Raw genomic sequence first — 288,358 nt, 5'->3', positions numbered from 1 at the left:
AAGTATCTTGTCTTGTGACAGTGGCCAGTGCCAGATGCTTCAGAGTGAATGAACCAATCAGGGCCACTATCGAGTGATCCATCCCGTCATCCAGTCCCAGGTTCTGGCAGTCAGAATTTTAGGGACACTCAGAGCATGGGGTTGTAACCCTGACCATCTTGGCTAATAGCCACTGATGGACCTATCCTCCATGAACTTACCCAGTTATATTTTTTGCCTTCACAACATCCTCTGCCAATGAGTTCCACAGGTTGACTGTGTGTTGTGTGAAGTACTTGCTTATGTTTGTTTCAAATGCGCTGCCTATTAATATCATTGGGTGAACCCAGGTTCATGTGTATTGTGAAGGGGTAAATAATACTTCCTTATTCACTTTCTCCACACCATTCATGATTTAATATCCCCTCTATCATATCCCCCCTCAGTCATCTCTTTTCCAAATAGACCACTCCCAGTCTTTTTAACCTTTCCTCATATGGAAGTTGTTCCATAGCCCTAATCATTTTTGTTGCCCTTTTCTTTACCTTTTCCAATTCTGATATATCTTTTCTTGAAATACGACAACCCCAACTGCAGGCAGTATTCAAGGTGTGGGCATACTATGGATTTATAAAGTAACATTATAATTTTTTCTGTCTCATTATCTAACCCTTTTCTAATGATTCCTAATATTGGTAGCTGTTTTGACTGCCTCTATACACTGAGCAGATGTTTTCAGAGATCTATCTACAATGAGTCCACGATCTCATTCTTGAGTAGTAACATCTAATTTAGACCCCATCATTTTATATGCAGTTAGGATTATATTTTATAATGTGCATTTTCCAATGTGCATTTTCCAAAGTGTTTAGTTCTTGGAATTGGGGATCCAGTCCTGAATTTTGGAGATGCAACACTGGAGTTTTGCCACTTTTGACTTTAATCTGAACAAGACTGGTCCCAGGGTGTGTTCATGTTTTTGACGTACATTTGCTTTGCTTCACAATTGACAAATTGTTGTTAGGCATTCAATTTCCATTACAGATCAATAGTAATTGAGTGCTTAACTTCAATATGTGCCTTTGTAAACCTCCCCTGTATCATTTCCCTCCCTGCCGCATAACTGTAGGAAATTATTAAAAACAAAAACCTTCAAGATTGCTATTCTCTTATCCCACCAAAATTGGATATTGAAAAATAAAAAAAATCAGTGAATTTGCACCCAATTTAACACAGCTAAACATTTGCACATGCTTGAAATGATCAACTATGGGAGCAAGTGTAGTCAAGGTCACCTCAAACTCAGCTACTTTCCTTTTTATGATGTAGATTAAGTGTTTTGTATCTCAGCCTCTATAGTAAATAAAAAATACCATTGTTAAATATATTGCTGTCATCTTTAACATTGAAGGTCACATAGGACTCTGAACTGAATATGGAAGACCTGGAAGGCTGCATTATGCAGTACTGGAGTGAAATTAGGGATTCATCTTTAATGGTTCCTTGTTTGTGTTACTGCATTTGTTTCCCAGTTTCCTTGATCGTCACATATTTCCTCTGATGATGAATGTTTCAAAGCAGACTTTGCTTCTCCACCAGTCTGGATATTTGAGGTTTCAAAGTCAGGGAAATCAAAGGATCTACAGATTCAAATGTTATGCCATTTTACTAGCTATATATTTCCTGTGCATGATTTTCCTTGGAAATAAGAGCAATTAGGAAATAGCTCAATAAAAATTGTTAAGATCTGACTTCAGAGCAGCAAGAGAATGTTAAATATTCCATTAAATGGTCTGTGATGCTGACAGCACATAAAGCATGCTAACTTTTGGGTAAAATTATTGAGTTTTATTGGCTAGTGGAATAGCTTTGTGTGGAAGACTACAATGCAGTTTAATTTATGAGTAATACTTTGCACTTCTAGGTCACCTTTTGTGCAACCCTTGTCCAAGCATTTTAGAAACAAATGTCTACACTATGAAATTAGGTCAAATTTATAGAAGTCAATTTTTAAGAAAGCGCTTTTATACAGTCGATTGTGTGTCCCCCCCACTAAGCGCATTAAGTCGGCGAAGTGCGTCCACAGTACCAAGGCTAGCATAGACTTTCGGAGCATTGCACTGTGGGTAGCTATCCCACAGTTCCCGCAGTCTCCGCCGCCCATTGGAATTCTGGGTTGAGCTCCCAATGCCTGATGGGGCAAAAACATTGTCGCGGGTGGTTTTGGGTACATGTCGTCAGTCGCCCCTCCCTCCGTGAAAGCAATGGCAGACAATCGTTTTGCCCCTTTTTTCGTATGGGCACCATGCTGCTTTGAGCAGACAGTGCAGTAGGGCTGCAAACCGTCCTCATCGAACAACAGCTTCCACTGCCACTCTGCTCTCCTGCTCTACTGGTGGTCTCGCAGGTCCTCAGTATGACCATTGTCATCCGCCGCTTCCACTGCAACTCTGCTTGGCTGCTCTTGTCTCTTGCATACCACGGCAGGCATGCAGCCCACTCAGCTGTTGTGTCCTGGCAGCAGATGGTGCAGTAGGTCTGCAAAACTGGTCATCCAACCACCGCTTCCCCTACAACTCTGCTTTCTTGCTCTCCTACAGACACCATACCACGGTAAGCACGGAGCCCGCTCAGATCACTGTGGCAGTTATGAGCATTGTAAACACCAGGCGCATTATCATGCAGTATATGCAGAACCAGAACCTGCAAAAGCAGGCTAGGAGGTGACGGCAGCATGGTGATGAGAGTGATGAGGACATGGACACAGACTTCTTTCAAAGCATGGGCCCTGGAAATTTGGCCATCCTGGTAGTAATGGGGCAGGTTCCTGCAATGGAACACCGATTCTGGGCTCGGGAAACAAGCACAGACTGGTGTGACTGCATAGAGTTGCAGGTCTGGGATGATTCCCAGTGGCTGTGAAACTTTTGCATGCATAAGGGCACTTTTATGTTACTTTGTGACTTGCTTTCCCCTTCCCAGAATACCAAGATGAGAGCAGCCCTCACAGTTCACAAGCGAGTGACGATAGCCCTCTGGAAGCTTGCAACGCCAGACGGCTACTGGTCAGTCGGGAATCAATTTGGAGTGGGCAAATCTACTGTGGGGGCTGCTGTGATCCAAGTAGCCAACGCAATCACTGAGCTGCTGCTATTAAGGGTAGTGATTCTGGAAAAAGTGCAGGTCATAGTAGATGACTTTGCTGCAATTGGATTCCTTAACTGTGGTGGGGCGATAGACGGAACGCATATCCCTATCTTGGGACTGGAGCACTAAGGCAGCCAGTACATAAACTGAAAGGGGTACTTTTCAATGTTGCTGCAAGCACTGGTGGGTCACAAGGAATGTCTCACCAAAATCAGCGTTGGGTGGCTAGGAAAGGTACATGACGCTCGCATCTTCAGGAACTCTGGTCTATATGAACAGCTGCAGCAAGGGACTTACTTTCCAGACCAGAAAATAACAGTTGGGGATTTTGAAATGCCTATAGTTATCCTTGGGGACGCAGCCTACGCCTTAATGCCACGGCTCATGAAGCCATACACAGGCACCCTGGACAGTAGCCAGGAGCTATTCAACTACAGGCTGAGCAAGTGCAGAATGGTGGTAGAATGTGCATTTGGACGTTTAAAGGCGCGCTGGCGCAGTTTACTGACTCAGTTAGACCTCAGTGAAACCAATATTCCCATTGTTATTAGTGCTTGCTGTGCGCTCCACAATATCTGTGAGAGTAAGGGAGAGTTGTTTATGGTGGGGTGGGAAGTTGAGGCAAATTGCCTGGCCACTGATTACATGCAGCCAGATACCAGGGTGATTAAAAAAGCACAGTAGGGTGTGCTGCGCATCAGAGAAGCTTTGAAAACCAGTTTCATGTCTGACCAGGCTACGGTGTGACAGTTCTGTTTGTTTCTCCTTGATGAGAACCTGTCCCCTTGGTTCACTCTACTTCCCTGTAAGCCAACGGCCCTCCCCTCTCCCCTTTGATCACTGCTTGCAGAGGCAATAAAGTCATTGTTTTTTTTCAAATTCATGCATTCTTTATTAATTCATCACACAAATAGGGGGATAACTGCCAAGGTAGCCCAGGAGGGGTGGAGGAGGAGGGAAGTACCGGATGCGGTGGGGGAGGAAGGTAGGAGGGAACGACAAGGCCACACTGCACTTCAAAACTTATTGAATGCCAGCCTTCTGTTGCTTGGGCAGTCCTCTGGGGTGCAGTGATTGGGTGCCCGGAGATCTCCCCCCTGTCCCCCCGTGTTCTTGGGTGTCTGGGTGAGGAGGATATGGAACTTGGGGAGGAGGACAGTTGATTAGACAGGGGCTGCAGTGGCAGTCTGTGCCTTTCCTGCACCTCAACCATACGCTGGAGCATATCAGTTTGATCCTCCAATAGCCTCAGCATTGCATCCCACCTCCTCTCATCATGCTGCTGCCACCTCTCCTGTTGCCCCAGCCATCTATCCTCTTGCACATGCTTCCTGTCCTCACATTTATTTTGTGCTTTCCTGGACTCTGACATTGTTTGCCTCCATACATTCTTTTGGGCTCTTTCAGTGCAGGAGGACTTCATGAGCTCAGAGAACATTTCATCGTGAGTGAGTTTTTTTCACCTTCTTATCTGTGCTAGCCTCTGGGACGGAGATGCTAGTGGCAGTGTTGAAACATTTGCAGCTGTGGGAAGAAAAAAAAGGAGAGTAAAATTGAAAAAGACAAATTGGCCATTTAAAAGGAGGGGCTGATGTTTTCGGGTTAACGTGCAACACAAACCCAATTTAACCCCCACCCCCCACACCCAATTCTCTGGAATGATTGTTTCACCCCTCCCCCCACTGCATGGCTAACAGCAGGGACGATTTCTTTTCAGCCTCAGGCAAACATCCCAGCAGGAACGGCCACCTCTAAATATCCCCTTAATAAAATTCCCCTATTTCAACCAGGTGACCATGAATGATATCACTCTCCTGAGGATAACACAGAGAGATAAAGAACGGATGTTGCTTGAATGCCAGAAAACACCGGGACCACACGCTGCCATGCTTTCTTATGCAATGATTCCAGACTACGTGCTACTGGCCTGCCATGGTAAAGTGTCTTACCATGGAGGACGCAATACAGCTGCCCTTCCCAGAAACCTTTTGCAAAGGCTTTGGGAGTACCTCCAGGAGAGCTTCACTGAGATGTCCCTGGAGGATTTCTGCTCCATCCCCGGACACGTTAACAGACTTTTCCAGTAGCTGTACTGGCCGTGAATGCATCCCAAGTCTTCAGGGCAAATTAGTCATTAAACATGTTTGCATTAAACTGTGTATTATATTTACAAAGGTACAATCACCAGAGGTGCCTTCTCAAGGTCTGGGAGCCTGGGTTGGGTGGGTATTGGCTCCAGGATGATAAACAGTTCCTGGCTGTTGGGGAGAATGGTTTCTCCTCTTGCCTGGTGTGCGCTATCTTCACCCTCCCCCTCCTCCTCATCTTCCTTGTCCCCAAAATCCTCATCCTTGTTGCATGAGCCTCCCTTGAAGGAGTCCACGTACAGGTGTGGGGTAGTTGTAGGGGCACCCCCTAGAATTGCATGCAGCTCATCATAGAAGCTGCATGTCTGGGGCTCTGACCCCAAGCAGGCATTTGCCTCTTTGTTTTTTTGGTAGGCTTGCCTGAGCTCCTTAAGTTTTATGCGGCACTGCTGCGGGTCCCTTTTATAGCCTCTGTCCTTCATGCCCTTGGAGATTTTTGTAAAGATTTTGGCATTTCATCTTTTGGAACGGAGTTCTGATAGCATGGATTCGTCTCCCCATACAGCGATCAGATCCATTACCTCCCGTTCGGTCCATGCTGGAGCTCTTTTGCGATTCTGGGACTCCATGGTCACTTCTGCTGATGAGATCTGCACTGTCACCTGTGCTGATCAGCTTGCCACAGTGGCCAAACAGGAAATGAAATTTAAAAGTTTGTGGGGCTTTTCCTGTCTATCTGGCCAGTGCATCCCAGTTGAGAGTGCTGTCCAGAGCGGTCACAATGGAGCACTCTGGGAGAGCTCCCGGAGCCCAATACCATTAAATTGTGTCCACACTACCCCAAATTCGACCCGGTGATGTCGATTTCAGCACTAATCCCCTCATCAGGGAGGAGTACAGAAATTGATTTTAAGAGCCCATTAAGTCGACAAAAATGGCTTTGTTGTGTGGACGGGTGCAGGGTTAAATTGATCTAACGCTGCTAAATTTGACCTAAACTTGTAGTGTAGACCAGGGTGCAGTTGTCCCGTTAAAGAATAGCCCTCATTAAGGGACATTATGGAGTTGCATCCCATGGGAAATTCTAGGATATATTGCACTTCAGAAGGCACTATACCTCCTGGAACTCTTAGGACCAGAGAGGGAAATTCACAAACTTGCTGATGCTGAAGTGGGAGTAGAGGGCATCACCAAATCCTGCACTAACTACTAGAGATCATGTCCTTCACATTGAAAATGCATAGGGTGAAATCATGCTCCCATTGAAGTCAAAGGAAGTCTTGTCAGTGACTTCCCATGGGCCAGGATTTCACCTATTGATTTTAAGGCCAAAAGAAACAGCTCGGATCTAATCTGACCTCTTGCATAATATAAGCCATAGAATTCACCCAGTGACTCCTGCACTGAGATCAATAGCATATGACTGCAAGGGACCGATGGTGATTTACTTCAGTTGAGGATCTGGCTCTGTATCTTTATCTCTCCCCGCCCCACACACACTTGTAAACTGTGGCTTTATTTTTTTCTAACTTCAGGCCAGACAGGTCCACTGTTATCATCAGATAAGACATCCTGCATAACAAAGTCCAAAGAATGTTACCCAGTAATTCTTACATCAGTCCCAGTCTTCTGGCTGAATATGAGCAACTCTGTAGAGACGCATCTACTCTTGACTTAGACACTCCAAGCAATGGTGAATCCCTCATAAGATGTTCCAGTGGTTAATTACACTCACTGTTGACAACCTACACAACAATGGATCAGTATCTAATCTTCCATTCTTTGGTAAGATTTTGGAAGAGGTTGTGACAAATCAACTCTCTGAGTATCTGGATAGCCTTGACTTTCTTGACCCTTGTCAAACAAGGTTATGCCCGCGGTATGGCTCAGAGATTTTTCTTGATATATAGGCTGATGATCTTCTCCTGGCAAAGGATAAAGACCTGATTCTCCTCTTGCTTACACCAGAGTAAGTCAGAAGTAACTACCAAAATCTATATGAAAGTGTAATAGACAATAAAATATTGATAATATTGAAATTAATCACAGAATCCCCTCTTTTGAAATAATGGCAATGAGCTTTATTATCACAGAGCAAAGTCCCCACTAGCTCATTGCCTTAAATGGGAACTGCAGGTGCTCAGTGTCTCAAAAGCAAAGCAGAACAACTCAGGTCAAGATGTACACCAGGCTGAAATGACCGGGAATCCTAATGGGCAACAATTTTTCACTGACAGGATCTTATTGATCAGCTGCAGGAGGAAGGGAAGACACATGAAAGGGCGTGTTTATAGGCTCCAGACTCTGAAGTGATCACTATTTAATTTGTGCTGCTTCCCATTCTCATTATGTCATGAGAATGGATTTATGTGCTGCCATTTTCTGCACTCATTACAATATTTGTCAAAATAATGACTAGTCAGGGGATCTGAATTTCCAATACAGAGGGGTCAATTATGATAGGCACACATGTATTAAAATAATTCTCCTCTTCCCTAAATTCTGCACCCCAGACTAACAAGCATTCCTTCCATTCAGTTCCCTCTCTGAGTTATGCGAGAGTGGGCTGCAAGGAAGACCAATCAAACAGAAGAATTCTGAATAGTGGAACCTTTCCCCTCTGTAATTCACATTGTTATACGAGGCTTTAAAATTCCAGCACCTCATTCTCATGACAAATGAGGAAAGAAAATGGCATGAAATTACTGGGCAACTTTATTACAAGTGACAAATGGTTATTAATTTCTTTGGTATTCATTACAATAACATTAATCACGGTGAACCCTTTGGTATTAGCACAACTGTTAATATGCAATTTCAAAGGAATTCTGTTATAATTTAACATTAGTTAATGTCAGCTTGCAATAAAGGGTTACTATATTAATATAGTTCTGTGACACAGGAGAGGGAATCAAACAAGATTTAACCCCTGAGCGCCTAACGTTTTAATCGTAAAGCCCCTTCTTGTTGCATTACAGGCTAGGATGTATAAAGTAAAGCCACTCATTCTTTTAACTGTATGAGAGATCAAGGGGGAATTAATGAAGAGAGTAACAGGAGAATGGCAAAGGTAATGGGTACATGGGGCATTTGCCTACCAGGCCAATGTGTACATACAGCCTGGATACGTAGCAACAAAATCGGTAGTAGTCTGCATGAAATGACATCATGGCTTCAGTCTAGACTGTAGTAGCCAGACCATAAAAAAACATAGCACAATTGGCACAAGTTCGATTTCAGGTGCAAGGTCTTATTCACTCCATATCACTATTACTGTTTGTATCAGAGGTCACAGGCAATAACTAAAAATACCTGTGATTAAATCTTGGGCAGGGGGCACTAAAGGAGCCACTGCTGGGGCGGGAGGGAGCCTGTGCCAGCTGACTGCAGCTGCTCTGGCTGGCTGCCCAGGGACCACTGCCCAGGGCTGCAGACAGTGGCTGCTCCGGCTCACCACCCGGGGACTGCTGCCAGGGCCAGCGGAGCAGTGGCTGGTGGGGCTGTCCCTGGGGCCACCTGAGCAGGACCGGCTCTAGGCACCAGCAAAGCAAGCCTGTGCTAGGGCGGCACATTTCCAGGGGCATTCACAGCAATTTCCGTGTTGCATCAGTGCCAGTGGTTAGAGGGGTAAAATGCCGGGACAAAAACAAAAACGACTTTCCGGTGCTGCCTTCTGGCAACAGAGAGAGAAATGGCAAAAAGAATTAGAAAAAACATTGCAAAGTGCAAACGTGTAAAAGCCAAAACAAAAAGAGTGGGCGGCCAAAATTTTTTTTGCTTGGGGCGACAAAAAACCTAGCGCCGGCCCTGCACCTGAGCAACTGGCCACGGAGCCAGCTGCTTGGGCAGCCCTGAGGTCAGCCACACTTGCCCCTGCAGAAGTCACAGAGGTCTCAGAAAGTCACAGAGTCCGTGACTTCTGCCACCTCCATGACAGACACGGAGCCCTAGTGATAGGCAATATAAAAACACATAAAGAAGACCCAGTCCTTTCTCTTAGAAGCTTACAACATAAAAACACAAGACAGGAAAAGAAAGTATTATTATTATACTCGTTTTCTGCCTGGGGAACAGAGGCAAAGCGAAATTAAAGAGTGGGGTTTTCAAAAGCACTCTGCATTGGTTGATTTCTTTGGACAAATCTAACAGCAAGAGGCTTGCCCAAGGTCAAACAGGGTGTGTATGGCCACTGCTGGAATGGAGTTCTGCCCTCCTGAGCCTTAGCTCAATGTCTTAACGATAAGACCATCCTTTCTCTGCTTAGTGCTCTGATCGTACTTATAAGTTTTTTCTGTCAGTTCAATGCAAACCCAAGGGCACTCATGAAATACTGTTCTATAGACTGTGTGTCACCTCAGTATGAGACGGCCTATCATAAGGCTACTACTAAGGTAATAAAAATCTGTTCATTGTCTTACAGCTACTAAATTCCTTCATGTTTATAAATACCCATAAGTTATCCAGAATCTTTCCTATTACATGGTGTTCCCTAACAATTCTCTGCCAGTATTAAAGCACATAGCACTGCATGCAGTCATTTTGCAAGAAATTTAGCAGAGAGCACAGGGAGTGTAGTGGGAATAACAATATAACAGAGGGACAGCCAAGGGAGGTTTGGTTGGTTAGATGATGCAGCTGTGAAAAGCCAAGAGCCATCTTCTGATCCTGGGGACTTAATCCCGGTTTATCCCGGCAGTACTTAGATCAGAATATGGCCCTACTACACACATTAGTCTTCTCTTGGCTTGGAGTTACTGCTTTCATCTCAGTCTGACATGGTCCAAGCAGTTCTCTTAGCACTTCCAACATGTTTCCCCCTCTATCACAACCCGTAGGCTATCTCCCAATTAACTTCCCTCTGACCACTCCGTTCTCAAAAGGTACAAAAGGAATCAAATTTGAATCAACATTGTCAGAACACAAAGTACAGCTAGAAAGTCTGATGAGGTTATAAACTAAAAGGATGTATTGTGAGGGAGAAGGAGTTAAGCCCAAGAAAACTCCAAGATGTAAACACAGAAAAAAGTGAGGAGGGGAATTGTCGCGTGGGGCATAAATACCAGTAGCAAGATGGAAAGGAGTAAAAGCTAATTGACATTCTTATTTATTTCAATTCTTTTGTATTTTAATTTAGGCTGAACATCAGGGATATTTTTCTCAAGACCTACCAGACTGTGGAAGAGTCTTCATTATTATTAATTATTATGATTAATTATCTGTATTAATATAGCATTTAGGAGCCTCATCATAGACTAGCATCCCATTGTGATAGATGCCAAACAAACAAAGGAGAAAAAGAACCTATCAAAGAACTTACAAGAAAAGAATAAGACAAGAGACAATAGATGGGCACAGACAGAGGGACAGGGGAGTGCAAGAAAACAATGAGACTATACTGGTCATCATGATAGGCAGAGATCTCAGAACACCAGCAGCCTAACCATTGTCAAGTGTTTTGTAGATATCACACCCAGGAGAGAACTTATCACATGAGCCATTTAAAACCAGACGAAGAATTGAGGAATCCAGTGAATAGGCTAGATGGCGTACTACTAGCATCTTCCCATTGCGATAACTGAGGAAGAGCCAAAGGGGAAGAATTATCCAAAAGCTTCACGTAGTTGTGGAGACTGGTCTCTGGTTGCATTTTACAGGATGGAATAGTCCATTTTCAAAGAATATGCATCCTAGTCATGGATCCATCTCTGGAATTCCTGCTACCACAGGCACCTAGCATTAGAGAGTTGATATAAAAGAGTCTAATACTGCTTCTCATTTTAGAGGTGGGCTGAAGGAGCTCTCTCTCATTTGAGCGTGTAAATTGCTTGCTAGTTGCTACCAAAGACACGAAGAGGTCTCCTATTCTATTCTATTCTATTCAGGTGTTTACACTGAGCCTGTTACTGTGCTAGATGAGCACTTTCTTGATTCCTCTCATCATGGGGGAAGGGGAAGTTTCAGATGAACTTCTTATTTTTGCTATGAATGCCGATAAGGAAAATCTAATTTTAGAGCATTGGGACCAGTGGTACTGAAGAGGTATTTGGCAATTTAGAGAATGACTAGGTTTCTGCTTCCAATCCAAACATCCCAGAACTTCAGAAAAGTTTGGATCCAGAGACAGGCCTGAGTCACAGAATCTGGGTCCAGAATGAGACTTTCTCAAAGTTCAGAGTTGTTCATATCTTGAGATTTTGTTTTGTCCCATTGTAGAGATAGGGTTTCATCATAAAGTTAAAAATCCAGAACCATATCTCAAGAGATGGAATCCAGCGTTTGGGTTTATCATGACTGCTAGTAGTTTTAGGGGATTCATTTCTCAGCAAAGAAAAATGTTCTCACTTATTACACAACCTAAAGTAATACTAGCAAGTATAACATCCAGCAATTCTGGCTTTGTTTTGGGGGGAAAGGAAGAGGAAAAATTGGAACTGCATTTAATAAATAAAACAATCTTTTCAAAAAGAAAAAGAACTAATTTTTGAAAAACTCTGAAATGACTAAGCTTTAGCTACTCTGAGAAGAAAGTCACACTTTGAAGGGGGGAAATAGATACGTAGGCCAGATTCTCAGCCTCAGCTCATGTAAACTAGCATTGTTCCATTGAAGCCAAATAGGGTTACATCAAGATAAAACAACTCTGGCTATGACCTGTAGTTGTAAACCTAGAGTAACTCAGTTGAAAACTCTGGATTTGTATTTGATATAACTGAGAACTGAATTTTCCCTATCATCCCTTTTCACAGGGATAAACAAAGAGAAGACGCACATCCACAAGCGAATCAAACCTTAGCGAGACATCTCTGGGACAAAAGACAAGAGGGCAACTCGGCAAATCTTTCTCTTTTTTAATTTATTTATCATGCCCCAGGGTAGATCAGAATTCTAGGATTTTATATATATTATAAATCCCCACCAGATGGAAGAATTATGGTTTTTTTTCACTGAAAGAACTCCCTTGTTCTGTCAGTTTCAAAACTGCATTTACAGGTTTGAAATTGACAAGCTCTCTAAACCAGAAGCCAGTGCTTAGAAATTGACAGAAGCCTCTCTCTTTAAGACATTCTCAAGGCAGATCTATTATGGGGAGACTTTTTTAATATGAAATACAATATTAATCCCAACTCCAAGGCTCTGTCATCACTCAAGGGCCTCATTGTCAACTGGTATATCCTGGATAAATTGAATAGCGCTATGTAACAATCTCAATAACCAACTCAATAAAAAATAAAGGATGAAAAACAATGTGGATGAGGCTAAGGCTAAGAGTGCACTTTTTCACCTCTGATGAAATCGTATTTCTGTGTATTGAAATGCTTTATACTTACATTTGTCAGTGGCTGCAGTCTTCATAATTATATCATTATTATATTTAGACAATTCACGGTCTATAAGAGATTCAGGCTTTGAACTTACCAGAAATGGGACTGAGATGTAGATACTGTGGTTGGTTACTTACATCTATCACCCTAATACTGTCATCACATCTTCTTCTTTCATTTCTCCAGTCCACACAACCCCATTATACTTTCAACAGATGAAAGCCTTCATTTTGTAGATCCATAGAAGCAGTAAGTCTGAAATAGAAAACTCTTGTTATATCTGTCTAAAGTAGTTCCTATGACCTGTGTGCCTCAAAATGTTCATGAATTTACCCTCACAACATCCCCACCCAGTAGGGCAGTATAATTAACCTCTTTTAACAGATGAGAAATTGAAGTAGAAAGAGATTAAGTGACTTTCCCAAGCTTACACAGGAAGTCTGTGGTGGAGGATGGAATCTGAACGTAGGTCTTGTTTTATCTTAGTCCCAGTGGAGCAATATGCATTTCAATACAGGCAGTCCTCGGACTCACGACACAAGTGGTTCCTGAAAATTGCGTTGTTAAGTCAAAACATCGTAACTTGTACACTCCTTTGCGGGACTGAGCATTGTAAAGTCAAAACCAATTGTCATAAGTCGAATCAGTGTCAATTCAGAAATGTCGTAAGTGCCGTTCGAACGTCATAAAGTCGAGGACTGCCTGTACAGCTGTAAATGTATACATCTAGGAACAAAAAATGTAGGCCACACTTACATAATGGGGAGACTCTATCCTGGGAAGCAGGGATTCTGAAAAAGATTTGGGGGTTGTGTTGGATAATCAGCTGAACATGAGCTCCCAGTATGATGCTGTGGCCAAAAGAGCTATGCAATCCAGGGAAATCTCAAGAAGGAGTAAAGAGTTTATTTTACCTCTATATTTGGTACTTGTGTTACCACTGCTGGAATACTGTGTCCAGTTCTGCTACCCACGATTCAAGAAAGATGTAGATAAATTGGAGAGGGTTCAGAGAAAAGCCACACAATTAACCAGTGGAACAATTTACCAAGGGTTGTGGTGGATTCTCCATCACTGACCATTTTTAAATCAAGAGTGGATGGTTTTCTAAAATATATGCTCTAGGAATTGTTTTGGAGAAGTTCTACGGTCTCTGTAATATAGGAGGAGGTCAGACTAGGTGATCACAGCGATCCCTTCTGGCTTTGGAATCTATGATCCTGACTCTCCCAGGTCCCAGGTAAGCAACTTCTTCTCTATGTCAGCTAAAAGAAAAGGAGTACTTGTGGCACCTTAGAGACTACCCAATTTATTTGAGCATAAGCTTTCGTGAGCTTTAAATTTAATTAAATTTTAATTTAATAAATACCGTATGCATCTGATGAAGTGAGCTGTAGCTCACGAAAGCTCATGCTCAAATAAATTGGTTAGTCTCTAAGGTGCCACAAGTACTCCTTTTCTTTTTGCGAATACAGACTAACACGGCTGTTACTCTGAAACCTGTCTATGTCAGCTAGTTCATTGTGATAATGTAAGCTTATTCTCCATGGCAATATATGAGTGCACCCACTTCACAGTCACACAAAAGCATTCACAAGCAGGTTTTAAGCATTGACTTGTCATGAACATTTGACACTTTTTTACTTGCAAAAATGTTTGTGGAATGTGATTTTTTGAAGTTTAGCCCAAAGTGGAACCTTGTATCCAATGTATCCCCTATCGTAGTGAACTGAATAAAATAAAGATAAGATCAAGCAAGACCTCAATTTGAACCATCCATGAGATTCTGGCTCTTTAAAAACCAAAACCTAATGCAGGAAGAGATTTTGCAAAAGTTGAACCAAACTTAGTTTTGTGACTTAACAATCTTCAGTGCAAAACTGGGTGACAAAAATTGATAGACGTCTCAAAACAGCACTTGGACACTGTTTTACAGATAGGGAGGTGACTGAGGCTTAATGAATTTAAGGCCCTTGTACAGTGAACAGTGTAAAGCCTAGATCATCAAATACAAGTAGATGGATGTCCAACTAGTTTCCCACAAATTCCCATTCTCACATTGATTGGTCAGATACATTTATTTATTTCCCAGAATAAAATAATCTGTGTGTTCTGATAAAACTGTGGTAAATCATGTTGATGCTATTACTGACCATTGTGTCTACTGAAAGAAAGTTATTTAATTTTTGAGAGAAATGTAAGCAAGATAGATATTGATCTGCTTCCAGCCAGAGGAAACATGAGTTAGAAAATTTTTAAAACTATTTCACTAATGCAATAAGGTGATGCTTGAGAGAGAAAGCTGTCAACTCAGTAGTTGTGTGATTATTGCATATTACAGTTCCAGTTTCCAGACCTTTAAAAAATATTAGTGCCAATGAGATAATGCACTGATGCTCTCCCAGCCATATAAGGAAGCCTGCACATTTCCTTAGACTTCTGGGAACACATTGATAGAGAAGAAAGATCAAAATTACAGTTCAGGCTAAAGGAGGAAATTTAATTCTCTTCTTTTTTTATTGAAACACCATTATGCTGAAGCTAGCTGTCTGAAGAGAGGGAGCTAATTTAATACCTTGACTCCCATGAACCTTTTCAGACAAAGATAGGATTTTAACACATACCAATGACACACACCTTGGACCAAATTTTAACGTGTAGTCACACAGTGTCAAATCCTGGTCTTTCTCATCAGCTGATGTTTTGCCATTGATGACAATGGGATCAAGATTTGGCCCATATCAACAAAGGCAAGGAAATATAGAAAATTAATGGAAAATCATAGCATAGCATCTTGCAATGCATAGATACAAGACACCTTGCTAACTGCTTTGGTTATGTGCTCTCGTTTTGCCTAGGTGTTAGGGGACATGCTGTAGGCTCATTAGATATGAATTGGCAGAATCAAGTTTGGTCAGTACCTAGCACAGGTTGTTCTATTCCTCTTATCTTCTTTCCTTCTGCATTTTCATACTGATTGTGGTATTGTTCTTCACTTCCTGTCCTCAAGTCTTGGGTAGCACTGCAGTCCGCCGCTGAACAGCCGTGGCATCTCAGCTCATGAGGTGATGATGAGTGAAGTGATCCTTTCTCTATCAGTAGGGGTTTCCCATTACTATCTAATATGGAAAGGGTTTGGCTCTGACTCTAAAGCATCTGGTACAGTATAGATAGAATCTGGTAGAGCAGTTGTTACATTCAAACTGGCTATGCATATATTCTCAGCAAGTGTTAATGCTATAGGACCTTTGGATAAACAAATTGCAGCATAATGTAGCAGTCTCACTCATCCTTTTATTCCAAGGTTGACATCCATAACTCTCATCCCATGCTCCCCTTTTCTCAAGGAAGCAGAAGACGTTTATACCTGTGGATCAGACCGGGCAGTTCTGACACTGCAGTACGGACATACCCTAAGTTTCTCTGTGGCTCAGTTTCCCAGCTGTAAAATAAAGAGACCAATTTTTTCATACCTCATAAGGGTGTGGTGAGGATTAATACAGTGAAGGTTCTGAGATGCTCAGACATTGTGGTAATATAAGTACCTTAGTTAAAGTCTGTTTCATCCAACAGTGAATATTGGGGCAAATTGATCCCAGGTATAACCTCAACAAAAATGAAATTACAACTGAGATGAATACGTGCCCCTAGTTTTGGTAAAGTAAATTAAAAAATAAAACCCAAATGGCTGGATTCAAACTCACTAACACTGGCTTTAAGCAGCCAGCCTTCAAAGCACAGCTAATCCCTGGCAGAAATGAGAACAATATCCCTGCAGATTCTCTTTTTTGGGGGAAATAAACCTCTGCAGATTTCCATTGAGTTTTGCTATTAATGTTCCTGCTTACACTCCCTGACTGGGACAGTCACACATCTAATCTAAGCTGTATTGCTCAAGCATTAGGCATCTTAGTAGCTGCATATCACATTGACAGACTATTGCCCTGCTGACTCAGAAAGATTAAAATATTTGCCAATGTGTTTTATCTCTTACATTTTGCTGTTGAGATCTGACAAATAGGAGCCAGTGATAACTTTGCATCAGTTCACACACAAAAATAGCATGTGGGAAAGGTCCAGCTGTTGATTGTCTGATGATGGGGTCAGTGCTCTCCACGGAGTATTTCTTCTATTCTATTCTTTTTACTGTGTTCCTGACTGTAGTATCTGAGCGCCTTCTAGTCGTGCGTTAAGCCACGGGACTACACAACGGACACTTGTTGTTTGTTTGACACATGTTCTCCAGAGGGAGAAGCGTGTGGAGTGGAGTGTCTTGTTTTGGCAAGGTTGTTTTTTTGTTTGCTTCTTTTGTTAAATATTCCCTTGGCTGTGCACTTTTAGGAAAGAAGGCAAGGTCACAGAAATGCACCTTGCACTTGGAACAGAAAGTGGGGAGGTTTGTGATCATCTTGAATTGCTGGGGAAATTCCTTTTTCAGTCGTGCACCACCCTAGAAAAGGTTCTATAATCTGCACAGATAAACTTTACTCTTACTGTTGAGAGTCCTTTTGCCCAGTGGCACTAAGGGGGGACAGATAGCTCAGTGGTTTGAGCATTGGCCTGCTAAACCCAGGGTTGTGAGTTCAATCCTTGAGCAGACCACTTAGGGATCTAGGGCAAAAAACTGGGGGTTGGTCCTGCTTTGAGCAGGGAGTTGGACTAGATGACCTCCTGAGGTCCCTTCCAACCCTGATATTCTAGGATTCTCTTGACCAATCTTCATCCTAAAGCTTGTCAGTATCTCATTCATTTTCTTATACCTAGGTGCCCATAGGATAACTACTACAAATGGATGCCAGTCTCTGCTGTAGACCTGTGCAAACTATTGACAGCAGGGCCATCCCTAGGGTGGTGCAGGGCCCAGGACATTGACACCGAGTTTCTAATCTGCCAGGGGGTGCTCCTCCCCCAGCTCCACCCATGCCCCACCTTCACCCCTTCCCCAAGACCCCAGCCCCGCCTCTTCCTGTCCCCGCCCAGTTCCGCCCCCTCCCCCGAGCACGCTGCGCCCTCGCTCCTCTCCTCTCCCCCCCAGCACCTCCTGATGTCACGAAATATCTGACCTGCGGCAGGCAGTAGGCACTGAGAGGGAGGGGGAGGCACTGATCGGGGGGGCCTGCAGGCAGGCAGGAGGCACTGGGGGGGGAGGGGGAAGTTCTGGTAGGGTGGCTCCTCCTCATCCCATCCCCCCGACACCCGCCTGCCGCTCGCCTCCTCACTCTGCTCACCCCCCACCTCCCCTCCCCTCCCACAGGGCCTCCCAAAGTGTGGGGTCTGGGGCAGTTGCCCCGATTCACCTTACCCAAGGGACAGTTCTGATTGACAGCCAACAATTTTATTCATGAAGGGTCAGATTCTGCTCCTGTTGAAGTCAAAGCAAAACTGCTATTGACTCCAATGGGACAGGATTAAGCCATAAATTTATCCCACTCCCTGTTAGCAAGCTGCTTGCAAGCCTGTCATAATTTCCACCAATTTTCTCTTTGAACCAGTGGTTTGGGCCTGATTCTTCACTGCCACTTATCTCATGTCATCACTGAAACCAATGCAAAATGGGGCCAAAACACAATACCATTACAAGTTTGTTGTGTTGCACACTCACATTCCACAAGCCCATGAGTACCCATGGTGCAGTGATGAAGCAGGCCCTTCCTCTGAACATAAACTTTTTGCGTCAAGTGTTGCCTCCAGGACTCTTTCTGCAGTCTGAAACTGTTTGGGTTGGACAAACAGTTTCTGCACATAGATATTTGTGCATTTCAGGAGTGCTGAGTTTCTGGTGTTAAATCTCCCAATCTCTAAGAACAAGAGGCAGCTGGAATAATCTGCTCAAATGAGGCACATTTTGAATGCATTATTTATAACACAACTTCAGGGAGGAAATTGTTTTTCTTTTCAGACAGTTAAACATCATTTGGCTATGCAGGGCACCTCCCATTACCTGCTGAGTTAAGTTAGTATGTTGCAAAATTTAAAATAAAACCTAATTTATTATGATTAATCATCACGTGATGAGGAAGCAGTCCCAGCATTGCGTTTATCCCTAGTTTCTCATTGCAATTATTTCTTTTCCCTGTAGAACAGTAAGATTTGTATAGCTCCATGGGTTTTTTTTTCCTTCCTTTTTTATTGTTTGATTGTGTGGAAGGATGGGAGTATTAATATATTTTTATATTTTTCTCCCACTTGGCATTTATTTTCCTGTGATCTACCCTTTACACATTTAAGTATTGAACATATTTGGCTGTTTGAAAAATAGTGAGAAATAACTTAAAATAAAATAAATAAATGAAAAAAATCCTCCCTTAGTTTACTACAAAGGTAAAGGAGCTTCCCTTCATGAGGATACAATGAAGGCTCAGCCACTAAAGGCTCTGTCGACTGCTGCAGAGTTATAGAGGATTCCTATTCTCTAAACAAGACACTTGTATTGCTGTGGTCAAGCCATACTCTGACTCCAGCTGGTGGTGCAGCCGTATCAACTTGCTCGTCCTATGATACTTTTACTGCCTTCCTACTGATCTTCCCAGGGTGAAATTCTGGAAGACCACAGAAAGCCAGAGTTATCAGCCTTTCTACGGATGTTCTGCATGTGCCTTAAGTGGAGATACAAAATCCATCCCAACCCCACGCTACAGGTCATAGGTAGGAATAGCTGCCGTTAACCCTTTGTGACCACTGTGTGGTGGTATCATGCTACTGGGTTCACAGACCGCAGATACAGTGGCCCTTCCCAAGTAAGGTGACCAGATAGCAAGTGTAAAAAAGCGGGATGGGGCAGGGGGTAATAGGTGCCTATATAGGAAAAAGCCCCCAAAATCAGGACTGTCACTATAAAATCGGGACATCTGGTCACCCTACTTCCAAGGCTTCCTCCCCCACCCAGTGTTCCCCTCCAAGTCCACCTCCTTGGTGTTCAGGAGAAGTGGAGTACCCCCACCTCTGCAGATAGCTTTGCATGGATTGCCACAAAGGGATTAATTTCACCTTCAACACAATGCAGTTGTCACCCTACTTCACCTTTCAGAACTCTTCTCAGCAAACTCCACCCCATCTCCCATATGTCACTTATTGCCCCCTCCTTTCTGATTGCCCTGTTCTAATCTTGTCTTCTTCTCTGATCCTCCTTCTCCTCCCCACACATAACACACTACAGTTAGCGGTCGCTGTCATGTGTGACCTGCCCCAAACTCTCCTTTCCTTGCTCCCATGACACCCAACCCTTTCCCTCCCCTTAACTCCTTCTGCACGGTCCCTGGTTTATGACTCGATCCCAGAACCCAAATATGAAAAGACATTTCAAGTCCTCTTGTCCAGTGGCTCTCAACCTTTCCAGACTATGGTACCCCTTTCAGGAGTCTGATTTATCTTGCGTACCCCCAAATTTCACCTCACTTAAAAAGTACTTGCTTACAAAATCAGACACAGAAATAGAAAAGTGTCCCAGCACTCTTTACTGAAAAATTGTTTACTTTCTCATTTTTACCATATAATTATAAAATAAATCAATTGGAATATAAATATTTCACTTATGTTGCAGTGTATAGTATATAGAGCAGTATAAACAAATCATTGTCTGTATGAAATTTTAGTTTGTACTGACTTCACTAGTGCTTTTTATGTAGCCTATTGTAAAACTAGGCAAATATCTATATGAGTTGATGTACCTCCCTGGAAGACCTCTGCGTATCCCCAGGTGTATGCTCCTGTGCTCAGCTCATTCCAGTTCTAAATGTCTCAAGTGTTTCTTCACCTATAAGACCCTTCACAACTCAGTCACTCCCTGCTTTTCCACCATTGTCTGTTATTATATCCCCTGCACGCACACACACACACTGTGCTCCATCAGCGATGCCTACTAGTCCTACAAACATCGCCCGGCTTTCTTCCCCACTGCTCCTTAGATAGGGAACACCCTTCTTGAACTAAGCCATGAGGCCAAAATACTTCCTTCAAAATCCATGTCTACTGTGATGCTCACAAAAGCAGGCTTGGGCAACAGCTGAGGAGAGCTGATATTGTTGTAGTTATTTAAAAGCCAGAATTAGTTTCAGATGATTCAGAACCATCAAGCTGTATGCACAGTTCACCTACGTAACCTCAGGGTCCTCTTAGCACCATCTTTGCTCTCCCTGTCCCCATCCTGCCTATTTATTGTTATATTTACACCATGTTGCACCATGTCTGAAATTAGATCAAAAATTCTTTGGGAGACTGTTTCTTCTTTACTTTTTCAGGAGATAATACAGGGTCTGAGCCAAAACCCAGAAACGTCAACAGAAGGACTTCCGTTGATTCCACTGACCTGCAGATTCAGGGACATAATGCAGCTCTGATCCACACTGGACTTTGGGCATTAGTGACATACAAAATAATAGCAAAATACTAGTAATAATAATTTCCTTTCGGAGACCATGGTCTCAGCCTACTACAAACGCAACCAACTCATACTACCATGATGAGTGGGGTATTGGCATCTGAACAAGAGAGATTAATATTGCTTTATAATATTTAAAATGTTGCATATATGACCCTTATGCATCAGCCACTAAAATTACACATTGTGTCAGACCAAAATCATTACACATACCAAAATTGGAGAGTGTCTCTTCGTATTTTAATCTACTTTAAACTCGGGGCATATAGAGGGTAGAGTTATGCAGTACGTGTTTGTGATGTTGAGATTTAGTCGCTGGCCTAGAGAAATATATCATACCTCTCAAACATCCCTCATCTCAGTCCCTGGGTTACCTACACAGCACACAAATTTGGTGTCTTCATTTTGTTGGCATTCCCTCCAAGCCCTCTTTCCACACGGCTTCCCAAGAACTGAGTTTGACTCCAGACTTTGTCACTCAGGTATCTCTGTTGGCATACGGTAATGCTACACTGCGTTGATCAGACTCAAATGCAGGCAGTGGATGCAGGGTACGTCACCGATCCAAAGATACACAGACACTCTCTCTCTTTACATACATTTACACATTCCACTGCATTTACTATACATTGCATCAGACATTTTGGGACTGGCTTAGTTATTGTAGGAACCAATCCCTGTCCATGCACTGTCCATGTTCGAACTACTCTTTACCCCATCTTTACATTGCTGACTTTTCTTGTCCATTGTTATCTTGTTCTTTGTACATGGTTTCTTAGGCGTTCCCTCCCCTTACCTTAGCTCCTTCAGACATTCTGGCTCTTAGCCTACTTACCTATTTACCTATCTTAGTTAGCACAAACATTCTGTTTTCAGCACACTGCTCTACCTCCCTAATCCTGCCTACCAAGAAATGAGGCTTCCCCCTATGTTTGTTAACTCATATCAGGGTAGGCCTACACATTCTAGTGTCAAAATTTGTTTACATCAGAAATAAAGAAGCTGAGAACGAAGCTGAGATTATAGAAAAAGTTATTACAACAGAAGAAGGAATCCTACAACTTTTTAAGGTTCCTGCGAGAATACTTTTTTTTGTATTCCTTATCACTGGGGGTCCTTGACTCAGACCACATCCACGTTGGCAAGTGGAGAGCTTTGTGATATAAGACAGCCTTTAGCAATGCCAGTTGAGGTGATTAAGGCTGGTATTTTAGGGGGCTATATGGTCAGGATTGTGGGGGGCAGGGATGAGCGAGAAAGAGAGATTTATATATTATCAGTAACTGTCTATCGCCTAAAGCATAAAAACTCTTTATAATAGGGAGTATAAATATTCCCCCTACCCAGCATTAAAAATAAGTCATCCTCCTTCCGAGACAGATTGAGGAGAGACCAGAAAGGAAGACAAAATACCATGTTAAAAGTTCACCATTCAAGCCCTCTGACCAAGTTTCATCTTTCAAGTCATTCTGGTTTCCAGTTGAGCAAGGTCTTGTTTTGCTGCCGTGCTATTATTCATTCAAAGTGCACAGGGGAAAATATATTTATCTTTCTGCTTGTAACACACTAAATTGGGCAAAGGGGAGGAACTTTTTCATTTATGACCCCCCCTTCATATCAATCAAACACAAAAGGAAACGATCCCAATATCTTATTTTAATGTATTCGTTTATCTTGGAGTTTAGTTGTCATAAAAAGCATATGTTTAAAATGTCCTTTGGGGGCTACAGTCCCATAAACTCTTTTAACTCCGTGACATGCAGTAATGGAACTACATCGACAAAGTACAGCAAAATGAGATTTTTTTTTTAGTGTAATCATCAAAGAGTTTGCCTCCCAGGTATTGATTGAATTATACATAAACCTGATGTGGTGCCATAAAAAAGATGATCGTGTGCTGGTTCAAAGCAAACGATGGCTTGTGAAGATTAGTCTTAAAGAAAGAAACCTTAATTCTAACAGCATTTTGTACAACAGCAGTGGAACAAGTGGCTTATATGTAACTGAAGGAAATGTTAATGTAAACCCTGCTAGGAAAATAATTGCTTCATGCATATGGTGTTGTGTTTACTATAGAGCTGCAACAGCTGAGAGATTCTAAACAAGAAGATTAAAAATAAGAATAAAAAGAGATTTAGCTTGAACAGACTATTTCTGGTCTTTTCGGTAGTTCAGCCAAGTAGAAAAGTCAATCCTATCAACTAAGTAGGCTGAATAGCTTTTGGAACAAGAATTGTCATGTCTAGGGAAAGTGCCTTGCATAATGGGGCCCTGATTTAATTGTTTCTGTTTTATTCAGATTCTGAATTTTGGTTCAGCCTGTTTGAAATTCAGGTTCATTTTTGAAAGACCTGAAGATATTTGAATCTGGGAGTTGGAGTTAGGCCCAAGTACTTAAACTGAAGTATAAAACCTTGGGATTGGTTATGATGTTTATTGGGAGTGCAGTTGAACACCTAATTTCCCATGCAACTACTATGAGTGCTCATGCAAATCCAACACTTCTGCATATGATTGGCCAGTTTGACATATGTAAATACTCTGCATGTGCAGCCGTGGCACCTGGACAGAGGCTTCCATGTTTAAACCTGTGCCAAGGAGATGGATAGGATCTAATTTAAACAGATAAAATCCAGAATTCACAGTTGGGATCATTCTGCTGCTATTATAATGGTCTAAAAACCAGCACTGGGTAATCTTATTTATCACAGAGCTGTGCAACTCTCTCCGAATAAGGCCAAAACCATACAAAACTGGTTACTGGATTGGTTACAAATGTTATAGATTCATAAATTTTAAGGCCATATAGGATCATTAGATCACCTACTCTGACTTCATGTGTAATATAGGGCATAGTAGATAATCCAGTTATTTCTGTATTGAGCCTAATAACGTGCATGTCAGTAAAAGTGTATCTTCCAGAAAGGCATCCAGTCTCAATCTGAAGGCTTGAGTTGAAGACCTCAAGAGATAAAGAACCCTCCACTTCCCTCATAGTTTGTTCCACTAGTTAATCAGTCTCACTTAATTTTTTGTTGTTGTTGCTTAGATGGACCTTTGGTCTGACCCAGTGTGGCCACTCTTATGTTCTCTCTCTGCTAGGGTAAAGAGCCCTTTAGTAGCTGGTATTTTCTCCACAAAACTTGAAACTCAGCCAAGCTTTGCAGGACATTATGGGCCTTCCAGGGAAACCTAGAAGTTTTGTGCAAATTCCTCCCTATTTATCTAAGGTAAAAATGACACTACCAGTCAGCTACCAGTGCAATGGAAACTGTACAAAAATGTAGATACTTGACAGCATCCTTTGAGCTGAGAAAATTATCCACTGCCAACCATCCCAAAACAGAGATATGTATATTTTCTCACAAACTCTGTGCACAGCCTAGTCCAGAGTCTGACTGGCGCAAACAAGTCAAAGACACCTGCTGAAAGAAGTTTTTTGTATTATTATTATTTTTGGTCTAGTCGTGACATTTAGCAGGATTTTACTATTCACTCCAGGAATCTGAGGCTTGGGAAAGTGACAATTTGCCTCAGGCAGTCAGATCCTGTCACCAATGCCCAGGATGATCAATATTTCACTTGCCCTTCACGTCAGGCAGTTTTCACAATCAAGTGTAAAACTTTCCATATTTTTGAAAGCACTTAGTCCTACAATGGGGATTAAAAGAAACACCAGATGACATGGAAAGAATGGAACAGCAGCATCACTCAACAAACTAGCCAGAAAGGGAGGTGGTGGGGGGGAATAAACAACCCCCCTCACACACAAGAAGGTCACTTGTGGCCATTATCCACTGATCCACAATAAGGAGCAATATAGTATTGTGCTGTCCAATATACCCTCCTACATCTCCATAGCAGGCAGGGAGCGTGTGAGCAGTGCAGCTGTCTGTTGGAGGGTACCAGTATGCATCTGGCTGTGGAACCAAGGCATAGGAAGTAGAGCTGTGCCAATAACTGGTTTTCCCTTTTGGTGGCCAAATTGAAAAATTGTGGGGGGGGGGAGGCATAGCGGATCAATTCATTTCAGACCAAAACTGTTTTTGTTTGTTTGTTTTTCTACCAAAACACAAAATCAAACCAACCAACCAAAATTCTTGGTGTCATTTTGGATCAACATTTTTGTTTGGAAAATGGCACTTCAAAAAACAAAACAAAAACATTGAAATGATTCATTTGGATATTTTCAAAACAAAACATTAAGATATTTCCAAGATTTTTGTTGTGGAGGAATGGGGGATGGGGAAGAGGGGTTGGTTGAAACTATTCACCAAATTTGACCCAAATGCCTTTTTTCAACAATTTCTTTCTTTCTTTCTTTCTCCCAGCTCTAGTAGGGAGACAGCAGGGCTATATGATCACACCCCACATCTACCCTTTTCCCACTACTGAAAGTGAGCAGTAGCAAGCTATGAACAAAAGCAAAATAACCTGTTTGTTTTCATTGTCACAGTGAATGTCAATGTAAAGGCAAACAGCAAGAACAGGAATGAAAAGACTGCCCTTTGGTACAAGGTCAATGTCTTTATATGTGTTTGTATAACAATTAGCACAATGGGTCTCTAATGCAGATTAGGGCCTCTGGGAAATACTGTGATATTAAAAAAAGATACTTTAAATTTTGGCAACTTTAATCATCTAAGGGGTTATTAACAGAGCTGAGCAAATAGTTCACAATGGATTTTATTGAATTTAGACTTCTTTTGCTGGTGAAATATCTGTTCACTGATTGAAAAATCCTTAAATATATTCAGCGTTCGACATTATTTGACACTTTCTTTTGCAATTATTTTTTTAAGCTTGGTGGGAAAGACTTTTGAAAAGATGAATTTTGACCTTTAAATAGTGATTTCTTCCATTTAAAAGCCTGAATGTAATTATATAGTAACAGATCCTGAGCTGGTGTAAATAGGCATACATCTATGGACTTCTTTAGAACTATGTTTGTTTTAAAAAAAACTAAAACAACAACAAAAAAAAAAACAGTAGTGAATCTGGCCCACAATATTGGATAATGCTGGTTGAAATGTTTCAAATTTTGAAAAAAATATATGGAAGGGGAAATGATATTTTTTCCTGGGCCATTCCATTATTGAATTATAAAGGAACTAGCATTTGGTGTTCAAAAGATGGAGGATGCAAAGTAAATGTAACTTTTCTTACAACAGATTTGTGATTATAAACCTTAGATTGTTAAATAACCCTGTGCTTCACAGATTCCCACTGACTTCAGTGCGTGTGGTCCTCAGTGCCCTGTTTTCTCCTCCTAGTGGGTGCTGCTGCAGAGCTGAGAGGGCCATGCCTTCAGTTACTCCATAACATTTTTCCAGGTGATTTGCTTCTGGAGGGAGCAAGGACTGAGCAGTTCCTATTCACAGAGACTGTTACTATGCTTCTCTACTGCACGTGCCATGGAAGTAGCTCTCTGCACATGCCTCCTCACACATGATATCGCAGTCCGAAGCATTACACAGCATCCTATCATCATTACTCATTTGACATCTATATACAAACAAGAGCTTCCATTCGGTCTAAAAATCAGGGGTCCTGTTCTGCATAAACTTCTGATGAAGTTCAAGAAGATAGGAAGGATGGTCTAAATAGTAAAGCACTGGACTGGGTTCAAATCCTGACTCAGCCTCAGACTTCTTGTGTAAGTTCAAAAAAGTAAATCATTCACTCGACCCTGTGCCTCAGTTCCCTATATGTAAAATGGCAGGGATGGCACTTTCTTACCTTACGGGAGTGCTGGGAGGGTAAAATCCAGTTGTGATTGTGAGGTGTGCAGATATTCTGATGATGAGGGTCAGATAAGTACCTACATAGATAGAAGTGTAATTTTTCCTGGATGACCACAGTACATTTTTACCTCTCCCCCCAAACCCGTTTTTAAAAAATACACAGAGCTGGAAGGGAGGCAGAGAAATCTGTTCGATAACAGATACCAACTCACCACCGTGGTCTCAGAAGTTCAGTCTAACAACAACAAACTTCAATTAAAAGAAAAGGAGTACTTGTGGCACCTTAGAGACTAATAAATTTATCTGATCATAAGCTTTTGTGAGCTACAGCTCACTTCATCAGATGCATGCAGTGGAAAATACAGTGGGGAGATTTTATATACACAGAGAACATGAAACAATGGGTGTTACCATACACACTGTAACGAGAGTGATCAGGTAAGGTGAGCTATTACCAGCAGGAGAGGGGGAAAAAAAACAAAAACCCTTTTGTAGTGATAATCAAAGTGGGCCATTTCCAGCAGTTGACAAGAACTTGTGAGGAACAGTGAAGGTGGGGGAAATAAACATGAGAAAATAGTTTTACTTTGTGTAATGACACATCCACTCCCAGTCTTTATTCAAGCCTAATGTAATGGTGTCCAGTTTGCAAATTAATTCCAATTCAGCAGTCTCTCGTTGGAGTCTATTTCTGAAGTTTTTTTATTGAAGAATTGCAACTTTTAGGTCTGTAATCGAATGACCAAAGAGATGGAAGTGTTCTCCGACTGGTTTCTGAATCTTATAATTCAAAATTAAAGACTGCTGAATTGGAATTAATTTGCAAACTGGACACCATTACATTAGGCTTGAATAAAGACTGGGAGTGGATGTGTCATTACACAGAGTAAAACTATTTCCCCATGTTTATTCCCCCCCACCATTGTTTCTCACATGTTCTTGTCAACTGCTGGAAATGGCCCACCTTGATTATCACTACAAAAGGTTTTTTTGCTCTCCTTTTGGTAATAGCTCACCTTACCTGATCACTCTCATTACAGTGTGCATGGTAACACCCATTGTTTCATGTTCTCTGTGTATATAAAATCTCCCCACTGTATTTTCCACTCCATGCATCCGATGAAGTGAGCTGTAGCTCACGAAAGCTTATGATCAAATAAATGTGTTAGTCTCTAAGGTGCCACAAGTCCTCCTTTTCTTTTTGCGGATACAGACTAACACGGCTGCTACTCTGAAACTTCAATTACTTTCTTTTTCTCAGTGAAAAAAAAAATGTTCAAATTGCATCCAATATGGCATTTTCCTTTATCAGTCACAAGTGACAGTCCTAGGAACATAAAAGGCTGTAAAACAGGTAGTTATCTGCTTTTCCCAGAGGGGGTAAAGAAAATGTCTTACTTCGTGCATGACTCTCTGAAGGCAGGAATGTTCTCGCTTGCCAAAAGACCATAAGTTAAAGATTCTTAAGAGATTTTATTTCTGCTCTTTAATGGCTTGTATTTAACCCATGGAGTTCAATGCAAAATAAATAAATAAAAAGTGCCGAGCTGTGGTGTGAAACCCAGTAGCATTTCCTTCTTTTAAAAAGTGAATTTAGAGGCTGCACCAAACAAATAGATTTCATTCTCCAGGGCTGTTTTTCCAGGGTGAAATTCATCCCAGTCCATATAGCCCTGGTGCATCATTTATGCCCTTCACACAGAGCATAATATAGAGCATATGGCCTTTTGCAGCCTCTCTGTACTGTGGGCTGTCATAAATATAAAGGGAAGGGTAAACCCCTTTGAAATCCCTCCTGGCCAGGGGAAAGCTCCTCTCACCTGTAAAGGGTTAAGAAGCTAAAGGTAACCTCGCTGGCACCTGACCAAAATGACCAATGAGGAGACAAGATACTTTCAAAAGCTGGGAGGAGGGAGAGAAACAAAGGGTCTGTGTGTCTGTCTATATGCTGGTCTTTGCCGGGGATAGACCAGGAATGGAGTCTTAGAACTTTTAGTAAGTAATCTAGCTACGTATGTGTTAGATTATGATTTCTTTAAATGGCTGAGAAAAGAATTGTGCTGAATAGAATAACTATTTCTGTCTGTGTATCTTTTTTGTAACTTAAGGTTTTGCCTAGAGGGGTTCTCTATGTTTTTGAATCTAATTACCCTGTAAGATATCTACCATCCTGATTTTACAGGGGGGATTTCTTTATTTCTATTTACTTCTATTTTTATTAAAAGTCTTCTTGTAAGAAAACTGAATGCTTTTTCATTGTTCTCAGATCCCAGGGTTTGGGTCTGTGGTCACCTATGCAAATAGGTGAGGCTTTTTATCCAACATTTCCCAGGAAAGGGGGGGTGCAAGTGTTGGGAGGATTGTTCATTGTTCTTAAGATCCAAGGGTCTGGGTCTGTAGTCACCTAGGCAAATTGGTGAGGCTTTTTACCAAACCTTGTCCAGGAAGTGGGGTGCAAGGTTTTGGGAAGTATTCTGGGGGGAAGGACGCGTCCAAACAGCTCTTCCCCAGTAACCAGTATTAGTTTGGTGGTGGTAGCGGCCAATCCAAGGACTACGGGTGGAATATTTTGTACCTTGGGGAAGTTTTGACCTAAGCTGGTAAAGATAAGCTTAGGAGGTTTTTCATGCAGGTCCCCACATCTGTACCCTAGAGTTCAGGGTGGGGGAGGAACCTTGACATGGGCCAAGCAAAAAGAGTTTTACCCTCACAGCAGTGGATGCCTGCCTGTCTCTATGCATCAGACCAAACAGGGAGGAGCTATCTCCATTGATGAAGCGGTAGTTTAGTTTACAGGATCATTTATTGGTCTCTCAGAGACCTAATCGAGAGTTCCAATAAGTGCCATTTCTGGTAAGGGTACCTGTGATGTGGATGTCCAACTAGAAGTTGGCCCAAGAGAAATCCATTTCCCATTGGCCACCAAACTAGCACCCAAAGATGCTATTTGCAGGGCACTAACTCCATGGATTGTATTTGAACCAGAGATAGGTCTCTTCTTTCTTATTACACCCTCTCGGATCTAGCCAGCTACCCATAACTTTCCTCTCCCCCATACAGTCTCATTTATGTAAGTGAAAGATTAGCAGGCAAATATAATTGTCATTAATAAAGAGGATTCCAGCTGAAACATCCATGTTCTGGTTTGGTTAAGCACTGCCCAACACACACACTGGCAGAAAATTTTTTGCTACAATGCTAAGGTATTGACATATAGAGTTCAGGCAGGCTTTTACCCAGAATGGCATTTCAACTTTCAATCTTCAAGCAGAGACTCCAGGCTGCATCTAATTTATCTTCCTACTTCTCTAATTTGTAACCAATACTTGATTTACTAAATGCCAGCGTTCAGTTCGGAGGATGGCTGAAAAAAAAAAAAACATGTAACTACTGACCTTCTTAATATAGGAAGAAGATAACTTTATTAGATTTAACATTCAGACATCTATAAAGATTGGATTTTAAAGATCTTTGTCTTTGAAAGAGAGGGGAAAATAAAATATCCGGACCAAACTGTGGTAAGCCGTTTTATATGAAGTGATAGAAAAAAGAAATGATTGCCTCTTCCTTTCCTGGTCAGAAATAGGGAGGTGTCACAAAGATCACTCTTGAAATATCTTTCCTGTAGAGTGTGATGACTGTTTGCTTCTAAGAAGGAAGCTTATTCTCCAAAAAGACCTGAGAATTTTAAAATCAAAGTAGAGTAACTATTACATGCATTCTCTTTACTGTGTGATGCTGGCTTCCAGGTTCTGCCTGTAAACTGTGTAAGAGGATTACTAATTACAGCTACATTCTTTAATCATTTGTCATTAAGTATGCATTATTACATACTGCACAACAAAAGGGCCCAGTTGTGCTCTGTTCCACCTATGTAAACCAGTTGTAAGTCCATTGAAGTCACTGGTGATACACAGACATAAAACCAATTCAAGATAACTTGATTGGTTAAATATTCTATAACTGGAGTCTTTTGAGGTATGTCTACCCTGTAAAAAGAACCACACACATCATGACAGCAAGTCTACCAACTTGGGCTTGTGCTACTGTGGTAAAAATTGCTGTGTAGACATTTCTGCTTGGGCTGGAACTCAGATTCTGAAATCCAGGGAGGAACATGCATTTCAGAGCCCAAGTGAGAATGTAGACATAGCTATTTTTAGTCCTCTTGCACACACCTGAGTCTCTAGACTCAGGCTCAGATGTGCTGCTGTGACACTGGTAAACCAAATGCCCGCTCCGGCCAAGGCCATAGACGTTAGCTACAAACTGACAAACTAAGGGAACTGTCTGTGCTTCCATGGTAAGACTGTTATAGTGATCCAGGAGTTTGCATATGTTACTGTGGTGGTGAAAACAAAGTATAGAACATACCACTAGTTTGGGGTGTCTGCCTTGTTTTTTACAGTCTGCCCTGAGGTAGGCACTCATGGTCATGAACCACTCCAGACACGCTGTGGGTGATTTTTTGCAGTGTAGACATAGCCATAGGGACCCAAACGGAGATTACAGGAACACTCTGAAATAAAAGGATCTCAGTATCTTTTTATGAAAGGGTGAAAATGAGGTGTGTGCCTGAGCTCCTATCAGGTCCCCCCTCAGTCTTCGTTTCTCAAGACTGAACAAGCCCAGGTTTTTTTAACCTTTCATCATCGGTCTGGTTTTTGTTGCTCTCCTCTGGACTCTCCAATTTGCCCACTTCTTTCCTACAGTGCAGCACTCAGAACTGGACACATCAATCCAGCTGAGGCCTCACCAGTGCTTAGCAGAGTGGGACAATTACCTCCCGTCTCTTACATTTGACACTCCTGTTAATACACCCCAGAATATTATTAGCCGTTTTCAAAACTGCAACACATTGTTGGTTGATAGTCCATTTGTGATCCACCAGAACCCCCAGATCCTTTTCAGCAGTACTACTGCCTAGCCATTTAGTCCCCATTTCGTAGTTATACATTTGACTTTTTTCCTTCCTAAGTGATGTACTTGGCACTTCTCTATTGAATTTCATCTTGTTGATTTAAGATCAATCCTTCGATTTGTGAAGATTGCTTTGAATTCTAACCCTGTACTCCAAAGTGTTAGCAATCCCTCCCAGCTTGGCGTCTTCTGCCAATTTTATAAGCATACTCTCTACTCTATTATCCAAGTCAATAATGAAAATATTGACTAGTACCAGCCCCAGAACTGATCCCTGAGGGACCCCATTAAATATGCCCTCCCAGTTTGACAGTGAGCCATTGATAATTACTCTGAGTACAGTCTTTCAACCAGCTACACACTCACCTTCTAGTAATTTTATCTAGACCATATTTTCCATTGTACAGAGGTGAAACTGGGGCACAGAGAAGGAAAGTGGCTTGCCCAGAGTTACCCAACAGGTCAGGGACAGAGCCAGAAATGGAACCAAGGTCTCCTGATTCTCAGTGAGATCCTGGTACATACCAGGAGCTCCTAGGCACTACCATAATACAAATAATAATCCAATCATTCTGATTTATTTTAACTATTATAAAAGGCATAACTATCAAAGAGCAATTATGGGGAAAAAACTACTACAATGCCTCAAATGTCACTGCCATTGATGATAATCCCCATCCATCACCCCACAACTCTAACCCCGAAACACTGTTACAAAACAAAACTATCACATTTTGAGAACTGCTGAAATAATATAGATGGTGTATTGAGCTATGTAACTGTCATGATTTTGTTCTGTGTTGACTGTATCTTTAAAGTTATAAGGAAGTTTCTCTTTAAATGTCAGACAAGTCATAGAATCATAGAACCATAGAATATCAGGGTTGGAAGGGACCTCAGGAGGTCATCTACTCCAAGCCCCTGCTCAAAGCAGGACCTAATCCCCAACTAAATCATCCCAGCCAGGGCTTTGTCAAGCCTGACCTTAAAAACCTCAAAGGAAGGAGATTTCACCACCTCCCTAGGTAACACATTTCAGTGCTTCACCACCCTCCTAATGAAAATGTTTTTCTTAATATCCAACCTAAACCTCCCACACTGTAACTTGAGGCCATTACTCCTTGTTCTATCATCTGGTACCACTGAGAACGGTCTAGATCCATCCTTTTTGGAACCCCCTGTTAGGTAGTTGAAAGCAGCTATGAAATCCCCCCTCATTCTTCTCTTCTGCAGACTAAATAATCCCAGTTCCCTCAGCCTATCCTCATAAATTATGTGCTCCAGCCCCCTAAGTCTTCTTATCTGAGGGACAAAGGACTAGCTGGGGCACAAACAGGCCTCTCAGTTTCACTCTAGTTCCAGCTTTCATTAAAAAAATGAAGAATTCTCTAGTTGTCAAGGAAACTTTCTAAAAATGAAGTGAGTGTATGCAGGGATTATTCCAGAATATATATTCTGGATTAACTGTTCCTGATCAATTGAATATGTGGATGCTTTTACAGTTAGTCAAAAGAGTTAATTCACTTGAATTCCACACTGTACCATATTCTGGATTCATTTTCCTGTGTAGGTAAGTGCTAAACTGTACAGAGATGTCTGCCTGAATTTGCAGAAAGCCAGAAACAATAGCTCTGAGAGTGAGTGGCTCCATTCATTTCAGTGGGTGCTAACTGAGAAGTGAATATTGATACTTTAAATATCAGCATTGCTAACTCTTTCACTGCTGATCAAAACACATAAGAACATAGAAGTACCACCATATTATGGAGACTAACACGAACTGGGGCACAGAACAATAAACAGTGCTGGGGAGGGGAGAGTGCATGCAAGATGTATATATTAAGAAGGATAGGTCTTTCACATTATATAACAAGGTTGCATGGATGGCACAAATGATTTCATTTTCCTGAAGGAGGGGCTTAGTTTTTGAAAATTTGATAAAACACTGCTCTAAGGACTTCCTGAAATCAGGAGCCATTTTATTCTGGGACAGACTGCCAGACACACATGCACCATCCTACTATCTTTTGTGGCAATCTTGGTTGTCAAACATCATTTTTAGTTAAAACAAATTAGCATCCAAAACCATAAAACGTTTGCCAATCCTCTCTCATCCAAAAAATGTTAAATTTTCAATTTACAGGTTTTTTTATTAAAACATCGGAAAATTTAGACCAAAATGAAACTGCCCAGTAAAAGTTTTCATTTTAGTCAAAAAGCTATTTTTCATCAAAAAACTATTTAAGTGAAAAAATGTTGACCAGTTTAAGAATATAAGAATGGCCATACTGGGTCAGATCAATGGTCCATTTAGTCCAGTATCCTGTCTTCTGACAGTAGCCAGTGCCAGATGCTTCAGAGGGAATGAACAGAACAAGGCAATTTTGAGTGCTCCATCCCATCATCCAGTCCTAGTTTCTGGCAGTCAGAAGTTTAGGGATACCCAGAGCATGGGGTTGCATCCTTGACCATCTTGGCTAATAGCCATTGATGGACTTATCCTCTCTGGACTTATCTAATTCTTTTTTGAACCCTGTTATACTTTTGGCCTTCACAGCATCCCCTGGAAATGAGTTCCACAGGATGACTGTGTGTTGTGTGAAGTTCTTCCTTATGTTTGTTTTAAACCTGCTGCCTCTTAATTTCATTGGGTGACCTCTGGTTCTTGTATTATGTGAAGGGGTAAATAACACTTCCTTAGTCACTTTCTCCCCACCAGCCATGATTTTATAGACCTCCCTCAGATCCTACCTTAGCCATCTCTTTGTAATGTGAACAGTCCCCAGTATTTTTCTCTCTTCGTACGGAAACTGTTCCACACCCGTAATCGTTTTTGTTGCCCTTCTCTGTACTTTTTTCCAATCTTATATCTATTTTTGAGATGAAGCAATCAGAACTGCATATTGTATTCAAGGTGTGGGCGTACCATGGATTTATATTGTGGCATCTTGGCATTATTTTGCTCTGGAGCACCTGGGCCTATATTCCCAGGTGGTTCCTTCTTCTGGGAGAGCTATTTTGATTACTTATTGTAATTAATAATAAATCATTTGCTTTACTGTACTGCCCAAAGGTGTAAATGGCACACACAATTAGGATGACTAGTACAGAATCCCTAATGTGCTTTGTCCCTTACCTGAATGGATGTCTAAGGGATCAGAGCGCATTCAATCTCAATACCCATTCGGCTTGGCCTTTCTACTGATGTACGTAGACAGGAGCTAGACGAAGGCTATCCAGCTGTGCCGTGGGGTGAGTGCACCTCATTCCCCGTTGGAGCAGGGTAAGGGTGTTGGAGTCCCATGGTTGAGTCTGCCTGGCTACTCTTCTCTTCAGGGCAGTAGGGCCTAATGGCCAGAGTCAATAAGGCTGCCCTACTCTGCAGGGCTGTGCAACCTAATGGCCAGAGTCAATAAGGCTGTCGCTTTCCACAGGGTTGTGCAGCCTGCTGGCCATAGTTAATGAGGCTGCCCTTCTCCGCAGGGCTGTGCAGCCTAATGTCCAGTTGGGGAAGTGGGCCACCAGCTGAGGCATGGGGGGTAGCTGGGTAGAACCCAGGCCCTCCCTACTCCACTGGGTCCTAGACAGGGCCTGGCAGTGGCAAGTGTTTTTGCCACTGAATCAGCAGGGATTTGACCAAAACATGCTGACTTAATGTCCGGTTCTATAACCAGTCCCACGTCTGTTTCCCCTGAGCCACTTCCTAGGTGTCTCCCAATGCAGTGGGTGTCTCCAGGTTCTCTAGGTTCCTCAGCCTATACTGCTTCCAACCTTCCTTGGGTGCCCGCAGGGATCTGGATGTCCTCCTGGGTCTCAGAGTCTCTGGTTTCCGCAGCTGGGGACTGGCACCTGCAAGGTGCATCCTCCCTCCTCAGTGGTCAGCCTCAACTGAGCTGCTCTGCTCCCTTTTATACCAGTTCCCCAGTTGCAGCATGCCCACCAGAGTTGAGGGGGTGTGGTTTACACTGCCAAGAGTGCAGGTTAACCCCTTCGTCTCCAATGTGGGGCAAGTGCACCCCATCACAAGCTCCTTTCACATTTGGGAATAACAATGCCATAATTCCATGTATTAGTGTGTTTTTCACTTGGCTTGCTTTGCTCTTATAAATGACTCAGTAAACATGACAGTTCTGGTAAGAGTTCATGATCAGATATTGCTAGCTTTCCCCAACACACAGACACCAACTTGTCTACTGAATCTACATAGTGTATACACAAACTCATAGCTCTGACCAAATATTGTCGGGGTAGAGTGAGGGAATCTTAAATTTCCATTGCTATCCCACACAACTGTTTCCCACAGAAGCAATATAGCCTAGTGGTTAGAGCAGCAAACTAGGCGTCTTGGGTTCTATTCCTTGCTCTGCTACTGACTCATTATGTGTTTTGTTGGTGGACAACTTATATAAACTCCCCGTGTGTAAACTAGGGATCATAGTTGTGGAGAGGAAGGCTGGCTAGGGCACTGGACTGGGACTCAAAAGATGTGAATTCAGTTTCTGGCTCTGCCACACTCATTCACGGTGTGTGACATTGGGCGAGTTACTTAGGGCTTTTGTTCACGACAACATTCAGTTGAGTTGACGTACAGCCCCCGCAGTAACGAAAGTGGTGGTTCACATCCGCACTATGCTCCTTCTGTTGGCAGTGCACGTCCACCTCAGAAGCGCTTCCACTGACTGAAGTAGGGCATTGTGGGACACTGACAACTGGAGCCCAGCAGCCCAAGCTGGGGTTGGGGCCCAGCTGTGAGCCCAGAACCTGGCTTTTATCACCATGGCTGGGGGAACCCAGCTGTGAGCCTGGCACCTGGCTGAAGCGTGGGCTGTCAGTGTCAAGGCAGGGGGCAGGGTCCAGCTGTCAGCCCATGTAAGTAATACAGTGTCCACACAGCCCTAACTACATCGACATTGTGAAGGTGGAGTTATTATGCTGGCATAGCAGGCCATTTACTTTAGCAGAAGCAGCATTGCAGCGTAGACACTGACATAATTAGGTTGACTTAAGCCGTCTTGCGTCGACCTAACTCTGTAGTGTAGACCAGGCCTCAGTGTCTCTGCATCAGCTGCCCCTCTGTGAAACAGGGACAGTAACATTGCCATTCTCCCACCCTTTGTCTGTTACCTATTCACATTGTAACTTCTTCGGGTAAGAATCATGCCTTACTTCTACAGTGCTTAGCACATAGATTCCCCAGTATCAGCTGGGCCTCTGGGTACTGCAAAACTCCCAGCAACAGCTACCTCTGTTGTAGCTGTTCTCTAACTATAGGCCGGGCTGTCAATGCAGCATGAGTCCTCTATACAGAGAGAGAGAGAGAGAGAGAGCACAAAGTAACTAAGTGAAAGCATGACAGAGCCTGGCAAAATCCCAGTTAGGATGCTGATGCAAAAACACAAGTTAATTTTCAAATTGTGCTAATGCGTTAAACCCTGTCCCTGGCTTTTCCTTCTATTTTATCATTCACAGTATGTGTCCACAGAGCAGACAAGCTGGTGAGTCAGAAGAGAAGACTGAAAGAGGCTGGAGAGCCTTCACTTTGCAGGGGGACTGCTGTTCCTGCTGACGACAGGATAGACTACTAAGGCATGAGTCACAGTAAGCTGTGATGTCCAAGCACAGGGTGTTTAAGGACTTTGACATGCTCTTCCCCATGCAGGTGAACATTCTGCCAGCTCTCATTATTGTATGGCATCGTCAGTTAAAATCTCATCATTATACAACATCAACAAGCAGGCGACTTCTTTGCTTTCGGAATAATGGATTTATTGTAAAGACTCAGAACACTGATCCATCAAGTCCTGGATCCTGCCTCCTGGAATTGCTATTACCCACCCATATAGAAAAGTCCTATAGAATATATAAGTATTATATATTATGGTGCCTAGAGGCCACATTCAACCAAAAGCTGTACAAAGGATTAATCCCTGCACTGAAGAGTGTACAGTCTAAATAGATATGACAGAAAGGAAGTATCATTGTGTCCATTTCATGGATGGGGAACTGAGGCACAGAGATTAAGTGATTTGCCCAAGGTCTGTGAGAGAGCCAAAATTCAAACCCAGGTGTTCTGAGTCTCATACCATTGTCTTAGTCACAAGACCTCCTTCCCCTCAGAGATGAAACCAATAGGGTTCTCTTGAAGTGACTCAAGAACAAGAGACTCCAATAGAAAATGATCTCTTTTCTAAGTTATTTTTAATGCCCTCTAAAATTCCCACACAGTTATCTACTTAGCTCAAAAAAAGTCTTATGAAAAGGTTATTATTTTCTATCCCGTTCTATAGGGCTTTTCAGTAAGGATGGTATGGAGACAGGAAGGACAGTGGACAGAACACATGACAGAGAGGTAGGAGGCCTAAGTCTACTCCCGGTTCTGCCACTGATTGGGTAGGTGACCTTGATTAAGTCACTTCATCTTTTTCCCTATCTGTTGAATGGCAATCAACTAGTTTCCTTTCTGAAGGGCTTTGAAATCTACAGATGAAGATAACTATATAAGAGCTATGAACAGAGGAAGTCAAAGAAACTGGTCCTGCTCTAAAAGTATTTTTTCAGTGCTCTCCTTGAGAGCGAAATAGTCTTCCTTGACCCCTGTTGTGATCCGTTCCGACCTGATCCAAAGAGCCCTGAAGTCAATGTAAAGACCCTCAATAACTTAAACAGGAGTTGGATTGGCTCCTTAATGCCCTGTAGCATGAAAATCTGATTTACCTTGATTTTATGAGGTACATTTTTATTAGTCGTAAAATTATCAGTTGATTATTGCTGGCCATAAAAATCAACCAGCTGCTTTAAAAATCCAGCTGCAACACTTGACTCTTACCTCCTACTGCAGTGAATTCCACAATGCGTGGGGCCAATTTCTCTTTCACTCTTTCTACATTTACCTGCCATTAATTCCAATGAATGACCCCCCTTGTTCTTGTAAAGCCATTTGAGAGAATGTGGGCCAGATTCTCCTCATTTGAACCAGTGTAACTCCACTGGCTGCACTCCTCATTTACACAAGCTCAAAAGGAGAGTCAGCCCCTTTGTGCGCAACATGGGAAATATTTTTTCTGAGAATCTCCATGTCTCCGGTAACAAATGGGCTATCCCAACAGTGCTGCTTTTCTTTTAGTAATGAACTGTGGTGTCAGCATAAGTGCTGGGTGAATCTAAAATACAGACCTGGGGAAAGCCTTCAGGAAAAGTGGTGTTTAAGACAGGGCTCAAGACACCCATACATCTGCTAATTGTGAATGCTGCTAAATAATAGCAAAGCTGCCTGTTCCTACTCTCTAACATCTTCCCTCCCTGCTGTAGAATTTGGTTCTATACATCAACATCTCTATGGCATATAAATGCTACATATTGATACCTATAGATGCTACAGACAAAAAAGACATCTGGCCATTCCTCCTGTTGCCACAGTAACCTTATAGGGAAAAAAAAAGCGGTCAATAAAGAAAATGAAAGGCACAGATAAATCACAATGATTAGGAAGGAACAGGCCTGGAATACTGAATAACTGATACAGCATAATACAATTCAGGGTGGCTATTACAGAAATCCAGGTCTGCATCGCAGAGATATATGATGTGGCAATTACACCACATATTTGCTGCTTGTTAAGCGGGAGTGGCTCTGAGATAACAAGCAGAGTGTTCTTTATGCTGTCAGACCCTCGACTGACTTCAGCCCTGCTAAACTGAGCTGAGCTCTCCCTGGTGTATAACACCACACATGCCATTCCAAGAAGCAACGCTGGGATAAGGTGTATACATAAACAAGCAGTGACTAGTGTTTGACTTTCGGAGACTGTGAGTGTGGTTAAAGAGAAGATGGCAGCAAACATTGCAAGATTTTTAAATGTTGCCTTAGGTTCCCAGTTCTGCAGTGACACACTACACGAATGTCTATCTAACAAATGTGGGTATGCGCATTGGTGACTATTACAGTATTGCCAACTTCAAGAGATCAATAATCATGGGATTGGCCCAAAAATCATGACATTTTAAAAATATATTATATTGTGGTTTTCATAGGTTCATAGATATTTAGGTCAGAAGGGACCATTATGATCATCTAGACTGACCTCTTGCACAACGCAGGCCACAGAATCTCACCCACCCACTCCTGAAAAACCTCACCTATGTCTGAGCTATTGAAGTCCTCAAATCGTGGTTTAAAGACTTCAAGGAGCAGAGAATCCTCCCACAAGTGACCCGTGCCCCATGCTACAGAGGAAGGTGAAAAACCTCCAGGGCCTCTTCCAATCTGCCCTGGAGGAAAATTCCTACCCAAACCCCAAATATGGCCATCAGCTAAACCCTGAGCATATGGGCAAGATTCACCAGCCAGATACTACAGAAAATTCTTTCCTGTGTAACTCAGATCCCACCCCATCTAATATCCCATCACAGGCCATTGGGCCTATTTACCATGAATATTTAATTACCAAAACCATGTTATCCCATCATACCATCTCCTCCATAAACGTATCGAATTTAATCTTAAAGCCAGATAGATTTTTTGCCCCCACTGCTTCCCTTGGAAGGCTATTCCAAAACTTCACTCGTCTGATGGTTAGAAACCTTCGTCTAATTTCAAGTCTAAACTTCCTGGAGGCCAGTTTATATCCATTTGTTCTTGTGTCTACATTGGTACTGAGCTTAAATAATTCCTCTCCCTCTCCGGTATTTATCCCTCTGATATATTTATAGAGAGCAATCATATCTCCCCTGTTTTAGGTCAGTATCTTGGCTTTTGAACTCCCCCTCCCATCCCCAGGCTGTGTGCATGTGACAATTAGTGTTGCTCACTCTCCCACATGTACTGGATAAGGTGATTTTTGTCCTCTGCTGCAGGAGCTCTCCCCCACACATCTGCCCGTCTTTTGCCAGCAATTAATCCTGTCCCCCGCCAGTTATCTCCCCACTCAACCCCCTCAGTTCAGCCCCCATCATCACTACCGCACCAGTTCAGCCCCCTACCCATCTGCCCCCTACCATCCTCATTTCACCCTCCCAGAACTCACGCCATCTGCTCAGAACCCACCATCAATGCAACCCCCCAACCCCATCAACCCTCACTTTCCTCAATTCAGACCCCCTGCAGCCCCCAGCCTCACCTCTGCCCCTTCGGGTTCTTCACCCTCCCCAGTCCTGTGGGGATTGCAGTGGGGTCCCCTCTCCTTCTTCCCAGGCTGGCAGGGGAGAAACCATCCAGGGCTTATAGGTGGGGTGGCTGACAGGATTTCTAAAGCCATGTCTACACTACCACTTATGGTGGCAAAACTTGTGTCACTCAGGGGTGTGAAAAACACACCCAGTTTCACTGGTATAAGTGGTAGTGTGCACAGCACTATGTTGCGGGGTGAGCTTCTCTCACTGAGACAGCTACTGCCGCTCGTTAGCTAAACGAGGTGGTTTTATGATGTTGATGGGAGAGCTCTCTCCCATCGACAGAGTGACTACTCAAGTGATCGTACAGCGGCGCAGCTGAAATGATGCAGCTATGCTGCAGTAAGCTCACTAGTGTAGACATGGCCTATGTAAAATGAAGCCTCACTTTTAAAATGCTCAAATGTCAGATTTTTTTTCCAGTTGATTCAATTGCTTATTTGAGGGTTGTCCCTCCCCTTCTTTAGATCTCAAATGAACTTTCTCTTCCCTGCTGGGGTGTAGCCAGGCTGTTTCTTCCCTCCACTTATTAGCTTGATAGCTTTGTTTATCTGATATCTAAATGAATTCTCATTGGCTTTCAAAGTCCTTTGGATTTAAAGGCCTGGTGGAGAAACCATATTCCTTTGTTTAGGTTGAGGTAACTCCTGTTTGACTGGAAACACATTTGTGCCATGGCTGAAAAAATATCCTGATATCTGAGTGTTCTATCGCAAGATCATGAGTGAGGCTTAATTTTACTCAGAAATCACAACTCTTGCAATCAATTCACCAGAGTTGGCATGTCTGCTATTAATATGGTGTCTGGATCTGTCATTACTGTGGTGTTTGTCACATAAATAGGGGTGGGTACTTCAGCCAAGTCAAGGTCAGCAGTGCAAATTTATGAGTTGGTTCACCACTTCATCAATGGAAAGTGGACATACACCAGCCTTTGCAAAACCTGAGCACATTTGCCACACACTTCATACAAACTCACTGGTAAAGATAAGCTACAGAGTGACCAAGACAAATTGGAGGATTGGGCCAAAAGAAATCTGATGAGGTTCAACAAGGACAAGTGCAGAGTCCTGCACTTAGAATGGAAGAATCCAATGCACCGCTACAGACTAGGGACCGAATGGCTAGGCAGCAGTTCTGCAGAAAAGGACCTAGGGGTTACAGTGGATGAGAAGTTGGATATGAGTCAACAGTGTGCCCTTGTTGCCAAGAAGGCCAATGGCATTTTGGGATGTATAAGTAGGGGCATTGTCAGCAGATCGAGGGACGTGATCATTCCCCTCTATTCAACATTGGTGAGGCCTCATCTGGAGTACTGTGTCCAGTTTTGGGCCCCACACTACAAGAAGGATGTGGAAAAATTGGAAAGAGTCCAGCGGAGGGCAACAAAAATGATTAGGGGACTAGAACACATGACTTATGAGGAGAGGCTGAGGGAACTGGGGATGTTTAGTCTTCGGAAGAGAAGAATGAGGGGGGATTTGATAGCTGCTTTCAACTACGTGAAAGGGGGTTCCAAAGAGGATGGCTCTAGACTGTTTTTAGTGGTAGCAGATGACAGAACAAGGAGTAATGGTCTCAAGTTGCAGTGGGGGAGATTTAGGTTGGATATTAGGAAAAACTTTTTCACTAGGAGGGTGGTGAAACACTGAAATGCGTTACCTAGGGAGGTGGTGGAATCTCCTTCCCTAGAAGTTTTTAAGGTCAGGCTTGACAAAGCCCTGGCTGGGATGATTTAGTTGGGGATTGGTCCTGCTTTGAGCAGGGGGTTGGACTAGATGACCTCCTGAGGTCCCTTCCAACCCTGATATTCTATGATTCTATGAAAGAGAAACAGTTAAACAAATTTATTGACTGCAAAAGATAGATTTTAAGTTATATTAAGTGATAGGCAAAAAGTCAGAGTTAGTTACCAAAAGAAATAAAATATAAGCACACAGTCTAAACTCTCAACCCTATTAGACTGGGCAACAACTAGACTAAGCAGTTTTCTCATTTTTCTCACTGAACATTGCAGTTCATAGTACACAGATTTCACCCTTGAAATCTGGGCCAGTCCCCTCAGCTGGAGTCTTCAGAGTGTCCTTGTTGCTTGCAGTGTAGGTGGGTGAAGGAGAAAGGCCCAGCATGGGGCCACTGTATCTGTTTTATACCCTCAGTCCTATTTGCTTGGGGAGCACAAGTCCAGGCACGTCTGGGGGCATTGCTGAGTCTCCAGGCAAGGTTGAGCAATTCCCCTGGTGTGGCCTCATGCAGGTGAGTCACTGCATTGTGCTCCCTGCTGGACAATGGTTGTTGACGGGTTGTTTGACACCCCGCCCAGGTGTTGTTTACTTTCCTTGCTGTTGCCTCTGGGGAGCTAATATCTGGCTGATTCCTCAACTTACAGCATGTTTTAGTGACAACCATACAACACAATTCTCATAACTTCATATGCATTAATGGTATACACATACGGATCGAGAAATGACTTTCAGCAGATCATAACCTTTCCCCTGATCCCTTCCAAGGCCTGCTTTATATGTAGGATCACAATCATACATAAATGAGGAATATGGGGGTTACAGAGTGTTCCCCCAAGGTACAAAATGTCTCAGTCAGCTTAACTACTTCCACACCCCTGAGGAACGTAGGTAGGGAGATCTAATTTTCTAGTGTTGACCCATCCCTGGCTACCGCCTCTGAGACAGGTAGATTATCTACGTCGACAGGAAACCTCTTGCCATCAATGTAGGAAGCACCTACACACTGGTGCTACAGCAGCACGGTTGAAATGCTGTAGCTGTGCTGTGGTAGCAGCTCTAGCATAGGCATAACCTAAGGCTGTGTCTGTACTTGGAAGTTAGACCAGCTACACCCGTCAGGGGCGTGGGAAAGAAAACAACACAGCTAGGGTGACAAAGCTGTGTCTACACTGGGGGTTCTATTCATGGAAGAACACTTCTGCCAACATAGCAAATGTCGGTCACGGACATGGTATTCCCGCACCAGCCTGGTCTACACTAAAAAATTAGGTCAACCCAGCTACATGACTCAGGGGTATGAAAAATCCACACTTCTGAGCAATATAGTTAAGCCGATCTAAACATCAGTGTAGACAGCATTTGGCCGATAGAAGAATTCTTATGATGACATAAGCTACTGCTTCTTGGGGAGATGAATTAACTACAGTGACAGGAGAACTCCACCAATCACTATAGTGATTGCATCCGATGAAGTGAGCTGTAGCTCACGAAAGCTTATACTCAAATAAATTGGTGAGTCTTTAAGGTACCACAAAGTACTCCTTTTCTTTTTGCGAATACAGACTAACACGGCTGTTACTCTGAAACTAGTCCCTATATTGTAAACCTGCGTTGCATGTCTGAGTCAACGACTCGAAATTGTTGAAATAATAGGATCAATTGAAATAATCTAATCTAAGATTATTAATCGGAGATTAGTACAGCACTATACAGAATACAGAAATAAATAGATACATTACCACCCTTTGTTGTCAGACTAAGAGCTGGATATGTGTCTGTCCTGCATCTGGAAGGGAAGCGCCATTTTCATTCCCCCAACCTAAATTTTCATATCACTATCATTATATACGGTTTCAGACAAAGGAAACCTAGTTGCCAAGAATATTCTCCCAGAAACGTATGTTGTGATGTAATTTCTACACAGTCTCAGTTTACGGACTCATGTGAAAAGGCATGATTATTTACAGCTGAGAGCACTAACAATTCTTCAAGTTAATATCTCTCACTGGGTCTTTCTTGCCCCACAATCATTCTTCCATGTTGATTTCCCCAACAGAAAACATCTCCTGTAACAATAATCTCTTATTAGTTTCCCAAGTTTAGATATGCTTATGTCTGCATTTTATTTATATATGTTGAGGAGATGGTCTCCAAGAATATTTGGAGTCCTCTAGACATGAAGGCACCCTAGAGTTATTAAATACAGCAGAATGAATAAATTCCTGAATAGGGTTACTTATTGGTCAAGACCAGTGTTCTAGGCCTTAAAATTCAGACATACTCTTTGTTGAAGATAAAGATTCTAAAGAATAGTTAATATATATAAATCAAACATGCAGAAAGAAATAACTAAAGGTATTACTATTTACTAACACATGGTCACCAACAGAAAAGCCCATTCTGTTGACATAGGCTGAGACTACACTATGGGCAGCTGGTAGTCACTATCTCACAGGTTCCCTTTGGGATGAAACGCAGGTACCTGAAAGGCAGTAGGAACTGCATGATAATAAGCAATTGGTACATAAGGGACAGTGTACCTGGATCCCAAGTGGAAGAGTTATGAGATTGAGATTCCACCACAAGACAGCTAAAGGCAAAAGGGCTAACACCTGAGGTGTGTACATTCAGAGAGACCAGAAAGGAGAGGAGCAGCTAGCCCTATAACCATATGCATAAAGAAATACGTTTGCAGTAAATCAGCCAATGGTTCCGCTTACCACCTAAAATCCTCCTTTTCAGCTGAAAAGAGATTCCGCCACCAAAAGTGGTGCAGCAAAACTGATACACAGAAGTATTTTCAGAGTTAGTTTACAACAACAGGCACGTCTGTGCCATGTCTGTTTCAAAGTAGAGTGGGCACTGCCTACCTTAATAAACCACAAATACTTTATGCAGTGTTACAGCAAATGATATGCTTTCTATTCTTGTAAAAGCCTGGTAAAAGAAATCAGTTAGAGTTGTAAAAACCTTTTGGAGAAACCCAGACTCGGAGAATCTCTCTTGGTTTTCATATATACTCAGAACCCTGCCCAGATTAATTAATCTTCCATCAGAAGGCTACCCCCTATCTACTACACCATTTTATACCTCTGCAACTACACTGAGAGCATTTTGTAACCTCCAAGAAGCTTGCCTGGGTTCCTGGGTCTCTGAGTGCTAGTAAGTCAGGGAGAGGAACACTCTCCCTGGAAGGAAGGTGGCCAAGGGCCAATTCAGTCTTCTAGGCAACCAAGAGGGAATGAGAAGAGACCCTGTTTAGAGTGATAGGGGTCCTGTTGGCTCAGGGAAGCAACAGCTGGTGCATCCGAATGGCCACTAACATGCCTGCTGAGACTTGGAGCAGTGCCTGAGAGAAAGGAGGGGGGTAGAGTCAAATGACAAACAAGTAAAAGCCCAGGATGATGTGCTAGCCTGACCAATAAGGAAAGTCTTCAGGGAGATGCCTGCCTCTCGGAGCACTATGACTGGGGAGAAGCCACTTTGGAGGCACCTGGAGCCAGGCACTGTAAAGGTAGGACTGACTGAGCTCATGAGTCCCGGGCCTGCATGCAGGGTTCCCCTGAGAACTGCCCTCTGGGTGCCTGAAAGCAAGATCCCCTAGCGTAGGCCTTTCCCTATTCAAGGGAACTCCTAATTTATAGAGGTCGGTTAGGAAAACTCCCAACCCCATCAGTTTGTTAGCCCTTCCGCTCCCCCTAGATGAATCAGTCACCACCTGGCAAGTACTGCTTTGGCTGCTAGTTCAGGGCTGCCCACCTGCTCTGACTGAATCTGAGTTCTACGGTAGGAGATCAGGCGTTAGGAGTTTTAGGAAAGTTACTGTAATTTTCACCTGATCCCTGTATCCCTTTATGATGAGGGGAAATCTTAGGGAGAGAAGCAGCTCGATCCTTGCAGCTGGCACCTGCCCGCTATGATTGTCAGCCTCTCTGCAGCCTCTCTGCAGTTGCTGAGGAGTTGAGTTTCAGCTCTGAATCTGAGGATCCTTCGCGGAGTGGTATGCGCACCGTCTGATAGGTAGACAGTCAGGGAAATTGTTTGGGAGACCCTCTATTCCCCGAACTGTATCCTGAAACCAGGGGAAAGGGTTTGCGGATTTTATTACCTATTAAACCTATTTATTACCCGTGGAGGGACTTACCATCTTATCCCATGTGAGAGTTTTTTAGGCTGTACTAAACTAAGTCGGCCAAGTGGTTTTATTGCTGCTGCAGATGATATCATTGCCACAGGTCAACAAGGGCCCCTATAAAATATGCGTGCCAATCGGGCACCAAATTTTACTCTTACTATATCAGGTTACATGACTGGGGAAATTAATGAATACCTAGCATTGTGGGGAGGGCACTGGTGGCCTAGTGTTTTACCTGATTATGTTAGATTTACTTCCTGTTTAACACAATTGTTCTGTTGAATATATTGTGTGTGTTTATGTTATTCCTTGGGAGTCTCCAACTATCCAGCAAGTAACTGGGGGTTACCCCGTAGGCAGAATTTTCCTTCCAAGCTGCCCAGGTGGCTCTGCCAGGAAGGAGCAAGAGGGGTGGAGGTACAACTAAGTCAATTCATATGGAAAGAGAATAAAGACATTACACCCTGCGGAGCTGGGATCCAGATGAACCCCGGCCCGTCCATCAAAACCTGTAAGGAGACTGGCGCTAAAGCAAATAACCAGGTGGATGGGACGCTGCAATTTCTTTCAATGCGGTTACACCAGATTTACATCAAGGCAGCAGCAGAAACTCAAGCACCAAACTTTGAAAGCCTCCAGGGTGGTGAACGCCCTCGGTTCCCATTAGCTTCTCAACCGATGGCCCAGAAATAGCTCAGGACCGGCAACTCAGAAGCTTGCTGGATCAAACTGTTTAATTTTGGATGTGTTTGCAATTTAGAGCAAACCCCAGGGGAAGAGGGAGAGGGCTTGCAGAGCCACCTATACTGAAACCAAATACATGGCTCTCCAACCACCAAGTGAAAAGAAACAGCTGAGCTGCACAAAACTCCTATGCAAACGCCATACCATCAATGGCCATGGAGGAAAAGAAGAATGGTCCAGTGGTTAAGGCACTGGCAGGATACCCAGGTGCAAAGCCCTGGACCATCACAGACTCCTCGTGAGATTTTGGGCAAGTCACTTGCTCTTTCTGTACCTCAGTTCCACCTCTGTAAAATGGGGATAATAGCCACTGCCCTACCTCACAGAGGTGAGGTGAAGGTGAATACAGTAAAGATGGTGAGGCACTCAGATATTATAGGGGGTCAGATAAGTACCTCACTAGTTTGGTCCCAAAGCACTGAAGCCCATGCTTAAGCACTCTACTGAATGAGGACCTAAGCAAATGTTATCGTTTCTATTCACTGGGTGGACAGATGGGATTCAAACAACATCATTCGCCCAGGAAAATAGAACTAGCCATAATTTTCGCAACATTTTGCAAGGCTCCCCCTGCCTGCCCAGGTAGCCACATGAAGGAGGAACTTTGCAACAGAAGGACACGGTCCAGTAGACTGTGACATTTAGTGCTGTTGCGAAGTTAACGATGGCGCTTCTGCTCTTTGCAGCATAGATAAGCAGGGGAAGCCATTAAAATTGCATCCATTTTGCAGTAAAAAGAATCGAATGGGCTTTCACCATTTCAATCAATCCCAGGCTGCTTTTCATGATGGAAAAGACATCCATTCCCTCTTTGACCTTTTTAAAGGCAGGGAGGTTATTGTGTAAAGATGATAATTAATTTGTAGCTTTAAAAATATATATCTAGGAAGAGCCCAAAGAGCACAACAAACATTAAAGTAATAAAATATTGGCCTTAATTTTTTCCCCTTATCTATTCTTTCCCAGTCCCAACATCTGGAGCAATAATGAGGCTTCACAATCAATGGGTTCCTAATGAGACTGGCTTGCAGAGCAGCTACAATAATCAGCTTTTGAAAAAAATCAATACAGAAGGAAATGTGAAAACAATTTGATGTGAGGTGTGACTTCCTTTATTTCCATCTATTCTCATAGTCCACATCTCCTTCCCCACATCCTTTCCCCTCCTTCGAGACAGGAAGTATATCTACATCTTGGAAGATAATCAGATAATTAAGATGTATGAAATGTGTCTGCCTAAGACACGTAAAATACAAATATAATGAAAGAAACAACACAGGCATGTATTAGGAGCCTTCTTGACCTGAGTAAATGCATTTGCTTCCATGCATAATATATATAATCATAAAAAATAGACCTTCATAATAAATGGGCTGCATAAAATGATATTTGCCATGGCACTAAGGTAGTATGATAGAATGGATACCAAAAGGCAAAATATAATTGTGCAATAAAATGTATAGAATAGATGGAGAAAGCACAAACCAAGATAATCCTGGGCTTCATTCTGTTGTCTTATGCCAACAGATAAACCCACTGCGACTGGTTCACCACTACGTGTTGCTCCCATTACAAGCTAGTGTAATTTAGTTATGCTATTGTGACTAGTCCTTAGGACATGGCTAGGTTATCCCTGTACCCCAGAGATCCCCAGCTTCTAGAGTGGCCCCTTGTGGCCACACTGGCACCTGTGTAAAATAGAGCAGCCCTGAGTCTGTTGTGGACCACCACAGCAAATGACCAGCTCCGAGGGCAAGGGGCCAAAAATGTGTCTTAAAGCCACCTGTGCACGCCAATCCCCCCGAGCTGCCCTAAGCACTCCTCAAGCTTCAAGAGCTTTAAAAGAGACAATGGGAGCGCTCACTGGAGTAAATGCCCATAAGACAGGCTAAAATAAAGGCTGTGACCAATCACAAACACTCTCTCTTGACAGAACAGCCCCACTTTCCACACTGGCAAAGTGAGGGATTGCTCTCCGCTGTGCCGTTTGTGAACTTTTCCCAAGTTTTAAATGAAACCTCTGGGTACGAGTCAATGAGCCCATGTTACTAACTGCGTAAGTCATCCCAGTTCCTGTGCAGCCTCCAAAATAGCCCCTTTAACATTGCCAGGTGGAAAATAATTTTGGAAAAGTGTCATTTCAATAGAGCGCTAGCTCAGTAATTTTCAGGGGATGGACTAGTCGGGGGGGATGGATTAGAACTTGTCTGTCACCCTACCAGGTAAAATAGGAATAGAAACATCTGTTCTATCAAATTGAGTCCCCTCCTGCTTTAGCATTCATACTTCTCTTTAGCACCAAGATGTCTTGGGCTTTAAATCAAATGTCAAATATAATTTGACTCTGGATACAGAAGATACATGGCTGCCCGTGGAGAAACTTGATAACTCAGCGCACTGTGAGCCAAATGTGTGTCTACCTGAGAGCTCACTCCATAAAACCCCTACCTTGCTCTCCTAGGATTGCAAAAAATAGTCAGACTCCAAATGGGCTGCTTGCAATTTACGCAAATAGGCCCAGTTGGAAAGAAAACCTTCACATCGGAAAGGCAAAACTGATGATTGAAAGTTGACTTTGAGTTAAACTCTCAAATGGCATTGCTGCACATTGCATTAGTATGCCACAAGTAGACATTGGTTGTCACATTAGCCCTGGATGGCTCAGCACAGGGTGAGATGTTATGCTGAGTTACACATTCCGTTTCCCTCTGGGATTTAGCTTTGGAAGCCAATGTGTTTCAGACGTCTTAGGTGCAGAAAGTCTCCTGAGATGAGCCTGGGAGAAAACAGCTACATAAATGTATTTGTGAACCTGCTAGGTTCTTGAGGCTCCATCACTATATTTGCAGAGCACTTCACAATCACGAATGCATTTATCCTCACATGCAAGGAATTACTATTGTACCCATTTCACTGATGACAATCCCATGCACAGAGAGACTGTGGGTATGTCCACACAGCAAAAACAATGCATAGCTAGCTTGAATATACCTGAGCTAGCTTGAATCCAGTTATCAGAGTTAACAATAGCAGTGAAGACAATGCAACACAGGCTTCAGCGTGGGCTAATTAGCCAAGTATGTACCTAGGACCTGCACCAGGCTTGGACTACCCATGCTGAAGCCCTTATTGCACTGTCTTCAGTATTGTTATTACTATTGTTGCCCATGCTCGCCGGGTTTCAGCCAGCTTGGGGAGGTTAGTCCAGGCATGGATTTGGCTGTGTAGGTATACCCAAAGTCTCTTGACCAACGTCACACAAAGTCTGCAGCAGAGTTGGGAGCTAAGCTAGAGCCGGTTGGAAATGCCAATAAATCCAACCCAAACATGTGTCACAGAAACATCCCAGGTTTGACAAACTTCTGATGAACCACAGGAAGGGTTCTGACATAAATCAGTCTGGTTTGCTGCTGGCCTGCTATGCAGACAACTGTAGGCCAGGGATCCCAGGGCCTTACATGATGTATCATCAGAGTCTACTGAGATGGGCATGGTAGGAAAGAGCTAAATAGCTGCATTTGTGAACCTGCTAGTCACTTGTAGCCCCAACATCTGCTTCTTGCGTGGGGGAGGAGGAGAACATGTATTTGTCTTCTCTGCTTTGGATGAGTGTGTTTATAAAATTATTTATGCACAGAGCAAACTAAAGGGCGTAATTTAAAAAACTTAAAAAAAAAAAAAAAAGACAAGAGGTAGACAGACTGACCTGATTTAGCTCTGTTCTGAACTGTTCCATAATTTATAGACATGAACACACAAATATATGAAAACACACCCCTGGTACGCACTACAGAATTATTTCGGTATTATTACATTGCTTAGGGGTGTGAATAATTCACAGCCCAAGTGATGTAGCTATGTCCCTGAAGGAAATGGAGTGTGTTACTCAACAAAACATCTCAGTCTGTGCTGAGCCATCCAGTGCTGATGTGACAGCCAGCATCTACTTGCTGCATACTAACTGCGTGAATAATCCACACCCCAGACCTACATGCTGGGGTAGATAGTGCTATGTCAGCAGGAGAGCTTCTCCCGCCAACATAGCTACTGCCTCTCCTGGAGGTGGAGTTAGTAAGCTGATGAGAGTGCTCTCTGCTGTCGGCTTAGAGCATCTTCACCAGAAGCACTGCAATGGCACAGTTGTGCCTCGGCAAGTTTGTAATGTAGACTTCAGTACAGTCAGGGAACCCTCTCACCTCTTTTACAGGTTGGGTGCAAATTAGCTGTAAGAGTTGCTACTAAATTATTCCCGTGTTATTATTTTCTATCCTGTTTGACTCATGTTCTTATATTGCAACCATTACCATGATTAGACTGAACCACACTCATTCCACTATTAGCCTGTGCAAGATGTTGGAAGAAGAGCTCAATTCATTTAAAGTTGCAGTTTTATTCTTCAGACTTTGCTGTTTTTGAAAACCCTGCAACAGTAACATTCTAGGAAGAGTGGCAGACATTGCACAGAAGGATAGAAATAAATATGCAATATCCCTGTCAGTTACACAAAATGACAAGTAATTCATAAGCCCAAATAAAGCTCATAAGTCAACTTGACCTTATCTCTGAAATGGTCACATCTGTGAAATTTTTGTGTTCCTGTTCCAAGAGCAGCGGGTAATAAGTTTGACTCCTGTATCTAAACAATCTCTGCCCTTCGTTACCTCCCTGGCATGAGAATATTGTTTGCAGTCACTTAGGACAGGAAAACGGTTCCGTTAAAACAACCCACCTTGATTTTCACCTATTCCTCAAACCAAGAGATAAAGCTGATGCTGGACCTACATACCACCCCTGTAAGTTTCCAATTGGGTCATCAAAAAGCCTGGAGGTATTTGTCTAAAATTCACGTATATAAATTTAAAGTCTCAAAATAGTCACTACACAATTCCACCAATTCCATCGATTTCCCCAACCATGCAACTTTTCTCCCCTTCTCTGATCCATTTTCCCCCTCCCCAGTCCAGTGTTTCTCTCTCCCTCATCAATTCTATCACACTCTCAGTTCATTAATCTTCCTCCCCTTCTCCTAGTACCCAGTATCCTTCCAGCCCCTCAGTTCTCTTCTCCAGGTTCCCATGTTTCCCCCGTTCTCTCATTCTACCTTCCTTAGCCAAAAATACCACACACAGGCTGTTCTGGGTTCCAGGCTATTTATTATAGGCTCAGAGGAAGAAAGAATGCACTTGAAGAAGGAAAAGGATGTTTGCGTTGTAACTAATACTCTCAACATTGTTGACAAAATTATGAGCAAATACAAAAGTTAAAACACTAGCAGGTGGTTAGGGAAGGAGTCAGGAGAATAAAATAGGATGAATGTACAAGTAATCCCCACTTACATATCTGCAGATTCCTGCTGAAAGCATGACATTTCATCCGCCATGCAACAGGAGGATGCATTAAAGAAGCCTCTAATTTTCCTCCATCCTTAAAGTTCTCTGCATCTGTGGAAATGCACACAAAAAATGAACCCAAAGCTTTCAAATTCAGAGCCAGCAGTCCAAGGTCAGACCCATAAAACTCAGCCGATGTGAAAATGCAGGGGCAATCCATTCCACTCAGGATCCATGACCAGCAGACATGCAAACAAGAGAACAGTCCAACAAGGTTAAGTATTGGTATAAATTAAACAGAAAGCACATGAGCGCTAGCATTGGCCTTTCAAGTCAAGAGCACAGGCATGATTAAATAATTGAACTCCCTCACCTTGCACAGTCAGATGGAATTCCGGCAGGAATAATTCCTCCGTAAATGACTGCTAAGAGAAGGGAGAACATACTCAGCAACTGGGTAGGGCAAGTTTAGAACTTGCTTCCTTAATGGGTTTTGGACCCTTGTGATCAGGATCAATAGGTTGCTTTGTTTTTTAACTTAGTAAGCGTGTCAGTTCCTTCATCAGACCTGATCTGGCATCAGCTCCTTCCCTTGCTAACCTGAGATTCAGCTGTTACTCATGTCAAGTGGTGTTGCAAATTATGGGTCATTAAGTAGCCCTTTGAACACTGATTCATGCTCCAGTGCAGCCAGAGTGTCATTTAAAACCTGAGCTGCAGGACTAATGCGGAGTCTGATCAAGGTCTTAAGGACTTTTGTGTATATTTCTAGGGCCTTCTGCAAGTACCCAAACAAACAAGTGCCGCTTAAAAACAACATAAAATTCAGTAGACCCAGGCTGTTTTGCTGTTGTTATCAATGAGGGAAGATAGCTTTTTGCAGTTCCTTTTGAGGGATAAAACCACACCTAGCTCAGCTCACACCTGTGATTTAAGTTACAAAAGAGTTTCCCATCATTCTCCCTGTCATGCTGCCTGCAGTGGTTCAAGACCATGAGCAGCCTGAGATCAGACTATCAAAAAAGTAGGGCAGGCTCCCCAAACTGGTGGTGTGTTCTATTGCATTTCATCAACCCAGTAACACAGGTGAACACCTGACGCACAATAACAGTCTTATCCATGGAGTCCCAGATAGGCCCCTTGGGCACCCCAGTCTATCTTGCCACTCAGACAAACTGGACTTAGTGATAGCTGATTGCCATACACCAAAGATCACACAAGATTCAGGTTGCTCCCAGTCCTGAGACCAGTCACTTACCTCAGATCAATGTGTACCTCAGATCTCGCACCAAAGACAACACATGTAGCTAATCCTATAGTAAACTAACTAAGGATTTGTTAACTAGGAAAACAAAATGAGAGAGTTATTTACAGGTTAAAGCAGGCAACATATATACACAAATGAGTTACAGTCTATGGTTTTAAAAGTTGTAGCAATCTGACAGCTCTGAATGTCTTTTAGGGCTAACCCAGGTTGACCCTGGGGATCTTTGCTTCTGTTTCCTAGCTCCAGCCCTGTGAAAGACCAAACAGCAAAAGAGAGAGAGAGAATTTTTTTTCTTGTGTTCCTGTTTTATCCCCTTCTTCCAGCATTCAAGTTGATGAGATGGGTTTTCTTGCACACAGCACCTTCATAGGTGTGAGATGGCCATTAACCAAATCTTTGAATTGTGATGTTCCACAATGGCCCATTTCGTTTTGACAGTCCTTCTTGATGGGTGGTGGATTACTCCTCATGACTGGGTTCACAGGCATAGAGCAAGCATTTTCACAGTTATAAAGCAACACTTACATATCACCTGATAGCATGGGATAATGCATGCAGCAACTTACAAGCCTTCCATAGAGTCTAAACACTAAACGTATTCTTACAGGTCTAACAATCTTGAACAATACTAACATGCTGGTGAGATGGTCTGGTTTCCAGCTATGAATTTGTCAGTGCTCAGCTGAAGTTTACAGCTTTGGCAAAAGCTGGAACCTGATTTGCCAGCCTCAGACTCCCATTTCCAACATCAATGTTTCTTGCCTTTGACTGGCCCAATATCTATTTTATATAGATTTTTATACCATACATCATCCAGTGACCCCCATCTCCCGAACTTGATTGCCAACAGAGTCTCAAGTCTTCTCCTGAGTTTTGTACCCCGAAACAGCAAGGCAAGTAAAAGTATATTCTGATATCCCCTACCCAAGATCCTTTCTCCTTCTGCAGCTGCCACCCCGTTCTCCTTTGAAACTCATTGAACAAAGGCTGTCCGATGAAGTGAGCTGTAGCTCACGAAAGCTCATGCTCAAATAAATTGGTTAGTCTCTAAGGTGCCACAAGTACTCCTTTTCTTTCATTGAACAAAGTATTTTCCACCACTGCCTCAAGCTCCTCTCTTCTATCTCCATCCAGCATCTCCTCCAACCTTACTTCTATCCTGTCCACTCCACTGAAACTGCTCTCAGCAATGTCTCTAATGAGTGGTTTCTGGATAAATAAGAGGGCCAGTACTCCATGCTCATTCTTTCACCTCTATTGCCTTAACACTGCTGTTCATAATTCCCTTTCTCAAAATCTTTCCCTGCCTCTGTGCTTTCATCATTGTTCTCTTTCTGAGCATCTTTAACCATTACTTGAGTCTCTCATTTTGAGTTTCCTCCCACCCTCTCCCACTCTCTTTTGGGTGCTCTCAGAGGGTCCTGTCCTCATTCCTTTCCTGTTCTCATTCTACACCTTTCTTACAGTCATGTCATCTACTCTCACATCTTTATGTCAATGACTCACTAATCTACACATACAAGAAGGTATAATTTGTGCATCAGTAGCAGATGTAAGCAGGTGTAAACAGCCCTGATCCTGCTGAAAAACTCCCAGAGAAACCAGAAAGGATGTAACTTGCTTCATGAAAGCATAAGTAGATGATGTCCTATTTTAACTAACACATACAAGTGCTGAAGTCGGAGGTAAAAACTCCTTTGGGGGGCTCAAAGTAAGAGGTAATGTGTAAGGAAGGTGGCGGGAGGGGAGGAGATGGCTTGTTGCAATGCAGGAGTAACAGAGTCTAAATTACTGCAATGCACTCACCGAGGGGCTGGAAAATGGTGTAAATTACATCATCTTAATACAACTCTGAATTTGGCCTAAATAGTTCAGTGTGTTACGGAGGTATAACCAAGAGTACTACGATGGAGTATGAACCTTTCATTAGTTACATTTCTTCCACCATCCATAACAATGGAGCAAGAAAGCTTCATTCAAGCTGAAACCGGAAGGCAGCTTCTTAACACTCATGTCTCATGGACTGAGCATTAGTTTTCTCTAGAGAAGAGGTGGAAACCCCACGATCATGTCTTTTATGAAAAGATTAGAGAAGGGGCTGCAAAATATACTGGAGGCAACAAACCAGCACTGGCAAAGGTATGGACTAGATAATCTAATGGGCCTTTTCCATCTCTATCACCTAGGATTTTGGGTGCATTGTGTGTTCTTTCTTTCATTGTGATAACTATGCTGCTCTCTGGTGAGAAAGCTGTTTACAGACTAACTGTTTAACATTGCCAAGCCAAAATGTCTCCTGAATTGGGAATACCGTGGCAACATATCCATGAGAACAAGGATTTAGTTTATTGGAGCAATGGGCATACATTGCCAATATGTAGTCTGTCAAAAAAACGTTATTTAATCTCCACAGAGATAGCCATTCTTGACCCTGGAATCACTCAGGCAGCCACAGGTGCATAGCCTTCTTCTTATAAATGTCAATTATTTTTGATCTTTGACACAACAGTGAAAAAGCTTTTAACATTTTGATCAGAATGGTTGTTAAACACAGAATCATATCTGCTTGGCGGCATTTATTATAGACATAACCGATCCACACACTCATTCGCGGCTGACACAGAGATGACCAATAGTCAGCAGCAATAAATGCAGGGTACAGTAAGTTATTTTACTTGCCTTATAATTCTATTAGGAACTCATTGTGAGGTGGTGTCACCTGGTAATTCTTTAACTGAGATGGGACTTGGGAGACCCACATTCAAATCCCCGTTCTGTCACAGATTTCCTGTGCAACCTCTGGCAAGCCATTAAATCTCTATGCCTCGATTCCCCATCTTCTAAAATGGGAATCACAGCACTTTCCTACCTCACAAGGGTGTTGGGAGAAAAACTGTGATGGGCTCAAATATTACAGTAATGGGGGCCATATAAGTAGCTAATAATATTTCTAAACATAATTTTCAAAACAATATTTTACATGTCAGTCCAGAAAACAGGGAAGGAGAGAAGACAACATGTACAGTTAACTGGCTGACTGTTCTGGTACTAATGCGTGTTTATTGGATTTTGCTTATTACACAGTCATGTCCTAAGTTGTTTTGCTCAGTAGTCATATCCTAAATTATTTCACTATGGCAGAAGTGAAAGGTCAGTCAGTTAAGAACGACTCAGCGGGTTTATTGTGCCTCCCAGTTGTATTTGAGATCACAGAAGTTGCTGTCTTTTAGGTTGTGCTAACGCAGTAATGAGTTTGCAGTTCATTTCAGACTGACATTGGAATTAGTTGTTGGTCATTATATGCTGGGATTATCTATATTTATCTCACATTATTAATATGCATTATTCACATTACATATATTAATACACATTAAGCACACTATATCAACATAACATTATATTGTGTGTGTGTATATATTTCTAGCAGTTATGTGGCCTATGTTTTTTCTATAATCCTGTTAATTTATGCTACGTATCCCATAACACATTGCAAACCTGCATTGGCATTAGAAAATAAGAAACTGGTCAAAGGCCAAATACTTTAATATTCTGCCATAGTACAAACTGGAGAGGTACCGTTCTGTACGGGGAAACTTTGGCAAACCAGTAAAGTGCCTGAAACCACTATGGATTATTGCTAAAAGCAGCCAAGTCAGCAGGCTGTAAATTGGCCATTCAGCACTCTCAGTTTGACCAAGGGAGGAGGGGAGGGGGTTTTGGGTGCCACAGAAAGGGCAGCTTGACCCCGCGTCCCACCTGATAAGAATTGTGTTGAAGTTGCTGATACATGCATTTTAGAAGAGCAGGATGTGCCCCAGGAATGTCTATTGAGGCCTCAAGGCTGCAAACTCTGGAAAAACCCACACCTGGTTAATCAGTAATCAGAAGGAACCTCTTTCTTGACCATTGAAACTGCTTACTTAACAAGTTTTCTTTAAGGGACATGTCATTCTATTACTAACGTATAAATAAGGGGAGAAAGTTTGAGGTAGTTGGACCCTTTTTGGACTCTCCCTCTGGATATATCTTGCAGTCCCCACTGGGAGACGGAAGATTTGGTCACCGGAAGCCTGTTGCTGTGTCACTCGAGAGCCACACTCAGCTTCAATAATTATCAAGGGTTGGGGGGTGTTTTACTAACCTGCTGCGGACGTGTGTAAGTGCTTGAGACTAAGTAAAGTTTAGCTTTAAGTGAAAGTACTCTTGTGTTGTCCTGTTTGTGCCAGCCATCCATCGGTTGGACGGCCGTGTCTCCCCTGAGTTATTTCCTGACACCACCTCTCACAGAGAAAAAGTTACCAAGAGCATTGGGTTGAAAGAACCCCGGGTAACAGTTCCAGTACCTGGAATGCTAGTATCCAAAACAAAGATAAGAAAAGTACAGTACAACAAGTTAAAGAACTGGTATGAACTGGTGGGTTGGATTGTAGTGATGTGCAAATAATTTTGTAAGCTGTAAAATCATGCTATAAATACCACTAGCTGAAATGTGCAACTTGGAAGCAACCCTTCTTTATTAGGGGAATTCAGCAATGACACACAAGACAGCTTCCTAGAAATCGATAGCATATTGAACTTTTTTTCCTGTACTATACTATTACTGACTTTTAGTAATAAACCTAACTGGTATTGGTTATTTGATCTCTTGAGTATATTTGATAACAAATCAAAGTGTGGTCAAGCAATTGACTATACACTTTACCAACATTATTAGCCATTAAAAGGGTAAATGGAAAGTGACCATGTGTCCTGCTAAAACAAGGAATAATCAGAGTTGTCAATTGTGCAATTCTTACTGTACATACATGGAGAAAATTAAATAGCTGCCCTCATTTTGGTCACATATCTTATTACAAGCAACAATGATATCTTGTACTGAAAAAATTACCCCAAGCACAGTCTACCATTTGTTTCAGCTGAACCATATGTGCGAATAAACCATAATTAGTGTTGCCAGCCCCAAGCATTCAAAAATCATGAGTTACACTGATTTGCACCAGCTGAGGATCTGGCCCTAGGCATTTTGAAAATTCCTCTATGCATCTAGCTGTGCCTTTACATGCCTAAATAGCTTTACAAATCAGGTCCGAGTTTCTTAAATACACTTTGCCTTCTCAGAGAAACTGATTATTCAGTCATATCCACACCTCCAGCTTTTTTTCTGTGCATACCCAGTGAGCAAAAATTGGTAGAAAGTCTGAATTTCACATTTTGCAAGGAGATTTTCTGCATGAGATCTTTCAGAAGGGCTCAATGTTGACTTAATTGAAGTCACTGAAGTCAATGAGAGCTTTACCTTTGATTTTAATTGGAGCAGAGTTAGGCCGGTGCTGGAGCACTTGTGAAAACTCCTGTGTTTCCAAGACAAGCAGTCCAACTTGCATTTCCCCGATGGCTGGGACAACAATATGGCTATACTGGCAATAGCATAGCTATAATCACTCCTTGGAAGTTTTTCAGACACGTGTGGCATTGTGTATCACACTTCCCATTAAACTGTGTAGGAGTTAAGTCACTGAAACTTGACAGAACATTATCGCTTATTTCATACAGAAATCCAAAAGATGCTGCAGCTTGTTAAATCAGTTGTCTCTAACATGCTGAGAATATTTAAATAGCAGTTAGTGGAAAGCCTGATGGCAAGCAGTGAGAAGATTAACATCAGGTGTGTCTGTGTATATTACTTTGTCAGTGCCAGAATCCTATTCTACTGATACTCTTAAAATTGGAAATCATTACTTTCCTTAATATCACCTTGCAGCTTAACACCGCACAGGAGGATGGGGGACTCATTAAGTCAAATTCCTCCCATCTAGGCTGAATATGATAACATGCTAAGTAGCGCTGATCAGGGAAAGAGGTTTGGATTTCAGCTAGCGTGGTAAATTGTAGTTACTGGGATTCTTGCCAGTGGGCTTGGGAAGAATGCGTCTTCTCTAAGGAAAACAATCAAAGATCATCTAATTTTTGTAATTAAGAGTCTGGGGTCAGTACCCTTCTCATTTAGCCTGCATCCTGCTAACAGAACTGACCCCTGCTGCAGAAAGTTATTGACTTCTTTGGAAGACTGGGGCTGTGGTTCTTAGTATTAGCATACAGCAGCAGACCCATGGTCCATCTAATCTAGTATCCTGTCTCTGACTGTACCTAGTGTGATGGGTTTGGTCACAGAGACCCCCTTGGGACTGTCACCTGATGTGCTGAAATAACCTCTGAGCCCATTTTCCCTGCCATCTTGGGACTTCCAGAACCCTGCCTCATTAAGCCAGACACGCTAGCCTGCTGCAACACAGACTCAAGTCTGGTCCATGCCCCCAAAGCTGAAGACTTTAACTAAAAACTGCTCAGCAGGTTACTTGCCTCCATTACCCAGACACCAAGCTCCCAATGGGATCCAAAGCCCAAATAAATCCGTTTTACTGTGTATAAAGCTTATACAGCATAAACTCATAAATTGTCCGCCCTCTATAACACAGATAGAGAGATATGCACAGCTGTTTGCTCCCCCAGGTATTAATCACTTCCTCTGGGTTTACTAATAAACAAAAGTGATTTTACTAAGTATAAAAAGTAGGATTTAAGTGGTTTCAAGTAATAACAGACAGAACAAAGTAAGTCATCAAGCAAAATAAAGCAAAAACACGCAAGTCTAAGCCTATTACATTAAGAATCTGTTTACAGGTAAAATCTCACCCTCAGAGATGTTCCAATAAGCTTCTTTAACAGACCAGACTCCTTCTTAGTCTGGGCCCAATCCTTTCCCCTGGTACAGTCCTTGTTAGTCCCAGCAGACAACTTAGGTGAAAATCAGGGGTGTTCTCATGACTGGCAGCCCCCTTTGCTCTGTTCCACCCCCTTTTATAGATTTGGCCCAAGACAGGAACCTTTCGTTTCTGTGGGTCCCCACGTCTCCTTCTAAATGGAAAAGTACCAGATTTAAGATGGATTCCAGTATCACGTGACATGGTCACATGTCCTCTGAGACCTCATTCTTCATTACCTAGGGGCTGGCCCACATATACACAGGAAGGCTTACAGGTAAATAAACCTATTCACAACCAATTGTCCTAGTCAGTGGGAGACATCAAGATTCTAAGCCACCATTAATGGCCCACACTTTGCATAATTACAATAGGACCTCAGAGTTATACTTCATATTTCTAGCTTCAGATACAAGAATGATACATACATACAAATAGGAGGAATATATCCAGTAGGTTAATGATACATACATACAAATAGGAGGAATATATTCAGTAGGTTAATGATACCTTACAAGAGACCTTTTCCAGAAAGCATATTCCAGTTACATTATATTCACATTTATAAGCCTAGTTTCATAAAACACATGGAGTGCAATGTCACACGTAGCAAAGCTGGTCTGAAAATTTTCATCAAAACAGTTTTACACTGAAAAAATGACCTTCTGACTAAACCAAAATGTATTGTGAAATCATATTGAGTCTGATTAAATTTAATTTAAAAAATTGGAAGACACATTTCAACACTTTTGAAATGAAAAGTGCTGGTTTCTGTTTTGTTTTGAAAATTTACTTCATTTTATATTCAAAATTAAAAAATAAAAATATTCAAATTTATTCCAATGAAATATTTTGATTGACCTGAAATTATTCTTTTTCCAGAATTTCATCTCACAAAAAAATTCAAATGACTGGCTTTACAATCTGATTTTAGATGTTATATATGTTTTGAAACCTTGACTTTTTTTTGCAGGATAAAACATCCATATTCTGATCAGCTCTCGTGTCCAGTACCAGATGTTTCAGAGAAAGGTGAAAAATCCTGTAATAGGCAGATATGGGATAATCTCCCTTCCCCCTCCAAAAAAAAAAAAGAAAAAGAGATCAGAATGAGTCCTAATAGTTAGAGACTGTATTAAACCCTGCAGTCCAAAATTTTTACTGTTATTAGTTGTAGTAACTCAGCATATTCTTGTTATCCATATAAATGTCCACTCCCTTTTTGAATCTCATTAAGTTCTTGGCCTCAGTGACCTTCTGTGACAGTGAATTCCACAGTTCAATCACATGTGTGAAAAAGTATTTCTTTTTATTGGTTCTGAATTTCCCACCTTTTAACTTAATCTATTGCCCCCTCGTTTTTGTCTTATGAGAAAAAAAGAACAGAGATATCAGATCTATGACCCCTAGATCAGTTATTGTTTTATTTTCTTTATCATGTCTCCTTTTATTCATTTCCTTTTTAAGATAATCTCTTCAATCTCTCACTGTATGAGCACTTTTCCAGGCCCTTCATCATTGTTGCTCTTCTCTGAACTTGTCCTAGTTCTCATATGCATAGTCTGACTGGCTTCCAAGGACTGCATGCTTGAGTAAGGATTGCAGGGTACAGTGTGAAAAGAGAAATATGCTAGAATTATAGATCCTGATTCTGATCTGATTTACCAATAAATCAGGGAAACTCCACTTACATCACTGCAATTACAATTAGGGCTAGACAACAAATTGGAATTATTTTCCATGAACATTTTTTAATTAAATGATTTTGCATTTGCTTTATATTTGCCACTGATTTTTCAGCGACATTATTTATAATGAAAATTGATTTTGAATTAATTCAAATACAAACACATTCATTTGGACTATTTAGTGAAGTGGAGTGGCCTCCCTCTGAACTGGAGAGAGAGGAACTGCTATACTCCCCCTGATGGCTGGAGCTAAATCCCCCCCACCTCCCTCACCAGAAGTCCTGAGGCGTGATGTGAAGTATAAAAGGAGAGCTCTGGAGCTCAGTTGGGGCTGGGCCACAGCAGGGAGCAGACATCTCTTCAAGGGAGCTAGGACTTCTGCAAGAACCTGGACTAGCTGCCGAGACGAGCTGTGCCCTGCTGTCACAGGAGACAGAAGACCCCCAAGGAGGGACTAAAGTGGCTGCCACCCAACTGTGCGCGATGAGACAAAGCCCCTACTCAACGGAGCACCAACAACTAAGTGGTGTACAAAGTAGCCCCAGAGATCCATACCTTGATGCAGTTGGGCTGCCGGAAAGCAAGACAGTGTGGTTCAGTGGTTTCCCCGCTGACCCAGTGTTGGGACCACCTGCCAGTAACGGGGCCATGGGCTGGGACCTGGTAGAGTAGGGTGGGCCCAGGTCCCCCTTCCCTCCCCTGCTGCCATCCCACACCTGGGGTGGCTGCAAACTCATTCTAGGCCAAGAGGCCTGCCCAGAGTTCCAGAACCCCCTATAGACTATTACTTGCTGTCTGCTCCAGTCAAGAGGCTGTGGGCTAAAGACTGTGCTCTGCCCCACACAGAGGACCAGAGCTCCCCTAAAGACTGGCTGCCTGTTGTGAGGCAGAGTGTCCTCCCTCACCACATGAGAGTGAGGGACCACTACACTCTCAAATAGAATCAAAATTAACATGGGGGGGGGGGTTGTTAAACCTTCTCTCTGCTTTTTTTTTCTGTCTAAAAGACAGAGGGGAGGAGAGGAAGAGGAGCAAAATTGAAGGGGAAGGGGGCAAAAAATGACATTTTTCACTGAAAAACCTTAGATGCAAAATTTTCAACCAGCTCTAATTACAATAATATTAAACTAGTTGAAGAGAAATCAAAATATTGCCCCCACTCAGTCTGAGACTTTTGAGTTCAGAGGAGACATTCCACTTCCTGAAATCAGAACTTGTCAAAATTCTAAAGGGGTATGATTTTTTCCCCAAAAATTATATTTTTGTCAAATAAGAGGGAAATGCCTGAAAAAATCACCATTTCCATCTCCATTTTAAACCAGATCTATTTGCAATATTCTCCTGCATAAAATATATAAAATTGCTCCATCCAAGCTATAAATATAAAGGGAAGGGTAAACACCTTTAAAATCCTTCCTGGCCAGAGGAAAAACCCTTTCACCTGTAAAGGGTTAAGAAGCTAGGATAACCTCCCTGGCACCTGGCCAAAATGACCAGTGAGGAGATAAGATACTTTCAAAAGCTGGGAGGAGGGAGAAACAAAGGCTCTCTCTCTGTCTGTGTGATGCTTTTGCCGGGGACAGAACAGGAATGGAGTCTTAGAACTTAGTAAGTAATCTAGCTAGACATGCGTTAGATTATGATTTCTTTAAATGGCTGAGAAAATAAGCTGTGCTGAATGGAATGTAGATTCCTGTTTTTGTGTCTTTTTGTAACTTAAGGTTTTGTCTAGAAAACTATGATTCTGTGTTTTGAATCTAATTACCCTGTAAGGTATTTACCATCCTGATTTTACAGAGGTGATTCTTTTTACTTTTTCTTCTATTAAAATTCTTCTTTTAAGAATCTGATTGCTTTTTCATTGTTCTTAAGATCCAAGGGTTTAGGTCTGTGTTCACCTATGCAAATTGGTGAGAATTTTTATCAAGCCTTCCCCAGGAAAGGGGGTGTAGGGTTTGGGGAGGATTTTGGGGGGAAAGACGTTTCCAAATGGACTCTTTCCCAGTAACATACCGGTTAGACGTTTGGTGGTGGCAGCGATAAAGTACAAGGGCAAACGGTAAAACAGTCTGTACCTTGGGGAAGTTTTAACCTAAGCTGGTAAAAGTAAGCTTAGGAGGTTTTCATGCAGGTCCCCACATCTGTACTCTAGAGTTCAGAGTGGGGAAGGAACCTTGACACAAGCATTGGCTAGTTAAAATTATTTAAGCATTTTGGAAGAATCTTTTTTAATGTTTGTTGTAACCTTTTGTTAAAGGGACATTTTTAGGATTAAAAAAAAACTGTTAAAAATATTATTTTGACCCAGGATCAAAAGGTGACTTGATTATGAAGTATAACTATCTTCACAGGGAGAAAATGCCACATAACTAAAGAGCTGTTTAATCTAGTGGGAAAAGACATTAGAAGAACCAAAGTCTGAAAGTTAAAGCCAAAAAAATTCATATTAGAAATATGGCACACATTTTAACATAGTGAGGGTGATTAACCCAGGGAAGTTGGTGGATGGATTCTCCACTCCTTGAAGTTTTCAGATAAAAATCGGATGCCTTTCTGGAAGATATGCTTTAGTCTAGCTCAGTAGTGCCGCTAGTGCGGATGATGTAAGCCGATAGGAGAGAGGTCTCCTGTCAACTTAATTACTCCAGCCCCCGCTAGCAGTGTAGCTATGTTGGTGCGAAAAGTGACTTAAGCCATGAGGAAGGGAGTTCAGAAGGCCTAGAGAAGGAGTTGAATATTGAACTGTCAAACACCCCCGGAAGGGGATTGGACAGTTTAGTGGCCCAACTGGAGAGCTGGGACCCAGAAAGGACCAGAGCAGGCAAAGACCGGGTCTCCAGGGAGGAAGCCCTGGGAATATGGCCCCATACCAAAGCCAGGACTATTTAGTCTGCAGAAGAGAAGAGTGAGGCGGGATTTGATAGAAGCCTTCAACTACCTGAAGGGGGGCTCCAAAGAGGATGGAGTTAGGCTGTTCTCAGTGGTGGCAGATGACAAAACAAGAAGCAATGGTCTTAAGTTGCAGTGTGGGGTGGAGGGTTGGGGTCTAGGTTGGATATTAGGAAAAACTATTTCACTAGGAGGGTAGTGAAACACTGGAATGGGTTACCTAGGGAGGTGGTGGAATCTCCATCCTTACAGGTTTTTAAGGCCCGGCTTGACAAAGCCCTGGCTGGGATGATTTAGTTGGGGATTGGTCCTGCTTTGAGCAGGGGGTGGGACTAGATGACCTCCTGAGGTCCCTTCCAACCCTGATATTCTATGATTCTAAGTAAGCTGGAGAAACATGGACTCGGTGGAACTCCCATTAAGTGGCTATATAATTGGTGAAACAACTGCAAACAACATGTAACAGTTAATGAAATGATGTTAGATTGGAAGGAGGTCTCGAGTGGGGTTCCATATGGATCTCCTCTGGGTTCTGTAAAAAGAAAAGGAGGACTTGTGGCACCTTAGAGACTAACCAATTTATTTGAGCATGAGCTTTCGTGAGCTACAGCTCACTTCATCGGATGCATACCGTGGAAACTGCAGCAGACTTTATATACACACAGAGAATATGAAACAATACCTCCTCCCACCCCACTGTCCTGCTGGTAATAGCTTATCTAAAGTGATCATCAAGTTGGGCCATTTCCAGCACAAATCCAGGTTTTCTCACCCTCCACCCCCCCACACAAATTCACTCTCCTGCTGGTGATAGCCCATCCAAAGTGACAACTCTCTACACAATGTGCATGATAATCAAGTTGGGCCATTTCCTGCACAAATCCAGGTTCTCTCACCCCCCTCCCAAAAACCACACACACAAACTCACTATCCTGCTGGTAATAGCTCATCCAAAGTGACCACTCTCCCTACAATGTGCATGATAATCAAGGTGGGCCATTTCCAGCACAAATCCAGGTTTTCTAACCCCCCCACCCCCATACACACACAAACTCACTCTCCTGCTGGTAATAGCTCATCCAAACTGACCACTCTCCAAGTTTAAATCCAAGTTAAACCAGAACATCTGGGGGGGGGGGAGGAAAAAACAAGGGGAGTTTGTGTGTGTGGTTTTTGGGAGGGGGGTGAGGGGGTGAGAGAACCTGGATTTGTGCTGGAAATGGCCCACCTTGATTATCATGCACATTGTAGGGAGAGTGGTCACTTTGGATGAGCTATTACCAGCAGGATAGTGAGTTTGTGTGTGTGGTTTTTGGGAGGGGGGTGAGAGAACCTGGATTTGTGCAGGAAATGGCCCAACTTGATTATCATGCACATTGTGTAGAGAGTTGTCACTTTGGATGGGCTATCACCAGCAGGAGAGTGAATTTGTGTGGGGGGGTGGAGGGTGAGAAAACCTGGATTTGTGCTGGAAATGGCCCAACTTGATGATCACTTTAGATAAGCTATTACCAGCAGGACAGTGGGGTGGGAGGAGGTATTGTTTCATATTCTCTGTGTGTATATAAAGTCTGCTGCAGTTTCCACGGTATGCATCCGATGAAGTGAGCTGTAGCTCACGAAAGCTCATGCTCAAATAAATTGGTTAGTCTCTAAGGTGCCACAAGTACTCCTTTTTCTTTTTGCGAATACAGACTATCACGGCTGTTACTCTGAAATCTGGGTTCTGTGTAATTTAACATGTTTATTAATGACCTGGATGTAGGAATAGAGAGTATACTGATCAAATTTGCAGATGACACAAAGCTACAGGAGTTGCAAACACTTTGGAGGATACAGCTAAAACACAAAAGGATCTTGATAAATTGGAGAATTGAGCAATAGAGAACAAAATGAAATTCAACAAAGACAAATGGAAGGTGCTAAACTTCGTGAAGAAAACCCAAATGCACAAATACACAATGAGAGATAATTGAGGTGGCAGCAGCACTGTTGAGAAGGGTCTGGGAGTTGTGATGGATCACAGCCTCAACGTGAGTCAACAGCGTGATGCTGTTGCAAAAAAAGGAAATATAATTATAGGTTGCATTAACAGAGTCATAGCATGCAAATCACCGGAGGTGATAGTACAGCTCTATTCAGCACTGGTTAGGCCTTGGCTGGAGTACTGTGTCCAGTTTTGGTCACCAATGTATAGGAAGGATGTAGAAAAATGAAAAAGGATACAGGGGTGAGGAACAAAGATGATGAAAGCGATGGAATGCCAGCCATATGAGCAAAGGCAGAAGGAAATGGGTATGCTCAGTTTGGAAAAGAGGTGATTAAAGGGGGACATGATAGCAGTCTTCAAATACTTGGAAGGTTGCCATAAAAAAACATGGAGAAAAGTTGTTCTTTCTTGCCACAATGGGCAGGGCAAGGGACAATGGATTCAAACTACAGCATAGCAAATTTAGATTAAATCTCAGGAAAAACTTCCTAACTGTAAGAACAGGAGGATAATGGAACAAACTGCCTAGAGAGATTGTGGAAGATCCTTCACCGGAGCTTTTCAGAAGGAAGCTGGATAATCATGTCTTGCATGGTTTAGCATCATAGAATCATAGGGCTGGAAGGGACCTCGAGAGGTCATCTAGTCCAGTCCCCGGCACTCATGGCAGGACTAAATCTTATCTAGACCATTATTTAGACACAACAAATCCTGCATCTTGGCAGGGGGTTAGACTAGATAACCCTTTTGCGGACCCTTCTAGCCCATGGTTCTATGATCTCTGCTAACTTTTTCTCTTTCCCCGCAAAAAGGACAGTTATTACCATATTTGATACTATCTAAAAGACTATCAGAACAGGGGTGGGGTCTCCTTATAAACTTCTCTACAGCTAAAGGAAAAGGGAATAACAGATATTGTTAAAATTATAGCTTTTCCTAATACTTCATATTTCAAATGCTTTAACTGTTTTTCCTTCTTTTATGTATCTTTAATAAAAGGTCAAAAACTGGTGTATTTGCCATAGCACTCAGCAGGCTGAGGTCTCTCTATTCCCAAACTCCAAATCAGGTAAATGTTGTAATAGTCTGTAGTGATAAAGTCACTTTTGACTCTTGGGGCTCATTTATTCCACCAAAATTAATACAATCACTATAATGATGAAGAATTTCAGCCCTTCTAACTATAGAAGTCATTTCCAAAAAGCAACAGCTGAAATCAATATGTGATTTCTCAAGTGGAAACTTAGGGTCTATTCAAGAAAATATCATTATTTGGGAAACCACTTAAGCACACACTTATTTCCCATTGAAGTCAACGAGACGTAAACATGTACATAAATTAGTTTCCTGAAGAGGGGCCCTGCTGAGCTTCATGGGTCAGAGGGTATAGAACCTTTCACATATGGGTTGCTCCTTCAAATCCAATGAAGGTTGTTAGTAAGTGACTGAAAAATGTTACCATCTTGTTACCAATTGTTGCCGCCTGTGAAATTAGTTTGGTGTCTCAATCTAGCTCTTCATGCATGGACATGTGCCCGTATTCCTACAACCACGGACACACCAGGCTCTAAGCGGCAACCTGTTGGTAGTCTCAGCAGAACGGGCTATGGAAACAGCACTTCCCTTATGAGGTGTTCCCCACAAGGCATATAGGTGGGGGAGCACAAAGAAACAATCACAACTGCTACTCATGAAGCATCCATTCTGTGGAGAAGAGATTTTAGTCTCCAGGGCTGTCAGCTTTGCTCCTTGCATATAGCCCTGAGCTTATTAATAAATCCTAACAAGCCATAGTCCTCAAGGAAGGAAAACAGACCTGAATAGCTTAGCCCTTTATTATCCGTGTAGTGGCACATCATGTTAAAGTAGAATGAAAGCATTCTAGCATTCAGGACTGTTGGAGTTGTCTGCTTTTGCTCCTGTCAAAACAACAACAACAACAAAAAAAGCTTCAGAAAAATCCATGCACAAGGGGCAGATTTTTTTTTTCAAATCAAAGGATAAACAAACATGTTGTTCGTCAACTTCACGCCATCGTTTGGCTCTCTACACTCTCACACTGAGGTCTAGCTTTATCATGATTTCTACTTTGCCACTAAGCAAAACTAGCCCACTGCTGCTGGTCCAGACAAAGCAATTCCAGCACAATAACCGCTCGGTCTGCTGTTGCAAGGAGTCTACAACTCACTGAGCAGACATTTCTGGGATGACTGTAGTTCTGTGTTTCTTGCTGTTCCTTACGCACAGTGCTTTACATCTGTCACCCTTAAATTTTCCTGGTTAGGAGTAATGGTTGTCAAACAGTAGGTTGTCTAAAGCAAACTTGCTAAAACCACCGATACTGGAAGGCTGTCACAGAATGACTGGCCCTTTATGAAGGAGTGGGGTCCAGTGCACCTGGACTAATTACCTGCTGTCTAACTAGGCTTAAGGGAAGGCACCTGGGCTTTATAAAGGAAGAATCAGCAGCAGGAACCCGGAGTGGAAGCTGCAGTATGGTGATGCTACAGAGAGTTAAAAGGCTCCTGCAGCTTCACTCTATCACAGCTTCCTCTCCTGGTTCCCCGTTTTGAAGGCTCAGGTGCTGTCCCTTAAGCTCAGCTGGGCAGCAGGGAGTCAGTCACAGGTGCATTGGAGCCCATTCCCTTCTAAAGGGCCGGTCACTTTGTGCCACAGACATTTTAATTTCCAACAAATTTCAAAGGGAAGATATCAATTCACAGAGGTTAAGTGAGTCCCAGCATACACATCCTTCTCTGGGGACTGGCTTTTTATCAAAAAAATAGAAGCCTGCCTTTTTCAATTACATCAGTGCACGTGGAGACAAATTCCTTTCAAGAGCAACAGCCAGTGGAAAGAGCTAGATGTCAACAAGAGATCATATGGAAAGTCAGCAAGGCATTTTCATGTTGGCAAAAAGCGCCCTGCAAGGGAAGGCCAATTGGCACCCATACAAAAAGAAATTCCTCTGAATGATGAGCTAGATCACATAGGTGAGATGCGATCACCTTTTCTATATACACTGGATAGATCTGAAGTATTAATCAGATGTGTTTTGCTATACACAGATGCTTTGCCATTAAAGCAGTTGGCAATGTATAGACAGTCTGTATTTCTTCCTTCCCAGTTTCCTTTTCCCATTAAAAATGATTTTTAAAAGTTAAATGGGTAAATGGAAAGCTTGAGCAAATGCACTCCTGTAAAAGCCAAGGTCTTTGCACTGGGCTTTGTATACCTTATGTGTAGATATTCAGTGGGTGTAAATTGTCATAACTCCGATAAAATCAATGGGGCTATAACAACTCACATCAGTATGATTATCTGCCCCATTATGTCAGCGTGTGAAGAGAAAGGTAATTTGCTATAGTAATTTTACTTTGCACTTACGGCATCTTTCAAATGAGGATATCAAGAATATTTTATACATGCATGTAAGCATTGTTATCCGCATTTCAGAGATAACCGAAGAGGGGCAACAGGAGGTTAATTGACTTGGCCAAGATTGGCTCTATTCCCAGCCCTACACAAAGGCCCCAGTCCTTCAATGGGTTCCACACAAGCAGACCCCTTGCTCAGAGACCCACTGATTTCATTGAGGATCTGCATGAGCTCAGGGGTCAACCCACACCAAGTTCATTGCGGGAGCAGGGCCAAAATCTCCAGTCCTCTCCTCCAATAAACCGAACACATTGCCTCTCCCATTGCATCCTCTCACATACTCCCCATTCAATATAGGCCCACTGGTGCTCAGTACTGTTTTAACACTCTGATTGATAATGGAACATTGATGCTTATATGTTATTTTTGAGAGACAGGGATTGCTACCTGCCAAACCTTAATTTTAAAATAAGTAAATAAACAAATAACCTATAAACAAGTGCTTCCATAGTTCTTGGAGAGAGACTGCCCCTTTAACGATCCTGCTGCTGGAACAAATGATTGCTCACTGATAACATACACATTGCAGTTGTCATAGAAACACACCTAGCAACAAAGAATCCCTGACCTTTTCCCCATCTGTTTTGAATTTTCACAGTGGCACATATATACATGTAATCAAAGGCCACATTTTATGTGGCTCCCAGAGGCCAGTGGGGGCTTAAAAGCAGAGGTCCAGGTCATTCTCAGCTGGTGTAAGTGGTTGACTTCAATGGAGCTATTTCAGTTTAGACCAGCCAAAGATCTGGCCTGCTATGCTGCTTAATAAAATCAAATTAATTTAAGCTCCATCTCTGAAAACTCATACTGAGGTTATTACAGCGCCTGAAAACTTGATTCAAACCGGAAAAGCTGAGAAATTAACACTGGTTTATTTATGAGATGTTTTAGTTGGGAAAGAGCTATGCAGCCAGGGTAGAAATCAGAACATTCTCTGTGAACAGATGGAGCCCATGGAAGACAGGTTGTGTTATTACATGTGTATATAACAGCACCCCCTACGTAATGGAGTCAGTCCTGCTCAGAGGACATAACTAACGTCCCAAAAGAGAGAAACTGATGACTTTAATCCAAACTATGAATAATGATGTAAAAAATACAGTTGTTGCAGACACACAATTATTAGATAAATCACACTCATGCAGGAAGGTAGGGTTAGATCCCTGTCTTTTCAGTCATTACATCACAAGCATTTGCCATTTGAGATAAATGGGATTAAATTAATCACAGGATAATTTAGAGCTTGTCAAAAAAAGGAAAAGCAGTTTTGCAAAATACTTCAAAGTTAGTTTTATTCTGCATTGGAATGAATTTTTGTTTTTTTAAAGAAACATTAAGCTTTTTTTTCCCCAGAAAAATCCTTCCCCCCTTTTCCCTCCAGAATGCACTAGAATGAATTATATCCAGGGTGGAGTTTTTTCTCCACCTTTTTCCAAAGGTCATCTAGTCCAGACACTGCATTCATGGCAGGACTAAGTATTATTGACTAAATCATTCTGTTGTGTTCAGTGGTAAAATCAGGACGGGGGACAGATCAGAATGGGGGAAAGGAAAATGGGGATAAACAAAAAGCAATTTTCAAAAATTTTATTTTAAAAAGTTTTAAAATTCCAGTTTTATGGAAAATCAGGAATTTTTTTTTTAAAGGAAGATTTTTGTGAAAATTTCCAGTTTCGAAATACGATTATTTTTCCTCAGGAAAAGTTTCAAATAAAACATTTCAGCCAGTTCTAATTTAATGTGAATACCAGAAAAAACAAAACCAAACAATCTAACTGGGAGATGGGTTAGGTTGTAGGGCAGTCATATAAAGGAAAACCTTCCATTAAAGTAATATAAACCTGAACTGGAAAAAGCACTGGTCAATATATTGTAGAGAACAACTTTGTATTTACTGGAGGGATGGATCACTATAGGTTGTTTTTAATTTCTAGTTGCTACGACTGTACACCTGCCACTTTAGTGTGAAATAAAGAGGATAATTGCTGAATATTACTAACACCTATAGAAGACGGTGTCTACAGATCTGCTGTGTCCCATCACTGCTGTTTATTGTTTAGCCATCCTGGCTAATAGCGATTGAGTGACCTATCCTCCATGAATTTATGTATTTCCTTTTTTAACCCTTTTATAGTTTTGGACTTCACAACATCTTTTTGCAAAGAGTTCCACGGGTTGTCAATTAGCAAAAATATTGGCCCTGTGAGGACAATTATTGTCACCATATTATAATGAAATATTATTGCAGCTAGCTGATCCCTTGATATTTCTGAGGCAATGGATAGGAAAGTCACTCTGCCTGATACACAGAGGAATGAAAGGTAAATTTGGGGGAGTACTCAGCCAGAAAAAAATGGACAAAGAACCAACTAGGAGAGAGAAAGACATGGAGAAGCAAAAGTGAGCAACAGAAAGTAAAAGAGAAAAAATAGTCCAAGAAGGATCATAGAATTATAGAAGATTGGGGTTGGAAAAGACCTCAGGAGGTCATCTAGTTCAACCTCTGCTCAGACCAGGACCAACCCCAACTAAATCATCCCAGCCAGGGCTTTGTCTAGCCAGGCCTTAAAAACCTCCAAGGATGGAGATTCCACCACCTCTCTAGGGAACCCATTCCAGTGCTTCACCACCCTCCTAGTGAAACAGTGTTTCCTAATATCCAACCTAGACCTCCCCCACTGCAACTTGAGACCATTGCTCCTTGTTTGGTCATCTGCCACCACTGAGAACAGCCTAGCTCCATCCTCCTTGGAACCCCCTTCAGGTAGTTGAAGGCTGCTATCAAATGCCCCCTCACTCTTTTCTTCTGCTGACTAAACAAGCCCAGTTCCCTCAGCCTGTCCTCATAAGTCATGTGCCCCAGCCTCCTAATAATTTTTCTTGCTCTCTGGTGGACTCTCGCCAATTTGTCCACATCCTTTCTGTAGTAGGGAACCCAAAACTGGACGCTATACTCCAGATGTGGCCTCACCAGTGACGAATACAGGGGAATAATCACTTCCCTCTATCTGCTGGCAATGCTCCTGCTAATGCAGTCCAATATGCCATTAGCCTTCTTGGAAACAAGGCTACACTGTTGACTCATATCCAGCTTCTTGTCCACTGTAATCCCCAGGTCCTTTTCTGCAGAACTGCTGCTTAGCGAGTCAGTCCCCAACCTGTAGCAATGCATGGGATTCTTCCATCCTAAGTGCAGGACTCTGCACTTGTCTTTGTTGAACCTCATCAGATTTCTTTTGGCCCAATTGTCCAATTTGGCTAGGTCACTCTGGACCCTATCCCTACCCTCCAGCTTATCTACCTCTTCCCCCCAGCTTAGTGTCATCCAGATCATTAATTAAGATGTTGAACAAAACCGGCCCCAGGACAGACCCCTGGGGCACTCTGCTTGATACTGGCTGCCAACTAGACCTTGAGCCCATTGATCACTACCTGTTCAGCCCGACAATCTAGCCAGCTTTCTATCCACCTTATAGTCATCCAATCCATACTTCTTTAACTTGCTGGCAAGAATACTGTGGGAGACTGTATCAAAAGCTTTGCTAAACTCAAGGTATATCACATCCACCACTTTCCTCATGTCCAGAGAGCCAGTTATCTCATCATAGAAGGCAATCAGGTTGGTGAGGCATGAGTTGCCCTTGGTGAATCCATGTTGACTGTTCCTGATCACCTTCCTCTCCTCCAAGTGCTTTAAAATGGATTCCTTGAGGACCTGCTCCATGATTTTTCTGGAGACTGAGGTGAGGCTGACTGCTCTGTAGTTCCCTGGGTCTCTTTCTTCCCTTTTTTAAAGATGGGCTCTATATTTACCTTTTTCCAATCATCTAGGACCTCCCCCGATCACCACAAGTTTTCAAAGATAATGGCCAATGGCTCTGCAATCACATCAGCCAACTCAGATGCATTGCATCTGGCCCCATGGACTTGTGCATATCTAGCTTTTCTAAATAGTCCTTAACCTTTTCTTTCACCACTGAGGGCTGCTCACCTCCTCCCCATGCTGTGCTGCCCAGTGCAGCAGTCTGGAAGCTGACCTTGTCTGTGAAGACTGAGGCAAAAAAAAAAACATTGAGTACTTCAGCTTTTTCCACATCATCTGTTACTAGGTTGCCTCCCCCATTCAGTAAGGATCCCACACTTTCCCTGACCTTCTTCTTGTTGCTAACATACTTGTAGAAATCCTTCTTATTACCCTTCACATGCCTTGCTATCTGAAACTCCAATTGTGCTTTGGCCTTCCTGATTACACCCCTGTATGCTCAAGCAATATTTTTATACTCCTCCCTAGTCATCTTTCCAAGTTTCCACTTCTTGTAAGCTTCCTTTTTGTATTTAAGCTCACCAAAGATTTCTCTGTGAAGCCAACCTGGTCGCCTGACATATTTGCTATTCTTTCTGCACATCGGGATGGTTTGTTCCTCCGCCCTCATAACCTGTATGTGCATATAGATAGCTGGGTGCACAACATGCAGCACTGGGTGCATTAACCGCATCTCTACTTGAATTCCTGTGCATGCAATCGCCTGTTCTTGGTGAGCAAACATGCAGGACAGGAGAAAGGATAATGCTGTAATAGAGACAGAATTTGAAGATTTTCTTAAGTGCTGAATTTCTCACACTTGAATCTGATTCTCTGCTAAATCACCTCTGGTTCATTTCATAGAAGTTGCTGCATGCTCAAATTTTTTTTAAAGGCCACTTATTTACATGCCGAAATGTGGACCTTCAGAGCCTAACTTTAGGACCCCATTTTTTAAAAATCTTGGCTTTAACTCTATAATTCCTGATTTAGGCCTGAATTTTCAGAATGGCTGTGCACCCACAATCAGGGCCAGATTTTCAGAAGAACTCAGTGCCCACTGAGGTGCCCAAATAAGCCTTTCAAGACAGCTCAGCAGGTTAGGTGATGAGCTATTTTGAAAAATCTGGCTACAACTGTAGATGTTGAGTACTTAATCTGGGCCTGAGCTCTTTTGAAGAGCCCACTGTTACTGCGATAGAGCCTGCCTCAAGGTGCCCTCTTATGGCCCAACTTCTCATGCTATTGTGGAGTCTCCAATGGTCAATTCACCTTAATTACCTTGATCGATCGGTCCTTCAGACCTCATATAGATTGTGCCGTTCACAACATGTCTTCCATCCTTCTCGATGTGCGGCCATGCCTTTTCGCAGTATAATCTTCCCATCTCTGGAGGTTGGCTGAGTGATAGTTTTAGTTCCCATGGGTACCACTCAGTGACAGCTGTAGTCCATCAATGGTCAGTGAGCCTAGCAATATGCTTGGCCCATCGCATTTTACTGTACCTGCTTTCAATGACGTCCTGCACTCCACTCTGCTGTCTGATCACTTCATTGGGGACTCAATCATGATTGAAATCTTCAGAATTCTTCTTTCCATCACCCTCACTGCGACAGACAGTTGTTGCTCCTTTATCTTTGTCAGTGCCCATGTTTCGCTGCTGTACAACATTGCCAGCAGTACAGTTAAGTTGAAGAGATTGCACATATTGCCTTGTTGATTCTTCGTTGGAGGACATCCTTGATAGACCTGAGCATGTGCCAACCAGCTTGCTTTCTTCATAAGAGCTTGCCTTCCTTATAATGGCGCATGTTAATTTGTTGGCCCAAACAGATGTATTCAACTTCTTCTATTTGTTCTCCCTTGACTATTATTTGGGCTATTGGCAAAGCATCAGACTGCATCAATTTCATTTTAGAGAGGTTAATTCAGTCCAATGTGGCTGCTTTTTGTGTTAAGTTCTCACAGCATTTTCTGTAGTTTGATAGTGTTTTCAGCCATCAACATGATATCATCCATGAATCTGAGGTGGTTTAACTGCTCTCCGTCGATGTTGATGCCACTCTTCCAGTTCATCCACCTCATTACAATTTCGAGGCAGGCTATGAAGAGTTTTGGTGAAACCGTATCTCCTTGCTTCTTACTTTTTATTACTTGGATATGCTAAGGGGAGAGTTGAACAGAGTTATATCCGTAATGCAGTCAGAGTTTGTGCCAATACCCTGCTCCACAAGAGCTTTCAGCATTGCATTGATCTCTACACTATTGAACGCTTTTTCACAGTGGACGAAGGCAATGCATAAAGGGAATTTGTATTCCCTTAAGTACTCCAATAGCTGATTTATAGTGAAGATATGGTCAAATGTACTGAAATTCCTTTGAAAACCTGCCTGCTGTCTGGGCTGCTGTTCATCCAGACTCTGAGAGTGTTGGTTTGTTATTATTTTGGTAAGTAGCTTGTAAACATGTGAGAGCAGGCATATTGAACAATAGATCTTTAGGTCATCACGATTGCCCATCTTGTACAGAAAAATGATGTTGGACTCCTTCCAGCTGGATGGTACCTTCTGCATTTCCAAGTTATGACTAAACCTCTGAGCAAGGGTTTTCCAGAGGTCATGGCCTCCAGCTATTATCATTTCAGTTGCCAGTCCATCTTTTCCTGGAGCTTTTCCTTCCTTCATTTGGTAAATTGCATGTTGACCATCACTGACGAGGACCAGGAGTACACACTCATTGGTCTGTTGAAGTGTTGATAGTGAGACATTTATCTGCGATGTTAACAGTTCAGTGTAGAAATCTTTGCAGACCGCTTCCATCCCTGTTCTGTCAATTACTGCTTTCCCATCCTTGTTCTTCAGTGCTGTTATTGTCAACCTGTACAGCTTCAGTTCCTGTTTGAATTTTTTGAGGCTTCTGAGATCTTCAGATGTCTTTAAGAGCCTTTCATTTCAGTACTTCTCGAAGTTCTCCTTTAGTCTTCTTATCAGCTCTCAGAGGACAGAGTACTCGAGCTTGTTGCCATCATTTCACTTCATATTCCTCCACTTCTCTAGTTCCTCGTTTCCTCCAAGATTCTTTCCTTCGCTCTTTTCAGTCTTTCTTTCTCAGCAAATTTCACACATTGCCTCAACTTATCAGCAAAGTTTTTTATAGTCCTTGTCACTGTTATCTATGAGACTCCAGACTTCCTTGGAAATGTTCACTTTCAGGATTGCCTAGTCGAATATTTTTGGCTGCTGTTTCTGCTTTGCCATCTGTAGTGCTTTTTTCTCCACCTTTAGGTTGAAGTTGAGCCTCACTCTGAGCAAGCGATGGTCACTACCGGTGTTGAATGATGGCACTACTGAGATGTCTTGTACGATGCACTGCTTATCAATCAGAATATAATCGATTTGGAGTATTAAATTATAAATATAAAATATAAAAAACTACCAGCTCAAATCAGGGTCATCTGATGAGTCTTCAGAAGGACGCTGCTTCTACTCAGGGCTTGACTTCATGCAGCCAGACATTTGGTCAGGCTCCCTGGGCCCATCCACTGGGAGGGTTGTCCAAGAAGCAAGCTGTTTCAGACTTTGGCTATAACCAGCCTTCTCTCACCAAGGGCGAGGTAGAGCTCTGCTCTCTCCTTCATGGTCAGCCCTGAATTGAACTAAGGCTTCTCCTTTCAATTTCCCTCCCCACCACTTGTCAGTTTGGGGCCTGTCTGCCCCATCACACACACTCTTCATGCCTAAAATGGGTATTTTATGTGTGCCTCACTTTCAGTTTTTCAGTTAATATTAGACCCTTAGGCCTAACTCTTCATGGCCTTACCATCACTTACATATGTGCACAACGAGTAACACACCAGCATAAAATGCTACCTTTCTGATCCAGTGAACTTTGACACTCCCTTTGCATAGGTGTAAATGATTATACAAGTTTAAAGCAGGGGAGTACTGGACCCTGCATTTGTAATAGAGCTGGTCGGGCTATTTTTCACCAGGAAGTTTTAACAATAATAACAAAAAATCATTTTTGTTTAAGTTTTCCTCCTGAAAATTCACATATTCCAGCAAAATTTGAATATTGAAATATTTCAGCCACAACCCAGAGTATTTTGCTTTGGAAATGCTTCTGTGATCCCTGAAGTGAGCTGTAGCTCATGAAAGCTTATGCTCAAATAAATTTGTTAGTCTCTAAGGTGCCACAAGTACTTTTCTTCTTGCGAATACAGACTAACAGGCCTGCTACTCTGAAACCTTTCATGGAATTTGTAATTCAGGTGTCTCATATTCCCATTCTCCCCCATGGGGAAAACTCCCTGTTTGGACTACATCAAGTATCATGGGAGATGTAGTCCAGACAGGGAGACTGGCCCATAGAGGGGAATGGGGACATAGGGCACCTGAACTATCCCTTCCGTGAAACACTGCAGCAGCATTTCCAAAGTAAAAATACTTTGGTTTTCAGCTAAAAATAGTTTGGTTTGGGGGTATTTGTTTTTTATACACACCCACTTCTGAAGAAAGCAGACACTGTACATGAAAAGAACTGTGTAGTCAAATATCAAATTTTCCCCTGAAAAACAGTTTCAACAGGTTTTTTTTTAAAAAAAAAAAACAACCCTCTCCCTCCCCAATTTTTTAGCTATAGATTCTACTCCAGTGGATTCAACATTGAAGTGCTAGCGAACTCTTTGGATAGAGTCAAAATAACACACTAAATAATCGTGGCGTGACATTCTGACACAGCCTTGTATTTGCAGTTCAGTGTTCTTACATATTTTTGCAATGCCAGAAGGCTAGATATCTATGGTACTCATATGGCACCCATTACCATAGAATCTGAACACTTCATAATCTTTAATGTCTTTGTCCTACAATGCCCCTGTGAGATATGCCAGTGCTGTTATTCCCATTTTACAGATGGGAACTGAGGCACTGAAAGGCTGAGTGATTTGCCCATGGTCACACAAGAAGTCTGTGGCAGAGCGGGGAACTCAACCCAAGTCTCCAAAGTCCTAAGATATCACCATAACCACTGGATTATCCTTCCTTTCTCATGAATTGGGACAAGAGCAATCATGCCTAGTGGTTGGAGCAGGAGCCAGGAGTCAGGATCTGAAGCCAGTGACCAGTACCAGATTCAGGAACCAGAAGGAAAGCAGGGCAGGACAGAATTGGGGTTTGGATCAAGACCAGGAGTAGGGGAGGCACAGGAGAGATCACAGCTGCGGGCAGGTGCATGGGGCAGACAGAGATCAGTTATTGCTGTTGGGCTTAAGGGTAGGTTTGCTGACTTCCTCAGCCAATCATGTGGACTAGTCAACCAGGCAGCCCGACCGTGGCTCAGATATGCTCACATGCTGCCAGGAGACTGAGCAGGGGCAGCTGCAAGTTCTCATTCCTGATACTTTCTTTTCCAAGACATGGCACAATGGAAAAGCAGGAGCAAGGCTCCATCTGCAGAGGAAAGAGTAATTAACTAAACAGATCTTCTCTTTCTCCGTTTCTATAATCCTACTATTCTGGTTGATGTTTAAGATGAAGATGAGGAAGAAGGCTATGAATATTGCATGTAGTGCTCTTTAGAGAGATTCCCCAAAAATCCCGAGCATAAAAATCACAGAGCAGTGTCCTGATGTTGGTACAGCTGTATTTCAAATATCATTAAACTTTGCTGAAATCATAATGTGCATCTTCATATAAACCTCTCAGTGGATGGATTTTAAAAGTGAGGTAGATGCCTCTTAAGTATGGGAGGAAGAGTGCAGCATGGTTTTCAGAGGCAGAATCTGCAGCCTACTCATGGTCAAGAAAGCCATTCAGCCTGAAGAAGCAATATTTCAGGGAATAATTGTCCTATGACATCCTCTTTCCCTAACTTAAATCAGGGATGTGACAAGTGCTGGAAGAAAAGAAATAAGCCAAAAAAACCCACAACCTTTCTTCTGCATGGATAGGGGAGGGAAAACATTTTACACAGGGCTAAACAGAGTAGGGCAAGTAATTTTATTTCAAGGAAACTATTACAAACAATGGAGAATAATGGTTTTTTAACAGTACTGTAGATAGTCTGTGACCACGTGGGACTTCAATGACAATGTACTACACCCATTTATGATTTCATGATGGCAGAGGACATTAAATCATGATATTTCTTCTCCAAAAGCACAGGCCAATACTACTTGAGCTAAAGGACAAACTTAACCATCTGTTAAGAGTGTATGGGGTTTATGACATAGAGCTGAACAATTCTAAACCAATCCAGCAGAATGCATTGGCACACAATCACATGACAGTTCATTGCAATATTTAAAAAAGCATTTGTGGGTGTCCACTGCTTTTAAAGACAACAAGAAGCAGTCTGAATTATCATATAGTATAGTCTCACTAATTGACCTCTCAGCAGCTAGCACGTATATTCCCTACTTTTGCATTGCATTAACTAATTTAAGTCACACATTAAAAACAAAAACAAGAACAATCCTGCCCCCGCCGCCCCACACACACAATCTCTGAACCTAAATACAATAGCATAGGGGCAGCAGGACATGAGAACCATTGTCAGAGACACGGGAAATGAAGAGACAATTGACAGCAGGCTAAATCCTCTGGGGCCATTCACTGAAGGTGCAAATGTAGGAAGAACATACCATTCCTGATAATGTGGCAAGTGGGAGAAGCAGCAGGAAGCATCTTCTGTACATCACAGAGGGAATATCTGGCTATATTCCTCCAGCCTGCAGTATGTTTGGGGAGGGGGAAGTTGCCATGTAGGGTTAAAGAGTCCCAGAAAGTCACTTTCTTCCAAAACTGAAAAAGAAACATTATTAGAGTAAGGAAATGTATTCCCCCTACAGCCACACGCTCCACTGTCGTTTCTGCCTAATGTTTTCTCCTGGCTGCCTGCTGCAGATTTAAGGAATAAATATAAAAGGTAGAGAGAGAGGAGTAGGAATGTTGCCAGCATGGCCAGGATGCAAATATGAAAGAGCCAACCCTTGTCTTGGAAGACAGCAGTGAACCATGTCTGCTGTTCCCTTACACACTGTAATAGCCAGCTATTCAGTTTGATGGCCCTGTAGCCAAAACACTCCTATTGTGGGGCAGTGCAGCAACCTCAGAGCAAAGCCTTTTTCTCCACTTTCCAGGATGTTGTCCAGCATCAGCAGTGAAAAGCAAATGGTTTGTTATTGTTTAAATGTATCTCACTATGAAATCATCCTAAGAACATAGGACCAGGAGGGCGCTCCTGGGTCATCGAGTCCAGGCCCCTACTATTGCATGAATAACTGTAACCCTTCTATCAGGTAGAGCCGGCAGCCACCAGGGCCGGGTCCAATATCTAGGGGTTCCTTTTTAACAATACAACACTGAACCATCTTGAGTCCCCACCCAGTAATCTGGGGAAATTACACACCATCCCTGGGCACCTCTGAGAGTCAATACTTCCCCACTCGCAAGCACAGAGTCTGAGTGTAGAAAATATTTTTTTTAATGAAAAGAGGGAAGTCACCTGACATTAATTAAGGAAAATGCCACAAGCAGGATTCATAATCAAAAAACTGTGAGCAGGACGCCCACCCCAGAGCGTGTGGGGGCAGTGCCTTCTGCGCCATGTTCTTGAGTTCCACAACCAAAAGTTCCTTTTCTGTGCCCCCCTCTGCTCCCTCACCACACCCCACTCACAGTGGTTGTCCTTGGTCAGTGAGGAGCCAGAGTTCAGAGGTGCATCTGTGTGAGTTCACCTCCCACCTGGAGAAGAAGGTACCTGGCTTGTTCTGCCATCTGAGAATCATAGAATCATAGAATATCAGGGTTGGAAGGGACCTCAGGAGGTCATCTAGTCCAATCCGCTGCTCAAAGCAGGACCGATCCCCGACTAAATCATCCCAGCCAGGGCTTTGTCAAGCCTGACCTTAAAAACTTCTAGGGAAGGAGATTCCACCACCTCCCTAGATAACGCATTCCAGTGTTTCACCACCCTCCTAGTGAAAAAGTTTTTCCTAATATCCAACCTAAATCTCCCCACTGCAACTTGAGACCATTACTCCTTGTTCTGTCATCTGCTACCACTGAGAACAGTCTAGAGCCATCCTCTTTGGAACCCCCTTTCAGGTAGTTGAAAGCAGCTATCAAATCGCCCCTCATTCTTCTCTTCTTCAGACTAAACATCCCCAGTTCCCTCAGCCTCTCCTCATAACTCATGTGTTCCAGTCCCCTAAACATTTTTCTTGCCATCCGCTGGACTCTTTCTAATTTTTCCACATCCTTCTTGTAGTGTGGGGCCCAAAACTGGACACAGTACTCCAGATGAGGCCTCACCAATGTCTAATAGAGGGGAACGATCACGTCCCTCGATCTGCTGGCAATGCCCCTACTTATACATCCCAAAATGCCATTGGCCTTCTTGGCAACAAGGGCACACTGTTGACTCATATCCAACTTCTTGTCCACTGTAACCCCTAGGTCCTTCTCTGCAGAACTGCTGCTGAGCCATTCGGTCCCTAGTCTGTAGCGGTGCATTGGATTCTTCCGTCCTAAGTGCAGGACTCTGCACTTGTCCTTGTTGAACCTCATCAGATTTCTTTTGGCCCAATCCTCCAATTTGTCTAGGTCCCTCTGTATCCTATCCCTACCCTACAGCGTATCTACCACTCCTCCCAGTTTACTGTCATCTGCAAACTTGCTGAGGGTGCAATCCTCACCATCCTCCAGATCATTAATGAAGATATTGAACATATTGACCCCTGGGGCACTCCACTTGATACCGGATGCCAACTAGACATGGAGCCATTGATCACTACCTGTTGAGTCCGACAATCTAGCCAGCTTTCTATCCACCTTATAGTCCATTCATCCAGCCCATACTTCTTTAACTTGCTGGCAAGAATACTGTGGGAGACCGTGTCAAAAGCTTTGCTAAAGTCAAGGAACAACACGTCCACTGCTTTCCCTTCATCTACAGAGCCAGTTATCTCGTCATAGAAGGCAATTAGTCAGGCATGATTTGCCCTTGGCGAATCCATGCTGACTGTTCCTGATCACTTTCCTCTCATGGAAGTGCTTCAGAATTGATTCCTTGAGAACCTGCTCCATGATTTTTCCAGGGACTGAGGTGAGGCTGACTGGCCTGTAGTTCCCAGGATCCTTCTTCTTCCCTTTTTTAAAGATGGGCACTACATTAGCCTTTTTCCAGTCATCTGGGACCTCCCCCGATCGCCATGAGTTTTGAAAGATAATGGCCAATGGCTCTGCAATCACATCCGCCAACTCCTTTAGCACTCTTGGATGCAACGCATCCAGCCCCATGGACTTGTGCTCGTCCAGCTTTTCTAAATAGTCCCGAACCACTTCTTTCTCCACAGAGGGCTGGTCACCTCCTCCCCATGCTGTGCTGCCCAGTGCAGTAGTCTGGGAGCTGACCTTGTTCGTGAACACAGTGGCAAAAAAAGCATTGAGTACATTAGCTTTTTCCACATCCTCTGTCACAAGATTGCCTCCCTCATTCAGTAAGGGGCCCACACTTTCCTTGATTTTCTTCTTGTTGTTAACATACCTGAAGAAACCCTTCTTGTTACTCTTAACATCTCTTGCTAGCTGCAACTCCAGGTGTGATTTGGCCTTCCTGATTTCACTCCTGCAAGCCCGAGCAATATTTTTATACTCATCCCTGGTCATTTGTCCAATCTTCCATTTCTTGTAAGCTTCTTTTTTGTATTTAAGAGCAGCAAGGATTTTCACTGTTAAGCCAAGCTGGTCGCCTGCCATATTTACTATTCTTTCTACACATCGGGATGGTTTGTCCCTGTAACTCAATAAGGATTCTTTAAAATACAGCCAGCTCTCCTGGACTCCTTTCCCCCTCATGTTATTCTCCCAGGGGATCTTGCCCATCAGTTCCCTGAGGGAGTCAAAGTCTGCTTTTCTGAAGTCCAGGGTCTGTATTCTGCTGCTCTCCTTTCTTCCTTGTGTTAGGATCCTGAACTCGACCATTTCGTGGTCACTGCATTTGAGTGCAACTAGATTTATTAAAAGTAATAACCTCTATGATCACACAGAACCATCCTCTAGCATTCTATTTATTTTTGTATGACTTCAGAGATTAGGAGTCCCTGCTATTTCATTGATGAAAAGGGCAAAAACTGCAAAAAGCTCTCTATAACAGAAGCAATCAAATCAACGCTGGGCTCCTTAATAAAGGCTCTAGTTGTTAAGTTCTCTGCATTGCAGGGAAGTTATTGTACATATAAATTACACCCATACAGACTATGTTAAAAGCATGTGAGGTTGCAAAGTCAAACACTCAAAACTTAGAAATGCCAGAATTCAGCTTGCCTGTGCAACCTTGAGTCATCCCTCTTGCATTGATGGTCTTTAATTATATGTTCACATACTATTTTTCCCACAAGACCCTTGTCTCATTCTAGAGAAGCAACTGCAGGAAGAGTCATTCTCAGCCTCTGGAGCCCTGGGATGGAGCATGCACAATCTCTCTGAGGGAATGGCATATGACCACAGTCTAGCCAGTATGTAGGAGCTATGAAGGGGTGGCACATGTTCAGTGCAGACAATGTCTTTGGAGAATTTAGATGCAAAACTCAAACAAGTCTCTATGGAGCATGTGTAAGATTTTTTTTCAGAGACTTATGCATTGAGTTAATTTGGGTGAATTTTCACACGGGTAAGAAGCATATCACTGATACCTGGTGACAAACCCACCAAATTTCAAGTCTTTGTGCCAAAGCAAGAGAACTTCTCAATGAAATGGTTGTAAGGATTTTTTTAACATGGGCTAAATAATGTATTTTCTCCTCCTCTCGTTCTCAGAAATATCTGGTGTGTCTGACATGATACCTGGCCAAGAAAATTTCAGGACAAATGTTCAAGTTTGACAAAGTGTAAGCAACTGAAAGCAGGGTCTTATAAAGGAAAATGTTGGGTGAACAACTTTGATGCTACCTGTGCCAATTATAATAGAAATGTAGGGCTGGAAGGGACCTGAGTTCATCTAGTCCAGCCCCTGTGCTGAGACAAGCTTACAGATACCTAGACCATCCCTGACGGATGTTTGACTGACCTGTTCTGAAAAACTTACAATGAGAGGGATTCCACAACCTCCCTTAGAAGCCTATTACTATGCTTATAGTTATCCTTATAGTTAGAAAGCTTTTCCTAATATCTAACCTAAATCTACTTTGCTGCAGATTAAGCCTATTACTACTTGTCCTACCTTCAGTGGACATGGAGAGCAATCAATCATCATTCTCTTGATAGCAGCCCTTAACATATTTCAAGACTTCTGTCGGGTCCCCCTTCAGTCTTCTTTTTTCAAGTCCAGATTTTTTCCTCTCATAGGAAAGATTTCCTAAATCTTTTATCATTTTTGTTGCTCCCTTCTGAACGATCTCAAATTTTTCTACATCTTAAAGTGTGACACCCAGAACTGGACACAGTACTCCAGCTGAGGCCTCTCCAGTGCCATGTGGAATGGAGCAATTACCTGCCATATCTTACATATGACACTCCTGTTAATATACCCCAATATAGCCTTTTCGCAGTTGCATAACATTGTTGACTCGTATTCAATTTGTGATCCACTATTACCTCCAAATCCTTTTCAGCAGTAGTACTGCCTAACCAGTTAGTCCCCATTTTGTCGTTGTGCATTTGATTTTTTCCTTCCTAAGTGTAGTACTTGTCTTTATTGCATTTCGTCTTTGATTACAGATCAACTCTCTGATTGGAAGGTTGTTTTGAATTCTAATCTTATCCTTCAAAGTACTAGCAACCCCTCCCAGCTTGGTGTCAGCTGCAAATTTTATTGGCATTGTGACAGGTTGGACTTGGCCCTGAGGGCCTCCTGCCATATCCTGACCCAGAATAGGGCAGCAAAGAGGGTTCTCCAGGCTGTCATGAGAGGGTGTGTGGGATGCAGCCAATCAGAAGGGGTTAAAGGGAGCAGCCAATTGGGGCCCAGCAAGATAATATAAAAAGAGCTTCAGGGCCACTGAGTTCAGTTCCTTGCTGGACCTGGAGGAGTGTGTATGGTGTGCCTGGCTGGCTGAGGAAGCAACAAGACTTCAAACAGACTAGTGCTGGCACAGACTGGCAAGAGCAAGAAGGAGCTCCAGGCTGGCTGCTGGGACTCAACCAGGACAAGGTCATGAGGGGGTTGCTTTTATTTCACATACAGTCTGTGTGCGATTTGGCCGGAGGGCTGAGTTGCTGAAGATCCACCACAAAGCAGAGAGAAAAGCACACACTCAGCCAAAGGGGGTGCTCTCAATAGTTGAGGGCACCCCATTACAGGCATACTCTTAGGTTGGCCTGGCATGATTTGTTCTTGACAAATCCATGTTGGCCATTAGTTATTACCTTATCCTCTAGGTGCTTACAAATTGATTGTTCAATATTTTGTTCCAGTACCTTTCCTGATACTGAAGTTAAGCTGACTGCTTTATAATTCCCAGGTCCTCCTTGTTACCCATTTTAAAGATACGTACTACATACTATTTTTGCCCTTCTCCGGTCAAGTGGGACCTCACCCATCCTCCATAAGATCTCAAAGATGATTGCTAATGATTTCAATTTTGCTTCAGCTAGTTCCTTAAGCACCCTAGGACAAATTTCATCAGGCCCTGCTGACGTGAATACTTCTAATTTATCTAAATATTGTATAACCTGTTGTTTCCCTATTCTGGCTTGTGTTCCTTCCTCCTTGTTGTTAATATTAATGGTGTTAAGTATCAGGTCACAATTAACCTTTTGTAGTGAAGTCTGAGGTAAAACAGGAATTAAACACCTCAGCCTTCTTGATGTAATCTGTTAGCTTTTCTTCCCCACTAAGTAGTGGATCTACACTTTTCTGCATCTTTGTTGCTCTTAATGTATTTATAGAACCTCTTCTTGTCTTATGTCCCTTCCTAGGTGTAACTCATTTTGTGCTTTACTCTTCCTGATTTTTGTCCCTACGTGTGTGCTATTCTTTTCCCCTAGTCCTTAGCAATTTGTCCATGTTTCCACTTTGGGTAGGACTCTTTTTTTTATTAATTAAAGCACTCCCGATGGAGCCATTTTGGCCTCTAAATATTCCCATCCTATCTTTTCATCTCATTGGGACACCTTGCTGTTGCAACTTTAATACTGGTTTGGGGTGGGTGTTTTGGGGGTTGTTTTTTGAGAAACTGTCAGCTCTTCTGATCTCCTTTCTCCCTTAAATTTTCTTCCCATGGGACCTTATCTACCTATTCTGTTTGTTGCAACCTGCTTTTTGGAAGTCAAGTCAATTGTCCTTCTGTTCTCACTCCTTCCTTTCCTTAATCATGAAATCAATCACTTCATAATCACTTTCACCCAAGTTGCTTTCAGATTTGCAACCAATTCCTCAGTCATAATCAAATGTAAAATGGATTGTCTTCCTGATTACTTCCTCCACCTTCTGAAATAAGAAGCTGTCCCCAATACATTCCAAGAACTTATTGTGCATTTTGTGTTTTGCCATATTACTTTAACTACCCTGATATTTGTTGAGGTAGTCCCTCATTACTACCAGCTCTTGTGTTCTATTTGTTCTAGAAATGCCTTATCCCACTCCTCCTGATTTGGCGGTCTATATAGACTCCTACTTTGTCAATCCTACTTTTTCCCTTTTGATCTTCATGCAGAGACCTGAAATATAGCAGGTAAAGTTAGTTATGGGGCAAGGATCTTCTTTTTGTTCAGTATTTGTACAGCGGCCAGCCCAACAGGGAACCTAAGCATGATTAGGGCTCCTAGGTGCTACTGCATTACAAATAAGATGTTTGAAAGACATTCTGCTTGTCTGAAATATAAATTCCAGATGCCTGTGAATTACTTGAAGTTCATATCCTCTTATTCCCTCCATCAAATATGGGCAGAATTGACCCAATGGTGGCTTAATTAAACAGAGTGCGTGTTCCACGGGATAATCCCTGCTGAAGTTCACTGTACAATACTACCCCATTCCTATCTTAATCCTCAGGAATACACTCTACAGGAAGTTACAAATAATAAGAGGATAAGAAAAATACTTAAGAATTCAACAGCTAATTGCTGATCCTCTGTTTATTACCTTTCAGTTCTATAGGAATAATCCTCTTTTCTCAAGGAAACAGGCTTACTTTTAAATTAAAAAAAAAACACAAAAGTGTAATCAAGTGCTTAAAGGTTACCCATGAGGTCTTAACAAAATAATAACCTCTACATGCATTTTGCCTTTCATGCCAAAGCAGCATGCAGATTATTAGATTCAGTCTCACCCTGAGGCACTATACTCTTCTCTGGTGCAAAAAGGAGAAGAGACAATCAAAAGACAGAATAATTCTGCCTCTCTACAAGGAGTCTCTCTCACATTCAGATACACAGCCAAGACATTGGCTTGAACTGTACACTATTAGCAACTGAACATTTAAACCAGAAACACTTCACTATGGTCCTTATTATATAACAGCATTCTTTGGTTTCGGGTTTATGATTTCATCTGTGGTCTTGGTCCAGCCACTGGTGGATACATAGCTCTGTCATAAAAAGCCGCCATCACAACTGGCCCAAAGTAGAGAGAACAAGAACTGAGCAGATAGGGAGATCTCACTCCCCTCTAGGTTGGGAATGCTATGCACTCACTGGGTAGTAGGAGGGAAAGCTATCCTATCGCTTCTGGTGATATCTGTTGCATGGTTAATGAGAGGACCCCACATGTCATTGGGGCACCCTTACCCAGCACTGGAGTCATTTTGAACTAGAGTCACAAATGGACCTGGTGCTTAATTGCTCTTTAGATGCTAAATCCTAGAATCAGGCCCCATTCGGAGTCACAAAACACCCGCTCAGCTGCTGCTGAAACCTGGAAGTGCCTGAATTTGCTCGGTGCCTGCATTTTTGCAGTAAAAGCTCCCTAGGCACCTATGTTCCAGCAGCCAAGCTGGTGCCCTGCAGCAAGATGCCTAAAGACCAGAGTGATTCACGGAAGAGGGAAGATAAGCATTCCTCTGTGCTCAAGCTGACCTACCGGATTGGTCCCCTGTGGCAAACTTACACAAAATTGTGGTGATGGCAGCACTCCCTCCTAATCTTTAGCCCAGTGGTTAGGGTACTCACCTTGGATGTGGGAAACCCCTGGTTCAAGTCTCTCCTCTGCCTGAGAGGGAGAAGGGATTTGAACAGGGATCTGTCTCTTATCTAGTGAGTGCCCTGGGCTCTGGGATATTCAAATAACCAGGTTTCAGAGTAGCAGCCGTGTTAGTCTGTATTCGCAAAAAGAAAAGGAGTACTTGTGGCACCTTAGCGACTAACTAATTTATTTGAGCATGAGCTTTCGTGAGCTACAGCTCACTTCATCGGATGAATAGACCAGCTCCCTCAATCTCTCCTACTGAAGTTGTTCCACTGTGGACAACTAATGAAAGTTATTGGGAGCAGAGAAACAGCACCCTGGGTCTCCCAGCTCTCAGGTGAGTGCACTAAACACTAGACTACAGTGACAAGGAGGGTGAGAATTTAGTTTACTGAATCAACTTCTGTTGGTGAAAGAGGCAAGCTTTTGAGTTTACACAGACCTCTTCTTCAGGTCTGGGAAATGTACTCAGAGTGTCACAGATACACACAAGGTGAAACAGATTATTTAGCATAAGAAGTTAACACATTTCAAGGGACTATTCAAGTACCTTGTCTCTCTATTATCCTGGGACCAACATGGCTACAACAACGCTGCATACAACACTAGACTACAGTGTCATTCTCATGTTTGCACCCTTTCTGGTCCAATGAGTCTTTCATTTTTTTTTCTCCACAGGCATAGGTGTGTTGATGATCAACATTGTCACACCTAAGTTTCTTTGAGTGTAGCCCTTTAAGGCTAGATGGGTACCAACTAAAATGTTTAAAAATTAATGTCTCAATGCTTAAAACAAAACCCAGAAAACACTTCCTCAGCCCTAACACAAGCCGCACAATCCTGCTGCTCTAGATACACTTGCAAATACATTTTTCTGGCTTTTTTTTTTAATTAAACTCTTTTAATCTTCACAGTAAGTTGAAGGAAGATCATACTAAGATGAGGGGATAATTTCCTCCCTCAAGTTCCTACTTTCTCTTTTGCTCTTGTTTTCACTCTACAAGAAAGCGTCTATTGAAACACCCACAGCTTTTCTTCTCTATATCAGTCTGCTGAGTAAAACTCCCTCAAACCATCAGAGCATCCCCATTGGGGTTATACAGAGGATCCTCCATTGATGTGTATCAATCAGAGGCAAGAAAAGAGCTTGAACATACTGTCCTTTTTAAAAGCAGAAGCTGTATACAAAAAGGATGGCTTAGTTCAGAATACCTAAATCCACTGAAACTCCTCTGGTGGAAGACGTGTTTCCATGGAGATGCAATTCCTACAGATATCCACCTGAACTCTGGAGAAATGTGATCTAGACACAGCATCTGGTCACTATTATCTTGGTAATGGACCAGACCAAACCACAACCATATACCTGGGGAAAAAAACACAGAAACCATATAGAAATTCAGATCCAGTTCCAAATTCTGTGGCTCTGGTACTGAGTGTAGACGTTAAAGACTTTCTGTACAGTTCTGAGGGAATAAATGGGCTGAGCAAATCAAAGGTGTTAAGGGGGACATGTGACTGTCCATCACTAAACAGATTTGAACATGGTTTAGGGTTTTGGAATACAGAGATGTCAGCCTGCTTAGTACCATGGCAAAAACAACATTAAATTCCTGTTAACCTTTAAAATATATGGGGGGGACACACATTTTAAATGTAAAGTATTAAGGCTTTTCTTTTAACAATATCCCTTCTTTCCTCTTCCTTTAGCTGGAGAGAGTCTTTAGAAGAAAAAACCCTGTTTGACAGTCATTTAGATGGTATTATAGTTTATGGTAATAAACTGTCCTTTTGTATGTGTGGTGAAATTAGAAGATATCAGCTGAGATGGGCCAGAGCTGCTGTTCTTGCTGTTAAAGTTCCAGCCTGTTTTCCTGAAGACAAAACAGGATAAACACAAAATGGGAAAGAACAGAACAGCACAGATAAAAAATCCAAGTGGATGGTAAATAGGGGTTCTCGTGGCCCTGGCCAGTGCAGCCCCCACGATACTTCTGCTGGTGCTGGGGGGTAAATGCCTCACCCAGCTGTGCCCCTTCCAAGCCTGCTGCTCCCGTGACAGGCCCACAAGGCCCCACTGTTTCTCGTAGTTGGGCAATTCCCCCACCCTGAGTCTCCTGACCCCCAGCAGCAGGTCCATCTGGGCTACTCCAAGCCAGCCTCATCTTCTGCACGGCCTGCTCAGCCACTCTCCAGCAAGCTCCAGAGCAGCTGCGTGACTCCTGCCTGCTCCCAGTGCCCACTGCACTTCCTGAGATTGTGATCAATGTCTCCATAGACTCCTGGGTATCCCTCTGCTCTGGGGCCGGCACATACTGCCAGCTGTACAACCCTGCACTGCTCCCACAACTTGGGGAGACTCCTGCCTGTTCCCTTTTGAGACAGTGAGGCTGGAGAGCAGGGTCATATCTGACCCTCATTGCTTGGCCCCCAGGGGCACTGCGGGGCAACAGGTTCAAGGTGGTAAAGGATGTGCTGCTGTCAGTAAAAAGCATGAAGGGAGCCCACAATCTGCACAGTGGGCCCTGACTCTCAGCCATGATGTCTGTGCCCATGGCAATTGGTCAGCACCCTATGGGAGCCCCAGCATGGACTCTGCCCCAACTCTCTTTCTAACCCCCTGCCTTCTAGGATGGGTTCTTCTGTCCCTGGAGCCAGCCCAAGCTCGGTCCTTTCTCCACTAGAATGGGTCTCTGTCTCCCAGATGTAATCCCTACCCCACCCTGGGACATAATCCATGCATGACCCCACCTCCATGGGATGGGGGTCCCTGTATGCCCCCCCACCCATGGGAACAAGCTCACACAGGGTCAGCCTGGCCCTGCCTTTACCCCCAGGTCCTGGAGGCCATGCTGAGGGAAGCCACCATCCAGTGTAGACCAAGCGTGGCTTTGTCTTGTGCAGAGTGCAGGTAAAGCAGCACCTAGAGGACATGGCTGCCTGTGGCCAGTGCCAGGACCCCCAGGACTGAGCAGACGCTCCCTGGCCCAGCCTGTGGGCCACTATTCATCACTCAGAACCAGAGACAGAGCAGGCCCTGGAATCTGCCCGATGGCTGGGTTAAGCCCTGGGAGGTCTCCGCATGCCCCTGTATGGCTGTGATGTGGCCTTGTCAGGAAGCCGGCATCAGCTCTCCTTTTACTGCCAATGGGGCACCAGTGCTGAATATCTGACTCACACTGCCTCAGAGCCTTCCAGCCTCAGCTGGACAGGATTGTCCCCATCACTAGGCCCTGCACCTGCCTCCTCATTTTGCCCCCCCCCTCTGGCCAGACAAAAATTATCTCCCACCTTCCCTGCAAGACTGCTAGTCCCCACCTGGCAGCTCTATGCTATAGCTGTTCCTCTCCCATACACCAGAGAAAGCCAGTAGTGTCAACCCAGTGTACAACTGGTGTGAGGTAAGAATCAGGACCAGTACTTTGCTTTCTGCTTAATAATTTTGGTGTGAATTCCACTTTGATCACATGTGATTTTTTAAAATTAGTATCTGGCTGATAATTTGTAGAGGACTGTTTGAAGGGTTCTACAGTAATTAAGTTTCATCTTTTTAGCCTGTTCTTTAAATGTAAAGGTAATTGCTTTCCACAGGTATAAATCTTAAGCAGAGTTCTTCAAGCAACAAACAGGGAACTGTATCTTAGTAATTGTCTATTGACTGCACTTTCCAGTATGAATTAATTTTCAATTACAAACTTCCTTTCTTACTGGATCAGGTCAAGAGTCTGCATCTTCAATTGATGAATATTCTTATCCTGTGTAGGTTTGTCTCCTATTGTACGAGGGTGGAAAAACAAAAGAGAGATTCATTTAGCACACATTAATCTGAATATCAATACAGTATGACAGTAATAGCATGTGTCAGACTTCCTCTCCAAATTCCCAAAGAACAACAGAGACCTTTCCAGCCCTTGGTATTTTCATTGCTGCTGCACCGTACTCTGCCACAGTGTTGCTGTCAAAGCTAATGATTTGATTTAGAGGGAGACCCAGGCTATGTGGGGGGAGGGATAGCTCAGTGGTTTGAGCATTGGCCTGCTAAACCCAGGGTTGTGAGTTCAATCCTTGAGGGGGCCATTTAGGGAGCTGGGGGAAACATTGGGGACTGGTCCTGCTTTGAGCAGTGGGTTGGACTAGATGACCTCCTGAGGTCCCTTCCAACCCTGATATTCTATGATTCTATGTCTAGACTGCACTTTAGTGCAGACTTAGGCATGAACTGGAGAGCACACTAAGTTGTTGCACTCGAACTGCCCCACGTGGATGCTGCTGGTGCGAACTAAAAGGTACGGAGTTCATATTAATATAGTCTTCTTTCAAACAGTACTCTGTTAACATGAAGTAGGTACCTTCTAGTCCCAGCATCCACATGGAGCAATTAGAGCACAACGTGCTAGCTCACACTGCAATTCATGTCCCTGTAGCCCGCACGGCAGGGTCATTGTAGGCAAGCTCTTAAATTCACTGAAATCGCCACGGCAACCACACTCCAAATCCACTCCTACCACCGCTAGCTCATATTATTTCAGCTACCAACTCTAGGTAGTTCAGACCTACAATAAACATTTTCAAAAGCAGTTAAGTGACTTTAGAGCCTAGAACTAGATTTTTCAAAGGTATTTAGGTTCCTAAAGATGCAAGTAAGCATCTAGGGAGTTTTCAAAAATGCCTAGGAAAGTTAGACATTTAACTCCCAGTGAGTGTCATTTTACTGGAATTGTTAACATAAAATGGAAAAAGACTTTTGGCAATGTTGAAACATCCTGTTTTTACATTTCCAGGACTAAACATTTTGGATTTTCATATTGAAACAATCTTTCATTTCATTTTTTTAAATTTTATTATAATACAATTTTTTTAAAAGTCAAAGATTAAATGAAATATTTCAAATGATCCAAAACAATTTTTTTCTGAATTTTCCATTATAAGAAATTTTGGATTTCAGTTTTTGCTTCAATTAGGAATGAAGCCAAGTTTCAAAATCTTGAAGTCCTTCACAAAATGGAACTTCCATCCTCCACAGAGTTCTATTACAAGGAAAGCTAAACTGCAATAAGCCACTCTGAAACCCAAATAAGAGTGCCTATGGCAGGTTTTGCACCAGTTTAACTTTTTTTTTTAAACCAATTTAAGTTAAGAGTACAACTTTCTCATGTAGACAGAGCCTTAAATCTTCAAGCCCATTCAGTCCTTGATCTATCCGCAGAGACTGAAAAAGAGGATGTTTGTTCTGACAGTATTTTTGTGATGTAGAAAATAGTGCATTATGACCCTACTGAGTCCACTAATTTATTTCATACTGGCTACCAAACAGCTCTCTCTAAATGACTGGTTTCAGTCCTGCCCAGTCAATTGAAAGACTATGCACTGGGTTTAATATTTGTGTGTGGTCACTTAATATTTTTCCACAGGATGGAATGCTAGATGGAGCCATTTATGGGAGCAAAAAAACACGGTCTTGTTGTATTTCAGTTCCTGGATGGAAGATATAGCATAAGGTGTGGTCTCATGTCATTTTAGCTCCATGATGGCTCCCCGAAACAAAGAAAGCCCATGAATATCATAAAGAGACCTGAATAAGTGCTCTGTGTAAGTTTGAAAGCTGGTCTCTCTCACCAGCAGAAATTGTTCCAATAAAAGATATTACCTCACCCACCTTCTCTTTAATATCCTGGGATCAACATGGCTACAGCAACACTGCATATAAAGATACCAGAATATTCAAGTACACATGGATAAACTGTACTGTGCACTTTAGGAGCATTTTCTGCCATAATTATTCAGATTGAGTAGTTCCTTCCTCTGTAAGTAGTTCCATTAATTTCAGTGGAATTAGCTGTGAGGTAAGGCACTACACTTAACATTGGAAAAGAGGGTAGGATCTGGCTCTTCATTCATGCATAGGAAGTGAGGAAAAGGCAAAAGATCTTTTATAACCATTTTCTAGGGGAAGCAAAGTTTGTCTATAAAAATCTGGGGGGAGGGTGTTGGGGGAGGGGAGAGGGGCCAACCTACACGTTTTATATGGAAACACGGAGCTGCTTTTAAAAAAAATAAATGAGGTAATTGAGTTTTTCCTGTATTACTCTGCTTTCTATTGCCTCATTTTCAGTTTATGAATCTGAATAAATATGTTGGGCTCAGAGTTATTGATTTGCCATAGCTACAGAAAAAGGTTACATCTGCTGATGACAGCATAATTGGGTATCTATCTACCATGTGCCATTTTTCTGTTCTCTGGTATTTGTTTCAATTGGAAAAAAAATTTTAAAGAAGACTGAATATCTGCCTGACGCTCCCATACATGGAAATTGTGAAGATAGGAGTTCAGGGGGGTATATATTTACTGGGGTCTAAACATGCCTTTGACTCTAGGGAGTTATAGGTACTATACTGTGAATGTGACCATTTTAGACAACCCACATTCTGCTTGGGATCTAAAAGGACAGAACTTTTTCCCCCCTTCTTCTCCACAGGCTTGAATTCCAACTGGAGGGATGCAAAGACTTCCTCCGACGGTGTCACTTCCTGGGAATTACTAGGTACTGCATTGCTGCAACCGTAACTACACACTAACATCTATGATGTCACAAAACAAAACCTTTCAGTGATCCTGTTGGTTTCTTCCTCTCTTCTCATCTTCCATATCTTTGAACACCTGGTCGAAAAGGGACCCGCCCCAATCCTTCCCTAGCCTGGTGTAAATGAGCGAGCGAGTGAGGGTGGGAGAGAGCAAGCAACAAAGGAGAAGGGGGAATGGAGTGAGCGGGACGGAGCCTCTGAGAAGGGGAAGGGCAAGGATGTTCAGTTTTGTTCGGTCAGAAAGCTGGCAACCCTAAAACTTGTAATTTCATCAAAAAAAGATATCAAGTTGGTTTGACTGGATCTATTTCCCATAAACCCATGTTGATTTCTATTAATTATTACCCTTCTTTAGTGCTTTATTAATCGAGTCCCATATCAGCCTCCATTATCTTGTGCAGGATCAATGTCGGGCTGACAGATCTATAATTCTCTGCTTCTTCACACCGTAGTGCATTGGACTAAGCAGAGGTGGACTGATGCTGCAGAATTCAGATCTAAAACTGGATTGCTAATGCTCATTATGATTGGTGATGTTCTGATCTGGTTGTTTTGGTTTGGGCCTGTCTTAAGTGCTGATGTTGCCCCCCCCACTCATTTCTATAGGGAAAAAAGCATTATTACTTATTTGTGTGACAATGACCAAGGTCCCAAAAGAGGATCAAGAAGCTGTTGTTTTAGGAGTTGTACAATCCTATAGAAAGACATATTCCCTCCCTTAGAGACATCACAGCCTAACTTCAACATGCTAAATAGATAAATGTCCAGGCTAGCATGTATCATTGACCTCTTCATTACAAAGTTAGTACTGTGTGTTGTAGAATCTCTGCTGCTAGGTATTTGCAGAGGTTGTCATGTAGGTAACATGGAGGGGGGCTGTGCAAGAAGATCTGAATTGTATATTAGCCACCACACAAGTCACAATGGACCTGGGTGTTTAGCATCGGGACAACCGTGGAGTCCTAAGCCTCACATTGCTGGGGAAAAAAAACAACAACCCTGAGCCTCTTAAACATCAAAATAAATTGGAATGTAGGACAGTTTAGTCCCCATTCAACAGCTAAGTCATACTAGGCTGGCAGCGAGTCTTGGACTATATTTGAGTCAAATCATGGAATCAAAGAAAGAAAAGTTACAGGAAGGAGAGAGAAGGGACCTGTTTTCAGGGGGAGATCAAGAGTCAGGGATTTTACTTGCATTAGGTCTGCAGGACTATGCCCAAAGATGACAGAACAGGATTCAGTTTTCATTGCCTTGAGTAGGAATAATCTTGCTCAATAGTAAATTTCACTCTTTTGCACAGCAACAGGAAATACTGAAGAAGAGAGTGAGTGGCAGCATGTTTAAGGTGTATTTTATAACAGTACCAGTACTGCCGACTCCAAGCATTCAAAAAAAATCATAACTCAGGCCCCAAAATCATGAGATTAAAAAAGGTATGATTTTTGAGCCAAAATATAATAAATTTGGGGTTGAGCTTTTAGCTTGCACTCAAGTCATGTTTACAGGCTTTGCTCTGCAACCATGAGACACAGAATTTTACATTAATAAAAGAAAAGTAAAGCTGAGGTTCTCACAACAGAACGTAACTCCAGGCTCTAAAAAACAAACCACAAAATATCACAAGATTCATCATTAAATCATGAGTTAGCAACACTATGTCCTCTCTTCTGTATTCTAGCAGCATGATCTATTAGAGTTTATGAGCGGAGGAAGGGTGGTCAGAAATTGAGCGCTCTAATTCTGTATCTATCACTGACTTGCTGGGAAGTCTTGGGAACTCAACCTGTGTCTGTCTCTCAGTTAAATGGAGATAATACTGTCGACGACTGGCTTGTGTATGTCGCTCCACTGCATGAACCCAGGACTGTTCGGCCGATAGAGATTCCCGACTGATAACAGATAAGACTCTTCATTATTGCCTGATCTATTGATTGTCTATTAATTATTTTGATCACTTAGGAACTCCCAATTAACTCTGAGGTTTGGTAGGTTCCTGCCCCAGGATCAGGTCCAGTATTATTAGAATTTCAGTTGGGAATCCTGAGGTGCGTGGTTGCAACACTCACACTCAGGGAAAGCCTTTTGAATCTGTAATAGTTTTATTAACACAATTAGAAAAGTCACAAACACTCCAACCCAGAAAGAGAAAGATACTACAGAACGAGTGTCCATATACTTACACCATCCCTTGCAAAAGGACCTGAAGTGTTAGTCTTCATCCTCATGATCAGACTCACCATCACCAGTTGTCATCCTGGCATCTCCCAAGAGTTCCATCTCTCAAGGCATGCAGTGTTGTTGCAGCCGTGTTGGTCCCAGGATATCAGAGAGACAAGGTGGGTGAGGTAATATCTTTTATTGGGCCAACCTCTGTTGGTGAGAGGGACAAGCTTTCACCTTTACACAGGGTCTTCTTCAGGTCTGGCAGAATGTAAGCTCGAAAGCTGGTCTCTTTCACCAAAAGAAGCTGGTCCATTAAAATATTACCTCACGCACCTTGTCTCTCTATTATCCTGGGACCTACACAGCTACAACAATATTGCACCCACCTTGTATCTCTCAAGGCACACAGGCTGGGATACAATTTGTGTGTTACCTGATGCCACCATGCCAAATCCATATTCACTAAGGGTTTCATCCTCTGGCCTTATTTATATTTCCTCGCCCTACTATAGTTGGGGTTTCCTTCTCTCATAAGTTACTAGACCCTTTACCTCAAGCTTATTAGCATATACATCAGTTACCCTGCCATGCTTGTGGTTAGACATCTGCTGATGTTCCTGACTTAAAATATTCCAAACGGGTATAAAGTAGCATCTTGTGGTTACCTGTCAGCAGCGTAGTTGTTGCAGCATTCTATCCTGTGATATCTTATGACCTGGGGATAACTCCTGGTTAACTGCTTGTGCAAAGGCTTTTGGGTCTTATGCCTTATTTGTCTAAGCTATTTCCTTGCAAGCCTTGTAGGCTCATTACATTACTGCCTTCATTGGTATCTGTGCCCACCTATAAGATACATCTTTAACTCATATGGCAGGGTGGCTGTGTTTTTGGGGCAGAATGATATGGGGTAAAATTCTGACCCCACACTGAAGTCAATGACAAAATCCCCATTGTCCTCAATGGAACCAGGATTTATTTCATGGATTCCATCATTCCCAGGTTACAAACAGTAATCACCTTGAAGTTCCTAACTGGCCTCTGGATTTGTTACACCACCTACTGAGAGGTGCAGTGAGGATGTACTAGTCAAATGTTTGCACTGTTGTGTGAAAGGTTAGCTGCAATTAAAAAAAAAAAAATCTAACATACAAATGTCTACTAGTCTCCTGTACACACTGATTGAATCACATAGCAAATTGCAGCTTAAAACACCTGCCAGCGTAGATTTAAGGCCAGAAGGGTCCACAATGATCATTTAGTTTGACCTCCTGCCTAACACAAGTCACAGCAGTTGTGTGGGAGGGAATTACTCTTTCCTATGACATAAATGAACTCTATCAACCCCAATAACTTATGGTCGAACTAGAGCATCTCTTTTAGACATCCAGGCCCTATTTAAAGACTCCATGTGAATGCACCACATTTCTTTGTAAGCCCTCCCAGTGGTTAATTACCCTCATGGTTCAATAGTTATTGCTTCTTTTCAATTTGACTTTATCTACTTCAACTTGCAACCATTGGATCGTTTTATGCCTTTGTGTGCTAGATTAGAGACCACTAATATCCAATACCTTCTCCCTGTGTAAGTGTAACCCACTGCCCAATGTGTGCTACGCCCTGCACTCTGTGCCTGTGTGATGGCTGCCATCTTGACTGACACCAGGGTTTGAATTTGCAACCTCCAGAGCTAAACTCATGACTCACTACAGCTAGAGGTGAAGAGCCAGGCCCTTGAGGAACATCCCTGCCTCTGTTGTGGCTCATGCCCAAAGAGGGACATAACACACACTGATCAGTGGGATATATCTAACTTACAACAGATGTTTATCTGTTACATTTCCAGCTAGAGCCTGATTCTTAAATTCAAGCACGTGTTCAAGCTTTTGTAACTACCATCCTTTTGGCTGGCACATGGGGGATTGGACTGAGAATCTCCAGAGCTAAAGAGCTATGATTCTGTAGCTAGGGGCTCTAACAAGTCATATCCCCTCTGTATTGGCCCCAGGGCTGCATTAACGGAGGGGTTTGAGGAGCTGGGCCCCAGGCTAAGGGGGGCCCCAGCACAGCAGGGCTCAGGCAGGCTGCCTGCATGCCATGGCCCCACGCCCCTCCTGGAAGTGGCTGGCTGCTGGCATGTCTCTGCGGCCCCTGGCGGGGAAGTGGGGGGGGTGGGAAGGGGGCAAGGGGAGGCAGCTCCGCGTGCTGCCACCACCCCCAGCACCATCCTCACAGCTCCCATTGGTCAGTTCCTGGCCAATGGGAGCTGCGGGGGGTGGCACTTGCGGGCACAGGCAGTGCACGGAGACACACTGTCCCTCTCCCCCCAGGGGCATGCAGTGACGTGCCAGCAGCCAACAGCTTCCGGGAGTGGCATGGGGCCATGGCATGCAGCCTGCCTGAGCCCTGCTGCGCTGCCAGCCAAGAGCTGCCTCTGCTAAGCACCTCCTGGCTGGAACCTACACCTCACACCCCCTTCTGCACCTCAACCCCCTGCCCCAGGTCAGAATCCCCTCCTGCACCCAAACTCCCTCCCAGACCCCGCATTCTCTCCTGCACCCCAAGCCCAGGTCAGAATCCCCTCCTGCACCCAAACTCCCTCCCAGACCCCGCATTCCCTCCTGCACCCCAAGCCCAGGTCAGAATCCCCTCCTGCACCCAAACTCCCTCCCCCAAAAAAACCTAATATAACAACTGTTCTCAGGTAAGAAGCAGACTATTTTGAATTAACTTAACTATATTCTACATGTTTTAAGACTGAAATGTAACCACAGAATGGCTTTATGTTAATTAAAAGGCAAGTTTAGTATAGCGTTAATAGCCTCGATGCCATAATTGTGATCATTGTTTTAAATTAGGAAAAAGACTTGTATACAGGGGCCCCACAAAATCTAATAGCTCCGGGCCCACAGGAGAGTTAATCTGGCCCTTTTTGGCCCAGAGAAGGACCTGTAACACATGATTACCAGTGCAGGACACTTATCTCTGGAGAGCCCTAGTTCAAGCCTTGGTGGTGGCCTAGACGGTGACCATCATGTCATGATAATGCTTGGGGAAAGTGTCACCCCACAGGAGAGGGTTTTGAGGTCAGAATGGAAGACCCAAACCAGCACAATATGCTCATAAAGAAAGATTTAAATATGCAGTGCAAACTGGTATGACACAGATTGCTAGGCAGGGGCTGAATAAAGCCAATGCATTTTTCATATTCTTTGAAAATGTTATTTTTTAAATGAAAAGCTGGAATGTTAAATCAGCTAAATGCATCAGTTTGATAAAAGCCATGCAAACCTTAACAAATATACAGGCACCATCTATAACACTGACAGGTCAGATAAAGGTTTTGGTTTCAGTCTAAAATATAAGTTCCAAATATGGAATGTAAATGCAAACATTTTTTAAGTGCACTGTATTTTTTTTTTCTATTTCTGACAGTTACAAATTGCATATATTATTCATTCCCCCCGTCCCCTGCCTTCCCAAAATTACTTCTTAATATTGTAAGAGACTGGCCGGAAGCGTACAAATATATGGAGGAATAAATAGGGAGAGAAATGATACAGCTTAAAATAAAATAAATAGCAGAAGGCAATTCAAATTACCGAATTTAGGTTAGATTTAGTGGTGTTTCTTACTAGCCTGGTATTAAAAATTAATCCATCAAATATGCCAGAGAAAAGTTTTTACCACATGGCAATCAGTGAGATTACTACCCTTTATCTTGAGTCACAACCTGTTCTTTTTCACTTGAGAACTGATTGGGCTTCATGTGCCATGACCAGCTTCAACTTCTGCCTGTTTAGAAAGTGGACAATACAGCTACTAGCCCTGAGGAACTAATCCATTCAAGTGATTTGCCAAACCAGGTCTGCCTGGTGAAAATAAGCCTTAGGAAGTATTCAGTTCTATCCATTTGAGTACAGTAGAGGACATTGTTTGGTGCCAAAGCTGTTTTGCTGAGATAATATATGTAAATTATCTCCTTAAACTAAACCTCTGACATAATTGGGATTTTTGGACTGGCAATTAAGACAAGTGTAAGGGACAATGAAAATCCAAGAAGCTATCCAGAGATCTGAACATTAAGAGGATAAACACAATTGTGAATTAAAACAGGCTGCATTTCTTATCGTTTAGAAACAGGTGAGTCAGTCTCATGTCTCCTGGAATCAGGATAGGTTATAATGAATTAGAAATTCCAGCCCTCCCTCTCTTGATTATATAGATAACTAGAGTTTAAAGGTTCACCATGAAACTCAAAACATGGGAAACTCACCTGGGTTATTAGCAAGTTTGCAAACTGGCCAAGCAATGTGGCCTCTTTTGGCATAAATGTAAGTGTGATAGTCATTTAATATTTATATTTCCGCAGTGACCAAGAGTCCCAGTCAGGATCAGGGCTCCATCAATCTAGGTGCTAGGCAAAAGCCCCAAAGAGTTTAGAATCCAAGTGCAGTAAAGTGGTCATCCTGGGCTTAACTGGGTTTCTCAGAGTATTACGGGTCAGAGCCATGCTTGTTCCCTGCCACAGCAGTCCTCCATCCTCCAACCCCCCACAGTGGTGCCAGCTGGCAGGTTTGGCTTTGTTTTCCTCCTCATGCTATTGAGAGCTCTCTAACTGAATTATTCTTTCCCTCCTCCCCCCTTGTCAAAGTATCATCTTATAGTTGCTCCTCGGGCTAGTCATCACACACACACGCATTACACCTGGGTGCTCCATGCAGACACCTTTTGCAGTGCACCAATCTTTTGCTTCATTGCCTCAGTTCGCTTATATAGTACACTTGGGTACAATGTTGAAGTGATATTTGCATACTTCAGGGACTTTTTGCTCCATCACTGAGCCTCTAACCGAGACAGAGGCTGATTATTGTGCCCCTTAGCTTCCTTCCCCACCCCCAGTTTGAAACCATTTAGCCACCCTGCAGATATTAAGAAGAGTCTCTGAAAATACTTGTCTTTTCTGAGATGCATTAAAGCACAAGCCTGGAAACCTCTGGAAATAGCAATTTATTGGAATGACTCAGACAAAATTGCAAGGCTGGGCAGAACTGTTAGAACGATTGCACCTTGATTGACCTCGCCTGTAATCCCAACAAAATGTGGCCATTTGGACTGTTTATAGACTTGAGCAGCTAGCCAAGCTGTGTAGCAGAATTTTAAAACTTTTATCAGCCACACCCCGCAATAAACTGTAATCAGGGCAGCCATAGTCTGCTCTTAGTTATGCAAGTGTAAATTCAGAGCAACTCTGGAGTTCCACAGAGTAAATCTACATGTGCGCCAATGGAACCGATAGCAGAATTCGGCCCAGTGGCCTCAGACAAAGATAGCTCTAGCACCTCTAGTTACAGCGACCAAACCAGCAGAGGGGCTAAAAACAAACACACAGCTGGGCAGTTTAGCATCAATATGTAGTGGGCATTTCTGAGTTTTGGACAACTGTATCTTTTAAAGCAGAAATGGTAAAACTGCTTTCTTTAAAAGAGGCACCATCAGGTCACATCAGTCCAAAAAAATTTAGATTTTTGTAAAATCTAAGCTTCCGTTAACCATCCCAGAGGGATGCAGTTTAATATAATTCTATTTTACAGCGAGGGAAGCAGGCACAAAGGGTCTTTGTTAAAAAGTGGCCTCTTATTTTGGGTGCTCAATTTACAGTCCATCTCCATATTAAGTCAATGCGGAATTAGTGGTGCTCAGCATATCTAAAGGAGGCCATAATTGGCTCTCATTAGGCCAATAAAATTTTAGCCTATGCAACTTTTATCCATAACACAGCACATCAGCAGTAGAATCATCGATCAGAACTCCGGAGCATCAGACTCTCAGTTCCGCATGCTAATAAAAAAACAGAGAGGCACCTATTTTGCAAGATACTTTATGAATGTCAGTAATCTCATTGGTTACTCCTGTGCTTAGACACATGTCTAAGCACTTTGCTGAACAGAGGCTATACTCCCTTTCTTTTTCTGTATCCCCTAGTCCAAACTGATTCCTGCATAGGATGAGCTTTCAACGAGCAATTAAATCGTAAGGATTTTGGTGGTTATAATGTGCAGCTTATGAAAGGCTAGTTTAGAATGGTCAGGAGCAATTTGTGAAAGATGGGGCTCAGCAGTCTTTAAAGGAAGCAAGCACTGCATTATTGCATTTGATTCCATTTGCAGTAATGAGGATAATGAGGACAGTGGTGATCTTAAGGGAATGAGTAGAACTGACATCTGTGACTCATGACTGTCCCTGATGTTTTCAGTCTGCTATGCAGGCAAAGCAGCTGACTCGTGGGCCATGAAATGCACTGTCATTATTATTGCTAAAAAGCTTTTAAGTGCTCTAAATTTACATGGCACTTTCCAAGTGGAGAAAGACAGGCGCCATCCCAAAGAATGTACACTTTACTGATATTTCAATGCACTTCCATTTCTTAAAGACCAGCTTAAAGTCTTCTCTATTAGATTGCCTAGCTCTGAATTAAAGGTTACCTTACGCTCTCAAATTATCTCCCTGGAATTTATGCATTTGAATGAAGTCTGATTATAGGATCACATTCTATTTTCCCCCCACATGGCTCATCAGCAACCTCTGAATGCAGGATCTTCAGGTCCACAGCACAGAGCTCTTCCACTCGAGCTGTACATTAATGAAGAACAAATAAAGAGAACCTTATTTTGTGCCCATCCAACTCCTAAACCACATTAAACTATACTTTTCTTCCAGATCTGGGACTAGAACCCCCAAATCCTGATGCCCATTTCAGTGACTACAGCACAATCAGGGTCATTCAACTTAATAGGGTCATTCTGGATTTACACGGGTAAAACTGGAGAGCAGGATTTCCCCCAGAATATAGAATCATAAAAGATTAGGGTTGGAAGAGACCTCAGGAGGTCATCTAGTCCAACCCTCTGCTCAAACCCCAACTAAATCATTCCAGCCAGGGCTTTGTCAAGCCAGGCCTTAAAAACCTCATATCAGAAAAGCAAAATGTTTTTGCATAGAAATTAGAAGTGCTTCTTTGTTCTTCACCCCAGTAAGACAACGTAGTTACTATATGTGACTGGTATTTCACTGCTGTTGAAGATGAATGCCTATGAAGTTTTTTGGGTTGTTTGGTATAGTTCTTGGTTTGTAAGGTAATTAAAAACATAGGATAAATGACTGGAAAGGACCTCCTTGGTCCTCATATGTTCAGCCCCCTGCTATCATAGGAAATCCCCTTATATAATCCTGTTAATAAATTTATCAAACTCCATCATAGGAACAGGAAAACAGCCTTACTGGGTCAGAGCAATGGTCTATCTAGCCCAGATATCCTGTCTTCTGACAAGTGCTTCAGAGGGAATGAACAGAACAGACAATCAAGTAATCCATCCCCTTTAAGAGCCATCTTAAAACTAGTTAGGGTGTTCTCCTCTGCTACTCCTTTATTAGAAGACCCTCATTCCTCCTATGATTAGAAACCTGCTAGTTCTTAGATTCCAGCAGTTAATGCATTCTCTGTTATGGCTGAGGAAGGATATTCATCCTAAACAGCACCATTCCATCCATCCAACTCTGAGACCACTTTAACTATGGCATACAGAACAGGACCTTCACTAATCTTCTGCACCAGAATAGAATGTATACTTACGTGAATGGAGCTCGAGGATTGAGAGTCTGGTTCTGAAAGCCTTGTCCAACAAACAAAGCCTCTATCTGGTGACACACATAGCAGGCATGCATCCCCGAGCTATTTGGAGGCAGGAATTCTAACCTACTGTAGCAGTGGAAAGAGGTTAATTGCTGTCAAACACTGAAGATTTCATCCAGGCTAAAATTATTCCTTATGTGATACCAATCTCATTGATTGGTGTTTACTCAGTGTAGTTATTGTTCTTTAAAAGACTTAGCTGAAGCAAATATTAATGTAAATATATGCAACTATAACCTTTATTTACTCCCTTTATCAGAATAGGGTCCATTCTCATAAAGGCAACTTTAATTTGCCAGTAGGGGGGCAGATTTTGCTCTCGCTCAGCTGTGAATGCAAAGTATGATGAGTAACTCTATGGAAGTCAGATGAGTTAGCTAGGATTTACATCAGTGAAACAGAGCAGAATTTGTACCTACAAGTTTTTTTGGGGAAAAATCCTTTTCAATTGTATCACAGTGCATTGACCCATTGGATGCAGAGAGTTAAGCTGTGCTACAGAGTCAGAAAGTTGCTCCTGGAAGATGTTTGCGATTATAAACCTTCCTGCTCAACTTTACCAAAATAAGAGCACCAGACTTATTGCAGGTCCCCACATCTGTACCCTAGAATTCATAGAATCATAGAACAACAGAGTTGGAAGGGACCTCTGGAGGCCATCTAGTGCAACCCCCTGTCCAGAGCAGGACCAATCCCAACTAAATCATCCCAGCCAGGGCTTTGTCAAGCCTGACCTTAAAAACTTCTAAGGAAGGAGATTCCACCACCTCCCTAGGTAACGCATTCCAGTATTTCACCACCCTCCTAGTGAAAAAGTTTTTCCTAAAATCCAACCTAAATCTCCCCCACTGCAACTTGAGACCATTACTACTTGTCCTGTCATCTGCTATCACTGAGAATAGTCTAGATCCATCCTCTTTGGATCCACCTTTCAGGTAGTTAAAAGCCGCTATCAAATCCCCCCTCATTCTTCTCTTCCGTAGACTAAACAATCCCAGTTCCCTCAGCCTCTCCTCATAACTCATGTGTTCCAGACCCTTAATCATTTTTGTTGCCCTTCGCTGGACTCTCTCCAATTTCTCCACATCCTTCTTGTAGTGTGGGGCCCAAAACTGGACACAGTACTCCAGATGAGGCCTCACCAGTGTCGAATAGAGGGGAACGATCACGTCCCTCGATCTGCTGGCAATGTCCCTACTTATACATCCCAAAATGCCATTGGCCTTTTTGGCAACAAGGGCACACTGTTGACTCTTATCCAGCTTCTCGTCCACTGTAACCCCAGGTCCTTTTCTGCAGAACTGCTGCCGAGCCATTCGGTCCCTAGTCTGTAGCGGTGCATTGGATTCTTCCATCCTAAGTGCAGGACTCTGCACTTGTCCTTGTTGAACCTCATCAGATTTCTTTTGGCCCAATCCTCCAATTTGTCTAGGTCCCTCTGTATCCTATCCCTCCCCTCCAGCGTATCTACCACTCTGCCCAGTTTAGTGTCATCCACAAACTTCCTGAGGGTGCAATCCACACCATCCTCCAGATCATTAATGAAGATATTGAACAAAACCGGCCCCAGGACCGACCCTTGGGGCACTCCGCTAGATACCGGCTGCCAACTAGACATGGAGCCATTGATCACTACCCGTTGAGCCCGACAATCTAGTCAACTTTCTACCCACCTTGTAGTGCATCCATCCAGCCCATACCACTTTAACTTGCTGACAAGAATACTGTGGGAGACGGTGTCAAAAGCTTTGCTAAAGTCGAGGAATAACACGTCCACTGCTTTCCCTTCATCCACAGAACCAGTTATCTCATCATAGAAGGCAATTAAGTTAGTCAGGAATGACTTTCCCTTGGTGAATCCATGCTGACTGTTCCTGATCACCTTCCTCTCGTCTAAGTGCTTCAGAATTGATTCCTTGAGGACATGCTCCATGATTTTTCCAGGGACTGAGGTGAGGCTGACCGGCCTGTAGTTCCCAGGATCCTCCTCCTTCCCCTTTTTAAAAGATTGGCACTACATTAGCCTTTTTCCAGTCTTCCGGGACTTTCCCCGATCGCCATGAGTTTTTAAAGATAACGGCCAATGGCTCTGCAATCACATCCGCCAATTCAGAGTGGGGAAGGAACCTTGACAGAGCGTTTGACAATGTCCCTCACCGAAGGCTCTTAAGCAAAGTAACCTGTCATGGGATAAGAGGGAAGGTCCTCTCATGGATCAGTAACTGGTTAAAAGATAGAAAAGATAGTTGTCTGAAAACATCCACTCAATGTGCAGCAGCAGCCAAAAAAGCGAACAGAATGTTAGGAATCACTAAGAAAGGGATAGATAATAAGACAGAAAATATCATTTTGCCTCTATATAAATCCATAGTATGCCCACATCTTGAATACTGTGTGCAGATGTGGTCACCCCATCTCAAAAAAAGATATATTGGAATTGGAAAATGTTCAGAAGAGGGCAACAAACATGATTAGGGGTATGGAACAGCTTCCCTATGAGAAGCGATTAATAAGATTGGGAGTTTTCAGCTTGGAAAAGAGATGACTAAGGGGGGATACAATAGAGGTCTATAAGATCATGACTGGTGTGGCAAAGGTAAATAAGGAAGTGTTATTTACTCCTCATAACTCAAGAACTAGGGGTCACCAAATGAAATTAATAGGCAGCAGATTTAAAACAAACAAAAGGAAGTATTACTTCACACAATGCACAGTCAGTCTGTGGAACTCTTTGTCAGAGGATGTTGTGTTGGCCAAGACTATAATAGGGTTCAAAAAAGAACTAGATACATTAATGGAGGATAGGTCCATCAATGACTATTAGACAGGATGGGCAGGGTGGTGTTCCTAGTCTCTGTTGGTGAGAAGCTGGGAATGGGTGACAGGGGATGGATCACTTGATGATTCTCTGTTCTGTTCATTTCCTCTGGGGCACCTGGTATTTGCCACTGTCGAAAGACAAGATACTGGGCTAGATGGACCTTGGTTCTCACCCAGTATGGCTGTTCTTATGGCAAACCTCAATATTTCTAGATGCATTGACTCATGTGAAAGGAACTCAGCTCTAAAACGTTCCAAGGTATCCTTGTACAGCTCTTTCACTCAGCAGGTGCTGCATCTGTGGCTTGCAGAGGTGGGTGGGTGGGAGATACAAAGATGCTTTTTGTACCTTAAGAAGATTTACTTAAATCACTCACAAAGTAGAACTTGGCTTCCTATCCCCGTCATTTTGAGGGAGGCCTGCTGGCTTGTTCCACCTGATGTCTTAATGGCAGAAGTAGGATCACCCCTCTCACCCAGTTACTAAGGTTCTCTCCCTTTAAAGGCCTCTCCATCTCCACTCAGCATACTCCCTGCAAGCCATCCTCCATCCTGCTCATCGCAGAAGGGAGTCATCCCAAAACGGAGCTAACAGTACCAGTGGCTTAGTAACCAAGAATTCCTCTCATTGCTACCTCACTCCAGACCCTTAAAAGGCTCAGTCAGTCTTTTGAAAAAAGGCAGCTTTAAATAACCCCAACATAAAATTGGTTTGGGTTTCCAATCACCACTCCGTGGGCACATGCAGAACTTCCCTAATAAGATATATTTAATCACAGTGCCCCACTGAACCCAGTCCAAAGGCTGCTTCAATTGCTATTATTTTCAAGAGGGAACTTTCTTGCCTAGACTTCGATTAATCCCCAAGGCATCTGATTTCTCAACATACCTAACCCCAGACAGATCCTTTTCACAAAAGCCTGTCACTGCCACTTTGGTTTTCTTCTCAGTTGGAATCTACTAGTCTGAAGCCAAAAAAAAAAAAAGAGTCTCTTGTCCAGATTTTGCTATTCTGCACCAGTTTAAGACTCTTCATGGAGCAGGTCCTCAAAGAATCAATCCTGAAGCACTTGCATGAGAGGAAAGTGATCAGGAACAGCCAGCATGGATTCACCAAGGGAAGGTCATGCCTGACTAATCTAATCGCCTTTTATGATGAGATTACTGGTTCTGTGGATGAAGGGAAAGCAGTGGATGTATTGTTTCTTGACTTTAGCAAAGCTTTTGACACGGTCTCCCACAGTATTCTTGTCAGCAAGTTAAGGAAGTATGGGCTGGATGAATGCACTACAAGGTGGGTAGAAAGCTGGCTAGATTGTCGGGCTCAACGGGTAGTGATCAATGGCTCCATGTCTAGTTGGCAGCCGGTGTCAAGTGGAGTGCCCCAGGGGTTGGTCCTGGGGTCGGTTTTGTTCAATATCTTCATAAATGATCTGGAGGATGGTGTAGATTGCACTCTCAGCAAATTTGCGGATGATACTAAACTGGGAGGAGTGGTAGATACGCTGGAGGGGAGGGATAGGATACAGAAGGACCTAGACAAATTGGAGGATTGGGCCAAAAGAAATCTGATGAGGTTCAATAAGGATAAGTGCAGGGTCCTGCACTTAGGACGGAAGAATCCAATGCACCGCTACAGACTAGGGGCCGAATGGCTAGGCAGCAGTTCTGCGGAAAAGGACCTAGGGGTGACAGTGGATGAGAAGCTGGATATGAGTCAGCAGTGTGCCCTTGTTGCCAAGAAGGCCAATGGCATTTTGGGATGTATAAGTAGGGGCATACCGAGCAGATCGAGGGACGTGATCGTTCCCCTCTATTCGACATTGGTGAGGCCTCATCTGGAGTACTGTGTCCAGTTTTGGGCCCCACACTACATGAAGGATGTGGATAAATTGGAGAGAGTCCAGCGAAGGGCAACAAAAATGATTAGGGGTCTAGAACACATGACTTATGAGGAGAGGCTGAGGGAGCTGGGATTGTTTAGTCTGCAGAAGAGAAGAATGAGGGGGGATTTGACAGCTGCTTTCAACTACCTGAAAGGGGGTTCCAAAGAGGATGGCTCTAGACTGTTCTCAATGGTAGCAGATGACAGAACGAGGAGTAATGGTCTCAAGTTGCAGTGGGGGAGGTTTAGATTGGATATTAGGAAAAACTTTTTCACTAAGAGGGTGGTGAAACACTGGAATGCGTTACCTAGGGAGGTGGTAGAATCTCCTTCCTTGGAGGTTTTTAAGGTCAGGCTTGACAAAGCCCTGGCTGGGATGATTTAACTGGGAATTGGTCATGCTTCGAGCAGGGGGTTGGACTAGATGACCTTCAGGGGTCCCTTCCAACCCTGATATTCTATGATTCTTATTTAGATTCACAGTCACCACTGTGTGTGATCCATTTTATTAGTGATAGCAAAAACAAAAAATATGATCCTCAAATATTCAGTGTCCCGAGTTACAATCTCTTTTAGAGATTTGTCTGTTTCTCTCTTTTATGCAAAGTAAACCCTTTGTTATTTTATTTCCCCTTTATCATTTCAGAATTGTTCCACAGTGTTGCCTTTTCTTAAATAAACACAAAGGAAAAGTTATGATGACCCACTGCTTTGGCATATACTCCAGGTTTTATGACAGTTTCTGATTCAGTCCTCAGAACAAGAGATGCCTATATCCCCTAAGAGTCAACCTCTTCCTTTAACTTATTCATTGGCGGGGTGGAGTAGGGAGGAGAGAGAATCCTTAATTCCCACCTAATTCTATTAGAAACATAAACCACTCATTTTTTCAAACTTATCTACTCTATTGCATGCAACCTGCAAAGTCATATTAAAGTTCCACTTGTGCTTGATTAGTTTTCAATATGGAATTTGTTAAATTATATTAAAAGTAATCCTTTCACAAAACAGCAGAGTCCTAAAACAGGGATTCTCAAACTGGGGGTCAGGAGGTTATTACATGGGGGGTCGCGAGCTGTCAGTCTCCACCCCAAACCCCGCTTTGCCTCCAGCATTTATAATGGTGTTAAATATATTAAAAAGTGTTTTTAATTTATAAGGGAGGGGTCGCACTCAGAGGCTTGCTATGTGAAAGGGGTCACCAGTACAAAAGTTTGAGAACCACTGTCCTAAAATAGCACTACTCATGAGTGACTACACAAAAGTGGTACCTTCTTACTCACCAAATTTCTCCTCAATTCATTTATTTCCTTTCCTGATCTTTGTTTGATCCAAGACCCCTTTTACACTGATTTGGTCATAAAAGGGGCCTTACAGTGCCCACACATTATATTCACACTGTAAAGGCCTCGTTAGTAGAGCGGGTTGAAAAAGGCCAATTGTTTTCTGCAGAAATATTCAAACTTTCCATTACCGTTGAGTTTTAACCCCTCCACCAAAAAAAGAAAAAAAATCCCCATTTTTTGCCCATTTCTCTCCCATCTCTTTTCCAGTGGCAAAATGGACAAAAGACCTGAACATGTCCCAAGAATGAATCTTTTGGGTGACTATTCTTAAAGGCTTTTTCTATTGAAGAATGTTTGATGGAACATTTCCTCATCAGCGCTACTATTTACACTGTGAGGGGAGTGTACAACAGCCTCAATACAAATGGCAATCAAGCCAAGGCCGGACTCTTAGCTCGGCCCCGTCCCAGCATAGTCACAGGGAGATGGATTTTATTCTGGCTCAGCTGCGCCTTTTAGATTGCTCAATTTTTGTCTCCAGTGATGCTGTAAAACACAAACAGCCCAAGTTAATTTTCAGTGCGCAACCTGATTTTCCCGGTGTCATAAATATAAAGGGAAGGGTAAACCCGTTTGAAATCCCTCCTGGCCAGGGGAAAGCTCCTCTCACCTGTAAAGGGTTAAGAAGCTAAAGGTAACCTCGCTGGCACCTGACCAAAATGACCAATGAGGAGACAAGATACTTTCAAAAGCTGGGAGGAGGGAGAGAAACAAAGGGTCTGTGTCTGTCTTATGCTGGTCTTGGCCGGGGATAGACCAGGAATGGAGTCTTAGAACTTTTAGTAAGTAATCTAGCTAGGTATGTGTTAGATTATGATTTCTTTAAATGGCTGAGAAAAGAACTGTGCTGAATAGAATAACTATTTCTGTCTGTGTATCTTTTTTGTAACTTAAGGTTTTGCCTAGAGGGGTTCTCTATGTTTTTGAATCTAATTACCCTGTAAGATATCTACCATCCTGATTTTACAGGGGGGATTTCTTTATTTCTATCTACTTCTATTTTTATTAAAAGTCTTCTTGTAAGAAACTGAATGCTTTTTCATTGTTCTCAGATCCAAGGGTTTGGGTCTGTGGTCACCTATGCAAATTGGTGAGGCTTTTTATCCAACATTTCCCAGGAAAGGGGGGGTGCAAGTGTTGGGAGGATTGTTCATTGTTCTTAAGATCCAAGGGTCTGGGTCTGTAGTCACCTAGGCAAATTGGTGAGGCTTTTTACCAAACCTTGTCCAGGAAGTGGGGAGCAGGGTTTTGGGAAGTATTCTGGGGGGAAAGACGCATCCAAACAGCTCTTCCCCAGTAACCAGTATTAGTTTGGTGGTGGTAGCGGCCAGTCCAAGGACAACGGGTGGAATATTTTGTACCTTGGGGAAGTTTTGACCTAAGCTGGTAAAGATAAGCTTAGGAGGTTTTTCATGCAGGTCCCCACATCTGTACCCTAGAGTTCAGAGTGGGGGAGGAACCTTGACATGGTGGCATAGCGGTGGGATTAACCTGAAATCATTTTGAGATCCAGTTGAGATTTTTTGAACTAGAAATACAGATTTTAAAAAGGAAATTTTTTTTTTCCTTTGGAAAGCAGCTGAAACTGAAAGCTGAAACTGTGGCCAAGCAGAGACAAAAGGGGATTATCTTTGTGAATTGCAGGTTTTCTTTGCCTGGAGGCAGGGTACTTAACTCCTGCAGGGAAATTCACAGTCTTCCAACCCAGAGGTTTTTTTTCTTTTCTTCCTAAAAGTAAATAGGGGGTGTGTGTTCTACCCATTTGCTTTTTCTTTGGGCTGGGTAAGCAGGTTTCCAAGTAGTTGGCGGTTTTTTGCTTTAATTTGGGCCCAGAGCAGAGACAAGGGAATTGTCTTTTTCTGTAGGCTGACAATCACTATCAGAGAATAAAAAGAAAAGGAGTACTTGTGGCACCTTAGAGACTAACCAATTTATTTGAGCATGAGCTTTCGTGAGCTACAGCTCACTTCATCAGATGCATACCGTGGAAACTGCAGCAGACTTTATGAAGTGAGCTGTAGCTCATGAAAGCTCATGCTCAAATAAATTGGTTAGTCTCTAAGGTGCCACAAGTACTCCTTTTCTTTTTGCGAATACAGACTAACACGGCTGTTACTCTGAAACCTATCAGAGAATAGGTATTCTATTCCAGCACAGCAAAGTTTTACAGCCAAGTTTTGTTTGTTTATTTCTAAACCTCGGGGGTAAAGTTAGTTAAAAACAGAGAGGTTAGAATGACAAAATCCTCAGCTCGACTACAGCTGGAATTAGCCAAATTTCAAGCTGAGGAAAGACAAAGGGAACATGAAAGACAGATAGAACTCATGCGGCTGAAGAAGGAGGTACAGGAGGCTGCCCACAAGAGGGAAATGGAGGCAAGGAAGCATGTGGAGGAGGAGAAGGAAAAAGAGAGGAAGCATGTGGATAAATTGGAGAGAGTCCAGCGAAGGGCAACAAAAATGATTAGGGGTCTAGAACACATGACTTATGAGGAGAGGCTGAGGGAGCTGGGATTGTTTAGCCTGCAGAAGAGAAGAATGAGGGGGGATTTGATAGCTGCTTTCAACTACCTGAAAGGGGGTTCCAAAGAGGATGGCTCTAGACTGTTCTCAATGGTAGCAGATGACAGAACGAGGAGTAATGGCTTCAAGTTGCAGTGGGGGAGGTTTAGATTGGATATTAGGAAAAACTTTTTCACTAAGAGGGTGGTGAAACACTGGAATGCGTTGCCTAGGGAGGTGGTGGAATCTCCTTCCTTGGAAGTTTTTAAGGTCAGGCTTGACAAAGCCCTGGCTGGGATGATTTAACTGGGAATTGGTCCTGCTTCGAGCAGGGGGTTGGACTAGATGACCTTCAGGGGTCCCTTCCAACCCTGATATTCTATGATTCTATGATTCTATGTGGAGGAGGTGGAGAGGATAAAGGCCCAGCAGAATATACCAACAAACCCTAGCAATCCTTCTCCAGGTACCACTTCCCATCCCAGAAAGTTCCCCACCTACAAGGCAGGTGATGATACTGAGGCCTTCTTAGAAAACTTCGAAAGGGCCTGCCTTGGGTACAACATCTCTACTGACCAATACATGATAGAGTTGAGGCCGCAGCTCAGTGGACCCTTAGCTGAGGTGGCAGCTGAAATGCCTAGAGAACACATGAACAAGTATGAACTGTTTAAATCCAAGGCGAGAGTCAGAATGGGGATAACACCCGAGCAGTCTCGTCGGAGGTTCAGAGCCCTAAGGTGGAAACCAGACATGTCATTTACCCGACATGCCTACCACATTGTGAAACATTGGGATGCCTGGATATCAGGAGCAAGTGTTGAATCTCCAGTAAATTTGCCCTTCCTAATGCAAATGGAACAATTCTTAGAGGGTGTTCCTGAGGAAATAGAAAGATACATCCGAGATGGGAAACCCAAAACTGTAATCGAGGCAGGAGAGATTGGAGCCAGATGGGTGGAGGTGGCAGAGAAGAAGAAAACTGGTCGCAGTTGGAGCGGAGACCAGAAGGGACCACCCCAGACCACACCCTATTACCGGGGGCCGCCCAAGGCCCCACCTACCTCCCAAAGAACCCTCCAGACCCCTTATCGTCCTGCCACCCCGTTCTCCAGCAACCCTCCTCGCCCCAGTGACCCGTCAGCTGGACGATGTTTTAAATGTAATGAGCTGGGGCATGTAAAGGCCAACTGCCCCAAGAACCCCAACAGATTACAGTTCATTGCACCGGAATCACACCAGAGGTCCACAGGCCCAGATACCTCCCAGATACCCTTGGAGCGGAGGGAAACTGTGAGTGTGGGTGGGAAGAAGGTCACCGCGTGGAGGGACACCGGAGCACAAGTGTCAGCTATCCATGCTTCCTTAGTGGACCCCAATTTAATCAACCCAGAGATCCAAGTGACGATTCAACCCTTCAAGTCCAACTCTTTCAATTTGCCTACAGCCAAGTTGCCTGTCCAGTACAAGGGCTGGTCAGGAATGTGGACTTTTGCAGTCTATGATGATTATCCCATCCCCATGCTGTTGGGGGAAGACATGGCCAAGCATGTGAAGCAGGCCAAGAGGGTGGGAACGGTCACCCGCAGCCAGGCTAAACAAGCCGTGAGGCCTAGCTCTGTTCCGGAAACTTCTATCAGGACCCAGTCAGAGGTGATGGACCCGGACCCCAGGCCAATGTCTGCAACAGCAGTAGTGGATCCAGTCCCAGAGACCCAGACGGAACCAGTCCCAGAACCGGAACCAGCCGAACAACCAACACCAGACCCAGTGTCAGCACTGAATCCAGTACTTGCAACCTCAACACCAGAGGGCCCCACCGACCCTGAACTGGCAGCAGCCGATAACCCAACACAAGAGGCTCAGCCGGAGCCTGAATCCCAACATAGTGCACCAGCGGAGAGCGGTTCACAGTCAATAGAAACAGCTCCATCCCCTATATCGCTTCCAGAGGGACCAAGCCTAGGTCCACAATCCAATGAGGGACTGATGTCTCCCGCATCAAGGGAACAGTTCCAGACCGAACAGGAAGCAGATGAAAGCCTCCAGAGAGCTTGGACGGCGGCACGGAGCAACCCACTGCCTCTCAGCTCTTCTAATCGATCCAGGTTTGTTGTAGAAAGAGGACTTTTATACAAGGAAACTCTTTCTGGTGGACACCAGGAAGACTGGCATCCTCAGAGACAGTTGGTAGTTCCAACTAAATACCGGGCCAAGCTCTTGAGCTTAGCCCACGATCACCCTAGTGGCCATGCTGGGGTGAACAGGACCAAAGACCGTTTGGGGGGGTCATTCCACTGGGAGGGAATGGGCAAGGATGTTTCTACCTATGTCCAGTCTTGTGAGGTGTGCCAAAGAGTGGGAAAACCCCAAGACCAGGTCAAAGCCCCTCTCCAGCCACTCCCCATCATTGAAGTTCCATTTCAACGAGTAGCTGTGGATATTCTGGGTCCTTTTCCGAAAAAGACACCCAGAGGAAAGCAGTACATACTGACTTTCATGGATTTTGCCACCCGATGGCCGGAAGCAGTAGCTCTAAGCAACACCAGGGCTAAAAGTGTGTGCCAGGCACTAGCAGACATTTTTGCCCGGGTAGGTTGGCCCTCCGACATCCTCACAGATGCAGGGACTAATTTCCTGGCAGGAACTATGAAAAACCTTTGGGAAGCTCATGGGGTAAATCACTTGGTTGCCACTCCTTACCACCATCAAACAAATGGCATGGTGGAGAAGTTTAATGGAACTTTGGGGGCCATGATACGTAAATTCGTAAATGAGCACTCCAATGATTGGGACCTAGTGTTGCAGCAGTTGCTCTTTGCCTACAGAGCTGTACCACACCCCAGTTTAGGGTTTTCCCCATTTGAACTTGTATATGGCCGTGAGGTTAAGGGGCCATTGCAGTTGGTGAAGCAGCAATGGGAAGGATTTACACCTTCTCCAGGAACTAACATTCTGGACTTTGTAACCAACCTACAAAACACCCTCCGAACCTCTTTAGCCCTTGCTAGAGAAAACTTACAGGATGCTCAAAAAGAGCAAAAATCCTGGTATGATAAACATGCCAGAGAGCGTTCCTTCAAAGTAGGAGACCAGGTCATGGTCTTAAGGGCGCTCCAGGCCCATAAAATGGAAGCATCGTGGGAAGGGCCATTCATGGTCCAGGAGCGCCTGGGAGCTGTTAATTATCTCATAGCATTCCCCACCTCCAACCGAAAGCCTAAGGTGTACCATATTAATTCTCTAAAGCCCTTTTATTCCAGAGAATTAAAGGTTTGTCAGTTTACAGCCCAGGGAGGAGACGACGCTGAGTGGCCTGAAGGTGTCTACTATGAAGGGAAATGTGCTGGTGGTGTGGAAGAGGTGAACCTCTCCATGACCCTTGGGCGTATGCAGCGACAGCAGATCCAGGAGTTGTGCACTAGCTACGCGCCAACGTTCTCAGCCACCCCAGGACTGACTGAACGGGCATACCACTCCATTGACACAGGTAATGCTCACCCAATTAGGGTCCAACCTTACTGGGTGTCTCCTCAAGCTAAAACTGCTATAGAACGGGAGATCCAGGATATGTTACAGATGGGTGTAATCTGTCCCTCTGAAAGTGCATGGGCATCTCCAGTGGTTCTAGTTCCCAAACCAGATGGGGAAATACGTTTTTGCGTGGACTACCGTAAGCTAAATGCTGTAACTCGCCCAGACAACTATCCAATGCCCCACACAGATGAACTATTAGAGAAACTGGGACGGGCCCAGTTCATCTCTACCTTGGACTTAACCAAGGGGTACTGGCAGGTACCGCTAGATGAATCTGCCAAGGAAAGGTCAGCCTTCATCACACATCTCGGGCTGTATGAATTTAATGTACTCCCTTTCGGGCTGCGAAATGCACCCGCCACTTTCCAAAGACTTGTAGATGGTCTCCTAGCGGGATTAGGAAAATATGCAGTCGCCTACCTTGACGACGTGGCCATATTTTCGGATTCCTGGGCAGACCACCTGGAACATCTACACAAAGTCCTTGAGCGCATAAGGGAGGCAGGACTAACTGTTAAGGCTAAGAAGTGTCAAATAGGCCTAAACAGAGTGACTTACCTTGGACACCAGATGGGTCAAGGAACTATCAGCCCCCTACAGGCCAAAGTGGCTGCTATCCAAAAGTGGCCTGTCCCAAAGTCAAAGAAACAGGTTCAATCCTTCTTAGGCTTGGCCGGTTATTACAGACGATTTGTACCGCACTACAGCCAAATCGCTGCCCCACTGACAGACCTAACCAAAAAGAAACAGCCAAATGCTGTTCAGTGGACCAAAAAGTGTCAGAAGGCCTTTAACAAGCTTAAAGCGACACTCATGTCTGACCCTGTACTAAGGGCCCCAGACTTTGACAAACCGTTCCTAGTAACCACAGATGCCTCCGAGCGTGGTGTGGGAGCAGTTTTAATGCAGAAAGGACCTGATCAAGAATTCCACCCTGTAGTGTTTCTCAGCAAAAAACTGTGAGAGGGAAAGCAACTGGTCAGTTACTGAAAAAGAATGTTGCGCCATTGTCTATGCTCTGGAAAAGCTACGCCCATATGTTTGGGGACGGCGTTTCCACCTGCAAACCGACCATGCTGCACTGAAGTGGCTTCACACCGTCAAGGAAACTAACAAAAAACTTCTTCGGTGGAGTTTAGCTCTCCAAGATTTTGATTTCGACATCCAACACATCTCAGGAGCTTCTAACAAAGTGGCTGATGCACTCTCCCGTGAAAGTTTCCCAGAATCAACTGGTTAAAATCGTCCTTGAGATGTGGAAAATATTTTTAGTCTTTATGTACTTGGTAGTATATTTAGAGATGCATGTGTCTTATTAACTCTGTTTTTCCTAGAGCTCCAGGAAGAAATCCCAGCCAGTGTTTCACCCTAGCTGAGATTTGGGGGGCGTGTCATAAATATAAAGGGAAGGGTAAACCCGTTTGAAATCCCTCCTGGCCAGGGGAAAGCTCCTCTCACCTGTAAAGGGTTAAGAAGCTAAAGGTAACCTCGCTGGCACCTGACCAAAATGACCAATGAGGAGACAAGATACTTTCAAAAGCTGGGAGGAGGGAGAGAAACAAAGGGTCTGTGTGTCTGTCTTATGCTGGTCTTGGCCGGGGATAGACCAGGAATGGAGTCTTAGAACTTTTAGTAAGTAATCTAGCTAGGTATGTGTTAGATTATGATTTCTTTAAATGGCTGAGAAAAGAATTGTGCTGAATAGAATAACTATTTCTGTCTGTGTATCTTTTTTGTAACTTAAGGTTTTGCCTAGAGGGGTTCTCTATGTTTTTGAATCTAATTACCCTGTAAGATATCTACCATCCTGATTTTACAGGGGGGATTTCTTTATTTCTATCTACTTCTATTTTTATTAAAAGTCTTCTTGTAAGAAACTGAATGCTTTTTCATTGTTCTCAGATCCAAGGGTTTGGGTCTGTGGTCACCTATGCAAATTGGTGAGGCTTTTTATCCAACATTTCCCAGGAAAGGGGGGGTGCAAGTGTTGGGAGGATTGTTCATTGTTCTTAAGATCCAAGGGTCTGGGTCTGTAGTCACCTAGGCAAATTGGTGAGGCTTTTTACCAAACCTTGTCCAGGAAGTGGGGAGCAGGGTTTTGGGAAGTATTCTGGGGGGAAAGACGCATCCAAACAGCTCTTCCCCAGTAACCAGTATTAGTTTGGTGGTGGTAGCGGCCAGTCCAAGGACAACGGGTGGAATATTTTGTACCTTGGGGAGGTTTTGACCTAAGCTGGTAAAGATAAGCTTAGGAGGTTTTTCATGCAGGTCCCCACATCTGTACCCTAGAGTTCAGAGTGGGGGAGGAACCTTGACACCCGGTCACCCTCCAAGCCTTGGATTTGCATTCACAGCTCCGTGTCTTCCCTGTCAGCTCCCTAGACTGCTGTTTTTTGTCACGAGACGACAGGCCTCGCACGCCAAACGCAACAGGTGACCGACAAACTACACGACATACAAGGAAAGAACCCTCCCAAATTAACACAAGAAGTGGCAGAGAGAACACATTCAGAGACAGCACAAGGACTAACCACCAGACATTAGAATCATTTGACTATTCAGACACATATATCGAGGTAGGAGTGACTATCCAGGGTTGTCTCCTCTACACAAAGAGTTGGCTGCCTGCAGGATTGTGCCAGTTGTCTACACAAGTTGGTTCAGTCACAGCAGTTTGCTTTCATAATGTGTTTTTGAGGGGAAAAAAACACACCACACCTCTTCTTTGTCTTACATTGAAACAGACACAGTGAAGATGGAAATTGAACATATGTGCTGGTTCCCTGGTGATAATCTCATGAATTCTGGACCAAATTTAAGATGAACTCCCATTGATTTGGGCAAACTTCTTTGCAGATTTCCAAGGTCCCTGCTTTGCTGTAGTAAACACTTCAAACTACTAATCAGTGCCCAGCTATGTTATGCCAGTGCACTTTTTCATTTGTGTGTGGTTTGGGCTGATTGTTCTATTAATGATTTGTATTGCACACTGACTGGAGGGCCCCAGCCCCACTGTATTGTGCACTGTACATAAGAAAGCAAGAAAGAAAGAGATGGTCCCTGCCTTGAAGACCTTTCATTCCACAGGTGAAGCAGTAAGAGACCACAGATAGTTACTGTGCTTGAAACACTGGAGTTTGAAGTCTAGGATTCTGGGAGGCTCTATACACTGTATTTATACACATGGAAGTGCAAACAGCTGGCATCATTTCCACAGAACACAGGATGAAGTCCTCATTCTACTGTGCCAGAACAAATTCATTGTAATAATTCCAATTTCCTTTCAATTAATACTCCTATCTTCATTTGTTGTTAATAATGCTTGATGATGAGGATTTTTAAAAAGAGGATCATACATAAGTTGCCTCAAGGAGCCATTCTTTAACTGTGCCGTCATTACCAATATATTTATTAGAAATATAGTTCAACCAAATCTTCAGCTTGTGCTATGTAAATAATTCAGCCTTTAACAGAAATGATTTACTACTTAATTTTTCATCTGACACCTTTTCATCAAGGATCTCAGAGTGTATTAGTTACCGTAAACCTCACACAATGCCTGAAAGTAGATAAAGAAGAGGGAGCAGAAACACTACAGTTGAAATGTAACTATCACAGCAGTCCACACACAGCGGATGATGGTGTCATAATCAGTGTGCAACAAGTGAAGTAGACGATCACAGTCACTTAGAACTTCTGGGGGAACAGTACCAGCCAGGATGTAATTATCCAAGTTGCAACTGAAGCCGGCCTACTCTTGTGGGAGATGTCTTAGGATCTTTGACCATGAGTGATTATGAATTTGGATTCCCATTTCATTAGAAAGAGGGCACTTCCGGTAGCATGGTGCCTCCTACTTCCTCCACTGGGACATTGTTTCAGTGCTAAATTCAGATCTGTTGAGACACCAATGCTTAGTACAGTTCCTAGAGTTCTTAAGTTTCAGAGTGGTAGTCGTGTTAGTCTGTATCAGCAAAAAAACCCGAGGAGTACTTGTGGCACCTTCTTAAGAGGTCTCTCATCCACCTGTATAATCCTGCCTGTAAAATGGGATAAGGATGGGTTAGATGCTGGGGTTGGAGTACTAACGCTTTGATACAGGTAGTATCCTAAAGTTGAGAACCTCTAGCGTAGAAATCAGGTTTGTGCAAACCAAGTTTCTTGCAATATTTTCAGCTAGAAACATCAGTTGTATTATCACAGCACTTAGAAGCCCTAGTAACAAACCAGGAAACCATTGGTTTAGGTGCTGTACAAACACAGAACAACAACAGGAAAGATGGTGCCTCCCACAAACAATTTACAACCTAAGAATAAGACAACAGACAACCGATACAGACAGGGGAGACAAGGAAACAATGAGACAATATTGGTCAGCATGACTGGACATGTTCACAGCACACCAGCAGCCTAACCATTGTCAAGATTTTTGTAGGGGCAAAGGAGAGTTTTGACGGGGTTTTTGAAGGAGGATAAGAGATAGTTTTGCAGGTGTTTACAGCTAGAAGATGATGGGGATGCCCAGCCGGGCCTGTCACCATTAATATATGCTGTCCTTGCAGAGGACTTACCATGGCAGAAGGGTAGAGACATGGTGCTGTGGACCCCTGTCTGCCTGCTCTCACAGGATGGGCAGATCACCGTTAAAAGGTCCCACCCATTTCAGCAGCAAATACTGGAGTGGTCCAATCCCTTGATTGCAACCTTTAAATATCTGACCATCTCACCTCACATGGAAAGCCAAGGCATACAAGGCTCAGACAACAAAGCTCCTGGCTTCATATGCTCCCTGCATCTGTGTTACAGAAAGGTGTAAATTCTAATACTTAACCCAATTGTAGGCCTGAACCAAAGCCCAGCAAAGTCAATGGGAGTCTGTCCATTGGCTGCAATGGGCTTTGGATCAGATCTTATATGAATATGACTCAAAGTAAACATGCTGAAGTCACAGAGAATTGGGAAAATCAGCAACCACCACTAATCACCCAGGCTTTTTGCTGATTCCAAAGATATTAGAGAGCCCAGAAATTCAATAAGGCACCTGGACACAGTATGGGAAACCCCCAAAAGTAAACAGTATGGGACCAACGAACAGGACAGAAAAGATCAAATTAACAGTCTGCTATAAAGGAGTATAAATAGGCAAATGGCTAATGATTTAACTTATACTTATGCAATAACAAAAACTGGAAAAAACATATGCTAAAGGAACCCATTCTGTAGGACACAGATTAATGGAGATGTAAAAATGCATTCTGGGTGTAGAGATTTCTATAGGGTTATACAGTCATGTCTTAAATGTGTTGGTTTCCTTACTACTTTGTAGCTCACTGTCCATAAGCGAATTCACTCATTGCAATTCATACTTCTGAATTATTCATCTACAAATCCATTTATAATCCATACAGTATTAAGTTAGGGACAATACATATCACCAAGATACTGTAGCTGCACATCCACACTGAAGAAAAGACTTACCTGCTACAGCATTTATTTTAATTTGTATCAAGCTATGGGTCCCATTAGACTAGACAATGTACAAACAGTAAAAAGAAAAGGAGTACTTGTGGCACCTTAGAGACTAACCAATTTATTTGAGCATGAGCTTTCGTGAGCTACAGCTCACTTCAAACAGTGAAACATTGGGCCTGCTCAAAGACATTACAATGTGTCTGGCAGTTGTTGGATTCTTGGATTATGTAACTGATAGTTTTTCATTCTGTTGTATTTTTGTTAAACTTTATGCTGTGCACTTCATTGTATCTTTCATCCTGGTACAGCTGGAGTATGAGCAATGACTAGCGAAGACAGATGAAGCACTCTCATTCTACTTCCTTCTTCAGTAGTCTTCTTGAGAGAGTGCCCCCAGAGAGCAGGAGAGGAAGGCAAGGACAGAATAAACACAGTGGATTTGGGATAGAGTAGGACTTCTAAAATGAGTAGCTTTTTATTAGAACCCGTCAAACTTGATCTCTGGGGGTTAATTTTAGGTTTTAAGCCATAAATCAAAACTGAGTTTGAAAAGAGGAATTCAAGTGTTATGTGTATTACAGAATGCCTGGAGGTTCTAGCCAAGACTAGGATCCCCTACAAAACACAGTGAGACAGTTCCTGCCCCAAACAGCTTACAATCTAAACAGACAAGACACAGGCACAAGAATTTGAAATGACTTGACCAAGGTCACACAGCTGATTGGTGGCAGAGCCAGGAACATAACCCAGCTCTTCTGACTCCCAGTGCAATGCTCTCTGGTCTATCCACCAGACCACGCTGCTTACCTAAGCCTTAACGTATTAACTGCTACAAGAGCAGTTAATGAAACTAGACTCTTGAAATAGGATTTGGGGCTTGTTTACACACGGACATATTTGCTGAATTTTCCCATCAGCAACAAGAGTGACTAAACATGCTACTAGTACTACAAGTTACTAAAGTGCTAGTAAGATAAGCACAATATTGTGTAACCCTGATCTGAGAAACAGCTGCTCAGAAATCTCGAACAAACGCCCTCCCCTATTTTGGATCCCAATGAGAGAATCTCATATGTTAGCTAATTCTAATAGTATTTTGAACTCTCCAGTATGAGTGTTCCAATTGTAAAGAGCTTATTCTCTTTCAAGGTCTTGTACTGTTGATGTACTTTCCTTAGTAAAAATATTGAATTAACTTCCAATGTGATGCTGACAGAATCTGGGAAGGGACCTCAGATGGATCACTCCTTAAAAGAAACTTTTTCCCACCCATTCACATTGGCAGCCTCACCCCAAGGTTTTGAATGAATCAGATAATCATTACAGCAGCAAGTGGATTCTCCCTTAAATAATAACCTGTGGTGGGTCAGAAAGTTTAAGTCAGTCAGTGAAACAAAAATAACTAGGGGGCTAGAGCACATGACTTACGAGGAGAGGCTGAGGGAACTGGAATTATTTAGTCTGCAGAAGAGAAGAATGAGGAGGGATTTGATAGCTGCTTTCAACTACCTGAAAGGGGGTTCCAAGAGGATGGATCTAGACTGTTCTCAGTGGTGGCAGATGACAGAACAAGGAGTAATGGTCTCACGTTGCAGTTGGGGGGGTTTAGGACGGATATTCGGAAAAAAACTTTCACTAGGAGGGAGGTGAAGCACTGGAATGGGTTATTTAGGGAGGTGGTGTAATCTCCTTCCTTCGAGGTTTTTAAGGTCAGGCATGGCAGGAGTGAAGCAGTTATCAATACAACACTAATTCTCAGTAGGGATTAAAAAAAAAGCTTAAACTAGAGCGGGAAAAGTGCCTAGCTACAAGCTGCCCAGAAGTAGTATTGGACATTCAACAAAAAAAATCAAACAAGCCCAAACCAGATATATCATTCCAAGTGTCTTATGAGCGTTTCCATCACAAAGGATATCACAGAGGAAGTCTTCTAATGGACGTGAACTAGGGCAGCTAATGTCACCAAACAAATCGGGAAAAGTTCAAGAATTTACTAAAAAATAATCTAACGGGTTATAGAAGAGGAGATTCCCCCTTAATGGGGCATAAATACCATTGTTATGGGGTACCTTTGCTCTAACCTTGCAGGATAAGTAGACCTCTCTGTACATTAGCACACATGCATGGAGCATGCAGTTCCATCTGAAGTTTAAAATTAATTGGTTTGTGAACAATGACAGCTTCACTTCATTTTTTCCAAGGACACGAAGAGCTGAAAACCTGTCCAATTACCTCCCACTTTCCTGCTAAAAAGCTGTAGTTTTTGTAAACATGCCAAAGATGATGAATTTCATTTTAAAATTATGACAATTTTTTGTCTCTTAAGTGGGTTGTTAAGCGTGCAAACAGTGAGGGACACTATGTGAAACAGAGATATGGCAGAGACAGGGGTTACAAGATCAAGGACAGCCAAAGCAGTTAATTCACCTCTATGGTATGTCTATGTTTCTAGGCTATTTCTTATATTTCCCCTTTCAATGACTGCAGCACCTGAGCATCTCGTAATCTACAATGTATTTATCCTAACCACTCGTGTGAGGAAGAACAACTATTCCCCATTTTACCAATTGGGGAATTGAGGCAGAGTCCATATGACTCACCCAGGGTCATACAGGCAGAGCAGGGACTTGAACCCAGATCTCCCACATGCTCAAACCATCGGAGAATCCTTCCTCCCAACAGTCTTTGCTTTTCTTCACTGTTGTCATTTATGCATAGAATGCTCTTCCCCTCCTTCAAATCTCTCACAAAGCTCCACTTTAAACCAACTAATGATGGCTCAGGCAAGGGGCAGTTGGAATGCTGCATGTTGTGGCAAACTATTTCACTCTGGGATGTTCTTGAAATGGATGTGGTTAAGCACTTTTCTTCTCAAGATGCCCCTATTTTCACTGGGCAGGGTCCTTTCTAAATCATGGCTCCCTGGAAGGACAGAAGAGCCCCAATATAGTAGTAAAAGCTTCTTCACTATTACAAAAAAACCCCACTTCAACATAACAGTTTCAAAGACCTATTTTAACACAATCCACCTGCAATTTTATTTTTTCAATGGGTCCCTTAAGACTCCTTAACTGTACAAGCTCTGGATATCTTGTAATAACCACTATATTTTACCATCCACTGATGACACTGGGTCCTAGGAGTAAAGCCTGGGCTCGCAACAAAAAGAGGGTCATTTAACACCAGCTTTACTTTGTAGGATTCTCTCAATGTGTGTTTAGATTCTCTCCCCCTCACCCCCCAAAGTCTCTCCAACTTGCTTTCTCTACAGACTACAGAAACAAAATGCTGTGCCAGATAACTGTCTATAGAACAGGGGAACAGGAGCTAAAAGGATTTATTATTTTATATAAACCCTCATACTATTTCACACTGGGATTTAACCTTGCAATAGGAAGAGAAACAAAGCCCCATATTATTTCACAATGGGACTTTAACCTTGCAACAGAAAGAAAAACGTTTGCAATTATTGCATCCTCTAAGGAAGAAAAACTGGAAGGCTTTGTGCCATTTTGCACTTCTGAAGCATGTGCATCTGAAAAGAACCAATAATGCTATATAGCCAGGGGAGAAAAATCTAGTGGATGATTTCCTCTTCCCCTCACCCAGGACGAAACAATTGTAGGATCAGGGCAAATCAGAAAGGGATTGAAGTGAATGTGAAAGTGGGTGGTGGTGCTCAGTATTGATTATATTGCTAATTGTGTAAAATGTCAGTGCTAGGGAAACAAACTATGGCAAACCCACTGTCCATATGATAATTTTTTTCTGTAGCTATTTGAAGGGACAATATATGAAAAACCCCATTGAAATAAAGATCCTGACCCCATATTACTCAATACTTTAGATTTCTGGAAAACAGCATGAATGTTAAAAACAAAGTTTATTATACACTATTGATGCTTTGTTTTTCATTGCTCTCTTCATGGGTTGTTAAATCAGACTGAACAGTTTAAAGGCAATTTCACCTTCTGTCTCTGTTAGGCACAAAGCTACCATATTTGGGTTGCAAACCAGAACAGCTTTTTTTTTGTTTTAATTAAGATTTTCATTGGATTTTTAAAAAAAAATTGTATTAGCCTCTGGATTTGTAAAAGTTTGATTTTCAAAAGCCTACCTTTGGGGCCAAAATTGATCAACAGTCTCCTTTTAACTAACTCCAACATTGAGAAACAGTACATTATAGAAACACAAAGGCCCCAGTCCTGCAGCTGACTCCATACAGGCAGACCTTTGAGCCCCACTGTCTTTGATGGAGGCTTTGTGTGGGTGAACTCAGAAGAGCTGGAGTCTATTCCTGGCTCTGCCACTGGCCTGCTTAGTGATCTTGGGCAAGTTACATCACCTTGGTGCTTCACTTTCCCCATATGTAAAACAGGGATAATGATACAGACCTCCTTTGTAAAGTGCTTTGAGATCTACTGATGAAAAGGCCTATATAAAGAGCTAGGTATTACATTTAGAAATAGGGATTCTATTTATAGTTTATGAAGGATGAATACATTAATAGATGTTTTAATATATGGTTAATTGTTATAATTACACAGTCCAACAGGTTGCTTATAACCATCCATAACTCATATGTGTCCCATGCTTATTCGAGCTGGATGAACAACTGATTTTTCAGTTTGCTGGCAGTTCTGAAATACGCCCCCGAAAAATTCTGTTGGGATTTAATGGACAGAAGTGGTGATGAGCACCTTAACTAGTGGGCTATAGAGTTAGTCTCACTCTTTTTCCCTGGCCCAGTGATTACCGTCATTCATAGTGTCAATTCATAGACATTGAAGTCACAAGTTTAAATCCCTGCTCCAGTGTCTAACTATTTATAAAAAGTGGAATAGCAAAAGGAGAAATCGACACCCAAATAGCCCCTAGCCCTGCGGCTAAGGTGCTCTCCTGCTATGTGGGAGACCCAAATTCAAATCCCTTCTCCACACCAGGCAGAGGGGGCAACCGACCCTGGGTCCCTTATACCAGATGTGTGCCCTAACCACTAGGCTAATAGTTATGAGACCACCACCAATTCCTCCTCCCTCATACCTCTATCTTGTGAATGGCATATAAATCCCAGGAAAAAAGCCCAGATGAACCTATTTGGCAAATTCATGTGAAATTCACAAATAGTTGTGGGTCTCCAGAAGCTTTATTTTTCAGCAAATAAACTCTTCATCCAAAAAAAAAAAAACAAAAAATCACCGAGCTTTAATGTTTTATAACATCTGTTACTCATTTAACTCTTTATGCCATTTATAAAATGGAAGTTGATATTAAGTATCTCCATATATAGTTTAATATTAATTAGGCTATTGGCAACTTTCCTAATTAACAAATTCTGGATGAGTAATTTAAGTAGGATAAACTTTAAGTATGAGTATGATAATTTAAGTACGAGTAGGATAAACACTCAACGTAAGCATTTTTTAATAGAAAATTTCTAATAAAATTGGAAATCTCAGTAGTCCCTATATTCTCATAACTATACCAAACATCTCAGGATGATGGGCAAAGCACTGTAGACCTACAGAGAGAATGAATTGGGGGGGGGGGAGAGAAAAAACACACAATGGGCCAGATTCACCAAAGCAGACTGGGACATAGTAATTACTCTTCCCTCTGACAGCTTGGCTCCATGCTCTACTGGGGAATTTCTGGGAGCAAATGCAGTATTGCCGTTTCTCTCCGGGAGCAGTAAGTTTTGCAAGGAAAGGGTAGCTTTACTTAGGGTACGTCTACACTGCAATTAAAAACTCATGGCTGGCATGGGCCAGCTGACTCGGGCATGGATGATGGGGTTGTTTAATTGTGGTGTAGATGTTTGGGCTGCAGCCCAAGCTCTGGGATACGCCAATGGGGGTTTAGAATATGCACTGCTATACTGCAATTAAACAGACCCGTGAGCCCAAGTCAGCTGGCATGGACATGCTGCAGATTTTTAATAGCAGTGTAGACATATCCTCAGTGGCCAGCGCTACATAGGTGCTAGGACAGCAAAGGCTGCTGACAAAGGTGAAAGTAAGCTGGTACGCCCTGGTACGGTGTACCGGCAAGAGCCGGTGCGCTGTACCAGGACTAGCTTTCCCAGACAGCAATTTAAAGCCCTGGGGTAGTGGCGGCAGGGCTCTGGTGGGGATTTAAAGGGCCCCGGAGCTCCAGCCACCGCTACTGCCTCGGCCCTTTAAATCCCCTCTGGAGCCCTGCTGCCGAAGCCCTAGGGTAGCAGTGGCGGGGCTCCAGAGGGGATTTAAAGGGCCGGGGCGGTAGCGGTGGCTGAAGCCCCGGGGCCCTATAAATCCCTGATGGAGCCCAGCCGCCACTACCCCAGGGCTCAGGGAGCAGGGCTCAGACGGGGATTTAAAAGGCTCGGGGCTCTGGCAGCCACTACCACAGCGGAGCCCCAGGCCCTTTAAAGCTCTGGCAGCCGGGAATCCACAGGGCTCCTCAGTGATTTAAAGGGCCTGGGGCTCTGCTGTGGTAGCGGCAGCTGGAACCCTGGGCCCTTTAAATCGCCCCCAAGCCCCGGGGCTCCCAGCCACCTTTGCAGCTGGTAGCTCGGGGGTGATTTAAAGGGCCTGGGGCTCCCAGCCACCACTACTGCAGCTGGAGCCTTTACATCAAGATTTAAAGGGTCTGGGGATTTAAGGTCCTGCCGCTTCCAGTTTAGGCCACGCCTCTTCCGGTTGAGGCCACGCCCTCTGCTCTGGACTCTGGTGTATAGGTAAGTCCTTTAACTTACTTTCACCCCTGGCTGCTGAGGAGTTGGGCTGTGTTGACTCTAAAGGCCATCTGACCAAGATAAGGTTATAGATGCGCTCTATCCCTAAAAAGAAAAGGAGGACTTGTGGCACCTTAGAGTAACAAATTTATTTGAGCATAAGCTTTCGTGAGCTACAGCTCACTTCATCAACTTTCTTCTATCAAAGCCCCTTGTCTGGGTGTAAGCCAGCAGAAATCAGCCTAAAGCCAGATTAGCTGTGTTTGATATTCATGAGATTCAAACCAGTTGATTTTTTTTCATTTTTGTAAGTGGAAGTCCAGCTGGCTTTCCTCTCTACTCCTATCTTCTTTGTTAAAACATGTTTATGAAAAAAAAAAAAAAATACATGCCCTTTGAAAATGTTCATATGCATATAAAAAGCTAATTATACTTGATCATTCAAACAGATTCAGCATAAATCCTTATGTGTGACATGATCATTTTCTTGTAGCCTTATTTTTACAGCATTTCTGTATAGGTATTAAGCCAGGAGCGCCAAACACAATCCTTTAGGATGCCAAGTCGGTGCAGGAAAGGACAAATTCAAAAGCTTAAATGAGACATCTCAAAACTGCATCAAGGAAGAATTTATTAGAGTCAAGGAAAATATTACATGTGGTCACTGTACATTGATGTTCATAGTTAAAGTGAGACTTTGCTATGAACTTATACTAAACCTATCACGGTGCCTTCTGGCTAGTCTTTAGGTTGACAGATTCAGGCTAGCTCTCTAAAAATAGCAGTGTGGACAGCGTTTCAGAACTGTGGCTTGGGGTTTGAAGCCTACCCCTTTCTCCCTAGGCTGTGGAGCCTGAGCTCCAGCTGAAGTCGCAACTTCAAAGAGCTGTCTACACAGCTATTTTTAGAGTACTAGCACAAGTCAGCACTAGCATGAGTCCATCGAGCTGGGCTGGCAGGCTCGCTGCCATGGGCTACATACTGATTATTTCTAATTCTGTGCCTGTATTTGGCTAACTTATCAGCCATTAAAAATATCGTTTTGTAAAGTAAAGAAGAATGATTGTCCTTTCCATATGAGAACTTCTTTCCAAATTGGGAAACGGTTAGATGAATCCCATTAAAAACTTTAATTCCAGGTGAAAACTGTTGTGTGTGTTTGTTTGGGGGTGGGGTGTTCAATTATCCTGTTTCTTAGGCTAATGAGAAATCACAATATATACCGTTATAGGCTGCACACTGCATGTATCAATGTCCAAGTTAAGTGCAGCAATGGACTTCAGTTTCTAGGTCCCAAAATATAGTAACCAAGACACAAAAATAAATTCACCAGCAAGTGCTGGATCTCTCTTCTGCAGCCTCTTCCAATCATCCATGACATTGGAGGAAGTTGCCTATTTTACCTACATGGCTTAAGTATCTTACAAGTAATATATGCAGGAACATCTAGGCCCAAAGTGGGAAATAAATACATGTTTTCTAAATAATTGTCATTTTTAACCTTATAATAGTGGTAACTCAGAGACCCCTGTCTTCCAGGCACTCTGTGCTATCAAATGAGCAGTTCTCGCCTTCAGGTGCTGTCTTGAAAAGTCCATAGATGGCTCAAGAAAGTCTCCTTGTTGAGCACTAGATGATATTTCCATTTCCAGCAAAAGCCGTTGATGGGTTTATTTTCTCCAATACTAGAAAAGAAGACAAACACAGTAGGACATTTATTCAGCTTTGATATTCGCAGAAAATCAGTTAAGTGTAATTGTACTCTGGGCTGTAGATTTCACAACTCCATAAAATGCTTAAAGGCAGGTGAACCTCATGACCCTTAGCAGAACAAATATCTATGAAACACACTCTGTTTATGTTAGTTTTTCCACTTGACAAATTGTGTGTGCTGGATGAAAACTTTCTCCCCGGCATCTGAGGCATTTCATTGGGTTTACAGGGTTTGCTTTTCCAAATTGGAGAACAAAATTGGAACTTGGCAGCAAATGAGAAAGGGGCACCATCTACCACAGATTTGAGATGCAACATGGGATGCTGCCAAGGCTGCTAACTAAGCCCACAGTGCTTGAGAAACCCAAAAGCAAGTCACCCAAATATGATTTAAATGCAGCTTATTCCCACTCATCCCAAATTAAAACCCTGTGACTAAGTCTTTGAACTGTTTTGCTACAAAAAATTGTAAAGCTGTACTGAAGAGTTGCAAACATGAAAATGCTGAACAGTGCTTAACATAACAATCCTGAAATGCAACTGACTGAGTTTGTAATTTATAAGGAAAAAAAAAGAATTAAATAATATGGTAACTTCCTCAACTGGAAATGATCAAATCTCATTTCTACTATTTTCAATCTCTATAGACATGGGGACTGCTGCTAAAATGAAAATAACCATCTCAAGAGACAAGGATATTTAGTCCTTTATAAATGTGAATTGAAATTAATATGTGCATCCTCTTCTCTTGAACAGTTACTACACAAATATATTACACTTTCTTGAGGCAAACTGTATTTAAGGGACATTCAACAAGAGAAGATTGAGATATTGAAAATGGAGATATTAAAAAAAATTATACAGGATCTCAGGTGTTCAAATAGATTAGAAAAAAAACATAGGCATGTTTTCAAACAAAGAGTCTCCATAACATAACTTCTTTGGATCATGTCTCTTTAAAATGTTGTCATTTATATCAATATATATCACTGCTTCTCAGTAACACAACAGATGCCAAAATAATCAGTTCTCTCCATACAACATGAGCTTTACACACACACACGCACACACACAAAGTGGTGTGCAAGAGCACTGAAATACAATTGTTACTACAATAACCAACCTTATTAAAAGCTCTTATATTAACAGGTGAAACAAACAGCACAGACTGCATACTAGTATTTGCAAGTCCATTTTGGAGGTGGGAAGAAAAATAAATCGACAGATGGATAAACAAGCATAAACAAACAACGAACTGAAGGGCATTTCAAACAAAAAATTGCATGGCTTTATGCCAATATCTGCTGTTTAAACAAGTGCCTAATTTTAGACAGTATTTTCAGTTGCTATTTAGAACAATACTATTTGCAATTCATCAAAACAATATTATGACATAAGCACAAACTGAAAACTTCAATTTGGCCATTGTGCAAGATCACTGGTTTATTGTCAATTTAATTGAGTATTAATTGTTCCTTTGTCTACTATTTTACAGTGGTAAGTCCTATAATTTTTGTACAGCAACTTCTCCAAAAAGAAAGCTAGACAAAGAGAAAGTTAAACTGATTAACAAGCATTAAACATTACCAGAGGATGTTGTGAAGGACAAGACTATAACGGGGTTCAAACAAGAACTAGCTAAATTCATGAAGGATGGTTCCATCAATGGCATTAGCCAGGATGGGCAGGGATGATGTCCATAGCCTCTGTTTGCCAGAAGCTAGGAATGGGCGACAGGGAATGGATCACTTGATGATTACCTGTTCTGTTCATTCCCTCCGGGGCACCTGACATTGGCCACTGTCGGAAGACAGGATACTGGGCTAAACAGACCTTTGGTTTGACCCAATATGGCCATTCTTATGTTCTAAGAATGTTCTAATTCCAATTGTAATAACACACAGCTTAGAGGTGAGGTTCTTACATTATTTCCCTTGAATAATTTTTGCAATCACAATTTTTTTTTTTTTTTTAAATTGTCTCACACTGGGGTTCTCACACCCCAGTCCACCAATGCCTCACTGCTCCTTCAGTCCCCTCTGCCCTCTCATGGCTTTGGACCTTTTTGCATACGAGACCCCAAGCCTGGAAGAACGTCTTAATTAGCATACTCTAACCCCTCTCTTTTCTACAAAAATATTGCTAAAAATCCATCTGTTCCATGGAAGATTCCCGCTTCCATGACCACACACTCCAGGTTTGTTAATGAGATGCATCCTCACTTGTTTTAGACTGTTTTCTACTCACTCATGCCCTTTCGGTTTACGTGCATGTTTTTCAGAGGCACTGGGCACACACAATTCCCAATCAATGAGAACTAGGTGCTCAGCATCTCAGACAATAGGCAACCTGTGGCAGGAATTTTGTCCTACATTTAGAACTCCTTATGTATTACAAAGCACTAAAACCCAGTATACTCCAGTGCCTATTCAGCACTAAGTCTGTTTACATGCACAGGCTAACAGAGGGTGACCAGATGTCCCGATTGTATAGGGACAGTCCCGATTTTTGGGTCTTTTTTCTTATATAGGCTCCTATTATCCCCCACCCCCTTCCCGATTTTTCACATTTGCTATCTGGTCACCCTAGGCTAATATCACTTACCTTGGGAAAATCTAGATACTGAATCTAGGGGAAATATGGAGCTCAGAATTAGAGATGAGTCTGGTAACACTACCGATTAAGGGTGCCTGATACTTTCCATTGTAAAACTTTGTTTTCAGTTCAGTTTCACAGATTCCAAGGCTAGAAGGGACTATTGTGTTTTGCTTATAATTTTGACAAAACTAACTGTTTGGGCAGAAAAATGTAGCCAAAACAGTTCAGCCATTTCCAAGAACTAAGTTAGGGAAAATTACATTGTTACACACATGTTAAAAATTCTGACCAGTTTTTCTTTGGAGCTCTAGTGTGCCCTACACAATGGAAAAGGGACTTGAAATTTGGCAGAGGTGGCCTTTGTGTCAGGAATGTGCCTTTTGCCATTCTTGTGAAAATCTGCTCAAATTTGGGCAAGTTATAATCCTTACACCCACAGAATCAGTTCCACTATATGCTGCAATATATAGGCATAGTAACAAGGTGAAGGACAAAGCAGCAGTCTATATACTTCTCATCCTATTAGAAACCATTAGTTTCCTGAATCAGGGGCTCTTACAGGTAGAGCCCTCAATCAAGATGAAAACTGGGTGTGTGCTGCTAAACCTTAGGCCCTGTTGAACACAATTTAAGCCAGCTTTTAAATGCTTTATCATCAAACACGTCTGCAATTTAAAAACAGTGGGTAAATTACGAAAATAGTTATGAATGAACAAGTTAATTTTTTTTTTTTTAAAAGGATGACCAAGATCAAATCTGCAAACTCTGATTTATTAGTGCTGCTTGGAAAATGCATTAGCAGCTAGCTGGGAAATTCTGACAGCCATCTAAGACAAATGAACTTCTATTGCAGACATGTCTACAAAAGGGCTAGCATAATACTTTAAAAAAAAAAAAGAAATCTGTTTACACCTATGTGGGTCCATTCAGAATCAAAATCAGTGTTGTAGTCACACCAACTCCCCCACCCAAAAAAAGTGTACAATTCTTTAACTTAAGGTGATAGCTTCTTAATACTTGTACTCTAAGCCCTTGTCTACACTGGGGGGGGATCGATCTAAGTTACGCAACTTCAGCTATGTGAATAACGTAGCTGAAGTCGACATACTTAGACCTACTCACCACGGTGCCTTCACTATGGTGAGTTGACTGCTGCCGCTCCCGTCGACTCTGCCTGCGCCTCTCGCAGCGGTGGAGTACAGGAGTCGACGGGAGAGCACTCGGGGATCAATTTATTGAGTCTAGACTAGACGCGATAAATAGACCCCCCTCCCCCGCCACTGGATCGATCGCTGCCCGCCGATCTGACAGGTAGTGTAGACATACCCTTAGGGCTCTGAGCTCAGTTCTTACAAGGAATCAATCATTGCCTGACATCTAGTAATTATAGTAACCTAGAGTGACCAAGTACAAATATGAAAGATTTCTCTTTTTCTCTGCATTTTCCTTCTGTTCACATATAAAAACAGTCATAATTTAAAAACACATATATTAAGTTAAGCTTATATTGTTTAATCTGTACGACAGGAGTAGTCAATAGGCGGACCATGGGCCAAATCTGGATCGCCAGACGCTTTTGAACGGACCCTGAAATCTTTTTATTTACTTATTATCATTATTATTATTTTCTCAAGTCTGGACCTTGACTATACTTTGACCAAGAAATTTGGACCTTGACAAAAAATAACTGACTACCTCTGCTATAGCGTAACACGCTACTTGAAAATAAAAGATACGAGTCTGCATCAAAAAGAGAATTAAGTGGAACATCTTTTGCCCAAAGTATAGCCATAGAAACAGTCCTCCGCACATGAAAATTACAGTTTGTATTTGATTTTGATCATTCTTTTGGAAAATAAATTTTTCTAAAAATATTTGGAAGCCTGACTGGATTTTTTGAGATCAACATTTCTTGATTCTTCTCTGAATTGCAAGTTTCCTCATAAGACTAATAGTTAAGGCCAACAGGCAGATTTAAACAAATCCCTGATAAATGTGAGCTAGACAAGTCAGAAAAACATTATGATCTCAAAGATGAACTAAAATGCTTTTGATTTTATTGCACAATGGTATTAGTCATTTTATCACACCCACAACGGACTACAGTCACATTAGCACATACACTTTATGTGGCTAAAATTTCATTCTTCACATATGGAAGCGTGCATTCTGCTATTAAAAATGATAGCAGGAAAGGAGAATATTGCCCCATGGAGGCTTCAGAGGTTTGTAAAGATAATTAGTTGGAATACACTGTTTAGAAGCCAGCAATAAAAGCCACCATCAACAAAAGTCAGTAGCTGTGGGGGAACCAAAGCAAGAGTAGGAAAATGAGAACTTTAGTCTTACTTGCTAAAATTTCTCTTCTTGGCGCTATCATCCTCAGGAGTGGCAGGTCCTCCTCTTGCAGGATTCAGAGACAGCACAGAGCTCTGTCCAACAGGTAGACTTGACCCTTAAGGACCCACCCATGCAGAGCCTGCCAAAACAGACTACTTGCAGGACTGAACAGCACTCTCCAAATCAAGAGTTTAGCTGCTCACTTGCTCCTGCAAAGGGAAGACTTTTTTGGGGGCATGTCTTTAAGAAGGCTGTCCCCAGCTGAACACAGTGTTCTACTGCTTCTGAAGTCTGCCGGGGAAGACATACCTAGACAAGGGGCTGCTGGTCACAAGAGAAATGTAACCACACAGTATATTTAACAGAGGAATAACTGACAGAAGATTGCTCTTATTGAACTTTTTTTTTTTATTGATTTAATTTTTGTAATGTATAAATAATACAAAGGACTATCTAGGTCATGTTTTGTGAACTGTGAATCTTAAAGCTGTTTAAGATTTCAAATCTTTACTACATAGGCAGAAAATTACAAATAAATACACTTCAAAGCTAAACTCTTGGGAAAACCTTAACTTGCTAAAATATGAGATGGCAGGCCCTTAAAAGTTTCCTCTCTCCTGGTCGAGCCATTGACCATACAAAATTGCAGAACCTTAAGGCAAAGCAGTATCTGTAATGTCATCCATCACTTGGGCAGCTGCTCTGAACTTAACATTTTTTAACCATTTCAAAACTCCTTAAAGCACAGGCTGGCAAAACGTTCATCTCTCTGTTCCCACAGTCAGTCACTCTCTCTACCCCTCTTTTCACCATGAGGCCACAGACAGCCCATCAGTCTGTAGTATCTTACCTGAGCAAACTTGTGTATTTGTTCTACTACAGCTGCAAAGAGAGCGTGGACACTTTCATCAATTAGACTCTGCATGTAATGTACAGCTTCTTCATCAGAGAGGTCCAAACGGAACTTGTCCTGCACCTGGTAGGAAGAAATTAGAAAGATCAGCCCTTTTATGCAGAAAGAAAACTCTGGCCCTGTAATTGTAGAATTCCATTTTTATTATATTTATATACAAACATCTTCCAAGCAGCACAGACAGCTGCCACTGGACTCAGCACAACTGGGGTTGCCAACTTTGGTTGGATGAATTCTCAGAGATTTCATCACATGACATTATCTTTGATTTAAGAATAATCTTTAATTCCTGGAGACTCCAGGACAATCCTGGAGGGTTGGCAACCCAAAGCACAACTGAGCTGCAAACAAGTATCTATGGGCAGAAGAATTCAATCCTATTGTTCTATATGCATTTCTTGGGGGGAAGGTGAAGAAAGGAAAACATCTGAAAGACCAGCTATATTTAAAATAGAAAGAAAATCCTATTACTGAATCACCTTCTGGGTGTGCTGTTCTGTCCCATCTAGTGGCACTGAGACCACTTAGAGACAGAGATAAAATGAGTCTGCTCTACAACCTTAGGTAACAGCCATTTGGCTTTTAGCTCATGCAGTAGAGGCTCAAGCACTAAGCTCCAGAGGTCCCTGGTTCAATCCTGCACGCTGACGGCCAGGGTTTGGTGGTGTTACAATAATCTAATTCCAAAGCAAAAATAATTTCTCCCAACAACTGAAATCAAATTTTAAAAAAAAAGTTTTGGAAATCTGATTTTGGTGAAATGGCCAATCTATTAACACAGAGTTTCAAAACAGGCAGCCTACTCAGTGCTCAGCTAGAGCAATGGGTGTCACTACAAGAACCTACTTAAACAGTGGCTATGAGTAAGCGTAGCATTCATTATGAGACACATCAAGTTTGATCTCTACACGTAGACGAGCAAAAGCTCTTTGTTTTATTGTGAAAATGCAGCTGAAATATTTTGGATGGTCCTAAGAGTTGCTGAAAGCCTGCAAAGTTCCTTTTGCCTAAAGTTAAATTTAGAATAAACTGTCTTTTTGAAACTGTAAAGCAATTAAGTAAAGAATATGGAATCAGTGTAAGAATGAGCACATTACTCCTATGAAAACTGATCTCCATATGGTAGATGAGAATTTGATTAACTCAGATTACATCCTTCATAGGTAAACAGTGGATTGGAGATACTGCTACTCTTACATGATTTGTTGTTTTGACAGCAGCATATTTTAAATATGGTGCCAAAACGGTTTGCACAGTACTTACAAATTGTACACAAACTAAATGCTGAGAGCATTATAATTAAGGACAAAGCAGCAAAGTGTCTAGCTTTTATTACTAGAGAAATTCTCCAGTTTCCACTTCGTTTTTCTTACCTCTACTCTGAATAAGCAAAAATCACCCCACCCTGAGATGAACACTGCAGACCCTGAGCATGCTCAGTGATAACCTAGGATTTCTAAATGGTGCCCTGGCAAAAAGCCAAGTGTGTGTGTGTGTGTGTGTGCGGACAGGCATAATCACAGCTCTGAGGTAAATGAAAACAATGAGCATGTGAAAGATTGGTAGCTATTGAGCATGTGCAGTAAGGGGTGAGAGAGAGGTCAGTTAACTGAGCACCTAGCTGATCAGAGCCCACTCATATCAGTCAGAACTTGTTTTAAAGGTCAGAGCTGTCAATCAGAACTCTGAAGTAATGGTTGATACTGGGCATGTGTGAGTGAGGTAACTGCTTCTAAAACAGAAAGATATATTCGGAGGGAGCTACAAATGTAGCTACAATGTAGCACAAAAGGCCAGCTGCCAGGAGGCAGTTTTGGAGTCTGAGTCAGCGAGAGAGAGAGAGAGAGAGAGAGAGAGAGAAACGATCGGAAGAAGACAAAAGCCAGGAAGATGAGCCAGAGAAAAAGCTGATGGAAAGAAGCCAGAAAAGCTGCTGCAGAGAGACAGAAAGAGAAAGAAGAAAATTGGAGCAGAGTAAAGTTGATTGACCAGAAACTGTGCAGCAATAGGTTTTTAAAGGAATACAAAAAGGATTTATAAAGTAAGCCTGTTATTCATTTAATTAGAGTATTAGTATAGTGTAGAATAGTATATAGGGTTAGCGTGTGTGTGTTTATAAGAATGCATACGATTCTGTTATTAATTGTAACATATCTACTTAAACTTTAAAGCAATTTAAGAACTGCTGTCAGCAATGTGTTACAAACTGGCCACTTGTAACAAATCGCTTTGCTTAGCATCATTTAAATTATATACTATTGTAGTTTGAATGCTCTTTAACTCACAATAAGGGATTGCGTCTCAGGGATTTTTGTGTTTCATTTAGGATTTTAGGTTAGACTGTATTATGGATTATTATTTACATCAATTCATAGATATTTTGTTTTGGAAAAGAATACTGCCTGTGTCAATTACTTTATCGGACGGATATATTCATGTCCTTTAATATTTCCTTAACAACCCTTGAAACTTATACCTCGGGAAGAACAGATGAAGTGGGCGATAGGCAGACTATTATAGCAGTGTCCCCAAATCCATTTTTCGAGGTAAAAATCTTTCTTTTCCCAACCTCACGCAAAAGCTTGAATTATGTACATTTCATAAAGGTGAAATCAATGACTTTTCATAAATGGAGACCATCTCGTTAAGAATTGTTCAGCAGTTGTCAAGATAGCAAAATTGCAGAAGTGTCTTCCAAGCACAGACATGTCTTCCCTATATTCAAGCCTTTGTTTTAATTCAGCTGGCAACAGCTTAGCTACACTAGCAAACAGTACCTTGCTTCTCAATAGCATTGGGTGGCCAAGGAACCTAAAGTGCTTTGGAGGCATTTATTAAGCCTCACAACAGCTGGGTTAAAATGACCATTTCACAGATGTGCAGAGTGAACAACTTCGAGGCCAACATCTTCAAAGGAAGTCCCTAAAGTTAGTCACCTAAATATCTGGCCTATTTTTCTCATGTGTTGACCACCTAGTAGCTTTCATCAGTAACTGTGAGTGCTCAGCATCTCAGAAAAATCAGGGCCCTTTTACAGCTGGCATAAAATTGCCTCAGGTGGCTTATCCAAGATCATGTGAGTCCGTACACCTGAGAATAAAACCAAGGAGTCTAATACGCTGTCTCTTCTAACCACTACCACTCTTAGCCCTACTGTTTAAAATTCCCAGTAGCAATTTCACAGGGTGACTAGTCTCTGCAACAATTTGACTAATGTATGCCTACAGGGTACATTTTGAAAGGGCTAAGGTTCAGTCTCTTATTTTGCTGGTACAAATTTACAGCTTCATTTTGTGGTCCTAAAGAATGTTGTGTAACAAATATGAGCACTTGCGCATCTAATTAATAGATATTAGGAGCAGAATGGATCATTGTACTCACTAGTCTTACCTCCTGCAAAACACAGGTCATAGAACCCAAGGAATTTCTGAACAAGCAAATCACTTTTTGAGCTATAAGTATATTTTTTAGAAAGGCACCGTCTTCACTTAAAGACTTCAGGAGACAGAGAAACCTCTTTGTCCCTAGGTAAGTTGTTTCAGTCATTAACTATCCTCATTATTTAAAGACTGTCTTATTTCTAGTCTGAATTTGTCCAGCTTCAGCTCTCAACCACTGGATCGCATCACACCTTTTTCTGCTAGATTAAAGAGCTGTCCATCATAAGAAATCTCTTTCCATACAGGTATTTATAGATTGTGATCAACTCATCTGTTAACCTACTCTTGGATAAGCTACATATATATTGAGTTTCTCAAGTCTCTCCCTATATGTTTGTTTGCATGACTCTGAATATTTTCTGTAGCTTTTTTCTGAATCCTTGCCTATTTATCAACATCCTTTTTAAAGACTGGACCATAAGAACTGGACACAGTAGAGAGATATTACTTCCCTACTCCTACTTTATATTTCTCTGCTTATACACTCATGATCATGTTTGCCCAATTAGCTACAGCATCATACTGGGAGCTCATGTTCAGTTGATTAGCCACCATTACCCTCAAAGTCCTTTTCAGAATCACTGCACTGCAAGACACTGTTTTGCAATTTGTAAGTGTGACCTTCATTCTTTGTTAGCAGATGTATGACCTTGCATTTGGCTTTATTAAAATGCATACTGTTCAAATAAGCACTCTGTACAAACCAATATGGTCATCTGTATAACTGATCTGAGCCCATCACTATTTACCACAATAAGTGTGTCTCCTCTGCAAGCTTTATGAGCAATGATTTTATATTTTCTTTCAAATCATTGATAACAATACTGAACAACAAAGACCCAACAATTATCTGTGGTAACCCACTAGACATACCCCATTTATAGTTACTTTTTTATCTCTAGCAGCTAACCAGTTTTTAATCCATTTAACATAGGCTACATTGATTTTGTATAGTATTACTTTTTTCAATCTGAATGCCAGGCAAGACTAAGTCAATGACTTACAAAAGTTTAAATATATCACATAAAAAGGGTTACCTTTATCAAACAAAATTCTAATCTCGTCAAAAATCAACATCAAGTTTGATAAGACCCATTTTACTTAAAATCATGTTGATTTGCATCCTTTAGGTCTTTATTGACTATCCCATATCAGTCTTTCCATGAATTTACCCAGGACTGATTTTGTGCTAACCAGTTATAATTACCCTGGTCGTCTTTTTAAATATTGGCACGTTGGCTGTTTTCCATCCTCTGGAACACTGAAGAAGTTCCAAAAAGTGTTAAAAATCAACATCAAAAGTTCAGAGAACTCTTTGGCCAGTTCCTTTAACATTCCTGAGAGCAAGTTACCAAGTCAAAAAATATTTACTAAATATTAATTTAATAGTTGCTGTTTAGTATTTCCCCTAGTGATGGAACAGAAAATATATCATCACTATAAGATATGAATACATCCTTTTCCCCTCCCCCTCCACCCAATTTCCTGAAGTGCGCTAGCAAATGAATTCTGGATAGAAAATGTGGGTGTCAACAGAGAGCAGAAAAAGCAATTGATCTCAGAAATATAAAAGAAAGAAAAAAGTAGGCTAACAAGTAAACCTATGAGTGGGAAAAAAAATGTTCAAATTGTTCAGAGAAAACAAGAAAAAAAAGCAAAAACCAGATGAGCAAAATGTATGGTTTTAGCTTAATGCTGCGTCTTTCCATCAGTGTCACCCCATTGATGAAGGGGCAGCAAGACCAAAAGCATCAGAGGAAAAAACAGTTTCACCTTCATCCCAGGCATATTTATACAATTGACAATCCATCATGCACATACTGATCACAATCAAGAGCTGAAAACAAAGATCACTCACTCATTGCTCGGCACCAGAATATCCTTACAGCAGTTGGTCATTTATATGTCTATTACTTGCCTAATGCAAACATTTTTTCTAAATAAGCCTCTTATTTTTTACATTATACAGTTTCAACTTTTACCAAGCCACTAGGATCCCTATTCAGAAAGATACTTTAAACAAGCAAGTAGTTCCCAATTGACTTCAATGAGACTAGTCATGCTTAAAGTTATACATGTGCTTAAGTACCTTCCTGAATCAGTGCAGAGGTATTGTGAGGACACTTCAGCAAACATGTTAACTACATTTATCTAAGAAAAAAATGAAACCCTTGCAATGCTAAACTGTGCTCTGTGCAATTCTTGTAATCAAGCACTTACTCCATCCACCTTTTAATCTGCTTGTAGAAGAATGTCCTCTTTGAGAGCCTTAAAGCTACTGATGTTAAAATGCTGTATCAGCCAAACGCTGGTAATGACGATTAAATATTTATTGCCTTTCTTGAGAGGAGACCGGCACGCATTTCTGTTCAAATATACCAATTCTAGATTAAAATTAGACTGCTATTAACAGTAGGATCAAATGTTGCTGAGCACTAGATCCTTGCATGACAGATTTTCAGTGCTGCAATAAAAAAAATGACTGCTACAACCTAGGTGAGAAGGAATATCATAAAATGACAAATTATTTCTTGAGATGCAGTAGTACCAGAAGCAAGATTAATGAACATTGACGTATGGCTCTTATAACAAAACTAATACAAAGGTGTTACTTCTAATATCTCAGTAGCAAAGTAACCCATAATTTCTCAAAGAACAGGTAGTACTGGAAAGAGATTTGGGAGTTTCAGATCAGATGATTTGGGAAATCATAAATACTTGAATTTGTGTGTTTCATATCTGAAACAGACTGGAAAAAGGCTAATGTAGTGCCCATCTTTAAAAAAGGGAAGAAGGAGGATCCGGGGAACTACAGGACAGTCAGCCTCACCTCAGTCCCTGGAAAAATCATGGAGCAGGTCCTCAAGGAATTAATTCTGAAGCACTTAGAGGAGAGGAAAGTGATCAGGAACAGTCAGCATGGATTCACCAAGGGCAAGTCATGCCTGACTAATCTAATTGCCTTCTATGACGAGATAACTGGCTCTGTGGATGAGGGGAAAGAAGTGGACATGTTGTTCCTTGACTTTAGCAAAGCTTTTGACACGGTCTCCCACAGTATTCTTGCCAGCAAGTTAAAGAAGTTATGGGCTGGATGAATGGACTATAAGGTGGATAGAAAGTTGGCTAGATTGTCGGGCTCAACGGGTAGTGATCAATGGCTCCATGTCTAGTTGGCAGACGGTATCAAGTGGAGTGCCCCAAGGGTCGGTCCTGGGGCAGGTTTTGTTCAATATCTTCATAAATGATCTGGAGGATGGTGTGGATTGCACCCTCAGCAAGTTTGCAGATGACACTGAAGTGAGAGGAGAGGTAGATACGCTGGAGGGTAGGGATAGGATACAGAGGGACCTAGACAAATTGGAGGATTGGGCCAAAAGAAATCTGATAAGGTTCAACAAGGACAAGTGCAGAGTCCTGCACTTAGGATGGAAGAATCCAATGCACCGCTACAGACTAGGGACCGAATGGCTCGGCAGCAGTTCTGCAGAAAAGGACCTGGGGTTACAGTGGACGAGAAGCTGGATAAGAGTCAACTGTGTGCCCTTGTTGCCAAGAAGGCCAATGGCATTTTGGGATGTATAAGTACGGGCATTGTCAGCAGATCAAGGGATGTGATCGTTCCTCTATTTGACACTGGTGAGGCCTCATCTGGAGTACTGTGTCCAGTTTTGGGCCCCACACTACAAGAAGGATGTGGAAAAATTGGAAAGCGTCCAGTGGAGGTCAACAAAAATGATTAGGGGACTGGAACACATGAGTTATGAGGAGAGGCTGAGGGAACTGGGATTGTTTAGTGTGCGGAAGAGAATAATGAGGGGGGATTTGATAGCTGCTTTCAACTACCTGAAAGGGGGTTCCAAAGAGGATGGCTCTAGACTGTTGGCAGATGACAGAACAAGGAGTAATGGTCTCAAGTTGCAGTGGGGGAGATTTAGATTGGATATTAGAAAAGCCTTTTTCACTAGGAAGGTGGTGAAACACTGGAATGCGTTACTTAGGGAGGTTGTGGAATCTCCTTCCTTAGAAGTTTTTAAGGTCAGGCTTGACAAAGCCCTGGCTGGGATGATTTAATTAGGGATCGGTCCTGCTTTGAGCAGGGGGTTGGACTAGATGACCTCCTGAGGTCCCTTCCAACCCTGATATTCTATGAATAGAGTGCCTACTGCAGAGACATTAAAAACAAAGACGTTAAGCTTGTGCAACTTATATACAACCTCATTTTTGGAATTTGAAGTACACCAACATTCCTCTAAATGCTTTTAAAGTTATTACTGGTTGGCTGTCACTCAGCAAGAGAAAGGAACATCCTCTGTTCAAAATGTACAGGATAAATCTGGTTGGATTTCTTTGCCTAGATTCCAGAGAGGTATGTTTAAAAATTCAGCTTTTCTATTGAATCAAATTAAACATAATTCCATATAAATATTGCCTATCGTGATTTATATGTTCTAGAATGAGAAGCTTGGACAAAGATTAAATGGTTGGATAAAAAATTGACTGACTGTCTTTTAAGGCTTCAAGTTATTGTATTATTGAGGTATCTACAGCCCAAGCCAAGGACCAGGATCCCATGGTGCCAGGCACTGTACAAATACAAAACAAAAAGGGCTTAAAGTCTTCCCACTATTTAATTGTATTGTACCTTCAGTACATTAATAATAAAATTATTTTTGGTAGCACCCAGTGTGTGCTAGGAATTTTCCAAATACAGAAGAGGCACAATTCTCGTCCCCAAAACAGACAACAATAGGGGGAAAGAGAACAACAGTTACGTTAATAAATACATATGATTATGACAAGAAAGCTAAACTTCAGTTACCCTCAAGCATGGCAACGGCAGTATGTTTCTTATAGTCTTCATAAGCAACTTGACTGTGAGGAGGAGACAGACCATGAGGATGAAGTAAGGAAGGCCCTTTTGTGAGCAAGGGATAGCATGGATGAAGACATGGAGACAAACAGAAGAAGCTGCTCACTATTTAAATTCAATGCATGAAGGAAATGAATAAAGGGCAAAACAATATCATATCTTTGTTCTGTTTATTGCAGGCCCACCTGAACTGTGAGCTCAGCTGGCTACCAAAGAAAGTAAAAGGAAAATTGCAATATAATCCTAAAGCCACTTTGCTATGTGATCTCAACAGAGAGCAGACAAAACTGGGTTAGACTCGATCAGTAAATGGTTGGGAAACATCCAAGAAACAAAAATGCCACAGGAGTTGGAATTGGAGATTTAGTAGGTGATACTCCCCTTAAAATCTTCTCTGAGCCAGTGACCCAGCACAGGGCTATGAAGCATTGCAATGCTGGACAAAGATTTGTTTTAACTGATATGTGCCAAAGCTCTTCGATATTCCATTACTGCTGCACCAAACAGGTTCCACAGCAATTGGAGAGACTGCAGATAAAGCGTCAAACAAAGCCTCTTTCTGCTTTGTCCGACAGAGAAAGCTTTCATACAATATTTGTTTTAACATGGTCTAAGCCACACTTAGTTGGAAATTCTGGGTCAACTATAGAAATGATGTCTGAGTTATTGCAATTGGGAATATTTTACCTGCAGTTCAAATGATTTGAATGTGGATGGAAGTAAACAGAGTATTGTATAACTTAATTTCAAGTGTGTTTTACAAAAGAAGTGAGAAGACATTTCACACGTCCTGCTGGTTCCATAGTCATGTAACAGTTTATTTCTTGATTCATTATGCTTATACATACTAAGCCATTAAAGTATGTTATTTTGCTAGGATTCCTTTTTCTTAGTAAGCTTAAAAATATATAGCTAATTATCAGCGAAAATCATTTACAATGCTATTGTTAAAGAAAAAAGTCTTATCTATTACCAATTTGAGGGTCGACATTGAACTTATTCTGGTTTGACTGGACTCCCTTTTAAAGCAGGCAGCACTGATCCTTAAACCAGTCAGAGAAGTTGCACATGAGCGACACACATCTCTCTCTGTTCCCCAAAGAGCTAACCTCTGCAGCACTGCTAGCCTGAGCTGAGGTGTAGGCTAGAAATGTAATTATTTTCTCCGGATTCATTAAAAAAAAATCTCTAAGGCAGCATAGGACGGCTAGCCGTTTATTAACAAACAATATAAAAGGATTGACTGCACATAAATATTCGCCAAAAGCCTGAGATAAAAGATTGGCTTTGTAGCTTGCTCAGTAGGTTAACAAATCTGAGCTCTGGGGGACAAAGAAGGGAAAACTAGTTCCAAAGCCAAACAACCCTCATGCAGTATGATCTGTTACCAGCTCCTTCTTGCAGGCATTAAATGTTCTCCAGATGAGAAACTGCCATTGATCTCATTTGGGGCAGCATCACACAGGGAGGGAAGCACTTGCTCAGTAAAAAGGTTCCAAACTGTTGGTGGCTTTAACTTGCAAAGCCCTAACCTTGAATGTCATATAAAAGTTCACAAAGCCAGAGCTAGTGCAGGAGCACTGGTGCAACATGCTCTCAATGTACTGAATTTCAGCCGCTTGCGTGGCCGTGCAGATCAGTACCACTAGGACAGTGGGCTACCTCAAGTGTGTGTGTGTGTGTGTGTGTCTGAAAATAGTGTTAAAATGTAACATTTCAATTTTACCTTTTTTTTGGGGGGGGGGGGGAGGGGGGCTGGTCTGAATACCGTCCCACACGTACTGATCATAAAAGTTCTGCCACCTGGGACTCCTTTCTTCATCTTTGTGGAAAGTTAATTTGATGCAATCTAATACAAAATGACGTGTGCTAGTTTAAATGTGTAATTTGTTTTGCTCTATGAGAAATAGGAACAATCTAGGGAATACAGAGAAAATAACAAATCCAATGCATAGTTCTTGCCCACGCCATCAAAATTTTGGGCAAGAATTGAGTGTTTCCCATTGCCACAGATTTGACTTCCAGTGGTGTGCCATAGCCACTGTCTTCCCCGAATAAAGGATTAATAGATTTTTACACCAGAAGGGACCAATAAATAATCTCGTCTGAACTCCCGTACATTACAGGCCATTACATTTCACCCAGTTATTCCTATATTCAGCCTAATAACTTGTGTTTGACTAAAGCATACCTTTAGGAAAGAGATCCAGGTTGATTTCAAGACCTCAAGAGATAGAGAATCCACCACTTGACTTGGCAGTTTGTGCCAATGGTTAATCACACTCACTGTTAAAAACCTGTGCTTGAAGTGAATTAGTAACCTGGGGGGCGACTTCAAGCCTCAAATTTTCAAGATGTTTTGCAAAACTTGAGTTAGCTCTTTAGGGCAATATGTTATCACTATTTAATGCTTATCCAAAGCTGCTTGAATGCTCCACATAGTTAAATGAGAAAAGATACCAATGTTCACATTTTCACTGAATAGTACATATGACAAGCTTTTCCCCTAAACACTCTGATAGTTATTTCACAGACTAATTGTAAGTCAGTCATTGTGAAAGCTGCCTGCTACCTGTGCCTCCAGCAAGGTTAAGTACCACTGCAGGTGTTGACTACGATTAGCTACTTAATAATTTGATCACTGGAATACAGAATTACTCATTGCAAAGTCAGCTAGTGACATTTTTAAGACACCGGTGTGCCTACAACTGAGTAACATCCTCTAGATCAGTGGTTTTCAATGGGTTTTTCATTTGCAGACCCCTACAAAGTTTCAAATGGAGGTGCAGACCCCTTTGGAAATCTTAAGACATAGTCTTCAGACCCCAATGGTCCACAGACCACAGGTTGAAAACCACTGCTCTAGATCAGTGGTTCCCAAACTTGTTCTGCTGCTTGTACAGGGAAAGCCCCTGGCGGGGTGAGCGGTTTGTTTATCTGCCGCGTCTGCAGGTTCGGCTGATCGCGGCTCCCAGTGGCCACGGTTCGCTGCTCCAGGCCAAGGGGAGCTGCTGGAAGCAGCGCGGGCTGAAGGATGTACTCGCTGCCGCTTCCAGCGGCTCACATTGGCCTGGAGCAGCAAACCGCAGCCACTGGGAGCCGCGATCGGCCGAACCTGTGGACACGGCAGGTAAACAAACTGGCCTGCCCCGCCTGGAGCTTTCCCTGCACGAGCGGCGGAACAAGTTTGGGAACCACTGCTCTAGATGAAAAAGCAGTGTGTCTTTTGATTAAGCCGTATAGTACACATGTACATACATACCAGGAGCACCATTGCTAGGACTTAAAGAAAGGCATTTGATATCAAATTCTATACAGAAACAATAATGCTTTGTGCAGGGATTTTTTCCGTTTTGCATCTAAAGTTGTTAATGACAGTCAGCATTCAGTGTTCAAGATGGAGAATCTAGTCTTAAGTTTCTGCCTTGACTCCTACCACACGTCACAGTTCCCTGAACATGGGCATTGTCTGGTTATCTCTGCTCTACAGTATTATGTCAAAATAGTTAATTCTTTCACCTATTCACATGTTTCTTGCATTCACGTGGAGAGATTTACCGAGGTGGTGTTCTGGAGAGGACCACATCTTTTGTCTTTGGTCAAAAATCCTACCATATGGAATAGACTACACTTTCTATGAAAGCATCTAGAGTTTTCTGTAAGGTTTCCTCTACAGCTGCAGTTTTTACAGAGAGGGATGGAAAAATCAAATAGGTTGCTTACCTATAACTGGTTCTTTGAGATGTGTGGTCCATATCTGTATTTCACTGAGGGGTTATGTGCATGTGCCAGGAGGCAGAGTTTTTGAAAACAGTACTGTGTGGCAGTCCTCACATGTGCCCTGTGCCACTTCGTGGTCTCACCCAAGGCAATAAAGGGCACAGCGTGCTGCCGACACCTCCTGTTCCTTCTCTACCACACAGCTGTTGAATCTACAGCAGAGGGGAAGCAGGCTGGGTCTGGAATACAGAGAGGGACCACACTTCTCGAAGAAGCTTCAGTTACAGGTAAGTAACATTGTTTTCTTTTTTGAGTGATGGTCCCTATTGTATTTCACTGAGGGTGATTAGCAAACAGTACCTATGTAGGAGGAGACTGTGGAATGGAGGACTGCTGCTCCAAACGAAGCATCAAATCATGGACTACAACATAGCATGTGGAAGAGGTGTGCAGTGAATTCCACGTGGCTACCCTGCATATGTCTGCGAGGGGCAAATTGTGGAGTGTGGCCATAGCTGATGCTTGCACTCTGGTGGAATAGGCCCGCATCCCTTCAAGTGGGGATTGTCCCAATTACTGATAGCAATGTGTAATGCACCCTGAGACCACACTTGGAGATTCTTTGGCTGGAAATGGCTTGCCCTATCATTCTCTCCGCTATGGCAACAAAAAGCTGAGGAGATTTCCAAAAGGGTTTTGTCCTCTTAAGATAAAAAGCCAATGCCCTTCAAACATCTAATGAGTGAAGCCTTCTTTCCTCATTCGAGGCATGAGGAAGAAGGTAAGTAAAAGCATGTGTTGATTGAGGTGGAATTGGGAAACCACCTTGGGCAGGAACTTGGGGGGAAGTCAGAGAGACCTTATCTTTATGGAAAGTGATGAAAGGTGGGCTAGCAATCACGGTTTCCAGTTCGCCAACCCTCCTAGCCAATTTAATGGTGATGAGGAAAGAGACTTTCATGGAAAGGAGAGAGTGACCATGAGGCCATAAGTTCAAAGGGGGCAGACGTCAACAAGGTGAGGACAAGGTTAAGGTCCCATAAGGGGGGAGGGGAATAGGTTGAATGGGAGGGTATTTTCATAGAAGGCCCTTCCAGAACCATTCAGTTAATGGCCGTCCACCGGCAGGTGAAAAGCGCTAATGGCAGCTGCATGCACCTTAATGGAACTGAGGGCCAGTCCCAAGTCCTTCAGATAAAGAAAATATTCCAAGAGTCGTGGGACGCCCACTGCTTCAGGGACAAGGTTCTGCCAGGTAGCCCTGGCAATGAAAAGTGTCCGTTTGGCTACATACGAACATCTTGTGGACTCCGTTCTGATGCTTGAGAGAACATCTCACACTTCCAGAGAGCATTCCTGCGCTAGTGGAGTGTCCATCAAAAACCAAACCGTCAGGTGGAGCGTGCGCGGGTTAGGGTAAAAGTCTGCTATTGTTTGGGTCAGTAGCTCCGGGAGCATCCAAAGCATGAGTGGCAGGTTCTTTGACATGCAGAGAAGTGGGAACCAATATTGGCAAGGCCAGAAAGGGGCGATCAGGATGGTTGTTGCTTTCTCCCATCTGATCTTGTGGATTATTCATAGTAGGAGGGCTGGAAGTGGGGGGTGTGGGGGAGGCATAATTTGTCTGGTCCGACCAATCGAGGACTAGGACGTCCCCTTATGATTGAGTTCCAGTCCCTCCCCTTGAACAACAACGGGTGCATTTGGTATTGTTGTGGGATGTGAAAAGATCCCTCACAGGGGTTTCCCATCAGCCAAAGATGTTCGTGATTACAGAGTCATGCAACTCCCATTTGTGGTCAATGGCAAAGTTTCTGCTGAGAGCATCAGCAATCACGTTCTGGGTGCTCGGTAGGTAGGCTGTTGTCAGAAGAATATAGTATGTGATGCACCATTCCCAAAGGTATGTAGCTTTCACACACATGGCTCAGGATCTTGTCTCCCCTTGCTTACGTAGAGGACTGTGGTGGTGTTGTCTGACATGACAAGAATGTGTCGGTCCTGGATGGTTGGTAGGAATGCCTGGCAAACTTTGCATGGTTACCAGAGTTCCAGTATGTTTATGTGCATCCTGGCCTCTCGTGTTGTTCAGGTGTCTGTGTCATGCAGTTGCACATCTGGGCACCCCAGCAAAAACAAGAACTAACATTACTTCCAGATTCCTGATTCCTACTACTGGATTGTTAATTAGTGGAAGTTAGTGAAGAACAGACAGCTTTAATGTAGTAATGTTCCCTACCAATCACAACAGGTCAGCCATCTCTTAAGCCATACTAGAGCTGACTTGTGGCATGGTACTGACTTACTGGAACATCCCAAATGCAAATCAGATGCCTCACATATGTTGCTTCATTGGTATGAAGCGCTGTCTAGTGATTAGAGCAGAGAATCTCTAGAGCTTATCTATTTATCCAATGTGTGTAAGACCTAATTGCCTCACAGATGTACTAAGAGAATTAGTTATTGCTGAAGTACTTTATACTGCCTCTTACCGAGGATCTCAAAGTACAAGAGTGAAGGATTATTAATAAGTTCCTCTTTCCTGAACCAAAGGACTCCCATTGACTTCAATGGGCACTGGATCAGGCTACCAGTTCTGCCAGTGATAAATTCTGTAACCTTAAGCAAATCCCTTCACCGACCTCCATTTTCCTGTCTGTAAAATGGGGGCATATTATAGACGCAGAAAATTTCAACCTGTGAAATATCAATGAAAAAAACAAAGCCTCCCCCTTTCCCTGTTTTCTGACAAACTCTCCTACTCATCTCAAAGAAGTGCTGTGCAGATTAGTTAATATTTGCACAGGGATTTGAACATGCAAAGTGCTTTATAAGTGCCAAGCATTATTATATTCTCCAGCAAGAAAATTGCTCCACTTGAATATCACTGCCTTTCTGCACATACTTAACTACCCATACTGTAGTTAACAACTGCTTGCTGGGGGCAGGGGGACTTTTCTAACATATTCTGGCCTATAAATGAAACAATAGTGACATCTACTGTAATCAGTGGACATTTGAAGCAGAGCTCAGTCAATTTGAGCACTGTATTCTTTAATGCTTGCTGAGTTCTGTGTGTCTCGATGAATCACTGATCCCTGATGTTTTCTAATTTAAAGGTCACATTTGCTATGAAGGACAGATACAAGCCATCTGGCTGTTCTGTTCAAAATGGGAGGCTTTTTTAAAAACTATTTTTCTAAGTGTGACAATGGTGTATGCTCCTTATATCTGGAGAATGATGATCCCCCTTTTGAGATATTGGCTTTGCAATTGGTTGCAGATTTCAATCATTATTAAAAAAAATATAGAATTGTCTCTTTTTGAAAAAAAACACCCCGCAATTAGCAATTACTGTAGCAGCTGCATTTTACTGAAAGCAAGCTGTGTTGGCAGGGAAACATAATAGGCATTTATATTATGATTACTAGTTATACAATGGCAGCGGAACATACATAGATTTTAAGGCAGTCCCTATTCTGGAAATCTTCAGATTTAGCAGAAACAGACCAAAAAAACCAAACAAACTGGAAGATTCAGAAAAAAGGGATTCCCTTGCCCGAGGCTGGGGGGGTGGGGTGTGTGCAGCACTGCGGAAAACTGCCTTTCCTTCTCATTCTAGTTTTAATTGTGTGACATTCTGTGGGCAACTAGGGGTGGGACATTGCGAGTGAGTTCCATGCAGAGGGATGGGGAAGCACGAAGCAGGTGCTAGTCGCTGTGACTGTTTCCTTTGTAAGTAGTGACGGGAGGAGAAGATGGGGAGACCAGAGGCAAGAAAGATTAAGGCTGCTAGTCTTCAGCTATGATCTCCAGAGCCATTTGTCACATGCTGAAGCATTTGCTATCATCAAATGCTGAGACTTCCTGCTAGTTGTAGTCAAGACTAGGAGTGCTCCCAAGGCTGCATGTTTGTTTTTGTTTTGTTTTTTGCTGGGGGTGGGGAGGGGCACTAGTCCAGTTTCATTGATTTACGTTTCCGTCGGCTAGGTGTTTCTATTCACTAAGTTTAGTTTTAGTCCTGCACAAATTTGAGGGGCAGCAAAACAGTTTTTTTCCCTGAGCCGGAGGAGGTTCACAGCCCTGGCATGTACTAATACATATATGGAAACAAGAATATTTTTAAAGTTGGAAAATTGGGGAAATTTTGACTTGGAAAGATCTCATTTAACTTTTTGAAGTGCTACCAACAAAATATGTAAAATTTAATTGTTTGAATCTGATATTAAACATGAAACTGTCCAATTAAGTTAGAATCAGTTTGCATGCAGAGAGGTCTGAACCTGAAAAAGATGGTTGTTATTGAAAATAAATAAAAAGACAGGGCCTGACTTTCAGAAGTACTGTACATTCACATCCCCAGCTGAAGTCACTGAGAGTTGTTGGTGCTTGAAAAATCAAGTCCATATAGTTCTGTATTTGCTGTCAGGGCCGCTAATGGGGTGGTGTGACCTAATGGTCAGTCAAGAATGGAGTCAGGGCCGCAGTCGGAAGTCAAGCCGAAGGTCAGAGTCAGGAGCCACACCAAGGGTCAGTGCCAGGGTAGGAATCAGGAGACACATCAAAGATTAAGACAGAATTGGAGTAAGAAGTCATGCCAAGGGTCAAGCTGCAGTCAGTCAAAAAGAGTGATAACAGGAGCGACAAGTGGGAACCAGGCAAAGAGGCAGAAAATTGATCTCAGAGGTCTGATCACCAGCAGACCTACCAACTAGTTGCTCAGAGAAGAGGTGGGATAGGAACAGGAAGCTTTATATCTAGTGGTGTCCAATCAGTAGTCTGCTGCTAGTCACCTGACTCAGCTGAGTCTCTGGGTGTAGCCTCTGGTAGTGGGGTATTTAGCTACAGTTCCCTCATCTGACTTTGCAGTGCAGTGGTACAGAGGACAAGGCTGTCACTCAGCCAGGCCAGGGTTCAAGACCCATAGCACCTGATAATTCTTCAGTTAGTTTTCCTATCTTGGCAAACAGCGAAAGTCACAATTTGGCTTCATTCTTTGAATAAAGAATGCAAAAGCATCTTCACAGATGAGATAGGCAGGAAGCCCTGCTCCACTTGCTCCGTCCTGTGCCATAAACCATGTCAAACAGGTGTAATCTATACTTATTTGACAGAAAGCTGTACATGACACATGCTACTATTTCCATTTTTTCTTCCCTATTCACATATTTCACAGCTATCGGACTCAAGTGATATCTGGGCAATTTGCTTTCAGTTAGATTTGAAGGTTGATTATAAACTTACATTCTGCCAGCTAGTCCCTTGAGATATAACACATGCTTCAGGAAAAAAAGATGATTCTTTGGAGAAAGCATCCTCAATTTATAAAGAACTTGCCTTCCTGTCCAAACCTCAGCTTGCTGATATTTTCCTCTTAATTCTTTATGCTTTTGCCAGTGAGAAGGAAAATACCATGTATATGGTGCTAGCAATGGTTTAGAGAGTCATAATTTTGAACCCCTGGTTTCTCAATTAAAGGCCATTTCTTGTGACAATCAAATGTTAATCTCAAAATAAGTATTTTCTGAAAAAAGTCTACTTACATTAATTAACTTTTTTTTTTTCAAAAATATTCTGTTATTTCACTATTACCGTAGTAAAATCAAAGACTGATTTCATTCCATGGAATCTGCTTTCATGCAGCTCCTTGTCAACCGACTGTGTCACATCCTGATTTGCACGAACAGGAAAAAAAGGGACACTGTGCTCACAATTCATCTGCATACACCTACAGGGAATATAGCAAATGCACCTTCTTAGTACGTGCTTTGTTTATTCATAGAAAGGTGGTGGTGGTGGTGAAGGTGAAGTACAAGAATGAAAGGAAACTCAATCTGTAAAAAAAATGGCAGCTCAGAGTTTGTTTGTATTCTGTTTTAAATTGATTTTTATACTGTGCCATAATGATGAACATAACATCAGGGCTGAAGAAAGAAACTTTTATATTAAGAGGTGTTTTAAAAAATCTAATTCTTTTTCTTTTTTTTTTTTTTTTAAATAGAATAGAGTATTCTCAAGCTGGCGGTGGGGAGCTAAAGAAGGATTTTTGGTGAAGTCCTCACCCACAAACCAGTAATAAATAAGAGATATGAGATTGCTGATACCTTACACACATGCACTGAATACCAAGTGGATTACTGCGGTCATGTACACAATCCCAACTCCTCCCACATATACTGAGAATGTATTCTTTGTCAGGTCATATGCAAAGTTTGCAGGTTAGACTTGAACCCATAGCCATCTGGCAGCATGGTGTCTTAACTTCTCAGACATCTCTCTGGTCACAAACATGCTTGCATAACAAAATCTTTCCTTCCATCAGTGAGCTTCATAGTCCCTGCACCCTCAACATGTATTGTTCACTGGAAATGAAGAGCTGTAATATAGCCATAGGGTCACCTCCATTAGCTTTAGATAAAAGTAGAGTAATTTCAGATGTCTAAAGATAAACATGTTCCTTTGTCTTCTAGTCCCCGCCATCTCTATCTATATAGACATAGTATTGTTGGAGCAATTTACACCCATTGATATTAACAGTATTACAGTTAAAAAGAAAAGGAGGACTTGTGGCACCTTAGAGACTAACAAATTTATTTGAGCATAAGCTTTCGTGAGCTACAGCTCACTTCATCGGCTGCATTCAGTGGAAAATACAGTGGGGAGATTTATAGACACAGAGCATATGAAACAACGGGTGTTACCATACACGCTGTAATGAGAGTGATCAGGTAAGGTGAGCTATTACCAGCAGGAGAGCGGGGGTGGGGGGAAACCTTTTGTAGTGATAATCAAGGTGGGCCATTTCCAGCAGTTGATAAGAACATCTGAGGAACAGCGTGAGTGTGTGTGCGCGCGCGTCTGTGTGGGGGGGATAATTTTACTTTGTGTAATGACCCATCCACTCCCAGTCTTTATTCAAGACTAAGTTAATTGTATCCAGTTTGCAAATTAATTCCAATTCAGCAGTCTCTCGTTGGAGTCTGTTTTTGAAGTTTTTTTGTTGAAGAATTACGACTTTTAGGTCTGTAATCGAGTGACCAAAGAGATTGAAGTGTTCTCCGACTGGTTTTTGAATGTTATAATTCTTGACGTCTGATTTGTGTCCATTTATTCTTTTACGCAGAGACTGTCCGGTTTGGCCAATGTACATGGCAGAGGGGCATTGCTGGCACATGATGGCATATATCACATTGGTAGATGTGCAGGTGAAGGAGCTTCTGATAGTGTGGATGATGTGATGAGGCCCTATGATGGTCTCCCCTGAATAGATATGTGAACACAGTTGGCAACGGGCTTTGTTGCAAGGATAGGTTCCTGGGTTAGTGTTTTTGTTGTGTGGTGTGTGGTTGCTGGAGAGTATTTGCTTCAGGTTGGGGGGCTGTCTGTAAGCAAGGACTGGCCTGTCTCCCAAGATCTGTGAGAGTGATGGGTCGTCCTTCAGGATAGGTTGTAGATCCTTGATGATGCACTGGAGAGGTTTTTCCACTGAATGCATCCGATGAAGTGAGCTGTAGCTCACGAAAGCTTATGCTCAAATAAATTTGTTAGTCTCTAAGGTGCCACAAGTACTCCTTTTCTTTTTGCGGATACAGACTAACACAGCTGCTACTCTGAAACCAGTATTACAGTTGTGTCTACTGAAATACTTCAATGTTCTGGATCACTATAGCAACTGAATTCTTCATTACAATAATTAAAGCGGACAACCCTCTTCAGTAAGCGTTTCTTGCTTCAGGATAATGAGCATCAGCTTTTTTAAAAAAATGCCTTCTACTTTCCTTAACCCACACACATTTCATTATAGTTTCACCACCAAAATAATTAAAAAAAATTTCTTTTTCCTCTTCAAGTTTAAAAGAGGGTTAACCTAAACATTATTTCCTTGCTGAGTTTACTTCATTACTTCAGCCAACCCAGCAGATGAGCATGTTTTTCCTGTCTGAATACAGCCCTGATGGATCACTAGCCCATCATTAAAAGTATAGCCATTGTAAAACTGAGAACAGCAGAATCTGAGTACTTCAGTACGAAATGAGAAAATGCTGGCTGTGAACTTCCATCCGCATTAAGAGGCAGAGGGGATTTGTTAGATAAACAAAATGTTTTTAAATCTTCACCTCAATCTTCCATGAAAGTGAAATTATGGCTGAAATGGCTATTGACTTTACTCAGACACCAAAGGTAATTTAATTTTACAGGTCAGTCCAAAACGGATCTTTAGCTAATTTGAGTTTCTTGAAATATATATGGATTTTTTGTTTAAAGCTGTAAAAAAAAAAAAAAAAAAAAACACAACCCTGAAAACATCTATTTAATTCTCTTACAGTGAGGTACAGTATTATCTTGTTAAATGACTCTGAACGAACTTTTCTCTCAACCTAAGAAAGGTAAAACAGCTAGTTCCTTTTTTATTAGTATTAAAAAACTCTCATAACTGATGTCAGACCGGCCACTGCATGTTTAGTAATTGTAATACAGGTATTTCCACAACAACAATCTTGTCTTAAATCTAGCAGTGATTTACACACATTCTACAGGGTACCACGATAATGTTTCTGATCCTACCTGATTTTTCATAAACTTTTAGCTAACAGTGTATAATTATTTTTCCCTTAAAGTAAAAATGAAGTCAACACACCCAGAGTATAGAATCTCTCCAAAAATCAATGTCACTGTAGCTTTGGATAAAACTATAGATTTTTTGGTAGGTCATGAAGCCAATTTCTGCCTTGAAGAGAGGAAGTAGGTTTAAATTTTTCTTAAAGATGATGGGATCCTTTTATGAAATGGAATTCTCGCACAAAATTTAGTAGTGAATTCAAACTATAAGCATTAAAATCCATGAGAAGGAATGGTTCTCTTGGCTTCTAAGCAGTAAAGTGTTTTGAACCTATAGAAATTTGTTTGAAAACCTGAATGCTGACACACAAGGACGAAAAAAAAACAAAAAAACCCAAATAACCATGTAAGAAAAATGTGATTAATAAAGAAGTAGCAACAAAATTGAACAAATAAATTCAATCTAACAAAGGAACTTTAGTTATTCTTTTGAGAATATCAAGAGTGAATCCAGACCATCTTACAGAACTGGTGAATACCTTGCTGTGCTGAGAAAACAGGATGACTTTAATATGCCCTGCTACTGTAGGTTTTTTTTTTTTTTTGCTTAACCAATAGTTGTAAGCACTGTATTTCCCTTCCCAACAAAGCAGCATTTCAAATGATGGAACTGATGTGCTTTTCTTTTAAAGTATTCATTAAATAGGTTGTGGGTACTGTTTCAGTTCTAGTATTTTATTGCAAGAGGAAGCAAGGAGGGAGAAACCCCAGGACAGTGCATCTTATGAAAGATGTAGATGCCAAGGTATTAATAAGGAGCAAGAATGCTATATCCTAACTGGCAAAGAACACTGGAAGATTCAGTTTGATAAAAGCAATGTCAGGAAGCTCACAAGAGAATGTCCAAGGAGAGAATGAATACTATTAAGTCAAGCAACAGTGAACTGCTGACAGAGATGAATGAGATTAAAGTAAGTGGTATGTCAGAACCTAAAGGCTACAGATGAGAAAAGGACCAAGACTTTTGAAATTTGGTACGACTGCCAATTATATTTCTTGATTGTTTCAGTCAATGACAAAAATACCCAAAAACCTTGCACCAGAAACCCATAGGTTCTTGAAACCAGAATCTGACTTTAAATAGCCCAGTCAGAGGGAATTCACTTGGGATGTTGGAGACCTAGAGTTCAAGTTCCTGCTCTGCCCAATTCAGACCATTTGGCTACCAGCTATTCTGTGGTAAGGGTCTTTTTTTTCCCCACATCATATTTCAAAAGGTCTTTTTCTTGCTGATATGGAAGAAAAAAGTTCTGAAACCTTGATTTTTTTTTGTGAAACAGAACTGTGCTTTTTTGACCAGCCCTACTGAAAAGAGATTGAGCAAATTCTCTGGTGTTACAGAAGAAGCCTGCAGCAGAAGTGGCATTAGAACACAAACCTCTTGGATCCCGCAAGTCCAGTGACTTCAGTTAAAAAAAAAAAAAAAAATCTTTTCCTTTAATGATGCAGTGAACTTTATTCTACTTTAAAAAATTCTTTGGATAACATTGGTTATATTAAAACATGAAAAAGTGTCCATTAAAAATAAAATTCTGACTCTCTCTGCATTATGGAGAACTCTCAACAGCCTACTGTGTTGATAGAAAACTACTGTTGATGATGACAAATATGGAATATAAGTCCCTTTTAACATTCTCTTTATTGCATATATACCCCCTAAAGTCTTGCATAGAACTAAGACAACAGATACCTTGATTTACAGTGGAGGTTATCAAAAAGCCAACATTTACCTACACTACCACTGTAACATAATTAGTGCTCTACCAAATTCACAGTCCATTTTGGTCAATTTCACGGTCATAGGATTTTAAAAATCGTAAATTTCATAATTTAGCTATTTAAATCTGAATTTCACTGTATTGTAATTGGAGGGGTCCTGACCCCAAAAGGAGTTGTGGAAGGGTCGCAAGGTTATTGTAGGGGGGTTGCAGTACTGCTACCCTTACGTCTGCGCGGCTGCTGGCAGCGGTGCTGCCTTCAGAGCTGGGCGGCTGGAGAGTGGCAGCGGCTGGCCGGGAGCCCAGCTCAGAAGCTGGAGCCTCTGCCAGCAGCAGCGCAGAAGTAAGGATGGCCTGGTGTGGGATTGCCACCCTTACTTCTGTGCTGCTGCCTGAAGAGCTGGGCCCTCAGTCAGCAGCCGCCACTCTCTGGCCACCCAGCTCTGAAGGAAGCAGTGCAGAAGTAATGGTGGCATGATATGGTTTTGCCACACTTACTTCTGCGTTGCTGCTGGCGGGGCGCTGCCTTCAGAGCTGTGCACCCGGCCAACAGCCGCTGATCTCTGGCCTCCCAGTTCTGAAGGCAGTGCAGAAGTAAGGGTGACAATACTGTGACCCCCCCGGCCCCTAAAATAACCTTGTGACCCCCCCCGGACTAACATTTATATGAATAAGAATACTCCAAGGTAGAACAGTTAATGTAACTTTTTTTTAAAAAAAACCTCATGCTTCAGAGATTAAACCAATTTAACTAGTGGGGTGTTGACCTCTGACTGTTTCTTATGCTTCCTAACTAACCTTAAGCTCGCTAGATGCAGGATGACACTATAGCAGTATAATATTGACCAGTGTGGATCGCTTATTAGCTTGGAACACGCCTAATGGCAAGTAGGTGAACTTAAGTAACTGGATTATTATACTTGCTACTATTAGGGGCCTATAGTATTAGTGTGAAGCCTTATGGTATTAGTTATGCTAAAAATTGATTTTAATAGGAATATAATAGGCCTAAAGAGATATCCAAAGGTCAAACTCTATACACTCATTCTGAGAGACAAACAAGTGACCACAAATGAGTACAGTATACCACAGGATTCCACAAGAAGGGTGAGTGGGAGGGGGCTTTAGCAATTGGGTTTCTATGCAGTAAGCAGAAGTTAGAGCACATTTATATATAGGAATTAAGAAATGTGTCTTGTAGTTTATTAATATTAATGACTATAGGAATGGTTATGACACTCAGAAGGCCACATATGGATAATGGAAGGGAGACAATTTTGTCATGGTCACCAAAAGTGGTCAAATATTGTTATGCATCTGAAAAGTTACCTAAATATGGGGTATAAAATATCCTGTCTAGTTCCCTATTTTTAAGTTCCTCTGGGCTCTTAATTGGTATCAACTGATCCACGGACTTCTGTGTGCTGCTCCACTTACTGATTCTTCATCCCTATATAAGTCTTTTCTTTTAGAGTGTAAGTATGAAATGAGATTAATTATCTCTACTATGTTGGGTACATGGGTTCTCTCGATAGGTTTGTGCTGTCTAGCCATTTTATGCAGTATAATTATCTAGTTTCTTTGTAAAGTTATAACTGAATCTATACAACTCTATCACAAATTACATCAATCCCTTAAAGAAAAAGAAGAGTTTCTGAGAGAAACTTGTGTAGCCTACCTTGGGAAAGAACTTGTGATAATCAATGGACATTACAAGGGTGGAAAATATCTAGTGTCATTATTTAACATGGCTACTGGGGATTAAGAGGAGACCTTCATGGGGCAGTAGTTTCTCTCACATTTAACGAACAAGAGGTTTCCTGCATCTTTCTCAGAAACATCTGGTATTTGCCACTGTCACATTGGCTACTAGACTAGATGGACCACAGTTCTTATCCAGTATGGCAATCCCTACATTCTTATGAACATAACAGATTGTATGCACGAGGTGTTGAAACTCCATCTATTTATACATATTAGTTAAACTACACTAGTCCCTCTAAATGGTAGAACCCCATTATTTGGGACAGTAGACTGGATTATGGACTAATATGCGTACAATAGCGAATATTCTTGTGCTTGCAGGTGAATGCACTCAATAGATATTTTCCATCTCTAACTTCAGTGATTCTATGAATTGCCTGAGATCCATTATCTTGGCAATGAGTAGTCCAGAGGTCATAATTACATGTAAATTGCCCTTTCTGAACTACTTAAAAACATTATGAAGTACACAATCTGTTTACTCTATCTAATAAATAAAGTTTTGTGGTTACCTTTTTCACAGTCTTGTCAGGTTCAAGAGCAATATCTGGAATGTTTGCATCCACCATGAGGGAAAACAAGTTCAAGATCAAGTTGGAATACCTAACGAGAAGAGCAGAATAAGTAAGGAACATTTTGTGGACAACAGTCTCCTGTATTAGTCTTTTCCCTTATCTAAAATATTTCTCACACACCACCTCCAACATAGGCAATGTGAGTTGGTAATGCTCAAAAGAGATGATCTGCACATAACATATTAGTTGGGTATGTATTCTTGTTATGAATGCAATGGCCCTGCAGTTTGCTCTGTATTGAAAACTAACTTTTGTATCTCAAAAGCTAGAGCACAGATATGCTCAATATTTTTTTCCTTTTAAACATCTAAAAACATTGAGGAATATAAAACTGGAGATCTATGTAATACAGATTATAGCAGCAAATATTTCTGGAGTCAAGAACATTAATCTCTTTTGTACCTTTCTATTCCACCTGACATACAGAAGTACGCTAGATTAAAGGGACCCCAAAGTGTATTCTTTAAAACAGGGACATTCCATGCAACAGTGATATCTACTTAAATTAAGTCTTAAAAATTGAAGTCTTTAAATTAAAAAAGATTTTTAAAGATGTCGTATGGGAGGTTGTCTAAATAGGATGAGTATGTCCCTTAACCACCTGGTTTAACCGGAGTTAAGGCTGCAGCTGCTCAGTGAATCTGTAATAACTTGCGTAAGTATGCTGCACATCTGAAACACAAAAGGTAATTTATCACCATTAAAAAGAAGCAGCCCTGTCAGAGTTCCAATTTAACATGCTGTGGTTGGAAGTACTCATGAATTTTTTTTTAAAGGCCACCATTTTGCCATTGCAGGAAATTAACTGCAAGTCACTGTTTCAGAGAATAATTTTCAAGCTGTTCAACAAACTGGAACCTTCTTTACTCTAGCCACAGAACTATTTTTCCCGCCTTTTGGAAGATGCCTTTTATAAAAGCATTTTAGGAGCTTAGAAGGTGATGGTGATGGAAAGGAAATTCAAAATAGCAAAATAATTTTAGCACAGCTTCTGAATACAAATAAGACAACAATCATATGTATTACTGTGTAAATTGTCATTTTAGTATCATACAAAAGAAGAAAGGACAGGATTAATCTCCAAAGAAAACAATCAGATCATAAAACCATATTTCTTTTTACGAACTAACAGTACCCTCTTATGGATCAAAATTTTTACGTTTTCATTGTGTGCAAACCTAAGTAGTTTGATTATATGCAGAGCTGATAATCACTGCCTACAGTTTAGGTTGCCTGACACTTTCCATTATGAGACCTATTTTATAAATTATGAACTTTGCAAAGTTTAATCATTCAGGCTGAAGTTTTCAATGCTCAGCGTCTGCCTCAAGCTGGGTTTTTTTTTTGGCAGGGGGCAGAGGAGGAAGCAGGATTTCTTGTAAACTGTTAAAACAACATTAGGGAAAGATAAGTTTTGGATATCTTAAAAAAAAAAAATCTAACAATCGTTATGCTGAGACGCTCTATTGCTCTATTCCCTTTTTAAAGCTGGGCCACGATATTCAGCAGAGCAGTTGCCTGGGTGTTAGGGATGTCTCTTTTGTAATCCCCATAAAAACGTGCCCATATTTGTCCAAGTTGTAAGCCTTTGAATCATCTCAGTTCCCACATGCTCAGCAGATGCCCATTAGAGTTTGGCACTCAATTCTCTGCAGGTTCTGTACTGAGCATACTCCAGCTAAGCATTGCAATTTGTCCAATGCAAAATCCCCTTTTGTGAATCTAGCCCTAAAACCAAAATATTCAGCAATTGCATTTCAAAACCCTTTTCTGTACACTGTTGTTATTTTTGCCAGTTCTCTGTTCTCAGGAATCCAACCAATCATGGAATGCCATCTAAAAATATCATATTTTATTTTTAATATTTATGTACTTTTAAAATTTGTGAAATGTATATTATATGGATTGGACAGTTTACCTCATTAATATCCAAAGTTTCAAAGAGCTGCATGAGCCCCAAGACCATTGTTATCTGCATACTAATACCTAAAAAGTATTCTACAAACTCCACTCTCTTTTATAGGCAGAAGCAAGATTCTTTAACAAACCTCACATTTTCATATTTTAAGTGGTTTTTACAGAAAAAAATGGTCTTGCCTTCTTTCTACCATAAATATTTAAATAACCCTTCTGAATTAGTTGAAATATAATCTTAAATTTGACACTTTTTTTTTTTGTTTCTTCAACTATCCTTAACATGTTTTATTTTTCCGAACCAGATTGTTTATACTTTAAAAGCTACAAGCTTTCTGCTGCTCTGTGCCCTTGCTCAGGCAAACTAGACTGTTTTGCCCTTCTGTCTATTTGGATTTTACTGGCATGCATTTCAACTGCAGCCCTTCCAACTGTTTCTATATTTCCCACTTCTATGCACTTGATTTCAAATACATCATAAAAACACTATAAAAACTCCTTAGACAATTTCAGATTCCTTCAACGTCAGCTTTCCTAAAGACACAGGCTCATGTTATTTCTGCTGTGCTCTTATAAGCATTTCAGATCAAATCAAATTGTTAACATTACATCCTAAACGTACCTCAATTTTAATCGTATTATTTATTACAGGCTTCTTTCCCGACTGGGGTCCAAAACTAGTTGAGCCTTAGGCTCTTCAATAAACCATGCAAGAATGCAGTACTCCATAAGCTAACTTCAAGGCACATGTTCCTAACAATATGGGGATAGGGCTGAAAAATGTGAGAATCTCTATCATTATGCATTTAAAGCCCTGATTTTCTTGGCCTTCAACTCCTACAAAAACCAAGGATGAGTTCACAGAGGGATCACATTGGCCTGAGGTCTGATTTCCCTGAAACCAAAAAGGAATCAGTAACAATTTTAAAAGTCCAGTATCTTAAAAATCACCAGTGTCATTTACAACTTTTGAACTACGTACACTATTTGTTCCTACTCCTGGCAAGCTGAGTCATTAAGTGAACCCCGCACCATTCCAATTACCATCTTATATTTTTTTCTCCATTCTTCTGCCTCACTTGCTATGATTAGCATTCAGCAACACTAGCACTCCAAACAAAATCTTTGAAACTGTTTCCAAGCTTTCAATCTATGAAGCACAAATCATTGGCTCTAAATATAAGAGATAATTTGGCTGCTTAAAAAAAAAAAAATCACACCCCCATCACCGTTGAGTTAGAAAGAAATTATAAATTCCATCCACGCTGACTCAATTTTAAATTTGGATTTCTCACAACTTATCAGGCCTAATCACACTTATGTGGATCAATGAAAACACTTTCAGGACCAGTACAAGCACTTTACAGGCACTGGTCCTGAATTCATGTTCAGGAGAAAAAAAAGTCTAAATTTATGTCAGACTCTTTACTCAGAAAGCCTCAATCAATTAAAACAAAACAAAAACAAAGCAAAACACATTTTCATGAAAGATACTGAGGTTTTCTCAAACACTCATATTGCCGGTCAGTAGATATGTAACCTCGGAATCTCTATTGAGTTTTTCTAAACTATTCTCTTCATCACTGCCAACGAATGCTAACTAGACTTTTTTTCTATATGAGCAGCAAAACTGCTCTCTCTTACATTACTCCTTGCTTCTTGTGGCTGAGTCATGGAGTTTCCATGGTTCACCATTAAGGCCCTGATTCACCAGATACTTAACTATGTGCTTAAGTACCTTGCTGAGTCATGCATGGCCTATGTCCCTGGCTCTGAGTCCCTAGTTTACCATTTCCAATCTACTTTAGAATAATAAATTTATGAAAGGGTGAATACAAATCTAATTGCCCCATAAATAATCTGAAACAAAACACAATTACTACAGACAAACAAGACAAAACAAAACACCTGAAAGGCACTTCTCAGAATGGCCAACAAAATGAAACTGGACATCATAAGCCAAGAGATAAGCCACAGAAATATTAGGAAATTTTAAAAAAGTAATGAACAGGAATTTTTATTAATATAAATATATTATTGTATTAATAAAATACAATAATATCAATCAATTAATATATTTTATTAATATAACAGCACTATGATGTCTGGTTTTTTTTCCCCAGCATGTGACGTTTCAGGGACTTTGTTTTTCTTTTGGTGAAGTTTGGTGTGAATGGGGATGAAAATTAGACGTACAATACAAAATTTGCTTCACTCTTAACAATTGGTTAAAAAGCAAAAAATAGGTTAAATAACCTGATTAATTTATACAACTGACAGTGTATCAAATAGATTTTTATGCCAGCATGCACAATGACAACAGCCTAGTCCTCCATTCTCTAATCCATTAGCCTGCTCTATAAGTACACATTCCTGCTAACCATTATTTTGAGCCACAGATGCTCAGAATGTGCTATTAAGATTCATATAGTAAAGTCCTTATGCCTTTCACATCAGGAGCTTAAGAACTTCTGTGAACATGACAGATTTACCTAGAACAGTAAGTTAATATTTTGTATTTGTATAATACAAATACTTTCACATTAAACTGTATGTATACCGAAGAAATGAATGATCTTCAAATACAACTACAATCCTAGGGATTTCAACTAATATTTTAAAATGTTAATTTTATATTAAAAATTACTGGATCAATGCACACCATGCTACTAAGTATGTCCTCTGATGCCAATCACTGTGTTACCTAGTTAATTCAATGGATAATCTTGCAGAAATTTAAAAGCTTTTCCCATTGAAATAGTGAACATCAACTTACATCTCTTTAAAGCATCTATGGAAACATAGGAAATGAGTAATTTTGTATAATAACTTCAGTCCTCAAACAATTTTGACTTATACTCTGCTTGCAGAGTACACAGATTAATCCCTTCATGATTATTCTCTGGTGTGATGGTCGTTATCGTGGCTGCTGATTAATAACTTGTCTTTGTTTTCTCATTGTGTTGAATTGCTGCTAATCCATTACAAATGACAGTTTATAAAGGCAGTTACTTTTTTTCTCCTTTCAATAAGACGGAATACGTTTTACATTTCTTCAGCAATTATTTCACATTATCTTGTCTGTCTCCTTTCTAAGATCACCATTGTTCAATATACTTTTTTCCAGGCTTTGGAGTATTTTAAACTAGACAATCCAGATATTAAAGTGTAATTTGTATATCTCCATGGAAGACTTCCTGAATCACTTAGCAAATAGAGAAACTGTTCACCTGCTCACTGTTGTAACAGGACTGGAGGGCAAAGCTGAGCCATTCTGCCACCCAAAGGACAAACAAGGCAACATATTTTAAATGAATTTTGTAGGACATGGTAAAAGGTGCTTAGCAATGGAGAACGAAAGTCTTATTTGTCCCCAAGACAGACAATGGCAATGCAAGCTTCTCCGATCCTGTGCCTGAACTCTGAAAGAGGGCATTCTTGTGGTAAGGGGGTAGTGTGGTAGTTTAGTCTCTATGCCTGTTCAAATCTTTTTGAAGATTCTACTATTGCCAACATTTAATAGTGGATTCTGAGAAGTGAATACTTATTCTCCAGGAACAGGACTAAGATTTCCCAAGTCAACTCACGTAGGCCACTGACCAGCCAACAGAGGATACATGTGTTTGGCTGTGACTAATCTGAATTTGGGGGCAGTAGTCAAGAATTGAAAGGCTCTGTATTTCATCAATGATAACCTGAGACACCAATTTGCCTAACTAGAAAACATTCCAAGATTTGCTAAGCAACAGAACACCACATCTCCTGAATACGTTATCAATCATTTACCACCTTGCAGGAGTGTTGCAAACCTAAATTAATGTTTGTAAAGTAATTTGAGCTCTTTGGACAGAAGATACTTTATAATGATAAATGCTACTGAAGGGTAGTCAGTGCCAAAAGCGTGATTAGAACTCAAGAATTCCCATCTCTCAGTCTCTCTTCTTTATAGCACCGTGGACATCAACAGGGGTATATATAAGTTCTCATGGTTTTTGGGGGAGAAAAAGCACCTCCCCCCCACTGTTGATCAAGCAATTGTTAACACAAATAGGGTTGCTACCTGCGGAGATGTAGAAAGGCTGTGTAACACTGTTTGCGGAACTCCTGGTACTGCTCACTCTGAGTGCCTCCCATACCTTCCACCATTTCCTTATTTAGCTTCATTGGGGGAGGCAGAGGCTTAGGGTCACGACCCAGAATGTAACCAAAATCGATGTGAAACAGTTTACCTGTATTAGGCAAAAAATGCAAATGTGTAATTTTATTTTCTACTATTACATTTAAAACAGTAAAAAAAAGTGTTGATGTTCGCCTTCAAAAATCAATCAGCAGATATTAATTGAACCACACTTCAAAGTTTTAGCCAAGTATCTTCTTTAGTGCCCTTCATTGTAGACGCTAAGGCATTCAGATTTTGGATTATCTCAATTCCAAATTATGTTTGTCTGAGCTGAAAGCTAGTCTCCAAGATCCATTCAGTTATTGGCATCTTTGCCCATGTTTCCAGTCTGTGAACCACTTGAGGTTGTGTCATATGGACATTTGCTCATGGATAACTGAATTGAGACAGAACTTATTTTATATAGGCCATTAAACAGATATCAGATGGTAATTTTAAAGAAAACTCTGGGGATTAGTGATAATCTATTGCACAACCGTATATTCACTAAATGAAAATACTCTTAAAGTAGATTTTATACAGCTTTTAGTTCTTCCACGGATTGCTCACTCTCTCTCTCCGTAAAGAGCATTGTTTTAACTATATAGCTTTGTGATTCCTGGGAGGAAGATAAGCCTCACAATCCACAGTATGAAACAGAAGATTTAGATCCCACTTGAAATCACTGACCAACAAAATGGTTTTAAGCTATTGTAAAGTAAATTCTCTAACAGGTGATCCGAATGTGGTTAAACTCCATGTATATAATTAACGCTATTCACTCTGAAAAAGCTCCAAAGTTTAGTGCTACGATTCTAATTTTAAAAGTATATTGCAGAAGCTCAAGAGTCCATTTAGTAATTTACTTTTCTTTGTACTAAAATGCAGTGATTACCTTATCTTGATAATTACCCAAGTAACTTTCCTTCCAAGATTACTAAAGAACTAGGCTGACCAGTTCCAGGTTTGAAAAATATGTATGGCCCATAACCTAGAAACATCTTGTGACACAGGGAAATTAGCTTAGATTCAAAACAATAGGTGGTTCACCTGTCTGTGAACTTCAGAGGAATGTGAAGAGGCACTGTAATTTGCAAACCAATCAACGTATAAAGTGCAACTGAATTGTTAAATTTGACTATATCCTGTTGCTTATTTGTTGTTATGCATGCCTTATAGTAAATAACCCTAGATCAGAAGAAATATTAATGCTATTGTATCCACTTGTTAGAATAGAACAAAGGAAGATGTCCTCACACATGGCACGTGTTACATAAATTATTTACACTAAGTTTACCTGTGATTGCTGTCTCTATATTTAATTCTCTATTTAATTAACCCTGGAATAATGTGTGTTAGTGTTTAGTTGTGAATTCATTTGTCTAAAGTTGTTCAGCAAGGAGGAACACTGACTTCAAAGCGTAGGGCGTTGTGTGCTCAACAAAGTGAAATCTATGGGCACATGCTATGCTAAAAACAGTTGGTAGGCTGTTTTCAACTATAAATATTGGACTTTGGGAATGATCCTGCCATCTCTTGATGTTTTAGGATGTTGTCAGGGAGGTGTCCAGATACAAGACAGAGTTTCCCATATCCACTTTGGGAAAACCCTGAGAGAATTTATGAAAAGACTCAGACTGGCAGATTGCTACATCACTGCTTTTATTTTGAACCTACAAATCCTAATTCACCTGTAATGTATTTTATCTGCTTTAATCTTGCTATAACTCATTAGTTTTTCATAATTAATAAATCTTTAATTTTAGTTTACTGAAGGATTGGCTACAGCGTTGTCTTTGGTGAGATCTTGAGCATATTGTGGGTAAGTGACTGTCCCTTTGGTGCTGGAAGTAATCTAAAAAGGTGAATTTTGGTTTTAATAACCTTTCATCATTAAGTCCAGTCTGTCTGGGTGGTAAAGTAGGCTCCAGAGAGCCTAAAGGGGACTGTCTGTGGCTCCATGGTAAAACTAATATAGTGATCCAGGAGTACACTTTTGTTACTGGGTAGGTGAAATCTAATGATACAATATGCCATCAGTCTGGGGTGTCTGCCCTGATTTCTGATATCTGACCGGAGTTTGACACTCTTAGCTGTGAGCCACTCCAGGCACCGTGACAGACCTTTTCACACCTTTGGCTGTAAGAACAGAGTAAGTCTACACAAAATCAGGGCCCATGCAAATTTAGAATTTTACTCAAACATTTTGTTTGGAATAAAAAATGAAAGCATTGTCCAGTGTCCATTGTCAATGTGGCTGTTTTAACCATTTACCAAGAGATGCAAACTATCTCATATGGTACTAAGAATGATTACAACTCTCAACCTCCTCTTGGGAAGCGTGCATTGCCAACGAAGTACCAATAGTTACAGATAGTTAACATTTCAAAAATCATCAGAAAGTTTGTAAACAGCTACAAATGAACAAAAAGAAAAGGAGTACTTGTGGCACCTTAGAGACTAACAAATTTATTTGAGCATAAAGCTTTCGTGAGCTACAGCTCACTTCATCGGATGCATTCAGTGGAAAATACATTGGGGAGATTTATATACATAGAGAACATGAAACAATGGGTGTTACCATACACACTGTAATGAGAGTGATCAGGTAAGATGAGCTATTACCAGCAGGGGAGCGGGTGGGAACCTTTTGTAGTGATAATCAAGGTGGGCCATTTCCAGCAGTTGACAAGAATGTCTGAGGAACAGTGTGTGTGTGTGGTGGTGGGGGGGGAATGACAATAAACATGGGGAAATAGTTTTACTTTGTGTAATGACCCATCCACTCCCAGTCTCTATTCAAGCTTAAGTTAATTGTATCCAGTTTGCAAATTAATTCCAATTCAGCAGTCTCTCATTGGAGTCTGTTTTTGAAGTTTTTTTGTTGAAGAATTGCAACTTTTAGGTCTATAATCGAGTGACCAAAGAGATTGAAGTGTTCTCCGACTGGTTTTTGAATGTTATAATTCTTGACGTCTGATTTGTGTCCATTTATTCTTTTACGCAGAGACTGTCCAGTTTGGCCAATGTACATGGCAGAGGGGCATTGCTGGCACATGATGGCATATATCACATTGGTAGGTGTGCAGGTGAACAAGCCTCTGATAGTGTGGCTGATATGAGGCGGCCCTATGAATAGATATGTGGACACAGTTGGCAACGGGCTTTGTTGCAAGGATAGGTTCCTGGGTTAGTGGTTCTGTTGTGTGGTGTGGTTGCTGGTGAGTATTTGCTTCAGGATCACTCTCGTTACAGTGTGTATGGTAACACCCATTGTTTCATGTTCTCTGTGTATACTATGTATATAAATCTCTCCAATGTATTTTCCACTGAATGCATCCAATGAAGTGAGCTGTAGCTCATGAAAGCTTATGCTCAAATAAATTTGTTAGTCTCTAAGGTACCACAAGTACTCCTTTTCTTTTTGAGAATACACACTAACACGGCTGCTGCTCTGAAACCTACAAATGAACAGTTATTCAATAACCTCTTATATATACAGAAGAAATTCTAATTTTCTCAGTCTCTAGGAGGTCTGTTATACTTATCTTATTACTACTTGTTAACTGGCATAAGTCAATCACACATTAGGAAAGGTATTCTTGCAAAATTTTTTTGAAAACCAATCTCCCAATTTTGTACAAGTGATAGATCTACTCAATATTTCGATAGAAAAGCAAATACCTTTTTCATGATTTTTTGTTCAAACTATCTCCGACAACACGGAACTCAAGGGCGCAAACAAGGTTGGAAGGAGTTCAGAAAAGCAACAATGATCAATGGACTAGAGAGACTTGATTTATAAGAAACAATCAGAAGAACAATATATATGAGTGAGTTTGCCTAAATGATGGCTAAAGCAGGATGAAGGGAGACTAGAACCTTTTGAAACAAGCACTGTGGGGAGAGGAGAGGAATCATTTAGGATGGTCGGAGGAGGTCCATATCTTGAAAATTTAAGCTGAATACGAGGAAGGTTTTTGACAGAAGTCTATTAGCCAGTAGAATAGTTTCTCGGTGGAAAAAGTTAAAGTTCCATTATTATAGTAATTTAAACCTAGACAAAAACAGCAAAGAGGATGCACTGTAGGGCATAGAGGGAAAATCTTAAAACCAAGTATCTTCAAGATGGAAGAGACCTGGTATGAATTCATACAGTTTGCACCTCATGCAGTACCTAGTATACACTGAATATACATCTAGAAAGCCTTTTTCAAAATTATGTATGTCCAAGATTTTTTTTAAATAGCTGTCTCAAGTTAAAGCCCCCAGAGCCCATATTTATGAACCTAAAAGTGCCCTATTTTGACAGCTTCTAGGTGCCAACTTTTAAAAATCAGAACCATTAATATTTTTGAAAAGCCATGCCTACCCGTCCATTTTACTGACTACTTTATCACTGGATGAACTCCTCATGAGCCTGGACTTCAGTCCAAGATACATACATTTCAGAATGGTCAGTTTTCAGAGAGGCCACAAAGATGCTTAATTAGCATACAAAGCAATCAGTCATTGGCAAATGCCACAATCATTAGTTTTTGAGCCTGGTGCTCAAAAAGCCTTCTTAACCATTTGAAAGACCCAATAAAGTGAATCACCAGTGAAGTGAATCACTTTTTAAAGTTTTTAACTTTTTAAACTTAGTTTTTAAAGAAGTAGGCTTTGATATATATCAAAGTAATAAGGTATGTTTAACTAAGACGTTTGAGAGGTTCTTTTTTTTCTGTCCATTTATTCAAACCTGTCACCTTGAAGAGTCAAGAGACAACAAGTAGATAAAACAAAAACTCTTGTGACTAAATATGTTTGTATTTAACACTGTAAACGCAGAATAAGAGAGTGCTAATTAATACATTTGTATAGGTAATTAAGATGTTTCTAAAAAATTTAGTTCAAACCCGATTAACATTTTAACAGCTGATGCTGACACAGGTTTATATAAATTAATGATACAAATAATTGACTTTTAATATACAGTCTGTTTTCAGGACTGAAACATGAAAGATAATGTTTAAACAATTATGATCCTCTGGTGCCTTGCTCAAAAGTTTTAAATTCCCAAACTACACTTCACAGTGCACCAGTGATTAGTCCACAGCTATGACAATAATGCAAAGTGTCAGAGTCCTCTTGAATAAAAATAATTCTGAGCCACAGATGGGCCTAACTCAGCACTCTTACATTGCTGTAACCACTCTGAGGATCAAACAAGTTACACCTGTATAAGGAAATGGAGAATTAGGCCTCAAGACACAGCTGAAATATCTGATTCAAAGCCCCTACTAAAGACAGGATATTAACTAGGTGGACACTTTATTTGGTCCACTGTGGTCATTTTTAAGCTTCCTACAAAGGATATTTCTTTTTTGTGTGTGCTCTCCGTGGAATGCAATCTACAGATAAAAAGAAAAGGAGTGCTTGTGGCACCTTAGAGACTAACAACTGAAACTTTATTTGAGCATAAGCTTTCGTGAGCTACAGCTCACTTCATTGGATGCATTCAGTGGAAAATACAGTGGGGAGATTTATATACACAGAACATGAAACAATGGGTGTTACCATACACACTGTAACGAGAGTGATCAGGTAAGGTGAGCTAATACCAGAAGGAGAGCGTGTGTGTGGGGGGGGGGCACGGCTCTCCTGCTGGTATTAGCCTATGAAGTGAGCTGTAGCTCACGAAAGCTCATGCTCAAATAAATTTGTTAGTCTCTAAGGTGCCACAAGTACTCCTTTTCTTTTTACTAAATACATTAAGACCTGTCTTAGTGACCATCCAATGTCCAAAAACAAGACACTGCCCAATGGGGGAGAGAGGGAGAAGTCTAACTTTAAAAAGCAGTGACAGTGTCCTAAGTGATTAGTTCTAGGGATAAGGAGTTAGGATTTTTGGGTTCAATAGTAGATTCTACCACCAGCTTGCTTTGTGACCTTGAAGAAAGCCTCATCACCCAGGTCATCTCAAAGATATTAACACCTATCCAACTTCAACCAGATCAATGGATGCCAGATGCTGGGAAGCTGCAAAGAATTTAAGGGTGGAAAAACCTGTACTTGGAAACTTTGTGAGATACTTTAAAGAAATGGCATAAACTAGATGTGTCTTACTGAAAAGGATCCTTTCAGTATGTTTTGCCTTATATAAACAGTACCACAATTTAGTACATTTCTCATTTTTATTTTATTTTACTCTTGATGTGCATATAAAACAAACAGTGGGGAAAGTCTAGGGTACCACAATTTAGTACATTTCTCATTTTTATTTTACTCTTGATGTGCATATAAAACAAACAGTGGGGAAAGTCTAGGGTAGCATTTAATTAAACTAAAAAAGCTGGAATCTCACTTCCATTTTAACTTCAAAATCCACTATTTCAGCAAAAGAATCACTGTTCCATTTAATGTTAGCAACACTCACTTGCCCCGCCACCTGCACTTCCTGCAGCCTTCAGTATATCAACCTACATGGACTTTTCTGCCACTTAGTCTTTCGCTCTCACCTCTTTCATCCCTCATTTCTGTAAATTCACTGGGTTGATCCCTCCGCTCTGCTCTCTTTCCCACCCTTGGCTCCCATGCCTGCCTCTCTCTCACACAACAAAGTCCATACCACTAACCCAGAGCTCTCAACATCCACTTCCTCAGCACTTGCTTTTTTTGGTGTGATTAAGAGCTCAAAACACACCTAACCCACCATGGGTGCTGCAAATAGCTAATAACTAAATAATACCTGTAGTGCTGTGAAACACTACAAACTGTGAAACAAAGGTAACATATCCATTTTCCTTAAGCAACAAGGGCTATGCAGAAAATGACACTGATCTAAAAAACTTTATCCGTTTGAAAAGGATTTCCCTCCCCCCGCCTGCCCCCCCCCCCCAATCTAGGTAACATTTTTGTACTAAAATCACAGTAAAATAAAACATTTGCCTTATTTTTCAGAGAGTTTCCACCATTCATACACTGTGACTGCCCTTCAGTTGTGAAGTTCTTACACAGTCCTTTAATTTTTAATATAACTATTTACCCAGACACATTTGGAGGGAAGGATGTAAAAAAGCCATCCAAAAACATCTTAGCTGTTCTTTCCTGTCAATTTAATCAACCAGTTTCCTCCAAAAGTGGTACTCCTCAATACACTACTTGTTTTAAATTGCTCAGATTCAACGGATATTGCAATGCCTGAAAATAGCCTCAGCTAAAAATCCAGCTGAAATCCACTGGGGAAACCAGCACCCCATTTCAGAAGTTACCATCGTTTTTATGCAACATGACAAAATTTGTAAACACTTATTTGAAATTTTCCTGGAAGTTAGGTAATTGGGTGGGAAAGAAACCTTTTCAAGAGCTATGTCAGTATTTTTCAGAGCAATCTGTATGAATTAAAGACCGGAAGCCTGATAGAAGCATCAAACCTTCCACTCTACAAATCAGTAGTGAACCAGTGTGGACACTGTAGTAAACATTTCTTTTAAAGGCAACTTAAAAACCCTGTATTCTACAGAATACAATTAAACTCCTTTCCTTCTAAATATAGTGTCATTATCATGTGATAAACTGCATTTATTCTGACAGCCACATCACACCTGTGCTCCAGCTACTAATCCAGCTTTTCTGAACTTGTTATAACAGCTCAATACTGAGAGAAGCTTTAAATCAGAAGGATTCTCTAATTATTAAGTCATTCACCTGGGACTCCAGAGATCAGAGTTATATTCCTATCTAAGCAAATGGGTACATGAGTCCACTCACATCGAGCCCCACCCAATCAAAAAATATTTGAATTGGTACAGAAGTCAGTCCATGCAGAGCAGCTGGAAATGTAGTTAATCGTGATAACAGAAATATCTTTTCTGATTTCCCAATTTTAGCAGGTAATTTGTTTTCTTTATGGAATATATAAATAAATTTCTTATCTTTAAGGAACAAATTACTTTTTTGGATTAAGGATTTTAAATCCTCAAATAAATACAATCCAAAGCTTTGGCATCCAGATCTGAGTCTGTTCTCCCATCTATAAAAGTAGGTCATTTAATTCCCTGGTTTTCAGCACAGTCCTAACCAAGACTTCATTTTTGTACCTGAATCTATTTGTGGTGTAGCAAGTATTTACATAGTTGAACAACATTAAACTGCACCCACAAATTAGATACTTATATATGGGGCCCTACCAAATTCATGGTCCACTTTGGTCAATTTCACAGTCATAGGATTTTAAAAATATTAAATATCATGATTTCAGCTCTTTAAATCTGAAATTTTACGGTGTTGTATCTGTAAGGGTCCTGACCCAACTCTGAAGGCAGCAGCGCAGAAGTAAGTGTGGCATGGTATGGTACTGCCACCCTTACTTCTGTGCTGCTGCTGGAGGGACACTGCCTTCAGAACTGGGTGCCTGCCCAGCAGCCACTGCTCTCCGGCCACCCAGGTCTGAAGACAGCGCAGAAGTAAGGCTGGCAAAACCATGACTCCCCTACCTTGTAACCCTCCCACAACCCTCTTTTGAGTCAGGACCCCCATTTTGAGAAATGCTGGTCTCCCCCGTGAAATTTGTATAATACAGGGTGAAAGTACACAGAACACCAGATTTCACAGGGGATACCAGATTTCACAGTCCATGACGTGTTTTTCACGGCCGTGAATTTGGTAGGGCCCTACTTATATATGTGAGTGATATCCATTGAGTCCCCTAAATACAGGTAGGTGAAGTGTTGTGGCTGTAGATTGAAGGGGAAAACAACAAACAAAAAAAGAACCCTTCAATTTTAAAACTCTGCCTCCGTATGCTCAAGTATTAATACCTGCACCTTTGCCAGCATTGTCATCCAGTCAGATTCTTGCAACTGAAGTAGGGTTACACCAGATTAGCACTAAAACTGGGAGACCACCAACCAAAACTCAGTGCTGCAGGGAGTGGTCTTTCCTTTAATTACTACTGAATAAATGCTACAAGGAGCTGCAGGAGCTAATATGACACAAAACGCAGGTCCCAGCAATTTATGATCATTAAGATCCAACTGCACTTTTTACAAGAGCAGTGCTCTGGCCAAATTCTAGGTCAGGTAATTACACTCCACCTATTTAGAGTCCCCTGCAGTTTCAGATAGATACATTTCACTAGCAGGTGTTCTGTTTCTTATGATATCCATCCTCTATCTACTTCACTGGAGTGTTATGAGGATTAACTACTTAAAGCCTCTTGAGTATTTAGAAGTCCTTAAATGAAAGTTACCACAAAACTGCAAACTAGATTTTTAACAACACTGCCAAAGGGCTTCTTACATTTTAATAAGCTGAAAGTCCCCTCAAACTACTCCAAGTTCATCTTTCCCCATTTTCAGGAAGGTAATTTACTGACACTGAATTTAAATTTTGAAGATGGCATTAATTTTGTTTCAAACTACAGCTTCCATGGTAATTTTGAAAGATTGCTATCCAGGATCCTATATTTATTACGTAGCAAAATTTATGCTCTGAAAGGTGGGCCACAGCCAAAAGCAGGAACTTCCTCTCATGAAAATGGGATGGTAGCACTCAATTTCCCCTAGAGTTATGCTGTCACCATTAAAAGGTTTGACCTGCTAAGAGAAAGCAATAGAACCCTCATGGTGGTTGCACCTCTGCTGGAAAATTACAATTCCTAATTCTCCATCATTGCTACCACTGGTAATTCACCACCAATGCCGTTCTGCAAGTCCTAATTTTACTAATTTAGACAAGGCCAGTCTGTGCCTAAGTAGGAAAGTGAAGTAGAAAGGAGAGTGTAAAGTGATGTGCTTATTGTTAACATTCATTCAGTGTGCAGATGTTAAATCCTAACACACTGACAAAAACTTTAAGGTGATCCAGATAAATATATTCTGCACTTCTATTTGTATTACTGTTGTACCTAGGAGCCCTAGTCATGGATCAGAACCCCATTGTGCTGAGCACTGTATAAAACACAGAATTTAGTAAGACAGTCCCTGCTCTAAAGAGCTCACAATTTAAGGATAAGACAATAGATAGATGGCTACTGCCAGGAGAATCCAAGAAAACAAGGAGACAATATTAGTCAGCATGATAGGCAGTGGTCTTAGGACAATGGCAAGGCTGCTGGTTTAGTAGGCATAACAGAAAAGGAGTTTTAAGGAGGGATTTGGAGGATAATTAATTTTGGAGATGTTTACAAGCTAGTATGTTCGTTCTCTCTCTCTCATCATGATTTTTTATTTTTTTATATATTCATACATACAGATAGAGAGAGAGAATGTTTTAAAGCTTCTTTATTTTACATACAACAGGGTCTGGTAAAATCAGCAAATCTACTTATAGTGCCTGCAGCACTTTTGGGGAGCATCTGGAGTCCAACTATCTTTCACTTTGGCGTCTCCTCAGAAGAGCTGCATTAGACGATACAATTGTAACAATGAAGAAGAGCCGAGAACACTTAAGGGCTTGCATCAGGCACAAAAAACTGTTCAAGGGCCCTGTTGTCTGGGGGCCTGCAATCATGTTCTGACTTTGCAGCACTCTCCAAATGAGACCAAGACATGCAGCAAAACCAGTGTTCTTTCCCTAATGTCAGGCTGGGGTCCCCATTCTTGGTAAGACTCCACAAAGTTCACAGCTGGTACAATCCTTGAGTTCATTACGTTCTTAGACTCAAGAGCAATGTGCCCTGCCACATACACGCTTGAGGTTTGAGCACGCTTTATTTGGCTGGCAAATAAAGTCAGGACCAAAGTCTCTATTTCCATTCATATGCCAACTTGTTTTACTGATGCAGTCATACCGGCTCCATGCTTTCAATAATAAAAATAAAAGAGGGGACAAAAGCAAAACAAAAACCCCCAAAACAAGTTGCCTTCAATAAATGGAAGAGACAAAAGTTTTAAGATGGGTTGTTTCAAAAAGATGCAACTTCTGGGAACTTTACTCTTTTTAAATGTGTTCCATCAAATCAATGACAATTCAGCTTCACAACTAGCAGTTCTTTCTAAGGCAGCGAAGGGTCTACTGACGGATGGCATTCAAGTACCAGTATTTATATATGCAACAATTTGTGATGCAGCAATGATCGATTGATGTTGTTTGAAACTGCGTATTTTGCTGGAAGACAAAGTGTCTCATTACATAGTTGCTGCCATAGTGCCTGATCTTGGCTTTGGAAGCAACAAATTAAAAATGCATAGGAATCAATGACAGTTTATAATGCCAGGTTTCAGAGTAGCAGCCGTATTAGTCTGTATTCGCAAAAAGAAGAGGAGTACTTGTGGCACCTTAGAGACTAACCAATTTATTTGAGCATAAGCTTTCGTGAGCTACAGCTCACTTCATCAGCTACAGCTCACTTATGCTCAAATAAATTGGTTAGTCTCTAAGGTGCCACAAGTCCTCCTTTTCTTTTAGTTTATAATGCATCTCAATTCGGTGAGATGCAAGACAATATCTATTCTCATACAAAAGGAATCGCTTGCAGTGCTGTTATTTTGAAGTATTTTACAGAAACAATACCGAGGCATAATACGTACATTTTAAGTTACATAGGCTCAGGTACATTGTATATGAATTGCCAAAATATGTATTAATGTATCAGAAAGGCTTTCGAGTTTGAAAAAATGAGAAGCTACATGACTTAGTTTACACAATTATACTTTTATCTATTAAATGTAATTAATACTTTGTTCGTTACCACTAAATCTCTTTACTGAACATATACTGAAACAATACATGGCAGAGTAAAAATAATTGAGCTTACTAAAATAAATCTAAAAAAATTACAAATGCTTCAGTATTAAAGGGACAATAAAAAAAATGAAATAAATCAGCTATGGTTACCGGTAAAAATGGGGGGGGGGGAGGGCGATCTATTTTCATTTTGTTTACTTTATGATTTCAACAATACTTTGTAAAGTGTCAATTTTATTGTTTCTCCTGTATGGTCAATCTCTTCTTTTGTAGAAGCCCCTTTAGCTCCCTGATTTAAAACAAACAAACAAACAAAAAGAATAAGGACATACCATTTAAAAGTTACTCAGACTCTGGATTCATTTTTCTTTGTCCCTCTCCCCCCCCCCCTTTTTTTTTTTGGTTAAAGAGTACATGGTGACGCTGTCCCGTTTAAGCTCTGGAGACAAACTAAAGTGGCAATTCTCCAAAAAAAAAAAAATTCAAAAACAGACTCCAATAAGGGACTGCTGAATTGGAATTAATTTGCAAACTGGACACAATTAACTTAGGCTTGAATAAAGACTGGGAGTGGATGGGTCATTACACAAAGTAAAACTATTTCCCCGTGTTTATTTCTCCCCCCCCCCCCCCCCCCCCCACACACACACACTGTTCCTCACACGTTCTTGTCAACTGCTGGAAATGGCTCACCTTGATTATCCCTACAAAATTTTTTTTTTCTTTTTCTTCTTCGCCACTCCCCCCTGCTGGTAATAGCTCACCTTACCTGATCACTCTCGTTACAGTGTGTATGGTAACACCCATTGTTTCGTGTTCTCTGTGTATATAAATCTCCTCACTGTATTTTCTATTGTATGCATCCGATGAAGTGAGCTGTAGCTCACGAAAGCTTATACTCAAATAAATTTGTTAGTCTCTAAGATGCCACAAGTACTCCCTTTCTTTTTACAGAAAATTTTAGAGCCCATAAACTACTACATGTATTGTTATCTTGGTTCTACAGTACACTGATTACATGTTTCTGATGTAGAGTAGGGAAGAGCTGTTTTCATGTCCTGGTGTTCATGTTTAATGCTGTATTCTGCCTAATAAAGGACTAATTTTACATTTAGTTTTGTCATAAGCACAAAATACCCTCTACAGAAAGAGCTGTGATGGTGCCCATACTCATGCTATCCCACAAAGGAATTACACATCTTCCCATGTGTTGAGAGGAAAGACAAGCCCTATGGAATGGACTTTAAATGCAAGACTTGAAGGAGCCGACAGCTGTGGACTATTAAGAGAAAGCCATAAAAGGCTCCTGGGATCTGTTGAATTTCCTCCCACATGGAACATAAGATCGAGTACTGAAACCCACAGCTGGGTCCAGTAGTGCCCTATTTATGGCCCCCATTGCCCAGGAGGGCTTGCATGGTTTAAACAAATCCTGCGAAGAAGGGAAAGCTTTGTGGTTATACAAACTATATTGCCAGAAAAATGTTTGTGTTTAGCTTCTCAACCACAAGAGAAGACTAGAACTAGTCTTTTTGCACCAAAGTCAATGGGAGACTCAGTGGTAAGTATAAGGCCAGATACCAAGTGTTTGTAGGATTGATTCCATACAGGTACTTTTAATAAACAGGTTCCACACTTTCAAAAATACCATAAATATCAGTTTATATATTTTTCTTCCTCAAACTGATGCAGAATTTAAGATTTTGAGAAGTCTGCTTACCAGTCACAAAGGAAATCATTAAGGAAAAAGGTACATTCAAACCCACATTGTTTTACTATCTTATGGAGTATATATTACAACACAGAGATAAGAGGAATTTCAGACAGAATTTATCATGGATAAGTACTGCCCTCTGCTGCACTGCTTAGGATTTTCCAGTGGAAAAACTAAATTCAGTCCCCAGTGTAAGGATTTTCATGTGAATTGGAGTTGCAAGACAGGGGCTTTATTTTCTGCAGCCTTTCATACGCATTGTATTCAAAAATGTTTTACAGGTTCACAATACAAACAGCAAACTGACACACAAAACTAGATGCAAATACAAAGGAGAGTAAATGTTTTGGGACAAAGATATTTTGTTAAAGTTTCACGCTAGTTTTCAAACAATTTAAATCTGATAAAAATGAAATGAACACAAACTGCGGCCCATCCAGGAAATAAATAAAACCTTTACTAAAGAGCTTAGGTCAGAGATTCATTCCATATCAAAATTCATACTCTGCATTAATGCTTAAGTGCATCATTTAACAAAATCAGAGTTTATACATTGGCTCAGTTTTCTCTCCAGCCATTTAATGTTGTTTTCTGTTGATTACTCTGTTTTAATTTAAGACAGGTTTTAATTTAGTTACAGTGATACCAGTTTCACCTTTAAAAATAACAAAAATGCTAAGGTAATTATGAGAGAGGGGCTTTGGGTAAATGTCAAATTCCAGATGGTGCGTATTTACTGAATGTAAGGAAGTTAAACCAATATATTTCAACTGTGGTTTTCAACCTGTGGTCGGTTGGCCCCTGGGAATCCTCAGACTATGTCTAAGGTTTCCAAAGGAGTCCATACCTCCACCTGACATTTTTTTAGGGGTCTGCAAATGAAAAAAAAAAGGTTGAAAACCATCGTCTTACAACACACTTCCAGACACAAGTAAGAATTTGGAAACTCTTCAGACTTGTTAAACATAATGTAGATACCAGATCATCATAAATGGTGTGTGACTAGCTCAAGTTACCTAAAGTTCAGTCAAGACCATGGACCTACATTTTATTTGCCATAAATTGAAATGGGTAAAGCCATTGTAACTGGTTTGGTCCCCAAATCCTTTTACTGCACCAGCCTGTTTGAGGTCTAATAAAATAGCAGAAACATACACTATGCTAATTATGTTTTTATACTTATAATAAAATGTTATCAGGTGGACTTAAAGAGTCAGGCTGGAAAAATGCTATGTAATTAGGGAAATTATAAATTGAATGCTAGAAGCCTTACATTCTTCAGTAAACAAATTTGACATATTGGAATTTAACTAATCTCTGCAATTCAGGAACTGTGTTTGACCAGATTTAGGGTGACAATGAAGAAATAACAATACACTTATTTACATCACCCACACATTCCAACTTCATAAAACCTTGACAACTATCAAAATGGGGTGCTAACTGTGACCTGCTATGGTTAAGGTTGCATGACACTTCCCATGGTAATGTCACTTTCAACAGTCTGGGGCTTCAGAAAATGATCATCTTTCAGGCTCAAAATCTCAATGCTAGGTTTACGTCCAAGGTACTTTTTATTTTTTATTTTTTTTGAGGGGTGGAGGGTAAAGAGAGAATAAGAAAATGTTCCTCTGTTTGAATATATGATGAAAAATACACTTTCTTCATAATAAAAAAGATCAACTTTATAGAAGTAACAACTGAAGGTAGAAAGGTGATATTTGGCATGGAGATAGGACTAATTGCCTTTAAGCCTTTCAGAAAATTAGCTTTGTTATTGTTTTTTTTTTTGGAGTTATGAGCCTTTGAAAATCATTCTGTGAATACGGAGAACATTTTGCATGGATAACTGCTAAGCTCATAAAGGAGGCAGCTAAGAAAGGTAATACTCTGTTAGCTGGAAAACTACGTGACAGCTGAATGCTCCACACCTGTCCCTATAAAAATACCCTCTCCAAGGAAATGTGCACAGGTTTGGGAGTCTAGTGGTCTGAAGTTCTGTTCCCATCTCCCCAGCTGATTGGCTTTAATTCTCTGCCCTTATTTATTGAAGTCTCATACTCTCTGGAAAGTAATACATACTACCCACCTTTTACAGAGAACAACTGAAGTGAAGCTAACATTTTCAGAAATTGCCTCTCTATTTTGGGTCCCAATTGTTAGACTAAGTACCTAGATATTCAGAGGTGCTGAGTTTCTGGATCTCAGATTGACTTCAACTGTTATATAATTAACAATGCAAAGAGGTTGCAATCAGGAATAGGGAGCCTTTTTGTTAAGTGTTCTACAAAGAACATGTCTCAGGGTGTACTGGCTCTTTAAAGACATGCCCAAACCAAGGCCCAGTACACTCGTTACTGTTGAAGCCCACATCAAACGCATTCTGGGACTTGCAAGTTCTAGGGTGCTCAGGTTGAGAGCAAAAGCTTCTGGGAAAGGGGTTGGGACCATAAGTAACCTTCTCAGAACAGGGAGAGAACATGAAGTGAAGTGACTCCAGCTGAGAGGAAAGCATAGAGGGAACCTATAGGGAAAAAAGCTTGTGGAATAGCTGGAGAGGAGGGCCAAGAAGCAGGCAGAAGGATAAGAACTCTGGGAAGGAATGTGATGTGTGTGTTTAGTAAAGAACTGCCTGTGAACCCCTGCACCATCAAAGTTTAGCAATGCACCAAGGGGTGAAGGTTTGTGGACTTCAGTTCTGTTGGACTCGTTTACCTCAGAAAGGGAAGAGGTAAGGTTTTGCGGGAGGGCTAAACTACCCTACCAGGAACAGTGTAATTGAGACAATGACCATGCTTAACTATAAACCACTACAACTATATTATATGGTCACTGCCTCTAAGAGCTTACAAGCTACAGCAATTAAGACAGGATGCAACAAGTTTAACAAACAACAGGGTACAGAAGGGTAGGTAGGAAGAATGTGTTTAAAAAGGATAGCTCTATATTTACAAAGGCTAGCTAGTGCACAATTTGGTGAGTCCAATTCAATTGTAAACATTTTCAAACACACGTGCCTATTGTTTTTAAAACTTCTGCCATTGCCTAATTTGCTTTTTTTTAAAAGTTTTGCTTATGAAAGTTTCCAGAATCTCTCTCTCTCAATTTTAATGCACAGGGTTTTTTAAACGTGCATTTCAGATAATTGTTATACCTTTGCCTGTATAATTATAACAACATGCGTTAGAAACACTGAGAAAAAATATTAAGGATTTTAGACATGCATTTAAGATTCTAGGACAGGGGTCGGCAACCTTTCAGAAGTGGTGTGCCAAGTCTTCATTTATTCACTTTAATTTAAGGTTTTGTGTGCCGGTAATACATTCACGATTTTAGAAGCTCTCTCTCTATAAGTCTACATTATATAACTAAACTATTGTTGTATGTAAAATAAACAAGGTTTTTAAAATGTTTAAGAAGCTTCATTTAAAATTAAATTAAAATGCTGATCTTATCAGTTAAGTGCAGTGGTTCTTAACCTGGGGTGCACGCACTCCCTGCAGGTGCGACATATGCAAGATTTTTTGAGAAGGTAAATCATCGAAAACACAAATTAAGCACAGGCACATAAGTACAACTACTTTGTTTCATCAAACCTATGTATTTATTAACATTATACATTTAACAATTACTGTAATATACAAAGTTTTTAAGTTTTCAAGTTTTTAAGGTTTCAGAGTAGCAGCCGTGTTAGTCTGTATCTGCAAAAAGAAAAGGAGTACTTGTGGCACCTTAGAGACTAACAAATTTATTTGAGCATAAGCTTTCGAGCTTTCGTGAGCTACAGCTCACTTCATCGGATGCATGCAGCGGGGTCCCAGCGACCGGCCCCGCTCAGCCTGCTGCTGGCCTGGGGTTCCGTTCACCCAGGTAGGCAGCGGGCTGAGTTTTTAAGCTAACTGTAGTGCAATTTTTTTTTATAAAGGCTGCAGAGCGCTGGGCCCAGGCCAGGAACAGAGCCCTGGGCTGGCTGCCAGTACCCCAAGCCAGCAAGAGGGCTGAGCAGGGCCGGAGGCCCAGACCCGGCTGGCAGGGGGCCGAGCGGCTGGAACCCCAGACCAGCAGCAAGGTGAGTGGGGCCGGTGGCCAGGACCCTGGCTGGCAAGGGGCTGGCGGCTGGGACCCCAGACTGTCAGCGGGCTGAGCTGGGTGACGGACAGAACCCCAGACCGGCAGCGGCTCACCCACTGCCAGTCTGGGGTTCCGCTGGCTCCTGCCAGCCAGGGTCCCAGCTGCCAGCCCCATTCAGCCCACTGCTGGCTAGGGATTCCGTTCACTGAGGCGGGCAGCCAAGACCCCGGCTGGCAAAGGGCCGGCAGCTGGAACTCCAGATTGTCAGCGGGCTGAGCAGGGCCGGCGGACAGAATCCCAGACCAGCGGTGGGCTGAGCAGCTCAGCCCGCTGCCGGTCTGGGGTCCCATCCGCCGGCTCCTGCCAGCCAAGGTCCCGGCCGCCAGCCCCGCTCAGACTGCTGCCAGCCTGGGGTTCCGTTCACCCAGGCAGGAAGTGGGCTGAGTGAGACTGGGGGCCGGGACCCCGGCTGGCAGCAGCATGCCAGTAAAAATCTGCTCGCATGCCACAGGTTGCCGACCCCTTCTAGGAATTGACAGAAGGACACATGGAACCACTTTTAGGTTAAAAACAGTATTAGAACCGCAGGAATGAGCAGGGATACCTTGGTGTAATAATCAAGATGGTCGAATATCAATATAACTAGTACTAAACAAACATGTTTAAACTTGTACTGTATTTGGAATGCAGCTGAGTGTATAATAGCTGCCAAATCTGTCTGCAAAAAGTCTTTTTACAACGGGCACACAATTAATAGATCCTGAAATTGCTTTGAGACTGTGTGAAAGAGCCTATGAAAAATTAAACAATTTTATAAAGAACAATTAGGATTTTTGGAGCCAGCATTACTTTCTAATTAGTAATTACCCATTAATTTCATCATTGTTTTCCTAACGTTTCAGCTAAAACTTGAAAGGTCTAAGTTATCAGTGTCAAATTTCCTGTTTTGAGGACAAAATTGATCAGAGAGGCAGTTACAATAAGCAACTCAATTTCATTTTAATCTGCTGAGTGTTGCTTTCCAGCAATGCACATTTTAGTCAACCAATTTTGTAACTGACAAAATTTTTAGCAGTCCTTAATTTGCACAGAACAGGAATTTCAGTATTATTGCATTGTTTGTACATTAGCCTGTAAAGAAAAAAATAATTAGTTTCCATGCCACTTTTAGTTATGAATTCTAGTTTTTCTTTAAACACACAAGAGTGTATGTAGGATAGGTACAACAGTATAAACTGAAAAGTGGAGAGAAAATGTATTGTGTATAAGAATATTGCTATTTAACTGCAATTACTAGACTCCCATTATATACCTCTCCATTGACATCAGTATCCAACATGCACTCATTTTACATGGTGAAATAAGTATTTAATTCTATGCATGATGCAGTCTGCTCCCTACTTGCTACCTCACTAATACGTTCAATCTCAAGCTATAAATTACTAACAAGTCAACTTTAGATCGTCTGATGTAGCCTTAACATTAAAAAAAAAGTCTAATCCACAACTATCACTTGTTGGATGTTAGAGTGTCCATAAAATAAAATTCAACAAAACATTAGGCCAAGATATATTTGCAAAGTTATACTGTAGCAGTATTTGATGATTTTTTTTTTTTAAATACCTGTTTTTGTTAGCAAGAGATTATCCAGATGTCGGTCTCCAACTCCAAGGATATAGGTAATAACACAATAACCAGCTGCAATGACAAGTAAATTATAAACAATCAAAAATATTCCATATCCTGGATATCCTGTGTTCCATACTGTTCATAGTAGTAGGTTTGCCATTAGCTTAATTCTTGAAAAATGGATAAACTGAGAAAGCAAGAACATAGGGAGTATAAAGAACAACTTTTGAAGTAAAATGAAATGCAAAGAGAAATGTAGTAGGTATCTTCTTATGTATTAATGAAATCTTAAAATCTAATACTGTATAGTTGTATGTACATTTACAAGGCTACATATGCTTAAAATCTGAAAGTCACCTTATTTCTTCCAACATTAGATCAGCATGGAATGATTTAATACACCATGAAAGTGAAACTAAAATAAATATTTTAAAGTCTTGCAAATAGTATCGTTTACACAATTCTATTTGCCAGTGTTATACTGCTTTCACACTTGGCTCCTATAATCTTATGGTGACAGTGAAGTTACAACTAAGTCATCAGTGAGTCCCTAATGCTAACAATGCTCACACTATTAACATTAGACTTGGTGGGGGAAAAAAAAATCACTGGAATAATTTCTCTGAACAAAAACAAAAACAAATTGGAAGAGCGTCTAGCTTGTGAGTAATAATACCTGAGGTCTCAAGAGGGAGACCAATATAGCAGCCTTTCAAGACTTTCTGTAATCTGCCTGCAACAATATCTAGAGTGAGAAATACTATTTGTAATCAATTTCTTTAGTGAAACTAGCTTAGTTTGTGTGTTTGGTTTCACTTGCTTAGTAATCTGCTTTGTTCTGTTTGCTACCCCTTTTATCACTTAAAATCTGCCTTTTGTAGTTAATAACATTTGTTTAATATAATAATAAACCCCAGTTTCTATAATTTCTAACTGTGGGGGAGGGGCAAGAAGTTGTGCATACCTTCCTCCACATTGAGGGAGGAGGCAGATTTCATAACACACCTTTGGGTCTGCACTCCAAGGGAGGTGGACACCTGAGTGCTGAAGCAAGTCCCTTAAACTGAATCTTCCCAGAGCTGATCTGCAGCTGGGTGTGGCCCTACCTGTGTGTGTGTTAAAGGAGGCTTTAATAGCTTGGCTCAGCAAGACAGGTTAAAGGGGGCCCATGCTGGCAGAACAGGTAGACTCAGTGGTATATCAGCACATCAGGGGGCTTCCTAAGGGGCCTAACCCGTCACACTGCCATCATGTTGTTAGACAGGAAAATACATGATTGCAAGATATGTTTGGGAAATCTAAGTGTTCATTGGTTAACCAATATTTATCAGGATCACTGTGATACTATACTACTTAAATGATGAATTCCTCTCATTTCAGGTACTTGAAAAATGAAAAAAGTTAAAAATATCAATCACTATTTTTTAATAAATTCTACCTACAATGCATCTGAATATTACTAACTCTACAGGTCCAATAGTGGCACATCTAATCAGCAAGTAAACATTTGTAATAAACTTACCACAACTTTTAACATAAGTGTCCATGACCTCTGCACTTATCCCATTAGGACCAGTCTCGCTTGGCGCATGTTTTCTGAAGAAGTTCTGGAAGGACATCAAAAAACGTACTTATCCCATAAAGCTTTAAACTAACTTCAGGGAAGATAGAAAAGTTAGCAGTTTATGTCCTTGGTAAATCTATTACCATACTCTGTGAAGAGACACTTCTGGTATTAATCTTGAAACTTATAAGAATGTCAAGGTTGAATTCAAGAATGTGTTATGTTCAAAGTTGACAGATAACGTTAAACAAAAAAATGTAGCAAGTTATGTTTTCATGCTACAGTTTAGATCTCCGTTCGCATTTTCTTATTCACCAAAGCAGAAACAGATTTAAAATCACTGTCACAAATTGAAGTGCTCTTCCTTTAAAATAACCCATAAAATTAAATTTGCATTGCAGAGTTATTGTATGATTACCATGAGCATCAAAAATGCTTCCATAGTAAATATATTTTTCTGCTAGACTAGAAAAAGCTAAACAGCACTAGCAATTCAAATTAATCTAAAAGTTGAGTAACATCTTAGAATAATATGATGAACATTAGACAAATTATGCACTAATACTTTATGCCGCTTACTTCCACTCAAAACAAACAAATCTAGTATTTTTTATAGAAGTAGTCACAAGGTTTAAAGCTGAAATTTGGAATGGAATTAAGCCTTTATCAAGATAGTCCATAACCACCTTCTGAAGGAGACTGGTTTTGATTTTGCCAAGTTAGGAACATTGGAAAATCATGTATTGAACTTGAGAAGTGGAGTTTTTTCATGAAGTAATCACCTAAAGAAAAGCCATTCAAGGATGTGCAGCAAAGTTATCAGTTAACTGGTTAGTACCCTACATTGCTGAAAATGGCCAGGATACAGAAGTGAAGGGCCCTTGTCGATATTGTAATGTATAAAAGTGCAGGCTTTTGAAGTGCTGTACAGGAGAAAGTCCTGCTCTGGTATGCCTTGGGAATTTAGTGTAGTGTATGTAGTGTAGAATCCCAGAATATTAGAGAAAGAAGGTGGGTGAGGTGATATATTTTATTGGACCAACTTCTGGTGGCAAGACAAGCTTTTGAGCCACACAGAGCTCTTTTTCAGGTAAAGGTACTCAGTGTCACATCTAAAATGCAAGGTGGAATAAATTGTTCAGCATAAGTAGTTAGCACGTATTCTAATCTAAGGGATCATTCAGGGTAGAGCGGCCTGTGACCTCTACAATCACAGGACAAAAAGAGGGGGTTAGCAGGTTATAGATTTTGTAATAAGCCATAAATCCCATGTCTGTGTTCAGTCATGATTTTTAATGTTTAGCAGAGTTATGAATTTAAGCTCCCAGGCTCATCTTTTGAAAGTGTTGTGCACGTTTCCTTTGAGGACAAGGGCAGACAGGTCAGACAAAGTAATTGTTTTATGTTTTATGAAAAGTGTTCACCCACAGGTCATATGGTGTTTTTGTCTTTTATCATTTTCCTGTGAGAGTTCATTCAGGAATGTAATGATTGTCTGGTTTCACCTACATAGTTGTTATAGGGTCATTTAGTGCACTTGATGAGGTACACCACATGTTGTGATAGACATGTAGGATCCATTGATCTTGAAAGGTATGCTGTGGGGGGTGTTTATCATTCTAGCAGTGGCAATATGTCTGCAGGTTTTTCATCTGTTCTTCTGGTAAGGTCCGATGCTACTTTGAGTTGGCATGTCCTGGTCTGTGGGGAGCTTGCTTATGACGATGAGCTTGGAGAGGTGCGTGTGCGCATGTGTGTGGGGGGGGGGGAGGGGGGGGAGCTTGAGGAGAGAAGGTTGTTTGAAGGCCAGAAGTGAGGGATCATGAAAGATTTATTTCAGGATGGGGTCCACCTCGAGTGTAGGTTGCAGTTGTCTGATGAAACGATGTATGGGTTCCAGCGTGAGCTAGTAGGTGACAAATAAGGGTGTACAGTTGGAGGGGTATTATTCCTGTCTTGAAGCAGGTTCTCAAAGTATTTGGGTGGTGTGTTCCATGATGCAATCTACTTCCCTGGTGAAGTGTCTTTGGTTGGTGGTTTTGAGCATGTTAAGGTGTGCATCCTGGACTTTCTCTTTGGAGCATATTCTGTAATATCTGAGTGTCTGTTTGTAGATAACAGATTTCTTGGTGTGTTTGGGGTAGTTACTGGATCTATGAAGGTAGGTGTGCTGATGAGTGGATTTTCTTGTATATGGTTGTCCGTAGGGTTCCATTGTTGAAGCTGATCATGGTATCCAAAAAGCTGATGCTAGTGTGGGAGGTCTCAGTAACAAAAAACACTGGTATGTATCTCAACTGACTGTTCTAAAGCTTTTGCTACTATGAACTCCTATAGCAGACATAAAACTAGAAAAAAAACCAGTACAGAACGAGACCCATAACTATCAGTTTCAATTAATCAGTAAAGCACAGAGTTTCAGTGTCAAAACTAGTTGAGTCTTGCCCTGAATTCTTCAACAATATTAATTTTAGTCATTAAATATCCATGCTGCATACTCATGCAAAAGATCAGCAATATGAAGACACTGTCCCCAAATGAACAAAAAAAAAAGAGACACCAGATCATATACCTGTATACTTTCTTCGGTAGCAAGAACTTCAGCAACAGGGACTGACTGAATAAACTGCATGAAACCTGTGATAAGAAAGCAGTATCTTCAGTACTTGAAGGTGTAAAATAAGTAGAGAATAACTTTGGTGAAGAAATAAAGCTATGCACCTTTTATTCCACTGCACTCAGCAAGCAAGGTTTTGCCAGTAAACATATAGCCTGCAGTAAATTTTAAATATACTTGTCACAACTACACAGCTGCTTGACCCAGGCTGGAAAGATACCTGGCTTGTGAAGGAATCTACCTAAGACACTATCTTGGGTGACGAATTACTATTTGTAACCAATTCCTTTAGTGAATCAAATTTAGTGCTTTATTTGTTTGGTAATTTGCTTTGTTCTGTTTGCTACCTCTTTACCATTTAAAATTCACCTTTTATAGTTAATAAACGTATTTCTTTTTTTATAATATAACTCAGTTTATGTAATTTGTAACTGGGGGGGGCAAGAGGTTGTGTAGATCTTCCTCCACATTGAGGGAGGGGGCAAATTTCATAAAACCTTTGGGTTTGTACCCCTTAAAGGGAGTGGGGACCAGAGTGCTGGGGAAAGCCGTTAAGGCTGAATCTTTCCAGAGCGGATCGCTCTCTCTGTGCAGCTGGGTGTGGCGCTGCCTGTGTGCTTGGCTGGAAGAGGCTTGTGAGCCTACCCCAGCAAAACCAGGTAAAGGGGACCCAGGCTGTAAGAATAGGCTGACTCAGTGGGATCCAAGCACATCTGGTGGCATTCAGAGGGGACAAACTGTCACACCCTGTTAAGAAGGTAGCCATTATACTCATTTTTTTGCATAGAGAAGCACATAGAAATTTTACATGACTTGCCCAAGGCTAGGCAGAAAGCTAGCAATAAAGTTGGAACTATAACTTGAGTCTCTTGATTCTTGTTATGAATAAAAATAGACCCTTCTATAGAAGACTGTACAGATTGACAGGTTTCAGAGTAGCAGCCGTGTTAGTCTGTATTCGCAAAAAGAAAAGGAGTACTTGTGGTACCTTAGAGACTAACCAATTTATTTGAGCATAAGCTTTCGTGAGCTACAGCTCACTTCATCAGATGCAAGTAAAGATTATGACTATCTGTTTTAAGAATCATAATGATAGAACAAAATGGTATGAAAACAGCAGATTCTAGTGGACTTCAATACAACTGGATCATGAGACATTTTAAAGACTGCAATGGTACAAATATAGGAGAAAGAGGAGGTTACTTACTTCATCTGGAGGTTCTTCAAGATGTGTGGTACCTGTCTGGAATCCAGACATGGGTGCACATGCACCAGAACCAAAACTGTTCGGTAGTGTCTGTTGACCCACACGTGCGTCATCTGCATGTCTGCTATAAGAGGCTGTGCGGGTCAACGCCACTTCAGTATCCCTCTTATCTGAAAGAAATGGAGTCTGCAGAAGAGGGCATGAAGGGCAGTATTGGAATCCAAACAGGGACCACACATCTTGAAGAACCTCCAGTTACAGTAAGTAACCTCCTCCTTCTCTTCTTCTTCAAGTGATGGTCCCTATATGGATTTTAGACATGGGAGAGTGGCGAGCAGTGCTCAGCATGAAGATGGGTGCGTGGCATCGTGTGAAGTTATAGTCTGGAGGACCGCTCGGCCGACAGCCGCATCCACCACCACCGCCGAGGGAATGGCGTAGCAAGTAGTGAAGGTGCTCATGCGCCTCATTGAGGTGACGATCACTTTCATGGAGAGGTGGGCGAGGGAACAGATCAGGAGAGGCTCAAAGGGATGTTTAGTGAGGGCAGAGAGGATGATGTACATGTTCCAAGATGGAGTTCCAGCAGACAGGCATTGAGCAAGCCTTTAAGGAAGCAAGCGATGGTCAGGTGAGTGAAGACAGAGGAACCATCCACGGGGGGTTGGTGGATGGATGGAAGGTGGATCGGAGGAAAAGCGGAGAGGTGGAGGTGGTCGGTGAACCAGTACTGGCGAGGTCAAAAGGGGGCAATCAGGTTGATCATTGTTCAATCCTTTCGTACCTTGCACAGGACTTGCGGGAGCAGAGGGACGAGTGGAAAGGCATAGCAGACTTTGGAGGTCCAGGGCAGGAGGAGGGCTTCGCCCCACAAGCCCATCCCAAGGGTCCTTCTGGAGGATAAAAGGAGGAATTTGCAGTTCTCCAAAATCCCAAAGAGGTCCCAATGTGGGGTGCCCCACCAGTATAAGATGGAGTGAAGCATGGGATCATGGATCTCCCACTCATGATTCGTGTAGAAGGACCTGCTGAAAGTGTCTGCCAGGAAGGTGCACGGTGTGCAGTGTGATCCCATGCTTGATGCATCAGTTCCAGAGGTGAAAGGTTCTGCACAGAGAGAGGGCGACCTGGCACCACCTTGTTTGTTGATATACACAACTGCCATCATGTAGTTGAAGAGCAGCTGAAGGTGCCAGGACCATATGAGAGAGAGGTGAGGGTTGCAAAGAGATCCGTCAGGAGGGAAGTGCGGCCCACGATAGAGTTCAAGTGAGCCCCAGTAAAAGTGATTGCTTGGGTAGGGTTGAGGACTGATTTTTCCTCATTGATATAGATATCCAGGTGGATGAGGAGATCATGAAGGGCGTGGATAGGGGAAAGGAGGCAGGTGTGCAATGTTGCAATGCGGATCCAATTGTCCACGCAGGGAAACACAGAGTGGCAGAAGTGGCGTACGTAGGTGGTGATGACGGTGAAAATCTTTTTGAACACATGTGGAGCGGTGGCAATATCAGTGGCGAGGACCCGGAACTGATAATGGGAGTGCCTCACGGTGAAACAGAGAAATTTCTGATGAGCCAGGTGGATGTCAATGTGAAAATAGGCATCCTTCATATTGAGAGCCATGAACCAGAAGCCTCAGGGGAGGGATGGAATAAGGTAGGGGCAGCATGACCATCCAGAATCAGAACTTACGGGTGAGCTTGTTGAGCAACTGGAGGTCCAGATTGGGCCACTGGCCACCCCTTTCTTGGGAATAAGGAAATAGGGGGAATTGAACCCTCAGCCATGATAACAGCAGGAAATACGCTCTATGGTGCCCTTCCGGAGCAGGGCATCTGCTTCCTCTTGTAGGAGACTGCAATGGGAGGAATCTCCAGGGGCACTTCAGAGTAGGGGCATAGGAGGTGGGCATGTGCCAAACTGTCTGTGCTGGTTGTAGAATGGTTAAGTGGCTAGGGAGGCAGTGAGGGAGGGTCCAGGTGGCAGGAGGCTATCCAAAAGTTTGTTTTGCGGGTCCTGGACCTTTTCCCACCATAAGGTTGACAGCCTCCGCCATGCGCTGAAGCAGGTTGTGGTACTGGTGATGGTCATCCACAGGGGAGAGAGAAAGTGGAATTAATGCCTTGTCCGGGTACGACCAGCGGCACCAATTGCACGATGACCTCTTCCTCCTGTTCATCATACCCAGAGGGGGACATGGTGCAAGCAGGGGATGGCTGGTAATATGGCAGCAGTGGTAGCCCACATTCTACGTGGGGTCCCATGGAGGCCAGTAGGGCCAAGCATAGGGCTCGCCACGCATTGGCGGGCCCTGGGGCAATGGAATCACGGCACAGTGCAAGGGTCATAGGCATATGGCTAGGGCGGGTAATGCCCACAATCCGGGCTGTGAGAACGTGCAGGAGAGAAGGGGTCTGGCTTGGAAAACCACTCAGACTCAGAGGATTGATCTGGTAGAGGTGGAGCTGTTGGTGTGTGGGTGGAAGAGGAGCGCCACTCCGGAAGGAGTAGGAGAGGTTCATCCGCTGGAGAGGTAAGCATGAAGCATCCGCAGATAGGGAACTGGCATATGGGAGAATGAACTTGGCTATGGGCATCAGCAGTTCCAGGCAGCCTGGAGTGTGGGAGCCGGGCGTTCCAGTCTCATAGGGCCCAGTGGCATAGATGGTGCCGGCGGTGAAGATGGCGGCAGACTGGGAATCAGGGTGGGAAGCAGCACCTACGGCTTGCATTAGTGTTTCATCTTATGCTCTGTCCAGGGCTTCTTAGGAGCCGCAGCAGCCGGCTCGGCATGTTACTTCTCACCCGACTGGGCACGGCTCGGGGAGGCAACGCTGTGCTTAGGAGCAGTCCCCATCGGGGAGGCGCCCTTATGTCCATGTCTGGGTTTCTAATTCTCACAGTGGGGCTTCAGCGGATGCAACAGTATGTAGGGTTCCAGTAGGCGGGAGAAAGCCAGAGGGTCACTCACCAATATTGATGGACACCATTCCAGTGAATCCAACTGCACAGATAGCTTCCTCCATGAGGAACACGCGGAGGCGAGTTCCCTACCCTCCCGAGTCCGAGCCAGGAATGAGGAGCAGATGGAACAGTGGATGAGGACGTAGACTTCACCGAGACACTGCTGGTGCTTGACGCTCACGGAGAAGAAGAGCAGGCACAAAGCACAGTTCTTCAAGCTAGCTTGTCGGGGCATAATCCCAGGGGTATGGGGAGAGGAGGTACTGTCTCCCCTCCAGGGGAAGAAGTCCGACAGGGGAGCCTAAATAACTAAAACTGAATGCATCCGATGAAGTGAGCTGTAGCTCACGAAAGCTTATGCTCAAATAAGTTTGTTAGTCTCTAAGGTGCCACAAGTCCTCCTTTTCTTTTTGCGGATAGAGACTAACATGGCTGCTACTCTAAAAGTGTACAAGAACTACTCTATCCAGCGAGAACATGCTAGCAATTATATACAGATGAGAATAAACAGATAAAAGTTCTCTTAGCAGACCTAACAGCAGCAAGGAACAGGGGTTCTGACTCTGGCCACACGGTGGTAAGATGGAACTGGAACAGCATCGACATGCACGTCCACTTATAGCTCTTGCACATGGCGCACATGCACACCCATGTCTGGAATCCATATAGGGATCATCACTAGAAGAACTTACTAGTTTTCATCCTAAATTTAGTTGTAAGGTTTCCTATTACGGAGATTTATTATTTTTACTAAGCATAACACAGTACATTTACTATTACTCAATGAAATCTCAACACTTGTCAAAATAAGTTACTGGAGTGCATTTCATAACGTAACATCTTTACTTTTTGTTGGTCCCTACCCAAGCCCGAATGACTACCCTGCAGTTTTTAGCCCCGCAATCTGAGCCCCACAAGCCCAAGTGAGCTGATCTGGGCCAGCCACAGCCATGCCACCATTTTTTTTTTTTAATTACTTTGTAGAAATATCCTCAAAGATCAGAGAGGGAACAGAGGTGCAGCTAGGTCTGAAACAATGACAACCAGTATTTCACAATTTGGCACTAGGTGAGGCAAAACAAGCACTTGACAGTAAAGCTGGAGAGGGGAAATAGAAGGTAAAGAATAAACACTAATCTGATTTTAAGCAAGTTTCCCAAGTTTGTTATAAAGAAATCTTACAACCTGAAGTCAGCTGTACCCTCCTGTGACACTAACAAGAAGCCTGAGTTAGAGAATGTCTGCATCCAGGTAAGTGAAACTGAGGAAGACAAATACCTGATTATTTTCAGTGTTTTTTTTTAAAAAAAGAAATAACTTTACCATGCTTTGTACTAGTAGCCAGCACCTTATATGGTGTTAGCTTCAAATCCAGATTCTCCTTACGTAACAGCTGGAAGGAAAACACAAACATGAGTGGAACAGTTAAAAATAATCAAACATTTTTTAAAAGAGGCTAGGTTGTGCTGTGGTTTAATACAGTAACTTATTCCCTTTTGAGGAAACTTAGTTCAGATCTGTCATAAGGCATAAGTGAAAGTCTGTTTGCTCATTTCTTCTTTGTCCACAGAGGACATTAAATAATATTTGTAAGGACTGGAATTTTTTGGAATGTAACAGCTACAATAAAAGAGTACTGAATTAAGCTGCATTAATATCTTGTGTTTTCTGGGTTTTAACCAAGAGAAATTTCCTCAGCTTGTATAAACAATAAAACAGATGTTTAATAGTGAGATTAAGAAACACTTGATTAACGTTCATCACCTTGTCCATGAGTGAAATAATTTGAAGAATAAGTTGATCTTGACGTAAATCATCACCATGTTTAAATATTACAGGATATTTGCCTCCATCTTCTGTCTTGAAGAATAACTGGGCAGGCATTAGGGCACTCTGGAAAAAGAAATTTGCCATGAACCAGTACACTAGAACAAATTGAATACTCAACTTCACTGGGACAAATCTAAGTTGGGAATCCTTCCCTACATGTGAGTAAATTCATTTATAATTGCCTCTCTCATTTGCTTTTTAGCCTTCTAGCCTAATACATCTGCAAAATGGTGGGTTTTGCAATAGGCTCTGAAGACTGCTCCAATAGGGCTCATTTGGCACTCTAATATTGTGTTCCATAGTCCATGACACTGCATCAAGAACGTACTGCCCCCACTTAGCAAAAGTTTGACCATAGAACTTCCAGTTTTTATATAATTTCTAGATTCCATTCATCCACAGAGGATACAGCACTCTGTGAGAAATCTGAGAGAAGTAGTAAGACAAATCAAATGGATCCTGGTAAAAAAAAATTAAATCATTCTATCCTCTTTAATTAGGGGAAAATGCAGAAATTAAGTTTGTGCACATCTGATTCAAACTTCGAAGCACCATATAAAAGGAGCAAAACATTTTAAACTGACCAGAAAAAAAAAAAACCCATAGGAAAACTCAATAATTACATTATAAATGTCAAAGAAATGATAGGGATAGGACATTTTCAAACCAATTAACTGCTTTCTCAATTAATTAAGCAAAAGTAACAAATTTAAATGTTTTTTTAAAAGAACTAATTTAATTCTGTTTGCAGTTTCACCCTTCATAAAATGAGCTGAAGATCAATTATCTACATGAATAAATTTATCTACTGTAATTCATCAAGTGAGGCCTCTCAAACAAAAATGAAAAAAATCGGGTACACAAGGGAGATTTTTAATGGATCAATTTCACGAAAGCTGTTTGCAGTAAGTGCTCTGAGGCAGTGGTTTTCACATCTTCTACTGATACTTACTTTTTCTCTGAAAAATTTCGCTCCTTATTCTTCTACACAAGGACTTAATGAGGTTGTAGAGAAAAGCTGACTGAAGTCAAAAGATGTTACTTAGACTCAAAAGCACAGAGGCCCCATCCTTCCTCAAGGACATTTTTTCTGGTTCTGTAGAGTTTACTAGTTACTGACTAGTCTCCAACCTCTTTCTCGGGGGAAGAGATAGAATTGAGTGGCCACCATCTTCTCAAAGTGCATTTGGACACCAATGGCACCTACTGAAAGATTGGATCTAAATTCTGGCTCTCTTTTGGGCAGCTCATGAATTATACGTATCTTGCTTACTTTAAATAGGACCATGCTGGACCTCCCAATCTTGCTTTGTTATGTTTTTTCTTTTTTAAATTGAAAAGAAAACCACCACCTCATGTCAAAGGCTGACTTCCAATACATTGTTAAAGTAGCTGCTCTGCTACATGATCCAGAATCTGTCTAGACAATTAAGCATTACATTCCCACAAAGATTCAGCGTTCTATGGGTGAACGACAACCATCTGTCAAAGCTTTTGTTGCAAAACAAATTGCTCTCCAAACAATAGGTGATTAGTTTGCCAGGATCAGCTAAGGGTTCTGCAGTGCTCTGGAGCTGTGTCATAGAGGAAAGTGACTGCCCTACAGACCAACGAACTACTACAGGAGTAGTGTGAACCTCAGATGACAGATAGCTCCTTGTCCTCTCCTAAACAATGGGTACGTCTGTTGGGACAAGGTCATTCTTATCCCGGCTAAAGAGCTTGCTATTTTGACTTGTAAAAATCTCCCTAATCCCACCTTTAGTTTTACGTGTAGCTGCAGAAAGACAGCGCATCCTAAAGAGCAGTCATAGTTTAGGTGGCTTTGGGGGTGAGCTCTCATTGCCAAGAAAATGCCTCATCTGATTAGCATAACGTATAGCCTCTGACAGCTAAACTACTGCTTGCCTTCTCATGGCAGAGTTGTTCTTAGTTGAAAATGGGAGTGTGAACGGCGAGTATCTGGCACCTTATAACCAGATTGCTCTGGGCAGGTGGGGCTCATTCAACCTAGTCCACCTAGGATAATGGACTCTGATTTCAGCCTGGCCAGCCAGTTTGTAAAAGTGTGCCGGGAAGTGTGCCAAACACATATGCTCTATGGGTCTTTGTCTTCAGGGACCATATCACTAGAATGCTATGGCATCCCCTGGAATCAACGTGCAACCACTTCACCAGACAGCTGTGGAAAATATGAAAAGGCCACCCCATTAAGGGCACATGCAGCTGAAGAAGCAAGCCCAAGAATTATGTTTGGTTTCACTGAATGTGGAAACAATGACTACGAAATCAAGAGAAGTAGCTGAGACACTGAAAAGAAGGAGAGTGCATATTGCCTGCATACAAGAAACAAAATGGAAGTGGTCAAAATCCATAAACACTGGAGATGGTTACAAGATAACGTATTATGGCTCAGTAGCAAGGAGGAACAGAGTAGGAATAATTGTAGCAGAATTATTACAGGACAAGGTAGCGGTCATCCTAAAGAAGAGCAACTGGTCAATGAAAGTTAGAATAGTACTGAGCAGAACAGGACTGTGGATCTGTGCTCTGGCTCCACTCCAGCTCCAGCAAAAACCCCTGCAGCTCCGCTGCTCCGGAGCTGCTCCACGCTCCAGCTCCGGGCTCCGCTCCAAAGCCCTGGAGCAGAGAACAAATATTTGTGTTTTTTTTTAATTCAGATATACACTGCAGGTTGGTTGTGTGACTGAGGAGAAGGCAGAATTCCAGATAGTGCTGAACCCAGTGACAAGTGAAGTTCCACAAGCAGAGTACTTGATTATTGGAGCAGACCTCCACACACATGTAGGAGAACACAGTGATGACTACAATGACGTCATGGAGGATGAGACTTTGGAACCAGAAATGAACCCGGTGGCGCTATCTTAGAGTTAGCCAGAGCCCATGGCCTGATTATTACCAATAGATACATTGTAAAGAAGGAAGAGTACTTAATTACACACGAGTGTGGTACCAACAGGTCCGAGGTCAATTGTTTGTAATAACTCTCCTGGGTTGAGTTTAGCCTCTCTCACATTTTTAGATCTCTTCCTCTTGTAAGGAAGTAACCTAAAAATGTGAAACTAAACTGATGCCAGGAGAGCAAATCATAAGCAATTTATATTGCTGTGCAATTGACTTCTGGGTGAAAAGGCTAGTGGGGAACAAAAGATGAGTTGTGGAACAAAGAGGTAGAGCCTTGCGGAAAGGGAAGTTAGTCTGAGGTATAAGGACAAAGATTCTACTGAGTTCGGGCAACGATCAAACTGACCACAATGATACCAAAGAGGTTTGGGGGAAAATATCCAAACACATTACTGACTATTCACAAGCTGCATGTGGCCAAACAAAAGGAGGGAAAGTTCATTGCAAGGGGACATAGTGGTGGTCAAACAATGTACAAGAATCTGTAAAGAAGAAGGAAAGGTGTAAATGATGGCAGAAAGTAGGAATGGTAGACAATTATGAGGAATACAAGCTGGTAAAGAAAACAGCAAAACAACAACAACAACAAAAGAGCAGTTACAGAAGCTAAGGGTCAGGCGCTTAAAGTCTTTTACACAGGACTACTATGGAAGGAAGGAGGGAAAGGAATATATAGATTACCCAAGATTAGACAAAGAAGCACAGAGACTTGGGAACTGTGAAGTGGATTAAAGAAGAAAACAGAAGAGCACTGGTGGAAGAGTGTGACGTCATTAGGAGGTGGCAGCAAGTTTATGAGAAACTGCTCAGTAAAGAGAATGTAAAGAAACCACTGAGGAAACTATGCACAAGCAACAACCTTACAAGATTTACCATCCTGGTGGAGACTCAGACATTGCTCAAGATGATGAAACATGGCAAGGCAGAGGGACCGAATAGTGTACCAATTGAGGCATTTAAAGCAACAGACAATGGTTATGACGACAAACTTTTTCACCTTAATTAACTATACTGGAAAATTGAAAATTCGTCCCTATTTTTAAGCATAAAGGAGATGTTCAAGAATGTAGTAATTACCAACCCATCAAGTTAATGATTCACCCGATAAAATGCCTGCAAGAATTATAAAGACTGGGAGGAGCTGGAGCACCAAGTAAACCACCACCAATTCAGGTGTATGCCAGGACGGTCAACAATGGATGCAGTGTTTGCAGCCTGAGTGTTGCAGAAGCAGCACAGGGAGAAACACAAGGAATTGCATTTAGAATAAGAGATGTCTTATGACAAAGTTCCTAGAGAATTATTATGATGGCACCTGCTGTGGCATAATCTGCTGGAGACATACGTTCGGACTATCATGGCCATGTACAAGGGTAGTGAGAAGCAGTTGCAGCTACAGTGAGTCATTCACCATGATGGTAGATCAACATCCAGGATCAGCCTTAAGTCCATTCACGTTTGTGATTATAATGGATACCTTGACACAGGACATCAGAGGAAAAGCTCCTTCGGGCATGCTTTGTAACAATGATAATATGTTGCGCCAAGAAGATAATACAAACTGGAAAGGGGGTTACGACTATGGAGATCTGCATTAGAAGAAAATGGTTTACGAATCAGCCAAAAAAAGATGGAATAATATGATGCTTTGTTGAGAGATAATGAGAAGCCAGTAAAATTAGATGGCGTAGAGTTAAAATCTGTGCAACAATTTAAATATCTTAGCACAGTGTTGAGTCATAACGGGAAGGTAAATGCAGATGTTAGTAGCCACATGAAAAGTGCTTGGTGTAAACCAGTAGTTTCCAACCTGTGGTCCACAGATCTCTGGAGGTCCACAGAATATGTTTAAGATGTTTGTAAAAGGTTGTCATTACCATAGAACAGTGGTTTTCAACCTGTGGTCCGTGGACCCCCGGAGGTCCACAGACTATGTACAAGATTTCCAAAGGGGTCCACACCTCCATTCAAAAAATTTTAGGGGTCTGAAAATTAAAAATAAAGTTGAAGGGAAATCTCTGCAATAAGAATATGCCAAGTAAACTAAAGAACAAAGCATATAAGTTCATGATTATGTCAGCCATGATGTATAGATCAGAATGCTGGCCAATGAAGAAGAAAGAACAACAACTCTTCACACTCCTGAAATGAGTATGCTCAGTTGGACGCCAGTGCCGATAGGCTACACAATGAAATGGTACAAACCACAATGCAGGTTGCCCCATTGTGGAAAAGCAGAGGGAGCGTAAACTGAGATGGCTAGTCACGTGAGATGAAGTGATGTGGTATATGTTGGCCAGAGTACAAAAGCTAGTAGTCACAGGGTAAAGACCATGAGGAAGACTTAGAAAAGTTGGTTTGTGATGCTGAAGGAGGACATGAAGAAGGCTCGTATCAGCATGGAGAAGACACTTGACAAGAATGCTTGAAAATGAACAACAAGAACCACCAACCCCAAATGATCAGACAAGGTGAAGGCAATGAAGAAGAAACACTCTATTCCGAAGAAAACACAAATGCACACATGGAGAAAACTCTAAAGTGTGGCCAGAGAAGGTGAGGTGCTGGAAGACTGTAGGAAGATGCACATCTTTGTGATTTATGCAGAATTTTGGCAGACACATAAGTTATGCACCCATTTGCGCATCACCACTATTACTACCATTTGCACCCAGTTCATAACAAACAGTCTATCAGCAAGGTTTGACTCTGTTGATCATGGATTTTTAATAAGTCATATAGAATGGATGGTGGACCATTGTTGTGCTGGCTCTGATCTCTTAGTAGCTAGCCCTCAGATAGGGAAGTCCTGTCTGAATATCAAAATGTTCATGGATCTCACCCCGCTCAGAACAAAATGTAAAGCCCATCCCTCTACGTCAACTCCATTGCTTACAGTATTGTGGCCGGATACGCTGGAGGGCAGGGATAGGATACAGAGGGACCTAGACAAATTGGAGGATTAGGCCAAAAGAAATCTGATGAGGTTCAATAAGGATAAGTGCAGGGTCCTGCACTTAGGATGGAAGAACCCAATGCACAGCTACAGACTAGGGACCGAATGGCTAGGCAGCAGTTCTGCGGAAAAGGAACTAGGGGTGACAGTGGACAAGAAGTTGGATATGAGTCAGCAGTGTGCCCTTGTTGCCAAGAAGGCCAATGGCATTTTGGGATGTATAAATAGGGGCATAGCAAGCAGATCGAGGGACGTGATCGTCCCCCTCTATTCGACATTGGTGAGGCCTCATCTGGAGTACTGTGTCCAGTTTTGGGCACCACACTACAAGAAGGATGTGGATAAATTGGAAAGAGTTCAGCGAAGGGCAACAAAAATGATTAGGGGTCTGGAACACATGACTTATGAGGAGAGGCTGAGGGAACTGGGATTGTTTAGTCTGTGGAAGAGAAGAATGAGGGGGGATTTGATAGCTGCTTTCAACTACCTGAGAGGTGGTTCCAGAGAGGATGGTTCTAGACTATTCTCAGTGGTAGAAGAGGACAGGACAAGGAGTAATGGTCTCAAGTTGCAGTGGGGGAGGTTTAGGTTGGATATTAGGAAAAACTTTTTCACTAGGAGGGTGGTGAAACACTGGAATGCATTGCCTAGGGAGGTGGTGGAATCTCCTTCCTTAGAAGTTTTTAAGGTCAGGCTTGACAAAGCTCTGGCTGGGATGATTTAATTGGGGATTGGTCCTGCTTCTGAGCGGGGGGTTGGACTAGATGACCTCCTGAGGTCCCTTCCAACCCTGATATTCTATGATTCTGTGATTCTATGAATCAATTAGTATGCACACACTCACAGCATTTCATAAGGAAAGAGTAGAGGATACAGTCTTTTAGACCAAAATGCCACTTAAGCATTGGTTGCACTCGGGTACAGATACTTTGATCGTGCATTGCCCCACTAAATTCAGTGATATTAGCCTCTCAACTTCAGGAGCACAAAGCTTGTTCGACAAATTTAACAGCAAGTAGTTTTTCAAGGTAACGTTTCTGTTAGTATTTCAAAAATTAAGGTTTAATTGTAACTCACTTATTCAATGGAAGACCTCTCCCATTTACCTTAAACAGTGTAGCTGTCTCTGGGATTATTCCTCTGATTTTCACCTGAGGCTCTAAAGGAAGTGGAATAAGTTCCACATCTGACAAATTCATCTTCTCATTGTCTGCAAGTAATGCCTGTAGCCTCTCATTCTAAAAAAAAAGAGTAAAAACCCAAAAGTCCAATTAGATGAAAATGCAAATGGAGTTTAAAAGAAATACAGATGGAAAAGCATGAGAACAACCTTTGCAGAAATATTTATATAGTTGGGTATAAAAATGTGCAGTAACAAAAAAGCAGATGTATATCCAAATAATATAGCATTTATAAAGCACTTTATGCCTTCAAAGCAATGTAACATTCATCTTTACCACAATGTGAAATTTTTAAAAAAAATGCAGAACAGGCAAAGTAATCAGATATTCTACACCCAGTTCAAAGTCAGTCATAGAAATACATGCAGGTTTAGTTGTGTCAGGGATAGTAACCTTCCAATAATTTCTTTGTATTTTTGTAAATTGGTTACATGCCCCTATGAAGGGGTGTTGGTTTTCCACATTAATAGAGGTCTTTCATTCTCTTATACAAGGTCTGTTCATGCTCTAGGACAGTGATACTCAGATCTCAGGGGTTCAGGAGTCAAATTAGTGATCAACATTACCCAAAAGAGCAATAGTAGTGTGAATTCATTGTTCCAGTTACTATAGAACTATTCATATTTAAAACTGTATGATGGGGGAAATATTTACTTTTATATAATTCTCACAGCAAATAAGTTAATAAACTTAGTGCAAGTTGATAACCTAATTGGTTAATAACATGATAAAAGCATCCTGATTAATAACTTAATAACTGGTTAATAATTAAATCACACAGTGTTTTATATCATGTGCTTCAAAGAGCCAGAGAAGATGCATTAAAGAGCCACTTGCGGCTCACAAGCCACACTCTGAGTCTCACTGCTCTAGGATATGATCCTGCACTTGGAATTATACTGATAGAGCCCTGCACCTGTATGGAGCCCTGCTGACTTCAACGGGTTCACTCGTGGTGGTAAAAACCTGCGACAATCTCACTGTAGGAGCTGGCCCTAGATTTATAATATTGAACCTACTATATTTTAAAATAATCAATACTGCACACATTTTTAAAACTGCAATTCAGTGAGAACTATTTACCTAATAGCCTATATAATAAAGAACTTATGCACCAAATGCTCAACAGCCGCCCTATTTCCTCCTGCCAACCATGCACAGAATAGACAAGAAGTGAAGAGAGATGCAGCAGATTCCACTGATTTTAACACCAGCCAGAGGCAAACCGGAGGGGCATAGGTCCACTATATTAGCTCAAACATCCCTGGGCATATGTACAATGGCCAGTTGCTGCAGGCCAGATGATAGCCCGAACCCATACATTTGAGTTATATAGAAATATGTCGGCAATTACTATATACGATACATCTTGCAAGTGTTTCTCTGTGGTTTATGTGTAGGATAGATTATAGGCCAGAAGCACATTTCAAGAACATATGCATATTACCCAATTTTCATAATGTATTTTCCCCTTTATGTATTATAGATACAATCACACAAAGCATGACTAAATATATTCCTTTTTCTGGATAAACAGAGTGTGAGAGTGTGTGTGTGTGTTCGTTCAAATAAATTCAACTTAACAGGCTTGATGAAAGTTATAAATGCATATTAAAAATATCCAAGACCTCACAGAAGATTAAAGCTCCTTGCTGAATATTGGTATAAAGAACCAATAAACATATAAAAAGGGAGTTGTTGTGTTGTTTTTGTTCATTTTAACTCATATGCCATAAATACTTGGATCTTAAAAAACACTATATAGAGATTGGAACATATAGTATCAAGCTCTTCAGCTAATATTTGTAATAAAGTTCAGACGTTTTCAGTGTGTATCCAAGATCTCTGAAAGCTCAGCTACAATGCAAAGTTTGTTTTTAATTAGCAAGATCCTGATTCTTATCCAGATTTTCTGGTGGATTAAGGAGGAGATGATAGTAAGATCTAATGATTAGTCTAAAATCAGATTATGAAGTCCATATGTCTCAATCTATATTAGTATTTAGGATTATGGTGGTTTCCAGTGTCTTGCTGCTGCTATACCACATTCATACTTTTCCATGTAAATGTATATTAAAATCTCAGGCACAAATCAGTATTAAAAAGTAATTTAGTACATGCTATGGAAAATGGGTCCTACAATAAGGAAATGAAATTTTCAGCACAACATTTTTGGGGAGAAAGGAGGTGGTGAAACTGGTATTAACGATGCTATTGAAGGACTGAAGGACACAAGCAGTAACAAAGATAAAATGAATAGAATGAACATGGCATACAGTCAAATGTCTCAAAAACACAGGACCAAAAAGACTAAAAGAAAATCAAGAATCATAAATATACAACAAAAAAACCCATCGGTTTCTAACTCCACTCACCAAAGGGTGAAAGGGGAAAAAATAGATAAACTACTGACACAGTAAATATACCACAATTAATAGCTAAGAAAGGCGTAAAAAACCCTGTCTAAAAAACTCAAAACATAAGCTACCCAAGTACATACCCGGAGAGAGGGTCAGGCAGAATTGCATTCAGGCAGCTGCCATGACCACACTGTTTTTAGGCACTAGTTCAAGCAGACCTAGTGCATGTACATCTACCTGAGGTAGGAATCACACTTCCCAGCTGCTGTGTAGATGTACCCTTAGAGCCAAAGCGCTACTCTGAATACACCTTCCAGAGGGTACAAGACAGTTATAGTTGTATAAATTAGAGAGGAAAAATAAATTGATCAAAAAGCATCTTTGAGAAAAAATTTCCCAGAAATTTGAGTCTTCCATGTGTGTTTCCAAAAAGGTGACCAAAAAAACCCAAACAAACAGAACTAGAATAGCTCAAAGCAAAAAAAGCCAAAAGAGCTAAAATACTTCAGTCTAACCAAAACACATACACTGCATATTAGCATATATGCTTCACTAGATAAGACATTAGAAAAATTCAGAATATCTTGTTACACAACTTATCAAAAGTTTCCAGTGAAAACTAACACTCCTACTCTAAAATTTTAACCACAAAATTTTTTATTCCTGCATTTACCTTTTTTTTACGATTCCCACTTTCACGCTGCACTGCCTTCATTAGATGAACCAGTCGATCTACAAATGTCTGCTGCGCTGCCAGCAAAGAACGCATAACCCTGACAGATTTATCACCCTACGTGAATGAAAAAGAAACAGAAAATTAGGTCTTTGTTCCATAATTACATCTGAAATGTGTACATTTATTCTTAGTCTAGCTAGATTTCCCAAGTTAATAAAAAAGATCAATTATCTTTCATTTCAGAGTTCATTCAAAGCACAGTATTTTCTGTAAAATGTAATCAGAATTGCCATAGCTGGCAATCAGTTATCTGACCTTTCAGTGCACTTCCATTTACAACAACAATAATAATTTGAGTGGTAAACATTCATGCATGACAAACTAATTCACAGGGGGGAAGTAAGTTTCATGAAGATTCTCGCATGTGAAATATGCCTTTGCACTACATGAGTCACATAAAAACCTTGAAGCAGCATTAATGAGATGTGAAGTAAAATGCAATGAGAGATACCTGACTGTTGGACTTAAGCCAGCTAACTCTGTACATATATGCCAGATGTTATGAACTATAGCTCAGGAGAAGGACCCTTTTTCACTACATCAGCACCCTCTACTGCTGACACACAGATTGGCACTGATTCTTGATTCAGCAAAGGCTAGTGATCCAGCCTCCAGTTTGTCAAGCAGGGCCAAATATTCCCCCAAAATATCAGACATTCACTGCCAGATGCAAGGGGGTCTACAGGCAAGCATGATATGAAAAGTCAGTTTACAATTTACCTGAAAAGCAACAAATAGAGAAAGGGAAACACTTCCCTTGATAGTTGCATTCATTTGTTCTGAACTAAAATTACACCATTTACAGCAGATCAAATTAATTCCAGGGAGAAGTAGGGGTTTGGCAGACTGCAATGCTTATGCTATGGCATCATAGGAAACTAGTGTCTTTTTAAAGAAAGCAAATACCTGCAAACTGCTTAATCTTTCATTACCTAAGGGATGGGTTACCTTTAATAGAGCCTGACTAAACCGTCTCATCACATTTAGGTACATTTCATGAGTTTTTGGATCCCTCTGCTGAGTGTCTTGGTCTTCACATTCCACTATTACATACCTTTAACACAAAAACAATCTCAGTTAGGTTGTCCTTCTGCAACACAAATCCCTTACCTGTGCAGTACTACAGCTGTGTAATAAAGATCTGCAATTACAGCAAAACTAATCTTTACTTGATTCAGGGCAAAACCTGAACCTTCAGGTAGCAGTATCAGGGACAGACACCCTGGGTCTTTCCACTGATATATGGAGTACTTGAAACACTTGAGATTTACTTTCACTTAAGACAGAGTGGTAGCACTCAAACAGAGCACGTATGGATGGGTATGCCAGACACACACCTCTGCCCCATTGCATATCCATCTACACTAATCATTTGTCCTACCACTCATTGAGAGGAGTATTTCCACCATTCTCACTGCTCTATTACCCATTCCTAATCTGAGTGCTACAAAATGGCAGTGCAAACAACCTCTTGAACCCCCATTCTCCCCCGCCCAATGCATTGTCACTGCATGTTTCATCAGCAATTGGGGTGGAAGAATACTTGAGTGATCCCAGAGCATGGCTTTGCAAAGAGGTTACTGTTCATTTTTTAAAGGACCACCAGACTAGAGGCCTCAGCCAAAAAAGAGAACAATATTTTACAATCATTTTTAATTTCATGCCTTATTTTGGTAAATTGTGTGTGGTTCTTACTCTGATTGACCTTATAGGTTATTTCATATGCAGCATAGAAATATAATTTCACTTATAAACGATAAAGTAATGCTAACCAAAACAGGCGGTTTGTCAATTATCCTCCTTCTATCCTCTGAGATATAATATAGCACAATACATACAACTGTGCTGTCATAAATATAAAGGGAAGGGTAAACTCCTTTGAAATCCCTCCTGGCCAGGGGAAAGCTCCTCTCACCTGTAAAGGGTTAAGAAGCTAAAGGTAACCTCGCTGGCACCTGACCAAAATGACCAATGAGGAGACAAGATACTTTCAAAAGCTGGGAGGAAGGAGAGAAACAAAGGGTCTGTGTGTCTGTCTATATGCTGGTTTTCCGCCGGGGATAGACCAGGAATGGAGTCTTAGAACTTTTAGTAAGTAATCTAGCTAGGTATGTGTTAGATTATGATTTCTTTAAATGGCTGAGAAAAGAATTGTGCTGAATAGAATAACTATTTCTGTCTGTGTATCTTTTTTGTAACTTAAGGTTTTGCCTAGAGGGGTTCTCTATGTTTTTGAATCTAATTACCCTGTAAGATATCTACCATCCTGATTTTACAGGGGGGATTTCTTTATTTCTATTTGCTTCTATTTTTATTAAAAGTCTTCTTGTAAGAAACTGAATGCTTTTTCATTGTTCTCAGATCCAAGGGTTTGGGTCTGTGGTCACCTATACAAATTGGTGAGGCTTTTTATCCAACATTTCCCAGGAAACGGGGGGGGTGCAAGTGTTCGGAGATTTGTTCATTGTTCTTAAGATCCAAGGGTCTGGGTCTGTAGTCACCTAGGCAAATTGGTGAGGCTTTTTACCAAACCTTGTCCAGGAAATGGGGTGCAAGGTTTTGGGAAGTATTTTGGGGGGAAAGACGCGTCCAAACAGCTCTTCCCCAGTAACCAGTATTAGTTTGGTGGTGGTAGCGGCCAATCCAAGGACGACGGGTGGAATATTTTGTACCTTGGGGAAGTTTTGACCTAAGCTGGTAAAGATAAGCTTAGGAGGTTTTTCATGCAGGTCCCCACATCTGTACCCTAGAGTTCAGAGTGGGGGAGGAACCTTGACATGTGCGTATTCTAGGCGGGGCTATTTAATATCTAACTGAATACATTACATTTTCTAATGCTTGGTTTGGAATAGGTCAAGTGACTATGCAAATGTAGTGAACCTAATCAGTCTTCACAGACGTTATGGACTAATTCCACCCATGCTGTGACAGTTACCTTTCTGCTTACCTTATGGTGGTGCCCCAGGACTGGAGCTCCAACATGTTAGGCACTATACAGGCTCAATGGAACACCTCCTCCAACATCAGAGGTGCATGGGCAGAATATTTTTGTTACTGATTGGATAACTGGGTTTTTAAATACTGAGAAAGCCCATAGCAAGTTTGAGCAGTGCTGACAAGAATGCTGATTACAAATTAAACCAAATGAATAAATCTGAGAGCCGAGCTAACTACACTTTTCCTAATATTAAGTCTAGTTGATTTTATGCTCTGCTGAACAATTACGTTTCTACCTATCTTATGCAACATATACTTTGTTTCCATTTTAGATCACTGAAACTGGTTATATGCTGGGACAACTACTGTCCAGTCAGTGCTTAATTTGTAATGAAAGAGGTGCTGGGGCTCAAGCAATTTTTTTACATTCGTAACAGATACAGCAAGCCCAGAGGTGCCGGGGCTATGAACTGCCAAGCCCAGCGGTGTCAGGGCTCAACCCTGGCAAGCCCTGGCGCAAATTAAACACTGTGTCAGGCACCCGAAAGAGAAAGAAATTCATTTAACAATATGGGAGATGAAAGGAGGAAACGAGGTGACAACTTGAGCCAATTCAAAAATGGAGCTGCAATTCCATTCCCAAGACAAAACTATGCAAAAGTTGACAAAACTGCACATGGATACAAGGACTAGGTGCAGAGGATTGTATGACCTAGCTACATTTCTGGATTGAAGAGCGTGTTTTGAGTAGACAGGGATTAATATTTAAATTTGGTAGCCATAGAAGAATGTATCAAAATGGTCTCTTCTCAATGTAGAAAATCAACTGCAGGAAACTGCACAATCCATTAGATAATCTGCTGTCGTGGGCTCTCTCTTCAAATTGATTCAAGAGCTTGCTACATATCAAGTGTGAATTTTCCATCAAGCTTGTCTGCGATACATCGTTCTAAACTAATTTACAAATTCATAACAAAATGTGAAATACATTCAGTATCCAGACAAATACTTGTATTTCACAAGGGTTATAATTTTGATAAATCTTATAGCTAACCAGAAGTCATTTCCAAAGCTCTCTTACTCTTGCAGCAGTGATTACTAGTAGGATAGCCTTTTTTAAGGCTACGAATTTAGATCTTACTACAGAGGAAATGAAGTCTGACAGCTTCTCATGTATATTTTCAAAGCTTATGTACTCAACAAGCGAAGGGGAATAGGGAAAATGCAAAGAAATGCGTTAAAATGTGCCTTTATCTCATCTTTCTTTGCAAAGGAAAGTACTACATGGTGTCTCTCTAACTTCTCGAGAGGCAGGCCCAAAGGCCTGATATCATATGCCTCAGTAGATGGTGCATACACAAAACACAGTTTTAGTCATCTATGCACAAACGTGAAAAAGTACAGGAATGGCTCTAGCATCACAGTAATATGAATGTGATGCCGGAGTTTCAAGGATTACTGAATTTTTCTATTGATTGTTTTAAGCTCATGCTGCGTCTGGTTAGCTGAAAAACGTAATTGATCAGCAGCCAAAAGGATTTATGGCTATGCCAGATCAAACTGGAGCTGTGACATTTGGATTTTGTCACTGAGAAATTGAGATGTCTGAAAGGAAAAGAAAGAATAAATTAGTTGATTTTGTGGTCAGAAGGCAAGAGTGTTTTGAGAGAGCTTGACAGTTTGTTGACTGAATGAGTTAGGAAGAAGAAAGTTTGTTCCAAGTTTCAGAATGCAATGTACTTGTATTCTCTAGTGATACAAACCGCACACAATCTTGCATGTATGAAAAGGTTTTGGGTTTTATGTAATTGGAAAAATGCAAAAGCTTCAGTAATGACTGTGAAATGAACCACACATTTAAGTGAGCGAAGCTAGACTAAGTTATTTCTATTTAAATAAATAAGAATGTTTGACCAGACCAAATATTTAACTTCTATTCCCAGTAATCACGCTTGTAGTTCCTTATCTTCAGAAAAGTAGCCCATTATATTTTTAATTTAAACAAATATTCTAGGCTATGACAGAGAAAAAGTGTATGCTGGCATGTTCACCATGTGTTGTAGTAAATCATGCTTCCATTTGATTAATATTTTTAAATTTAAATATTGTACAAGGAGATATTTTGCGAGGATGGATTTACAACTGGAAGCACTGTCAGAATAAGTCATTTTTTTGGCACACCATTTTGGACAATGTATTTTAATTCACCCCTTTCATTTCCAACCATATGTGCTATTCATAGCATATTAGTATTAGTTACAGCATACTACTGATAACCATTTTCAATCAATGACATATAGAATTATAAAACCTGGGTACATATTTAGTGCAGTGATTTAAGTGCAAAACTTCAATCACCTGGACAAGGCATCACAACTATAGGTCATTCATAAAGGGGGTGAGGGGGAACCATTTGCAGCACTGTCTTATTTAGATATCCTACGGTACTCATCCGTGATAGCTAATAAAGCAAGTCTTAGTTTAGCACAACAGGTTTACAGTGACTTATGCCAATTATGCATTTTATTAAGTGCTAGAATACAGTGCACGAACTGAGTACTATAGACAGATTGCTATGAAAGCCAAAAAATTATTACACAATCCAAAACTGAATTACAGTGTTTATTTATTCCAGTTGAATGACACTTTTAGACCATAAAGTGAGAATTTAAAATTGTATTTTGATCATTGCTAATATAATGCTCTCACTTTATCTAGAGACATATGCATACACATTTGTTATTCTGTAAACCAGTGACTGCCATCTTTATACTATGACAGGTTTCAGAGTAACAGCCGTGTTAGTCTGTATTCACAAAAAGAAAAGGAGTACTTGTGGCACCTTAGAGACTAACCAATTTATTTGAGCATGAGCTGTAGCTCACGAAAGCTCATGCTCAAATAAATTGGTTAGTCTCTAAGGTGCCATAAGTACTCCTTTTCTTTTTGCATCTTTATACTATGTAACTGCACACTGTGTAATCCTCATCCCTCCTTTTGTTTATTTAAACCCACTGTTGCATCTGTCTCAAATTTAGATATTAAGTTCCTCAGGGCAAGGACTAGCTTTTATTCTGTGTCTGTATAGCACCTTGCACAATTGGACCCTAATCTCAAATTTGGAGACCCTCAGTGCTATTATAATACAAAGTAAGACTTGACATACCAATATAAGTAGTTAGCCAGGGTGGAATTCTTGCAGGCTCGGGATATCAAGAAAGTGCAAAGGTCTTGCTGGAATAAATTAAAAAGTAAAAAAAAAAGTTACACAGTAGAACCTCAAAGGTAGGAACACCAGAGTTACGGACTGAACGGTCAACTGGATACCATGTGAAACCGGAAGTAACCAATCACACAGCAGCAGAGACCTCCCCAAACAAAAACAAAAACAAAAAAACTCAAGTACTCTACTGTGTCTGTACTGCATCTTCAAGGTAAGCACATCTGGGCTGCCTGTCCCCATTGCCACCCATGGGGCAGCCACTTACAGCTAGGAGGTGAAGACACTGGTGCTGCCAGCCCAAGGCAGCTGGAGCTAGCAGAGCAGGAGTAGCACCAAGTTTGGAGTCACCACTCCCCACCCACCCCTCCAGCCAGGAAGGGGAGCGGTTGTTTTCACCCTCCCTCCCCTGGCCAGGAGCAGCTGTTTTCACCCTCCCTCCCCTCCAGCCGGAAGGGGGATGAACTTGAAAACTGGGATGAACTTGAAAACTCAGTCCAACCCAAGGAAAGAAGCTGCCTGCAAAGAAGCTGCCAGGGCTGAGGAGGGAACTTCTGCTAGAGCAGGAGTGGGCAAACTTTCTGGCCCAAGGGCCACATCTGGGTATGGAAATTGTATGGCAGGCCATAAATGCTTATGAAATTGGGGTTTGTGGTGCAGGGGCGGGTGAAGGCTCCAGGGGGGATGTGGGCTCTGGGGTAGGGCCAGAAATGTAGAGTTCAGGGTGCGAGAGGGAGCTCTGGGCTGGGGCGGGGGGGTTGCAGTGGGGGTTGGAGGGTGCGGGCTCCGGCTGGGCTGCGGGCTCTGCGGTGCAGGAAGGTGGGACTAGAATATATGTAGGCACAGTCAAGTTACCTTGAATGTAATATTATATGCCCATTATTTTTTTCTACATTCATTTTTATCTTTACCAAATGGTACTGATCTTTGTGCTTAACAGAAATATACATAATGTAACATAAACCTATTCCTATTAGTGTGACTGTGTTCATAAACAACTTGGATATAAACATTCAGAAAAACCATCAGTATTTTCTTAATAAAGGTTTCAGAGTAACAGCCGTGTTAGTCTGTATTCGCAAAAAGAAAAGGAGGACTTGTGGCACCTTAGAGACTAACCAATTTATTTAATCCTCTCTCAGTCCCAAGAGGCCAGACAGGGGTCCATCTTCTCCAGCCCATCCTAATCCAGGTCTCCAATATTGCAACCAGTGTGGGTGGACCAGGCAGGGCGGATTAGTTTGTCTTTTGTTTTGTGTGAGTTTTCCCTGTGTTGAGAGGGAGGTTTGTTCCTGGTTTTTTTCTCTCCTGCTGGTGGTAGCTCACCTTGCCTGATCACTCTCGTTGCAGTGTGTACGGTTTCATATTCTCTCACATTCTCTGTGTATATATAAAGTCTGCTGCAGTTTCCACGGTATGCATCTGATGAAGTGAGCTGTAGCTCACGAAAGCTCATGCTCAAATAAATTGGTTAGTCTCTAAGGTGCCACAAGTCCTCCTTTTCTTTTCTTAATAAAGTAATCTATATTTAGTTCACTTGAAATTTTCATCTTAACACATTTATATTCCCAGGGCAAGAGTTAAAACTAAAGTCTTATCTTTTGGACCATGCAGCAATGTACTTTCAGGAACAGTCAAACATCATAACAAGTTTATGAACTTGTTATATTTAGATTAGCCAAATTCTATGGGATAAAGACCAATATAAAACAAATACCCATTCAGTTATCATCTTGGATACTTCTTAGTTAATAACTAAGATGTTTTACTTACTTCAAGGTTTTCACTCTCTGCAGAATCCTTTGTTTTAGAAGCAGGAGGTGGGGAGGATACAGGAGGAAGGGGACTTGCTATGATCTGGGAGCTGTAAAGTAAAGAAGCAGCACATGTTTTACAGTTAGGATTTGGGATCACATTAACAGTTTAAAAAAACTAAAACCATGGTGTACATTCCATTTGCAATGGATATTAACTAGATTGGGAAACCTACAAGAATGGACTATGATTAGCCAAACAGGCTCGATAACTAACAACAGTGGCAACATTAATTCCTACAGAAAAATCTAAACTTAGTTATAATGTGGTTGTAAAAAAAATTAAGCATGAAAACTTCAAGCACGTGAACGATCAGAGTGCTGGCAGAGCCTATTTCAAGCAAGATGGTGTAGTAGGATGCTTCAGTGGTGAAGCTCTCTCACTATGCCTATCAGGAGAAGTAAGGTTTGTGCCGGAACAGGCCACATCATCAACATATAGTCTTGATCAGCTCAGGTTTTTGCTTTGAGTGACTTCCTTTCAAAGCACTACAGGGCTTGCTTCAAATCAGATTCATGACAATCTCACTAGGAGAGGTTAGATGAATTCTTCACATTCCCAGTATATTGTGAGATATCTGCAGGCAAATCTGATGCCCCTGCACTTAGTTTTAGTCTGAGGCAGTAGATTTTAGCCTTTCAGTGACACTGCTCTGTCACACAGACATTATTTGAAGCCAGAAAAGTGGTCTGCCTTCCTTCCTCCTTTGGGACTCTGAAAACACTCTCTCAAGAGTAGGCTATCAAAAAGAATCACTGCATCTGAATGCTTACATGTCAAGTCAGTATTGAAGTGACTACAAGGCACCTTAAGCACAGACACTAACTGCCATAGATAAAGTTTTCAGAAACATCTAAGTCATCTAACTCCTAGGAGCTTAAGTCCCATTTTCAAAAGTGACTTGGGCACTTAAGTTTCTTTGGTGCTTTTAAAAATATAACTCCAAGAGAGCTGGGCTTAAGCTCTGAAGCAAAAATTTAACAGCTTGAATCTGGCTGGAAGGGCAGGAACACCGTGAGGGATACCTGACAATGCTTTATATCAGTTCAGGTATAAGGACTGGAGCAGCAACTGGACAAGCACACCTGTGGGGACCTGCTTTGGCAACTACAGTCAAGATGGAACCAACTGGAAGATTTAATGTGCAACATTTAAACGTAGAGGTTTGTGCATGGCTGCTGGTAACGGGACTACCTCATGCTCCACCCAGTACTATTGCTCTAAGGATTAAAGTATTTCAGAAGCTTAGGGAGTCCTGTGTGTCTCATACTAAGGAGTTGAAACGCAGGAGTGAAAATCTTGGTGGATGCTTGTTAGGATATAGATATTCAGGGCAGGAGGATCCCAAAAGAAAAAAAAGGGGTGGAGTGTTAGGATATAGATATTCAGGACTGTCAGTAAAGGCCTGTACTCTAAGAATTTAGATGTGTTCTTATCATTTGGCTAGTTATAGAGGTATAAAAGAAAGAATCAAAATCACTGTCTGCCGGTGTAAGGGCCTTCTCTTACTGTGACAGTCTGAGGCCCTGTTCTTAGGCTAAGGCCTTTGGCTAAGCAGCAGAGGCAGCCATAAGCTGGGAAGCGACTGGTCACATCCTCACATTCCAACCTAGTCACATTGAACTAAAGCGCTTTTGGGCTGTTAGGAATACAGTCCTGTCCTGATAATGCCTATCACCTCCAGAGAAAGGGAAGTGCCTAGAAAATGTAAAAGGAAACTTAGTTTGATAGCATCCTGTCTGGCAAGAACTCATTTAGCAATAGCTGGGATGTGAAATCCTCACTTCTGTATTGTTTTGTCATTATAGTTCCCACTTTGCTATTGTTTGTCTGTATTATCTCTGTCTGGTTCTGTGATTGTTCCTGTCTGCTGTACAATTAATTTTGCTGGGTGTAAACTAATTAAGGTGGTGGGATATAATTGGTTACATAATCATGTTACAATATGTTAGGATTGGTTAGTTAAATTTCAGGAAAATGATTGGTTAAGGTATAGCTAAGCAGAACTCAAGTTTTACTATATAGCCTGCAGTCAATCAGGAAGTGGGTGGGTGTGCGGGTGGGGGAAATGGGAACAGGGAATGGGAGTGGGGAAATTGGAATCATGTTTGGCTAAGGGCAGGAATGGGAACAGGGACACAGATGTAAGGCTCTGTGGTGTCAGAGCTGGGAAGGGGGACACTAAGGAAGGAAACTGTAATCATGCTTGCTGGAAGTTCACCCCAATAAACATCAAATTGTTTGCTCTCTGTTCATGCAAGAAGGACCAGGGAAGTAAGTGGGTGAAGGAATAAGCCCTTAACAATGCTATATTTAAAGAAAGGCTTTTCCTCTAGGGCAAATAGGTAGGAATCCTGGGCAATGGAGGCTGTCCTTCTGTGAAGGACTGAGGAAAATATCATATGTGATGAATAATCACATAGTAATTTTCCTGTATTGCAGGGAACAGGCATTCACAGGCCTCAGTACTTCTTTGCCTTCTGTTTCTGTTTTCATAAAAAATAAAATGCCCAGGACCTCTTCAAACTAAAATTTTTATACCAAGTATCACAAAGGTTTGTGCTGGATACCCTCAGATGACTGGGCTCTTGCTAGCCAGCCACATACAGATTAAGGAAACCCAACCTATTTCTAAAAGAAACTTTCTACCAAAAATTCTCACCCAGTTCAATTACTAGCTAGATGTATTTAAAGACAAAGAATGAAACAACTGCTTTAATGTCTCAGGAATGGCACTATGAGACTTTCAACCAAAGAGACCCCATAGCAGCTTCAGAGCTTTAAGTCTTCAACATGGTAATGACTGGAAGCATCATGAAGGTCTCATAAATAAAGCAAGAGTAGCAAGCTTGCAATATAAACTTAGTATATGCCAATGACAAAACTGCAGCATGCCTGCAAGAGAGAATCAGTATTTTACTGCTGATGCCAATATTCCTTGTTTCTTCCCTTCTAGAAGCAAAAGCACCTTACCTGTCTATTTCTGCAGCATTCATTCCTGATGTTGCCATACTCTCAGACATTGAACCCTGACTGTCCCTCTTATTTGGCTCTAACCCATTCTTTATGTCATCAAAATTTTCATATTTCAAGGCCTGGACCAACTGCAACAGGTACATCAACAAATCCTTGGAAGGAGATAACACAGAGAAAAAAAAATAGATACACTGAGAGATGAGCTGTTGGATTATCAGCACTTTTGAGAATTACACCATTTATTCACAAGCCTAAATCAGGGTTTAGTGATCAGTAAAGAAATGGAAGCAGGAACTGAGTAATGACTAGTGTAGGGTAGAGAGAGTGGTCATGAATATAACTTTGCACACAGATTTCTATTTCTTGCACTGTTTTCATTATTAAAAAGCCACAATAGCAATTTAAATACACATCTAAGGGCGTATATTTCTGTTTTAGAGTGGCTAGCGTTAGTCTTCCTCATACCTTATTGTAATCAACTTCCACTATCTGTTTAATGTAGCCATATTGGTCTTATACAATGAAAATTGGTGAAACTATTCACTTTAATGTGTTTGACTTCCATCTGTAAAAGCTGGACAGCGCCTGGGACTTGGCTATCCAATGCTGACTCTTCCCTTTTGCACTATCATAAAAGCAACAAAGCAATATAACAGTCCCTAGATTTGAATTCTTAAGACAGGATTTTAAATTAATTACCACCTAAGGAATTTCCCCCCTCTGCTGGTCTACCAGAACCTGTTTAGTGATCTTCAATGCATGGTGCAAGGAATGTCTTTTTGGTCAAGAATATTATGGGGCGTATTACTGAGTCAGTCAGTCTTACTGTGCGTGGGTGCTAACTAGGGGGCAGTTAGTGTTCCCTATTGTGAGCCGGTCAGTTTTATGGGCTGCTTTTAAAAAAATGTGTTAAGAAGACATCCAGAAGGCACAATCATGACTGCATAAGATTCCCTATCATAAAAACAGGAGGCAGATGTAATATGCATATTAAAACCTAGATAAAAGATTAGATTCTATTAAGTTCCCACCACTCAATGAGTGTTTTTACATGGGTTTTCAAAAAGAAATCCCCCTTTATCGCAAATGTTTTATCACATTTCTAGCTAATAGAATATCTTTCTGCACCTTCTTCCTCAAAGGAATGCAATGTCAGGACATACCTGGTATTTACAAAATACATTGCTAGAAGCATCTGGTATACTATTCAACAACGGAGCAGTTAATTTTGAAGTGAACAGGTTAGCATCAAAACTGATCTCTTGGGTTGTGGGGAGAAAGTACGATTGTTTTAGTCTGCATAGCTGAAGACATCTAATAAGAGTATTGATTTGCATTGTGAGGAGTTTTGCTTAATAAAGCTAGAAGTTTTATTCTCTCTAAAAACAGAAACTTACATTGATCACCCTTTTATTATCTTTCATAATTACCTTCCTATAAAAGGTAATAAATATTCATGTAGTAGCAAACATTATGGAAACTCTACATTTCTCCATGTGCTACATTAGGTCCTTTGATTTTCTCATGGGTGAAAGTAGAGTACACACACGGAACAACAGAGTCCTTTAATACCTCATCATCTGCCTGTTGCAACCTGGCAACAGCATATCGCCGTACTGTTGGGTTGGTGAAATGAGATGATAACAGTTCCAGAGAATCTTCTACATCCATTGGCTTCCATTTACCCAGTAGCTCCAGTGCCTGCTTTGCCTCCTGGGGCAGGTCCCAGTTGACACATTTCAAGAACTTGGTCAAAGCCTAAACAAAGAAGATTAGAAAAACTGACTATTCCTAAGCAATTACAGAAATCAATGAACCGGAAGATTTAGAGTTATATATTTTAGTTTCAGTCTAGACAAGACATAAGGCCAGATTCTTATTGCAATAATATTAGCATAAACCAGGGGAACCCAATTGAAGTGAATGGCAATATTGTGGGCAACTAAACTTGTGTGACCACACACCAGTGGGAATTAGATCTGCATTCTATTCCAAGTTACGCTACTGACTTGCTGCATGACATTGACCAAGTCACTTAATCTCTCTATGTATCATTGCCCGCACACCTATAAGACGGGGTGATAATTCTTACCCACCTTGTTGGGGTGTTGTGAGGATTAATTCTTCAATTTTTGTAAGGCCCTCTGACTTTAGATAAGGTGTTACAGCGTAAGAGAATTACATCTTCTGTAGCAGAAATCTCAAATTCACAATTTACTCTCCTCCCATTTAACACACTCAATTATCACTAGAGACTATGGGGTTTACAAGCACACCAAAGGGGAAAATAAACCCTTAAAATCTGCATCAATCATGGTGGAGATTGTTGGGGGAAAAGGGTCTTTGCACGGTTTTAGGGGTCTTATTGTTGTGTTAAATAGACCCATCTTTCTGCTTAATATCACAAACTTGAATGAAAAAACATTTGTTTGCTTTTTAAGAGTATCAGCCTTACTGTTATCTAGAGTACTAAGAATTAGGGCTGTTGATTAATCACAGTTAATTCATGTGATTAACCGAAAAAAATTAATCACGATTAATCGCAGTTTTAATCACTCTGTTAAACAGAATACCAACTGAAATGTATTAAATATTTTTGAATGTTTTTCTACATTTTCAAATATATCTATTTCAATTAGAACACAGAATACAAAATGTACAGTGCTCATTTTATATTGCTTTTGATTACAAATGTCTGCACTGTAAAATTGACAAACAAAAGAAATAGTATTTTTCAGTTCACGTCATACAAGTACTGTAGTGCAATTTCTTTATCGAGAAAGTGCAAATTACAAATGTAGATTTTTTTGTTACATAACTGCACTCCATAACAATGTAAAACTTTAGAGCCTACAAGTCATAGAATCATAGAACATCTGGGTTGGAAGGGACCTCAGGAGGTCATCTAGTCCAACCCCCTGCTCAAAGCAGGACCAATCCCCAATTTTTGCCCCAGATCCCAAATGGCCCCCTCAAGGATTAACCTCACAACCCTGTGTTTAGCAGGCCAATGCTCAAACCACTGAGCTATCCCTCCCCCCACTCAGCCCTCTCAGTCCTACTTCTTATGCAGCCAACCTCTCAGACAAACAAGTTTGTTCACATTTACGGAAGATAATGCTGCCCGCTTCTTATTTACAATGTCACCTGAAAGTGAGAACAGGCGTTCGCATAGCACTTTTGTAGCCAGCATTGCTAGGTAATTACGTGCCAGATATGCTAAACATTCATATGCCTCTTCATGCTTCAACCACCATTCCAGAAGACATGCTTCCATGCTAGTGATGCTTGTTAAAAAACATGTGTTAATTAAATTTGTGACTGAACTCATTGGAGGAGAATTGTACGTCTCCTGCTCCCTGGTTTTACCCGCACTCTGACATATATTTTGCGTTATGGTAGTCTCTCTGACGACACAGCATATGTTGTTTGATTTAAGAACACTTTCACTGCAAATCTGACAAAACACAAAGAAAATGTCAAATTTCTAAAGATAGCTACAGCACTCAACCCAAGGTTTACGAATCTGAAGTGCCTTCCAAAATCAGAGAGGGACGAGGTGTGGAGCATGCTTTCAGAAGTCTTAAAAGAGCAACACTCTGATGTAGAAACTACAAAACCCAAACCATCAAAAACAAAAATCAACTTTCTGTTGGTGACATAGGACTCAGATGATGAAAATGAACATGCATTGGTCTGCACTGCTTTAGATCATTATCGAGCAGAATACGTCATCAGTATGGACACGTCCTCTGGAATGGTGGTTGAAGCATGAAGAGACATATGAATCTTTAGCACATCTGGCATGAAAATATCTTGCAACCCCAGCTACAACAATGCCATGTAAATGCTTGTTCTTACTTTCAGGTGACATTGTAAACAAGAAGTGGGTAGGATTATTTCCTGCAAATGTAAACACACTTGTTTGTCTGAGCGATTGGCTGAAAAGAAAAGGAGTACTTGTGGCACCTTAGAGACTAACCAATTTATTTGAGCATAAGCTTTCGTGAGCTCACGAAAGCTTATGCTCAAATAAATTGGTTAGCCTCTAAGGTGCCACAAGTACTCCTTTTCTTTTTGCGAATACAGACTAACATGGCCGTTACTCTGAAACCTGGCTGAAAAGAAGTACAACTGCGTGGACTTACAGGATCTAAAGTTTTACATTGCTTTATTATTGAATGCTGTTATTTTTTGTACATAATTCTACATTTGTAATTCTACATTTTGTACATAATTCTACATTCAACTTTGATGATAAAGAGATTGCACTACAGTACTTGTATTAGGTGAATTGAAAATTCCTATTTCTTTTGTTTTTTACAGTGCTAATGTTTGTAAACAAAAATAAATATAAAGTGAGCACTGTACACTTGGTATTCTGTATTATAATTGAAATCAATATATTTGAAAATGTAGAAAACATCCACAAATATTTAAATTGGTATTCTATTATTGTTTAACAGCGCAATTAATTGTGCGATAAATCATGATTATTTTTTTTTCTCGCTTGACAGCCCTACTAAGAATGTTCTTTTTCAGCCACTTAATACCCCTATGTTCCAGATCACAGTACTAGATTGTACCCTTTGCTTAAGGCACATGGAGGGAACTTAGTTCTGGTAGTTCTTGATAATAGAGTGCATAAGCAGTTTGCAGCGTCACCTCATTTTCCCCCCAAGCCACCACAAGCAAGCTTCTCCAGAAGTAATCCGATGATCTCTGGGACACCTTTTCCCCAAAGGCCTGTGGGAAATACTTCAGTGAGACAATGCTGACTCAATCAACGGTCTCTTCCATTATGCAAAATGTCCAATTCCCAAAGAGCAATTATGGTATCAGGTGGCAGCAACCAGCAAGGCAGCTATAGAGATTTGGCAAATCAAGGACTCTGATTTTTTTTTTTTTTTCTTTTCTTTTGAAACAATCTTTTCACTTCAGGAGTCATTAACAGAATACTGGCCAGACTCAAAGCACTGACAACAAGGTGTTAAGGATTATTCAATGTATGGAGCTGAATAGGGAGAAGAGAGCTCAGCAAAGCACATACTTAAATGATTTGCTGAATCAGGAATTTAGATCCTCCGCTAGAAGTCACCCAAAAATATAAACAAATCAAGACTATGGCTTCAGCCTTGTTTATAACTGAATACCTGCCACTAAAATAACTGGTAATTTTAACCGGTTACCTATTTCAACATTTTAACATAGTCCAGCTCCATTTTCTGGGGCCTCACGTAAGGCAAATTAGAAAGATACCAGCTAGAGCCAATGCAATGCTATTCATTAAACAATCACTGAACAATACTTTTTTTTTTTTTTTTGGCATTATTTGACCATCTAGTTTTAATTCACTTTCCAGTAACCTATCCTATTCTCTAGGACGCATGTAGCTTGCGATTTGTGCTATATTTGCAGAAGTTAACACCGATTTTCTTTGGTGGATTAATCCTGGCAGGCTTGGCAGAAGAGCATTTTAAAGGAACTCACTGGAGATTTTGAGCTGCAAGTTTTAAAAGTATTTGCCAATAGGATTTAAAAAATATGGTCACTAGTCTTTACCAGCATAGCTGTTCCATTAATGAACAATATCTTGACTAAATATACTTCGTCAGCTCAGAGATTCACACCTCTGAAGAGGCAGACACTTAAAAAAGCAGTTGCACTCATGAAACCGGAAGATAAATTATTCAATAACAATGTACAGTGATCAGTATATATTTAATACAATTAACTTTACCTTTTCTTGATTAGTAAGATAGTATCTGAACTTCCAAACTAGATCCTGTTCCTCATAGGTCAGTTGCTTTGTTGGTGGATAACTCACTATAATCTATTAAAAAAAATTCCAGAGAATAATTTGTAATAAAAATTATACATATTGATCTTTTAAAGAAGTTGAGAGAATTTAGTGTGTCATGTGCCGTACTGACCACATAGTAGAATGAAGGCCTTTGTCTATCGACAAGCAGAACAAAATGGACAATTTCCCCATACTACACACCAGTGATGCTCTTCAACCCTGATCTTAGATGAACCGCCCACAGAGGTCAGGGTATCCATAGACCTATCAATCCTTGGCCCTGCTGCTAAGACTGCCAAAAATGCCAGTTTAGTATGTGTGATGCGGATTCCTTCGCACTCAGGAGTGTAGTAAGACTAACTCATCTCAAAGTAACCAGATGGGAATGACTGGCCGTTCGTGAGCTGGGCCAAACTACCACCCACCTCCAAGTTGTCTTATTGACAACACAAGTTCACATTAACAAGAAATCACATAACATCTGTTGTATTCCCTTCAAACTTGACATCAGATACTGAATAAAGTCATTTAGCAAAACTGAATCTGTATTCTTACAGACACCAAAAACTCAAATGAAAGTTACAAACTTACATTAAGCTGATCTCGAGTAGCTGCATTAGGCTTGAGATCATGATCAGAGGGCCCACTTCTTAAACTTCGAGCAAGCTTGTGATGTTTGCTCTCTACTAAATTCTCCTAAAAATACACAAAATAAAAGTCAGCGGTTATAAATATTTAACTCCACTGAAAATAGTCTTGAAATGCAACTGTCTAGAGACTCACCAACATCCTGAATAATATATTACATGCTTAAGTATTCATATCTAAAAACTACTCTATCTTCTGGATTCACAACTTAAAGTGCATGCACTTTCAACAGCAAGCGGTCTTATTCCACTAACAATGCCATCGCTTTAGGCTTAAAATTCAGTTTTATAATTATTTCTCACCTCGGGTGAATGGCTGTCATCAAGGTATTTGTTCAAAGTGAAAGTTATTTACACTGCACCTAAACATGCTAAGGCACTAAAGATGCTAGACACTTTATGGCCAAGCACCACCCCAAAGAGCTTAGCCTAAAGAAGGGGTGGCCAACCTGAGCCTGAGAAGGAGCCAGAATTTACTAATGTACATTGCCAAAGAGCCACAGTAATAGGTCAGCAGCCCCCCATCAGCTCCCCCACCCCACTCCCAGCACCTCCCACCCACCGGCAGCCCCGCTGTTCAGTGCCTCCCCCTCCTTCCCCACACCTCCCAATCAGCTGTTTCGTGGCATGCAGGAGGCTCTGGGACGGAGGGGAGAGGAGCGAGGGCACTCCAGGCTCAGGGGAGGGGGCAGGAAGGGGTGGAGTGGGGGCAGAGCCTGCGGCAGAGCTGGGGGTTAAGCAGTGAGCACCCCCGGCACACTGAAAAGTTGGAGCCTGGAGCTCCAGCCCCAGAGTCGGTGCCTATACAAGGAGCCGCATCTTAACTTCTGAAGAGCCACATGTGGCTCTGGAGCCACAGCTTGCCCCGGAGCCACAGCTTGCCCACCCCGGTCTAAAGGCTCTGCATATATTAGATTTCCCTCTCGCCCCCAGAGTTTATAGTTAATACTGGTTCAGCTGGAGCCATAATAGCAACAGTAGAAGCAACAGTGTGAACAAGATTTCAGCTGCCGCCACCACCATTTCAGCACTGCAACAACTGGACTACCCGACAGCAGTGTTAGATGGCATGGTGCTGACAATGGTGTCATCAGTCGAAGCCCCATCTACACGCGGGCTCCTGAAGTTGCGGCTGGACTGGCATTCACAATAATAGAACTGTTTTCTAGAACTGTATTTAGGCAATAAGGACAACAAGGACAACAGAAGGAAGTGGAGCAAGAAAGGGATTTCACATAAGCAAAGTACCTGGGGCAATATTTAACTTGCCTCTCCTTAGTTTCAATATTTTCCCCCTCCTCTGTTCCTTATTGCCTTATATCTGCACCTACCCATCTCCTTTACTAAGGTAACAATCACCCTCCTTTCTCACCTGTCTCCAACTTGCCTCCCCTTCCCTTACCACATAAGTGTTAATACTGTAACCCCCTCCCCCATATAAATGAAGGTTGGTTACTTGTAACTGGAGTTTGTCAAGTTGGATTCTGCATATTCACACTCATGGGACTTATGCCAATGCAGCAGGATGATAGAACCCTCTGGGAATAGTGCCTATCAGGGTGCCGATGTGTCACCCCCGCCCCTCGCTCTATCATGTTCTGAGGGTGTGGGTATAAAAGGGGTGTGGCAGCAGTTGCCGCCTCAGTCCCTTCCATTGCTAAAGCAGAACCCCAACATATTGAAATTTGGACTCCGCATGGGGAAGATAGGCAGGGAGAACGAACATGCAGAGTCCATCTCGAAGAACTCCGGTTACAAGTAACCTAACTTCACTTCTTCGCGTGTCCTCTGCATATTTCTACTCATGGGATAGTTTAGTAAGCAGTATAGTAAATTGGCTGGAGGGGTGTGAAGTCGTAGTTAAAGACTGGAGTACTGCTCTACCAAAGTATCAGCCATGGATGCCAGATCCAATGCATGATGTTTCGCAAAAGTGTGAACCAACCTTTAAGCAGCAGCTTTGCGTGTATCAATAAGGGAAAATATTTTATCCAGGTAAGATGCTAGTGCTCTCTTAGTAGCTAATGAATGTAATCTGGCCTTCCCTTTACCTGAATGAGGCTTTGGAAAGAATATTGGTAGACTGATACTTTGATTTACACAAAACTCCAAAGTTACCTTGAGAAGGAATTTAGCAGCTGGTCTAAGAACCACTTTTTGTCTTTATAAAAACTGGTATAAGGGGTGTGTCATCAATACATGCAGTTCACTTAGTCTTCTACCAGAAAATAATAGCTATTATAAAAGCTGTCCTCACTGAAAGACTGACAAACAAAGAGCAGCTCATTAGAGGTTCAAAGGGGTGAGACACGAGTTGAGTTACAACTAAATTCAAATTCCATGGTGGGACAAGGTTCCATAATGAGGGATCCAGGTTGAATTGGCCTCTTAAAAAGTTTCTCACCAATGTAAATGAAAAAATAGATTTTCCATTAACATGAGTATGATGCACTGTTATTGCCGCTACATGGGCCTTACTGGAGGGCAAAGACAACCCTATTACTTTTAAGTGTAACAAATATTCTAAAATAGGTTGTATGGGAGCTGAAATTGGTCAACACATTTTTCAGTTGTCCATAAAACAAATCTTTTTCATTTGAACTTGTAACTTTTTTCTATTTGACAGCTTTCCGAATTAATTATATCTTGTTGCACCTCAACCAAACACAATCTTTCTGACTCGATCAAAGGCATATTACCCATGCTGCTGGATGTAACAATCAGAGATCTGGATGGAAGACCTGGGGCAGCAGGTTTGTTGATAACAGGAGCATCTTGTAGTTGCTGTTGGATGAATGGAGTAACTCGGTGTACAACTGTTGCCTTGGCCCTGCCGGAGCAATGAGAATCACCCTGGCTCAATCCTGCCTTATCTTTTTTAAGTCTCTGGTGACAAGTGAAAATGCGAGCAATGTATGTATCAAACGCATCCCTCAATGACAGACTGCCTGAGCCAGCCTTGAGCAAAAAACAGGGACATTTCTAACTGAATCTTGTCGCAAAGAGACCTATGACCAGAAATCCCCAAATGCTGAAAACATTCTGGGTAACAGAATTCTTTAGAGACCATTCGTGCATCTGCAACAAATCTCTGCTCAGTTGATCTGCAATCAAACTGTGTTGCTTCACTATGTGTTGGGCAATTGGGTATATATTTTACTGGATATACCAGTCTAAAAGTTTTATTGCCTTTTTGCATCGTTGAGAAAAATCGAGCGCCTCCTTGTTTGTTCAAATAATACATTAAGAACATAAGAATGGCTCCACTGGGTCAGACCAAAGGTCCATCCAGCCCAGTATTCTGTCTACCGACAGTGGCCAATGCCAGGTACCCCAGAGGGAGCGAACCTAATAGGTAACGATCAAGTGATCTCTCTCCTGCCATCCATGTCCACTCTCTGACAAACAGAGGCTAGGGACACCGTTCCTTACCCATCCTGGCTAATGGCCATTAATGAATTTATCTAGTTCTCTTTTAAACCCTGTTATAGTCCTAGCCTTCACAACCTCCTCAGGCAAGGAGTTCCACAGGTGGACTGTGCACTGTGTGAAGAAGACCTTCCTTTTATTGGTTTTAAACCTGCTGCCCATTAATTTCATTTGGTGGCCCCTAGTTCTTATTTTATGGGAACAAGTAAATAACTTCCTTATTCACTTTCTCCACACCACTCATGATTTTATATCCCCCCTTAGTCTCCTCTTTTCCAAGCTGAAAAGTCCTAGCTTCTTTAATCTCTTCTCATATGGAACCCGTTCCAACCCCCTAATCATTTTAGTTGCCCTTTTCTGAACCTTTTCTAATGCCAGTATATCTTTTTTGAGATGAGGGGACCACATCTGTATGCAGTATTCAAGATGTGGACGTACCATGGATTTATATAAGGGCAATAAGATATTGTCCGTCTTATTCTCTATCCCTTTTTAAATGATTCCTAACAACCTGTTTGCTTTTTTGACTGCCGCTGCACACTGCGTGGACGTCTTCAGAGAACTATCCACGATGATTCCAAGATCTTTCCTGATGAGTTGTAGCTAAATTATATCGTATGTATAGTTGGGATTAATTTTTCCAATGTGCATTACTTTACATTTATCCACATTAAATTTCATTTGCCATTTTGTTACCCAATCACTTAGTTTGGTGAGATCTTTTTGAAGTTCTTCACAGCCTGCTTTGGTCTTAACTATCTTGAGCAACACATTGCCCATGGCCACTTGAATCACCTCATTTCGCACATGTGAAAGAAACGCTTTGAGACCCAGACAGATTGACCTCAGTGCTAGTACATTTATATGTAATTGGGATTCTCTGTAGGTCTAAAGACCTCGAACAAACAGGTTGTGAAGTTTTCCTCTCCCTCCCCACACTGTCTTTGTGGAACCTGTAATTACTATTAATGAAGAAGAGCTGGGTTGAATACAATTCCCTTGAGGACATTCTGTGGTTTCAACCACCACATTAGAGGAAGATACACTTTCCTCGGAACAGTGAGTACTTTTAGCATACAGTCCATAATGGGATTGAAGTTCTTTAGGAGCCAGTGCTGAAGATGCCTCACTCTGAGCCTGGCATACAGAGTCACATATGTTGTGACACAGTCAACCAAAAAACTACATTCTGAGAGGGATGTTGAAGGACTCTGTGGCATTTATGATTAAAAACCTCTCTTCTGGAAGGAAAGCTCTTCCTTTTATAGAGTCAAGAATCACACCATTGAATGGAATCTTTTGTGATGGGGGGGAGAAGAGACTTTTTCCATTTATGAACAATGGGGAGTCTGATGGCACCTTAAAGACTAACTAATTTATTTGGGCATAAGCTTGCATGGGTTAAAACCCCCCACTTCTTCACTTGCATCTGAAGAAGTGAGGATTTTTACCCACAAAAGCTTATGCCCAAATAAATCTGTCGGACCTTAAGGTGCCACCGGACTCCTAGTTGTTTTTGTGGATATAGACTAACATGGCTACTGATACTTTCCATTTATGAGAAGAACTAGTGTTCTGAACACAATGAGTGATCGGAATGGCCTTCCTTAAACCGTCAGAGGGAGCCTTCAAGAGCTAATCATCTAAGTAAGGGAAGATGAAAATTCCTTACCTCCTCAAATGCACTGTTATTGGAGCCAGGCATTTTGTAAAAACTCTGGGTGCAGTGGAAAGGCCAAAGGGTAAGACTCTGTACTGGAAATGGTGTACCAATAGAAAAACATAGGTACTTGTGATGCAGGAGTCTTAGTGAAATATGAAAGTACGGATCTAACAGACAGATTCAGGTCCTTTCACTGCCGTGGGTGGAAGGAACTGAGGCAGCAATGAGAGCCATGCCCCTTTTATACCCACACCCTTAGAGTATGCTCAAGTGCTAGGGTGGGGGTGAAGCTGCAGGGGCATCCTAACGGGCACTGCTACCAGGAGATTCTAAGGTCCTGCTGAACCAGTCAGCACAAGTCCCAGGAATGGGAATATGCAGAGGACACTTGAAGAACTAAAAATATTTGACCATCCCACCAATTCTAATATCAAACTGATAAGTTACAATTCTCACTACTATTTCTCGTCTAGGTTTACTCAAGACTTAACACACTGGCAGTAGCCACAACTTTGTACTGCAATTAAACTTACTTGAGACCATAGCAGATACAATTGTCAAAAAAGTTTTTCTCTGCCACTTGCAAGAACTTCACAGCACAACAAAATTTCATTGTGGTATGATCTGGATTGTGTTGCACAGAAAATTACTCACCATCGACATCTGGGGATCTGGAACCTTAACAATCTCAGAGCTTGTTAAAATTGGAGAGGACTCATCACCATCCTGGATAACAACATAATTGAAAGGCACAATAAATGTCACACAAGTTATAATGAATATGACTTCCGTCAAAATTTACTACTTTACATATTCAAGAGAAAATAAAGCAATTAAACTTTCAATGGACAACCAACAAAGGGCATAAAGGATAAGAAAATATAGAAAGAAATTGTTCTAGCTAATTTTTGACAAAGTTGAGAAGATTGAAGGAAATAGGAAACCGAAGGATAAACTCCATCTATTTATGTGACAAATGTAGAGATAAGTAAGTTTAAAACGTCATCAGCATTAGCATTTTAGTGAAGAAAAAAATGGATGGAAATGTTTACCAATATTATTATGATGTATTGGTCATGGAAGTGCTTAGAGGGCCCCTTTGTGTGGGCAAACAATTTTCAAAACCTGTAGCCAAAACACTTATGGACAAAATTTAAATGTCCCATCTTGAAAATATGGATTGACTGATTTGGAATATTTGCTGAAGTTGAGGGAAAATGAACACACAGACACACCCCCTATACTGAGGGGTCAGTATAGAATGCAGCACAGACCACCACTTTGGGAAGCATCTTTTTAGAAATTGCAGAATGGCACAAAGCTATCTGTTTCTAGTTTGAACTGGGAATTATAAGGAATCTGCTTCCCCTCCTTACCAGTTCCTGCATTTATTTATTTTTTTTAATATAGCTAGCCGTTTTCTGGATGATGAATGAGGCAGACTAATATATAGCTCACTTTTTTGCGCATTTATGGTTTCTACAGTGCTGACTACAGCAAAAACTTGGTTTTGCACCAGTAAATTAAGTATGCATTGGAGGAATTTTCTAGGCAGAGACAGCTAATAAGTGAAGTAATACAGTAGTGTTTTTACAGGCAAAGTTCTGATATCACACTGTAAACAATATTTTTTAGCTAAGAAAGATACATATAATATGTGGATGATGTTAAGCCCAGCCTGTGAATAAATGTATGATTGGTTTTCACGTTAGATAATTTAACATTTTGATTTTTTAAAAATTCAAGTTAAAAAAGTCAAAGAAAAGGGACAATCCTCTTCAGTTCTGCTGAATCCAATTACAAAATTAAATAATAAATTGCATTGATAGTGACTTTAGTGCTAATTAAGATTTATGGTGTGACAGTATATATTTATTATTTCTATTACAGGAGCACCTGCCTGGGAGTGACAATCAAGGATCAATGGCCACATTGTGCCAGGCACTATACAGACAAGGAGCAAAGATGATCTGTCCCTGTACGTGAGAGCTTACAATCTAGGTGTTAGACAGGAAGCAGCAGGCAGATGAGGGAAAATGAGTAGTGGGGGAAAGAGGTTTAGTATAAAAGTAGAACCACTTATCTAACCACTACTGCCACCCTCCACCACACACACACACACACTTTAACCATGGCTAATCCTATATTATAAGCGTTTTCCCAAAATATCTAAAAACATATAGTAAACTCCTCTGTGGAATGTGCTTTATGATGTTTTCCCTTTAGCATTTTCTATTTGTGCAGTTTATCATAATGCATTTAATAGTAAATATTTAGTATGTAGTATATCTTCAAATTGCTGTACAAACATTAGTTCATTAATCTTAACAGTACCCCACAGGATAGGTAGGTATCTCATTTTATTGATGAGAAATGTGAGATTCAGGGTACATCTGCACTTGATCTGAGAGAGGTGAGTCCTAGCTTTCACAGAAGAACCCTGGGGGGCGGAGGGGGGAGTGGGTCAGGTGGGATTATACTCAGAGCTGCTACTCATGTCACTGTGGACACACTACTATTTTCAGGCGTTAGCTGAAACCTAGCTATGCAAGTCAGGAATCACACCTCTCAGCTCAAATGTAGATGTACCCTCAGTGACTTGACCAAGACCACACAAAAAGCAGTGACAGTTATGATAAAGACTCAAGAGTTCCAGATTATTAAAAAAAATAATTGCACACACACACCACAGATACTGAGCCATTCGCTTCCATGAGAACAGAGGCCAGTGCTGAGAGCTCTAGAAAATCCTACCCACTGTCATTGTCTTCTGATTTAAGACAGTATTTTTAAATGCGAACATTTTGTGGTGGTCTGAGGAGAAAATGTATTACATTAAAATAAGAAACTGAAATTTTCTGGACCTCAGATTAGCATATAGTAACTCCTCACTTAACGTTGTAGTTATGTTCCTGAAAAATGAGACTTTAAGCGAAACAATGTTAAGCTAACCCAATTTCCCCTTAAGAATTAATGTAAATGAGAGGGATTAGGTTCCAGGGATTTTTTTTTTTTTTTTTTTGGCCAGACAAAAGGCATTATATACATTTTAAACAAGCAATTTAATACAGGCATTAAAGAGGCTGGTGGCCCCCCATCAGCTCCCCTATGCCCCCCACGAGCCTCGCGCCAACCAGCGGACCCCGTGAATCAGCACCTCTCCCCTCCTTCCGCTGCCTCCTGCCTGCAGCAATCAGCTGGTTTGCGGCATTCAGTAGGCAGGAGAGGGAGGGGGTGGCTGCGTGTCACATCCTCGCTCCTCCCCACAGCCTCCTGAATGCCGCAAGCCAGCTGATTGTCGTGGGCAGGAGACGGGGGGGGATCAGCGAGAAGGCGCTGATCTGAGGAGTCCGCCGTCAGGCGCTGGGGGGGAGCATAAGGGAGCTGCCAGCTGTGGCCAAACTATGTCATAGGGGAGCATTGCAAAACTTTAAATGAGCATGTTCTGTAATGGAGCAGGGATGTAACATCGAAACAACATTAAGCGAGAGGACGTTAAGTGAGGAGTTACTATACTAAATTCAGCCCTGGATTATTTAAAAGAACCTGTTAGGGACCAGTGATGGTTTTTAGAGCTAGTACTTCACAAAGCTAATTTAGAAATGGATGGGTTTTTTATTGGTTAATTGGGCATCGTTTTCTCCAGTGGTGTAAACCATTCTTTTGTATACCTGTCAGGTCACAAGGTATTGCTTCTTAACAACAACAAAACATTCTGGCTACTGTCTTGCTTTTTATCCATTAATTAAATTGTGACTTTAATCAGCCTTATTCTGGAGAATTCCAGAACTAGAAATCAATATTTCATATCACCTGAAAGCCTCGAATTCTATCTTTTAAGATAGTAGAAAACATTAACAGGAGATTTTCAAAGGCCCCAAGGGGAGAGAGGTGCCCAAACTCCACTGACCAAGTGGAAGTTGGGAGCCTAACTCTCCTTTATACCTTTGAAAAATCTCCCCCTTCATATACAACCACAGATGAGACACTGGCTACTAAAAATCATAAATTTAGGTGAGAAAAAGGCAATACAATCATTAGGTCTAACATCCCTTGCATCCCAAGGCTAAAAAAAAAATCTTATACCACTGGAAAAAAGAAACAGCCAACTTCTTCATGATTTATAACAGTGGCAATCTTATAAAGACCTAAAATACCAAGAATTCACTTTGATATAGCAGTAAACTGTTCCAAGCCCTAGTGCTCAACTAGTGATTTGAAAGCCAAGATTTCACTTTTTTATAAGATTTCATCAGCTTTGAATATTTTAGTTAAAAACAAAAAAGTGAAGTGTTTCTACCACCATGCTGTTCTGTTACAGTAAAGTCAAACTAAAAAAAAATAAAAAGCAAAAACTTTACTTAACAGGTCAGCCCACCGATTTTTCTAGATTGCACCTAAAATAAATTGAACGTGAAACCCAGAATAATCTAATTTTGCTTACTTTAGTTATTCAGCTCAAATATTATTCAGCAGGAAACTGTCTTTACAATTTCATTATTTTTTTAGCACAAAAAAACCTTTAAACTGTAACAAGAATTTGCAAGTTGATTGAGTTCTATCATTGCTCTCATGGGCCAAATTCTCTCATTAAAGACAGCCTATTCTGAAACACAGCTATTCTCTGAAATACCCTGGAGACAGACAGAATGCCATCAGTCAACAGAATAAGGATGTTGGCAGTTTTGCCCGCCTTTCAATTGGATAGGGAATGTGCAACTCTGACCCCTCTATTTCACTCAAAGAACATCAATATCTATTATAGTGTCCCTGAATGTGTAATCTCAATAATCCATGCCAACAATTGTTTACCTGCTAATTTGCCATGGAGGTCTCAAACAAATGTGAGGCCAAACCTCATAAGAATACAGAGTTAGTTTTGAATTTGGTTTAAATATTTTATAGTATAATATTAAAGATACTACACTATATTCCAAAACCACCATTTTTACAAATGTAAGACCTCACTACCACTCTCCACTATTTATTCTTTGATGAAAGGTGGAGAGACACTGCCAATTTTGCAGATTATAGTGTGTTACGGTAAAGCGAAGTGTTGCTCAAGCAAGGTTCTGCTGTACCTCTTTGAAATTACAGTATTTATCAGTTTCTAAAACACTAACAAATAGGGGGTTCGATTGATCTCATACTATGGGGTTAGTTAAATCGGGGTTCCAAGGTGTACCAGCAGGATACAACTATCTGTATCCAGAACCTAGATGGACACACAGGCAAAGCTTCAGAGACTGATAAAAGCCAATTTTTTTTTAAACACTGGGGAAGATATTCTAATGAAAAAATCCTTTAAATGGATCTGGCTCTGCAACTGCCCTATTTATCCAATACAATGCTGTTTTCACTTGAACCCTATATGAAAATACATGTTCATGAAAAATTCTGGAGTTCATTTACCCATAGAGATGAGATACTTGCATTTTGGAATTCACAGAGTGATATTTCCAGAGTGAGTGATGTTTGCCTAAAAGGGAAATTGGAAGTTGTGTTCTTGCTACCTGCAGACTGGCATTCCTCGCATTTTAAATACTGCATTAAAATTAAATTGATAGAAAATACAAAAGGGGCCACTGCCACTTGATTTTATATATAGTAATTGAGTGTTAAGTCACAGAATCTCAGATTCTATCAGCAGCTATTTAACAGGCTGGTTCTCTGTCACAACACCAAAAAACAAATCTATCAACACAACTGTGACAAGTAATTTTCACTTAGACTATCACTCAGAGACAGGTGACAACCTACCCAAGTTCCATTAGATTCTATATGCTCAATAGGTGATCTTTATATTTTAAGTGGAAGCATAACAAACTTGAGAAGACAGGCAACTAATTTATGGACTGTTTTCTGCTGTTTCTAGAAAAGTGGTCCTGAATTTGTGTGAAGTAGCTTTTTAACAAGTCCTTCAAATTGTGGCTATTTCTACTTTTAAGCTGTGCCGTTAGCCACCTAATTATCTTATAATGCTTAGTAAGCCAGTTTTATACCTTCATTATATTTCTTCTTCATGCTTCTAAGACTATTTCCTAGCTTGTTTGCAGAGCTGTGCAGAGCAAAGTAATTCCATTTCGTAGAGGATTTCAGTTTCAAAATTTGGTTTTGGTCCAATTCAGAATGAAAACCCAAAGATTTCTAAATTCTCTGTGAAAGGGAATGGAGTCATGACAGGTTTCATCAAACCCCTGTCCGGGTTCCATCAGAACTTCATTGAAATCAAATAGTGTCCAGGAGCCATTTTTATTTCAAATTGGAAAATTCCAATGAAAAAATGTGTCATTGGAATTTTTCTGACCACCTCTACTTGTTTGGTTTAAAACCAAGTTTTCTCTCTCCCAATAGCAACAAAAATATACACAACACATTAAGACAGCACAAATTCAGTTCCCACTACAATCAACGGTGCATGTAGGGGGCAAAAAACATACATGTTCCTTAACCATCATTCCACTCTGAAGTGCATCATTCAAATGCAACAGCAGCACTTCAAAGATCATAGACAAAGGGAGCAGCAGAAAAGCTGATATCATGATACAACATCTGTATACAAGCACAACACTTTATAATATCCAATCTATATGAGCAAATGCCTGTTATGAACCTTACAATCATACCTTTTCTACAGACCATGGAACAAGATATTAAAGGTGATGTGACTATACTAGGTAAGCAAATACAAATTACTGCAATCAGACAGCCTCCACAAATACACTTACCTGAGAAAAAACATCATCAAGGTAGGAGAGTTGGATGGTTTTGTGGCTAAAGCATATGAAAATCTGAAAATCCAGATTCTCACCCCAGCTTTTCAAACTGCAATGTGGTCTTGGAAAATTCACTTAACCACTTACCTTCATCTTCCATTTGTAAAATGGGGATAATAATACTTATTTACCTTGCAAGTTATTTGGGGAAGTTTGTTAACGTTTGGCCTGAGATCCTTAGAAGCAAGATGCTACATAAATGCAAAATATTATATAATACTGAGGAATGCAGAGATTTCATCTATTTGTTATTGTCGTGAAAACTTATTCAAAATATCAAAATGTGTCTTAGAATATACCAATCAATATGGGGAAATAAATCTCCATTATTCGCTCAGACAAATGAGACTGTCTATTGGCACAGCTCTTGTGCAAAGTTTTGATAAGCCAATCCCGTATCAAGTCTACTAATGAAGACATGTAGATCTCTTCATCCCAATCCAAGAACTATTTTTACATAAAGCTACTCTGAAAGTACTACTTGATTTGGGGAACATTAAATCAAAAAGTTTTTAATCACTTGCACGTATTAAATTCTGTAATCTTGAACTGCATTACATGAATGATTGACTTCTGTAATCTTGTTGTAGCTATACTATTTGATTTGTATGTACATAAACAGCTGCCACTGACAGCTGTCTACTGCTATCTTGCAAAAAATATTTCATCTCAGCAGGAAAACCTGTAATTTTTTTTGCTGCAAGTTTGCTTTTTTCTTCCTAAAGGAGATCATAAAACCCGCAAGGCACATACCTTTTCATAGTAAACTATTCCATATTCTTTATCATCACACTTGACACACCGAAACTCAATCATCAAGTACATAAAATTAGAACTTCGTTTTTCACTCTGAAAAGAAAAAAGGCTAAAAATGTGGATTGTATATTAAAGAAGAGCATCAATCTTCAGCATTTTCTTAACAGTAATAACCATATTTCCTTTGTGCTGTAAGTGATGGATCAAATTATCAGATGTTGTGGCAATTACTCAGTTTATAATTTCACATAACTACTTACTCTAGGACAAAAGCTTCCTCTGGCATTATATATTGTCATTCACACTCCACAACAAACATTTGCATTCAAGAAGAGGAAACAGTTTAAGTGATCCAATGGAACAACAGAGTTAAAGTTGCACTATAAAGGTGCTATGTTGACCCCCAATGGCTTCAAGATATAGTCCGCTCAGTTTACAAGTTTTCTAATTGCTAACTTTCAAATAAAACTTGGGATCTTGGAGTTTTGGGGTGTATTGTTTCTGATTCGCACATCAACACCAGGAATAAAAATTCTACTACTGAACCTTGGTAAACAGCTCTGCACAACTCACAAGAGAATTAGCCCGCCCACCCAGGGAGGTATTGACTCTCCAGGAAAGGGAGGTTGGTCTTGGAATTAAAGCACAGTCATGAGAATCAGAAGATAGGGTTCTGCCACAGACTGCCAACTTAACGTAGGGTAAAATCACTTCTTCCGTGCTAATTCTCCCTTCTGTAAAAACAGGTATGTTTCATTGAAGGTTAGAATTTGCACAGTACTTCAGAGTCACCAGTGGAAAGTGCTATAGAAATGCAAATCATTATCTCTGCAGATCTCATTGAAATGCCAAGTAGCTTTAAAAAAAAAAAAAAAAAAACATAACTTAGGCTTTGTCTGCACTGGCAAGTAAAAGACAAAACTTTTGTCCTTCAGAGGTGTTAAAAAAAAAAAACAACCCACGCACACTTTCCCCAAAAGACAAAAGTTTTGTGGATGACAAGCACTGGTGTGAACAGAACTTTCTCAGCAGATGTGCTCTCCTGCGGACGACATTAACATCACTAGTTATGGCTGGAAGTTTTTTTGTCGACAAGAGCACGACACTGCCCTCCTTTTATCACAGCCGTGTCACTAAAAGCTGAGTAGTGTAGACATAGCCTTACACAAGCAAGTAGCTATCAACACAGGGAGCAGATGTGTTGAGTAAGGTGGTCATTCTATACACCTTTCAGAGCACAGGCCATTTAAGGAGATAATTTTTGGCTTCATGGGTTAACACTTCCTTCCTGAATTGGGGGCAGGAGTTCACTCTGTAGGTTAAAAACAAATAAGCAATTGATTTAATCAAAAAAGTCTCCAGATGCAATATTTTCCCTCCCAAACCAATATCAATTTAAACAAAAAGCAGTGAGTCGATTAGAAAATGATTATAACTTTAATGCTGAGTTTATATGGGTTGAAGTTTACTGAAGGAAGTTGTTGTTACAACTTCAATTCCACCCCACCACATGATGCTCTAACAGTCTCAAGCACCTATAGCCAAGTTAACGAATATCTAAATCTGCCTATTTTCAGCTACCTCTGTATCACTAATGCCAGAGAAAGTCATTCTTTTTAGATTGATTTCTTCCTTTAATGTGCACAAGAGAGAGAGAAGAAAAATAGGGCAAGTCATTTGAATTACAGTCTCACAAGCAAGCCAAGGCTTCCATATCAACAAGATCCAAAACCCATTATAAAGCTGATATATGATGACCTACCTCATTGATCATTTCTATTTCTCTAAAGGTCAGTCTGTCCAGCCAGTCTACTTTCACCATGTGACCTTGTCGATGAGACTTGGTGAGCTGCCATAGAAATATATAGTGATACTATTTAAATTGCTGTGACTAAAAAAGAATACCCAGGCCATAATTTCAAAGACAATCACATATGAAAGGGATGGGAAGAGAGGGAGTTTAAAAGCTTCTACATTACAAATAAAGTGGGCCTTATAAACAATCTGCATTATAAAAATATTCCCAGGATCCAAAACATATTGATCACAAAAGAAAGGACAAAATATACACATCACTAACTTTAGTTTTGAATTCATAATAATATGACATATATTAAAAGTGTCCTATTTGTAAAGCAGAGCTCTAGTATGACAATAGTTATGGCTTAGTGGTTCATTTCATGTGAAAGATTTCTGAATCTAAAATCTCCAAAATTAGAGAATGCAAAAGTTTCGTACTTCATTTAACTTTATAAACAATACTTCTTGTCCTTAAAAGTAATTTAAAGATATGATTTCAGTAAGTCTGTCTTCACCAGTGATACTGCATACAGCAGAGATTCCAAAACTGTGGTCTTGAATCTGCTGGTGGTCCATGAAGAGCTGGATGATATGTTACTGGTTCCTTCTGTGTCTCATTAAAATACATTAAAAATACATTCCTAATGCTACTATTCTGACTAAGCAATTGCCATAGTTCCTACAGAGAGGTCATGTAACTATCTCCTCTTCCAATGGCAGTCTATGAGACAATCTATTAATTGTGGTCCACACTGTACAGTTCAAGAAGAAACATGGAAGAAAGCAGTTTGTCAATCATTTGGGGGTGCAATAAAAGCTTACAAGAAACGGCAAGAGGCACAGGCACATACAAGTAGGAGCACTGGGCCCTCCTAAAGCTAAGAAATTAGGAAAGCCTTGAAATACAGTAAAGTTACCATCTTTTTTGCCAGAACAATAGAAATTATAGTATGTAGAATGTAAGGTAAAATTTTTAACACAAGTTATTTCTGAAAATTAGACACACATACTTTTGATTTTTTTACCTTTCATATCCAGCAAAAGTCCTCAGTCTTTATAGCAGAAATAAGATAATGTATTATATTACACTATAAGGCTTGAAGACTTGTAAATTAAAGACTCCTGCAAGGCAACTGACTTGTTAATTTTGTATTTTTCTAGTGTGGTGGGGGGGGTTGTTTGTTCTTTTAAATAATCAGAATGTACCATGGCCTGCATTAAATGGATCTAAAATTAGGTAACTGACAAGGATCAAAATGTAACTGTAAACAGATAATCATGCAGCATTTTCTAGTGGGGTCCTGTAAAGATCTATTCTGGGCCCTACACTATTTAACATTTTTATCAATGATTTGCAGGGTTGCCAACTTTGGTTGGACGAATTCCTGGAGATTTCATCACATGACAATCTTTAATTAAAGATTAATCTTTAATTCCTAGAGACTCCTGGACAATCCTGGAGGGTTGGCAACCCTAATACTTGGAAGGGCACATAATATCAACACAAAGTCTGAAATGACAAAGATTGGGGAGTAGTAAAAAAATGGATATGACAGGTCACTCAGAGTAATCTGGATGGTTTGGTAAACTGGGCACAAGCAAACAAAATGCATTTCAATATTGCCAAATATGAAGTTATACCCTAGGGAAAAAAGAACGGAGGTCATACATACATGTAGGCTCTATCCTGGGAAGCAGTGCGACTGAAAAATTCCTGTGGGTCATTGCAGATAATCAGCAGCAAATTAGCTCCAAAGAGATAGTGATACCAAAAGGGCTAATGTGATCCTTGGATATATAAACAGCGGTATCTCAAGCAGAAGTAGAAGGATTATATTACTTTAGTATTTGGCACTGATGCAACTGCTCCTAGAATACTGTCTGCAGTTTTGGAGTGAACAATTCAAGGTAGATGATGATAAATTGGACAGGGTTCAGAGAAGAGCCACAAGAATGATTAAACAGTTGGAAAACATATCTTATTGTGACAGACTCAAAGAGCTCAATCTATTTAGCTTAAACTGAAGGTTAGACTCTGATTTAAGTCACCCCTAAGTACTTACATGGGGAACAAATATTTGATAATGGGCTTTTCAATCTAGCACACAAAAGATATAACCTGATCCAACGGTTGGCAACTGAAGCTAGACAAATTCAGACCAGAAATAAAGTGTAAATTTTTAACAGTGAGGATAAACAATCACTGAACAATTTACCAATGGCAATGCTTTATTCTCCATCATTGGCAATTTTTAAAATCAAGTTTGGATGTTTTTCTAAAAGATATGCACTAGTTCAAAAAGAAATTAAATTCAGGGAAGTAAAATGCAGGTCAGACTAAATGATCACAGGAGTCCTTTCTGGCCTCATAATCTATGAAAAGTTATGTTAGTACTTCTGTTAAGCAAATTATTATGGCTCAGCAACTGTTCATAGCCAATATACCAGTAATTCAAATATGGACAACAACAACAACAAAAAGCATTGAGTGCAAAGCATAAAACAGCTCAGTTGCCTTATAAAAATCTATTAAGTGGAACTACACGGGCATAGTACGCTATCAAAATACATGCACAATATTCTGCTGCTATGTAGCTGTCCTAGCACCATTCTGCAAGTCTAAAACGTAAGGGCTGAAAAGTGAAGTATTGCTTTTTCCAATGTGTGTCTATAGACAGGCTCAATGAGTATTAGGATAACTTATTTTATATATAATATGCATGCTGTGTATTTACATTGGGTAAAGAAAAGTAGACAAACATTTAAATTTCTTTTACTCTTTTCACAAGATACTTTCTTTTGACTGGGGGGAAGGGGAGTGAAGAACAGGAGGGGAAAAAAAAAAAACTCAGTCCAGCCAGAAGTTTCTCTTCCTTTCTGTAATTACCGTAGCACCTTCAGGCCCAAATCAGGGCCCATTGTGATCGTATTGTACAAACATGTAATGAATAAATTGCATGGAGTTGGCAATAATTTCAAAAGTCACGAGTCAAAAGAAAAAGATTTTTTTACACCTTATTTAAGTCAGTCAAAGTATATTTTTTTTAAAAAAACCTGCCACATGTTGTTGGGTTTTTTGCCTTTATAGAGAGAAGCTGCATGCCCCCAATTTGCGTGCAATCATCACAGAGCTAAAATTCAACCTTAGATGCACACAGTTTAAACCTAACTGTTCACTACCTGGAAAGGATTTTGCTTACTCTCTCCTTTCACCTTAGGTGTGGGGAACTACCATTGTACCCCTCTCTCTACCTGGACAGGACTGAATTAGAACCACTGCCTCTTCTCTCTCTCCATGATCTCCCTCAAGTCTTCTGTCCCTATCACCCGCATCCATTTGCCTCCCCATATTTCCTTCTTATTCTGCTACATATTTGTCTCCTTCTCTGCCATGCCACATTTCCCTGTATCTGCTACTAAAATTCCTTTGATTCCTGACATATTCTCCCTCCCTGTTGCTCCCATCATTCCATTCTCAACACCTCCCACATTCTCCTGCTTATTCCTCAGATGGCAGCTAAGGCAGCCACCATGTTCCCTGAGCAAGCTACCTTCAGCCATTGGAAGCAATGAGGGATGGTAGCATCACTTTCAGTTAAAGAAACCTGGAGGCCATCTTGCTGTGGGCAGTCTGTGGCTTCAGTACACTGAAACTAACGGAAAACAGCTAATTTGGTAAGGGTACAACTTCAAAAGACTGAAAGCAGGAATTAGAATGACAAGAATCCTTTTAAAAAAATTACCTAAATGAGGAACTGTAGTTCCCATGGTAACAACTAAAAGATTATGATTATGCAGGATTGGTTAACTTTCAGCTGTGCGTGTGTGTGATCTGTGGATCCTTCCAGTAAATCCCCCAACATTTGCACCTGCTCAAATCTAATCTACAAATTAAACTGTACAGCAGGGAGGTAGAGCACAGCAATTCTCTCTCAGTATATTGGACAGTATGGTAGTCTTCAGACACAGATTTTTTAAATTACAGCTATATTTTCCATCCCTCCCATCGCAACAATGCAGAGTCCCTCAAATTATAAATCTTGAAGTATTCTTTTACCAGGGCCAGTCTCTCCACTCTAGCAAGCTTCACCAAAGCTGGAGGAAAACGAAGAAACCAAGGTTATGACATCCAAAAGCCAGCATAACTCAAAGTTGAATTTTGCTATCTATATAGCATTACTGGAATAGAGGATGGTAGACAGGTTGAAAGCCAAGTTTGTTCATTGGAAGCAGTTTATTAATGGTTTCCTTGAGATTAGTTATTTGATTACTGCTCTGGATATTTGTGTGGAAGGCTGAAATGGTGTTGCTGAAATCAAATCCTACTTACTCTGGTAATCCATCACGGCTAAATGTTATATACGTGACCACCATTCACTGGATTCAAACTTGCAATGTTTTCCATTTGTCTGAATATACAGCACTGAGCTTTTTCAAGATGATTAAAGAAATAGATTTGCCAAATAAGGGTCCCATATCCTTTGTAGATTTTTTTTTCTCTCTTCTGAATCACCATGTTTCTTCCTCATTTCTCAAATTGGTGCTGCTGGGGTAAGTTTCCATTTAGAGGAAAATTCCTTTTATTTCTGAGGTGGGGAGGAGTTTCCCCCTCCAGTTAGAGTACAAACAGTGCCTTCACTGGTGTTATATAATCAATCAATACAACTCCATTTAAAGATAATACTATACTGTCTTGTACAGGGCACTACTTCGTCCCAAGCACACAAGCTGGGGTGAGGAGTCAACCACATCTTCTCCTCCCCTCAAACATCGCTGCATAATAAAGGGATGGACACACAAAAGGAAGAGATGCCTTGCAGAAGGTAGGTTCCCTATTATTTTGAGGGCTGGGTTTACCCACAGCCTGGAAGAGTTTAACTCTTTTTGCTTATATTAGCATATCAAGGTTCTCTAATGTTGAACAGGTTTTACTACTTGTGGCAGCAATTTGTTTCTGCTCAGGCCTCCCCCCAAGTTTGTAGGGATACTGCCAGGGAAGAATGACTTCTAGAGTAAGGGATGTTGAAGCACCTCTAACGTATTTCTATATAAGGTCACAGAGATAAAGCAAGAACAGGCCCTAAGGAGCAGGGATGCCAATCTGGTGGCAACTCAATGAACATATGGAATATTTCTGGAAGCCCCCTTGCAATGGAAAGAAACCTATGTCTATTTATAAAAAAAATACCTTTAGCCAACTTCTGTGAAAATTCTAACTGGAAAGGATGAGAGCGTGTACAGATATCTATGCCCACACCGCACGAGCGTGCTTTCAGGCATGTCTCGAGAATGGTGTTGGTTAATATTAGAAATGGCAAATTTGACTATCGAAAGCTTTAACCAAGTAAGCAACCATAAAAAACCCAGCCCTTGATTAAAGGTAATTTCACATCAAAAAAATCACAGTTCATAGCAGAGTGGGAAGGTTTCTTATTAATAAATGTTAGACTGCTTAGTGTCAGAAGCATGCACTCCCAAAACCAGGTGCTGACAAGCTTTGCCCTCTTGCTACTTACTTCCTCCATATGTTCCTTGTCAGGCTCCTATATTAAAGAAACTTGTTAATTAACATGTTAAAGGACTGTGATTTCCAAATATTTAATTGGAATTTAATATTGTATTTTATCAGAATTTTACCACATGGGGAGTTAATGGCACTCACTATCCCTCAAGAGAAGCTTATTGCATCACAGGATCAGGTTGATAGTGAATACAATCCCCCTACAGCCCCCTTACTTGCTTCTGTATCATGAATGCTTGGTTATATCCACAAACAAGTGAGGAGAGCTCACCTCAGCTCAATCTTAAGTGCCAGGAAAAGAAAATTTAAATGCATCAAAAGAAACAGACCAAAATAAACCTTATCTTTTGAAACTTCTGAATCATACCACACATCTATATTTTAAATTCATACCTAAACCAAATCCACCCAAGATATTGCTACTCCTTTCCTCTTTAAATCAATACACAAAAGGGGGCGAAAAAAATCACGTGCTTCTCCTTCACAATACATTGTCTGTCCTTAAAGACAAAATACACTTGGTTTCTTTTACTGAAAATCTTTTTTAGATTTGCCAGATCGTGTAATCCTATAAGATAAATATAGCTTCAGGGGTGGGGCACCAAATAAAATATGCAGAAGAGAGGACAAAGATCTTGAGCGTAGTGCTTCTAAATTAACTTCACATTTTACATAAGGATCTAATATAATTTTGGTCAAGAGATGTTTACTTTATGACCTTTTTAGTGAAGTTTTTGAAAAGATTAGTAGATTCTTGAAGACTTTTCCTCACCTATTTTTTTTTTTTTTTTTTAAAGCCATTGCTTCAGTAAGGAAACTATACATAAATATTAGTAGCTTTTTAGGGCTCAATCTTAGATTGTCAAAAACTCAATTTGATACCTTACCCACCTTGGCTAATATCTTTTATTGGACCAAGTTCTGTTGGTGAGAGAGAAGTTGGTCCAATAAAAGATATTACTTTTCACCCACCTGGTCTCTGTAATATCCTGGGACCAACACAGCTACAACATCACTGCATCTAAAAACTTCATTTAGTACACTTGCTATCATAGATCTCTGGACAAAGATAAAAGGTTCTGACAGCCTCAGACGCTGCTAAGCAATCTAATATTAAGTGATAACCAAGATTTTACTGAGGAATGTGAGGAAGAAATCACATTCAACTGCACCATGAAAGTACATCACAACACTGCAGAAGAAATACATTTGTTTCAAACAACTTGTGGGTTTGGTTTTATAAAAGTAGCTTTGATCATGATTCTGCATCTCAAACTCTTTTACTCTTTACACTGCAGAATCAATTATCTAAATTATGCTTCATGAACCTAAGCAAAAGTCTTCATAAAGGCTTAATTTACTGGAGATACTTAAAAAAATCCTGGGATGGACAAAGCATGAGATTTACTAAGTTTTTAAAATGCTTTGAACAGCAGCTGACACTGCCAGCACAGCCTGACTCTAGCCACTGCAGGAAGGAGGCCTCAACATAAGTATTTCTACCATGAGTCAACCACTACCACATAGGTCTTGAGGACACTACACAGGTCTTTCTTCTTCACTAGGAGGCAATGATGCTGCAGGTCTGTACAGAAAAGTGCATTTGATAACCATTGGGAAAAAAATCATCCTATTCCCCATGGTACTAAGACTGGCTCTGTAGCCCAATATCAGCCTTCACTGCAACAAGTTCAAGCTATCAGAGGGGTAGCCGTATCAGTCTGTATCCACAAAAACAACGAGGAGTCCGGTGGCACCTTAAAAGCTAACAGATTTATTTGAGCATAAGCTTTCGTGGGTAAAAAAATCACTTCTTCAGATGCATAGAGTTCAAGCTGTTTGTCCTTGCCTTAAGGCTAAGCATTTTAACCTCACCCTATCCAGCTACTCTATATTGTGTCAACTGTCCCCATCACTCCACCAGCAATGTCAGCCTTGACAGATCTCTTCTCTCACGAGCACCTCTTCACTTTCCCCTAGAACAGGAGTTCTGAACCTTTTTCTTTCTGAACCTCCCCCCACTACCCAACATGCTATAGAAATTCCACGGTCCAGTTGTGCCACAACTGCTTTTCTGCATAGAAAAGCTGGGTCTGGCGTTAGTGAGCAGCAAGCAGGGCAACTGCTCAGGGCCCATGCCACAGGAAGCATCGCAAAGCTAAGTTGCTCAGTCTTCGGCTTTAGCCCCAGGTGGTGGAGCTTGGGTCCCAGGCTGCAGTCCTGCACAGCGGGGTTTGGCTTTCTGCCTTGGGTCCTAGCAAGTCTAACACCAGCCATGCTTGATGGACCCCCTGAAACCTGCTAGCGCTTCCCCAGGAGGCCTCGGTCCCCTGGTTGAGGACCATTGCCTAGAATACATAAGGGGTGGAATGAACGGCACTGATCTACATTATAATAAATCCAAACTTTGGTTTCTATGCTATGGTCTGCCAGTCATCTTTTGTGACAGATGTCTGATCTCTCGGTACTCAGCAAAAAGAGTCACCAACTCATTTCACATCAGATCAAACACCTATTAACTTTTGATCTGATGTCAGAGAGCGATACCATGGGTGATGCATATGCCAGATACAATAAGCAATGCTGCTTTCAATTTGAATGAGCTGGTACTGTAATTACTTTTTGTACTAGCCTTTCATCGCAACAGATCTGGATTCAAATCTAGGCCAGGACCCTCATGAAAATGAGTACAATATTCACTTCTTTAATATTTGTCCATTTCACAAATTCTGTACTTAAAATCAGCATGATATGCTGAACCACCAGTTAGAAGGAACCAGGGTAGATTTGATTTAAATGAAATTGATTTAAATCATGATTTAAATCACTAGTCAGGAAGACTCGATTTAATCATGGTTTTCTACATAAAAGTGCGTTCTCGTTGGTTGTTATAACCTTCATACATATTCTTCACAACTCAGAGATAGATGTAGATTTAATTTTTAGAAGGTACACGCTATACATGTTTAAATAATGATTTATTTTGAAAATTTTTCAGATTAGTTTTACAGCTATATCAGAAAATGAATGATCGTTTGGTTATTTCGTTTACCAAAGGTAATTGAATCAGATATATATGAAGTCTTTTGGGGGGGGGGGGGGGGTAAACTATCTCTGATTCAACAGGTTAATCAATATTTGGAGGATTTTTGTGCCATGCTGTATTAGGAGGAGAATGTCACCAGACAGTCATTTAAATTGTGTTATTTAACTAAAACAACAACGTTAAGTATTCTCGATTTTTTTCTTCAACAGCAAACATAATATTTTAACAAAACAAGCATATATCCCTCGCTTCTCACATTTATCTCCAGACTTCTTCTTCCTGTCCATATCTATTCTGCCCCCAACAATCTTCTATTCATTGAACTTTTTGAAACTTTGCACTTTTAGAGAGAGGTAAGGGATTGACTCCGTGTACACAAATTTGCAGAAGGGCAATAGAGTTGAGGTCTGTTATTTCTCATCTCTATATATTATTTATTTTAAAACATTTTTGCTGTTAACAAGCATGTTACCTCTTGAGACACAAATCCGCAGTTTGAAAACTGCGAAACTAAGCATCTCTGATGGTATCGTCTAGACTGAGCACTGAGTCCCATTGAGTAGATAGAAATAATCTATACAGAAGCCCCTGGAACCCCATAAGATTGGGTCCCTAATCCATGAACTATTGGAAGTCATTTACAAAACTTTTCTTAAACATTACAGGAATATATTGTCTCATACTATAGAATTCGAATTTATAATCCCTATTCCATGACGAGATATCTTTGAGCTATAATGGATCTTAATTAAAAATATCTTTAGGTGGATTTTTTTGATAAAATGCTTTGAGGAAAAAACCTAATTTAAATAAAAAATTCGTTTTGATTTTTTTTTAAATCATTTGTTTTTATCGACCCTGGAAGGAACCTAAGAATGGAACAATAGGGATACTGCAGTCCAGAATTAGGGTTCAACAGAACATCTGCAGAAAAGTTTGAATCATACCTGTCCATAGTTAAAAGAAAAGGAGTACTAGTGGCACCTTAGAGACTAACCAATTTATTTGAGCATAAGCTTTCGTGAGCTACAGCTCACTTCATCAGATGCATACAGACTAACACGGCTGCTACTCTGAAACCTGTCCATAGTTAGTGATTCTAGTCAGCAGTTAGTTCTTACTTTCACGAGTATTCACGCTGAAAATCCTAACATACAGCTATCCAATAGCGGGGAAAAAGACTGCTATGAAATTTATCTTCACTGTTTGCAGCTTGACCTCTAAGCAATCAGCCATTTTAAACCAGTCAAATTGAAGACTGGCCTCAGGCTTCTGACGCCTTCTGTTCTGAAACCTTTCCAATGGGAATATTAGAAACATGAACTTGTACCAAAGTCTGTCAGGTTATGTGCTTAAGGCAGTTGATTTACTTGACATTATTTCGAGGCTCTCGACTCCAGTATAACCAAACCTAAATTACAAGCATTTGATAAGTCACAGACAGCAACTTTCTGAATTTAATTCTCAGAAGTTGAAATATCACCACCTAACTCAGTAAACTGCAGTTACTAATTTTTTCCTGGTAAAGCTCATGCAAAATTTTCTTTCATAGAATTCATCTGCTGACCATCTAGAATCACAGAAAAGGAACTGGGGGAGGGAAAATCCTATGTTGTGCACTCACAGTCTGAGCAGCTGGAAAGAAAGTTTAGAGAAGACACAGATGAAGGGGAAAAAAAAAAAAAAAAAAACATAGCCAGCTCTTAGGTTTCAAGCTGAATTTTGTACTGGGTACTTCTACAACCAAATCACAATGACCAAAACCAGTAGTCTCTTGTAACTTTCCCTTCATGTGTCCCCTCCTTCAAACAACTCTATGAAGACAAGCGTTACAGATCGGGCCCTACCGAATTTATGGCCATGAAAAACACGTCACGGACCATGAACTCTATTTTGTTGTGTGCATTTACCCTATCCTATACAGATTTCACAGGGAAGACCAGCGTTTCTCAAATTGGGGGTCCTGACCCAAAAGGGAGTTGTAGGGGGGAAGAGGGTGACAAGGCTATTTGGCGGGCAGGGTGGGGCACAGTACTGACACTCTTACTTCTGCGCTGCCTTCAGAGATGGGTGGCCGGAAAGCGGCAGCTGTTGGCTGGGCGCCCAGCTCCGAAGGCAGCGCCCTGCCAGCAGGCGCACAGAACGAAGGGTGGCAATACCATACCATGCCATGCCACCCTTACTTCTGAAATGCTGCCTTCACAGCTGGGCGGCTGGACAGTGGCGGCCGCTGACTGAGGGCCCAGTTCCGAAGGCAGCAGCGCAGAAGCAAGGGTAGCAGTGCCGCGACCCCCCTACAACTCCCTTTTGGGTCAGGAACCCCACAATTACAACACCATGCAATTCCAGATTTAAAGAGCTGAAATCATGACATTTACAATTATTACAATCCTATGACTGTGAAATTGACCAAAATGAACTGTGAATTTGGTAGAGCCCTAACTATAGAGATGCCCTTCTCTCTTTGGATCCTCCTGTCCCAGATTTTAGAGTAAAACCCCTTTCTCTCCAAATATAGACAAACCTCGTCTGAAGATTCTAACCAAGCTCATTTGTATTTGATTATTTCCCAGTGGTGAAAGCCTCCCTGGGCTGACACTAAACCACTGCTGGGATTTCCAAACAGACGTAGCTCAGAAGGTCATATCCCAGGGGCATTACTGGGGCAGTGTGTGTCATGGCTACACCCACAGAGCACCAAATGATCTATACCCCACCCTTCAGCACAAAAGCATCTAGTCCAATGATACTGAGACTGAGGCTCACAAGCGGCAAGTGGCTCTTTAAAGTGCTGCAAAGAGCCACAGGAGACATGTGATATTAACACACTAATTTAATTATTAACCAATCAGGATGCTTTTACTGGATATTCTCATAAAAAAACAACTTTCCACACAAACTTCCTCGTGGCTGGACTTTACAAAAACTAGACAAGCCATTTACAACACACACACTTTGCTTCTCTACAAAAAAAAAAAAAAAAAGGACACTAAACTATCTAAACTACTACATGCCACAAGGGGCCACAACAGTGGTTCCCTTAACCCACCCAGCAATATTGTTAATCTATCCAGCTATACTCTTAGCCCAGCAGAAGAATCTGTCCTATCTCGGGGCCTCTCCTTCCGCCCCTCCACACCGACAAACATGATACAGTTCTGTGGTGACCTAGAATCCTATTTTTGACATCTCCGACTCAAAGAATATTTCCAATACACCTCTGAACAACATACTAACGCACAGAGACCTTCCTACCAAGACTACAAAAAGAAGGATTCTGGGTGGACTCCTCCTGAAGGTCAAAACAACAGACTGGACTTCTACATAGAGTGCTTCTGCCGACGTTCACAGGCTGAAATTGTGGAAAAGCAGCATCACTTGCCCCATAACCTCAGCTGTGCAGAACACAATGCCATCCACAGCCTCAGACACAACTCTGACATCATAATCAAAAAGGCTGACAAAGGAGATGCTGTCGTCACCATGAATACGTCGGAATATGAACAAGAGGCTGCTCGGCAGCTCTCCAACACCACTTTCTACAAGCCATTACCCTCTGATCCCACTGAGAGTTACCAAAAGAAACTACAGCATTTGCTCAAGAAACTCCCTGAAAAAGCAAAAGATCAAATCCGCACAGACACACCCCTGGAACCCTGACCAGGGATATTCTATCTACTACCCAAGATCCATAAACCTGGAAATCCTGGGCGCCCCATCATCTCAGGCATTAGCACCCTGACAGCAGGATTGTCTGGCTATGTAGACTCCCTCCTCAGGCCCTACGCTACCAGCACTCCCAGCTATCTTCAAGACACCACTGACTTCCTGAGGAGACTACAATCCATCGGTGATCTTCCTGAAAACACGATCCTGGCCACTATGGATGTAGAAGCCCTCTACACCAACATTCCACACAAAGATGGACTACAAGCCATCAGGAACACTATCCCCTATAATGTCACGGCTAACCTGGTGGCTGAACTTTGTGACTTTGTCCTCACCCATAACTATTTCACATTTGGGGACAATGTATACCTTCAAATCAGTGGCACTGCTATGGGTACACGCATGGCCACACAGTATGCCAACATTTTTATGGCTGACTTAGAACAATGCTGCCTCAGCTCTCGTCCCCTAATGCCCCAGTCTACTTGCACTACACTGATGACATCTTCATCATTTGGACCCATGGAAAAGAAGCCCTTGAAGAATTCCATCATGATTTCAACATTTTCCATCCCACCATCAACCTCAGCCTGGACCAGTCCACACAAAAGATCCACTTCCTGGACACCACAGTGCTAATAAGCGATGGTCACATAAACACCACCCTATACCGGAAACCTACTGACCACTATTCCTACCTACATGCCTCCAGCTTCCATCCAGGACACACCAAACGATCCATTGTCTACAACCAAGCTCTACGATACAACCGCATTTGCTCCAACCCCTCAGACAGAGACAAACACCTACAAGATCTCTATCAAGAGTTATTACAACTACAATACCCACCTGCTGAAGTGAAGAAACATATTAACAGAGCCAGAAGAATACCTAAAAGTCACCTACTACAGGACAGGCCCAACAAAGAAAATAACAGAACGCCACTAGCCATCACCTTCAGCCCCCAACGAAAACCTCTCCAGTGCATCATCAAGGATCTACAACCTATCCTGAAGGATGACCCGTCACTCTCACAGATCTTGGGAGACAGGCCAGTCCTTGCTTACAGACAGCCCCCAAACCTGAAGCAAATACTCACCAGCAACCACACGCCACACAACAAAAACACTAAGCCAGGAACCTATCCTTGCAACAAAACCTGTTGACAACTGTGTCCACATATCTACTGAGGGGACACCATCATAGGACCTAATCACATCAGCCACACTATCAGAGGCTCCTTCACCTGCACATCTACCAATGTGATATATGCCATCATGTGCCAGCAATGCCCATCTGCTATGTACATTGGCCAAACCGGACAGTTTCTATGTAAAAGAATAAATGAACACAAATCAGAAGTCAAGAATTATAACATTCAAAAACTAGTCAGAGAACACTTCAATCTCTTTGGTCACTCGATTACAGACCAAAAAGTCGCAATTCTTCAACAAAAAACTTCAAAAACAGACTCCAACGAGAGACTGCTGAATTGGAATTAATTTGCAAACTGGACACCATTAAATTAGGCTTGAATAAAGACTGGGAGTAGATGCGTTATTACACAAAGTAAAACTATTTCCCCATGTTTATTCTCCACACACACACACACACACTGTTCCTCACACATTCTTGTCAACTGCTGGAAATGGCCCACCTTGATTATCACTACAAAAGGTTTTTTTTCTCTCCTGCTGGTAATAGCTCACCTTACCATACACACTGTAATGAGAGTGATCAGGTAACACTCACTGTTTCATGTTCTCTGTTTATATAAAATCTCCCCACTGTATTTTCCACTGCATGCATCCAATGAAGTAAGCTGTAACTCATGAAAGCTTATGCTCAAATATATTTGTTAGTCTCTATGGTGTCAGAAGTACTCCTTTTCTTTTTGCGAATACAGAATAAAATGGCTGCTACTCTGAAACCTGTCAATACTTCGTCATTGTCCTGTGAAAATAATATATAATTTATATATAAACTAAATATTTTCCCGTCATACTGTTTAAATATGAATATATAATACATGAAACAATGAATTCACACTACTGTGGCTCTTTTGGGTAATCTTGATTGCTAATTTGGCTCCTGAACTACTGAGGTCTGAGCATCACTGATCTAGTCAATCACTTCAACCCATGCAAAACTGCTTCCTACTGTCTTGTGCCTCTTCTACCTGAAAGTAGAGTATCCAAATCTGTACAGTAGCCATACTAATTTCCCTTTATGCCAAAAGGTAAAAGTAGAAGACCTTATAAAATATTGATGTATGCAAGAGGTCAATCATTATAGTAGGTTAAATGTAATCCTAATGAGCCAATTTAGTTCCCCCATTTTCTTCCCCACAATACATCACGGATTATCTACATATACAGAATTCAGGATGTCCACAGACACTTACCCCTTCAGAAACAATGTCAGTCTCTAGAAATACATAAACACCTCAAAATAAACAATTAGAAAGGTGGCCAAGCGTTGTGAAATAAGAAATATGTTCTCTGGAAGATGAATCCTATCTTACCCTGAAGAACCGAATGCTTTCACTGATGTTAAGGACAAGGTGGTGGTATGATCAGCCAATTTCATTCAGCTGATAGGAGTAGTGATGTGAGTAGAGGGGAGGGAAAGTGGAAGAAGTGATAATTTAACAGCAAAGCTTTCTTTTTAAAGCAATAAACCAACCTATCAGTCCTAAGGTAGAATTATTTAATTGTAATGTCCTAATGTCATTACCATTAAACAGAGCACTAAAATGTTCCACTCTCTGCATATAAATTACGGAGATAAGGGAATGGAGCTTGCTTTGCCAACAATCCCCTGGGAGGGCAACTTCATAGCTTTCAGCCACGCTGACAGTTTTTGAAGCAACTTTCAAACATTTCACGTTAGCGTGATGATATGGCACTCCATTACCAAACTGAATGCTTGCCACAGTTTCATCAACCTGAGAAGGTTATGTATGAAACATTTTCTTTCCACAGCAGAATGGGAGTTTCAACAATGTCCAAAACCTACACGAGCATGACTGAATTCTTCGTGTGGATCAACGAAGTGCTGGTCAAAAAAGTGTCAAGAAATAAAAAGGATTTTCCTTCAAATGGAAAGCAGCTCTTTCAGCTGTATGTATTTTTTTTAAGTAATAATTCATTTGGTGGATTTCAACCTGGTCTCTAGTGTCAGGCAATCAATCAACATCATAAGACCATCACAGATGATCATAAATCAGACCAGTACTTTAACTGCAAACATATTACAGAAGTCAGTGAGGATGACTTTGGAACACAGCGTCCACAGATACTATGCCTACATTTAACCAACACTGTTAATCGCTCATTTTAACAAATATTCAAATTCTCTTTTACATACAGCCATACAAGATCACTAATTGCTCATCAACTGCTAAATAGGTTATAAGAACCACTGAAAGTCTGTTTTACTCAAGCAGCTGCTTGAATTTAAGAATGCCATAGCTCATATTAATCCATTTGCTAGGGCACACCTGGGTAAGTGAGAACTCTTTTCCACGATCCAGAAACCCTAGTCAATTGAATTTACAGCAGGTATGATAGGTAATCTACCTCCACCACTGTGAGGCTGAATCTAAGCACAACTGAACAGGAGGGGGAGAAAGACAAGGCAACCTGCTATTCCAAAAATAAAAAAGATAAATAGAAGCTTTATTTGGTGGGAAAAAATTGCCCTCTTGGTAGCCGACTGGAGTTACAATGCTACACCACCGATGGGGGAAATATGAATTTTGTATATTGAGGCACATGAACAGGATAAATGACTGCCAAAGGGGAAAAATACAGAGTCAGTATCTGAACTCTTAAACACTAACTATGAGAGGTTGATTGCCCTCAGCACCTGAGCAGATTGGACCTTTGCTAGAGCATGGGGGATGATTGCCTTCAGTGTGCTATTCATAAATCAGGACTTCGTAAAACTTATTTTGTGTGCTCTGCGCATGGTTTCAAAGTTAGCCATAAAGCAGTGTAACCACAGAGCAATTAAGTATACAACATTGTTGTTTTTGGTCACAAGTACCAACACTGTTTATTATGGAACACTGAAGTAGCACGGGTTTGTTTTGCCAGGACATTGCTAAGAACCTAGAGTTCAGGTAGCTTGGGTGCCTTGTTTGAACACTGCAGCCTTATCTCCCGTGTTTTTTGAATTTATAACACTTATGTCTAACATTCTTGAAAAGTAATGCACTCATAATGCCCTATTAGTCTGCAACCTTATTTTTTTTTCTGTTGGGTGGGATATTCGTTAAGTGTTTTGGTGGGTTTTTTTAATTGTCAAAAACTGCTGGAGAGGAGCCCTGTTTTTCTGAAAGTTCTAGGAAGTCCATAAGAAAATGGGCCCAACCTAGTACACCTTAGACAGTCAGGTGGAAAAAATGCTGCCTAGTCTGCTAGCCACAAAATCTCTTGCTGACCACATTCACTGCAGACTTTCTAAGATCATTTGAGAACAAACAAACAAACAAAAAACCCGTCCTGCAAATATCTTCAGGGTTAGTGCTCTTCAGCATATCCTGGAAGGTGCAGAGCTGTGTAGCTTCCAATGTTTTTTGGTTCCTTATATATGTGGGACTTGTCGTCGGGTGAGCAGGAAGGGGGACAAAGTGGTTAGCACAAAGCTTGGAAGTGGATGCACGTCAGCAGCGTACGGAAGTAGCTATGCCAACGTCAAAAGGAAAACTCCAAAGTGAACAAGTCCTAAGTGATGTGAAAAACAAAGCCTTGTAGATATAAATGTAGGAATAAAGGAATACAACATTTCACTACTGTCAAGGTTCCTCCCCCACCCTGAACTCTAGGGTACAGATGTGGGGACCTGCATGAAAAACCTCCTAAGCTTATCTTTACCAGCTTAGGTCAAAACTTCCCCAAGGTACAAAATATTCCACCCGTTGTCCTTGGACTGGCCGCTACCACCACCAAACTGATACTGGTTACTGGGGAAGAGCTGTTTGGACGCGTCCTTCCCCCCAAAATACTTCCCAAAACCTTGCACCCCACTTCCTGGACAAGGTTTGGTAAAAAGCCTCACCAATTTGCCTAGGTGACTACAGACCCAGACCCTTGGATCTTAAGAACAATGAATAATCCTCCCAACACTTGCACCCCCCCTTTCCTGGGAAATGTTAGATAAAAAGCCTCACCAATTTGCATAGGTGACCACAGACCCAAACCCTTGGATCTGAGAACAATGAAAAAGCATTCAGTTTTCTTACAAGAAGACTTTTAATAAAAATAGAAGTAAATAGAAATAAAGAAATCCCCCCTGTAAAATCAGGATGGTAGATATCTTACAGGGTAATTAGATTCAAAAACATAGAGAACCCCTCTAGGCAAAACCTTAAGTTACAAAAAAGATACACAGACAGAAATAGTTATTCTATTCAGCACAATTCTTTTCTCAGCCATTTAAAGAAATCATAATCTAACACATACCTAGCTAGATTACTTACTAAAAGTTATAAGACTCCATTCCTGGTCTATCCCTGGCAAAGACCAGCATACAGACAGACACACAGACCCTTTGTTTCTCTCCCTCCTCCCAGCTTTTGAAAGTATCTTGTCTCCTCATTGGTCATTTTGGTCAGGTGCCAGCGAGGTTACCTTTAGCTTCTTAACCCTTTACAGGTGAGAGGAGCTTTCCCCTGGCCAGGAGGGATTTCAAAGGGGTTTACCCTTCCCTTTATATTTATATGACAACTACATTAAACCAATTCACCATACTAAAGCAGAAAATTAAGATCATATGCACTTAGTTTCTTCCTATGCTAACTCTAAACACAATGGAATGTCTTCCTCAATGCAATACAAAAAAAAAAACCTCAAGACTTGATGAAATATTCCATGCTCAGCCAATTTTGCTAGAATCCAATGAGGAATATGTTCAATAGAAGGCTATATAGTGTTGATTCTAAACAAAATTAGTATTAAGATTAACAGGTGAGGCAGTCATTATATTGCTTTTGTTCCCATTCCAAAAAGAAAACTATTACAACAACAAAAAAATAGCATCTGAAGCTTTCTGTGGATAAGAGTATCCTCTTACTGCTCTTGAAATTCAACCTTGCTCATGTTATAGTGACCTGCTGGCTATAAATGAGCAGATTATAATGAGTTTTCTATTAGAAACTCAAGGTACACACAGCTTAAATGAAAGTTAGTTTATTGCCATCATAAATCTCTAGAAGAGGAAAGAGAGATTTATATCACAAACTTTCCTTGAACAATTATGAAAGCGGCTGGCTGCCTTGAAAAGCTAGGAGACAATCACCAAATTATTAAATCTGACCTAAGTCTATTAATTGAAATAGTTGACCTATTAAGTGAGCATGGCCTAAGTTTGCTACAAGAAGGTGGACTGATAGGTTAATCCAATGGTTCATGATTGAACGCAGACTGACCAATTACAGAAATCATCCTTTATGGTCAGGGATTCTTCAAGACAAGCTTTGAGGCAACAGAAAAGTATATTCCATTATTTTCTGGCAGTGAAACTTTGTTTCTGCACAAAATTGACATTAACACCGAGTCGCCAAAGCAGTGCTAACATCTAATCTCTCTTCTTGCAATTTCCACCTAAAATAGTCTTAATGTTATGCTAGAACTAATCAGTACCGACCGGAAGAGTAAAGCCTGAGCTATGCTACAAAGTTAGGTCGACATAAGCCACCTTGAATCCATGTAGTTGTGCATGTGTCTGCACCTAAATTTGTCTCCCACTGATGTAAGTGCCCCATTACACAGACATAGTAACATCACCTCCCCAAGCAGGAGGTTGACAGAGCACAAGCAGACACACTGTGTTACTGATGTCAACCTTAACAGTTCTCTAGCAGTTGTTCCACGATGCCCAACCCTGACCGCTCTGGCCTCAGTTGTGAGCTCCACTGCCCAGGGGACACATCATTCAGAATGCACCCTGCTGCTTGAAAGTCCAGCAAATTTTTGAAATGCCCTTTCCTACTTATCCAGTCTTGCAAGCACACCTAGTAGCTCACCACTGTTGTGAGCAACTGCCTAGCTGACCATGTGGCTACATGCTCTAGATACGCTCCAACTTGGAGTAGACAGGAAGTATTGGCTCTCCTGGGCCTATGGTGAGAAGAGGCTGTGCAAACATAGCTATGGACCAGCCATAGAAACGTCGACTTTTCCCCCTTCACTTCATAGATATTATGCAGGACACAGCAGGCAACTATAACCATCAAGATATTTTTCTCTCTGAGATTCAAATCTCTTGAATAAACAATGCCAGCATTCCTTCAATCTACCAAAAGCATATTCAACTGTCATTTTGCGCCTGCTGAGCTCTTCCTTGATGCTGTTGAGGTGGCCGGTGTACAGCTTCATAAGCCAGGGAAGCAAGGAGTAAGTTGGGTCTCCCAGTATCACTATTGGCATTTCAACACTGCCAATGATAATCCAGCGGTTGAGAAAGTAAGCCCTTGTTTGTAGCTTTCTGAACAGTCCTGTATTCTCAAAGATGCAAGCATCACTTGACTTCCCTGACCAGCCCATATTGATGTCGGTGAAGCATCCCTGGTGATCTACCAATGCTTGCATAGCCATAGAAAAGAAACCCTGTTGATGTACTCTGTGGCAAGGTGCTCTGGTGCCAAAACAGGGATATGCATGCAGTCTATTGCTCCACTGCAGTTCAGGACCCACTACTGCAAATGCATCTACTATGTCCTGCACATTGCCAAGAGTCACAGTCCTACATAGCAGAGGCAATTAATGGCCCTGCACACTTTCATGACAACAGCCTCCACTGTGGATTTTCCAGCTCCAAAATTATTTCCCACTGATTGGTAGCAATCTGGCATTGCAAGTTTCCACAGTGCAATCGCCACTCGCTTCTCCACTGTCAGTGCAGCTCTCATTCTGGTGTCCCTAGGCCGGAGGTCTGGGACAAGCTAAGCGCGCAGATCCAGGAATGTCGCCTTGCGCATCCAAAAGTTTTGCAGCCATTGCTCGCCATCTCAATGCAGTCAAACTAGTCAGTGCTCGTTTCTCAGGCCCAGAAGCAGTGCTCCACCATCTGCAGCTGCTCCGTGACCATCCACAACAGCCCTGGATTGGTTCTCACTAGGTTCTACAGCAATCTGTCCTCCGAAAAGTTGTCATGATTGCATTATTCTTGTGGCACTGGAAATACCAGAGAATCATGCGTCCTTGCTTGCAACGATTAGGACAATACTGCAGAGCTCAGCAGGCTCCATGCCTCTGTCAGACATGACAGAATGAGGAGAACTATGAGGGTTCATGGGATTTTGAAAAAAAGATGCCAAAATTATGGGATACAGATGACCTGGGATTAAGACAGTTGCATGCTGGGAAGTTAACCCCTTGCTCCCAGTAATGACTGTGCAACTTGTTTTGGCCGCACCATACTTCGCCAAAATTTCCCAAAAGACAGTGGCCAGTTGCACACTGGGATACCTACCCAAACTGCACTGCACATCAACACAAACGCTCTTGGTGAGCAAGCACAGCGCTGATGCAAGGACACAAACATGCACACACACAAGCAATATATGAACTGGGGCAGCTGTATGCCAACGTAACTTGCATCGAACAAAGTTTGTAGTGCAGACGTGGCCTAAGGTTTTCATATTTAGAAGACGACTACTGAAGAATGCTAGAGAAGTTACATGGAAATCTCTTAAAATATAAGCTCATTAAAATAATTCTTATTGAAACTGAAGAGTTCAGCATTTTGGTCTCCCCTGAGCACTTTCAAGGGATGCTCATAAATTCCTTACAGAAGACTGGGGTGTTTAGTATGATGTGGCCAAATATTAACTTTTATATTTTGATCTACAGCTTAATATGGAGAAATGCTACAGCACACCAATAATCCCTTATAGTTAAATGAGAAGGTAAATATCTTTAAAAGCATGATAACTAATGTCAGAAAATGGCACGCAAAGCAGGTCTTCCATTCCTGGCTTCTATATTATAGATGCAAGCAACCTTAAAGACCTAACTGAAGAACTGTTACATTACCTTAGCCAATCGGCTCATCTGATCTTCAGAGAGAGTGCTACTGGTCCTCCCAGGAGTTTTGGTGGGCTCTGAGCCATCAGCTTCTACATTGGGCCAGACTTTCAAGTCATGCATTCCTTGACGAAACATACTATAAGACAGATGCAGCATCACTTTTGTAAATTGAAAATACCACAACCATCAGTATCCAAGTACAATGATAGTACTCCCACATTCCTTTTGCCAAAATTTCAGAATCAGAATCACACTGCCATGCATTATTTAACTGAACTGCAAAGTGCATGGTAACTCATATCTTAGGTGGCCTTCATTTTTGGTGCCATGTACAGTTTAAAAATAAATGAAGAAGATTCCTGGTAAGTGAAAAAAATTGTCAATTCCCAAAGTCAATGGGTGGCACAGGTGTAAACTGAAGGCAGAACTTGGCCTTCGATTTTTATTACCAGTCACGATGCACGAGGCAATAAGCATGCCGCCTGGTTTACAGATTATGCTGCTGCCTTTGAAGAGCAGGCACTTAGGAACAAATATCTTTTTTACTTGTAAACGGAACAAGTTTGCTCTGTCAGTAAAGACAAATATGGAACCCTTCAACGCCATTTGCACAATATGTTGTATGTAGTGTTGTTGTAGCCATGTCAGTCCCAGGATATTAGAGACACAAGGTGTGTGAGGGAATATCTTTTATTAGATCAACTTCTGTTGGTGAGAGACACAAATTTGGATCTTACACAAAGATCTTTTTCATGTTTGCCAGACCTTAAGAGCAGCTCTGAGTAAGCGGGAAAGCTTGTCTCTCCCACCCACAGAAGTTAGTCCAATAAAAGATATTACCCCATCCACCTGGTCTCTTTAATTTTCACATGACTTTTTAGACACGCACAGAATCCACGATGATGAGCGCAACACAGGCTAGCTAGACCACGCACCAATGCACACCCAAAACCCTGACTCCTGGCGTACATGGGTTGACTCTGCATTCCAGCTGGGATTTTTAACAGACTCCTAAGGGAATTAGGTACAGAACTCCCACTGATTGTCAGTCACAATTGGATGTCTAGTTCCCTTACGCACCTTTGACGATTCCACTCTTCCTGGATTAGCTTTACCTTATACTAATACTACATAGACAGGTATTTTTCATTATTTATCCTTTTAAACCAAAGACTAGTCCTAATTTTATGATAAACTCTGGTTGAGACAAGTGTACTGGTGCCTGTCATTACAACACTTAAAGAGCACATGCCAGCCAAATGTTGATGATCTGTTCATACTTCAGGCTAAGCACATATTTCCATACCTATATAAACATGCAGTGCAGACTGTTGCTAATATATGAACCTTCCGGAGTACATGATTTGAAGTGGTCTCAGCACTTGCCATTTTAAAACTTAAGAGCTTTCAGAACTTTCAGCCTAAAGGCTTGTCTCCTCTAGGGACTTTTGAACCAAAATAGCTGCATCTTTGCAACACCCCAGGGCAGATCAGTTGCCTGACTGTAAAGCAGGGCAAGTCACTTCGGTACAAGCACTGCTTTATACCATTGCAGCAATGTAGCTACATCAACACATCACTCCCTAATATGACCATTGACTCTTATTACTGTGCACAAATGCAGTTCAAACTATTATTTTACGGTACCATGCAAGGAAAAGAAACATACCCATATTTTCCAAAGAGTGAGACTGTTGTTCCCCCTACCGGAACTGCTTTACCTGGCCCATACACATCCCAAATTGTCAGAGCCACTTGTGCATTACGGGGCAAGTCAGGATACTTCACAGGCAATTTTAGCCATTCATTCCAGCTGAGGAGAGAAACTCACTGTTAGTTATGAACGTCATATTTTAAATTGTTCTATTTTATACTCCATACTGGTATTTTTCCCTAATATTTGAACTTTGAAGATATGGCTGAATATGTTCACTTGGGCTCTGGCCCAGTACACACTTACACACATGTGTAAGTGTTTGCAGGACCACAGCTGAAGAGAACATATTCAAAATTCATAACTGAACTCTGTTTATGGGAAACAAACAGCCTTGCAAAATTGTCATGAACATTTACAGGCCCGGACCAAAAAATAAAGTTAAATAAAACTAAAATAAAATGCAACTCAGCCACACCTAACCAACTGAATAGAAAAAAGGTACAAACACACACTTTAGTCACACCTCAAAAATAGCTAATAATAATTATTATTTCAGAGTAACAGCCGTGTTAGTCTGTATTCGCAAAAAGAAAAGGAGTACTTGTGGCACCTTAGAGACTAACCAATTTATTTGAGCATGAGCTTTCGTGAGCTACAGCTCACTTCATCAGATGCATCTGATGAAGTGAGCTGTAGCTCACGAAAGCTCATGCTCAAATAAATTGGTTAGTCTCTAAGGTGCCACAAGTACTCCTTTTCTTTTTAATAATTATTATTGTTAGTCTAGTTACTTTAAATGCCAGGGGTGTTACTCTGAAAAATCAAAATTACAAAACACCATTTGTCACTCTTAAAATTTTTCTTTATAACTGATCATTACAAAGATAGCTTTATTTTACACATCCTAATATATCTGAAATATAGAATTTTTGGCTTCTCTAAACGGGTGAAAACTGTTTCACTGAAGGAGATATTTCAAGCAGAACACAAATGAGGATTTCTGCCCTTTTCCCCGTTAGCAAATGGAAATTGCTTGGCTTGATGTAGTTTCCACTATGTAGTTATGATTTTCAAAGGAGATACATTTTGAAATTTCCTTTGTACCACAATGGGATATACTGCTTAGATTTCCTAGCAAATAGAATATGTATGCTACTTGTTATACCAACCAATCAAATCACTGTTAACCTTGCCTTTGCTGAGATTTTACAGCCAGAAGGACCCATTATGATATTCTATCCTAACTTCCTGCATATGCTGTTCCTCTGCCTGATCCCTCACCTCCTCACATTTTATTTGTTTTTCTCCGCTTGTTCTCTAGCCATATGTTAGGACTGTAAGCTCTTTGAGGTAAAGAGTATCTTTTGATTACATGTATGTACTGTATTCAGCACAATGGAGCTCTGACTGGAATTCCTAGGCACCAGAATACAAATAATATTAACTGTATTAAGAATCAAGAATGTGAAGAAAACATCCCCAGACTATTGATTAAGAGTTTCTCTTTTATAATTTGTAAATTTTGGAAAAGCCACAACATATATTAATGTAGTTCAATGTCCAAATACTTAAGATGTATATGAAATATAGTCACTTACTTCCATCTAGTGCTAAACGCTTTGTAGGAAGTCCTAACTGGAAGAGCAAGAGGTTTCCCTTCTGCAAACACTTGGCAAGTTACGTACAAGTCAGAACAAGTCTCCTGGTATAATCCTGAGAACTTCAGCATAGGGTCTTCCAAAACAGCTTTGTAACTCTTCTGTTCTCTTTTCCCTTCCAGACTCCCTCTAAATTAAAAGAAAGAAAGAAACTGTCATATAATGCCAACTTCATTTTAAATAATAGATGTCCACAGAAAGAACTGGAGAGTGAATGGGATTTTTATTGAAATTATTAAGCACAGAGGCTGGCTATCTTAGTCTTGCAATCATTAATTGTGCTGGATTACTATTTTTCAGAGAGAAATGCCATCTAACTATGTGAGAAGGATTCAGAAATTCAGTGAAGTGGCATCAATGAATTTAGCCTATTTTTTAAAATAGATTATTTAATGTTATGTATGTTGCATGTTAGCAGAGAAAACATTGAAGTTTCTTGCACTGACTGAAGTGGGGCATTTTGGGGCTCGCAGCTGGAGCCCACTACCCGCCCCAGTCTGACAGCTAGAGCTGTGAGCCCCCATGCGGATTCAATTTCACAATAGGGAGCCTAGGAACAGTGCAATTCACATTCTTGTTAGTTTCACCACTACCTCCCTTCATAGCAGCAGCATGGGATTCACAGCTGGAGCTGTGAAACAGACAAGAATGTCAATTTCCTTGCTGGTATACTCTCTGCTGTGAAATTCAGCCCCTAAGCTCACAACTCCAGCTGTGGCCCCTAGGCTGACAGCTGGGGGTGGGGGGACAGCTGTGAGCCCAGCGCCTGCTCATTTTCACAGCAAGGAGCCTACTAGCTGTGAAACTGACATTCTTGTCAGTTTTAGCTGGCCCTGTGAGCCCCACATTGCTGCTCTGAGCCAGAGGCAGCCATGAAACTGACAAAAATGACAGCCAACAGCCAAGGGGAGTAAGGCAGTGTGGACACAGACACTGTGTTGCCCTAACCACACCGACATAAGTGCTATGCCTCTCGTGGAGGTGGAGTTATTATGTTGGTGTAGCAGGCCACTCACTTCAGTGGAAGCAGCATTTTAGTGTAGACACTGACACAATTAGGTTGACGTAAGCTGCCTTACCTCGACCTAACTCTGTAGTGTAGACCAAGCCTAAGTTATGAACATACTTAGTCAGGCCTGGATGCTGTGAACACTTGTCTATACCGAATCTGCAAAGTGGTATCAAACGAACAAGGTGAAGAAGCTGGGGGAGGGGGAGATTTTCTCCCCCTTCTAATATTAAGTCTTAATTGTAATATAAGCAGGTTACCCGGCATAGTAGCATTAAGCCAATAATGCACCTTTATCAGCTGACCTGTTCAGACAGCGCTTTTACCAGGTTAAGACCTAACCCCAAAGAAACGTGTCTCCGGTTTTCGGAAGGTAACCGGACAGTTTTGAGCCAGCGGCTAGTAACCAGAAGCGCCGGACAACCAACCCTGCTGCAGCTGTGCGACCCTGAAGGTGCAACTGAGCAGGCTGAGCATGACTGCCCCAGCTGAGAGACCCACAAGGCAAGGCCCTGGGGTTCCCAGCTCCACTGCAGGGGACACTGCGATCGGGCCCGAAGACAGGCCCAGGCCCCCATGGATGAACAGAGAGCCCCCTTTGGAGATGCAGGGCCATGGGCCCATCCCAGCTCCCTCCATTGCCCCGTCCCGACCCCGGCTGGGACAGGGCAAACCGCGGGCCCAGCTCTCCCCCCCCCCTCCCCGCACCCCGAGAGGGGAGCCCTAACCCAGCCCTTCCCCCACAGCCCCCACCGTCTCCAAGATGGGCTGCGCCCCCCTCCCTTCCTGGGGTGCCCCCCTCGCCCACCACCCCCGCAAGGAAAGATCCCACCTCCCCCTCAGCCGGGGGGAGGGGCGCCCCGAGTCCCCTCCCAGCCGGGGGTGGAGGGTGGCCCCGAGTCCTCCGCCACCCCCTCAGCGGGGGGGGGAGAGGCGAGCGCTGCCCCCCTCGCCCGGCCGCCCCCCCTCCTCACTCACATCTTCAGCTGCACGTTGATGTCCAGGTCGCAGCTATAGACGTAATAGAACTTCTCGGCCTCCCCCATGGCGGCTCCAGAGGCTCCCCCCGCCCGCTGCAGCCGCCGGAGCCTCAGTCAGTACCTCCGACCCCTAACCCCGGCGGCGCCGCCAATCCCAGCATGCTCCGCCGCCATCTTGCTTAGGGGGACGCTGGCGCCGCCGGCCGGGAGAGCTGCCGCAGCCCCCGCGTTAGTCCTTTACAAAGATGGCCGCCCCCAGGGAGCGCCATAACCAAGATGGCCGCGTCCACCAATGGCTTCGCTAAGATGGCTGTCCCTGTGGGATTGGAAAGCAAGATGGTGTTCCCCTCCTTCCCCCACTGCTGACGCCAAGAAGGCCGTCTCCTTGCGCCTGCCCAGCCTAGGTGGCTGTCCCCATAGTATTACAACCAAGGTGGCTGCTCCCTGTTGTGACCAGGGGTGCCACCTGTCCAGGTTTTCCCAGGCTTCCCCGCTATTGAGATAGCTGTCCTGGGAGATCTGCAGGGGGCTCAGTGCACACTCCGCCGTCTGCTTTGATGGGTTCACGACTGTCCCAAATGCCCTGGATTTTGTGCCCCAGCGGCAGCGGCTCTCAGGTCACCCTGCCTGACTTGGGGGGGAGAGGGACGTCCCAAGCACCCTCGGTTTCTCCATCTTCCTCACCCCCTCAGGGGATCCCCTCCATCTGGTTCTCCCCTCTTCTGTAGCCTGCCACATGCCCTTGGAAAGGGCTCCTGGCTGTGGCTCTTGCCCCCATTCAAAATCAAAGGGGCTTCTGCCTTTGTCTCACACCTAGAGTTGCCACCAGTCCAGGTATTCCCCTTTTTTGAGGTAGCTGTTACAGACTCATCAAATATCACGGTTGGATGGGACCTCAGGAGATCATCCAGTCCAACCCCCTGCTCAAAGCAGGACCAATCCCCAATTTTTGCTCTAGATCCCTAAACAGCCCCCTCAAGAATTGAACTCACAACCCTGGCTTTGGCAGGCTAGTGCTCAAACCACTGAGCTATCCCTGTCCTGGAAAGTCCATTAGTGGTCGGGTGACCAGACAGCAAGTGGAAAAAATCGGGACGGGGGTGGCAGGTAATAGGTGCCTATATAAGAAAAAGCCCCCCAAATCAGAACTGTCCCTATAAAATCAGGACACCTGGTCACCCTAATCAGGGGGCTCAGAACACACAGCTAGCTCTCTGGTTTTATGGGCTCAGGATCATCCCTGATATCCCTTTATATTCCTCAGAGATGGCACTGCTACTCACACCACAGCCTGAACTCCACTGAGGGGAGGTTGTTCCCCATTGCAGCCCTCCCTCCAGAATTAATAGGTGGCAAGCACCGATGCCCCTCCTCTATGGGTCGTATAAGCAGTTATCTCCACCTGCTCATAATGATTATGAACATTTATTATTTGTACTGCAGTAGTGATTACAGATCCCAGTCAAAGACTGAGGTTCAATTGTGCTGGGTGCTGCAACACAGAACAAAAAAATGGCCCCAGTCCAGAGAGTTTACAATCTAAGTCTTAATTAAAAAGATGCTTGTGAATGCCAGCATAGCAGACTTGTGCTTTTTTATTCAAACAAATGATTCTGCAAATACTTTTTACTATATTTACTCACCTCTGTATTTATCCCCAAGCTCTGCCCTCTGTTCCCTTGAGAAATATCTCTTTGTATCTTATTTTTCAATCTGTAAAATGGGGATAATAGCATCTGCTATTTTCGAGCATGTTGTGAAGCTTAATTCATTAATCAAATCCAAAACAGGTCAATAATGATCAATGGTTAATAATCAACATTCTTACCACTAGACGGTGTGAGTCTCAGTGTCTGAAATGAGCTGACATTCTTCGTCTATCTGTTAGTGGAGTGGTTTTCCAAATGCAGAGAGCCACCATATAATTTCAGTCCGGTTTACTTTTATTTTACATTGAGGAGAACAACAAAATCAGAAAGAGTAAAACTGGCTGCTGTCTCTGCATACATGGAGCAGTTAGAAATGTTCAAGTGCAGCATGCTGAAAACAAAGACACCACAAGTTTGTTGCTGTATGCCTGTATTCATACGTTACCAACTCTTGTGATTTAATTATGAGTCTCGTGATATTTGATGTTTTCTCTAAAGCCCCAGCTGCTGGAGTCAAGAGGCTGCATTTAGATAAAAAGTAAGTTTCTAGACCCCTTGGTTGCAGAACAAAGCTTGAAAATATGAAGTGAGTAAATTAGAGCTGGGCAAACTTTTTCTGTTGACTAATAAATTCATCAGAACAAAATTATTAAAAAACAGTTTAATCCAAATGACAAAGGAAGATTTTTTTTTAATAGTCTAAATGGCCCATTGTGTCATTTTCTAATTAACGGCTTCAACATTTTGTTTTGAAACAAACTGTCACATTTTGAAATGTTTCAAAATGATGTTTGAAACATTTCATTTGAACTGACCTTTTTTTCTTTAATTTGTTTTCTCATTTTGTTGAGAAAACATGAAAAATTCCCATTTTGGATTTTCGGTTTGGCCACTGAATCAAAATCTCAATTATTTGCTCAACTCTAGGAATGAACCTTAAAGTCTGAGAGACTAGATGGCAACTAAAAAGCACCCAAAACTTAATACTTTAAAAAAAATCTCATGATTTTGAAACCAATCACATGCTTTTTGGGCAGCCTAACTCATAAATTGTCAGTGCTTTGAGTTGGTTATACTAGTTACAGTCTCATGCCATCACATTTCACTGATCTAGGTACAAAATCTAAGGCTATTAGTCAAGTTTTAATCAGTTCTCAGGAAAAACTGAGGGGGATAGTACTCACAAAGGACCTCCAGACTTAGCTTTTGTTTTTATAAGTTTTCAATGTGGTGTATTTCCCAACTTTTTCATAGATTTTGAAGTGTACAAATAAATAAATAAGTGTGGGATGTGGGAAGCAAAAGAGGAGAAGAAATGTTTAGGAAAGATTTTTTGACAATAAAATTATAGGAACATGCAATTTCAATAAAAATGTTGTTTTATGCTACATTCTAAAATTAAAAATTGTACATTTTTAGGCTCCCAAATACTGCAGTGACAGGGGCTATACCAGACAGACAGAAAGATATCATTTTTCACCCTGAAGGCTCCTAAAGTACTTTAAAAATATTGTGAACTAATGTACAAATTATATGCATGATTCATTTCAAACTGCTAAAATGCAGCCATCCTAAGGTGACAGCTGTCTAACAGTGTAGAAGGTCCCTCAACAATACACCACAATCAAGGTAATAGAGCTCAGATTAACTGATCTGATTGATGCTGCAGATAAGCAAAATTACACAAACTGGACCTTCACCAGGACAACATCCCTCATTTGCAAAAAAGCAAACAGGTGATCTTCAATAAGCAAAAGTGATCTGATCGAGAGCTGTGTAAAAATTTTCATGACTATGCCTCATAACCAGATGAAAAGCATTTGGTTTTGACCAGAATGTGAAATTCTTCACAGCGCACGAGTCCAAGAAAGGACATCTGGCCAGTCCAGAATCCATCGTTCCTACCCCAGGAAATTCTCTTTCAATCTCACTGCTGTCGCTTATATGGGTCCTTAGTGCCACTCATAAGCTCAGGGATACCTCAGAATGTACCATGCTACTAGGAACTGTTCTCTAAAGTAATTTTCTAGTGCTCTGCCTTGTCACCCCTTTTTCTCTCTTCCCATGAAAAGATCTTAAAGTATTTTACAAATATTTATTAATGAAGAACATAAAAAAATCCCTCCCAAAGGATTACTTCTTGCATGATGCCTATAAAAAACTGGCTGATTATGCCTAGTCTGTTAATACTCTGGGATATTCTATACATTTTACCATTGAAAACTCTAAAACATTTATTCAACTAATATATGGCCATGGACAATTCCATCTGGACTACCTTGTTCACATGTTACACACCTCCCCAGTCATTTGTCCATTTGTTCATCTCTGCGTTTGTCACCTTCTTGGGGCAGGGACTGTGCAAGGACTAATACTGTCAGCACAGGATAGCATGTTCTTATTTATTTTTTTAAGTGAATGTGTTGCTTGTGACAAGTGTCATATTGATGGCTTTGGAGAATGAGCACACTCTCAGTCCAGATAACGTACATACATTACATTAAGGGGAGAAGCAGATCATGCTTCCTTGCCCATCCCTGGGAATGTACATCACCCATTCTTCTGTTCTATAGGGACTCCCATTAGGAACAAAAGAATTGTTCATGTCACATGTTTAGCCAGTCCTTGTACGCTTTGCTGAGACTTTCAGCAAGGTTGCCAAAGATAGTGATGTGTTTTTTTTGTTTTTTTTTTGGGAGGGGGGACAGAGAGAGAGAGAGAGAGATGGACATCTGTCCACTAGGAACTGGACCGAGACTACCAACATGTCAGTTGGCCCATGGAACATTCGTCAGATGGTAATGACTTTCAGTCACTAATGAACTGGAACAAATCTGAATTGGCAACAGTCTTTAACCCCCTAACAATATCCTAAAAAATGTTTAAAGTGGTGAATAGGCAGCAGGAATAGTTAATGGCATTCAGATACCACAGTGGTGGGCATGGTATAAGAATAGAATACAATAGAATAGAAATCCTGCACAGTAAACGTTCTACTCCATTGAAAAATAGTTTTAGAATATAAACCAAGAGAGATCACACATGTACCTGCCACCCAAATACATTTATTTATTTGAAATTACGCATACAGTAAAAAGGGCAACTATCCATACCCTCTGGTTAGTCCAGACTTAACAATAAAGTACCCACATCAAACAACACTTCAATATAACTCAAGTGCACAGAACCCAGGCAAAGGAAACCAGCCAAATTCAAAGGGTAACTATCCTCCCACTCCTAAAATTCATGACCCTCCCAATTCTCCCCTGGTTTCAGATGCCTGGGAGGTGCGGGGGGTGTGGGGGGGGGTGAGAGATGAGCTTTGCAGCATGCTCTTGAGGCCATCAGATTTGGCCTCATTCAGATCAGGAGGAGGGAGTGAATGTAAAAGTCACAGGTCCTCCACAGCAGGGCCATGTGGAAGGGAGTGGGAAGAAAAAAAAGCAGTTTGCCTTGGGCTCTCCATTTGAGGGGACCCCCAAACCAAGTGATGTTGTTACCTGGTGCACGGGGTCACAGTGCCATGCAGTGCTCTCATGACAGAGTGGTGGTTTGATCAAGTATGAGTGAGTAACATTGCAACCTGAAGCACGGGATCACAACGCCACTCAGATTTGGCCCTTCATAGAATCATAGAATCATAGAATATCAGGGTTGGAAGGGACCTCAGGAGGTCATCTAGTCCAACCCTCTGCTCAAAGCAGGACCAATCCCCAATTAAATCATCCCAGCCAGGGTTTTGTCAAGCCTGACCTTAAAAACTTCTAAGGAAGGAGATTCTACCACCTCCCTAGGCAACGCATTCCAGTGTTTCACCACCCTCCTAGTGAAAAAGTTTTTCCTAATATCCAACCTAAACCTCCTTAGGTGCTCATGATGAAGGGGCAGCCAGGCTAAACCTGAATGATGCTGAAACCCTGTGTGCCAGGTCACAATGTTTGGAGTGGGAAGACAGGCCCAGGCCCATGGAACAGGAATGCTATTGGGGTGGAGTTGTGAGGACAGGACTTGCTGTCCTCTCATCCCCCTCTCCCCAGGGATGAAGAGTTGGTAGGAAGCACCCGCCTCAGGCCCCCGAAAACCTGTGTGTTGCCCTGTCCCACAGAGAACACTCAGCCAACTGTCCCTTCTCATTTATACCCCTGGGGCTCCAGCTTGAATGCTACCAGTGATCAGATGTCTTAGGGAAATAAGGCCATTTCAATCTGAAACCCCCCATGCAGCCCGTTCAGATCACAGAGTAAGGATATTATATGTGTGTGGTGGGATACTCTGCTTAACGAGCAAATCACTGCATTCTGCACCAGCTTCAGATTCCTAGATGGGTTTATATTTCTCCTAAAAAGCTTTTTGATGTACACTGCAGGTCCTTGAGGCAGGAACTGTTTACTATTTTTTTGTAGAAAGCCTAGCACAACCCTGTTCGTGGTTGGGACTGAGGCATTACTGTAGTAAGTATAATAAACAATCCTTTTCAAAGGTGTGCACAAGGTGTCAATGGTTCTTTAAGTACAACAAGGCCACCTCTGTAATTAGCTTTTGGTTCTAGGACGTTTCAATTCTTCGCTCCTGAGCTCTCACACAATGTTGCTGCCCTTTGTGCTCACATTCCAAGGAAATGTTTAAAACCAATAGAAAAAAAAATCCTCCTTTCACTTGATCAGATTCTGACTGGTGCTGCACGCCAGCATCTCCTCTAGGGAACAACCTTTTCAAAAAGGCCGGAGTTTCTACTGGTGGTCAGAGGAGCTGACAGCCAAGTATGGGGGTCTAATCAAATAAATTCTTGATAATACTATGTGGTTTTCTAAACCTGTGTCGTGAGGACTGATCCTGCCAAGTACTGAGCACCCTCTGTTCCCATTGACATCCCTGGAAGCTGGGTGTTCAGCATCTTGCAGGGTTCAGCATTATTTTTCACTGGAATGACAACAAGGCTCTGGGCGTATAGAATCAGCTTTCCGTAACAAGCACCCTTGGAGTAGGTTTCAGAGTAGCAGCCGTGTTAGTCTGTATTCGCAAAAAGAAAAGGAGGACTTGTGGCACCTTAGAGACTAACCAATTTATTTGAGCATGAGCTTTCGTGAGCTACAGCTCACTTATGCATCCGATGAAGTGAGCTGTAGCTCACGAAAGCTTATGCTCAAATAAATTGGTTAATCTCTAAGGTGCCACAAGTACTCCTTTTCTTTTATCCTTGGAGTAGTTTGCTCCCCGAACTCATTCATTCCTGCATAACTTGAATTCAATAGAGTTATACTGGGGATAAGTTTGACCCATTAACGTTAATGTTCTAATGCTGTTTACTTGATAAGCCCTACTATTCCCAAAACTCAGAGGGTGAAAAAAATAATAGCAAACATGAAATGTCAACATTGGGCCCAGTGAAAAAAAAAATGTGTTACAGCAGAGCAAGAATACAGGACCCGATCCTCAGATGGTATAACTCCCCTGAAGTTAATGGAACTATGTCAATTTACTCAGCTGAGGATCTGGCCTAGAATTGTCAGGTTTCAGTTTTTCACTATGCCACAGAATTTGTCCAAAAAAAAAAAAAAAATAGCAGCCCCTGCCAGATTTGGCAAGTTCAGTAGGCTGTTTCCAGAATCAGTAGAGATATAATGAAAACAGGAGTGCTGAAACATCAACACATGTGGCACTCCTCTCCTTCCAGTTCAATTTTATGCCGAAGGAGACTGGCGGAGTTCCTGCGATGATTCAGATCTTATGTCAAATGCAGAAACTTGCTTTCTCCATTCTCCTTTCCTATCCCCATGTCCCATCAATCAGACTTTTTAGCTGCACAAAAGGCTGAGCCATCATTAAGGAGGCAGCTTGCATCCAAATGTAATTCTGCGCTTTTAAAAATAATACTGATAACAATGCCACGGGGCAGGGTCATTCTCTAACCCCAGGCAATCTGCCTCTCAGTCAACAGAGCACTGGCTGAAATAACATGTCCGCTGAACAAGCAGTAAGCTTTCCTGCTGCTGCGTTTTTGAAGACGAGCTGCTTGGAGTCGCTGCTGCTGCTGGCTGCCGTTCTGTCTGTCTTTTAAAATATGAAAATCTCTTATGCATGTGCGGAGCTTGGTTTCCTACTTAGCATTTCAAGAGCCCCAAGGACCTTGAGGGGGAAAGGAAAACAGATTCAGAATTTTCAATTTTGATGACAATTTGCTTTCCCTACAGGATATGTTGAAGCACCTTGAAAACTCGTCAGATGCACGATAGGAAATGCTCCATGCACCAGGAATAAGGGCAGGTCGCCTTCAGCTAAATTACAGAAATTACAGTGGCAGTTTATAGGAATAGATTCACACTGTTACCTGCTCCCCCTTTCCCTCCAAAACCAAGGACTGTGACAGGTGAGCATCCAAAGGGTCAGTAGTTTGGGCTGCTCTGTAATGTAAATAATATTTTGCACATGTTAATTATGCTTGTCATGGGATTACCACAAAGCACTTTAAAAACATTTATTCATTAAGCCTCACAATTGCCCCGGGCGGGGGGGAGGGGGCAATAAAGTTTTATTGTTTCCATTTCACAGATGGGAGAAATTGAGTTACAGAGGTTAGGCTGCTGGTGCATTGATACCACGGCCGATCATGCTGACTGATGTTGTCTCATTGCACTCCCCCGGTCTGTCTGTATCCTCTTGTCTTGTACTGGGCTTGTCTCACCTAATCAGTTCCCTGCCATCGCAGGGGCCTTAGGCATTGGTGGCACACAGCAGTTTAGTCTCCTGAGGACTGAAATGGTTTAGTCTAACCCAAGTTTATCAGGCTTAGAATGGGAATACCTGTCAGGCATGGTTTAAGTAATAGTTAGTCCTGCCTCAGTGCAGGGGACTAGTCTACACGACCTATCGAGGTCCCTTCCAGTCCTAAATTTCTATGATCCTGTACCACTCAAGTACCACTTAAGTCTTTAAAATAGGGCGTACGTGATTCATATGCCTTGTGTTGGCCTTCTGCACAGGGGTAAGTCTCAAGTACAATAAAGACTGATACAGAAAAGCATGTAGGTGAGTGTGGGTATTTGCACATGTTGTATTTCCATGGGACAGATTCTGCTCGTATATATACATGGGCATCTTCCACTGATTTCACTGGAAATTATGAGCATGTATCTGAGGGCAGAATTTAGTTCATCCATCCAGAGTCTTTTATTGGGGCCCATCCTCTTGTATCTGAGTGCCAAGCTAACATCTAGTCCATGATAGAAGTTTGTTAGTGTGAATATAACACTTTTTCTAGCAAAATATATTTAATAAATAGACTGCTGGTCCGAGAGAACAAGTCAAAAACTCACAATAAATTCTTTCTTTCTTTCTTGGAAAAATTAATCACTTTTCTCCCACTCTCTGATAAGAATAGTTTTTGCTCTCTATTAACCCCAGAGGCTAAAAGATAGTCTGTTCTCTAACAGGTGAATTAGTGCTAGATAGCATTACTACAAATGCCAAGTCATTACACATGTAATTGGAATTTTTTTTTTTTGCTATCTTAACTTTTCTACATTATGAAGGGTCTTTACAAACTAACGACCAGAATATGAAGCTGCCCCAAGAGCTATTTGCCTATTAAAATTGGGCATGAAAAACTCCCACCCCATCACACGAAGAACTATCCCACCAATTTCCAATTACTTCTGCCACTGACAGTTCACTGGACTGTTAAGTTATATTGTGTACCATGCTGTTAATGTGGTTAAGTCAGGCAGGTACTTGCTATTCTTCTTCTTTTTTTATTATACAGCAATTAAGCTATGTCACTAATGGAAAAAAAAGTTTTAGGAATATTGAAATACAGTTCATTTAAAAGATGAATTTCCGGCAAAAGAATAAATCCACAGTCATGTCTTGTACCAAAAATGTTGCTGTGGGCTTGTGCAGGATGCTCTGGAGAAATCCCCATGACAAGTGGCACTCACTAGCACCAGTTGTAGGTTGTCTCAGCAGAGAGAGACTCAGGACTTAATGTAGACCTGGATCTGAGTTTTGCAATAATCAGAATATAGGACCAGATTCCACTCTCCTTATTGACAATCTAGTTTAAGTACCTACCTGGCTCCCATTATTGTAGTAACTGAGCACCTCACAATTTTGAATGGACTTTGCCTCACAACACCCCTGTGGGGTACCATCATCCCCATTTTACAGACGGGAAACAGAGGCACCTCACGGTTAAAGACAGGTCTACGCTTATAATGCTGTAGCACTTCAGTCAAGACGCTTCAGTGGGAGAGCTTTTCCCATCAGCATAGTTAATCAACCTCCATGAGAGGTGGTAGCTCTGTCGATGGGAGGAGCCCTCCCGTTGCCATAGTGCTGTCTACATGGGGGGGTTAGGTCGATGTAACTGCATCACTCAGTTTTCACCCCCTGAGTGACATAGTTATACCTATTTAAGTTCATAGTGTAGACCTGGCCTAAGTAACTAGCCCAAGGTAACAAGGCTGTGACAGAACAGGGACTTGAACCCGGATCTCCTATATTCTAGGCTGGGGCCCTAGCCACTGGATCATCCTTCTTCACTCATAGGGTAAAAATTGTATCCGCACAGAGAGCCTGAATAAGGATTTATGACTTATTTAAGCCTCAGTGGCTTCAGAAGCACTTAAATAGTATTAGGCTCTCTGTCCATTGGTACATTTTACCCTTTGAGTCGCACCTTACTCAGCAAGTATTTTTATTCAGTCTCTGTAATTTAAATGGGATTCTTTGCTGAATAAGGACCTATTCAACCTAAGCAGGGTTAGCAGACTCAAACACGAAATGAACTTTTCACCAGGATATCATGCCTGAGACAGAGCCCTACTCCAGACTTCCTGAAATGTTCTTCACTTTGAACTGCCATCCTCACTGTATATCCAACCATCTTCCCGATATTATCCATAAACCCCTGGAGTGAAATCCTGGCCCCTTTGAAGTCAGTGGCAAAACTCCAACTGACTTTAGTAGAGCTAAATGAGGCTTCTTAAATTTGAGCAAGGCCACAAATTATGTCTCAGGGATCCTGCTCTGTTCATACCTTCTCCAAAGCTTATTTAAATGGTATCAGAAACATGAAACTTAACTAGGGAAAGGTACCACTTCAGTACAATTCTGCACTCCAACCCCACCCAGCTGGAAATTGTGGCACCATACATGGGCCTATGAACACTGGGGTGTGTGGGGCACAGATGAAAGAAAAAGGCACCTTTTTGTGTATGTTGAAGCTGGATTCTAGTCTGAAACTGCACTAGTAAGAAGATCCTGTGCTTATTCCAAAAGGTATTGCACATCAGTGCACTAAAGTACCTTTTTGTTAAGCTACCCAGAGTGGATAGTTTATTTCGTATCATTACCTCCAAACAATGGATAATCAATTTGGAAGTGTCCTTATTTATCTGGACAAACCCAGGAAGGCTTTGCAATTTAATGGCCTAACTGTTTGTTAGAACAAATAGACTATGCAATTCTGAGATCGCAGTCAATCCAGCTGTTTAAAGCTCGTTGATTTCTGCTCTTGAAATGTGAAATTAGTAACAACATTAAATACATTTTTCAGATGTTATCAGAAAGTCACACTTTTAAAATACATTGTTGCATCTGCCCACTGTAGAGTGAAAATCACACCGTTCTGAAGGTCAATGCAAGGCCGATGCACTTTTTAAGATCCATGTAAGCCCCAAGGGAGATGTAAGTATGGTATAGATCTTAGTGCTGGCTTCTACACAGGGTGAATTTCACCGCATAGAGCCTAGATCCAGGCTCAGGAACTGCTACTTATTAAAAGAAATATTTTTTGTACATTTGTATTTGGCATCATTGGCATAATGTTACTGTACAGAGACATTAAAAACAAGGGGCCTGATTTTCTATGTCCTTATGCCCTGGTTAATCATTTACACCAGCACAGAATAGGTGTTAAATGCCACCATGTTGATTTATTAGTATTTTCTACTCTGCTTTTCATGTAATTGACCAGAAGGTGCAACATGACAGAGAGTCAGGCCTAGGATCCGTACCCCAAATATCTTAAAAGATAAAGGAGACGGTGTAACACCCTGGCACCCCTTTCTAATTATATGATGGCACCACCATCATATAATTAGGATATGTTTTGTACAATTTATGCCTTGTGAGGTGTCATTCTAAGAGTCTTGATCTGCTACACATTAATATTTCATTGGATTGTATGTGCTCTCATTGTATGTGAAGTTATAAAGTTTGGCTAGGTATGTGTTACTGAAACCTGTTGGGAGGTTGAGAACACCCACAAGCCGCCTTTCAGGTACAACAATAGAAAGGTCAACAATGTTAATGGCTTATTGAGAAAATACACACAAGCACAAGGATTACTCCAGGAACTGTGTACAGTAGAAACCTCTCAGAGATAGCACTACACAATGGGAACTGTTGGACCCAGGTCACAGCAAAAGAGCTTTCTAGCAAGTTGGAAGAAGATATAAAAGGGGGAAATGACATCATGATGGTACCTCACTCTCCCTACAACAACACAGCTGAAAGTACCGGAGGAAAAGGACTGAACTGGGCGGTGGGGTGTATGGGTGGGTGGGGGTGGGGAGTGCTGGTCCCAGGCTAAAGAGATTTCTATCCTGTGTATGGAAACTCGGTGGACTGCTTTATCATCAGTCAGGATGAGAGATTACTGATTCAGATCTTTAGCTAATATTGTAGGCTTAGTTTATATTTTGTTTTATTTCTTATGGTAATCTACTTTGATCTGTTTGCTATCACTTATAATCACTTAAAAGCTATCTTTCTGTAGTTAATAAATCTATTTCATATTTTACCCAAAACAGTGTGTTGTCTGAAGTTCAAAAGGGATAAATCTCAGTTCGTGAACAAAAGTTGGTGTATGTCCACTTTCCTTTGTAGAAGTGGTGGACTGGGCAATAAATTAATACTGGTCGAGTTTTGCCCATGGCAGGATGGTACAGCTCTGGGGTCTTAGCTGTGGAGCTGGGGGTTATTTTGGCTGTAGCCTCTCTATTGTGGGTTCCTGAGTGTCTGGCCAGAGCATTCATGAACACAGCTAGGTGTGGTCCCTGCCTGTGAGTGCAAGATTGGAGGGCTTCACAGCTTGTCACAATGTCACAGTGCAAAAGGGAATCCAGCTTAGTGAGACAGAGGGCTCAGCTGTATCCCAGTTCCAGGTGGCACCTTGGGGAGGGACCCGTCACAGCTGGGACAAGATGCAGAGTTAGGAAAAGGCACAAGATAAGCTAACAAGATTGATTGTATTATATAGGATCACTTGTGCTGGTTTGTTTATCTCATTTTCATTATATTTAATTAGGTACAGCTTGAAAGTGATGGTAATTGCTGGAGAGTTTGCTGAGGAGGGTCTCGAAGGAGTGGGAGAAAATCTGACATACGGGATTAGGTTGAATATTCTAGGGGTAGCAACCCCAAGTGAAAATCATCACCACCAGGCCGCTGTTTGATGGTCAGTGTAAATGAGTTGCTTCTCCCAGTCCAAGCAATGCCACCCCTGATGGCACCCTTTCAGGGGATAGACTTAAGTGGGCTATGTTGACTGGACTTCTCTGTAACTCCTAGAGGAAGTCCCTCTAGGTCATGATTGAGATACACTGGTAGCCTAATACTGAGATGGAAATATACTCTGCCAATGCCTCTGCTGCAAAATAGATAAATAAAGACCTCTGGCATCAGGATCTCAGTCCTGTTTCTTTCACTGGCATTATGATCATTTTTAACAAGCAATCCCCCACCATTAGCGACTTCAAATCTGGCAGTGATGCAATGTTTGGGCTGAGATATGACTATGACAGAATGTGCTCCACAGAATGTCCCAGGTGAACCTTTCCATGATCAGTGTCACACACCAATTTATGGAATTGTATATGCAGGAAGAAACAGTCTTGCTAATAGTGAAAGGAAGAGTGGAGAGCCAGTGTGGAAAAGAATGGGTCCAAGTCATCCCTGGTGTAAGTCCACTGACTTCAAGAATTACACCCTGGAGGAATTTGACCCAGTATCCATTGAAACAGAAAGTGACACAATTATCACCCAATTATCAAATAACCCTGCTCAAATACTATAGTGATGGGCATACTAGATAGAGTGACAGATGCTGTGATAGCTTTGCAAATGAATGGGAAAAATCTGAATACTTGTCCTCACATGCAAATCAGCGAGGTAATGGATTCAGTTTCATTGAACGGAATGGAGTATGTGCAGGCTAGATTGGAGAATATAAGGCAGGGAAAGATCCTGCGCTGGCAGCTCTTTCCAGCCCTGTGAAAAGAATAAGTGATGAATCTGCAGTTTTCACAAATCAGCTTCTCTCCACTTTGTAACACTGAAAACACATAGATCTGTTGCAAGGCAGCAGCAGCCAGACCTTTAAGAGCTGTGAATTTTTATTTTATTTTATTTTATTTTTTTTGCTTGCACAGTACAAAGGGGGGAAAGTAATTGAATCCAGAAAAATAAACAGGGAAATGAAAGGTTGCTTTTTATTATTTTTACTTTTTTAAAAAGTGACCAGATTTCTTCGTTGCTCAAAAGGCATAAAAAGTCTGAATCTAAACAAAAAAGGAGTACTTGTGGCCCCTTAGAGACTAACTTGGTTAGTCTCTAAGGTGCCACAAGTTCTCCTTTTCTTTTTGCGAATACAGACTAACACGGCTGTTACTCTGAAACCTGAATCTAAACACCCAGCCCAGAAATGCAAATAAATATCCAGCCACTAGATGGTAGTTAAAGCACAGAGTTGGAATGAACCATTGTGAAGTGTATCAAGACAGGATGACTATAGCTTAGTGTCGAGTCAAGTCTGGGTTGTTTCTTCCCTCCCTTCGCACCCCAAATTGCGGGAGGGGGAATGACTTAATCTCTTCTGTGTCTTTTTTGACTTAAAAAGAAAAATGGACATGGCAAAAGTGTTCCTGGTTAGATTGGTACCAAAAGATGATGCATTCTTTCTGGATGAATCAGGAGATAGGAGGCTCTGTCACTCTTTAGATATAGACCTGAAATACTAAGCTTAAATTTATAGCCCCTTGTATGAGCCACAGGACTCTGCAGTAGAATTGGGTGCAGTTCCAGCAGTTCTTCGGTACGATCAGTTACTTTATCATTTTGATGATTTCAAAAAATACGATAACTCTCTTTTTTAATATATCTTACCAGAGTAGATCTTTTATCAGCTCTTTTGGGGTTGAATCACATTTCTGGGACAGTAATCCCTTCCCCACCTCTTTCTCATACACACACATGGCTACTAACTCCTGCAATATAATTTTCTTTGCCTTTGGGGGAAATACAGTGCTTATTTGCACTTCCAGCTTTAATTTTAGACAAGATGCTCATTTCCAAATAGGAGGATGAGACTTCCAAATACAAGAAAGATGTTGCATTGAGCATCCAGTTACTTTGGAATTAGAATATGTGCGTTAGCTGCAACATTTGGATTTTGGATGCAGCCCTAAGTATGAGAGTGTTTGAATCCAGAGGACAAGATTTTGATCTGATCCCGGTTTGCATTCTGACCCTCTCATGCCCACCCCACACTTTTTTGAGAATTTGGTTTGGGCTCATTTCTGATACAAATTGTTACACCGTGACAAAACAATGGCCGGTGAGCCCATTGCAGTTTTTTTTCACAGGTGGGGAATACCAGACTATTTACCAGAACCACTCTAACCTCTCCTATTAATTAATTGTGCAATCTCCCTTGGGGAAATTTCTTCCTGACCGCTATTGCTAATCAGCTTGTGCCTTGAAGCATGAGGATCAATATCCCTTCTAATGTTAAGCCTGTGTAATGGAAGCAGATGCTACTCTTCTTCATACAAATGCCCACTCCTTTGAAGCTTCTCAAGCTATTTGCCTCAGTAAGATCCTGTGACACTGAGTTCCGTACACTCCAAATATTAGCTCATTACCTTCAATTATCCAGAATTTTAAAAAACATTTGATATATTGAAAACAAAAAAGAAAGTTTTTTTTTAATTACAAACATGAATAAGTACTTTTAGCCATTAATTAAATCTAAGGTTGAGAAGGAGACCCTATAAATGTTAGACAGTCCTATGTCATTCTGTAAATTGGTAGGATTTGTTCTGTTGCTAGTACATGGATTTTGTTTAGCAAAGTAGAGATTTACTTCTATTTCCTCATTAATAACTTTCTGCTTTTCTATGACAAACCTTATCCAAGGATCTCAGTTCAAGGATCGGCCTGATCCAAAGCTTTTTCAACTCAGTAGAAATCTTTCCCTTTGTGCACATGAATTCATTTAGCCTTATGAAAGTCGGGTAGTCTAAAAATAACCATCCTGTTGAGGGCTGTTAGAAAATTTTCCATCAAAATTTTTTTTAGCGGAAAATTGGATTTTTGACAAAACTATTTTCTTCACAAAAAGAGTCTGCTTTCCATGGAATATTTCAATTTTTCATAACACCCCCTCCCCCCCGAACATCTGAAAATGGAAAGATTTTGACTCTGAAATGCTGCTATGGTGCCTCATGGGAGTTGCAGCTGAGGTGGCTTCATGCTCCCATTCTCTCTGAATTGGGCTCTCAAGTCAGACTTAATCTCCCATAATGTACCATCACCCATGCGACTTCCTTGATGCACTCCATCCCCTCACCAAAATGGGGGACCATAGTGCATCATGGGAAATATAGTCTGACCAGGGAGCCTGGTCCGTAGGGGAGAATGAGAGCACGAGGCACCTCAGCTACAACTCCCATGAGGCCTCATGGTGATATTTCAAAATCAAAATATTTTGGGTGTGAGCCAAAATCTTTCAATTCTGGCTGAAATATTCTGCTGAAAGCTCACCATTTCCCCACTGTGGGAATGTCTACTTCAGTAGGACAGGCAAAGCCCACATTTGTTAACTTTCAGGGCATGCTTTAGGGCTCATCTACTCAGGGTAAAATTCACACCCGTGCAGACCCTCTGCAAAATACACATGCCCCTGACCTCTAACTTTGGATTTGAACATTGCATAGGTCCTTGTGCAAGCCTTCTGCACATAAATGAATTTTGCCATCTGGCTTTTGTGTGTAGCTGGCAGCTGGAGAGGATAGACATTTTTCTGTCTGGAGAGAGGTCTGGAGGTCATTTTTGGCCAGTTTTGCTAATAAGTATTTTATATTGACTACACATGATGAGCCCCGAGCCCCGACTCTGACAGGCGCATTTTAAAGAGCTACATCAATTATACCCATTACATAGATATGCATTCTGAGGCACAAAGAGGTTAATGTGCATGCCCAAAGCATCAGTGGCACAGGAGGATTGACAGCCCAGAAGAATTCCTTACTCTCACACCCACACTGAAAGCAGTGCTTCCTTAATTAAACCCTCTTCTCAATTCCACTGCAATCCCTTCAGGGATTTTTCTGGTCTCTTCCTGAATTGGATGGCTTGATCTATTCCTGACCCAAACCTGAAACAATTCTTTTCTTCTGCTTCTCAGATTAAATGTAATATAATTTTTATCTGAAACATCTCTGCCTGTTGGGGACTTTATTTTGGGCTTCCAGAGGGGTTGGATTTAGCTTTAGTAACTACTTATCACTACTCTGAACCTAATTTTGCAGGAGGCCAATTTCATCCATGGTGGCAAAACTCCTGATTTCAGTGGAGTTACATCAGGGATTCATTTGATCCATGAACTTCCCAGGATACCATTCCGGACAAGAAATGTCTATGTATGTGAAGAATGGGGATGGGGTGGGAGGAGTATCACAGGCAAGACTTTGAAGATATTGTTCGAGGACAATAGTAAGTCATGTGCTCATTGCTATACTGCACAGAATACACTAAAAGAGAGCAAGAAAAATGAAGAAACATGCAATTTTGCCCACTTCAGCAGTTACATTTTTAAAGAATATTCTTAAAATGTCAGAATTGTGTTTAATTTTAAAAAAAGGAAAAAGCTTGCATCTGCATACTGTGTTATTGTTACATTTATTTATTATGAGTGGGCATAATTTTCAGGGTGAAATCTGGCTTGCAGAAGTGTCAAATATAGATAGAGAGACAGACAGACAGTCAGAGAGGTGGAGAGTAGGTGAGGCACTGAACTGTGCAGTTTACAGAGAGAATGGGAGATCTTTCATTTCAGAGATAGAAGCACAGTACAGTACATATGTGTTAGGAAAGTGTGACTCTAGTTCCCTACTTAAGTCTCTGCTGAAATTGCCCAGTACGTAGGGGAAAAGAGATGACAGAGTAATTAGAGATGTGCATGTAATTTATCATCCAAGGTCTTGAACTTCCGATGCAGACTGAAATGACCAGATGATTTTAACTAGTAGACTAAAGATTCTGAAAGAACAGAGCTGAATATATAAAATAACTGTCGTTTGACACAAATGTTGAGTCTTTATCCCAGAGCAGCCAGAAGCACATTTGCAAATATTTGAGTGATGCTACATACAGGTGTGAGAACTGATCAGCAGCTAGATGAGAGATAAGCTTTGCTGCTCTCTCTGAGCCCAGTTTTGCAATTTGCAGTAGTAGTTACGCACTCAAGGAGTCTCATGAAGGCCATGGGACTACTTGGGTGAGTACATGCTATAGTGAGCATTGATAAGGCAAGCAGAATCTGGCCTTCTTTGGGGTATGGTCTGTCCAGAAGGAGCTGTTTCCAGTATGACATTTCAGTGCTTGAAAAGGAGATTTGTGTTTCTGGTGAGCAGGGGAAGTTAGGAGCAATCCCTTTGAGCTGGACTTTTATTTAACTGAGGCAAGGGAGGTATCTTAAATGTACAGTAATGTAAAGTACTTTATTGAAACATAGATACATCTTAGCAAGGACCCACAAATTTTAGACACCCCCTTCTCTGTCTTCCCATTTCAGGTGCTGATTGGTTCGTCTTGCTCATAGAGGAAGTAGGTTATACACAGAGATAGGCCAAAATTAAAACCATCTATCTGATACATTTCTCCACTTGCAGGCTTTGAGTGTTGACATAAAATGGGACCTTGGTCTGACCCCCCCATTGATGTGAAACACATGGCTAATTTGGTTTTGCCCCAAGCACACTATCCCTGCCTTTGACGACTTTTATTTTTTCTTCTGAACACTTAGGTAAGATCTTAGCAGGAAAGGTGAGGGACTGACTACAATGTGACACCCACAGATGGAGAGTGACCTTCCTAGCCTCATCTACTAGACAGACACAGGTAAATTCTGGGACATCTCCTATTAACTGGCATTGGGCTAACCTCAACATGTTGAGAGGTTAGCTCTGATCTGAATAAGCCTCCAAAAGTAGGAGGCTTAGCCACAGAATGGACCCAGTTCTGCAAAACCCATTAGCAGTGTTTACTCAAACAGGATGTCTCCGTGAAGTCAATGAGGCCATGAGTGCTGCTTTAGTAAGAGCTTGCTGTATCCTTACTTTGGTGTGTAATGGAAGACTAGGGACAAAATAGATTCTGTGTTTCTTCACTGATATTATTTTAAAATATGTATTCAGACAATATATTTTTTAAAAATATATGATTAATGTGGGAACAGGATAATTCAGGTAATGCAATATAGAGCCATTCATCACGTAGTTAAATAAACTCAGAAATATACATTATATATTTTGGAATGTATTCACACTGAAAGATGTTTATTATCTTCTGAAATTTCAGCATGCTGGCTGGAACAACATAGGTAGAGATTCCTTTTAAATTACCAGAGTTACATAGCAAGATTATATCTGTTCATGAAGCTAAACAAATTTTAATGAAAATAAAATCTATCAGGGATTGTCCCAAAACCACATAATGGGCGACATTCCCCACTCACCTATGCCAGCTTTATCTTGATTTAATACTGGTATTACAGCACTGAGAATCAGCTATGCTAATAACCCATTGTTCAGTGTGTGCTACACATCCTCCTGTGAGATTGAATAGATGAGTCTGCTGTGGCTCCCAGCTAGGGAGCTAGAGATGAGCTAGTTGGAAACTTTTTGACATTTATTTTTTTTTTTTGGCTGAAAAATGACAGTTTGTCTAGCTCCCAAACTGTTCATGGGAAAGATTTGGTTTTGATGAATATCTGCACTTGGAAAAAATGTTGAAAAGCAAAGTCCTGAAATTGCCGAAATGACACTTTCAAATAAAAATAACGGAAACTTTTTTTGTTTTGAAATGACATTTTGTTTAGAAATTTAACTTGTTATATATATATATATATATATATATAAGGTTTAAAAGAAGAGGGAAAGGTTGAAATTGAAACCAGACATTTAACAAATATTGAAAGTAAATGTTTTGACTCATCCACACTGACATTTATATATTTATTTCTTTATTTATTTTGGTTTGTCAGTTTACACACATTTTTGAGATTTCGAGTTTATGCCCTGAGTCAGGATTGGAATATTTTTTAGAAATCTTGAAAATTCTCACATGATGGGAAACTATTTCCTGTCCATCCCTACTAGAGAGGGTCATTCTACCTCTTAGCTCTGGAGGTTTCAAGTTGAATTCCCCATGGTAACCATGATGATGGCTCTTACAATGTGAAAGCTCATTCAGACCTGCTGTGGACTGCAGGTATTTAACATCACACTCTTCCATCCAGGGTAAGTCTGTCACTCACTTCAATGTGTGTTGCATGTCCTCTTCTGTACCTCATCCAGACAATCTGCAACTGTCTGCCAGGGGACTCAGTTCTTTAGCGCAAGGTGTCACAAATGGTCTCAGCTTTGGAGGACTTGGTCTCAATCTCTGATGGTGAGCAAAAAGACAGATCTTACAGTGAAATGTCTTTTGGATCCTCATCCAGCTGTCTAAGGACTCTGGTTAGGATTTTCAGAGGAGCCAAAGGGAATTAGGCACCTAACTCCCAATGGGAAATCCCAACCTCCAGTCTAAAGCAATAGAATAACTATTTTGCCTGAAATGCATCCAAACTGGGGAGGGGGGGGGGGTGTTGTGAGAAACACACTCCTTTTTTGGCTTAACCACACCATAGTGCTTAGATATTACGTTAACAGGTTCTAAGTAAATTCCAAAAGAGAGACAGAAATTTGGGGAGATGCATTCACTCTCACACAGAAGGGATGATGAGGAAACAGTCCAGGACCTATTTGCTGTGTCTCTCTTAGGTTTCTCCCTGGTGCCCAGAGTATCTGGGGTACTGTTTGCAATATAAAAATGTTCAACCCATCAACATTTTTGAGTTGCAGCTGAGAGAATCCTTCGTTTCAGGAGCAGCCCTGGTAGACTCCCCTGTGGTTGTAAAGGGAAGATTTAGCTCTCTTAGCAACATCTATTTTTCCCTTCAAGATCTACATCAGAACTCTCCATCTGAATAGAAATGCTCTATCCGTCCCTTAGTAAAACATCATTTATTTGCCAACTTGTTTTTCCCACAGACTCCCGCTCCCTTTTGTGTTTGCGCTAATGTTCTGAATGTCTACACCGCATAGCCGATGATTATTTGTGAGACAGAGTGAGTTAATGCAGATTTGCAAGCTGTTCCCATTTGTTAAATGTCAGAAAAACACATGCAAGTCACTGGCTTTAGCACTTAGCTGCCAGCTGGCTCTTCTGAAAGGAGGGGACAAATGACAGTCTATCAAACAGCATGCTTTCAAAGAAATAAGAGACCTGTTCCAGAACTGCGGCTTCAGAGTCTCTTTTAACAACATAAGCAAAACTAGGAGCCAACTTCATTTTTTCCCCTCTAGCTCTAATGAACACATAACTACAACATTTTGCGCTCCCCCCACCCCCCTCACTCCCAGTAAAACTAACCATAAACTGGGTTCACAAAGCTTATAAAGAAAACAAGTGTCCAAATTGCTGGGGGGCGGGGGGAGGCTGGCGCGAAAGTAAGATCTAAAATGTCAAAAGGAAAAGGAGTGGGGTTCTGAGATCAGCTTCAAATCTCAGAAGAAGATTGTGGGAAGCTTGTGCCAAATGGAAGTATTTATCCATGGGTAAATGCCCAGTGTAGATTAACATATTTTAATTATGGTCTCGGGGTTTGCTGTGTTCCCCAAAGAATAAATGATTTAGGCTTAATCGGTGAGCCAACATTGTGGGGGATTTTTGTCATATCACCCTGATGGCAAGTTCACTCCTTGGGAAAAGAGCTGGATTTACAGCCATGGAGAATGCAGAAGTGTTTATCCATGCAGAGGTGCTGGATGAGTGGCAGAAG

The 288,358-nt window shown here is 41.4% G+C and overlaps 1 protein-coding gene across 5 annotated transcripts; it reads right to left on the bottom strand.

Moving 5' to 3' along the window:
- Positions 1-130,985: 130,985 nt before the first annotated feature.
- PIK3C3 (phosphatidylinositol 3-kinase catalytic subunit type 3) lies at positions 130,986-266,655 on the bottom strand. Of its 5 annotated transcripts, none has more exons than XM_077816629.1 (25): positions 266,541-266,655; positions 264,494-264,682; positions 262,908-263,051; positions 261,245-261,374; positions 239,930-240,016; positions 238,165-238,260; positions 231,290-231,361; positions 225,488-225,592; positions 224,834-224,926; positions 220,666-220,851; positions 219,091-219,245; positions 216,076-216,166; positions 214,249-214,316; positions 209,094-209,199; positions 208,083-208,199; positions 204,975-205,106; positions 197,922-198,050; positions 197,481-197,550; positions 191,939-192,003; positions 189,325-189,409; positions 187,797-187,871; positions 168,620-168,788; positions 162,583-162,673; positions 137,874-137,999; positions 130,986-132,057 (listed from the first exon to the last, which is right to left on the bottom strand). In XM_077816629.1, the coding sequence occupies exons 1-25, from the start codon at positions 266,606-266,608 to the stop codon at positions 132,043-132,045; spliced, it is 2,664 nt and encodes an 887-aa protein (XP_077672755.1). In that variant the 5' UTR covers positions 266,609-266,655; the 3' UTR covers positions 130,986-132,042. The 5 variants fall into 5 exon arrangements, 3 of the variants coding, with proteins under 3 accessions (XP_077672755.1, XP_077672756.1, XP_077672757.1); XR_013346105.1 differs by lacking the exon at positions 130,986-132,057 and adding an exon at positions 155,562-155,697 and having other exon boundaries at positions 137,914-137,999; XM_077816630.1 differs by lacking the exons at positions 264,494-264,682; positions 266,541-266,655 and having other exon boundaries at positions 261,245-261,396; positions 262,908-262,984.
- Between the last annotated feature and the right edge of the window lie 21,703 nt (positions 266,656-288,358).

Source organism: Eretmochelys imbricata, chromosome 5 (assembly GCF_965152235.1).
Source record: "Eretmochelys imbricata isolate rEreImb1 chromosome 5, rEreImb1.hap1, whole genome shotgun sequence".
Lineage (NCBI taxonomy): Eukaryota > Metazoa > Chordata > Testudines > Cheloniidae > Eretmochelys > Eretmochelys imbricata.
This window is presented reverse-complemented; position numbering and strand designations above follow the sequence as displayed.

Bases quoted from the DNA above. Each gene is read 5' to 3' on its own strand.
- PIK3C3 (XM_077816629.1), bottom strand. From the start codon at position 266,608: ATGGGGGAGGCCGAGAAGTTCTATTACGTCTATAGCTGCGACCTGGAC. The intron at 261,375-262,907 runs GTATGTTTCTTT...TCTGTCTTATAG, and splicing joins TCACTCTTTGGAAAATATGG to TATGTTTCGTCAAGGAATGC. The intron at 189,410-191,938 runs GTATATGATCTG...ATGTCCTTCCAG, and splicing joins CTACCGAAGAAAGTATACAG to AACTTCTTCAGAAAACATGC.